The 256,653-nt window shown below is 40.0% G+C and overlaps 2 protein-coding genes, 1 long non-coding RNA gene and 1 other non-coding gene across 9 annotated transcripts; 2 read left to right on the top strand and 2 right to left on the bottom strand.

Moving 5' to 3' along the window:
• Positions 1–65,960: 65,960 nt before the first annotated feature.
• On the bottom strand, positions 65,961–148,072 carry GK (glycerol kinase). Of its 5 annotated transcripts, XM_055437733.2 has the most exons (22): positions 147,811–148,072; positions 134,145–134,218; positions 131,537–131,643; positions 123,129–123,206; positions 115,224–115,307; positions 111,405–111,481; positions 107,958–108,095; positions 105,799–105,908; positions 105,014–105,080; positions 103,852–103,869; positions 102,074–102,109; positions 101,632–101,699; positions 94,625–94,667; positions 93,849–93,929; positions 78,596–78,674; positions 77,413–77,509; positions 76,534–76,618; positions 75,558–75,678; positions 75,305–75,448; positions 73,213–73,293; positions 69,833–69,919; positions 65,961–68,018 (listed from the first exon to the last, which is right to left on the bottom strand). In XM_055437733.2, the coding sequence occupies exons 1-22, from the start codon at positions 147,886–147,888 to the stop codon at positions 68,008–68,010; spliced, it is 1,764 nt and encodes a 587-aa protein (XP_055293708.1). In that variant the 5' UTR covers positions 147,889–148,072; the 3' UTR covers positions 65,961–68,007. The 5 variants fall into 5 exon arrangements, with proteins under 5 accessions (XP_055293708.1, XP_088690174.1, XP_055293709.1 ...); XM_088834048.1 differs by lacking the exon at positions 69,833–69,919 and having other exon boundaries at positions 147,811–148,024; XM_055437734.2 differs by lacking the exon at positions 103,852–103,869 and having other exon boundaries at positions 147,811–148,024.
• Positions 148,073–155,465: 7,393 nt separating this feature from the next.
• LOC129564511 (uncharacterized) lies at positions 155,466–191,292 on the bottom strand. Its single transcript, XR_008687501.2, has 3 exons — positions 191,136–191,292; positions 185,961–186,124; positions 155,466–155,517 (listed from the first exon to the last, which is right to left on the bottom strand). It is a non-coding gene; the product is annotated as an uncharacterized LOC129564511 (long non-coding RNA).
• A 34,892-nt stretch (positions 191,293–226,184) lies between these two features.
• TASL (TLR adaptor interacting with endolysosomal SLC15A4) lies at positions 226,185–241,228 on the top strand. 2 transcript variants are annotated; one of them, XM_088833801.1, is made up of 3 exons: positions 226,185–226,397; positions 232,302–234,437; positions 237,768–241,228. In XM_088833801.1, the coding sequence occupies exon 3, from the start codon at positions 237,769–237,771 to the stop codon at positions 238,669–238,671; it is 903 nt and encodes a 300-aa protein (XP_088689927.1). In that variant the 5' UTR covers positions 226,185–226,397; positions 232,302–234,437; position 237,768; the 3' UTR covers positions 238,672–241,228. The 2 variants fall into 2 exon arrangements, with proteins under 2 accessions (XP_088689927.1, XP_055249632.1); XM_055393657.2 differs by lacking the exon at positions 232,302–234,437.
• Positions 241,229–248,614: 7,386 nt separating this feature from the next.
• On the top strand, positions 248,615–248,748 carry LOC129535320 (U8 small nucleolar RNA). Its single transcript, XR_008681594.2, has one exon. It is a non-coding gene; the product is annotated as a U8 small nucleolar RNA (small nucleolar RNA).
• The last annotated feature ends 7,905 nt before the right edge of the window (positions 248,749–256,653 follow it).

Below are 256,653 nucleotides of genomic sequence, written 5' to 3'. Positions count from 1 at the left end.
TCATGTACAATGTCACGAACCTCCGTCCAGAGTTCATCAGGCACTCTATCTATCAGATCTAGTCCCTTAAATCTATTCCTCACTTCCACTGTATAATCATAAGGGATTTGATTTAGGTCATATCTGAATGGTCTAATGGTTTTCCCTACTTTCTTCAATTTAAGTCTGAATTTGGCAATAAGAGGTTCATGATCTGAGCCACAGTCAGCTCCTGGTCTTGTTTTTGCTAACTGTATACAGCTTCTCCATCTTTGGCTGCAAAGAATATAATCAATCTGATTTCGGTGTTGACCATCTGGTGATGTCCATGTGTAGAGTCTTCTCTTGTGTTGTTGGAAGAGGGTGTTTGCTATGACCAGTGCGTTCTCTTGGCAAAACTCTATTAGCCTTTGCCCTGCTTCATTCCGTGCTCCAAGGCCAAATTTGCCTGTTGCTCCAGGTGTTTCTTGACTTCCTACTTTTGCATTCCAGTCCCCTATGATGAAAAGGACATCTTTTTTGGGTGTTCGTTCTAAAAGGTCTTGTAGGTCTTCATAGAACCATTCAACTTCGGCTTCTTCAGCGTTACTGGTTGGGGCATAGGCCTGGATTACTGTAATATTGAATGGTTTGCCTTGGAAACGAACAGAAATCATTCTGTCGTTTTTAAGATTGCATCCAAGTACTGCATTACTATAAACATGAGAAATGAAATATTTCTGGCCATATCAGTAAACAAAGGATGTCGCAGTCATTAAGGACTGCAGTCCTCCAATGTGAGCAAGCAAGCTCTGAGGACACTTAGGAAGGAAAAGAACCCCAGCCATCTACCAGCTATCAGACTGCAGCCACTCCCCATGGTGAGGCCTGAGGGAACTCAGGATGTGATAACACAGGATCCTGACCCCAGATAGTTGAGGTGCATATCAAAGGAATGGCTTCTGTGAGCCCAGCCTCTTGAATCTTCCCACACAGAGAAAAGTGCTATATTCCTTGAGATATCTGATTTTAACTAACAATAATCTTTTGCTGCTGTGCAAGCTGGATTGTGGAGGAACCAGAGATCAAATTGCCAACATCCTTTGGATCACAGAAAAAGCAAGAGAATTCCAGAAAAACGTCTCCTTCTGCATTCACTACGCTAAAGCCTTTCACTGTGCGGATCACAATAAACTGGAAAATCCTGAAAGAGATGGGAATACCAGACCACCTTACTTGCCTCCTGAGAAACCTGTATGCAGGTCAAGAAGGAACAGTTAAAACCAGACATGGAACAACAGACGGGTTCTAAATTGGGAAAGGACTACATCAAGGCTGTATATTGTCACCCTGCTTATTTAACTTATATGCAGAGTATATCATGAGAAATGCTGGGCTGGATGAAGCACAAGCTGGAATCAAGATTGCTGGGAGAAATATCAATAACCTCAGATATGCAGAGGATACCACCCTTATGGTAGAAAATGAAGAAGAACTAAAGAGCCTCTTGATGAAAGTGAAAGAGGAGAGTGAAAAAGTTGGCTTAAAACTCAACATTCAAAAAAATAAGATCATGGCATCTGGTCCTATTACTTCATGGCAAATAGATGGGGAAACAATGGAAACAGTGACAGACTTTATTTTCTTGGGCTCCAAAGTCACTGCCACGAAATTAAAAGAGGCTTGCTCCTTGGAAGAAAAGCTATGACCAACCTAGACAGTGTACTAAAAAGCAGAGACATTACTTTGCCAACAAAGGTTCCATCTAGTCAAAGCTATGGTTTTTCCAGTAGTCACGTATGGATGTGAGAGTTGGACCATAAAGAAGGCTGACTGCCGAAGAATTGATGCTTTTGAGCTGTGGTGTTAAAGAAGACTCTTGAGAATCCCTTGGACTGCAAGGAGATCAAACCAGTCAATCCTAAAGGAAATCAATCCTGAATATTCATTAGGAGGAGTGATGCTAAAGCTGAAGTTCCAATACTTTGGTCACCTGATGTGAGGAACCAAGTCATTGGAAAAGACCCTGATGCTGGGAAAGACTAAAGGCAGGAGGAGAAGAGGGTGACAGAGGATGAGATGATTGGATGGCATCACTGACTCAATGGATGTAAGTTAGAGCAAGCTCCGGGAGATGGTGAAGGACAGGGAAGGACATGACTGAGCAACTGAACAACAACAATCTTTTGATGTTCCTGAGTACCTGCCCTTTGTTGTAAAACTTCTATATAACCTGGCTCCTCCCCTCACCTCCTGGGAACAGTTTCTCAGAGCTATCTGAAATGCTGCCTCTGGGGCTGCAGTCCTTGTTTTGCCTCAAATAAAACTTAACTTGCAACTCTCACATTGAGTTACTTTTTTTAACACATTTACTTTGAGTAATGGACAGGTTTTGCATGTGGAATAAATCTAAATTCTCGGTCTCAGTTATAAGAAAATGTGACTGAGCATTTTGGCTGACTTTGGGCTGGGACTTGATTCTTCTTCCAGTAGGTAGATTTGAGAAACCCCTTCTTACTACTTAAGTCCATCCTCTGATAGATGTGCTGCTAAAGGACAACTCAGGGCAAAAGCAAGTCAACCTACATCCCTACTGATGTTTTGTATATACATATGAAGTGTACACATTGCCTGGGAAACATTAATAATAAATGCTTAATAAAGACTTGGTTGAGTGAATGTATGGGATACTTGAGTCAATGAGCAGAGGGGGCTGCTGGGAGACAGGATGAGCAACTGAATATAGTCATATTTTATGAATATGACTATACATATTTTATGTTCGTATTTTATGAACAATGGCCGACTTCCCTGGTGGTCTAGTGGTTAAAAATCCACCTGCCTATGTCCCCGGGGACATAGGTTCAGTCCCTGGTCCAGGAAGATTCCACATGCTGCAGGACAACAAATCCTGTGCCCCAAACTATTGAAGCCCATGTACTTAGAGCCTGTGCTTCACAACAAGAGAAGCCACCGTAATGAGAAGCCTGCACACTGCAACTAGGGTAGCCCCCACTCACCGCAACTAAAGAAAGCCAACATGCAGCAACAAAGACCCAGCACAGCCAAAAATAAATACACCAATAATAGTAAACAATGGGACCACTGAGAAAGATTTTGTCATAGGGTAAAGAGAAGCTTGGTACAGCAAGCCAGTCTTAGCTGAGGGTTGAAAGGAAGTGATGATTTTGACCCTATGGTGACATTAATACTTGTGTGGTGGTGCCAGAGCCACACTGGCCTAAACTTCCAAGGAGGGGTGCCTTGCCCTGAGAACAAAGCCTGCAGGCATGAGCTGAACTAACTATAAACATTCCCAGGCCCCAGGCCCCTTCTCTGGGACCCTTCTCTTTCTGAGAAAAACACCAGAGGGTCCTATGCCCTTTCTTTTTAGGAATATAACTGGTGGAGAAATTTTTACATCATCAGGAATGAACAAGATGGCACAGCTGAGAACTGTAGCTCCAGGAGCATGGTTCATCACTGAAACACCAGCTCCTCTAGCCAAGACGGCCTTCTTCACCAGAACTGTGGACACATATAAAGCGGCTTGGGATCCCCAGAAACACGTGGTCTATACAGCCTCCTAACTGTGCCACAGGAGTCATTTTCCACATCTTCCTCTTAGTTCTAGAACCCCCCAAGTTCCAGTTTATAGCATATAAGTATATGGCTTCTGTTTGCGGTATATATGCGGGTTTTGTTGTTATGAAAAAGAGAAAAGAGGAATGAGTTTTTCTTTTTCCCTTTTCTGAGAACAAAGAAGATAAAGAGAACAGTGAGCAGGCCTGAACATTCTTACTTTTTCACTTTAATGGCTCCTAAGTCTGCATGTCTTTCACTAAGTCTGCTTTTTTGTCCCCTAACTCTGCAGGAGCTATAATTCACATTTTCTCGTATTGGTTCTATGTTAAATGCATCCCCTATCTGGTGTTTTACCCTTACAACAATGCTTCCCCTTGTAGTTACATATCAGAAAGTAGGCCGCAGGGCCACCGAATTGCCAGACTCAATTACTGGGTTACTGACTCCAGTTTATGACTGTCTTTGAAACAATGCAAGAGGAAGAAATCAAGATCGTATTACCTCATTACCTTTGTTCCTCATTACCAACTCCTGACTCCGAGCCCTTGCCTTATATAAGTCCCTAGACTCCCCATGGAGAGGGGGCACAGGTCTTGAGGCCTGAGCCTCCTCTGTTCCTCTCTGCACTGGCTGAGAATAAAAGCCACCTTTCTATTTCCCCAAACTCTCTCTCCGTGTATTTCATTTGGCTTCGGTGGACAGAGAAGGCCAAGATTTTGGCCGGCAACAGTTTCTGTTATTCAATGAAAAATTTTAATTCTCCACATTATCCCAGTTTACTCCAGAATCCCAACCACAGTACCAGACCAGGGATTTTACTAATATTCTATAATGCAAAGCTAGAGGGGAATGTACAAGAGAAATTTGGGAGAAAAAAATACACGTGTAAATAAACATGGATCAAGTGGAAAAGCAAGAGGCTGGTGTCTGTTTTTTTGTAACACCACTCCAATTTTCAGTGGACAATGACCAATGTCCTACAATTCAACTCAGTTTTGATACTATCAACCTGAAGATAGCATGATATTACATTGGTTAAGGGCTCAGTCCTACAAGACTGCTGCTCCCCAACATATACACACACACTTTAGATGCCAGTCTCAAATCCAGGTTGTCACTTGTTCTGACCCACATGTCATAGGTTCCCACAACTCCCTCCTCAGTTCAGTTCAGTTCAGTCGCTCAGTCATGTCCGACTCTCCGCGACCCCATGAATCATAGCACGCCAGGCCTCCCTGTTTCCTAGAGCAGCTCACAGAACTCAGAGAAACGTCTATTAATAGATCATGGATGAGATGGTTGGATGGCATCACCGATTCAATGGACATGTTTGAGCAAACTCTGGGAGGTAGTGAAGGACAGGGGAGCCTAGCATGCTGCAGTCCATGGGGTCGCCAAGAGTCGGACACGACTGAGTGACTGAACAATATGATAGAAGGACAAAACTCAGGAACAGCCAGACGGAAGAGATGAGTAGGGCAAGGCATAGGGAAAGGGGGTGGAGCTTTCATGCTCTCTCTAGGTGAGCCACTCCCCCCAAATCTTCCAGTGTTCAGCAACCTGGAACCTCTACAAACTCTGTCCTTTTGAGTGTTTATGGAGGCATTACTGATTAAATCGTTGGTCACTGGTAACAACTAAATTCCCAGGCCCTCCCCTCTCCAGGAGACCTGGGGATGGGACTAAAAGGTTCAACCCTCTCATCCTCTCATCACCTCATCACCCTGTGGATTCCCCTGGCAACCAGCCCCCATTTTTGGACACAGAGGTTTTCCAAGAACTATCCTTAACATAACAAAGGCATCTTTATCACTCTCATTACTAAGGAAATTCCAAGCATGTTAGCTCTGTGCCAGCAAAGGGACAAAGACTAAATATACATTTCTCATTATAAATCATAATGTCACAGATGTCAAGAAAAGAATTATTTTAATGAGAGAGGATAAGGGACTGTTTCCTTAAGTTATTAATAGTATGTAAAAGTACATAAATTTTAAGAGCACAGCCTGGAAAACTTTATATATGTAGAGTCTCATGTAACCACCAACCACATCACAGTATGGAATATTTTCAGCACCTAGGTTTTTTTGTGTCCTCTCCACGTTGATTGTCCCCAAAGGGTAACCATTATTTTAATGTATCGTCATAGACTAGTTTTGCCTATTTTAACCTTTATATGGAGGCATCATACTTTGTGGGGTGTTTGTTTGCTGTTTTCTGTGGAGAGGACAGGTTTTAACTAAGGTTGTTAGGGCCCAGATGACATTTAATGGTAGGATTGAGAAGCAAAAACAAATGCAAAAACAAATGTAGAATATGAGTCCCTTTCCAAGTCTAACTCAAAAAGAGTGTTCTCCTATCAAAAAAGCCAGGCTGAGCCCTAAAAACCCCTGTCATAGAAGCAAAGGGAAACACTGTTTATATGACATGAAGGATTTACTTCTGAGTATAGTCCCATTGGAGGAGAGTGTCTATTCAATATTTCAGTCCAACGTACCTGCAGAGGCAAGTGGGATCAATAAAAGCTAGAGACTGCAGTTGCTGTGATATGTGAGATGGAGAGAACCCTTTATAATCAGGAGGCCCCCTCTATACCAAGGAATCCCAAGGGTTTCAAATGGTACTGGGCATATGGCAGGCCTTCAACAAATATCTGATGAAAGAGTGTTGAACTAAATGAATAATTAATAGTGTAGAAGGAAGACTTCTAAAATATCATATTATACACCCACCACTCAGAAAGTGGGAGTAAGCTGATAGACAACAGTACTTGTTTTGGTGAAACTTCAAATTTTCTTGTTAAAAATACTCCAGTTCTGGGACTTTCCTGGTGGTCCAGTGGGTAAGACTCCAGGCTCCCAATGTAGGGGGCGCAGGTTCATCCCTCGTCAGCGAACTAGATCCCCTATGTCATAAGTAAGAGTTCACATATCACAACTAATCATACTATGTACCACAACTAAGAGTTGGTGCAGCCAAATAAATAATTTACAAAAAAAATATTTCAGTTCTGTCTCTATGAAGAAAGCTGAGCACAAAAGAATTGATGCTTTTGAACTGTGGTTTTGGAGAAGACTCTTGAGAGTGCCTTGGACTGCAAGGAGATCCAACCAGTCCCTCCTAAAGGAGATCAGTCCTGAATATTCATTGGAAGGACTGATGCTGAAGTTGAAACTCCAATACTTTGGCCACCTGATGCGAAGAACTGACTCACTGGAGAAGACCTGATGCTGGGAAAGACTGAAGGCGGGAGGAGAAAGGGACAACAGAGGATGAGATGGTTGGATAGCATCACTGACTCAATGGACATGAATTTGAGTAAGCTCTGGGAGTTGGTGACGGACAGGGAGGCCTGGCGTGCTGCAGTCCATAGGGTTGCAAAGAGTCGGATACGACTGAGTGGCTGAACTGAACTGAATTCTCTCTCAAGCAAATAACTGTGAAATATTATGAGCACAATTCTCTAAGTAGTTTGAAATACCTAATGGCTGATAAGTTTACTAGTTCAATTCTTTTCTGTGGGTACTAGGGCAGCTCTTCCTACAAAAGTGTTAAATCAATATTATTTGTTAAATGGGTGGATTTGCATATCATCTTCACATGCAAGTATTTTAGTATCAGAAAGAATTTTTCTATAATTTTAAATTGTCTAACATGATGAATTCTTATAATTTAAATAATGCCATAGTTAAATCCACTGTGGTATCATGGATTGGATTTTGGAACAGAAGAACATTAGTGATAAAAACTGGTGAAATCCAAATAAAGTCAAGAGTTTTAGTAAGTAGTAATGTACCAGTATTCATCTCTTGCTTTTGACAAAGGTATCATGGTTATGTCAGATGTTAACATTAAGAGAAACCAGGTGAAGGATATATGAGAACATTATACTATCTTTACACCTTTTCTGAAAATCCAAATTATTCCAAAATTTATGGTTTATTTAAAAAAATACAGTGGGACCTCCTTGGTGGTCCAGTAGTTAAGACTCTCCACTTCCAATACAGGGGCAAGGGTCACTGCCTGGTCAGGAAACTGAGACCCCATATGCTGTGCAACACAGCCAAATTTGTTTTTTACTTTTTTTAATTAAAAAAAAAAACAATACAGTAAGTCCCACTAGTTATTGCTGTAGAAAATGATGAATGTTTGCTATTTACTTGAGTTTTTGAGGCATATGAAGGGAGGGAGAAGCAAAGGAGCTCTTATACTTCTTTATCTATACCATAGGAGCACACATCCAAAAAAAGCTTGGCTTCATTAAACACACATTCACATATTGATAATAGCTATGCTCACAGGTGTAGTGGAAGTATAAGGGTGAGAGGGAAGTAGGAATGGTTATAAAAGGGGAACATGAGCGATCTCTGTGATGCTGGAAATGTTCCGAATCTTCGGTCTCAATGGTACACAATTATGATACTAAACTCTAGCTTTGCAAGATGAGAAGAACCTGGGTGAAGGTTACATAGGATCTCTCTGTATTTTATATTTTTGACCATTCTGTGCAGACTAAGTGATCTTAGTTTCCCAACCAGGATGTAAACCAGGCCCACAGCAGTGAAAGTGTCAAATCCTAACCACTGGACAACCAGGTCCAGTTAGGTTATGTCCCTCTGCACTATCAGCTTTCTCAAAATAAAAATTTTATTAAAAAGACTTACAGACAGAGGAAAGGGAAAAACAGATGTGTTCAAACAAAATATTGATAATACTACAAATATAACATTTGCTAATTATGAGCCAGATTAGCATTGATTTCCAAGGCCAAATTGAGCTTGTAAAGAGAAGAAATTATCAAACTACTTTTGAGAACACTAAGAAATTTTTTTCTTTTGTAATCTATAGTCTATAATGAGCAATGTAACTGACCCAAAGGTTGATCATCCAGATGTCACACAAAAGCACAGAATAAAACCTGTGAATTATATGTGAATCAGATCTACAATCCTTTGTGAATAAGTTACACAATGGAATGAATGAATGAATCAATCAATCAGTGGCACCACTTCTTCCCAACCTCCAGGGTTCCATACTTTCAATTATCTTCCCTAATTTTGCTTCTCCACTGGCTCTTTCCTCTTCAAATATGCTCAGAGCTTCCCTACCCTTAAATCCCCTGATCTCTTCACAAATAGTTTGTAATTTACAAGAGAAAAGACCAGTAACTTCACAGTGGAGCAAACCGGTAGACACTGACTTACATGAGTGATCAAAGCTACCATCATCAGTAAGTGACCAACTGACTTCATGTGGCTCCTGACAGGACAAGCTAAGAAGGAAACATCACTCATGAGGTGTTTCTGCCCAAACTGCTCAACTCCATTGAATCGTAAGTAAATATTCAGTTCAGTTCAGTTGCTCAGTCGTGTCCGACTCTCCGCGACCCCATGAATCACAGCACGCCAGGCCTCCCTGTCCATCACCAACTCCCAGAGTTCACTCAAACTCATGTCCATCGAGTCAGTGATGCCATCCAGCCATCTCATTCTCTGTCGTCCTCTTCTCCTCCCGCCCCCAATCCTTCCCAGCATCAGAGTCTTTTCCAGAGCGCATGAGGTGGCCAAAGTATTGGAGTTTCAGCTTCAGCATCAGTCCTTCCAATGAACACCCAGGATTGATCTCCTTTAGAATGGACTGGGTGGATCTCCTTGCTGTCCAAGGGACTCTCGAGAGTCTTCTGCAACACCACAGTTCAAAAGCATCAATTCTTCGGTGATCAGCTTTCTTCACAGTCCAACTCTCACATCCATACATGACCACTGGAAAAACCATAGCCTTGACTAGACGGACCTTTGTTGGCAAAGTAATGTGTCTGCTTTTTGGAGAAACCCAATATTAAGCAACATTCTAAAACCAATGGCCTCAAAATATCCATGTGATGAAAGACAAAGAAGGCAGAACAACTGTTGTGTATGACAGACATGATGACTAAACGGAATGTGTGAAATCCTCAATTTGATCCTATGCCAGGAAAATGTGTTATGGAATTTTATTGTGAAAACTGCCAACATTTTGGGACTTCCCTAGCAGTCCAGTGGTTAAGAATCTGCCTTCCAATGCAGAGGACTCGGGTTTGATCTCTGGTTGGGGAACTAAGATCCCACATTCCGCAGGGCAACCAAGCTGGCACGTCCCAACTACTGAGCTCCATATGCATCAATGAAGAGCCCCTGTGCCACAAGTAAATGAATACATTAAAAATATTTTTAAAAAAACTTTAAAGTTTAGTAGTCATATTTTATTTATTTATTTATTTTTTAGTGCTCTGGTTTATTTTTTTGAGGCTAATTATTTTACAATATTATATTGGTTGGTTTTGCCAAACATTCACATGAATCCGCCCTGGGTGTACATGAGTTCCCCCTCCCAAACCCTTCTCCCACCTCCTTCCTCCCCTTATCCTCCCTCTGGGTCATCCCTGCATACCAGCCCTGAGCATCCTGTTACATGCATCGACCCTGAACTGACGATTCCTTTCACATATGATAATACACATGTTTCAATGCCATTCTCCCAAACCATCTCACCCTCACCCTCTCCCACAGAGTCCCAAAGACTGTTTTATACATCTGTGTCTCTTTTGCTGTCTCGTATACAGGGTTATCATTTGCATCTTTCTAAATTCCATATATATGCATTAGTATATTGTATTGGTGTTTTTCTTTCTGGCTTACTTCACTCTGTATAATAGGCTCTAGTTTCATCCACCTCATTAGAACTGGTTCAAATGCATTCTTTTTAATGGCTGAGTAATACTCCATTGTGTATATGTACCACAGCTTTCTTATCCATTCATCTGCATATTTTAAAATAGCAACCTCCTGTATAAATCCAGGGGCCAAGAAGTATAAGACTAAATATCAGAGTCAACAAAAATGTTAGTCCATCATATAACTTTTGGTTAGTTATATGATTTGAAATGACACATTTTATCATACAAATGATATGGGAGGTGAATGTTCAATTAGTATTTGGTATATAAAGAAAAAATCAAGACATTAAAAATGGGTAATACTTTACTATTGTAGTAATAAAACTGAATCATTACTGAAAGAGACTGGGTATTTGATATTTTGTTCACACACACAAAAAATCATTCTCTACTTTTAAAAAAGTCTATTTTATTCTTTGCAAAGAACATACATTATTTAACTTGTTATTCTTACTTAAATCACAAATTCCTTTCCCCTCATTTTTTTGGTTTCTAAACTTTTTATAATTAAATATTATAAACATTATTCCAAGATGCCATGTGGTCATTAATTCAATAGTAAGCAGCAGCTTAGTACTATTTTTATATTCTGATTTCCTGCCATTCCCATCTGTCCCATTAATGACCTAGATATCAGATGTTGATTAATTTCCCCCCAGCTCTTACATTTATTTCTAGTTTCCTAAAATCCTCTCTGGTCCATTGGCTGCATAAAATGAATCTTCCTAAATGTTTGGTCTCAAATACTTCACTATTATACAAGGGCAGTTTTGACTTCATCGTGAAAAGAAAACAACCAATGAAAAACAGTTATTCTGAATTGGGGGCGATTGAATCAACTTTGATTAACATATATCTTCTCAATTTTTCTAGTATAGTCTGAGAATATCTTGTTTTTGAAATTGTCCCAGCAACTTTTTTTTCCCAGCCAAACTAGAATTGTCCTGCTTGGCCTAATTAGGACTGAACTGTTTGGTTTTCATCAAACAACACTGCTCAGTATTTTGTGGTTTTCAGTTGTTACAAGTCATTTAAGATTTTGTATTAGATCACGTATCTGGGAGAAAGGAACCCCAAACACTCAGCTTTAATCAAGGCATATCTCAATTGATTGCATGTCATTTTTGAAATGATTCATGTAAAATACCATATATGAACTATGGGTATCAATGTCTACTTAAGAAAACGACTACATTGTAGAGTAGTCCCAATAAATGTAGTTAATGAATGGATGAATGAAATATAAAATGGAACACTAAATAAACAGATTCATATACTAGTAAAAGCATATGAATTAGGTAACTGAGTTCAAGGCTTAGTTCCTTGATTAACTGTATATGTAACTTTAGTCACAGATCAAAAAGGTACTGTAAAGTTCATCATACTGGTTGAAATGAATCTAGCTGGAAAATAAAGGTACCGAACTAGAGGTGCCTATGATTTCGTAAAGGGTTATAGCCTTATGGTTGTGATATGAATGCCACAGCTTATGCATGACAGGGTGTACATGTGGGAAAGAAATTCTCCTTACATGCCCTGTTCCTTTCGTGGTGGGGATGGGTGGGAGGGAATCTTTCCCAGAAGCCTCCTATAATTTCCCTTTTATCTCATTGGCCACAATTGAGTCAAATGGTCAATTCTGACTGCACAGTTGGCTAGATAGTGAAGACTGGGTATTTTCAACCTCTATGTGGAGATAGGCAAGGAAGAAGACTGGGAATGGCTGTCAACTAGGCGGTCGACAGTCTGCCACAAGTCAGCTCACTGGTTTTAATGATGATGAAGATGAATCCAGAGAAGTGACTTACAGCAATTTAGTGTTAGGACCCGAATCAAAACTAGAATTTATACCTTCTCATTGTGCAGTTCTGAACATCCCCTAGTAGCCACAGTGCTTCCTCAAAGGTACCATACTGGGACTTCCCTCATGGTCCAGTGGTTAAGAATCTGCATGCCAAGGCAGGGGACACATGTTTGACCTCTGGTCCAGGAAGATACTATGTTTCACGGAGCAACTAAGCTCATGTACCACAACTATTAAGCCTACGTGCCTAGAGCCTGTAAGCCACAACAAGAGAAGTCACCACAATGAGAAGGCCCCACTCATCACAATTAGAGAAAGCCTGAGCAAAGCAACAAGGATCCAGTGCAGCCAAATATAAAAATTAATTTAAAAATAGTGAAAGTGAAGTCGCTCAGTCACTCAGTTGTGTCCAACTCTTTGCGACTCATGGATGGAGAAGCCTGGTAGGCTACAGTCCATGAGATTTTCCAAGCAAGAGTACTGAAGTGGGTTGCCATATCCTTCTCCAGGGGATCTTCCTGACCCAGGGATCGAACCTGGGTCTCCCACATTGCCGGCAGATGCTTCACCCTCTGAACCACGAGGGAAGCCCTTATTTACTTTTTTTAACTTTTTTTTTAATTTATTTTATTGGAGGCTAATTACCTTACATTAATATATTGGTTGGTTTTGCCATACATGGACATGAATCCGCCCCAGGTGTACATGTGTTCCCTTTCTTGAACCCCCCCTCCCACCTCCCTCTTCCCTATATCCTCCCTCCAGGTCATCCCCGTGCACCAGCCCCAAGCATCCTGTATCATGCATCAAACCTGGACTGGTGATTCATTTCACATATGATAATATACATGCTACAATGCCGTTCTCCCCAATCATCCCACCTTCACCCTCTCCCACAGACTTCAGGCTCTACAGTCTTTGGGAAGCCCTTATTTAAAAATAAGTTATTATTTATTTTAAAAAATGTATCATATCTTCAGCTCTGAGATAAGGGGGTTGACTAGAAGCAATTAATTCAGCAATGTATAAACGGGCATCAATTGAGCACTTAATATATTCCAAATAATGAGTGAAGTACAGGAGATCAAAAGATAATAGTTTCTTCCCTCAAAATCTGAATGATCTTAATATTTTACATTCATAGATAACAATTATAATTTTAAAGCAATAAAGTGAATCAATTATTCATTCTTAGAAAAGTTTTAGAAGGTACATATAAATCAGAAAATATTACTACTAGTTTACAATATTATCTAAGGCAGGGGTTAACAAACTGTAGCCTGTGGACCAAATCCAGCCCACTGTTTGTATATAAACAAAGTTTTATTGGAACACAGCCATACCCATTCGTATACATTTATTCTATGACTGCCTTCCTAATACAGTGGCATAGCTGAGTAGTTGCAACAGAATCAAATAGTTGAGATGGAAACCATAGATTGCAAAGTCTAAAATATTTACTATCCGGCCCTTTACAGAAAATGTTTGCCAATCCCTTATTTAAGGGGGAAAGGAAGAAAGTTTATATAAAATAATAGATGGCTCTTGTTTATCTCATCATGTCCTCCAAATGTTTTACTGAGATTTGACTCTCTGGTTTTTGGCTTCCTACCAATTCAGCAGATCAGACATCAACATCAGTAATATAAGACTTTGATTACTTGTGCCGCTGCTACTTTGAAAACATTAAAAGAATGCTTCAGTTAGCAGGTAAGTTATTTTTGTTTCAGAGAGCACTTATTCACTCTGTTCAAGATGACAAAGATTTGATTTGGTTGGCTTAAATGACATTTTTTGAGAACTTGAACTTATCAGTACATATATATTGTGTGAGGCAAGTCAAATTCAGCTGACTCCAATTTGTTTCCTGGCATCGCCCAAGACACCTGGAAGTTTCCCTTCCTCTGGTGGCTGAATATCCACACCTAAATGCTTATCCGTGTCTCAGATACAGGTTTCAAGTTCAACTCAACCCTTCTATCCACACTGTTTATAGTATCCCCCACCTAACCAGATGTTCCCCAGGCTGGGGTTCTAATTCTGACTTCACCACTCTTGGAATTTGGGCCCACTTTTCAAATGGTCTCAAGCTTCAGTTTTCTCTTTTGTACAATGGGGAGAATTGTATTCACCTCACTTAGGATTGGTGTAAAAATTAAAGGAGACATTGAGTATAAAGTGCTTGGCACACAGCAGATATAAAAAATTACTTCTCCTTCTACACACTTCTCAAAAAATTAGGCTTTAAATCTCGAGAATTCAGCTTCTGCTGCAGGCTTCGAATCTTTTCCAAAAACGTGGCTATCATCCTTGCTTCTTCCCTGTGTATGTGCTAAGTCGCTTCAGTCTTGTCCATCTCTTTGAGACCCTATGGACTGTAGCCTGCCAGGCTTCTCTGTCCATGGGTTTCTGTAGGCAAGAATACTGGAGTGGGTTGCCATGCCCTCTTACAGGGGATCTTCCCGACAGGGAATCAAACCCGCATTTTCTGCATTGGCAGGCTGATTCTTTACAACTAGGGCCACCTGGGAAGCTTCTTCTCTAAATGGCTGCAATTATCTCCCATCTCTTCTTCCTTGCTCTGATTGCATGCTTTTGAGCCATCTTACAATTTCGCTTAGCAATATACATTTACAACAAAATAAAACTCCATTCTTAGTTTGCTACATTTGTTGATCAATTCAATCATGATCTGCCTTCCTCTCCAAGCCCATCTCTGCTCCACCTGCTGTCTCACCTTCCAATCGGCCAGCCCAAGCGTCTTCCAATGGTAGACTCGGGGTCCCAAAGAGCAGAAGAAAGTCCCAGTGAGCCAGCACTTTTCGAGTCTCTGTTTGTGTCTTTTGCTTATTGCAGTATATTTAACATACCTGCTTGTGTCTTCTTTGTTTATGTCTGATTTGATGTAACGAGTTACATGGCCTAGAGTCAGTGTGGATAAAAGAGTATGTATGTAAAGAGAGGATCTTCTTGGGGGGCATTACTGTAACAATCTAGCCCAGTCACTTCCTGCTTATGTGACACTTGACAAGTCACTTACCTCACTGACACTGTTTCTTAAATGTGTACAATGCAGACACCATTCATAAGATCCCTGTAAAGATGAATACTTTTTAATTCCTTACATATATTGTGCCTTACACATAAACCCATTGTTATACTACCTTGCCAGGAACTAAGGAGAACTAAAGAAAAACAAAGGGTGTCAGTAAATATCTGCTGTTTATATAAATGAAATGATTGTCTTGAGAAATGGACTAGTTGTAATATGGTCTTTGTCAGAGATGTTTTCCACTTAAATGACTTTTTTCCTCCTGATTTAGAAGTGTATCTTTACAGTAGAAAAATAGAGGAAAGTACAGAGGAAATAAAATTAACTAAAATCCCGATCATAAGAGAACCACTCTTAACATCCCATCAGATTCCTCTTTAACCTTGTTTTCTATGGATTTTTTAAATTTGGATTTCAAGCTTATTAATAGCTTACAAGCAAAGTTGAAACATCTTCTGAAAAGAGAAATGGGTTTATTATTTCCACTTTTAAAACTTATTAAAAACATTTGTGTGTTGAAATAAAAGCCAACTTACTGACATTCCATATAATTTTTGTTAATAAGGCATCAAGAATGGTGACTGAGAGATTGCCAAGAAACAGAAAAACATTCACTTGCTTGTTTGGCAGCCAATAAGAAGTCACAGCCATAAAACTCACAATAACTGACAAGTTATAAATATGCCCTATTTCCCTTCTTTAAAAAAATTCCTCATAATCAAAATCATTTCCTTTACTTGACTCATCATAGGCGCCTTCTGCCAAGAGTAACTTCTCCACGCAAGAGTAAAAAAGCAGCTCCACCTTTTTAAAGTTTTTTGTTTGTTTTTTACATAGGCTACTATTGTCTAATCTTTTGGCAGTTTCTGGTTTTTCATGTGTTCCTTATTCATCTCTTGGCTTCCCTGATCAATTTCATTGAACTTTTAGCAAGTGTATTGGTATGTCCTTGGGGTCTTTCCCATTCAAAACTGTTGCAAATACACGAGCCACGTGAATGCAGTTTAAACTGTCTTAATATATCAGATTTCCACTTCATTAGTGAGACTTTCAGTTCAGTCTCTCAGTTGTGTCCAACTCTTTGCAACCCCATGAATCGCAGCACGTCAGGCCTCCCTGCCCATCACCAACTCCCAGAGTTCACCCAAACACATGTCCAGCAAGTCCGTGATGCCATCCAGCCATCTCATCCTCTGCCGTCCCCTTCTCCTCCTGCCCCCAATCCCTCCCAGCATCAGGGTCTTTTCCAGTGAGTCAACTCGTTGCATGAGGTGGCCAAAGTATTGGAGTTTAAGCTTTAGAATCAGTCCTTCCAATGAACGCCCAGGACCAATCTCCTTTAGAATGGACTGGTCGATCTCCTTGCAGTACAAGGGACTCTCAAGAGTCTTCTCCAACACCACAGTTCAAAAGCATCAATTCTTTGGCGCTCAGCTTTCTTTACAATCCAACTCTCACGTTCATACATGACCACTGGGAAAACCATAGCCTTGACTAGATGGACCTTTTTTTGGCAAAGTAATGTCTCTGCTTTTTAATATGCTATCTAGGTTGGTCATAACTTTCCTTCCAAGGAGTAAGCATCTTTTAATTTCATGACTGCAATCACCATCTGCAGTGATTTTGGAGCCCCCCAAAAATAAAGTCTGATACTGTTTCCCCATCTATTTCCCATGAAGTGATGGGACCAGATACCATGATCTTAGTTTTCTAAATGTTGAGCTTTAAGCCAATTTTTTCACTCTCCTCTTTCACTTTCATCAACAGGTGTTTTAGTTTCTCTTCACTTTCTGCCATTAGACTTTACTCATGGTTAAAAAAGTAATATGGGCAAATAGAACTTTACCCTAATTACAAACCCAACATTGACTTAGTGACCTGCTATTAATCTAAAAAGGACAATTTCAGAGGTATTACATTTATTACCAATATACTGGAAGGGAGGAAGGGAGGAGAAAAGGAGGAAGGACTAGTAAATAATGTCTAATTTCCCTATCGTGAAGAATTAAGTCATCTTTCCATGTCTATGTCAATATGCATCTTTTTGGAATGAATTTTCAAAGGTAACCAAGTAAGCTCGGACTGCTCAGTTTCAGAATCATGATCATGGTTGAGTGGGTTGAGGGAGTTCAGATAGCCTAAGGGGTAAGTTCAAACAACTGATTTTAGAGGAGTTGGAAAAAATGTTTTTGGCCAACCATATAGATTATTTGGCTGGGACAAAGCTGGGCACATGCTTTCACCAAGACATCTGTTGAGTAGTGACCAAATCTCTGCTGCTGCTGCTGCTAAGTCACTTCAGTCGTGTCCGACTCTGTGTGACCCCATAGGTAGAAGCCCACCAGGTTCCCCCTTCCCTGGGATTCTCCAGGCAAGAACACTGGAGTGGGTTGCCATTTCCTTCTCCAATGTGTGAAAGTGAAAAGTGAAAGTGAAGTCGCTCAGTCGTGTCCGACCCTTAGCGACCCCACGGACTGCAGCCTACCAGGCTCCTCCATCCATGGGATTTTCTAGGCAAGAGTACTGGAGTGGCTTGCCATTGCCTTCTCCGGACCAAATCTCTACCTGAAGTTAATCAATCTCACCCATCAAGCAATCAGTGTGTCAAAAGCTGGGGCTTCCCTGGTGGCTCAGAGGGTCAAGAATCTGCCTGCAGTGCAGGAGATACAGGTTCAATCCCTGGGTCAAGAAGATCCCCTGGAGAAGGAAACAGCAACCCACTCCAGTATTCTTGCCTGGAGAGTCCCCATGGGCAGAGGAGCCTGGCAGGCTGCAGTCCATGGGGTCATAGTTGGACACGACTGAGTGACTAAGCACACACACATGGCCAAAAGTTGTTGTGTGTTGTTTCCTTTTCAAAAGGTAGTTTCAAGTGAAACCCTATCAAAATGGTGAAGTCACTCTAGGCTAATCCCTTCCTGCAAGGTTTCAGCTCAGTTCAGTTCAATCGCTCAGTTGTGTCCGACTCTCCGCGACCCCATGAATCACAGCACGCCAGGCCTCCCTGTCCATCACCAACTCCCGGAGTTCACTCAAACTCATGTCCACAGAGTTGGTGATGCCATCCAGCCATCTCATTCTCGGTCGTCCCCTTCTCCTCCCGCCCCCAACCTTTCCCAGCATCAGAGTCTTTTCCAGTGAGTCAACTCGTCGCATGAGGTGGCCAAAGGATTGCAGTTTCAGCTTTAGCATCAGTCCCTCCAATGAACACCCAGGATCGATCTCCCTTAGAATGGACTGGTTGGATCTCCTTGCGGTACAAGGGACTCTCAAGAGTCTTCTCCAACACCACAGTTCAAAAGCATCAATTCTTCGGTGATCAGCTTTCTTCACAGTCCAACTCTCACATCCATACATGACCACGGTTTACTCCCATCCAAAATGTGCCTGCTTTGTTTCACTCTCTGGAGCCTTTAGGCAGTTATTTCATATTTTGCTTGAGTTGTTAGTTCTCTTTGCTTAGTCACTTTATTAGGAGCCTTCTTGGCCACACAGGAAGTGGAATTCCAGGTGAATCACGTTTAGCTCAGAGAACATGACCGGTATGGTACTGATTCTTTGGCCTATGTTGATACTTGTTTCATGGACCAATTTTCCCAAACTGTGTGTTTGAAAAGAATATGTAATTCTGCCACTATTGGGTGCAGTATTTCTTTCAGGTCAAATGGGATTGTGTACTTCAAATTGTCCATGACCTTAATGGTTTTTATCTTTGTGATAATAGTAAATAGTAAATCAGAAGAGTACATTAATATTTTTCACTATGATTGTGGGTTTGTCTACTTATCCTTGTATTTCTATCAATTTTGACTATATATTTGCAGTCTGTATTAAGTGCGTAACATTTTTAGTTGTTTTGGCTTCCTGGCATATTGAAACTTTTATTGTAATAATCATTTTTAAAAGTCTTTGGAAAAACAAATTTTTTAAGGCAGGGTAGGGAAAAAAAAAAAACAAACCGTCTTTGGAGCTCACCTCATGGTCCAGTGATTAGGAATCCACCTTGCAATTCAAGGGACACTGGTTCAATCCCTGGCTTGGTAAGATCCCACATGCCAAGAGGCAACTAAACAAGTGCACAATTAATGAATCCCTCACATTCTAGATGGAGAAGGCAATGGCAAGCCACTCCAGTACTCTTGCCTAGAAAATCCCATGGACAGAAGAGCCTGGTGGGCTACAGTCCATGGGGTCCCTACTAGTCGGACAAGACTGAGTGACTTCACTTTCACTTTTCACTTTCACACATTGGAGAAGGAAATGGCAACTCACTCCAGTGTTCTTGCCTGGAGAATCCCAGGGATGGTGGAGCCTGGTGGGCTGCCGTCTATGGGGTCGCACAGAGTCGGACATGACTGAAGTGACTTAGCAGCAGCAGCAGCAGCACATTCTAGAGCCTGTGCTCCACAATGAGAAGCCACCACAATGAGAAGCCTGCACATAGCAACTGGAGAGTAACCCCCACTCGCTGCAACTAAAGAAAGCTCATGTGCAGCATGAAGACCCAGCGCAGCCCCCCCGAAAGGGTCTTCACAGAGGTTCTTTGCAGTGTAATTGTATTCTGTTCTCTGTTCACAGCTGTACTATAGACTTGATTTAGAGAACATTTATCATCTGTCTCATCAGAACAATGACCTTCTTTAAGGACATGCTCCTCCCTCACTTCATCCAATTTCTGGAATTGCCGACCATAGTCTCTCTGTCCCCTTGCCCACAGTATGTAGTCTGAGAAGTAGGCAAATGGCCCCAGCTGGGCCAAAGTTCTTCCCCAGACTTTTCTGGATCATTAGCTAGACAGAAAGTTTTCCTTCTTCAATAGTTAGAAAACTACTGAGATGGGTGCCCAGGATTTCCAGGTGAGGTACTCTTTCTGGAAAATTCTCTCCGCTGTGGAAGAGAATGAGACCAGCAGTGAGAGAGCAGCAGAGATAACATAGTGTGTGTGTGTGTGTGTGTGTGTGTGTGTTGGCAAGACTGGGAGTGGGGGTAGACACCATTCATGCCTGTCTAGCTCCACAGATGGGGGCTTACGTGAGATGGCAAGTTTCTACTTCACCCTTTCCCCACAAGGCAGTCTATGTGTCCACTGCAATGGATGAACACCTTCATGAACTACTTTAAAAGGGTACTATGAAATTCTGGCCAAAGAAGACAGTGTAGTAACCAATAGCCATCTTCATCATAAGTTCTAAAATTTCATAGGAAGGAAAGGAGTGCTTTTCTGTTTAATAATAAAAGTACTCATTCTTACAGGAATGCGGTGATAAAATCTTCAAGAGACTTCCCTGGTAGTCCAGTGGTTAAGACTCCACACTCCCCTAACTCAGGGGGCCCAGGCTTGATCCCTGGTCAGGGAATTAGATCCTGTATGCTCCAAGTAAAATCTCTCATGCCATAACTGGGAAAAAAAAAAAAGATCCTGCATGCCGCAACTAAGACCCAGCACAGCCAAATAAATAAATAAATATTTTTAAAAATCTTTAAAATATGTAGAGCTTCCCTGGAGGCTCAGTGGTAGGGAGTCCACCTGCCAGTGCAAGAGACACAGGTTCAACCCCTGATCCAGGAGGACCCCTCGTACTGCAGAGGAACTAAACCCACGTGTGACAACTACTGAGCCTGTGCTCTAGCTGGGAGCTGCACCTACAGAAGCCTGCACACCCTGGAGCCCACGCTCGGAAACAAGAGAAGTCACTGCAATGAGACCTGACCCCGCCCTGCCCTGCCCCGCCCCACCCCACCCCCCATACTGCAACTAGAGAATACCCCCTGCTCACCACATCACCGTGACTAGAGAAAGGCCTGTGCAGGCCTGTGCAAAGACCCAGCACAGCCAAAAGCAAACATAAAAAAATTAAAATGTGCAAAAAAATTCTAAATGCTTAATATACCTGTATACATGAGTACACATAATTTGTACTTTTGGAATATACCAGGCAATGACTTGAAGGAAAACATATTGATTTAATCAAGAATATAGAACTAATTTTAAAAATAATAATTATGATTTTATGTAGGTGGTAAAGCAATGATGTCATTTATAAACACAAAAGCCACACAAAAATAAAAAAGTGCAGTCTGGAAGCACTAAAGTCTTGATATGAAACAGTGTTTTGCATAAACAAACTAATCAAAAAAAGGCCAAAGTTTACTTTACTGGTAACATAAATTATTTTTAGCATATGCAAAAAACAGTCATGAAAATGCCCTTTGAAACCAAATTGCGTGTTTCAAAAAGGACAAATCTATTGAGTAAGACTAGAATCACTAATTTTAAGTTATATTCAATTGTCACAGATACAGATAGATACTTCTCATAACATAAATATTGCATAATCAAATACTACTTTATGCAAAACCTATTCAACACACTAAATAAACTCCATAATATGTCATGTTTTTTAGTAATTATATTTATCTCTCCAGCATGCAATATTTAATTCAAGAATAATTTACTGAAGGAAATACACAAAACTTCTTGGTAAATTTCTGATTGAAAAAAGCATGTTTATTAACTCAGTTTGGATATCTTAAAGATTCTTGCTTATAATCACATTCTCCCTGCCCTTTATTTATCTCCATGTCTTCTATTTTATCTCAAAGAAAGAGAAATGAGATAAAGAGAAGCAAGTTGCTGGACTAGACCTTTACTGGAGTATTGCTTTGAAAGTGAAAGTCACATAGTAGTGTCTGACTCTTTGTGACCCCATGGACTGTCCATGGAATTCTCTAGGCCAGAATACTGGAGTAGGTAGCCTTTCCCTTCTCCAGGGGATCTTCCCAACCCAGGGATCGAACCCAGGTCTCCTGCATTGCAGACAGATTCATTACCAGCTAAGCCACATTACACTTAGTCAAATGCAAGACCTAGAGTGCTTCTAAACGTGGTCACTTTCTTCCATTCGGTTTTTGCTGTAGGAGTAATATTACATAAACAGAAAACACTGATACACACACACACACTCTATATAATACATATTTTTTAAAGCAATACCTGACATGTTATTCAAATCTTGGTTGTGTGAAATGAATCAAACTTTTGACAGTGACTTGAGTGTGTGTGTGTGCAGTTTTCAAATACTGTGGTTCATACTAGTGAGTAAGAATATGCCCTGAAAGTAATATTCCATAACTAACAAGCAAGCTCATTTCCTAGGAGAGATAAGTTAGCAGCTTCTAGCTAACCCCACTTGTGAATTGCCATTCACAGCATTAAGATCACTAAGAAAGCAAGTTTTAGTATAGAGGACACCAATTATTTTTCAGCTTAAATTCCCCTTTCCAAAATTGCCCATGTATTTCTGTCATGAGAAGATAAAGAGAAAATCATCAAAGGCTGTGGGGACTTCCCTGGTAGTCTGGTGGCTAAGATTCCATGCTCCCAGTGCAGGGGGGCTGGGTTCAATCCCTGGTAAAGGAACTAGATCCCACAAGATGCAACTGAAGATCCTGCATGCCACAACTAAGGCCCAACCCAGTCAAATAAGTGAATAATAAATATTCGAAAGAACAAAAAAGGCTGTGAAAATCAACGATATTCGCATTTGCCAAGATAGGTTAGGTTTTGCTGTGATAACAACCCTCCAATCTCAGTGGCTAAACACAACAAAAGCTTATTTCCAGCCTCTGCTCAAAATGGTCATCTCACTGAGGTAGGCACTTGGATCTACAGTCATTGCAGCAGCAGGAGAAGAGTGTTGTGGCATCTACCACTGGCCATTTAATGGTGCCTCCATGTGCAATTGTGTCCAACTCTTTGAGATCCCATGGACTGTAGCCCACCAGGCTCCTCTCTCCCTGGGATTCTCCAGGCAAGAATACTGGAGTGGGTTGCCATTTCCTCCTCCAGGGGATCTTCCCAATCCAGGGATTGAACCTGTGGCTCCTGCATTGGCAGGCGGATTCTTTACCACTGCTGCTGCTGCTGCTAAGTCACTTCAGTCGTGTCCGACTCTGTGTGACCCCATAGACGGAAGCCCATCAGGCTCCCCTGTCCCTGGGATTCTCCAGGCAAGAACACTGGAGTGGGTTGCCATTTCCTTCTCTAATGTGTGAAAGTGAAAAGTGAAAGTGAAGTTGCTCAGTCGTATCCGACCCTTAGCGACCCCACGGACTGCAGCCTACCAGACTCCTCCATCCATGGGATTTTCTAGGCAAGAGTACTGGAGTGGCTTGCCATTGCCTTCTCCGCTTTACCACTGAGCCACCTGGAAAGCCCAAGCATTGTAACTTCTAAAACTCTGGCAGCTGTGGGCATCTCAATTAGTACCCTGTGACTCAGATCAATTTGTATCCTGTGAATTAGAAGCAGTGATGGAAGAACTCTTTGCCTACAGAGAGACGACCAAGCGGCAAGGACCTGATGGTGATCTAGCTCTCAGTTATAACACAACCCTGAAGCTGACAAACCTTCCTGTCCTTGGGGTCCAAGATAAATCTGAAGGTCCATCCAATAAATGCCTTTTATCCCCCTTTGGCTGAAGCTAGTTTCTGTTGTTCAGAAACAAAAGCTTTACTACTGAATCAATACTATTTAAACCAAGTGCCTCCTTACCAAGTAAAGTGAACTGCTTCCCTAGGTTCAGGCTTGTGCGTTACTGAGGTACATATTGCCATCTCAATTCAAAGGAAATAAAGCATATGCTGATGTAGATACCTTCTCTTCTAAATTCTCTTACCGCATGCTCTTGAACATGATGAGTTTTTTCCCCCTCAATCTCAGATACTAAAGCTTTCTTTACTAATGCCCTAATTGGAACAGTAACTCAATATGTCACAGTGTTAAGCATCTTAGGCATTATGCTAAGCACTGTGTAGTTAAAGGAAGTGTAGCTTCAGTTCAGTTCAGTTCAGTCACTCAGTCGTGTCCGACTCTCCGCGACCCCATGAATCACAGCACACCAGGCCTCCCTGTCCATCACCAACTCCCGGAGTTCACTCAAACTCATGTCCACAGAGTCGGTGATGCCATCCAGCCATCTCATCCTCGGTCGTCCCCTTCTCCTCCCGCCCCCAACCCTTCCCAGCATCAGAGTCTTTTCCAGTGAGTCAACTCGTCTCATGAGGTGGCCAAAGTATTGCAGTCTCAGCTTTAGCATCAGTCCCTCCAATGAACACCCAGGATCGATCTCCCTTAGAATGGACTGGTTGGATCTCCTTGCGGTACAAGGAACTCTCAAGAGTCTTCTCCAACACCACAGTTCAAAAGCATCAATTCTTCGGTGATCAGCTTTCTTCACAGTCCAACTCTCACATCCATACATGACCACGGGAAAAACCATAGCCTTGACTAGATGGACCTTAGTTAACTATAATGTCCAATGTCACAGAACTAGATAGTAGCACAGGTGATCTTGACCCTGTCAGACTCCAGAGCTTCTGCTTTTCTTAATGGTTCTCGAAATCTCAACCTAAGCTAAACATCTATATCTCAAAACCATGAAAACAGATACATGTACATTTTCCCCAATAAGACTTATGTTTTATTAAGAAATCCTAAGAGCATCGCCATGACACAAGATGTTCCTCTTTTTTGTCCCTCCCTTTCAATAAAGAATTGGGCATCTATCCATAAACTTCCCTGGTAGCTCAGACGGTAAAACGTCTGCCTACAATGCAGGAGACCCAGGTTCGATCCCTGGGTTGGGAAGATCCTCTGGAGAAGGAAATGGCGCCCCTCTCCAGTACTCTTGCCTGGAAAATCCCATGGACGGAGGAGCCTGGTAGGCTACAGTCCATGGGGTCGGACACGACTGAGCGATTTCACTCACTCCATGAGCCAAAGAGCCTTTGCAGGAGTTGTGGGATCAAGCATGACACACCAAAGGACCTGCCAACCTGTGTATCAGACAGCAGGCAGAAAGACTTCAGTACACGCTCTTGAACTGGTGGAACAGCAACCTGTCCCATATCATCTCATGACAGTCAACAAAAAACTTGCAAAGTGCTGAAACTGGGCAGGTACCCATGACAAGACAGAAATTGCAGAAGTCCAGGCTTCCCAAAGGGAGATTCTAGCATGCCATTGGAGTAAAAATATACGGCATGCATTTTTGCAACATGTGAAAATATGTAATATGTGAATGGGTTTGGACACAGGGGCGACAGTAAGAACTTTACCTGTGCTGTCCTTCGTCCCTCAAGGGGATGAACAAGCAGTGGGCCTCCACCTCTCTAGCAGCGAAGAACTAGAGCAGGAAATGAGTGCCAACTTCTCCAGTTGTACCCGATGCAGCTGGAGAAACCCATTTTTCTCTAGCAGCACCCAGAGTGCAGAGATCGGACCTCCATGGCTGGCAGAAGCAAAGAGAACAAGCAAAAAGGCAGACAAGAATACCGTATCAAAGGACATTAAAGAGACATGGTTCCTACTGGAGTCACTCAGCACGAAATCTACCTGCAAGCCTCTGGGAGTAGCACACCTGGGGACCTACCTACCTACCAGGTCCCTGGGCACCCTCAATTTCCTGAATGCTAGATACACACCGCCCACCACGCTGCAGCTGGTTGCCTGTGCACACTGCCCAGTACAGCAGTGACAGCTAGCTCTAGACAGTGAGTTCAGAAAACAGGCCAGGGTCTACCATCAAGGAAGAAGTCAGAAACGTGAGCTATAGTGCCACCTTCTGGAAAATGAGGTGTCCAGCAGCCAGCCTGACGAGTTGTAAAAACAAGACATAAAAGTTCAAGGATTCGGTCACAAGAGGGAGCAAGACAGCGGAGCAGGTGTACCCATACAGACGCGGAGAAAACCCCAGGTAACAGCACTAACAAACGGAATACTCTATTTGAAAGCATGGAAAATCCCATGGGTGGAGGAGCCTGGTAGGCTGCAGTCCAAGGGGTCGCGGAGAGTCAGACATGATTGAGCGACTTCACTTTCACTTTTCACTTTCATGCACTGGAGAAGGCAATGGCACCCCACTCCAGTACTCTTGCCTGGAGAATCCCATGGACGGAGGAGCCTGGTGGGCTGCAGTCCATGGGGTTGTGAAGAGTCGGACACAACCGAGCGACTTCACTTTCACTTTTCACTTTCACGCATTGGAGAAGGAAATGGCAACCCACTCCAGTGTTCTTGCCTGGAGAATCCCAGGGACGGGGGAGCCTGGTGGGCTGCCGTCTATGGGGTCGCAGAGTCGGACACGACTGAAGCGACTTAGCAGCAGCAGCAACATAGATTTAAAGATGTATCTGCTAGTTCAAATGTGAAAGCAAGCAGTGCAAAACTACCAGCAATATGAAAAACAAAATCAAGGAATCATGTCATCAACAAAAGATACTTCTTTAACAATCAAGCTGTAACGTACAAAATTCTGTGATCTAGCTGGTAAAGAATTCAAAATAGCTGTTTTGAAGAAACTCAACAAGCTACAAAAAATATCACAGAAAGACAATTCGTTGAAATCTCTCTCACACACACACAATCATGATTATTATAGCAAAGGAAATAATCGACAAAATAAAAAGGCAATCTATTGAATGGGAGAAAACATTTGCAAGTTAAATATCCTAAAGGAGGCTAATATCCAAAATATATGGAGAACTTATGAGCAAAAAAGCAAGCAATCAGATTTTTACAAATGGGCAGAAAATCTAAACGCAGTTGACCCTTGAATAACATGCATTTGAACTGTAAGGTCCACTAGCATGCAAGTTTCTCTCTCTCATTAAGTATGTGCTATCGTATTATTACACCATCCATGACTGGTTGAATCCACAGATGCAGAACCAGGGATACAGAGATCTGACAAAAAGTTATTTGCAAATGTGACTGTGTCAGAGGGTTGGCACCCCAAACCCCTGCTTTGTTCAAGGGTCAACTGTAGGTATTTTACCAAAGAAGACCGACAGATGTTTACAGAAAGATGTTCAACATCACTAATTATCAGTTCAGTTCAGTTCAGTCGCTTAGTCGTGTCTGACTCTCTGCGATCCCATGAATCACAGCACGCTAGGCCTCCCCGTCCATCACCAACTCCCGGAGTTCACTCAAACTCATGTCCATTGAGTCGGTGATGCCATCCAGCCATCTCATTCTCTGTCGTCCCCTTCTCCTCCTGCCCCCAATCCCTCCCAGCATCAGAGTCTTTTTCAGTGAGTCAACTCTTCACATGAGGTGGCCAAAATATTGGAGTTTCAGCTTTAGCATCAGTCCTTCCAATGAACACCCAGGACTGATCTCCTTTAGAATGGACCGGTTGGATCCCCTTGCAGTCCAAGGGACTCTCAAGAGTCTTCTCTAGCACCACAGTTCAAAAGCATCAATTCTTTGGCGATCAGCTTTCTTCACAGTCCAACTCTCACATCCATACATGACCACGGGAAAAACCATAGCCTTGACTAGACGGACCTTGGTTGGCAAAGTAATGTCTCTGCTTTTTAATATGCCATCTAGGCTGGTCATAACTTTCCTTCCAAGGAGTAAGCGTCTTTTAATTTCATGGCTGCAGTCACCATCTGCAATGATTTTGGAGCCCAGAAAAATAAAGTCTGCCACTGTTTCCACTGTTTCCCCATCTATTTCCCATGAAGTGATGGGACCAGATGCCATGATCTTTGTTTTCTGAATGTTGAGCTTCAAGCCAACCTTTTCACTCTCCTCTTTCACTTTCATCAAGAGGCTTTTGAGTTCCTCTTCACTTTCTGCCATAAGGGGGGTGTCATCTGCATATCTGAGGTTATTGATATTTCTCCCAGCAATCTTGATTCCAGCTTGTGCTTCTTCCAGGCCAGCGTTCCTCATGATGTACTCTGCATATAAGTTAAATAAGCAGGGTGACAATATACAACCTTGACGTACTCCTTTTCCTATTTGGAACCAGTCTGTTGTTCCATGTCCAGTTCTAACTGTTGCTTCCTGACCTGCATACAGGTTTCTCAAGAGGCAGGTCAGGTGGTCTGGTATGTCCATCTCTTTCAGAATTTTCCACAGTTTATTGTGATCCACACAGTCAAAGGCTTTGGCATAGTCAATGAAGCAGAAATAGATGTTTTTCTGGAACTCTCTTGCTTTCTCCATGATCCAGCGGATGTTGGCAATTTGATCTCTGGTGCCTCTGCCTTTTCTAAAACCTGCTTGAACATCTGGAAGTTCACGGATCACATATTGCTGAAGCCTAGCTTGGAGAATTTTGAGCATGACTTTACTAGCGTGTGAGATGAGTGCAATTGTGCGGTCGTTTGAGCATTCTTTGGCATTTCCTTTCTTTGGGATTGGAATGAAGACTGACCTTTTCCAGTCCTGTGGCCATTGCTGAGTTTTCCAAATTTGCTGGCATATTGTGTGCAGCACCTTCACAGCATCATCTTTCAGGATTTGAAATAGCTCAATTGGAATTCCATCACCTCCACTAGCTTTGTTCGTAGTGATGCTCTCTAAGGCCCACTTGACTTCACATTCCAAGATGTCTGGTTCCAGGTGAGTGATCACGCCATTGTGACTATCTTGGTCGTGAAGATCTTTTTTGTACAGTTCTTCTGTGTATTCTTGCCACCTCTTCTTAATATCTTCTGCTTCTGTTAGGTCCATACCCTTTCTGTCCTTTGTCGAGCCCATCTTTGCATGAAATGTTCCCTTGATATCTCTAATTTTCTTGAAAAGATCTCTTGTTTTTCCTATTCTGTTGTTTTCCTCTATTTCTTTGCATTGATCGCTGAGGAAGGCTTTCTTATCTCTCCTTGCTATTCTTTGGAACTCTGCATTCAGATGCTTATATCTTTCCTTTTCTCCTTTGCTTTTCGCTTCTCTTCTTTTCACAGCTATTTGTAAGGCCTCCTCAGACAGCCATTTTGCTTTTTTGCATTTCTTTTCCATGGGGATGGTCTTGGTCCCTGTCTCCTGTACAACGTCACGAACCTCCGTCCAGAGTTCATCAGGCACTCTATCTATCAGATCTAGACCCTTAAATCTATTTCTTACTTCCACTGTATAATCATAAGGGATTTGATTTAGCTCATATCTGAATGGTCTAATGGTTTTCCCTACTTTCTTCAATTTAAGTCACTAATTATCAGGTAAGTGCAAATCAAAATCACAATGAGATACCACCTCATAACCTGTTAGAAAAGTTATTTTCTACAAAAGACAAGAAATAAGTGTTGGCAAGGATGTGGAGAAAAGGGAATCCCTGTCCACTGTTTGTGGGAATGTAAATAGGTACAGCCACTATGGAAAGGTTTCTCAGAAAATTAAAAATAGAACTACCATATAGCCCAGCCATTTCACTTCTGGATAATTATCTGAAGAATCAACTTATTCAAAACCATATATGTACCCCTATGTTCATTGCAGCATTATTTATAATATCCAGGCTATGGAAAAACCTAACTGTTCATCAATGGATGAATGGATAAAGATGAGAGGTGTGTGTGTATGAACACTGCTGCTGCTGCTGCTAAGTCACTCCAGTTGTGTCCGACTCTGTGTGACCCCATAGACGGAAGCCCACCAGGCTCCCCCGTCCCTGGGATTCTCCAGGCAAGAACACTGGAGTGGGTTGCCATTTCCTTCTCCAATGTGTGAAAGTGAAAAGTGGAAGTGAACTCGCTCAGTCATGTCCGACTCTTCACGACCCCATGGATTGCAGCCTACCAGGCTCCTCCGTCCATGGGATTTTCCAGCCAAGAGTACTGGAGTGGCTTGCCATTGCCTTCTCTGGTATGAATACTACTCATTCATAAAAAGAAAACTGTGCCTATTGTGACAGCATAGGTGGACCTTGATGGTATCATGCTAAGTGAAATAAGTCAGAGAAAAACAAACACTGTATGATTTCACTTCGTGTGGAATATAGAAAAAGGAAAAAAAAATCTCATAGATATTGAGAACAGATTGGTGGTTACCAGAGAAGAGAGCTGAGGTAAAATAGGTAAATAGAGTCAATTTGTAGGGTCATGGATGGCAACTAGAGTTGTGGTGGGGATCTCTTTGTAGTGTGCACAAACATTAAATTATGTTTTAGGTCAAGTGAAAAATAAATGTTCAAAATGAGATATTTGCTGAAGAGATAAAAGTCATTTAAAAGAACTAAGCAAAATTTCTGCAGCTAAAAAAAAATCAATGAATGAAGTGAAAAATGCAATAGACAGCACCTGGAATAAAGCAGAGCAAACAGAAGACAGAATAAATGAGATGATAGGAATTTTGAAATGACCCAGTTAGAAAAGAACAAAGAAAAAAGAATGAAAAAAAGAAGAAAGTGTATGTGACTTGTAGGAGTCCATCAAAGAAGTAATTAGAATATTCAGGGATAACAAGAAAAAGAAAGGGAGAAGGGGGCAGATAGCTTATCTAAAAAACATAGCTCAAAGAACTCAAACCTGGGAAGTGAATTAGACATCCAAATTCATTAAGCTTATAGATTAATTTATTATCTCAATGCAAAAAGATCTTCTCCAAGACATTAATATGAAACTGTCAAAACTCAAAAATAAAGAGAATCCTAAAAGCAGCCATGGAAAATAAATTATAATCTACAAAAGGAAGCCCCATTAGGCTATCAATGGGTTTCTCAGCAAATACTCTACAGGTCCAGATTAAGTGAAATGACGCATCCGAAGAGTTTAATTAAAAAAAAATCACCAGCCAAGTATATTCCATCCTGAATTTTGAAAGAGAAATAAAGACTTTCCAAGACAGACAAAAGCTGAGGGAGTTCATCACCACTAGCTCTATCTTGTAAGAAACGTTGAAAGTAGTTCTTCAAGCAGAAATGAAACACTAATCAGTGACATGAAAACATGTGAAAGTACACAACACACTGGTGAAGAAAAATAAGCAGTCAGATTTAAGAACTCTAATTATATAATGCAACAGTGTGTTAACCACTTAACTACAGTACAAAGAGAAAACAGTAATTATAGCTACTGCAATTTGTTAATATACACCATAAAAAGAGGTAAATAATGGCATCAGAAATAGAAAAGGGGAGTAAAAGGGTGAAATTTTTGTAGAAAACTGAAGTTAAGTTGCTATCAGCTTAAAATGGACTGTTTTGTTTATGAGATGTCTAACATAAGCCTCATGGTTACTACAAAGTAAAAATCTAGAATAGATGCACAAGAGATAATCAGAAATACAGCCACAGAAAAATCACCTACTTACAAAGATACATATAAACAGAGGGGAAAAGAATCAATGGAAATACAAAACAGAAAACAGAAAGATGGCATTAGTAAGTTCTTAGATATCAACACTGACTAAATGCAAGTGGACTGAATTCACCAAACAAAATGCACAGAGTGACTGACGGCACTTAAAAAAAAAAATCAAGACCCAACCAAATGCTGCCTACAAGAAACTCACTTAAACTTTAAGGACATACACATAAGTACAAAGTGAAGGGATAGAAAAAATATATTTCGTAAGTGGAAAACGAAAGAAAGCAGAGGTAGTTACACTTTTATCAAACAATGCATACTTGAAGTCCAAATTGATAACAAGACAAAATCATGTAATGATAAAGGGATCAGTCATCAAGAAAATATAACAATCATAAATATCTATGTATACAACAGAGCACATAAATATATTAAGAAAATACTAACAGATCTGAATGGATAAATAAATAATATAATAACAGTAGGGGATTTCAGTATCCAACTTTCAGCAATGGATAGGGCATCCAGAAAGAAACCCAAGAAGGAAACACTGGACTTGAACCATACATTAGACCAAATGGACTTAACAGACATTTGTAAAATATCCCATTCATTTTTCCATTTTTTTCAAGTGCACATGGAACATTTTCCAGAAGTGACCAACTGATAGTACTCAAAACAGTATAGTAAATTTAATAAGACTGAAATCATACCAAGTATCTTTCCAACCACAACTATATGAAACTAGAAGTCACAAGAAGAAAGCTGGAAAATCTAGGAATATGTGGAAATTTAACAACGACTGCTCAACCACCTTGGGTCAAAAAAGCAATTTTTAAAAAATCTCTCAAATGAAAACAGAAATATAACATATCAAAACCTATAGGATGCTAAAAAAAAAGCAGTTTTGAAGGTTTATAGTGATAAATACATATATTACAAAAACAGATTACAAATAAACAACTTTACACCTCAAGGAACTAGAAAAAGAAAAGCTAAGCACAAAATTAGCAGAAGGAAGAAAGTAACAAATTTCCAAATGGAAATAGAGACCAGAAAAATAGAAAAAAAAACAACTAAGAATGGATTCTTTGAAAAAATAAGCAGAATTGATGAATCTTTAAGTAGACTAAGAAAGTAAGACTCAAATAACATCAGAAATCTAATATATGACACAAATGAACTTATCTACAAAACAGAAACAGATTCACATATATGGAGAACAGACCTGTGGCTGCCAGTGTGGTTGAGGAGGGATGGACTGGGAGTCTGGAGTTAGTAGATGCAAACTATTACATTTAGAATGGATAAATAACAAGGTCCTACTATATAGCATAGGGAACTATATTCAGTATTCTGTGATAAACCATAATGGAAAAGAATATGAAAAAAAAGTATATATGTGTAACTGAATCACTTTGCTGTACAGCAGAAATCAACAAACACTGTAAATTAACTACAATAAAATAATATTAAAGAATAACATCAGAAATCAAAGAGGAGACATTACAACTGATACTATAGAAATACAAAGAATTATAAGAGACTACTATGAATAATTATATGCTGGGAGATTACATAACCTAGAAGAAGAAATGGATAAATTCCTAGAAACACACAATTTTATACCAAGACTAGATCATGAAGAAATAGGTAAATTGAACACACCAAGTAAGGAGATTGAATCAGTAATCAAAAACTTTCCAACACAGAAAACCTCAGGATCAGATGGCTTTACTGGTGAGTTCTACCAAAATTTAAGAGAAAAAGTAATATCAATCTTTCTCAAACTCTTCCAAAAAAGCCAAGGAAGAGGGAATACTTCCAACATTATTTCATCAGGCCAGCATTATCCTGATATCAAAGTCAGGTAAAGGCACTGCAACAAAACTACAGATCAATATCCTGATAAATACAGATGCAAAATCTTTGTAACAGCAAACCAAAATTTAAAACACATAAATAAGGATTATATACCACAAACAAGTGGAGTTCATCCCTGGGATGCAAGGCTAGTTCAACATATGTAAATCAATTAATATCATATACCACTTTAATAGAATGAAAGGCAAAAATTATATGATCATTTCATTAAGATGCAGAAAAAGCATCTGATAAAATGTAACATCCTTTCATGATTAAAAAAAGAAACTGGGTATCTAAAGGACGTGGTGGTGGTAATTTAGTCACTAAGTTATGTCCAATTTTCATGACCCTATGAACTGTAGCCTGCCAGGCTCCTCTGTCCATGGGATTCTCCAGGCAAGAATACTGGAGTGGGTTGCCATTTCCTTCTCCATATAAAGAATGTATGTCAACATAATAAAAATCATATGAAACAACACTGCAGCTAACATTGTAATTCAACGGTGCAGAACTAAAAACTTTCCTGTAAGACCAGCAACATAACAAGGGAGCTCATTTTCACCACTCTTATTGAAGGTAGTACTGGAATCCGAACTAGAGAAATTAGGCAAGACAAAAAAATAAAAGGCATCTAAGTCAGAAAGAAAGATGTCAGTTGTCATGATTTGCAGATGATATAACAGAAGATCCTCAAGACTCAACCAAAATAACGGCTGGAATAAACTGGCTCAATAAAGTTGCAGGATAAAAATCAATACACAGAAATCAGTTTTTATACACTAACAGTAAAACATCTGAAAGAGAAACAAAAGTATCCCACTCATAATGCAATCAGAAACAGTGCTTAGGAACAGATTTAATCCAGGAGATAAAAGATCTGTATATTGAAAACTCTGACTTTGATCAAAGACATTGAAGACAAAGGAAAATATTCTGAGTTCATACATTAGAAGAATTATTATTAAAATGTCCATACTGTTCAAAGCCATCTATAGAGTCAATGCATTTCCTATTAAAATTCCAATGGGATTTTTCATAGAAATAGAAAAAAATTCTAAAATTTGTATAGAACTACAGAACGCCCTGAATAACCAAATGGTCAACAATGGAAGCATTACACTTCTTGGTTTCAAACCATACCATAATGCTATAGTAACTTAAACAGTATGGTACTGGTATAAAAATAGACATTTTGAGCACTGGAACAGAATAACCCCCAGGAATAAACTCTTGCATTTATAGTCAAGTAATATTTGAAAAAGGAGCCAAATACATTCAATGGGGAAGTGTAGTGTATTTATTTAACAATGGGGTTGGGAAAACTGGATAACCATGTGCAGAAGAATCAAATAAAAATAGTATATAATATCATTTATATTGAAAATCTAAGGGAACTCCCTGGCACTTCGGTGGTTTGGATTCCATACTTTCTCTGCTGAGGGCCCAGGCTCAATCCCTGGTTGAGGAAATAAGATCCCACAAGCTTCACGGCATGACCAAAAGAAAAAAAAAAAAAGCCAAACTGGTAAAATCAGAGAGTAGAATGGTAGTTACCAGAGGCTGGGGAGCAGGGGAATTAGGGAGATGTTGTTTAACGGTACAAACTTGCAAAAAGCATAAATAAATTTTGGAGATCTAACACACAGGATCGTAATTACAGCCAACAATACTGTATTATAAATCTCAAAGTTGCTGAGAGTTCAGTTCTTAACTGTTCCCACCACAAAAAAAGAACTAGGTGATATAATAGAGGTGTGAGCTAACACTATGGTGTTAATCATGTTATATGTAAATGTATTACGTCAACACATACATCTTAAACTTATACACCTGTGCTTAGTCACTCAGTCGTGTCTGACTCTTTGCGACCCCATGGACTGTAGCCTGCTAGGCTCCTCTGTCCATAGGGATTCTCCAGGCAAGAATACTGGAGTGGGTTGCCATACCCTCCCTCCAAGTGATCTTCCCAAGCCAGGGATGGAACCCAGGTCTCCAGCATTGCAGGCAGATTCTTTACTTTCTGAGCCCAGGCTGTGTCAATCATTTCAATAATAAATTTTTAACATTAAGAAACTATAGAAGTCTACACTTTTTGAAATTTTTGCATTTACTCATTAGTATACATAATTCATGTACATTTTATTTTTGCACTCTAAGGCAGTCCTTGAAAGCATAATACATTTTTTAAAAAGTCTGTGTGGGCCCTGCAGTGACTCATGTTTACTAATGGAGAAGATTCAAAGGAAACAGTCTGCTGGGTAATAGCTTCTGTAGCTAGTATATATTTGCCTTTCATGAAAAACCAAACCTGCATCAGAACCCCAGCTGAAGGCTGAAACTGCTTGCTTAGTATTTTCAAGCAGTACTTGTACTGGTGAATATGGGCAGGGAAAATTTGCGGGGCCCATCAAAACAGATTGTTTCTTTTGCTCTAGTTATGCAGGGAATATTTTCAGAGTGGATATGGAGTTATTTGGGGGTCGACATTGGAGTTTCTATTGTTTATCCGCTTTCAAAATACCTTCACCCCACATGATGGTGAGTCATTTTGTGCTGATGTTCAAATCCCTAGTCATGAGTTTGAGCAAACTCTGGGAGATGGTGAAGGAAAGGGAAGGCTACTGCAGTCCACAGGGTCAAAAAGAGTCAGACACGATTGAGTGACAGAACAACAACAACAAATTTTGTGCTGATGTTCAATTCCCCAGTACTAGTTGTTCTAAGGCTCAAGTTTATCCTGCCCTTTGCTCCACTTGGTTCAGCCTCAAAACATGCAGGGGGCTTCCAGTGACTCTTTGGCCAAAGCTATATAGTAGTTAGCTTTTACTACTTGACAAACTACTGCAAAACTCTGACTTAGAACCAACATTAATTGAGCTCACGATACTGTGAGTCAGCTGGCTGATGCTGGGCTGCCCGGGTTGATCCTGTCCAGCTGCAAGCACTCGTCAAACCTCAGACGGCTTCAGACTTTTTCAGCTCCCCCTGGCCAAATCAAGTCACATGATCATCCCAGATTTAAGAAGCAGATAGACTATCCCCTTGTGAAGAGAGAAAAACAATTATGGCCAGGTTTGCAATCCACGACAGTTTGCTTAAACTGATTTCCTATAGCTTGTAATGAACCACTGATGAAAACTTTTAATTTTTTTTGTCCACACCACATGGCTTGTGGGATCTTAGTTCCCTGACCAGGGAGTGAACCCAGGCCCTCAGCAGTGAAAATGTGGAGTCCTAACCACTGGACTGCTAGGGAATTCCCTATTTTTAACTTTTAAAGTGTTAATATAATGTTTTTCTAATATCTCATTGGCACAATGATCACACAGCTAATCAGGCAAACTTTACAAGAAATACATTAAGTTGATAAACCAACAGTGACTACAAACCAATCTCTTGCTGGCATTTTAACCCTTAAAAATGGGTAATCCCACTTTCAAAGACTTTAGATGGGCTACTTAATGATCTTGGAGACTCACATTGTGTGTATACATATATGTTGTGTCATGAAACTACTTCCTTTGTAAATTTAGTCCATAATATTCCCAAGTGCTTTTCTACTAGTAGGCAAGGAGGGAAAGTTCTGGAAACTGCTGTTGTGGCAAATATAATAACGACTCAAACATTCTGTTGCAGATGAGAGCAGTTCTGATGACTTTGTCACACTTGGTATATATTTTACCAGAAATACTGGAGGTTTACATTTTAAACCCCTCCCAAAGTGGTAGAAACGGCTCAACACATAATGTTGAAACTTCCAGCTCAATAAAACACTTCTGTATCCTCAATCAGTGAAGAGGCCATCTGGAGCCTGGCATGACCAGACCAATGGGCAACACTGGTTACTACTCCTTCTCCTCAAGGAACATTAACTAAAATGTCCTTTTAAAGCAAAGTATCTGGACCTATTTATCACTGTTTAACAATGCGAATGAAATTAAAAGACGCTTGCTCCTTGGAAGGAAAGTTATGACCAACCTTGATAGTATATTAAAAAGCAGAGACATTACTTTGCCAACCAAGGTCCGTCTAGTCAAGGCAATGGTTTTTCCCGTGGTCATGTATGGATGTGAGAGTTGGACTGTGAAGAAAGCTGATCGCCGAAGAATCGTAGCTTTTGAACTGTGGTGTTGGAGAAGACTCTTGAGAGTCCCTTATACTGCAAGGAGATCCAACCAGTCCATTCTAAAGGAGATCAATCCTGGATGTTCATTGGAGGGACTGATGCTAAAGCTGAAACTGCAATACTTTGGCCACCTCATGCGACGAGTTGACTCACTGGAAAAGAGTCTGATGCTGGGAAAGGTTGGGGGCGGGAGGAGACAGGGACGACGGAGAATGAGATGGCTGGATGGCATCACCGACTCTGTGGACATGAGTTTGAGTGTACTCCGGGAGTTGGTGATGGACAGGGAGGCCTGGCGTGCTGTGATTCATGGGGTCGTGGAGAGTCGGACATGACTGAGCGACTGAACTGAACTGACTGAACAATGTGAAGGGGGTTGCATCTTAACAAGAGTGCTGCATTAAGATGCTGAGGATACAGCGAAAAGAAATTCAACAAGGACAGAAATGACTGTCAACATTTCACCATGCCCAAGACTTAGAACTCAGTGTCTTGGGTGGCAAAAAATCTCCACTCTATGTGTCTGTATTTGAGTCTCCTCGACTGTTCAAAATAAGATAAAAAGTTGCCCCTATATTAGATTCTTCAGAACAGATGTCACTTCATCAACACTGAGCATTTCCTGAACCACTCACACACACATATACACAGTGATCTGACCAAACACCTGAATGAATCCTGACTTCTCAGAGGCCTCCTCATCCAGCCTCTGACCCCCGATTGATGGTTCCTTCCTCAGGGCCAGTACCGAATCTTGAAGGCTCTTTAGTAGTGCAATAACACCTTAGGTTCCTGTTTAGAAAACCGTTTGAGCCGCAAGACTGGGAGCTAGCTTCTGCTGGGTTAAAGAAGGAACCCCAGAGATGCTTAAAAAGACAATCGTTTCATTGCTCATGATCCTGTGGGCAAAGCAAATCACGTGGCCAAACCCTGAGTCTGTGCCTGTAGGGACCAGTTAAAGGTGTGGATAAGGAAGGTGGAAACAAACAGGGGACCAGCACTGCAGTCATTTACTGCAGAGAGTTTCATCATTTCACCTGTGAGTTCCTTCAAAACTTGTGGCTGGATTTTCTACAACCCTGGTGCCTTTTTTTCTTTTTGACATATTAGAGACAATGAGGCTTTGTTAGTTGCTCAGTCGTTTCTGACTCTTTGCAATCCCATGGACTGTAGCCTACCAGGCTCCTCCGTCCATGGAATTCTCCAGGATAAGGAGGATAATCAGGGGACAGGAAAGTATGTATGTTCTCTTTTCATTTCTATTTAAGTCAACTTCAATGTATACTTTTTTTTTTTAACTGAGACTAGTCTAGTGTTTTATAAACCAAGAGAATTCATCCTGCCGACTTTATAGAAATATTAAATAACCATGATCACAGCATGTTATCCTCTAGAACCTCACCACTGCCTGTAGATCTACATCCAGAGAAGTAGCCATTTCCATTTATTTTTTTATTTACAAGTTAGCTCTCTGTTTACACAAAAGATACCACTTGATCAACTGTTTCAAATATAAAAAAGAATACTTGTTCTTTTGGTCACTATTTGTATCTCTTGAAAATGCTCTAATTGGATGATTCATTCATTCCAAAAATAGTATTTAGCTTGTTATGTGCAAGAAACACAATGCCATGGAAGATATTGTTTTCCTATTTGCTCTCCCCTCCCTATCCCAAGCTAATGCATTCATTTCTTATTTGTTCAGCAAATATATACTGAGTATATTACAGGCCAAGTGCAATGACAAGTCTACACAGCAAACTCATACATTCAATCCACACCTATGTACTGAGTGTCCGTTATGTGGCAGGTACTCTACCAGGCACAGCTCCAAGGGTGAGCTAAATTTGGCAGGCTTTTCTTTCTGTGGTTTACAGTGGACTTGGGAATACAGACAATCTGAAAAAAAAATCACCCAAACATGAGTATATTCAATCACAAAATGAAATTATAACAAAGGAAAAGAACAGCCTGCACTAGGGAGCTACAAAAAGGTTTCCCTAAGTGATGCCTGAGGTGAGATGAGAAGTCTGAGAAAAGACAGGGGGAACAAGAGAAGAATCCATGGCAAAAGCCCCAGCCCAGAACTGAAGGAAGGAGGGGAGGGTAGGGAGATGGAGGCGGGAAGGTGTGAGGATGAGGCTGGAGGTGGGCGATGGGGGATGAGTGATGCTGTTGAAACTGAGTAGGACCCTTCTGGGTACAAAAGCTTCTCTGTTTCTCCCATTTCTTATTGGCAGGAAAAGGGCTTGAGCCCCCTAGACCTTCCCCTGAGTTCCAAGGGTCTGCTGCTGCTTCTAAGTCACTTCAGTCGAGTCTGACTCTGTGCAACCCCATAGACGGCAACACACTAGGCTCCGCCATCCCTGGGATTCTCCAGGCAAGAACACTGGAGTGGGTTGCCATTTCCTTCTCCAATGCATGAAAGTGAAAAGTGAAAGTGAAGTCGCTCAGTCGTGTCCAACTCTTAGCAACCCCATGGACTGCAGCCCACCAGGCTCCTCCGTCCATGGGATTCTCCAGGCAAAGTACTGGAGTGGGTTGCCATTGCATTCTCCGTCCAAGGGTCAGAGGCAAACAATTACTAGTCAGGGAATGGAAGGAATACAGAAACACTGTGCATGCTAACTTGCCTCAGTCATGTCCGACTCTTTGTAGCCCTATGGACTGTAGCCTGCCAGGCTCCTCTGTCCATGGGGATTCTCTAGGCAAGAATACTGGAGTGGATTGCATGCCCTCCTCCAGGAGGTCTTCCTGACCCAGGGATCGAACCCGCATCTCTTATGTCTCCTGCAGTGGCAGGTGGGTTCCCTACCACTAGCGCCACCTGGGAAACCCCGCAGAAACAAAAGAGTAGTCAATAGTGACAAATACATGACATTATGGTATCATACAGAAAACTTCCATCACCCCCAAAATGTCCTATGATTCATCATTTCATGCCCCTATACCCTCCCCTCCAAACCTCACTCACCCCAAATAAGGAACCAACTCACCACCCCTGTCCTCCTCAGGGAATGAGCAAGCCACCTGTTACTTGTTCTCCCTCTGTGAATCCCAATAAAGCCTTGCCTTAAAAAAAAAAAAAAAGTATAGTGCAGAGATGGGGCAGTGTCCTGGCTCCTTCTCAAGGAAAATACTTAACACTTTTGAGCTCTTCTACACTAAGGTCGTGACCCGGGTGGAAGATGGTAATTTCAGGCTGAGTACAAGAGTCCCGGAGTACCTCCCTGTTAACTCACCACCCACCAGTCAGAACAAAGCCACACCACCTGCAGCCCTGACCCCAAATACTGCCCAAAAACATTTCTTTCCCCAAACCACCACAGAGTTCCAGGTTTTTTGAGCCCGAGGCGCCCTTTCTCCTTGTTTGGCCCTGCAATAAACCCTTCCGTGCTCTAAACTTTGATGATTCGATGTGTTTGGCTTCAGATGGGCATGGGCAAAAACACTCACATTTAGTAACACTATGAAGGGCTGTTGGTCACAGTAACTACATGGGCTTTTATCCTAAGATAAATGAGAGTGATGGAAGGATTTTAACTGGCAGGGGAACACGGTCAGATTTGTTTCTAAAGTGACTACTCTGTTATGTTGGAGAAGACACTGGTGTGGGGGCAGGGAGATGAGGAGGAGAAATCCCTGTTGAGTAGTCCAGGAGGGAGCCTTGTCTATGGTGGTGCCAGTTTCAGTGGAGAAAAGGAGATGGATTGTGGATTTATAGGAGGTAAAAACAACAGACTCTGATGATGGGTATACACAAACTTAGAAGGGGGTATCAAAGTTGACCCCAAGATCAATGGCTCAATAATACCTTTAGTAAGCTTTCTACCTCTAATCTACACCCAATTCTAATCTGTGTTTTTAATTCTAAACTGTTTTTTTTTTTCACTTACCAATACCCTCTTAAGGCAACTAAATTCTGATGCCATCTACCTGGAGATGCGTAAGATCCCACAGGTTAAGGGTCCCCTTCAGACACCAATCACAAATCAGGATTGTTACCTGTGCTTCTGACCCACCAACTACAGATCAAACCACGACCCCCTCCCCTCAGGTCTGATTAACTCATTCGAGCAGCTCACAAAACTCAGACAAACATGTGACTTACTAGAGTACGGGGACTCCAATTTCATCCACCTCATTAAAACTGAAATTGGAGCCAATTATACAGAGTGAAGTAAGCCAGAAAGAAGAACATCAATACCGTATATTAACGCATATATATGGAATTTAGAAAAATGGTAACCTGAACCCTGTATAAGAGACTGCAAAAGAGACAAAGGCATTTAGAACAGTCTTTGGGACTCTGTGGGAGAGGGTGAAGGTGGAATGATTGGAGAGAATGGAGTTGTAGCATGTATATTATCATAAGTGACCAGTCCAGGTTCGACGCATAAATTTTCCTCTGTTCATTTCTTTGCATTTGTGCTTTTTTAATAAAATTCTTTTTTAGATATAAAAAAATAAAAAAAAAAATAGAGTACGGGGATATGAGGGAAGGCCACAACTTGGGAACAGCCAGAGAGAAGACAGGCGTGGGGCATGTGGACAGGACTGCAGAGCTGCCATGCCTTCTCTAGGTGCACTCTTCTCAGTGCTCACCAGCCTGGAAAAACTCGGAACCCCATCCCTTTGGGTTTTTTCTGGAGGCTTTATTACATTGGCCATTGGTGATAGAACTCAACCACCCATGACCCTTTCCCCAACAATCTGCAGGTAGGACCCTCTTATTACATGGTTGGTTCCTCTTGCAACCAGCCCTGCTCCAAGCTTAGGTCCTTTCCAAATGACCTTATTAACATAACAAAAGACACTTTTTATTAATACTACTCTTATCACATGCAATTCCAAGGTTTCAGGAGCTCTGTGCCAGAAATGGAGACAAAGTCCAAATATATACATTATTATAAATCACAGTATCACATTACAAACTTGTTAGGAATAAGACCTTTTGAGTAAGAATTGCAGAGGCCATCCATGAGCTCACCCACAAGATGTATCCATTAGTTTCTACTGTGACATAAACCACTTCCAAAATGTAATGGCTTAAAACAGCAATCATTTATTTACTCACAGTTTTGAGGTTTGGCAATTGGAGCTATGTTCATGTGGGTCGTTCCCCTCCTGTGGGCCTCTGCACTCAGGCTGCTGAGTGCAGTCAGCTGGAAGTTTAACTGACTAAGGGCCTTCAGCTGAGATGACATAGTGACTGGTTCCACCTGATCTCAGCTTCCAGGGGGCAAGCCTGGCTTATTTCCACAGCAGTCTCAGGGCTCCAAAGAAGAACAAGAGGTGATTCCCAAAGGGCTATCACTTTTAAAGCTTTTTTGCTTGTACTTTATTTACTTTCGCCTCACTGGACAATACAAGTCACACAGTCAAGCCCAGAGACATTGTACAAGAGGCTCACTCAGGGGCTTGGATATAGGGAGCTGTGACCAAATAGGGGAAAAACACTGAAACACTCTGCCACACATGTGTTTTTTTTTTTTAATTTTGTACTTTCTGGCCAAACTGAACAGCATGTGGGATCTTGGTTCCCTGGTCAGGGATTGAACCCACACCCCCTGCCTTGGAAGCACGAACTCTTAACAACCGGACCACCAGGGAATTCCCGGTTACATTGTTTTAACTATGAATGACTTAAAAACTTCTGGGAGGATTTCCTACTATTTCCTACTATAACATCTCCGGGATTTACTTACATTTATGTAGAATCAATGCATTGTGACTGCCAACTAAAGTATGTCACTCACCATCTAGCTCTACAAGGATTGTCATCAACTACTGCAGTCACTGACCTTCAGCACCCCCTGAAAGGCATTCAGGGCAGAAATCTGGAATAAGGCACTTTGTGAGCTGGGAAAACTGGCAGAACAGGCCTTCAGATACATGTTTTCAGGAGACATTTTTATGAAACCAATTTCCTACATCTTCCCATACTTAGAAAAGCACTAAAACCGTTAACTAAGAGGTCTGTTCCTCGTGACTCATAGTTCTTACACCAAGATGTGCCATGATAGCATGTGCTAAAAAGCTTGTAACCGAAAGTTTAAGCTACATTAACTAAACAGCACAATTACACTCATATCACACGCTAGTAAACTCATGCTTAAAATTCTCCAACCCAGGCTTCAGCAATACATGAACCGTGAACTTCCAGATGTTCAAGCTGGTTTTAGAAAAGGCAGAGGCACCAGAGATCAAAATGCCAACATCCGCTGGATCATCGAAAAAGCAAGAGAGTTCCAGAAAAACATCTATTTCTGCTTTATTGACTATGCTAAAGCCTTTGACTGTGTAGATCACAATAAACTGTGGAAAATTCTGAAAGAGATGGACATACCAGACCACCTGACCTGCCTCTTGAGAAACCTGTATGCAGGTCAGGAAGCAACAGTTAGAACTGGGCATGGAACAACAGACTGGTTCCAAATAGGAAAAGGGTACGTCAAGGTTGTATATTGCCACCCTGCTTATTTAACTTCTATGCAGAGTATGTCATGAGAAACGCTGGGCTGGAGGAAGCACAAGCTGGAATCAAGATTGCTGGGAGAAATATCAATAACCTCAGATATGCAGATGACACCACCCTTATAGCAGAAAGTGAAGAGGAACTCAAAAGCCTCTTGATGAAAGTGAAAGAGGAGAGTGAAAAGGTTGGCTTGAAGCTCAACATTCAGAAAACGAAGATCATGCCATCTGGTCCCATCACTTCATGGCAGATAGACGGGGAAACAGTGGGAAACACTGGCTGACTTTATTTTTCTGAGCTCCAAAATCATTGCAGATGGTGACTGCAGCCATGAAATTAAAAGACGCTTACTCCTTGGAAGGAAAGTTATGACCAACCTAGATAGCATATTAGAAAGCAGAGATATTACTTTGCCAACAAAGGTCCGTCTAGTCAAGGCTATGGTTTTTCCCGTGGTCATGTATGGATGTGAGAGTTGGACTATAAAGAAAGCTGAGTGCCAAAGAATTGGTGCTTTTGAACTGTGGTGTTGGAGAAGACTCTTGAGTGTCCCTTGGACTGCAAGGAGATCCAACCAGTCCATTCTAAAGGAGATCAGTCCTGGGTGTTCATTGGAAGGACTGATGTTGAAGCTGAAACTTCAATAGTTTGGCCACCTGATGCGAAGAGTTGACTCATCTGAAAAGGCCTGATGCTGGGAAAGATTGAAGGCAGGAGGAGAAGGGGATGACAGAGGATGAGATGGTGGGATGGCATCACTGAGTCAATGGACATGGGTTTGGGTGGACTTCGAGAGTTGGTGATGGTCAGGGAGGTCTGGCGTGCTGCGGTTCATGGAGTCACAAAGAGTCAGACATGACTGAGCGACTGAACTGAACTAAATAGCGTTGGTAAATTTAGGCCAGCCACCGCAGTCAATTTACCCAAATTAATAGAAATCCACTGTAAAGCGTGTCAAAGAGTACCTCGAAATGAAGTCCTAGCTATGCTACCATAAGCCAAATAAAAAATAATAATAAAATATAAAATATAAAAAAAATATTAATAATAAAATAAAAATAAGTTGCAAAACTGACCTTAACATTTCTGACTATACAACAACTGAGACCCTAACTGGGGTTAGCTATCCCACTCTGTTTAGCCCTAAACCCAAATGATTCTAACAACAGAATTATTTACCAGAGTACTACTGGCGATAGCCCAAAACTCAAAGGACTTGACAGTGTTTCATACCCTTCTAGAGGAGCCTGTTCTATCATCGGTAAACCCCGATAAACCTCACCAACCCTTGTTAATACAGTCTATATACTGCACACCCTAAAAGCAATAATAGTAAGTGTAATGATCAGGCATAAAAACACTTTCTACCTCAAAACACAAAATATTTTCTAAGAAAGCTTTTATGAAATAAAAAGCCAAAGGAGGATTTAGTAGTAAATTAAGAACAGAGAGCTTAATTCAATCAGGCCTGAAAGCACGCACACACTGCCCTTCACCCTCCACAAACTTCAAAACCTTCTTTTAATTTATTGACAAATATCAAACATATAAGCAGAGATTAAGTCACAAGGTAAGCATACTGGAAAGAGGGCTTGGATGAGTCAAAAAGTGTGGCTTAAACAAATGCATTTACTTTATATCCAGGAGACTGCATGCTATGTGAACATTGGGAACTAAAACTAGCCCTAACTTCTCACCAAACTCAACAATTAAAAGGAAATTAAATAAAACACTTATTCAATATCTTAAGTATAGGAGACAGAAATTTTAATTTAGCAGTTTAAAGAAAAGACTGTTAAAGGAATGAAGCCAAAAAGCAGTAAAAGTAGCAAAAACCAAAGTTTACCCCCTTTGACCTTTTGTACTGAATATGATGATTTAACTAGAAAACTTGAACAAAGAGAACTTCAGTTAAACCCCCTAAAACCAGAAGAGCTACTTATGAACAGTTTATAAGGACAAACTCACCTAACAGACAAAACAGCGAGAAGATCTGAGAGTAGAGGCGACAAGCCTAAAAGCCTGGTGCTGGCTGCGGTAACATGATGTTGTGTCCCCAGCAGTCAAGATCAGAGGGGAGAGTCCTCCCTCCACTGACTTTCTCCTCCTGGATCCTCCACCATACCTCTAAAGCACTGATTCCCTAACAAGCTCTCCAGGCACTGCTGTATTACTTCCGGTTGGCTTTGGGCTTCTAAAGAGGAAAGCTTGAATTTTTTTTGGTCTCTATTCTCTTGTATTTGACCCAAAGGGTTTCTGGAATCACTGTATATTTGCTTATGTCAGCTTTCCATTGTAAAAAAAAAAAATAGCCCAACAGACACAGCTATTGTATTGGTCAGTTATTAGCATGGAATTGATGAAACAAAATCTGTTGCATACAATCAACAGTGATTGTGCTCACAGGGCTGTGGGTCAGCTGCAGAGTCTGTTGATCTAAGCGCATCTGAGTCAGCTCCACATCTATCTATTGTCCTGGATCCACAGGGTTAGCTAATCAGGATTTTTCAGTAATGACTTATCTTTTAAATCTACTGGACACACTGAGTTCCCAGGCTGCTTGGTTTGCTTGTAGATTTTTTCATTTGCCTCTTTCCCCTTGCTTCTGCCCCTAACCCGACTCCCCTATGTTTAAAATGTGGCTTTATAAAAGTTTTAAGACACAGTAGCTTGTTTCTCTGACTTTTAAATTCCAATTTTTAAAAAGATTTTTTAAAAGATGCCTTTTCTTTTATCTACTACATTTATGAAATTTACAGAGACATTTTAGTTTATTATTTCTACACCTATCAATTCAAAGAACAGGTGGGTAAGAAATCTGTTCATTACACTAAGATATCAAGGGCTCTTTTTATTACAACTATATCAAGACATTCTTTCCTTTTCTGGTATTATTATTCTCAGAGGAAGGATCACCTTCTGTCCTTAACTTGAAATGAAAGTTCTAGCTAGACATTTATCAAACATCCAGCACTTTCAAAGGCTTCTCAGGCTTTTTTGCCAGTTATCTGAAAAGGAATGATGATGAAAAGAAGCTCTGAAACCTCCCCAGAGAATCAGTGATGAAAAAATAAATTACTGTAGAATGGATAATTCTTCTGTGGTTGATGGGATGGGAGTTTGCTAATTTAGGGTCACCTACTTAGGAATGATTTTGTATGCAATACGGATTAATCATAAATATTAATGGTAGAGGTTACTGAAGTAGAAAATAAAGGCTTACAAATACATATATCTGCAAATATTCATCATGGAAACTTTATTGAATGAAAATGAACCACATTTCCAGCCTAGATGGGAGGGGAATTTGGGGGAGAATCAATACACGTATATGGATGGCTGAGCCCTTTTGTTGTCTACCTCAAACTGTTACAACATTGTTAATTGGCTATACTCCAATACAAAATGAAAAGTTTAAAAGAAAAGAAAATGAGCCACATATCTAGGAAGCTAGCCTACATCAAAGACTAGAATATGGAATCAAAGTTCACCCAGTATAACTTCAGGGCATGTGGCTCAATTGCACATGACCTTCTACTCTCCCACCACCATTTCTTGCTAACACTTCTGAATGTGTACGTCACCCAGCTTTGGGCCCCAGAAATGCATATGGAAGGACAACAATTGATTGTGATCTGAAGAGACTCAGTAGTGCTAAAAAGTCTGGTAGTGTGGTTCAGAGCATTGGCTTTGGAGTTTGACATACTCAGACCCGTGTCTTTCTCTTAGACTTTGGGCAAATCACCCAACACCCCTGAGCCCCCTCTAGGGATTCAGAGAGCTTGTCTGTTCTGGGGAAAATTCTAGTCCTAGGATCAGCCTCCTTGAGCACCACTCCATCTGCCTCTCCCCGCTCTTGCCTACCCACGAGGCCTCTGAAAATCCCTCCTGGGGTTTTTGTAGGGAGAACCTGAGCCTTCCCTCTGGTGGAGACTTGGGGCTCTGGGCCCTTTATTTCCTAACTCACTGCCTTTAGAAGCATTTATCTTTGTCCCTTGCACCCCACCCAGTCAAGCATAAAGCCATCCAAGCATTAAAAGGAAAAAAACAACAGAAAAACACTCAATAAATTATCTAGTCAGAGTTAAATAGTATTAACTAATTTTAAGGATATTGATGAGAATTCAACATGATAACGTATGACAAAGCATATAAAGCACTTAACGTGGATATACAACAACATCTCAATAAATATTATTATTATCATTGTCTACTGATCACCTTATAAGAGCAACATTTTATAAACCAGAGGATCAACACTTGATATTGAACCTCTTGGACAGTTTGTCTTCCCAGGTGGCTGAGTGGTAAAGAACCTGCCTGCCACTGCAGGAGATGCAGGAGACATGGGTTCGATCCTTAGGTGGGGATGATCCCCTGGAGTAGGAAATGACAACCCATTCCAGTATTATTTTTTTTTCCAACTCCAGTATTCTTGCCTGGGAAATCCCATCGAGAGAAGAGCCTGTCACACTACAGCCCATGGACTTGCAAGAGTCTGACACAACTGAGCGACTGAGCGCTCAAAGCACACACAAGACAGACTTAAATTCAAATTCTGGCTCCTTCTTTTTAAGGACATGCAAGGGCTTCCCTGGTGGCTCAGACAGTAAAGAATCCGCCTGCAATGCAGGAGACCTGGGTTCGATCCCTGGCTTGGGAAGATCCCCTGGAGCAGGAAATGGCAACACACTCCAGTATCCTTGCCTGGAAAATCCCATGGACAGAGAAGCATGGTGGGCTGTTGTCCATGGACTCACAAAAGAGTCAGACACGACTGAGCACATACACACACACACATCTTATCATGACTATTTTTCCTATCTACACAAAGAGTCAGGCACGACTGAACTGACTGACTGACTGACTAAAAGATAATAATAGGTAACATTTATTGAGCAGTTACTCTGTGACACCCCTGTTCTAAGCAATTTGTTTAACCCTCACAGCTCTTAAGAGGTAAGGATTGTTATTATTTTCTAGATGAGGGAACAATGCAAACAAATTGGACAACTAGACGTAGAGCACACAACTAATTATTGTATGTCAAACCCAGGCAGAGAGCCCAAAAGCTTAACCATGTCATCCTTGTTCCCCTTAGTTTTCCTCTGATGTTCTAGAAATGTATTTTATCCCTCAAGATTCTTGCAAGTTGAGATTTGCTTTCTATTTGTTATCTATACAAGCTGCAATTCTTATAAAACCTTTTAAAAAGTCAAACAATGTAAATGTATATACAGTAAAAGGGAAAGGACTTCCCTGGTGGTCCAGTGGGTAAGGCCTCACACTCCTCATGCAGGGGGCCTGGGTTCAACCCCTGGTCAGGGAACTTGATCCCACATGCCACAGCCAAAGATCCCACATGCTGCAACAAAGATCAAAGATCCTGCGTGCTGCAATTAAGACCTGGTGCAGCCAGATAAAATAAAAATAAATATTTAAAAATAAATTTAAAAAAGGGAAAGCCTCATACCCCATACTAGGAAAAGTATGGTCCTCTCCACACACTAGGAAAGCACCATAAATTGTTCAGTAGAGACCTTTCTTAAAAATCTCAATAGCATTCTCTACTGACATCACAATGGCCATAGTAGGAGAAAATCAGTGTCATGAGTTTATAATAGCATGACTATAATATGCAGGAACTATGTCCAGAATTGCTTTTTGACTTCTGATCATTTCTGTTAAACTTTCTTCACTTTACCTGAACCTTTAAGGAGAACTTGGAAGAAGAAAAGTGACTCTGGAGGTAACTCTTAGGAGATAAAATGCAACTGAGCCCTCCTTCAGACAGGACTCTGGGAAATGGAACACCCAAGTGACCAATCACCATATACATGATGAAAAATTACCCAGGCCACCAGAAGGTCCATTATTCATAAAGCAGCATTCAAAAATGGCCATTCCCAAACCACCAAAACAGTCTTTTGCAGCTAAAGGTGAATTCTTAGAATGTGATTCATTCATTTATTCTACACATATATATTCAGCATCTACCGCATGCTACACACTCCTACGTAATATGAATTAAGAAACAGATTTAATCAGAAAATTAGAAAAAACTCTGTCTTCATGGAGCATACATTCTAGAGAATGGTAAGAGAAACAAGCAAGCAAAGTCATTTAATAAAATATATGATGTGTCAGAAGGTAATAAATATTATGGAGTAAAAATATCAGAGTTAAAAGTGTTGGATAGGCCCAAGATTTTATTCATGTTGCTTATTTCTCATTTAAGATATTTTCTTCTGTGGTCTTAGCTGTATTTTAAATTTTTTGGCTTTCTTATTGTGAGATAGAATTTACATACAGAAAAGCACATAAAAATATAAATATGCAATTATATAAAGTAGATATTATTATAAGGTGAACACCATGTACCCACCACTCCACTCATGAGATAGAATGGCCTGCTATACACTGAATGTTTGTGTCCCCCCAGAATTCATATCGTTGAAGCCTCATTCCCAGTGTGATGGTGTTGGGAGTTGGGCCTTTGGACATGATTATGTCATGAGGGTGAAGCCCTCATGAATGGGATCAGTGCCCTTATAAGAGAGACCCCAAAGAGCTTCCTTGTCCCTTCTACCTTGTGAGGATGGTGTGTGAAGATGGTTGTCTATGAACCAGGAAGCAGGCCCTCTCCCAACATCGAATCTGCTGGTGCCTTGCTCTTGGACTTCCCAGCCTCCAGAACTGTGAAAAATAAATGTTTGTTGTTTAAGCCACTAGTCTATGATATTTTTGTCATCACAACCCAAATGGACTAAGACATGGCCCAACCACAACACCTTCCACAGACTTTCAGAGGTATCCACTATTCTGATTTCCACGTTAGTCACTCCCTTGCATTTTAGTAATTTAACTACCTATCTATACCTTCCTAGGCTTCCCAGATGGCACTAGTGGTAAAGAACATGCCTGTCAATGCAGGAGACATAAGAGACTTGGATTTAATCCCTTAGTTGGGAAGATCCCCTGGAGGAGGGCATGGCAACCCACTCTAGTGTTCTTGCCTGGAGAATCCCCATGGACAGAGGAATCTGTCAGGCTACAGTCCATAGGGTCACAAAGAGTCGGACACGACTGAAGCGACTTCACACACACACACACATATACTTCTCTAAAAAAAGATAGTATAGCCTTTGGGATTTTCTTTGTGATGAGGTGCTTCTTCCATTCCTCTAAACATTTTTCTAAATTGGGTTGTCTCCTTTGTCCTTATTGATTTACAGAAGTTTCTTTCAATTCTGGACACAAGTGCTTGATTTTATATATATATATATAAAATGCAAATATTTGTCCCTTCTCTGACTGGTGTTCTCACTTCTTACAATGTCTGCGACAGGCGTGGAAGGGGCTCTGACCACCTGTGAGGAGGGAGGTTAGCTGATATCCTCCCACTGTTGGGTCCTCTGGGGTCCTTCTCAGTGTCTGAACTGCACTTAGGCTTTTTGGGGTGGCCACTGGCCCATGACTGAGTACGTGGTAGTACTCAGGTCTGGCCATTTCTTTCTCTTTTAAAATTAAAACAAAAATTATTTTATTTACTTTTGGCTGTGCTGGGTCTTTGCTGCTGCGTGGGCTCCTTTCTAGTTACAGCGAATGGGGGCTACACTCTAGTTATGCTTCTCAGACTTCTCATTGTGGTGGCCTTTCTTGTTGTGGAGCATGGACTCTAGGGCCCATGGGCTCCAGTAGTTGTGGCTCAAGGACTCTAGAGCGCAGGCTCAATAGCTGTGGCATATGGGCTTAGTTGTTCCATGTCATGTGGGATCTTCCTGGACCAGGGATCAAACCCATGTATCCTGCATTGGCAGGCAGATTCTTTACCACTGAGGCACCAGAGAAGCCCCTCAGCAGGTTATTTTTCATCATGTCTTGTCTTCCAGTGGTTTCATTAACTCCAGGCTGGTAGGTGCTTTAGGAAAATTATTTTTTGGTGGCTTCCAATGGCCTTGGGTCAAGAGGCTTTATGGTTTGATTAGGCCAGACATCTTGCAAGCATTTCCTGTCCAGATTTCATCAACTAAGTTCAGGGCTTGAGGGACCCAGCTCACTGAAGCTAGGAGTTCTGGGAGTACAAATCTGCATGAGACAGGCATGTGCCAACTTCTCAGGGACTCTTCCTTCTCTTTTCTAGTCTAGCTGTGCTCAGAGCTAAGGCAGCCTTCTCTCTAGTCTCCTGGGATAGGGAATAAGGGAATGGATCCTGGAGGTGCAATCTTCTTGAGTCCCTTCATAATGCTGAAGAATCACAAGAGACTCCCTTTTACTGTGACTGTGTCCTGGTCCTGGACATCTGGATCCTAGGTGTAAAGCTTATTCATCTTCAGTGCTCTGAGAGCTTATATCATGGACTACAGGCTACCATGCCCACGTTAAACATTAACCTGGGAGTTCATACACACACACACACACACACACACACACATATATTTAGGTCTTCCACAGTTTTAAGTTATTATTTCAATATTTCCAATATTGGAAGGTTGATCCAAATCACCTAGTGTGATAAATATGGCCACGAATTATTTGCAGCTCTTACTGTCAAGAGACAGGAACTATTTTCCCTTCCTCTGACTTCATATGATTTGCTTTGACCAACAGAAAGTGGCAGAAGTGACACTGTAGGATTTCCCAAGCCGAAGCCTCAAGGGGCCCTACAACTTGCACTTCTGCTCAGCTGGAACCCAGCCATCATGAGAACAGCGAGCAACTTAGGTGCTCTTGTTGACAGCCTTAGCTAACTGTCAGATGTGTGAGTGGGGTCACCTGGGGCCAGCCAGCTCCCAACCAACTTGTCATCTGACTGGAGGCCCATAAATGACCCAAGCAAGATCAACAAAACTGCTCTCAATGAGCCCAGGCCAAATGGATGGTCCACAGAACTGGGGAAGGGATTAGAGAAAGTTGTGATCAATACAACTGTGGTTGTTTTAAACCACAAAGCTTTGAGGCAGTCTCCCATGCAGCAATAGATAACTGAAACATCCAGTTCACCAGTTATTAAAAACTGCAACTACCCTAAACTGAAATTTTGATGCTAAAAATATTAGTAACTTAATTGTGTTAATTAATATTTTGAGAAGATATTTATGCAATATTTGTTAATGAGCTAAGGATATTCTACTTTAGGAAGCACATATTTGTGGCAGAATTGGATTTTTAATCTTTTTCCTTTTGATTACAGAAAATCTTTAAGCATACATGATTAGAATGGCCAAGTCCATTTGGATATACTAAAGCCAATTGATCAATAAAATATAATAAGAAAAACTCTACCTTACTTTCTCTAATCCCTCCCCCAAGTGGCCTAAAAGTAGCTCCACAAAAAGCAACTTTAAAAATAAAAAAAACATTGGACCTAGAGTTTATCATACTAAGCAAAGTAAGTCAGAAAGGGAGAGACATATTCCATAGATATCACTTGTATGTGGAATCTAAAACACAACACAAATGAACATATCTATGAAACAGACACATGGATACAGAAAGCAGACCTGTGGTTGCCAAGATTGGGTGGAGGAGGGAAGGATTGGGAGTTTGGGATTAACAGATGCAAACTAGTATATATAGGATGGATAAACAATGAAGTTGTACTGTATGGCCAGAGAACTATAGTCAATATCCTGTGATAAATCATAATGGAAAATATATGAAAAAGGATATATAACTGAATCACTTTGCTGTACAGCAGAAATTAACACACTGTAAATCAACTATACTTCAATAAAATAAAGAAACAAAACTCATTCTTTAACCTAGAAACCTGGGTGTAGAGAAAGGAATTGTCTAACTCTAAGGCCATTCACTTTCTTTCAAGTTAACATCCTAGTCACATGTTTTGGATAAAATCCTTCTTAATGTCTTTCCACAGCAAAGCTCAAAATATTTTTGGGAGCAAAGAATTTTTCACTATGTCTTCCTACTTCAGTACTTTTTTTTAGCATCTATGCATCTACAACTAAATTTCTTATACTACATTGCAAAGCAGAATATCATTACTTCTCTTAGACAAAAATTAATTTGGATGACTCAGTTCTAAAGTTGTTTATGATTCTTTTTAGATTCGTACATTCAAGGAAACTTTTGAAAAATGTTTTATTTTACAGAAAAAGAATTCCATTTAAAATACAATGTATTCAAAAGATACCTAACGAATAAACTGTTAAAACAGTTGTCTCAACAACTATTTTATGATTGAAGGAATTTAATCATATTTGTAGCTTACTAACATCAACTGTGGAACATTCTGAAAGAGATGGGAATCCCAGACCACCTGACCTGCCTCTTGAGAAACCTGTATGCAGGTCAGGAAGCAACAGTTAGAACCGGTCATGGAACAACAGACTGGTTCCAAATAGGAAAAGGTGTACGTCAAGGTTGTATATTGTCACCTTGCTTATTTAACTTATATGCAGAGTACATCATGAGGAACGCTGGGCTGGAAGAAGCACAAGCTGGAATCAAGATTGCTGGGAGAAATATCAATAACCTTAGATATGCAGATGACACTACCCTTATGGCAGAAAGTGAAGAGGAACTCAAAAGCCTCTTGATGAAAGTGAAAGAGGAGAGTGAAAAGGTTGGCTTGAAGCTCAACATTCAGAAAACAAAGATCATGGCATCTGGTCCCATCACTTCATGGGAAATAGATGGAAAAACAGTGGAAACAGTGTCAGACTTTGTTTTTTTGGGCTCCAAAATCACTGCAGATGCTGATTGCAGCCATGAAATTAAAAGACGCTTGCTCCTTGGCAGGAAAGTTATGACCAACCTTGATAGTATATTAAAAAGCAGAGACATTACTTTGCCGACCAAGGTCCGTCTAGTCAAGGCAATGGTTTTTCCCGTGGTCATGTATGGATGTGAGAGTTGGACTGTGAAGAAAGCTGATCGCCGAAGAATCGATGCTTTTGAACTGTGGTGTTGGAGAAGACTCTTGAGAGTCCCTTATACTGCAAGGAGATCCAACCAGTCCATTCTAAAGGAGATCAATCCTGGATGTTCATTGGAGGGACTGATGCTAAAGCTGAAACTCCAATACTTTGGCCACCTCATGAGACGAGTTGACTCACTGGAAAAGACTCTGATGCTGGGAAAGGTTGGGGGCGGGAGGAGAAGGGGACGACGGAGAATGAGATGGCTGGATGGCATCACCGACTCTGTGGACATGAGTTTGAGTGTACTCCGGGAGTTGGTGATGGACAGGGAGGCCTGGCGTGCTGTGATTCATGGGGTCGCGGAGAGTCGGACACGACTGAGCGACTGAACTGAACTGAACTGAACATCGACATGAGTCTATTATGATTTTTTTCAAAGTATACCCTTTATCTCATGTAATTGAAAGTGGAAAGTGTTTACAAATTATTCTATAAATTATTCATAAATTTCCAGATGAGTTGTATTTTATTAGATTTGGATGCTAAAGTGCTATAGTGGATATATGATCAAAGTGCTGATGGACTACAGTAATAAGAAACATTTTCTTAGAAATTTTATAAAACTGAATATGTACAAAGCTAATGAAAATGATAATGGAGATTTTTTCCATTTAAAAATTATAATTTTTTAATGAAAATCTTAAAGTTTATACTCCACTTACAGTTCAGTTCAGTTCAGTCGCTCAGTCATGTCCGACTCTCCACGACCCCATGAATCACAGCACGCCAGGCCTCCCTGTCCATCACCAACTCCCGGAGTTCACTCAAACTCATGTCCATCGAGTCGGTGATGCCATCCAGCCATCTCATTCTCGGTCATCCCCTTCTCCTCCCGCCCCCAACCTTTCCCAGCATCAGACTCTTTTCCAGTGAGTCAACTCGTCGCATGAGGTGGCCAAAGTATTGCAGTTTCAGCTTTAGCATCAGTCCTTCCAATGAACACCCAGGTTCGATCTCCCTTAGAATGGTCTTCTCCAACACCACAGTTCAAAAGCATCAATTCTTTGGCGATCAGCTTTCTTCACAGTCCAACTCTCACATCCATACATGACCACGGGAAAAATCATAGCCTTGACTAGATGGACCTTTGTTGGCAAAGTAATGTCTCTGCTTTTTAATATACTGTCTAGGCTGGTCATAATTTTCTTTCCAAGGAGTAAGCGTCTTTTAATTTCATGGCTGAAATCAGCATCTGCAGTGATTTTGGAGCCCAAAAACATAAAGTCTGACACTGTTTCCACTGTTTTTCCATCTATTTCCCATGAAGTGATGGGACCAGATGCCATGATCTTTGTTTTCTGAATGTTGAGCTTCAAAGTATACAATATTTATCATTCTCTTTCTGACTTACTTCACTCTGTATAATAGGCTCTAGGTTCATCCACCTCATTAGAACTGACTCAAATGCATTCCTTTTTATGGCTGAGTAATATACCAAAATATTTCAAAAGCCCCTTGATGAAAGTGAAAGAGGAGAGTGAAAAGGTTGGCTTGAAGCTCAACATTCAGAAAACAAAGATCATGGCATCTGGTCCCATCACTTCCTGGGAAATAGATGGGGAAACAGTGGAAACAGTGTCAGACTTTATTTTTTTGGGCTCCAAAATCACTGTGGATGCTGATTGCAGCCATGAAATTAAAAGACGCTTACTCCTTGGAAGGAAAGTTATGACCAACCTAGATAGTATATTAAAAAGCAGAGACATTACTTTGCCAACAAAGGCCCGTCTAGTCAAGGCTATGGTTTTTCCTGTGGTCATGTATGGATGTGAGAGTTGGACTGTGAGGAAAGCTGATCGCCGAAGAATTGATGCTTTTGAACTGTGGTGCTGGAGAAGACTCTTGAGAGTCTCTTGGACTTCAAGGAGATCCAACCAGTCCATTCTAAAGGAGATCAATCCTGGGTATTCACTGGAAGGACTGATGCTAAAGCTGAAACTCCAATACTTTGGCCACCTCATGCGTTGAGTTGACTCACTGGAAAAGACTCTGATGCTACGAAGAATTGGGGGTGGGAGGAGAAGGGGATGACAGAGAGTGAGATGGCTGGATGGCATCACCGACTCGATGGACATGAGTTTGAGTGAACTCCGGGAGTTGGTGATGGACAGGGAGGCCTGGCGTGCTGTGATTCATGGGGTCGCAAAGAGTCGGACATGACTGAGAGACTGAACTGAACTGAATATTCCATTGTGTAGATGTACCACAATTTCTTTATCGATTCATCTGTTGACGGACATTAGGTTGCTTCCATGTTATAGCTACTGTAAATAGTGCTGCAATGAACAATGGGATACATGTGTCTCTTTCAATTTTGGTTTCCTCAGGACATATGCCTAGGAGTGGGATTGCTAGGTCATATGGTAGTTTTATTCCTAGTTTTTTAAGGAATCTCCATACCATCTTCCATAGTGGCTGTATCAATTTGCATTCCCAAGAACAGTGCAAGAATGTTCCCTTTTCTCCACACCCTCTCCAGCATTTATTGTTTGTAGAATTTTGATGATGGTCATTCTGACTGGTATGAGGTGATATCTCATTGTAGTTTGATTTTCATTTCTCTAATAATGAGCAATGTTGAGCATCTTTTCATGTGTTTGTTAGCCATCTGTATGTCTTCTTTGGAGACATGTCTGTTTAGGTCTTTTTCCACTTTTTGATTGGGTTGTTTCTTTTTCTGGCATTGAGTTGTATGAGCTACTTGTATATTTTGAAAATTAATCCTTTGTCAGTTGTTTCATTTGCTATTATTTTCTCCCATTCTGAGGTTTGTCTTTTCACCTTGCTTATAGTTTTCTTTGCTGTGCAAATGCTTTTAAATTTAATCAGGTCCCACTTGTTTACTTTTATTTCCTTTACTCCAGGAGGTGGGATATAGAAGATCTTGCTTTGATTTATGTCATCGAGTGTTCTGCCTATGTTATCCTGTAAGAATTTTATAGTTCCTTCCTGGTCTTACATTTAGGTCTTTAATCCATTTTGAGTTTATCTTTGTGTATGGTGTTAGAAAGTGTTCTAATTTCATTCTTTTACATGTAGTTGTCCAGTCTTCCCAGCACCATTTATTGAAGAGGCTATCTTTGCCCCATGGTATATTCTTGCCTCCTTTGTCAAATATAAGGTACCCATAGGTGCGTGGGTTTATTTATGGGCTTTTGATCTTGTTCCATTGGTCTATATTTCTGTTTTTGTGCCAGTACCATACTGTCTTGACGACTGTTTCTTTGAAGTATAATCTGAAGTCAGGAAGGTTGATTCCTCCAGCTCCATTCTTCTTTCTCAAGACTGCTTTAGATATTTGGGGTCTTTTGTGTTTCCATATGAATTGTGAAATTTTTTGTTCTAGTTTTGAGAAAAATGTCATTAGTAATTTAATAGGTATCACATTGCATCTATAGACTGCATTTGGTAGTATAGTCATTTTCACAATATTGATTCGTCCTACCCAGGAACATGGAATATCTCTCCATCTGTTTATGTCATCTTTGATTTCTTTCATCAGTGTCTTATAATTTTCTGTATACAGTTCTTTTGTCTCCTTCAGTTCAGTTCAGTCCCTCAGTCATGTCCAGGTAGGTTTATTTCTAGATATTTTATTTTTTTGTTGCAATGGTGAATGGGATTGATTGCTTGATTTCTCTGATTTTTCATTGTTAGTATATAGAAATGCAAGTGATTTCCATGTCTTGATTTTGTATCTTGTGACTTTGCTAAATTCACTGATTACTTCTAGTAATTTTCTGATAGTATCTTTAGGGTTTTCTATATATATTAGCATGTCATCTGCAAACAGTCAGAGCTCTACTTCTTCTTTTCCAATCTGGATTCCTTTTCTTTTTCTTCTCTGATTGCCATAGCTAGGACTTCCAAAACTATGTTGAATAATAGTGGTGAGAATGGACACCCTTGTCTTGTTCCTGATATTAGGGGGAATGCTTTCAGCTTTTTCACCATTGACAATAATGTTTGCTGTAGGCTTATCATATATGAACTTTACTGTGTTGAGGTAGGTTCCTTTTGTGCCCATTTTTTGAAGAGTTTTAATCAAAAATAGGTGCTGAGTTTTGTCAAAGGCTTTTTCTGCATCTATTGAGATGATCATATGGTTTTGATCTTTCAATTTGTTAACAAGGTGTATCACATTGATTGATTTGCATATACTGAAGAATCCTTGCATTCCTGGAATAAACCCAAATTGCTCATGGTGTATGAGCTTTATGATGTGTTGCTAAATTCTGTTTGCTAAAATTTTGTTGAGGATTTTTGCATCTATGTTCATCAGTGATATTGGCCTGTAGTTTTCTTTTTTTGTGTTGTCTTTGTCTGGTTTGGGTAGCAGGGTGATGGTGGCCTGATAGAGTTTGGAAGTGTTCCTTCCTCTGCAATTTTTTGAGAGTTTTAGAAGGAAAGGCATTAGCTCTTCTCTAAATGTTTGATAGAATTCATCTGTGAAGCCATTTGGTCCTGGGCTTTTGTGTTTTGGGAGACTTTTGATCACAGTTTCAATTTCAGTGCCTGTACTTGGGTTGTTCATAATTTCTATTTCTTGCTGGTTCAGTCTTGGAAGATTGAACGTTTCTAAGAATCTGTCCATTTCTTTCAGGGTATCCATTTTATTGCCATATAGTTGCTCATAATAGTCTCTTATAAGCCTTCGTATTTCTGCATTGTCTGTTGTAACCTCTCCTTTTTCATTTCTGATTTTGTTGATTTGATCCTTCTTTTTTCTTAATAAGTCTGGCTAAAAGTTTGTCAATTTTGTTTATTTCCTCAAGGTTTGTTGTATATTTTAGTTCCACATATAAGAGATCTCATAGAGTACTTGTCTTTCTCTATCTGACTTGTTTCACTTAGCATATTGTTTTCGTCTTAGTCACTAAGTTGTGTCCAACTCTTTTGCGACCCCATGGACCCCACCAGGCTTCGTTGTTAATGGGATTTCCAAGGCAAGAATACTGGAATGGGTTGCCATTTCCTTCTCCAGGATAATGGAGTTTTAAGATACTTGCTTGGTACTGAGACAATAATGTTGTGATCAGTATCAGGTACAATTAACACAATTTTGTCTTGATTTGGTCATATTTGTGGATTGCTATAAACAGATTCTTTATAATGTTCTGCTGCTGCTGCTGCTAAGTCACTTCAGTCGTGTCCGACTCTGTGTGACCCCATAGATGGAAGCCCACCAGGCTCCGCCGTCCCTGGGATTCTCCAGGCAAGAACACTGGAGTGGGTTGCCATTTCCTTCTCCAATGTGTGAAAGTGAAAAGTGAAAGTAAAGTCGCTCAGTTGTGTCCGACCCCTAGCGACCCCACTGACTGCAGCCTACCGGGCTCCTCCATCCATGGGATTTTCTAGGCAAGAGTACTGGAGTGGCTTGCCATTGCCTAGAACCACATAAATAAGGCAGAAACAATAAAATAAAGAAAAATGAAAATAATTTGGTTGGTATTGGGGAAAAGAATGGGTGCACAATTTTTCCTTGGAATTGGTTGATTCTATATGTCATCCCAAGAGTCAACTATGAACAGAGGTATTTTAAAAAGCTTCTTTACAGAAAATAGGCTAACTATGAAGACAATACAATGCAAAGCAGAATATCATTATTTCTCTTAGATAAAAATTCCAAAGTTGTTTATGATTTTTTTATGATTCTATTTTTATGACTGAATAAGTTTAGGAGAGTAATAATGTGTAATTAGCAGAGATATTTCAGCTTTAAATTGTTAAATGTTAAATTATAGATGATGAAGAAAATTATCTATAAATCTGAGTTTTTTCATGAGCTGAAAAGCTTAAGAAATATCAAAACAGTAGGAGAGTATAAGTGGAGTAATGGCTTCATTGAAGCCTTTGGTTTTTTAAGATCCTAGCATGAAGGCATCCTGGACATCATTGTAGTGATTGCACATGATCACTATAATGCTATCATATAATAATGATTACCCTTCTGCAGCACACAATGATGGAAAGGAAGGCTACCTAAGAAGACAGAAATGCCTTGAGTGTTGAAAACAGCGCCACCTAGGGTTAAACTTGCTTCTAACAAGCCAGCTTCTTTCTATTCCACACGACCTTTAGCAAGCCGACAAAAAAATTTTTTTTATTTTTTTTAATTTTACAATATTATATTGGTTGGTTTTGCCATACATTGACATGAATTCGCCCCAGGTGTACAAACATAGGGTAATCTTGTATGGTACACACTGTGATTGTATATCTGAGTCAATTCTGTAGAAATGGCTCAGCATCCTTCCAAGTTATAATTACTTAATATTGCCATTACAGCTTCCAAAGTACAACTCAACTAAAGAAAAAAAAAACACATTACATTTGAAATCCTGCCTACTATGATCAGATGAAAGAAATCCATGTTAACACTTGTGCCTTCACCAGGTCTTCCAGTTGTGGGACACAAATCATTAAAAAATCTATTAGATAAAGCGACTAAATACCAGTCATACCTCCCAGTGAGTAAAGAGAAGTGAAATACCCAGCCACAATGGGGAAAAAGAAATCCAGCACAGGTGAACAGCTCCCAGCAACCCATCCTCTCTGCTTCTCTGGCACCCTTCCCTCAGTGCAACACCTCCTTGGTTCTTACTGTGTATGACTTACTTCTCCAGACAGACCGCACGGTCCTTGAAGGCAGGCCAAGCCCTCTTCTCTTGGGTGCCCTTGTGCTGCTGGCGCTGGGCTGAGCACCCAGCGATGGCTTATTGGTTGACTGATGTCATGGGGGGATGGGCTGGAAGGGAGGCTGATTGATTCCAGCTGAGGAACCTGAGGAACGAGGGAGGCAGGTGCAGGCTTGAAGGGAATGGGTGCCAAGAATGGAATGGTGGTGTCAGGAAGCTCAATAGCTCTAAAGGAGTCTGTCCCCAACACCCAAGGCTCTGACCTAGGAACCTGGGTTTAAAAAAAATGTTTACACAAGTAATCCCAGAGTGAATAAATAAATTACTGTAACTCCCGAGATGAAATATGACAGCCATTAAAAGTTCTTTGAATATTGTGGGGATAATTGTTCAGTTTCCAAGCCCAATTTTCCCTCCACAGAAGGTGTTAATCATTTGGATTGTCACTGCACCATTTTATTTTACCCATGTCTTTGTGGTCTTTTAAACACATTTGAAAGGAAACCAGTTTCATCCAATTTTATAATTCAGTGCTTTCTTTCAACTGTAATGAACTAGAACCTGAAATAGAATAAAACAGGTCTTGTGCCCAATTTGAAATCCAGGATAATGGCAGTGCTCTTTCTCCCTTGATATTAAACCTATATCTAGAATGGAGACTTTTTGGCCCAGAAATTTTCTAGCCTTAATATATAATTCTGAATGTGGTGGGCTGACAGTAGTACAATTCAAATTTGTTGGAAGGTTCTATACTAGAAATAAGACAAATAAGTATTTTTTCTGAGTCATGGAATTCACAACAAATGGATGGATAAGGATATAATTTCTAATATACATTATTTATTCTGAATATTGATGCTTTATATGAGGGGCTTGAAATAATTGCGCCAGAAAATCAGTAAGATTTCAGCCCTTTTAATTGGGAAAGGTGTCAGGATAAACAAGATCACAGGAATGGACTTTGATACATATAATTAGGACGATGATACATTATCTTTTTTTCACCCTATCTTTTTACTATGAAATAGTTCAAGCATACAGAAAAATAGAGGATATAGTAAAAAAAAATATCCATACTCCCATCACTCAGTCACATCTTAAGATTTTGCTATATTTGCTTTAACTCTTTTAATTTTTTAAGAAACACAACTTTTCAGATTCCAGTGAAGTCTCTTGCCTGATTCCATGCTCTGCCTTCCAGAGGTAACCACCATCCAAAACTTGGTTATTTATCATCCCTGTCCAAGTTTTATACTTCTAGTTCAACTATATGTATTCACATACATGATACATTGTGTTGATTTGCAGGTTAAAATTTTTATACAACATTTATGAACATCCAAGATCTGTGAAAATACCACCTTAAAGTTTAGGGAAAAAGTTAAAATAACCACAGGTATTATTTACGAGTCTGGATGATTTTCTACTCTTCTTTCTAACCTCTTATTTCTCAATTTTTCTAAGAACAGTATTATTCATTTCCAACAAACAATTTGATCAAAAAATTAAACGGACAAGAATGCTCATTTTACAAAGAGGTCCCTTGGCTGTTGAGAAACCAGTGATGTAGAGAATGAACTTGCAAATATTCGCTGTGATTTGAATTATATTTACAATTATTTGAAGAGGTAGATGGCAAACAGACATTGTTTTCTCCTGTAAAGACTGTAGTAAAGAAAGAGACATGGTGGTAAATTAATAAAAGGCTGAAGGTTTAAAATGAGCTTGAGGAGAAAGAAGATGAGATTAAACCTTCAAGAAAATTAAGACATAGCACAGTTTCGTAACTACAAGTCAAGTTACTGGTAATTACTGTAATATGTTTTACTTAATATGTTCAGAAGACTGCCTCCTCATTTACCAAGTCTTTGGGGAAAACGAGTTAGCTGTATCCTTTTGATCAGTATATTCTATTAAACAAACCATGAAAATCCCTGGGAAGCTGAATGGGAGCCCAGATCTTCTATTTCTTCATAATCTTTTATGTATTAGTGACTAAAGGATTTTTCTTATTTCCAATATTAGATACTTGAAAAAGAGTTAATGAAAGTGAAACAAAAAGGAGATACATTTATTAACCTCCATATTTTCAAGGAGCAAATAAAATTTATTTCCTTCAGAGGGTTCACTTCAGGGACTATAAGCTCACATGCTGTCAGGGACTGGTCAAATATATTTACTTTACATAAATGCAAATTATACTTTCATTGAAGTATAATTCATATACCATAAATGTACTCCTTTAAAGTGTATGCTTCAGTTTTTAGTATATTCACAAAGTTGTGCAATCATCACCCCAAAAGAAATCCTGTCCATTTAGCAGTCACGTCCCTTTTCCCCTCCCTGCACCCTGCCCCCCCAGACTCTGGCAGCCACTAATCCACCTTCTGTCCCTGTAGATTTGTCTATTCTGGACATTTCACGCAATCTGAATCATACACTATGTGGCTTTTTGTATGACTTTTTTCACTCTGTACAGTTTTCAAGATTCATTTATGTTGTAGTATGTGTGTGGTACCTTATTATTTTTTTTTATTATTTTTACATGTGAATAATATTCCCTTGTATGGCTATCTCACCTTTCATTTACCATTCATCAATTGATAAGACAGTTGTTTTCTCTTGCGCTATTATGAATAATGCTGTCATGAACATTCGTGTACAGTGGCCTCTGCATTTAAGCTCAAAAATTTACATATGCCGGGGCTTCCCTGGTGGTACAGTGGTTTAGACAGCTTCTGCTGCAAGGGGTGAGATTTCAATCCCTGCTTAGGGAACTAACAGCCTGCACCACAATGTGGCATGGCCAAAAATTAATTAAAATTAATTGAACAACTAGTCTTTAAAAACTTTGTAAAAAAAACTTTTATTTCATATTGGGGTATAGCCAATTAACATGAGCAACTTATTTTTAACCTATCTTCTGCTTCTCAGAATATTTATCTTTATAGTCCCCAAATTTAAGTTAATAGGTCATTTTCACTAAATCTGATGACAGGGAAATCTTTAGAAACACTGGTGAGAGTTCTTTGTCTGTGATACTTAACACATTTTATCCTTTAACATAAGACCAGAGATAAGATATGTACCTATAAAGTATGGATCAAGTAGCAATCAAGTTGGTTTTGAAACTCACTCAGTTTTCCAGTAATGCCTATTATGTGACCTGATGAATTGTTAGGTTGCAAGAACAGATCAAGTAAACCTTTTTATTTAAAAATTACAGTTAAAACTAGCTATTACAAAGTTCTAGTTAAAAACTAATTCTTGGAACACTTTTACACTGTTGGTGGGAATGTAAAATGGTGCAGCCACTATGGAAAACAGTATGAATGATTCCTCAAAAAATTAAAAATAGAACTACCATATGATCCAGCAATTCTACTTTTGAGTATATATCTCAAAGAATCGAAATCAGGATATCTACACTCCCAGGTTCACTGCAGCATTATCCACAACAGCCAAGATATAGATACAACCCAAATGTCCATTGACAGATGAATGGATAAATAAAATGTGGTATATACATACAATGAAATCTTGATCAGCCTTAAAAAGAAGGAAATTCTACTGTTTGCAACATCAATGGACCTGTAACACCTTATGCTAAGTGAAATAAACTGGACACAAAAAGAAATATCGTGTAATCTTTATGTGTAGAATCTTAAAAAGTCAAACATAGAAAGGAGATTGGCGGTTAGCAGAGGGTGGGGTGAAGGGGGAAATGGGGAATTGTTCAATGGGTATGAAGTTAGTTACACAAGATGATTAGGTCCTAGAGATTGCTGTACAACTTAGTGCCATAGTTAACAATACACTACTATGCATTTAAAAATTTAAGAGGGTAGATTTCATGTTAAATATTCTTAAATATACAAACAAGAAAGCAAAGGGACACAAGGAAATTTTTGGAGGTGACTGGTATGTTTATAACCTTGATTTTGGTGATGGGATAATGGGTGTATGCATTAAGTCCAAGCTCATCAAGGTATATACATTAAATATGTACAGTTTTCTATACATCAATTATACCTTATTAAAGCTATAAAAATAGTAATTTTTGCACTTCTGTTTATGATTAGACACTATGAGGTAAAAACTACCTACTTGACTACCACTGCTGTTATAGTTTCTGTGCTATGACATCTTTTGTTTCATGGTTCCTCCTAAATTTCAATCATTCTTCATTCTCACAGGATGCAAAATACCTATAAGCCAAAGAACTGAGACTTAGGCATTTTAAAAGAAACACACTAAAAAAAATTCTAAGATTGTTACAGAAGCAAAAATGCATTATTTATGTTACCGATTACCTGGAGAACAAAAGATTGAGGTGTTGGCGATTGAGTTCAGAGGATAATGGCGTACTTGACTCCACCAACTCACCCAGGTAGAGAGGAACTGAAGCATAGAGTGGAACCAGTAAGTCATGGTTAGCCATGACTGCAAGACCCTATTGAGAACAGCTGCTGACCTCACTGGGGCATTTTCTGGATGCTGAGATGGGACAATATAGTCTTTTTTGACAGAACAAGTAAGGTGCTCATCATCCCAGAAACTGCTTCTTCAACTGTTGGTTAATTCTTCAGTGTGTGCCTGATCAAGGGCTAACAGCTGAGCTGAACGTTTCCTGAACCATCTTTCTCAATTAATTTTGATCTAAGTTCTAGTCTGTAAATGAGAAATGCAAGTAAGAATGAGGGTCAATTTATTTTAAGTAAATTTATCATTAAATATCAACGTGTATCATTTCAAACATTTATAAATATCACAATTTATAGAAAATTAATGTAATCTTAAAATTATTGGAACAATGATTTTCACAATTATTTACATTAACTCAAACTACCTTTGTAGAAACAAATGACGTTTAAAAGTGTCCTTGCCACCAAGTAATACTTTCATAGTACCCTTCTGTAACATTTGTGTCACTAAAGTGGCAGCTGCACCAAGAAAACCCAGCAGATTCAATAATTTACAAACAGCATAATCAGAACTGAAAATGCAAGCTTCCATTCATTCCAAACAAAACAAAACCTTTTATATTAATATATAAATATTTTTCCATTTTCATCACTGAAGAAAATAATTAGGAGGCCATATTTTCTTGTTTGTAGTAAAAAAAAATTAATCTTAAGATTATTTTTAGATTGACATTGAGAAGCTAGATTAGGTAAGTTGTTATAATGCCTCACATTAATTTTTTTGAGAATTTCTTGGTTGTGGGTGCAGCGAGAAGGAAATTCTTGGGTTTACCAGAAGCTTTTTCTATCAATTAAACCATTTTTCTGTTGTATTAATAATATGTCCATAAGCAGAGATAACTACTTGTCATCTCAAATAGAAATTTTAATTGCTTATCAACAATTTATAACATACTTAGATGGAAAGAGATTCTTGGCTTTTTTTTTTCTACTTAAGTTTGTAAACTTTTTTTGATATCTCCTCAAAAGGATCCTAAATAGATCTAAATATATGTCAAAGGAAAAGCAAACTTTATATGGACTCAGTGCTTGTATTTGAAAACAATATTTGCTATACTATTCCACAGGTTTATTTTTTAGCATATAAAAGTATGGTATAAGAAATTATAGTCTCAATAAAGTACATTTTCTTTTATTCACATAGAACATATACTTAAATTTTAAATGTTGTCTCTTCAGGAAAGCTTCTCCTGGTAAATAATATGCATAACCATTGCCCAAAAACATATACAGCTGTTTTCCCCAAAATATTTATACACATAGTGGTCCACTTAAGACCAGCCCCATTAGAATCCACTGAATACAATGTGTTCTTAATTTATAAATGGGCTACCCTCAGTATATAAAATATAAACGCATGTATGTTACACATACAAAGTAAGAAATATAAAAAGGAGAGATGAAAAGAAAAGGAAGTGTTCTTCCCTATAAGATCCTGACAGAAATTCAGTGTAATTAGTGAGAATATGTACTCTTAATTTATAAATGGGCTACCCTCATTATACAAAATATAGAGGCATGTATGTTATACACAATGTAAAAAATATAAAAAGGAGAGATGAATGAAAAAAAAAAAAAAGGAAAGTGTCCTTCCCTATAAGATCCAGATAGCAATTCAGTATAATTAGTGAGACCATGTAAAATACATGAAGAATTTTCAGTTTTGGCAAATACTTTTTAGAAAAATGCCTAAGGAATGAGGGTACTAAATTTCTATTTTAAGAATTTAGAGGCTTCCATTTAAACATTTAGTAAAGATGTTGTGGTCTCCCTAATAAGCAGAAAAGAGGACTTTGGGTAGGGGAGTCTGTTAAAAAGAAGCAAACAAAAAATCACAGATTTTTAGCCGGTTAGTAATAGCCTCTTAATGAAGCGTGTGTAGTGCAGGAATCAAATCCTGGCCCATCAGAGTTTGAATATATGTGATAAAAGATTCCAATGGACAGGATCTGAATTCTTCCTAGATCTTACAGGGAATGAGGAAGGAAATGATTGCAAAGGAGGGGGTCAGCCCCAAAGGTGGCTCGTCCAATCTTAACTAGTGCTGTTAAAAAACACACCAAATGTTTCTATAGCATTCTTTCTGCTGCATTTTCTTTATTTCAAGCCACAGGTCTACTTGGAGGATCATGCAGCAAGTGGCTTATAAATAAATTCAGTCTATGAATAGTGTCATCACATTAAGAGACAGAATCACTGGATTCTCTCCATAGGTAAAGAGCTCGCATCTTTGGAATCCATGAGTTGGTAGTATTTACGGCATACCTAAAATGGGACAAAAATCATATATGTCAATAATAATATACAGGCAATTTAGGAGTTAAAGCAATGAAGATGATTCAATCATTATTGAGCTAGAAATTCCATATGATTCCTAAATATTGCTTCACAGGTAAAATGCAACAAATATAACTGGGCCAATTTCAAAATTAGCAAATGAACACTACTGCTAACTGTTTACCAAGACAAGAAATTCCAATTTTTCTCAAATCTCAGCATATGTTACCAAGAGAGGTCCTAAAGATGGCAATCATATCTATTTTGGAAGTCTAGGAATTTGGACATTTACTGTATCCTTCAGCTTAGAGATATGTTATATATCCTATTTTTTCAAAGACCAAGCTTTTTCATTCTGTACTGGTATCAAAGGGAAACAGAAGGGAAAAAAATATCAGTGAAAACATTCAGCTGCAATGTTATTTTCTTTCCTTTTCCAGACCACCATAGTGCAGCCAAAAACAAACAACAAACAAAACCTCAGGATAAAGAAAAAAAATAGAACTTTTCCTAAAACAGAATTTTAAATAATTTAAATTACAGTTCTTCTGGGGAATACTCAGACTCTTCCACCAAACATTCCTGAGAAGCAGAAAGAAAATAAGCCTCTGCTAATTCTGTACAGATTTATGTATGCAGAAGCCTTTTGTAATGTGTAAAGCACTAATACCAACATAAGGAATGGTTACTCTGGAAGAGAAATATTTGAACAAATTTATTATAAACATGAAGAATACAGAAAAAGGTAAATCTAATTTTAAATTCTCATGCACATAACTGAAATTTTATCATGATTTAAAAGATAATTTAATGTTCTGCTAATGTAGATAATTTTTATTCCCTTTCTGTTAATGTAAATAACTTTTCATTCCATATTTATATATAGTGCTTTAGTGATGATGCCAAGCTGATTAATGCTTGTCAGACTTCTAAAAACAGATGTGCTCCCATATCAATAAAAAATTTTTACATTTTAAACCCAGGTCATCTTGTAATTAATTAAGAGAAATAATTTAAGTCTTTCCCTAATTAAGAAGGTTTTTTAAATGTTTCACTTTCTTGGCAACATATGAAATATGTCATTTCCATTTAGGCCACTAATTTGAAGAAAAACAGAGCTATCATTAGGAACAACTTCAAAAAATGATTATTATATTTAAATTAATGCTGGTTACGCAGTGAGTTTTATAATGTACTGAGCAATTTTACTTTTATGAGAATATTCAGAATATGCAAAAATAATAATTGAGTTTGAATTTCACCAATTTCAGCAATAATTAAAAAAAAATTCAGTTCACCAATGTATTCTCTTAACTAAAATAAAAGTGATGATAAATTTTCCCCAGGTTTAGAGTTTTACAGAAACTCTGCTAACATACTCTGGCCAAAAGTCTTAGCAGGATTGAAATATTAAGACTTTTGTAGCAGATTTTCCTAAGTATGAAAAACAACTTAGGTTCATTTGAAAGCCAGTTCAATTGATTTCAAACACTATACATTTCATCTACCACTCTGAACATCCTTTCATTTAAGCATGAACAGTAGTAGTAATTGTGCTTACTGCTGCGCTTGCCAGCAGAATGTAGCCCCTCAAAGAAAATCATCTACTAAAAATCAAAGAGAATAAATGCAGAGTCACAGTCCTTAATTCTGAATTAAATGGCCTATTAACTAGACCTTTAATAGATTTTCCAGGTTCCTAAGAACAGGAAGAAGGAAAAATACTGAAAACTTTCTGTTGATTTATACACAAATACATTAATGCTAACTCATATAATTGTCTAATTTAAAGAGGAACTGACCTGAGAGGTACCTTGCTCCGATTAACATTACCACGCTACTCACTATAAAAAAGCCCAAGGGTAGACTACAGAAGATACTAGGGTCACCTGTTGTCATCCGAGTAGGAGGGAATTCCAGTCAAGCAAACCAAAAGAGAGACACATAATTACAATATTTGTGTTAAGAATCACATGATAGCAAAAAAAAAAGTTATAAAAATAGTATATTCATAAAAGCTAGCAGAGTTATTACTTTAAATCAAAACCAGAATCAAAATTGACGACTTATGAGAGTTAACAAACAGTACGGATAGCATGCCACAAATAGCACGAACATAGAGCATATAGACCAACATAAACCTTCCACTGGCAAAGCCAAAGAAAGCTGAAGGAGAACTTTCTTTTTGGGAGGCTGCTGATTTTAGCTTTCTTGGTTCTTCCCCAAAAGATACTAAGTGAGCAATCCCATTCCCCGTCCAGATTAAAATTATAGATCCTTTGGCTATCAGAGAAGAGTTATATTAGTCCAATTCATTAGTTTGAATATGAATTTCAAACCCTATTGATTTCATTTTCTTTTTTACACACAGTTGGTATAGCAAAATGAACCTGAAAATTAATGTTACTATATGATTTAAAAACTAAACTGTATTAATCTATATTTTAAAATATTGTCTGAGAACACAATTGTTTTGATATTTTCTAACCTGATTGAAAACATTTCCTTTAAAGAATAGCTAGATAGATACAGACATAGGCTTTTCTTGAATTTAAACATGATATATCTTGAACATTTAACACTTTTTGAAAAAAAATGTTATTTTGGTGGGTTTGGAGTACAAAGTCATGAAGCCATTATTTATCATAAGCTCTCTCCAAAAAATATTAAATCCCCAATCATTTCTGCAACATTTTAAACATGTTAAATGTATGTTAAAAATTCTTTACACTCCATTCAAATATAGTTACAAACAAGAAAATAAATATGAATGCTTCAAAATTGGCAATATGCTTTGGAAATTAAGCTAACATAATATTCTTTCCATAAATTAAAATTATTTAAAGAGGATAAGAGGCCAGGTAGCAATTTGAATAGCCTTATGAGATCATCAAAATAGGATTCTATCTGTACTATTATTACATAGCTTACATTGCTTGAGGAACAATCAGCATTTCACTAATTGAATATTGTTCTCTGGATTATTATACAGTTTTAGAGACTCTCAAAATGTTGTATATGAGTGCTTTTCATAAATCTACTACAAATTGTGTTTTACACTTTGCCTTAACTACATTGCAGCCTAACTGAAACAAAAACCAAGTTTGAAAAATTGAAAACTCTCAAAAAATCAAATTACTTTATCATCAATCCTGAAGGCAGAAACAAAAAAATCATGTAATTTTCTTTTATCCCTTTTTTTTTGGCATTTTAAGTTCCCTGACAGTAAGGTAAGCAAACAGAAAATGATCAATTGTCTTTGTGGGAACTTGGCGATTAAAATTATATCCTCAACTGCAAGTAAGGAAGAAGTATGTGTGGCATTGACATGGAGGCAGATACGGCAAGGGAGGGGAACAGGTTGAATTGTGCCATTTTATTTATTTATTTGGCCATATAATATTTTTTTGGCCATAAAATAAATAAAATACATTTTTTTATTTATTTATTTTTTGGGAACATGCGGGATCTTGTTCACTGACCAGGGATGAACCTGTGCCATGCATTGGAAGTGTGGAGTCTCAACCACTGGACTGCCAGGGAAGTTTCTGTGCCATTTAAAAAAATACAGTTAGTCAAAGAAATCACAGAACTCATTTTCATCAGCTTTTAATTGAGGGCAACCAGAAAATAAATCAGAGTGCATGGCTGTTGCATCCTTCAAAGCAACTAGCACTGTGCTACAAAAAATACCTATGATTGAGAAGTTTAACTACAAAAGGTCTCAAAACTGCAAACAGTCTTAGCAAGAAAGACTTTGTCACCATCTTAGAAAGAAAGGTGGGTCTCAGAACAAAATATTTAAAGACAATGGATATTAAGCCTAAAGCTTATTTAGGAGAATAAACAAAAGCTTCAAGTAGAAACAGGATGATCCCAGAAGCTTCTCTGAAAAGCTAGACACATTAAAAGTGGTTCTTGGGACTTCCTTGGTGATCCAGTGGCTAAGACTCTGGGCTCCTAATGAAGGGAGCCCGGGTTTGACCCCTAGACAGGGAACTAGATCCCACATGCTGCAACTAAGCACCGATGCAGTCAATAAATAATCTTTTTAAAGTGGTTCTATACTCACTTTGGGGTTGGAAGGCAGGCTATATTTCATTTATAAACTCTTCTCTCTTAAACTATATGCTTCAAAATATTATTGGCCATTGTTTCATTCATTAAATTCCAAATCTTGTATTTAGCAAAGGATTACAATATCATGCCATATTAAAGGTATGTTAAAGGCTGGTTGGAGATCAATCCTGGGTGTTCATAGGAAGGACTGATGCTAAAGCTGAAACTCCAATACTTTGGCCACCTCATGCGACGAGTTGACTCACTGGAGAAAGAGTCTGATGCGAGGGATTGGGGGTAGGAGGAGACGGGGACGACGGAGAATGAGATGGCTGGATGGCATCACCGACTCGATGGACATGAGTTTGAGTGAGCTCCGGGAGTTGGTGATGGACAGGGAGGCCTGGCGTGCTGTGATTCATGGGGTCGCAGAGAGTCGGACACAATTGAGTGACTGAACTGAACTGAACCGAACTGAACTGAAAGGCTGTTTCAATATTAAAGGCAGCTCAGAGATGTTTACAACTAAATAGTTTATTTATGGTAGATACCTTCCCACCTAAGTGGTTAAAAACAAAAGTCCTCTAATTTCTGCCAAGAGCATTTCCCAATTACGACATTTCTAACTTACTATATTTGGTACTTTTCTTCCTCTGATTTCAATGAATTCTTACAACATACACTCACTAAGGGCTTGGGAGCAGTCTAGGAAGTAGTGAAATGTATTCTGAAATCAATATAGGTTTTGGTTGGTTCAGGTCATGAAGACAGCCCCCCAAAAAGGCAAAGTCAGTCATGAAGAGGAAAAAAAAAGTTTAGTTGATTTTTTTTTTTCATTAGGAAGAAACTAGAAATACTTTTACTTTTAGAAAACTAAGTTATCAGTCGAAGTACCAGGAATAAACTAATAAGGAAAGGTATGGCAGGACAGAGTTAAGCACATATATCAATCTGATAATTTACATTTTATGTTTAGAACTTTAAACTGTTTTAAAAATGTTAGAAACTATGAGCATATGATAATACTATTCTTCAGAGCAGCCTTGCTAAGTATAAACAGATACTTAAAGAAGCTATTTAACATACTAGGACAAAGTGGCAGTAACAATAAAAACATTTTTACCACTTTCTGAAGACTGAGTTGTAACCCAACCCATTGATTTCATCACAGCTTTCTTCCATGTAGAATAACGAATTTCACTTTCTAGAAATAGAAGGTAGGAAAACCATATATAAGAAAGGCAGTTTACTCAATGTTATGTGGCAGACTGGATGGGAAGGGAGTCTGGGGGAGTATGGATACATGTATACGTATGGAATCATCTGCCAGGAGACCCCAGTTCGATTTCTGGACTGGGAAAATCCACTGAAGAAGGGATAGGTTACCCACTCCAGTATTCTTGGACTTCCCTGGTGGCTCAGACGGGAAAGAATCCACATGCAACATGGGAGATCTGGGTTCAATCCCTGGATTGGGAAGACCCCCTGGAGAAGGGAACGGCTACCCACTCCAGTATTCTGGCCTGGAGAATTCCATGGACTGTATAGTCCATGTGGTCGCAAAGAGTGGGACACAACTGAGTGACTTTCACTTTCACATGTATGGCTGAGTCACTTTGCTGTACACCTGAAACTATCAATAACAACTGTTAGTTACTATACTCCAATACAAAATAAAAAGTTTTTTAAAAAAGAAAGACAGTTTACTAAGATGTTCTAAGTACTATACTTATATTCACTCATCATTCTTGACAAATTGTTTCACTTATTAAACTGATGCTTGTTACACTGTATTTAACTGACATGGAGCTTTATGGTTGCCAAAGACCACCAGTGACTGCAGAGAGAAGCTTGTGTGGAAGTTGGAGGGAAATTCAGCCTGGTCTGCAAAATGAAGGGAGATGCGGAGACAGGCTATATGCTAAGACCAGGTCATTCATAAGCAGGTGGTGATGAATTAGAAAGGGGAATCCTATTTGATCTGCTTTCTCTTTGGGGGAGGGCAGAGGACCTTGGAATGTGAAAGTCACTCAGTCGTGTCCAACTCTTTGTGAACCCATGCACTGTAGCCTGCCAGGCTCCTCTGTCCATGGAACTCTCCAGGCGAGAATACTGGAGTGGTTAGCTGTTCCCTTCTCCAGGGGATCTTCCCAACCCAGGGATCAAACCCAGAAGTCCCACATTGCAGGCAGATTCTTTACCATCTGAACCACCACAAAATCCACTATGATGCCATTTTATACACAGATTTTTAAAAAGGTTTAAAACCAATTTGAATATATAAAACCTGACTTTTGTACACAAACTTAATTACAGGTATTGGGGCTTCCCAGGTGGCACAGTGGTAAAGAATCTGCCTGCCAATGCAAGAGATGCAAGAGACATGGATTGATCCCAGGGTTGGGAAGATCCCCTGGAGGAGGAACTGACAACCCACTCCAGTATTCTTGCCTGGACAAGTTCATGGACAGAGGAGCCTGGTGGGCTGCAGTCTATTGGTCTGGCTTGTGGCTTAGTTTTGTTTGTTACAAAAGTGAGTCAAATATTTAATGCTCATTGATTTAAATTGTTGCTGCTTTTGTCAGCCTAGCCCTGCTGTGCTTAAAAGTTACCGGAATGGTCCTTAGTACAGTTAATACTGTCCTAAAACTGGTCATTGGCACTGAAGATGACCCAATGCAGACATGATGGGTCGGTGGTCTATATATCTCCCTTGTCACTGTCAGAAAAGGTTACACTAACAGGCTATTAATAAAACTGATAATGTGGCAGTGTTATCCTCGTACATGAAGAGACTATAAACAGTAGAAGTGAATGGTAAAAAAAAGTGATTATAGAAGTTTGTTTTTTTTTAAATAGGGAACTATTTCTCTTATTCACATTCATTCAAATATGAAGCCAAATACGTTTAGCAGCTGAATATGAAATTACCTTCGCATTTGCAATCTTATTTCATTTCTTGATTTGTGACTAAACCACCAAACTTTCTCTCCCTTTTCACAGTACACCAATCTTCAGTCTTTACGAGTACCCTCACTGAAAAAGATAACTGTAGAGCACAGGGAACTATACTCAATATTATGTAATAACCTATAAGGGAAAAGAATCTGAAAAACATAGTGTATATAACTGAATCACTTTGCTGTACTGCTGGAACCAACACAACATTGTATTAGAAATCAACTCTACTTCAATAAAAAAATAAATAAAAGTACCCTCAGCATTGATCTGAGGTTCAAATCGCTCCATTGTGACAGCCGACAAGTCCTCAGGCTCCAGACTCCAGACCCCAACCCCTTCTGCAGCCCCTGCAGCCATGGCGGCTCCCAGGGCAGTTGTTTCGGGCATGGATGGCTTCACTGAGGAGAGTGAACAACATCACTATCTTAGCAGTTACATATGCCTAAAAAATCAGTTCTTCCAAAAAAACATGACTATTGGGGTTTGAAGGAATGAGGGCTTACTGACCTACTGGAATATACAGAATGTCTGCTTGTAACTGCATAAGGATTTTGTTGTTGGTCATTCCACCGTCTACCTGCAAATGGCTGAGTGGAATTCCACAGTCACGGTTCATGGCGTCCAAAATCTGAAAAAAACCAATGCAATGAACATCATCAAAGTACCACACAGTAATATCTCAGAAAATAGTCATCTTCTACTTAAAAACATGCAAAAGCTCCCCAAAGCCTACAGAAGGAAAAAAGAGATTTCTTCTAGGTCTTCCCTGATCTGGTTACCACCAACCTTTTTTCTTACCACTCCTCTGCACTCACCTCTATATCCAGGCAAGCCAGACAACTCTATTTTGTGCCCTGATTTCCTGCCGTGGTGTCTATGTTTGTGCTACTATTCAAATACTTTGCCTAATATGTGTTGCTCAGCATCCCCTCAACTGTAAAGTGCCCAGTGCCCAGCAGCTAACAGGAACTTAGAGAGTAATGACAGCTGGAAAAAGAAAACAAACTTGCATTTATTACATTACTGTTTAGGCAGGCTTAATTTTTTTAAAAAATTTTCTTTTGGCCTTACTGTGCAGCCCATGGGATCTTAGTTCCCTGACCTGGGATGGAATCCGTGCCCCCTGCAGTGGAAGCATGAAGTCTTAATCACTGGACTGCTAGGGAAGTCCCCAGGCTTAATTTCTGATTATGCTGGGAAGATTGAGGGCAAGAGCAGAAGGGGGCAGCAGAGGATGAGATGGTTGGATGGTATCACTGACTCAATGGACATAAGTTTGAGCAAACTCTGGAGATGGTGAAGGACAGGGAAGACTGGCATGTTGCAGACCATGGGGTCACAAAGAGTCAGACACGATTTAGTGACTGAACAAGAACAAGTTTATTAAATTTTCATAAATTTCTGGCATATATATATATATATATAATTTGTATAGGAATAATAAAGGTGGATTAAGTACAGGAAAAAGGCCCATACTGATTACCTCTCGAGTTTGGAAACAAACAGCTTCTAATGCAGCAAAAGCAATATGGCATTTGTTGGTGAACTGAGTGAGCCCACAGATGATCCTAAAAATACACACAAAGATTTTTAAGATTAGAGCAGAATAAATGAGTCATTAATCGGGAATCTTCTAAATATGGAAAGGTTGAATTTGGTACATAGAAGTGTGCGGGAAAAAGACATTAAAAAGCCAAAACTGGACACAAACATTAAGTAGCTGGCAAAATCCTTATAGTCTACAATCGTGCATCCACATATGAAAAAGTTCATGATCTATCTGAATAGATGACAATAATATAAAACCAAATCAATATTCTTCTAGATGATGGCCTTTTGATACATAACTTGAAGGTGCCTTGAAGATAAAAGATAATAATACTAACATGAATAGGAATATGGCCGGGGCTTATTATCAGATGACATAACTTCATGGAATTTTTTCTAATATTTATTGATTGATTTGGCTGAACCAGGTCTTAGTTGTGGCAGGTGGGATCTAGAACCCAGGTGCCCTGAATTGGGAGGGAGGGCAGAGTTCCAGCCACTGAACCACCAGGGAAGTCCCTGGAGTTCTTCTTTATGTCATGCCATGGGGCATGCAGTACAGTATCTTAGTTCCTCAACCAGGGATCGAATCTATGCCTCCTGCAGTGGAAGCGTGGAGTCCTATCCACTGGAGAGCCAGGGAAGTCCCAACTTCTTGGAGTTTAAAGGTTCTAAAATTATACTTCCCAAGTATAAAAGTTTCCTCCGTACTTCAAAATCATTGGAAAATATAAAACTATTAACCAATAAGTTTTTAGCTAATATAGTAAATAAATCAAGACTGACAAAAGCATACCTTATTTTCAGTTCTTACCCTCTTGCACTGGGCTCCCAATAAGGTGCATACAGCCCCGAAAATGCTGGGACGAAATAGCAGCCATAAGAAGTACCTACTTCTTTAGCAAGTTTTTCTAACATTAAAACAAATAACAACAACAAAAACACAAAAAATCATTCCAATATATACTACTTCTTTTCATCAACAAGCACACATGTTTAAAAAATTAGGACAGGACTTTTGGTTTCTTAATATGCAGTACAGCAAAATGTTGCCAATTGTAGCAGAATACGAGGAACAGCAAAACCAAATTTTTCCACATTGAGTACCAACCACTAAAATATAACCCAGTCCAAGAATGAAAGGAACTGGATTAGCTTTGTTAAGGTATTGTAGCTCATTTCCACTATTTAAAAAAAAAATAGTTATTTTCGGATGTGCTCGGTCTTTGTTGCTGTGCACAGGCTTTCTCTAGCTGCAACGAGAGGGAGCTACTCTCTAGACATGGGGCACAGGTTTCTCATTGCACTGGCTTCTCCTGTTGCGGAGCACAAACTCTAGGGCATGTGGCCTCAGTAGGAGTGGTGTACAGGCTTAGATGCCCCACGGCATGTGGGATCTTAGTTCCTGGACCAAGGATTGATTCTGTGTCCCCTGCATTGGCAGGCGGATTCTTAACTACTGGACCATCAGGGAAGTTCCCATTTCCACTATTTTGAAGGTTGCTGGCTAGCAGATGAAGAAGTGGCCTTCACTGCATTCCTAATCAGAAATGTGTCCCTGATTGTCTCACCTTCAGGTGAAATGAAACCTGAAGGAGAATGGGTAGGGAGTTCAAAATAATTACCTATTGTTTGAAAATAGACATAGTAATACTTAAATTACAGGTACTGGAGTTTTAATTCTCACTCTAATAAGAGTTAAAGCTCTTTCTCATCAGATAAATTTAACTGCAGATTCTGGCAATCTTCCGTGTTCAATTTTACACGTGGGTAATTTTTATGCCCTACTGTGACTGTTTATGAATAAGCACCACTAATTATGTCAATTTGTGGTTTTATAAATCTTCACAAAGAGTCTTTTATATATAAATCAAACTCATAATAGGGATCCATATAGTTTAATGTCAAATACAGGGCAAAGCATTAGCAGACTGCAAGGGTAAAATATTTAAAGTTTTCATTATTTAGATTCCAGCCCTTTGTTAGAACATACTCACCAATTTCCTCGGAGCTTTTTATAATTCCAAGATTGTCTCTTAGCCAGCGAATAACAGCGCCGGCTATAGCTACTGAACCCTATGGGAAATAAGGAATCCGAGAGAGAATATATTAAATATGTTATCAGTATATAAAGTTCTTATTGAGCATATTCTCTGTGTTTGATTCTACCAGATGGATAAAATGATTCAAAAATTTCAACTTTGGGACTTCTACAAATGTCATAAATGAAGTCTTTTAATACAAACATGGTTTTATCTAAGTCATCATAGAAATTTTTCATGAGGCAGAGAAGAGAGCCCTCCAGTAGACCTTGGACCTGTCCCCATAGATGGACATCACTGCGCTGTGCAATTTGTTTCTTGAACAATTGTTCTGCTGCTAAATGACAATGGTATATTATCACCCAGAATACATTCCCATCGTAGCCACAAAGTTATTGGGAAATGTTACCCTGAAAGTTTTTTAAGCCCATTTCCCAAATTAAACAGTATATTAAATCTAGCGACCACACACAAAAAAAGTCAGCCAAGAAGGCTAACTGCAAGGTAATTATTCTTAGATAACTAACGAGGACCTAACTGTATAGCACAGGGAATTCTACTCAATGCTCTGTGGTAACCTAAATGAGAAGGACATTTTTAAAAGAGCAGATATATGTATAACTGATTCATTGTGCTATACAGCAGAAACTAACACAGCATTGTAAAGCAATTATACTCCAATAAAAATTAATTAAAAAATAATTATTCTTTACAACAATATCACCAAGGGATGGACTGGAGGGGGAATGTATGGCTGTGGCAATAAGGAAGAAAACATACAATTTGGAGTCAGATGAACCGGGTTTAAGGCTGAATTCTATTTCTTAATAGATATGTAATTTTAGGTAAATTAGTTGGGTTTTCCAAGACTCCATTTATTTGCCTATATAATGGTAATGACTATAATAATAGTTACCTAAAGAAATTACAAGGAGGCTTAATACAGGAAGTATACAGGAAAGTTATTACTGAATGTAAATATTAGTTTCACTAGTTCTTTAAGTGTTAAAGAAATATATCAGCCAAATTTCATTGACTGATGTATGGATAAATGTAGTATACCTACACACTGGAAAATTATTTGACCACAAAAAAACATGAAACTCTGCTACAACATGGGTGAATGTTGAAAACATTATGCTAAATGAGAGAGCATATATTGTATAACTCAATTTATATGAAATGTCCACAATACACAAATCCATAGGCACAAAGAGTTGATTAGTGCTTGCCTAGGGTTGAGGTGATGGAGTTAGTTTTTGGGGAAATAAAAATGTTCTCAATTCGGACTGTGGTGATGACTGCAAAACTCTGTGAACATACTAAAAACCACTGAATCATACACTTTAAAAGAGTGAATTGTGTGATACGGGAAGGACATCTCCATAAAGCTGTTTATAAAAAAAAAAGCTTCTGGGGCCAAAAGAAGTATTAGCACAAACCCTTAGGAGTTCCACAAAAGGTATTTTCATTCTGATGTTTCATCCATACACATTTGTTCATCTTCCATGTTTTTTTACCATACAGATTATTAACGTAAATTACTTCCATAGAGTCACTCCGAACCAAAACATCAGGTAATATAGTAAGTGTAGGAAACAGAAGTTTTTTATACGTTGCTTGCCTCTCTATCCCCAGTAAACTGAATTGCAAATGGTTATCCCTTCTTGCCATCAGTTTTCAGGATGTAAACAAACTAGACACTGAACATGTTGCTATTAATACATTCTACCATTCATAGCTGCTATGAGAACAAGTCACTATATTCTACTGAAAAGCTGGCAAACACCAGTCGCTCTTTTTATACAGTGAATTTTCAGCTATAAAAATTATTTGAGGAACTGATTTGACATCTCTGTGAAGATAGAACCAGATTTTAAAAGTAGGACAACGACAATTTAGCAAACACTTGAAAAGGGACCCTAACCCAATGCCTCTCCTCAAAGAATACACTTCCTAACTTTGATATATTATATACTTTGGTACAGAGTAGGACCATTAAGGAGAACTAAGTACATTTTTTGCTTTCGGAGACAATTCAACTCTGAAACATCCTTTGGAAGCAAACAATTCAGAGATATTAGTTGCCAAAGACTAGAAAACACATAAGATTCTCTAGACTAGTGCTGTTAACATAAATATAATGTGAGTTGCAGATATAATTTAACTTTTTTAGTTACCATAGTTAAAAAGGTTATATTACTTGTAATATATTTTGTTTAACCCATTATATGAAAAATATTATCATCACAACATGTAACAATATAAACATTGAGATATGTTTATATATATATATATATATATATAAAAGTCACTAAGTCTTTGAAATCAGGGATGTATTTTCCACTTACAGCACATTTCAATTTGGACTAGCCACATTTCAAGTGTTCAATAGTCAGGTGTGGCTAGTGGCTACCATACTGGACAGCACAGTTCTAGATCTACATGGAAAAATAGATGTTCTTTCTCCTTATACACTCAAAAAGACACTGGTCCTACATGGCATCTAACCAAGAAATGTGTCTGTTTCCAATGGTTTTAGGTGAGTAAACAACGAATTTTAAAAAGCCATTGAGCTGGAAGTCTAGTGGAGTGGTCTTATGGCTATCAGCTAGTGGAACTTCATATTTTAGGGAAATCAAATGTTGGTGTACCGCCTTTCCACTGATGAGGGCAATATGTTACATGCTCAGATAATTTTTTTTTTGAGAGGAAGCAATGTGGTTGTAATAAAAGGAAAATTGAGATTTTCATTAAAGATAACTGATTAAGAACATTATTGAGGACATTATTTAAAGCCACTGTCAAGCTTCCAGAAGAAAATTATTTTAAATTTGGTCATCAGGAGTATACAGGAGTGTTCTATTGTTGAACAAAGAAGTAGGTTTAATATGAAAAACACTTATCTGAAATAAGTATATAATTTTGGTATCATGATATAATACTTGGTATAGCTCTTTACAAATTAATAAAAATAAGAGAAACCTCCAAATTCACAAAAGATGTAGTCTTCTGAATCCAAAGGCAGGAGATAAATTGGAAGGTGGTATAATGCTTTGAAGATGGGCAGGGAAAAGAGTACAGGAATGGAAACCTAAAATGATAGATAGAAGGTGACTGTCTACTTGTGATCAAATAAGTTGCTGTCAATTATATCATACATATAAAGATTCAGTACTTCAGCTTATCAACTACAAATATGAATCAACCCTTATTCTAAGTCACGATCCACTGGGAAAGCTACATAGAAGCCTAATTGAGGTTTTCTAAGAAAAACAAAAACATAATAGAAATGAGAGGGCTTCCCCAGTGGCTCAGCGGTAAAGAATCCACCTGAAATGCTGGAGACCTGGGTTCAATCCCTTGGTTGGGAAGATCCCCTAGAGAAATAAATGGCAACCCACTCCAGTATTCTTGCCTGGGAAAACCAATGGACAGAGGAGCCTAGCGGACTAAGGTTCATAGGATTGCAAAGAGTCAGATACGACTGAGTGACTGAGCATGCACAAAGAAAAACATAATAGAAATGAGGGGTAAAAAGAAGTTCAGTGATAACTGGACAAGAGAAATAAATTACTCAAATCTAGACACACAGCCTGGAAAGTAAAAAGCTAAGGAAAGGGCTATGTGACAACTAGATTAAAAATAATCAAGTAGCTCTGATATAATGTCATAGCAGGCAAACATACGTTCCCTCAAAAGTTCCTTGAGATGAATGTTACTGCCATGAACAGTATTATAAAGTAGATTATTTCAGGATGTAGGATATGTCTTATAATGCAGTTATGGTTAAAATCAGTACATGTGGAGAAAAATTATGTAAAATTTAGGTTATCCTTAAATTGCTCAAAATCAACCATTAGGCACAGGAAACATAGTTTTGTGTATGCTACAGTAATACACAACACTATAATTTACACTGTACTTAATTTATATATGATTACAAATGCACAAATCTAACTCTACAGCATTTTTAATTACAAAGAGAAGACAACAGGAGCAGAGAGGTGAAGCATTTTTGAAATGTAATCTGTATCATTAATACTTTGGTAACAAGTTAGAGAATTAAAATTAAAAGCACTTATTTGTTAGAAAGTATACTTTCTAAGAAAGTACATTAGAAAAGTCCATAGACAATGTTTATAGGCCCCCACGATCCTCAACTCCTGCTATTTATGCTCTTCCATTATCCTTTCTCTTTAAGTAAGGTGGGATCTATGACTTGCTTTTAACCAATAGGACCTGTCAAAGGTAACAGGATGTATGTGGCAATATGTATGTGATTACGTTGCATAAGATTATCACACCTGTTTTCTGGACTCTCTCCCCCTGCTTGCTGGTGTTAAGTCCTCGGATAGGAAGGAACTGCAGGTGGCCTCTAGGAGCTGAGGGCAGCCTCTTGCTGACCGCTAATAAGAAACTGAAACCTCCAGTCCTACAACCACAAGGAACTAAATTTGGTCAATAACCTGAGTGAATCTAGAAACAGATGGAGTCTCAGATGAGACTGCAACCTCAGTCTACACCTTGTGCAATCTCAGTCTCAATCTTGACTGCAGCCCGGTGAGACCCTGAGTAGAGGATCCAGCTAAACTTTGCATGGAATCCTGACCCATGAAAACTGTAAGATAATAAATGGATATGGTTTTAAGCCACTTGCATCAGTGGTAGTATTGTTATGCAGCAACAGTTAACTAATAAATAAGGCTTATACCTAAAATGAATATCTGGCTCAAGAGAGATGAAAACTCCAAAAAAGAAAAATTTAACACTAAAATCACAAATCACATCAAAGAGATGAGAAAAAGGACATTCAAAGAAAACAATGGGTGGGGGGTGTTAGCCCCTATGGAAGATGGTATGGAGATTCCTTTAAAAACTAGGAATAAAACCACCATATGACCCAGCAATTTCACTCCTAGGCATATGTCCTGAGTTAACTAAAACTGAAAAAGACACATGTATCCCCATTGTTCATTGCAGCACTATTTACAATAGCTAGAACATGGAAGCAACTTAGATATCCATTGAAAGATGAATGGATAAAGACATTATGGTACACATACACAATGGAATATTACTCAGCCATGAAGAGGAACACATTTGAGTCAGTTCTAATGAGGTGGATGAACCTAGAGCCTATTATACAGAATGAAGTAAGTCAAAAAGAGAAAGATAAATATCATATACTAACACATATATATGGAATCTAGAAAGATGGTCTTGAAGCATTTATTTGCAAGGCAGTAATGGAGAAACAGACATAGAGAACAGACTTATGGACATGGGGAGAGGGGAGGAGAGGGTGAGATGTATGGAGAGAGTAACATGGAAACATATTACCATATGTAAAAGAGATAGCCAATGGGAATTTTCTGTATGTCTCACGGAACTCAAACAGGGGCTCTGTGTCAACCTAGAGGGGTGGAAAGGGGAAGGAGATGGGAGGGAGATTCAAGACGGAGGTGACATATGTACATACATGGCTGATTAATGTTGAGGTTTGACAGAAAACAACAAAATTCTATAAAGCAATTATCCTTCAAAGAAAGAATAAATAAATTAAAAAAAAACAATGGAGGTGTTATAAGGAATTCTCTTTGGAGCTCATGTTTAAATAGGCAAAAATGGCATAGGATTTGGTATATAAACAATATCTACTGAGTGTCTACTATATGCCAGACTCTGGGATAGAGTGGTGAACAAGACAGGTAAGTCTTCTGACCGCAGGGAACTTATATCCTAGTGACAGAATACAGAACATGGAAGTCTCAAACCCATAGTATGCTCAAGTTCATAATCAGATCAAAGCTCCCCAAAAGAATTTTGTTTTGGGAAATAACATTTAGAAAAAGAAGATGAACAAGGAAGGGAGAAGCACAGCTTGGGAAAGATGGCACACAGATGGCAGAGGGAAGGCAGAACTACTCACTCTATTTTGGTAATTCTTGCTCTGTTTTGTTTCAATATCTTCCACCACTAAGGAAAATTTTCAACTAGCAACAGTAGGACAAATTTAAGCAGTTTAATATGAGTTTAAAGTCTCAAAACAACTGAAGGATCATGTGTCCCACTTCCTTTTTACTAACAACGAAATAGGGACCCAGAGATGTTAACATTCTTAGTGATAAAATCCCTATCAACAGAGATGGTTGAATTTGCACTTTAAAAAAATCACCTGTGTCCCTAACAGAGGATAACAGGCAAAATATAAAAAGAGAAAAACAAAACAACACATGCTAACTCAAGAAGAGAATAGCATCAATGTGGACAGAAACAGAAATGCACGGCCAAGTAGGGTTTGAGGCCACAGGCATGATGGGTTCTGATTCATTGTTCTGTATGTGTCAGGCAGCAGGAGGGACTGGAACTGACTCCTGCAGAGGAAAAGAATTCAGAGTGCTTCATGTCAGTGTTTGAAGCCAGGGGCTCGGTGGTGCTCTCCTGCTTGTGTATGGGTGCTGGAAAACAAGCAGTTGTCTACCTGCTGATTAAGGCTATTGGCTTAATGGAAAACGAGACCAGAAGGGAAAATTTCAAAATACATAAAGAAATCCAGTATTAAAACATCAGACATAGTGTTCAGAAAACAGAACACCTACAAGCAAAAGAATCAAACCAGACTACTTTCTCACACCATATATGAAAATAAACTCCAAACAGATTTAAAATTTAAATGCAAGATCTGAAAGTATAAAACTTCTAGAAGAAAACATAGGCTGTATGCTCTTTGACCTCAGCAATATTCTTTTTGTACTGTCTCCTCATGCAAAGGAAACAAAAGCAAAAATAAACTAAAAAGCTTTTGCACAGTGAAGGAAGCTATCAACAAAATGAAAAGGCAGCCCACTGAATGGGAGAGAATATTTGCAAATGCAGTTAGTATACAAAATATACAAAGAACTCATATAACTCAATGCCAAAAACTATCTGATTAAGACATTGACAGAGGACCCAAATAGACATTTTTCCAAAGAAGACATATAGATAATAAATAGCCCCATGAAAAGGTGTTCAACATCACTAGTCATCAGGGAAATGCAAATCAAAGTCACAATGCAATCTTCTCACACCTGTCATAATGGCTATTATCAATAAGAAATAACAAGTGTTGGGGAGGATATGGGGAAAAGGGAACCCTTGAACCCTGGTGTCCACTTCTGAGTAATTTTTCAAAGAAAACAAAAACACTAGTTAGAAAAGATATATGCACCACCATGTTCATTGCAGCATTATTTACAATAGCCAAGATATGAAAGCGACCTGAATATCTCTTGATAGATGAATAAAATGGATAATTTTATAATAAATATAATGGAATATTACTCAGCCATAAAAGGGGTGGCACCTTGTGATTTGTGAAAATATGAGTGGACCTAACCACTCCAGTACTCTTGCCTGGAAAATCCCATGGGCAGAGGAGCCTGGTAGGCTGCAGTCCATGGGGTCACTAAGAGTCAGACACGACTGAGCGACTTCACTTTCACTTTTCACTTTCATGCACTGGAGAAGGAAATGGTAACCCACTACTCTTGCCTGGAGAATCCCAGGGACGGGGGAGCCTGGTGGGCTGCCGTCTATGGGGTCTCACAGAGTTGGACACGACTGAAGCGACTTAGCAGCAGCAGTAACAGCAGCGGGTACTTGGTAAGTGAAATAAGTCAGAGAAAGAAAATATAGCATGGTATCACTTGTATGTGGAATCCAAAAAATAAAACAAATGAACAAACAAAATAGAAATAGATTCACAGAAACAGAGAACAAAATGTTGGTTGCCAGAGGGGAAGAGGGTAGGAGGATGAGTAAAAGAGATGAGGGAGATTAAGAGGTACAAGCTTCCAGTCATAAAATAAACAAGGCATGGGACTTCCCTGGTGATCCAGTGGTTAAGAGTCCATGCTTCCAGTGCAGGGGCTACAGGTATAGGTTCAATCCCTGATTGAGAACCTAAGATCCCACAAGTGGCGTGGCCAATAAATAAATTAATTAAAAAATAAACAAGTCACAGGGATATAATATACAGCACTGGGAATATAGTCAATATATTATAATAATTTTGCCTGGTGACAGATGCTAACTAGACTTATTGTGGGGATCATTTTGTAATGTATAAAAACACTGAATCACTATGTTGTACACTTAAAACTAAGTGTAAATTAATTATACTTCTATTAAAGTTTGATTAAATTAAAATACACAGACTTTTTAGTAAATTAGATATTACTGCACATCATATGCTAACTTAGAAGCATCACTTCTAGTAAAAATGTATGGAAGGGGAAGAAATGACATCAGTCAACAAAATTTAACAGTTGGAACAGAATTCATTCCAGTCTGACAAATAAGTCTAAAATAAGTATGTGCTAAATATATTCAAAGGAGTGAATTAGGAGACTTCTCCGGTGGTCCAGGTTAGGACTCTGAGCTTCCACTGCAGGGGTACAGGTTCAATTCCTGGTCGGGAAACTAAGATCCTGCATGCCGTGCAGCATAGCAAAAAAAGAAAAAAACAAACAAAGCCAAAGAGGTAAATTAAGGTATGATTTCCATGAAAATAAAATGAATTACAAACCAAAAGAAAAAGAGAAATAAAACAAAATCAGGTGAAAACTAACCAATTAAAGATTCTAGAAATGAAAGTACTGAGTGAGATTAAAAAGGTAGTAGTTGAATAAACAATAGAACAGACAAGAGAAAACAGGTCAATTATTGTTCTTAAACACTGCTGGTGGTATTTGTACATGGTAATGAAAAAGAATGAAACAATAGTGGTGAATCTCACAAATAGAATGATGAGTGAAAGAGACCAAAGTTTGCATACTGTATTACTCAGTGTCACTTTTTTGTATTGTTAACATATAAACTATTAAAAACATGCAAAATTAACTCTGGTGTTCAGGGTTGCACTTTTAAGTGCTAGAACTATAAAGAAAATAAGAAAGTGGTCATAATAAAAGTCAAGGCAGTGGTTACCTTAGGGGAAAGGAAAGAGGCTGTGATTGGGAGTGGCACATAGTGGGTTCCTGGCAGTTCTCTGTTTTTTGACCCGGGTGAGGTTACACGGGTCTTCCTCTTTAATATTTCTTTCTTCTGGCTGCACAGCATGTGAAAACTTAGTTCCCTGACCAGGGATTGAACCCAGGACCCTTGCAGTTAAAGTGTGGAGTTTTAATCACTGGACTGCCAGGGGGTCTTCTTTAATAATAACGAGCTAAGCTGTACATTGATGGTTTATGCATTTTTCTCTACATGTCTTACATTTCACAATTAAAATGTTTTTGTTTTGTTTGTTTTAAAGAGAAAATTTTGAAATGTAGATACTGAGAAACTCACCAGGGATACAGCACAGAGAAACAAAGAGATTAAAAATATATAAAATGGCAGTTAAGAGACATGGAGGGTGGGTTGGAAAGCTCCAATATCCAGACAATAGCAATTCCAGAAGAGGATGGAGGCAATGGTAGAGAAGCAATATTTGAAGAAATAATTGCTGAGAATGTTTCAGAACTGAAGACAGACTTGTATCCAAGTACCTAACAGAATAAGTAAAAATAAATCTAAACTAAGGCATATCATAGTAAAACTATGGAATGTCAATGATAAGGATATAAAGTTTAAAAACTTTTATATCAGGGCAGCCAAGGTCTGATTGGCAGCAAAAAATGGCCAGAAGGGATGTAGCCACAAAAATTGAGATTTTTATATCTACTCCAGAGAGAGGGTATAATAAAGATAAACCTATAAAGAATAGGCTTACTACCCCAGATTCTATGAACTTTGAAAGGTTGTCCCTCAACAAGAAAAACCTGGGGGTGGTGAATGGGGACATAAGAGGTCTGGGACCAAAGAAATGATACTGGACACAGAAATTGATAAATATGTTAATTAATATGATTTATGATTGACTGAAAATAGTATGAATTACTGTACATTTAAGAAAAGGGGGAAATGAAAATTTTAAATTCCATAACATGGCTGCTGGTGGAGGTGGTAGGTATAAAACATTCAAGGTCCTCATCATGGTTGGATGATTATTAAAAATATTAAACAATTATAAACACTCTTGGAAAAACATATAATTATTATTTTGAAAGTACTACCAAAAAACCCCCAAACAACAATTAGAAATGTCTTATGTTGCTTCCTAGTCAGCAGAGGCATAATGAAAAAAGACTAAAAACTAAGAGGGGTAGGCATAGTTTCTATTTTCAAAGAGGGAAAATTTAAAAAATTTTATAATCAGAGAAATGCAAATCAAAACCACAATGAGATATCATTTCACGCCAGTAAGAATGACTGCTATCCAAAAGTCTACATGCAATAAATGTTGGTGAGGGTGTGGAGAAAAGGGAACCCTCTTACACTGTTGGTGGGAATGCAAACTAGTACAGCCACTATGGAGAACAGTGTGGAGATTCCTTAAAAAACTGGAAATAGAACTGCCATATGATCCAGCAATCGCACTCCTGGGCATACACACCGAGGAAACCAGAATTGAAAGAGACACATGTACTCCAATGTTCATCGCAGCACTGTTTATAATAGCCAGGACATGGAAGCAACCTAAATGTCCATCTGCAGACGAATGGATAAGAAAGCTTTGGTACATATACACAATGGAGTATTACTCAGCCATTAAAAAGAATACATATGAATCAGTTCTAATGAAGTGAATGAAACTGGAGCCTATTATACAGAGTGAAGTAAGCCAGAAAGAAAAACACCAATTCAGTATACTAACATATATATATGGAATTTATAAAGATGGTAACGATAAAACTGTATGCGAGACAGCAAAAGAGACGCAGATGTATAGAACAGTCTTTTGGACTCTGTGGGAGAGGGCAAGGATGGGGTGATTTGGGAGAATGGCATTGAAACATGTATATTATCATATGTGAAATGAATCACCAGTCCAGGTTCGATGCATGAGATAGGATGCTCAGGGCAGGTGCACTGGGATGACCCAGAGGGAGGATATGGGGAGGGAGGTGGGAGGGGGGTTCAAGATGGGGAACACATGTACACCCGGGGTGGATTCATGTTAATGTATGGCAAAACCAATACAATATTGTAAAGTAATTAGCCTCCAATTAAAATAAATAAATTTTAAAAAAGAAATTTTGAATTAAAAAAAATAAAAAAAAATGTATAAAATTAAAAAAAAAAACTTATTTATTTATTTATTTTGGCCTCACCAGGTGGCTTGTGGGATCTTTGTTCTCTGACCAGGGACTGAAACTCTGCCCCTGGCAGTCAAAGTATGGAGTCCCAATCACTGGACCACCAGGGAATTCCCCAAAGAGAGTACTTTTGAAAGTAAAGAAAGTTACTTTTTGACACCTCAGATTGCAAAGCCTAGCCAAAATCTGTCAAATTACAGAAATGAGTATTAAATACCTGCTTCATAAGCACTTTCCCCCAAAATGAAGCAGGGCGACTAGGTGGAATTTGCATGAATTCACTGAGAAAAAGTTATACCAATCTAGCTTGATTCTCTGCATTCTTTTCTGATTTTTTAAAAAAAAAATTTTTACAAAAAAATTTTTGTGAAAATAATTAGACAACATGGAAAAGAAATTTTATCTGTCGTTAGCAAACTAGTGTGTGTGTATGTTATGGCTGAGTTGCTAGGTTAGCAGAAGAAGGGTGTGACATATGGGGGATGCAGTGAGAAGAACACTGGACTGGGGAGACTGAAGCCCTGAATATTCAGATATATAAGGAAGGAGATGGTCCAGTGGGGCAGCCTAGGCATCTAGACTCTGATGTCCAATAATGTGGATTTGCATCAAACTACCTTGACCAACCTTGATAGTATATTGAAAAGCAGAGACATTACTCTGCCAACCAAGGTCCGTCTAGTCAAGGCAATGGTTTTTCCCATGGTCATGTATGGATGTGAGAGTTGGACTGTGAAGAAGGCTGATCGCCGAAGAATCGATGCTTTTGAACTGTGCTGTTGGAGAAGAGTCTTGAGAGTCCCTTATACTGCAAGGAGATCCAACCAGTCCATTCTAAAGGAGATCAATCCTGGATGTTCATTGGAGGGACTGATGCTAAAGCTGAAACTCCAATACTTTGGCTACCTCATGCGATGAGTTGACTCACTGGAAAAGACTCTGATGCTGGGAAACGTTGGGGGTGGGAGGAGAAGGGGACGATGGAGAATGAGATGGCTGGATGGCATCACCGACTCTGTGGACATGAGTTTGAGTGTACTCTGGGAGTTGGTGATGGACAGGGAGGCCTGGCGTGCTGTGATTCATGGGGTCGCGGAGAGTCGGACACGACTGAGCGACTGAACTGAACTGAACTGAACTGAACCTTGGCCAAATGACTCCAGTTTCACTTGCCTTCTTCACGCATGAAACAAGGTTATAGCAGGGTGTAGCGAAGCCTGTTGTCATCTAATCCACTGCTTCCCTCAGCTTTAAAATTCTATGAAACTAAAAAAAATCACATGAATCATATGGTAATATATATGCTGGTGTTCTGTGACAACCCGGAGGGATACAGTGGGGAGGGAGGTGGGTTCAGGATGGAGGAGACGCATGTATACATATGGCCGATTCATACTGATGTACGGCAAAACCCATCACAGTATTGTAAAGTCATTATCCTCCAATTAAAATAAATAAATTAAAAAAAAATCATGAAGCTAATGTGTTAAGTCTCCAGATAAGACAAAACTGGAAGAGTAAGAGTGAAGAATGAAAAAGCATTCAGACTTGTGTCAGAATTGGCTGAAGTCACTATCATGAAATTTAACAGGAAGAAACAAAGACCTCAATTTAGATGAACAAAAGATCGTCTGTGCAAATATTAATACAAAATGGCATAGATGTGGCTTGATAATTCATTCAAAAAGAGCTAGATATTTTAATATATGCTCTTAGAGCCAATGATATGATGGGATGATTAAATTAATGAACTCTCAGGCTAGAGTAGCAGAAACAGTGTCTATGGTCATGAAGGCACAAATCCCACAGTGGGCATATTTCATTTATTATTTTTTAAACATTTATTTATTTGGCTGCACAGGGTCTCAGCTGCAGCATGTGGGATCTAGTTCCCTGACCAGAGATTAAACCTGGGCTCCCAGCATTGGCGCATGGAGTCTTAACCACTGGACAACCAGGGAAGTCCCAGGAATACTTCATTTTACTGTGCTTCCCAGATACTAGGTTTGTTTTTTTTTTCCCTCCCCCAAATTGAAGGTTTGTGGCAACCCTGCACAGAGCAAGTCTACTGGTACCATTTTTCTAACATTTGCTCACTTTGTATCTCTGTGTCACATTTTGGTAATTCTAGCAATATTTCAAATTTTATTATTATATTTGTTAAGGTGATCTGTGATTAGTGATTTTTGGTGTTACTACTGTAATTGTTCTGGGGTGCCACAAATTGTTCCTATATAAGACGGCAAACTTAACGATAAATGTGTATGTTCTGACAGCTCCACCGACTGGCCATTCCCCATTTCTCTACTTCTCCTCAGACCTCCTATTCCCCAAGATGGAACAATATTGAAATTAGGTGAATTAATAACCCTACAATGACCTCTAAATGCTCAAGTGAAAGGAAGAGTCCCATGTCTCACTTTAAACCAAAAACTCAATAGAAATAATTAAACTAGTGAGGAAATGATATCTAAAGCTGAGTTTGGCTGAAAACTAGGACTCTGGCACCAAATGGTTAGCCAAGTTGTGAATGCAAAGGAAAACTTGACGTAAATTAAAAGTGCTATTCCAGTGAGCACACAAATGAAAAAGAAGTGAAACTTTACTGCTGATATGGAGCAAGTCTGAGTGATCTGGACAGAAGATCAAATGAACCACAACGTTTCCTTAAGCCAGAGCAAGGCCCTAACTTTCTTTAATTCTATGAAGGCTGGAAGAAGTGAGGAAGCTTCAGAAAAAAAGTTTGGAGCTAGCAGAGGTTGGTTCACGTAGTTTAAGGAAAGAAATTGTCTCTGTAACATAAAAGTGCAAGGTGAAGCAGCAAGTGGTGATATAGAAGCCACAGCAAGTTATCCAGAAGATCTAGCTAAGGCCATTAATGAAGGTGGCTACTAAACAACACATTTTCAATGTAGATGAAATATAGCCTTATATTGGAAGGAAAAACATCTGAGACTTTCACAGCTAGAGAGAAGTCAATGTCTAACTTCAAAGCTTCAGAGGACAAGCTGTCTCTCTTGTTAGGGGCTAATGTAGCTGGTGACCTTAAGTTGAAGCCAATGTTCATTTACCACTCTGAAAATCCTAAGGTCCTTAAGAATTACAGTAAATCTACTCTGCCTGTGCTCTATAAATGAAACAAGAAAGCTTAGATGACAGCACAGCTGTTCACAATATGAAGTGCTGAATATTTTAAACCCACTGTGGAAACATAATGCTCATAAGAGGATTCCCTTCAAAATATGAAGGGAACTGACAACGTCCCTGGTCACACAAGAGCTCTGATTGGAGACCTACAATGAGATTCATGTTGTTTTCCTGCTTACTAATGCAACATATGGGCTTCCCTGATGGCTCACGGATAAAGAATCTGCCTGCCAATGCAAGAGACGTGTGTTCGATCCCTGGGTTGGGAAGATCCCCTGGAGAAGGAAATGGCAACCCACTCCAGTATTCTTGCCTGGAGAATCCCATGGACAGAGGAGTCTGGTGGGCTACAGTCCACGGGGTTGTGAAGAGCTATACACGACTGAGTGTTGTTGTTTACAACAACAACAATGCAGCATACATTGTGCAGCCCATGAATCAAGGAGTAATTTTCAACTCTCACTGTTTTAAGAAAGACAACTTGTACGGCTACAGTTGCCATAGACAGTGATTTCTCTGAGGAATCTATCCTGGGCAAACTATAATGAAAACCTACTAGAAAGGATTCACCATTCTAGATGCCATGAAAACATTTGTAATTCATGTGAAGAGGTCACAATTACATTAACCAGAGTTTAGAAGAAGTTCACTCCATCCCTCATGGATGACTTTGAGAAGCTCAACACTATTTCTAGAAGGTAACTAGAAATAACGAGAACTAGAATTGGAAATGGAGCTTTTTTGTGACTGAATTGTTGCAATGTCATGATAAAACTATAGCGAATGAGAAGTTGCTTCTTATTCTTACAGAAAACACTGTGATTTTCATTAGCTTTGAATGTCTGTCATATTATCTAAACTGACTGAAATGTACTTACTTCTAATGCATAATATACGGGTTTATCTCTGCCGAGTTTGTAAGCCACTGTGGTCAGAAGGCCATGTTCAGAAAATACACACTGTAGGAAAGAGAAAAAGAGTTTATAGCCTGGAAAATAAAAAGACAGCATAAGAAGATTTTTAAGGCAAAAATGATCTAGTTATAACATAATTCAATAAACATGACAATTTAGAAAATATATCTTAAAAATCAAAATTACCAGTATTAAGAACAATACACTTGGGAAACTGGGATAGAGATACATATACTACTATATATAAAACAGATAACTAATAATGATAACTAATAGCACAGGAAACTCTACTCAACACTCTGTAATGACCTACATGGGAAAAGAATCTTAAAAAAGTGGACATTCTTTGCTGTACACCTGAAAGTACCACAACATTATAAATCAACTATCAAATCCAATAAAAATTACTTTAAAAAGAACAATACACTCAAATAGTACAAAAAGTTTATCCTTTGTTGGAAACTGTACTTGAATTAAGAATCTGACAAGCTCCTAGTGAGATATTCTACTAACACAATTAAAAATACACATATAAAAGTCAAAGAACCTAAAATGGTTCTTACAAGAATGCTTCAAATGTAGTGATACTCATCATTTTTATTGAGCTCTAAATTAAATCCTAATAAAAAAATTTTTTAAAGCTGCTGACTCAAAAGTTACTTAATAGCAAATTATGTTGAAGTATTATTTATATGAAGTTAAAGAAGACTTCCATGAATCTTAATTTGAAAAACACCAACCTTACGGCCTGTATTACATAGTAAGAAGCAGCCTGTTCCATACCTACAGTTAGGGGAAGAATGAACAGTAGGACAATTTTATTAAAAGTAAATGCTGAAATGTTAATAATACAACATTGACATTTAACATAGAACAATAAAAGAAATTAAATTTTTAGAAAAGATTCAAAAGTTAACAAATATCACATACACTCTTGGAATAATGTTTTATTTATTTATTTTTAAGTACTTTAATTATTTTTTTATTTTTTATTGGAGGCTAATTATTTAACAATATTATATTGGTTGGTATTGCCATGAATCTGCCCCGGGTGTACATAAGTTCCCCCTCCCGAATCCCCCTCCAACCTCCCTCCTCCCCTTATCCTCCCTTTGGGTCATCCCCGCATACCAGCCCTGAGCATCCTGTAACATGCATCGACCCTGAACTGGCGATTCATTTCACATATGATAATATACATGTTTCAGTGCCATTCTCCCAAAACATCCCACCCTCACCCTTTCCCACAGAGTCCCAAAGACTGTTTTATACATCTGTGTCTCTTTTGCTGTCTCGTATACAGGGTTATCATTTGCATCTTTCTAAATTCCATATATATGCGTTAGTATATTGTATTGGTGTTTTTCTTTCTGGCTTACTTCACTCTGTATAATAGGCTTTGGTTTCATCCACCTCATTAGAACTGGTTCAAATGCATTCTTTTTAATGGCTGAGTAATACTCCATTGTGTATATGTACCAAAGCTTTCTTATCCATTCATTTGCAGATGAACATCTAGGTTGCTTCCATGTCCTCGCTATTATAAACAGTGCTGCAATGAACATTGGAGTACATGTGTCTCTTTCAATTCTGGTTTCCTCGGTGTGTATGCCCAGGAGTGCGATTGCTGGATCATATGGCAGTTCTATTTCCAGTTTTTTGAGGAATCTCCACACTGTTCTCCATAGTGGCTGTACTAGTTTGCATTCCCACCAACATTGTAAGAGGGTTCCCTTCTCTGCACAGCCTCTCCAGCATTTATTGCTTGTAGACTTTAGAGTATTGGAATAATGTTTTAAAGAACAGTCTAGGGACTTCCCTGGTGGTCCAGTGGTGAAGAATTCTCCTGCCAATGCAGAGAACACTGGTTTGATCCCTTGTCTGGGAGGACCCCACATGCCACAGGGCAACTAAGCCCATGTGCTACAACTACTGAGCCCACACGCCTCAAAGCCTGTGCTCTGCAACAAAAGAAGCTACCACAATGAGGAGCCCAAGCACCACTAGAAAGTAGCCCCCACTTGCCACAACTAGAGAAAGTCTGCACAGCAACCAAGCAAGACCCAGCATGGCCAAAAATAAACAAGTATTAAAAAAATATGTGTTTCCTTAAAAAAAAAAAAGTCTAGAAGAAAATGTACTTAGTGGAATCCTAATGGAAAAACTCAACATTCAAAACACTAAGATCATGGCATCCAGTCCCATCACTTCATAGCAAATAGATGGGGAAAAAAATGGAAACAGTGACAGACTTTATTTTCTTGGGATCCAAAATCACTGCAGATGGGGACTGCAGCCATGAAATTAAAAGATGCTTGCTCCTTGGAAGAAAAGCCATGACAAATCTAGACAGCGTATTGAAAAGCAGAGATATCACTTTGCCTACAAAGGTCCATATGGTCAAAGCTGTGGTTTTTCCAGTAGTCATGTACGGATATGAGAGTTGGACCATAAAGAAGGCTGAGCGCCAAAGAATTGATACTTTCAAACTGTGGTGCTGGAGAAGACTCTTGAGAGTCCCTTGGATAGCAAGGAGATCAAACCAGTTAATCCTAAAGGAAATCAACTCTGAATATTCATTGAAAGGACCAATGCTAAAGCTGAGGCTCCAATGGCCATCTGATGCAAAGAGCTGACTCACTGGAAAAGACCCTGATTCTGGGAAAGATTGAGGGCAGGAGAAGGGGGCAGCAGAGGATGATGAGAAGGTTGAATGGCATCACCGACTCAATGGACATGAGTTTGAGCAAGCTCCAGGAGTTGGTGATGGAAAGGGAAGCCTGGCGTGCTTCAGTCCATGGGGTTGCAAAGAGTCGGACACGACTGAGTGACTGAACAACAATGAAAAAAAATGCAAGTACAGTATTTGGAGCTTAGTCATAACCCAGGTTCATGTTTATATTAATAAAATAGCACTGAGTTACAATAAATCCTAAATTCTCTCACGGTTACATCTCTACTAATCCACGTGGAGTGAAACATCATGGCTAATAGCCATTCAAAAATGGGGCAGGCCGGCTGAGCTCCATCATTAGGCAGTCGTAAACCTCTGGCATGGAGAGGGTGTAGGTCCAGCGTGGGGGAAAAGTGTAGTTGGACTTTGGGACAGGAGTGGCTAGGAGGGAAAAGCTATTGCTGGTCTATCTTCTCCCTTCCCTATGCAGGATAGGGTGTTCTAACAGTGCTCAGAGAGTCAGAGCCAGCACGTAGCACAGCTGCCAGGGAAGAACTGAATTTACTTTGTGGCAGTCTTATCAGCAAAAGCTTTGGACTCTGCAACAAATCTGGCACTTGGACATGCGTGAGTGGTTCTGAATTGTGCCGAGCAGATAAGTGGTTCAAGCTGATATCAGCAAGGGTCCCATGGCAACACTTTTCAAATGAGTTGGCTGTCATCCCTGGCTCACCACAGCTGTCCTAACCTGCCTGGGATTCTCTCCCCACAGGCCTTGCTGCTGTGCTCTGTGACATTCATTAGCCCAAGTGGGAAAAAGGGGAGGGCTCAGCCTAGGGGTGCGCAGACAGATCCCAGCAGATGCTGCTATTAATATTAGTCAGTGCTAAGCCAACAGACCCCACTGACTGTGTTTGTCTTGTGGAGCAAACAGAACAGGGGCAATTTTTTCTGAAAAACATTTTTCCAGGAACCACTGATGTGAAGAAGAATTCGCCCAAGACCATCTATCTCTTTTGCTCGATTCAAGCATGATGGTGGGCTGCATGACGACCAGACAGCATGTTCAGGGAGCATGGCATTCATCAGTATCTATCTCAGTTTTCAAAGACACCAGTCAAATAACGTTAAGTTCAGGTAATAATACATTTATGAAGTCAAAACAAATCGCTATCCCTTTTTACTTCTGTGACGCTGAAAAAGTTACATATTTTAAGTCAATCTCTGTGTACAAATATTCATAAAAGTGGAAGTTAATTATCTGTTCCACACTTTATAAAGGATAAATCTGTACTGATTTAGTCCCCATATAAACACTATGTATACTGAACAGTAGTGTACAAGTCCTAAATTACGAAATTGACACAGAGGCTCAAGGTACTTAATGGAAGTAAATTCTTAAGTTCATGTACACTTAATAAGTAATTAATGAGCATTATCAACATATGAAGAGACATCTTTGCTACATTTAGGCCACAGCATTTTTTTTTTTTTGTGGCCGAACAGTATGTGGGATCTTAGTTCCCCAACCAAGGATAGAACCTATGCCCCCTGCAGGAGAAACTCGGAGTCTTAACCACTGGACCACCAGAGAAGTCCCTAGGCTACCTCTTTCAAAGCCATATATAGGCAATTATTTTCCTCTTAATTTTTATTTTTTTCTTCCCAATCATCAAAAATATATGGGTTTTTCAGCATTTATATGGTCTACCAATCCTTTCTCAAGATTCTACTGTGTTTGGACAGTGGGGGTGGTAGGGTGGGGCTGTGTGAGTGGTCCTAGTTTAATCTGTGGAGGAGGCAGGAGGCCTCTGCTACTACACTTAGAGCCTCTGGGACAGAGGAGGCACTTAAAACACAAGCTTAAATTAAAAACACAAACGAACAAAGTTCCCCAAAGTTGGAAAGATCCTGTTAATCTAACAAACTGTCTACTTGACACCCCTTCCTGGATGGCTGCCTTTTGCATAGCACGTTCTGTCCTGCTGTCGCTATCTTCTGCTTACCTGCATCTCTTCTGACCATTTGTAACCTGGCTTCCATCGTGAGCATTCTATTAAAGCTTCATTCTTAGAGGTCACCACTGAAGACCTGATTTTTCTGTCCTTTTTGTTCTATTTTGCACTGCTGACCAGGCCCCTCTCTTAAAGAGAGACCCTGGTAGAGTCTTAAATAGAGACCCTGGATCTCCACATTAATGACTCACTACATTCTATTTGTCTGAGTTCTCCATCCAGTCATCTCTTCTGTCTTCTAAATATCTCCTCTACCTATATACTTTTTCTTGGTAATTTCATCAATTCTTATTGCTTCAAAAATCACCTCTAAATATGAGAAATTCAAAATCTATACTTTTATACTACATTCATTCCCCATGACCATGTATGTATAATGTATAGCCTACCAGTATCACCAACATATCCCAAACACAAAGTCTTCTACTTGAGACCACTCCATACTTTGGATATGTCTAACCACTGGGACCAGTTTACTAGACTTCGTGCCTGCTTCCTGTCTCGTGTTCCTCTGCAGTGCCATGTACATCCACCCATACCTCCATCTCAGTCCTCCTCATCCTTCTTAGTCCTTGTGGCTGTTACTGAGATGCTGTAGTGGCCTCCATGTCCTCTCTGCCTCTAGTTTTTCCTCACTTTATTTTTTGAAAAATTTTAGCTATTTATTTTTGGCTATGCTGGGTCTCCATTGCTGAGTGGGCTTTATCTAGTTGCGGCAAGTTGAGGGCTACTCTCTAGTTACAGTTCTAGGGCTTCTCATTGTGGTGGCTTCTCTTGTTGTAGAGCACAGGCTCTAGGTGCGGGAGCTTCCATAGTTGCAGTATGTGGGCTCAGTAGTTGTGGCTCCCGGGCTCTAGAGCACAAGCTCAGTAGTTGTGGCACAGGGGCCTAGTTGCTATGCGGCATGTGGGATCTTCTGGGATCAAGGATCGAACCGTGACTCCTGTTTTGGCAGGCAGATTCTTTACCATCGTGCCACCAGGGAAGCCCTCTCCTCACTTTAACCCAGGACTGCTGTATCCTTAATGAACAGCTCCAGTCATCTCTTAACATCAGCCCCCAAACCTTCAGGAAGTATCCCATTGCCTTCCAGAAAAAAAACGTCCTTACTCTGGAATTTAGTGTGTCACACCACCTTAGCCTTATTTCCCCACAATCACTTCCCTACCCAACTGTTCTCTACATTCTCTAAATAAAGTTTTCCATTTCCTTATTTGCATTTTGGTTCAGTGTTCCACGTGTTCACCAATACTGCTCAGTCTTCAAAATGTCTCACTACTAATAATCTTTGTGATTTTTCTTCCCTCCCTTTGAAACCCAACAGCAGTACTTCCAAGTTTCTTATGGCACATACATTCTGATCTATACTATGATGAACTGTATATCTGTGATCTTTTCCTTCAGGAAGAGAAACATGAGCCAAAGATCTTACAATTCTTCCCCTCTTTCAACCTGCAGGGGCTGCTGAGGTACTCAGCCTGCCCTCCCTAACTTAAATGCCGCATTTCCGGAATTGGCTGATAATGTTTAAGGGGGGGGCGGGGGGGAGCATAAACAGAAACAAAATCAGGCAACTTTACTGGGCACCTCCCATGTGCTCTACAGTGTCAGGTACTTGCCAAAGAGAGATAGCATCTGCTTTACTAGCATTAGGGTGCCAGGCAGAGGCGGGAAGAAGAGGGTAGGTGGGATAGCCTACTTTTCTATCTATCATTTCTCTGCCTCCTGACCTAGCTACCTGGAATCCAGAATTCAAAGAATATGTTTTTAGACCCACAGGATACCATGACCTGTAAAGAATTTTCCTATCTCTCCTCTCAGAAAAACTGTCACCCAAATGTCACACTTTTGCATGAGGACTTCTGACCCTACTAGAATATAAGAACACTACATCTAAAATACAGAGACATTCCATTACTGACAAAAAGGAGAACGTAAGTACTGAAGTTAACATTAATGAGAGAATTAGAAAATGCTCAACAGGACTTTGCTGGCGGTCTGGAGGTTAAGACTCCACACTGTCACTGCAGGGGGTGTGGGTTTGACACCTGGTCCGGGAACTAAGATCCCACATACTGTGGGGTGTGGCCAAAAAAAGAATCCTCAAGATACAAACCATTAAAGGCAGACAGCCTGCTGCCAGGGCTAATGGAAATCTTTTCCACACAGGGGACAGTAAAGTATAAAGGTCAAGTGCCCTAAGTCGAATCAGCTGGATTTGGATGCAAAGACTGCTTTCCTCACTTATTAGCTTAACTTCTCTGAATATCTTTTTTTCTCATTCTAAAATGGGAGTCATCTTATCACTCTTAAATATGGGGCTTGTTATAGACTACACGTGTGACTATTAAGAAGATGAGAAGAAAAATGCACCAAATCTCTACTTATGTCATTCCTTCTGCTTTGTGTTGAAGCAGAAACTTCAAACAACGGGGAGAAAGCATAGTGCCAGAGAAATAACTTTGAAAAATCCCACAAAAATATGACTTTGAAATTAGTGAGAAAGTCTTGCGCAGGAACAATATGTTGAAAATCAGAGTTTCATCATGGCTTTCTTCCCTCTGCTCAGCCTCCCTCCAACAACCTCTGCAAAGGGCAAGAATACTTTATTTTTTATTATTAAAAAATTTTTTTAATTGTATTTATTTTGGCTGCCTGCATGGCATGTGGGATTGTCACGTTCCCTAACTAGGGATCGAACCCATGCTTCCTACATTAGACATGCAGAGTCTTAACCACTGGACCACCAGGGAAGTCCATCCCAAGGCAAAAATACTTTAAACCAACATATAGTTTCTGTATGGAAAAGGTTTTGAATTTTATAAATTAAGGTTTTCACAATCTTCATCAGTGTGTTTACATATGCCATGGTTTGATTTATGAGAAGATGAAGAAAAACAAATGGCAAAAAGTGTAAACATATAAATGTATTGGCACTCTTGAACTATTAATTTTCACTCTGGAGAAACTTCAAAAGCCTTTCCTCATTCCAAACACCAAAGGGAAAAACAAACAAACAAGACCCTGTTGGTTTGCAGGTCTGTTTCTTAAAACTCACGTGTTTTTGGCTTGTCCATCTTGGAAGCACATTTGTCCCACCAACGCAGCAGACTGATCTCCCAAACACTGAAAGGATATATGACAATAAAGAATACTAAGACAATATTATCCATTTTCTTTTTAGGAGAGCCATAAGATTTATTTTTCCTTCTTCATTTATGAAGGAGCGAACTGTCTTATATTCTTTGCATTGCCTCCATTTGGTCATTGCCCTATGTGTTAATGCTCTGAACAGGGATAGAAGGGAGAGTTAGAATTTATTTACTCAACAATATTCTCAATAGCCCACACTGTGTCCCGTCAAAACAAGAATTAGCCAATCCTTCTGCTCTTACTTATTTTCCATAGTTAAAGAAGGAACAGATTGATTAAGGCAAGCCAGAACATGAAATGGGGTGGGGTGGGGAGGTGGTAGGGAGATGTTTAGTGATGAAACTTACCCCAGATATTGGCACACCTTCCAAGGCCCCAGCTTTCTAATAAAATTTAAAAAAAGGATTATGAATAATCACAAATTTGGCTCTACTCACATAATTGTAACAGAAATGAACACAAATAGCAACATGCCAGAGCATGTGGGCAGACAAGACAAAGCAAGTGTTTCAACTACATGAGTGGTTCAGAGAGAGAGATACTAGAAATATTCCTTGAAGAGACATGGACATGAAACACCGGACAGGGAGCCAGGAGATGCAGGATCTACTCCTGGTTAGTTAGTTAGTTAGTCACTGAGCAGGCTGCTAAAACTTCTCTGTACCTCAATTTATTCATCTACAAAATGGACCTGAGCTTATATGAATGCCACAGACCATTAGTTCTTTGCTATTATTGCTGTTACTATGAACAGACTAGCACATCCTTCATAATGAACACAGAGCTATCAAACCAGCATGGAACATGTTTATTTTGGAAGGCTGTATTTTACCAACTGTTCTTCCTACCCAAACTGCTCTTGATAAGTAAGAAACAAGAGAGGGGTTCAGGTATGGGTCATTATTTGTTCATAGCCAACATCATTCTTCAAGTTTTGATAAGCAAGAGTTAATTTGTGTCATGAATAGTGGTTTTGATTTTGAGCCAGTATGGCCAGCACTCTAAGGAAAAAATGAGATTTAAGTGGCTGACTGTGAACTTTACCAAATTTAATTTTGAAAAAAATACTTACACTAATACAAACCAACATGTATTGATACCAAGGAATTAGGGGAAAGGAATATGATCCCCAAAGTACCTGTGATGTATTGGATTGGCTTAAAAGTTCATTTGCGTTTTTCCATATCTTACAGAAAAACCCGAACAAACATTATGATGAACCTGATATTAGGAAAAAGACCAAACAAAAGCTTTCACCTGACATTTCAATCTGCCATTTCTCTGGGAGCTTTGGGTTCCCCCTCTGTGACAGTAAGGGGAAGAAGAGAAGCCACCTCACACAGCTACGGTTAGGAAATAAGAGCATGCATGTGGAAACCATTCACAAAATAGAAAATACTCACTAGATAGTGGGGTAATACTTTATTTCTCTTATGCTTTTGGGTTAATCCAAGACCTTTTATTTACTGTATATATTCTTGGACAATCTGAACCTGGCTTATAAGTGAAAGTGAATCAGGAAACCTAGAGACTGGATATGTAAGGTATTCAGATACTGGAAGAAGTCTTTGCTTACACTATTCAAGTTATTATCAAACTACCAGCAGAATCTACTATGTGCGGTCAGGCACAGAAAGCGCTCTTTTTTCTTTACAGGGAGGGGGTCCCTGGAGGATTCCTGGGAATATTCTCTGGTGAAGCATGCAGAAAAAGTGACAGTGCATTTCCAACTAACTGGTCTGAAAGGTTGGGCAAGATGTCATTTAACAGACGTAGAGAACATCTAAAAACTATACCTCATTTCCCTATTATGCTAAAGCCCAAAAGCACATCACATCTGTACTTTGTAATAGGGACCATCAGAATTTCTCATTTCAGAAAACTGTCTTAGTCTTTTATTTTGAAACACCACTCCCAGTTTTATGGAGGACTAAAAAGAAACAAATAAGATTATGTTTTAACAATAACTAAAGCTTCATTAGAGCTTATAATAATTTGGAGGGTCATGGAAGAGTATGGATTAATTTGCTGGGTAAATGGATTTCTGCTTATCTAAAACTAAATGGAAATGCACTGTATCTTTTCCAAATGAACGGGTAGCATCATTGGTGGGCAACCTACTCACCGGGCTATGAGAGATTTTCTATAGTCAGCAAGGGGGAGAGAGGGGGACAGAAGGATAATATTTTAAATGCAAGAGAAAACTAGGCCAGTTAAATGTTTTTTCAACCATCCTCTGAAACTGTTTCTCAACAGTTTTTTTTTTCCTCTGACCCAAGTCAGTTTATAGGTAGCTATGGCAAAGCACTTTTAAACTGTAGATAAGCAATGATTATGCTTCCCTTAAAAAAGTCCATGTTGCCTTAAAAGGCTTTATTATAAATGAAACACTTAAGACTTCTTAAGCTTTAACCAGAACACTTGGGTGTTCTAGTGTATTAAGTCTATAAGTAGACTAATATTTTTTATGAAATGTCCAAACAGTATTTTTTGGTAATTAATCTTTTGTCCAAACAGTATTTTTTGGTAATTAATCTTAGACTTTTCTTAATTTCGACCATAAATTCTAGATTTTTGAGCTTAAACACCAGTTCAAATCATCCTAGAGGTTTTCATTCCTGGTGTGTAATCAGAAATACTCAGTGATGCTAAATGTAATTTGTGCTTAGACTACTTCTTCTGTGGGTTTCAATGAAAGCAACAGTAAAAATGCCCATGATGAAAACCAGTTTAATTAACAATCACAAATCAGAACAGACTCTTTGCTTTCAGCTTCTCTGCTAAAGTTTTGTTCAGGCTGAAGAAGAATCTAATATGAGACATGGTCTGGCCATTACAGGAGATTCAACAGGAAAAAGAATGCCACTAAAATGTGAAGAGACCTTCCTATAAATTAAAAGCAGGCAATGCAATTACTAAATAGTTATTTGGATTAAAAGAAGAAACTGGCTCAAATATTCCCTTATCACCTACTGCAGTTAGATTATTTCATCAATACTTTAAAATACTCAAAGAAAAGCCAATAAAGTTCATAGTATATAAAGTTTTATATATAGTTTTATATAAAGTATACATAAAACATAAACTGGCAAGAAGGACTCAAGAATTTGAAGTTATAAAACTATTTAGACAATACTAAATTCTTATTTTACATACTGCCAACATTCATAAAAAATTCACAGGTCTCAAAATATAAAACATAACACAACTGACTTTTGAATTCTGAATAGTAAGGTTATTTTTTTAAGATAAAAATTAAATTTAAAAAAATTTCTTTTTCTTTTTACCATTAGGCCATAGATCTCTGAAGAACTCCGGACATTTGGAAGAATTTTCATTGGAATTTCAAAAAATCTAAAAAAAAAAAACCAGTAAAATAAGATTGGGTATATAATACTATTTTAAGTAAACATCTGGAAACATTTATATGAATTTAAAGGTATGCAAACAAAAATTTAAAATGGGCATATTTGAGTTGAGTTAAATTGGAAGAAATAAATAAGCCAGCAGTAGTGTTCTTGCCTGGAGAATCCCAGGGACAGGGGAGCCTGGTGGGCTGCCGTCTGTGGGGTCACACAGAGTCAGACACAACTGAAGCGACTTAGCAGCAGCAGCAGCAGCAGGCTTAGATATTTAACACTCTAACTTTACATAAAGAAATCAATACACAAAAAACAAAGTACTTTTATAAAGGAACCTAATCTTCCTTGAAGAATAATCAAGACAATTACTTAATTTGGCCTATTTATTATATATGCCGTAATAGTCTCTTACAGGGAGCCCAGCCTTGTGTTCTGTGATGACCCAGAGGGGTGGGATGTGGTGGGGGAGGGAGGCTCAAGAGGGAAGGTGTATATATACATATTCACATTGTTGTATGGCAGAAACCAACACAACATTGTAAAGCAATTATCCTCCAATTAGAAAAAAAGAGTATACAACATAGACTTGTATATTGTAGTTAAATATCAACAAAGTTTGGCGCTCCACTGACAATCTGAAAATAATTAAGATTTAGGTTATAGACAGGCAACATATTGGAAAACTATTCTGAGGGCAAAACACAACTCACTCGCAGAGCTCTTTATCCCATTCCAAAGAATGGATGTTGAAAAGCATCGTCCTGCTTGCATTTGTTACATCTGTACAATGGACACCTCCACTGGCTCCTCCTGTCAAGCTCTGGACGGAAGAAAAGGACATGTTAAATCTGTACTTATTTGCAATTTAATTTCTATTTTGTCAAGAGCCAGAATCTGTTTCAGAGCCCATACAGCAAGAGAATGTATCATTTCAATTATTTCATCTTCGAGTGTTCTTTGGGGTCCAACAGAAATACAGTGTGACAGAACCACATTGACCCACACATGTAATTGGGTATTTTCTAGTTGCTGCATTTAAAAAGCATAAAGAAGCAGGTGAAATGAATAATACTGTTTTATTTAACTTAATATATTCAAAATATCCTTTCAGCGTATGAAATTATTACGAAGACATTTTACCTTCTTTTTTTGTATGAACTCTTTGAAATGCAGTGTATATTTTACACTCATGCACACCTCAATTCAGATCTGCCGCATTTCAAGTGCTCCATGGCCATATGTGGTCAAGTGGCCATCGTAGTAGACAGCAGTTTTAGTTGATGGTTAATGAAAAAAAAAATCAGTTTTGCTTTCATCCTCTTATCTCTGGAAGATGCAGAGTCTTATTAAATTTGATGTGCCTACCTCTTGGGATGATACTGACCTGTGTTGCTCCTGTTGTTCTTGTTGTATGTGTGTGTGTGTGCCTGTTTTGAAGTAACAATTCTCACTGGGCTGCACTGCACTGACCCAAGCACATATCCTGAAAGCAGAGCTTTAAACTCTCTAATGTTAATACCCTTGGACCTGAACTACAAGGACTGCTGCTTTCTTTTATGTAGAAGCAGTGAGAAGTAAGAAAGGAACAGAAGTGCAGAAATGGCATCATATGGGAACAGGGGAGGAGGCGGACAGCTCAATGTGTTCCCTCGAGTGTCCTGCAGCTCACAGTTCAACATACTGCCTTACTCTCGCTCCAGGCAATGGTGAGAACTATTGTCCGAATTATTTCAACTGTGACTAAAACATATGAAAACTGCTGGCCATGGACACAAAGCACAGTGTGCCCTGGCCAAGACAGGGAGGGCTGGGGAAGGTGCCACGTCCTGATAGAGGGTTTTGTCTGATCTGCTCTGTGGATCTGGAAAGTGACAAGAGGGGCAATGTTCCTTTAACGTTCCCCTGAATGTTGAAAATAATAATAATCCCACACTTACAGAAGTGTTTGCAAATGAAATTGTATGTCTGGGATTTGCTTTAAAATTATCCATGGGGAGAAGGAGTGAGTATAGTGGGAACAAGTTTGGCCACAGCCAATGACTGTAGCTGACTCATTATTCTAGAGGTTCATGACACTATTCCCTCCACGTTTTGGGTGTATTTGAAAATACCCTTGAAAATAACTGAGAATAAGAGAGGCAGGGAGATAACGAGAGGGAGGGAAGAGAAGATATGTATGTATCTGGGAAATGTTCGTTTCTACTCATTCATGTTCAGTTTAGGCAAGAAGATTATACATCAGAAATTTCCACTATGATTTTTCATATTGTGGCCTAATTAAGTAATAGACAATTATGTGATGTTGAAAGCAAATGCTGAAAAATAGTCCCAGGTGTATTACCATGTTAAATAGTAGAAAATAGAAGAGATAATTTCTTCTAAGAAATGGCTAGTGGAAAAGAAGTACAGTTAACCCTTGTGCAACACAGGTTCAAACTGTGCTGCTGTGCTTATACGTAGATTTTTAAAATAAAAACTATAGTATTACACAATCCGCAGGTACAGACTGCTAACTATCTCCAGTGGGTCCTAGAACCAGTCCCCTGCACGTACCAAAGGAGTGAATAATAGGCAAGGGATACAGGCAACTGAAATTTACTACTTGATAATTACCTAAATTAGTTATGCTAAAGGTAACAGACATGAGAGATGGTTTTGGCAATCATCCTTCATTTTTACTGAAATAAGGCAAGAAAAAAATCAAGAGGAAGTAGCCAAAAATGCCTCTCAAATGGCAGCTGAAATTTTCTGCTGTTTCTTGAGTGGCTTTTCTTAATGATGCTTCCAACTAAAAAGTTTGAAACTCTCCATAGAAAAAAGATAAGCAATTTAAAAATGTTTTCCATACATACATGATTTTTAAACATACCCAAATAAGCCATGAGTCAATGGTCCCGAAAAGAGCTCTATCTTCTTCAACGGCCTTTTGAACTTTTCTCACATTGTCAAGGAGCCAACGAAGCTTCACTGCACTGAAATAAGTGCTAAGTGGAAGGCCTGTCTTGGACTAAATACAGTTATGACATTCAGCCAGGAAATGAAATTCATAACAGCTTAAAACACCAAATAAAAAAGGTCAACAAATTACAAAATATGCAATGACCCTAAAGGCAATCTCAAAGTATTATGGATAAAAAACACTTTTCCTATCTTGTGGCACAGGAAAGCATGTTCATGAACAAAGATCAGAGTGATATGTTTACAGTTCAAAGAGCATCCATGTAGCAAGATAAAGAGAAAGTTAAATGACACATGCCCTGAAACCTAGACAGCTCAGCCACAGATGTTAACTTTTGTGATAAGTAAGTATTACACACAGAACCTAGTCCAAAACCCTGCCTTTTATTTTATATTCAGTGAAATTAATATTTAAAACTATTGAAAATCAAAGAATGCAAGTTTATCAATTCATAAACTAATGACCACAATCAGAAGATTGTTTTAAGATAGATAAGACTTGACAAAAACAATATATTTGTGTGCTAAAAATATAATAAATACATAGTCAAACACACATACATATTCAAATAACATAAAATTGGTGGACAACAGAGCTCAAAGACATGCCAGATGAAAGCAACCCAAAGTTGTTCTACTTAAGAAAGTAGTTGCCAGTTGAAATACAGTGTTGTACACATGAAACTTATATGATTTTACAAACCAATGTTACTTCAATTAATTTAAATAGTGTGTATATGTGTACATATGTGTATATCTATATCTATACATAAGATTGATTTTGCATCAATTCCACAAATACATTCAACAAAGGGAGGGTTAACTGAATAAAGGACAGAGGGTAATAATGAAACACAGGTTTCCTTGAGAATCGATCCAGTCCAACTCATTTTAGTTATCATATTAAACACTATATTTAGAAGGGCTAGTGAAAGTGATTAAAAAAATACATCAAAATAACGCAACTATCTTTTCCTTCTCAATCCCCATTCTCATTTAGCACCTCACCTAACTGCAGGAAGTGATCCCTTTTCCTTCTCATCTCCCATGGATATGAGTAGTAAAATATCTCTAACTATTTAACACTATAATGCAACCTTGTAAGTTAAGAATCTTAACTCACAGTTTACTGTGAAAAGATCCATGCTCAAAAATTATAATAGAAATAACATATGGGCTTTAGAAATAATAGAAATAACATATGCTTCTTTCATTTGAGGGACCAAGGGTCATCCCACAAACCAAAGAGTAAGGTAGCATATCTTATTTTCATGATTTAAGTAGAAAGTGAAAAAGTTGCCTAAAATGGCTTTGGAGAGAAAAACATGCATCCTGTGAAGCAAAGTGTGGCTGGAGGTAGGCGTGAGGTTTGGGCAGGTTGATCAAGAGAACACAATAGGAAATGGGTGATGGTATATTCAGGACAAGACCGAAGTTATATGGGTGGGTAAGGGGAAAGGATGGTTTATTAGATTGCTGCAATTAATTGGATTTGAGCACCGTTGTGGCTCAGCTGTATGCAGCTCAGGAAGCAACAGTTAGAACTGGACATGGAACAAACTGGTTCCAAATAGGAAAAAGAGTATGTCAAGGGTGTATATTGTCACCCTGCTTATTTAACTTATATGCAGAGTACGTCATGAGAAACACTGGGCTGGATGAAGCACAAGCTGGAATCAAGACTGCCGGGAGAAATATCAATAACCTCAGATATGCAGATGACACCACCTTTATGGCAGAAAGTGAAGAAGAACTAAAGAACCTCTTGATGAAAGTGAAAGAGGAGAGTGAAAATGTTGGCTTAAAGCTCAACATTCAGAAAACTAAGATCATGGCATCTTGTCCCATCACTTCACGGCAAATAGATGGGGAAACAGTGGAAAGAGTGGCTGACTTTATTTTTCTGGGCTCCAAAATCAATGCAGATGGTGATTGCAGCCATGAAATTAAAAGATGCTTACTCCTTGGAAGGAAAGTTATGACTAACCTAGACAGCATATTAAAAAGCAGAGACATTACTTTATTAACAAAGGTCTGTCTAGTCAAGGCTATGGTTTTTCCAGTGGTCGTGTATGGATGTGAGAGTTGGACTATAAAGAAAGCTGAGCGCTGAAGAATTGATGCTTTTGAACTGTGGTGTTGGAGAAGACTCTTGAGAGTCCCTTGGACTACAAGGAGATCCAACCAGTCCATCCTAAAGGAGATCAGTCCTGGGTATTCATTGGTAGGACTGATGTTGAAGCTGAAACTCCAATACTTTGGCCACCTGATGCAAAGAGCTGACTCATTGGAAAAGACCCTGATGCTGGGAAAGATTGAGGGCAGGAGGAGACGGGGATGACAGAGGATGAGATGGTTGGATGGCATCACCGACTCAATGGAAATGAGTTTGGGTGGACTCTGAGAGTTGGTGATGGACAGGGAGGCCTGGCGTGCTGCAGTTCATGGGGTCGCAAAGAGTCGGACACGACTGAGTGACTGAACTGAATTGAACTATGGCTTAGCTGGTAAAAAATCCGCCTGCAATGCAAGAGACCTGGGTTCAATCCCTGGGTTGGGAAGATCCCAACCCAGAATGGAAAGGTTACCCACTCCAGTATTCTGGCCTGGAGCACTCCACAGACTGTATTAGTCCATGGAGTCGCAAAGAGTCAGACACAACTGAGTGACTTTCACTTTCACACTTTCACTTTCAGAATCAACAACCACAAGAAACTACCATTTTTTGAGTTCCACTTACAAATATAAGGGGAATAAACCAAAAGCCCCAAACAAACAAACCAAAAATCAAACAAACAAAAAACTCTGGAATTTCCTTTTGGATACTAGGAGACCTTGACCTTGCTAACAAAAGTACCTCACCTGTTTTAAAATTTTTCTCCCCATTTGTCTGAAGAGAGATCTATATAAGGACCGAAAACTAGGCAATTTTTGGCATCTTCATGTGAAGCAAATTGGAAGAGGAATTCATGTAAAGGCTGGAGTGTCTTCTACTTTCTCTACCTGAGTCCAGATGCCTAAAACCTCAAAAGCACCCATAACTTTCTTTGATTGATGGTGAAAAAGCAAGAGAGAAGGATTTGGAAAGCATGGTGGAATTATAGAAGCACTCCTTAGGGAGTATGGTTTAAGCCACTGGGACACTTTCTCATCCCCTCCAGCCTATTTATCTTGGAACATTATTTCTCCAATTCACCACAGGGCAAGGAAGACAGAAAGGTAATTATCTGTAGAGAAATATTCTATAAATTGTATCAAATAACTATTGTGCAATAAGACAGAAAGCCTGGTGAAATCTCCAAGCTTTTTTTCTGTTAAATGAGCATTTTAATAGCATATTTTTTAAGAGATCTCTTACCTTGACAAAGTTATTATTTCCTGGGATTCTTTTACTAAGACTCTCAACGGTAGACTGGGTTCTTAGGTCAAGCCACACTATAGATCAAAACACAATAATAAATATGAAAAACTTGATTTAAAAAAAATCAGACCTTAATGAAATCACTGTTAAGGATAGGAGACCGATTAGTTTCTATAAGCAATTAAAATGCTATAGCTTACCAAAGACAGAAATTAGAAAATTAGAAATGAATGGGCATATTGTTAGAAGAGAGGATAAATTTATGAGGGAGAATTTAAAGCTTTTATGCAAAATTATAGACCAAGTTAGGAGAATAATACATACCTTAGGGTGCTGATTTGGTATCCTTTTTATAGAAAAAGATGAAAAAAACTATTTTGGATATGGACTTCCTATGCATACACGAGTGCAGAAAAAAATCTAAATGCAAGGCAGGCTAGTTGCCAGGGCAAAATGCACAGCTCAGGATCACTGTACTAGGTATAAAAGGCTGTACCTTGGAAAAAGTGGGTAGCAATTTGTGACAAAGTAGAGAACCTGACACTATTACAGAGGGAAAAAATTAGATTCATTTGCTTGTGTACAGAATGCCTATTTATATTAAACTCTTTCAAAGTAGACTAGAATCCGGAATCATTACACGAATCATTTAAAGGTCACCATTCTTTCTCCGTGCTAGATTATAAAGTGAACTCTCCATTTTAACAGATCAACCTTGTTTTTACTGAGTAACTATCACTCACTTTCTGATCTCCCTAGTAGGAAGTTGTGTTCTGCTTTACGATAGAAGGCTTGAGAAAGAGAACGCATTAAAGGGTATACAAAGCAATTATGAAAGATAAACAATAGTATCAGCTGAGCTTTAATTTGTCAGATTTCAGTTCTGAACCAAACTTTTGTAACTTTGAATCTGTGAGTGCTCACTCGATATTTTTAGGCACTGACTATGCTCAGATGCCTCTTGAAAACAGTCTATTTAAAGGGCACCAGGAAGATCACGCATGCTTGTCTGCTACCCATGTGAGTGCTGGCCGTTACTGTCTAGTTTGGTTCACCCTTAACTATACTATGCCTTTCTCTTCATTTAAAAACCAGTTACTTCCTGTTGTGGATTTTAATCAATTCTTTTTAATTACTTAAAGCATTATTTCCCTTGAGGGCAGTCTGTGCTTGATTTTGATGGTGGCTACTTTGCAGGAGAATTGAATCAGGGACTTCAGGATACTATACTGCTGTGGTCCCCAATCTTTTTGGTACCAAGGACTGGTTTCGTGGAAGACAATTTGTTCCAGGACCAGGGTGGGGGAGAGGGGTGATGATTCAAGTGCAGTAGGGTTCAAGCTCCTATGAGAATCTAATGCTGTTGTTGATCTGACGGAGGCGGTAATGTGAGGGATGGAGAGCAGCTGTAAATACAGGCAAAGCTTTGCTTGCTTGCTTGTTTGCCCTCCATTCACCTCCTGCTGTGTGGCCCAGTTCCTAACTGGTCACGGACCAGTACTGATCCACGGCCTGGGGGTTGAGGGCCCCTGCTATACTGGTTTCCAAAGTAGAAAACAAGGCTCTTCATCACCAAGGAAACAGGAGGCAAAGAGGAAGCCCACGGAAATACACGGCCAAGCAATGACCCCTGCTCTTTGCTGCCAGGCATCCATTCTTCCTGCTGCTGGGAGCTGTAGCTCTAATTCTCTTTTGGAAACCACCCCCCCTTCAACCTCAGCCTGAGATTCCACCCTACCCTCGGCTCTAGGATCTTGTCCCCAATGATCGGTTCAGGTGTAGTCAGATTAGTCTGCCTGAGACTTTTGTGCTTAGTCCACAAGAGTCCCTGTTCTCAGCTCAGCTTGGGAGTGTGTAGCTGGGACCTGCTGCACCCTGGAAGAGAGCTGAATTGGCCACATCTAGAGTCAACCTCAAAGAGACAGACTGGTGGGGGACCCAGGTGATACTGTCTGACTCAGGAATCAAACAGTACCTGAACAAAACTACTCACAGAATTCCTGGTTTTTTCCCCTTATAACTTCATTTCAGTTGGGGCTGACTTTTCTATGACTTGCCCTGGGATGGATACAAGCCATTAGCAGCAGCAGCATGGAGTCACCAAGGTCTCCTGTGTCCAGGGAACACGGCAATCTATCCACTTGGTCCACAGAGGCAGTGGTGTGTGACTGTGACCCCAGGGGACCTTCCTCATAGGCAAGCAACCCTGGCAGGTGTTAACGGCTGGACCAGAGTAGTTGGGCAAAGTAGAGGCATTCTAGAGAAAAGTTGTAAATCTGTGACAGGTAGAATTCACAAACACATCTCAATCCTCCATGTTTCAAACTACAATGGGCTAGGGGTTTAGAAATCAATGTAACTTTGATTACCTATGCAAATAAAATGAAATAAGATGGGTTAGGATGGAAAATGTCAACATTCACTGAACTCAGCAGGATAAATATTGACTTGTGAAACTTTGTTTTAGTTATGCTGGCTTGCTGGATCATGAGGTAAAATTTATTTTTTATCAAGGGACACTGCTCTAGGCTTTAGGGATTTTTTTGCTTACTGATTCAAAGCCTTCCAGATCAGCATTTTTCTATATTTTAATGGACATAAAAATTACTAGGGAGTTTAAAGATAAATCCCACTGCCAGAAATTCTAGGACAATAGGTCTGGGGAGGGGGCCCAGAAATTATACCTTTTAAATAGATGCCCTCTCTTTAAGAAACACTGCGAGACTCAACAGCAGTGGTTCTGATCCAGAAAGCACACCTGAACCACCTGGAAAACTGAAATCACACATCCTGGTCCCTATGTCAGAGGATTCTTATTTTATTTTTTTCCTTTTGTGGCCATGCTGCATGGCATGTGGGATCTCAGTTCCCCAACCAGGGAAATGAACTCGCGCCCCCTGCAGTGGAAGTGTGGAGTCTTAACCACCAGGGAAGACCCTGCATTGTAGGAATCTGGTTGCGAGTCCAGGCAAGGAGGGCCTGAGTCCTCCTACCTGTGTTATTCAGTGTTCTACTCAAGCTTGAGAACCTCTTTTTTAGGGCATGTTCTTTAGGACACTGAATTTGTTCCAACTGTTAATTTCAAAACAAAACTAGACACACACTGATGATCAAGTGGCTCTGTGACTCTATTGCTCTTGGACAAGGACTACTTAAGTTAACGGGGCACCATGCTCCTCACTTAAAAGCTTCAAAATACCCACAGTACTGGTATCTGGTACCAGTATCCGGTATCCACAGAATGAACTCCTCACCAAAGACAGTCAAAACACTGGAGGTGAAATCTACATTTTTGGCTTTGCCGCCAACAAGCTATGTGACTCAAGCAAGTCTCATTTCCCTTTAGGACCTGGGTTTCCAGAATATAAAATAAGGCAGTTTAGACTAGATGGTCTCAGAAGTCCCCCTCCTTCCATTATCCCATGATCATAGAAGGCTGGCAGAATTTTTGTTTTTATAACTCGAATCTAAAGTGATTAGAATACATGGAATGAATTAGTAAAACTGCCAAAGAGGAAAATGTCAGTAGTCGGTACACTACCAAGCAATACACAAATGCTTGAAATTAATTGAATTAAGAACAAAGGAAAATTAGAAAACTCATTAAAGGAGCTAAGATGGCAGAATTACATGAGCAGAATAAGAGACCAAAAGCCAAAGAGAAGATCCCGAGCAGGAGGACTAAGCCCCACATGGAGGTAATTTCTGAGAACAATCAGAAGAGGTGCTAGATCCAGAACCAACAGCAGCAGTCATTTTTCCCCAACACGTCTGAGTTGGAAGCTGGGGCGCGAGCAAGAGCCAGAGCACCAATACCTGAGGAAGCGCCAGCAGCTGGAACTGAAGAGCCAGAGGGAACAACGGCAGCTGGATCTGAAGGACCAGGAGAAACTGGAGCAGCTGGAGCATTTGGAGAAATAATGGCAATTCATGCTAGAGATGGCCAGGTTCAAGGTTTGCGTTCTCTTCCTGACCATTTAGGACATGGTGGCTCACATGGGCAAGTTCATCAATGAACAGTTTTCTACCCATTTGAGTGTAGAGAAAGATAAGGAAGAGATGTGGAGCAGAAGGGGAACAGAGGCTGTCCAGTCAGTCTCTGGTTTAATAGCATTTCCGGCTGGACAAAGATCAGGTCAATTCCTGTTTCTTGTTCAGATGACTCTTCTCTACCTGGCCACACAGTCTGTGTCTAAGTTAGGAAAGTGGCTCAGGTGGTTATTGACTGCTGACCTGACCGCAGAACTGAAATGCTGTGTGATGCAGTGAGTGAGTGCATCCCTAGGGCACGTATGAATAGAATGTTAAGGAAACTGCTAATCTCTGCGGAAGAGGGCAGGGCACCCATAAAGACAAGTGGCTTTGGGAAGGCAGTGCTCCAGGAAAGCACTTCCCTGGAAGGGTGGCAGGAGGTAAAGTCCACAGAAAGCAACAGCATGTCTAGAGGGAACAGGGAATTTCTTAGTCCCAAAGTGATTCAGAAAAACATCGGAAGGAAAACAGAGTCCAGAACACCATACAGCCTGTCTCTAGAAAACACGTCCCTTACTTAGACTAAATAAACTGGATTGAAATGGTCCCCACCATCAAATGAATAGGTTCCAAAAACCCAACTTGGGTGACCTGGAATTTGTCTTTGTATTAAATGAAGTCATATCCAATATATGTCTCATAGTTTGTTCTGAAAAACAAAGTTTTAAGAGTAAAGAAAAATGCAGTTGCCTCAAAGCCTTGGGTCAAGGTTAATTGAGTGATGTAGTAAACAGTATAGAGGAAGAAATCTGTTTTAGAATATTTAGAAATTTGAACCAGTTTTGGTTAGTCACAACAATAGAAGGGAAATGTTCCAAAGGGGGGAAAAACCACATTAGAGAGCATCTAAATTATTTTCAGTTGACTAGAAGCAAAGGCAAATAATACAGCTCCTAGGGATGGTTTGCTATGAGGTGCTACTGGCCTGACAGTGAGATAAGGTAAGACTACAGGTTATGGAAGAACTAAGCAAGGACTGCTGACAGTTATCCTCAGTGTTATTGGGTTGCTTTCCCCACAATGGACATTAAATCTAGGAAACCAGATTTAACTGCTATGTGTTATGGTAATTAGCCAAAAGTTAAGCTATTATAATTAAGCTGGGTATGAGGTCATTTGCAAAGGGGAAGAGGCTGTCCCTCAGCTGATGACATTTTCGGAAATCAGGCGGGGGCCAAAAGAAAAATGGAGAGTTGGGGGAGGGGGCAGTGAATGAAAACATGTATGTCATAATTTGGGGGCTGAAACCTATTTCAGCTTTTAGGTGTATAAATGTCAAGATGCCAATGGCTGACATGAGTGGGTGTGACCCCAGGTAGGCTCTGCATTTCCCCTAAGAACATTTGTTGTTTAAACCAGCCATTTCATCTGGCATTCCTGGACTGAAAGGTCATTAGCCAATTCAGAATAGTGGCCATGTTCTGAACACTTACTGAAGGCTGATAGTCTGCTAGGCATTGTTTTAAGTGTCCTATGTGTATTAATTCATTGATCCTCAAGCCTATAAGGGCCACTTTTAATATCTCCAGCTTAATCACTCAGGAAACAGGCACAGAAAGGCAGTAAGTGGAAAAGGCAGAATTTGAACCCAGAGTCTGAGTCCAGAATTAAATCTCTATGATATAGATGTAACCAAGAAGAAGTCATAGCCTTAAATAGAATATGAAAAAACATAGCTCCAAGTTGAACTCTAATTTCCGTTCCATTCCGTTCAGTCGCTCAGTCGTGTCCAACTCTTTGTGACCCCGTGGACTGTAGCCTACCAGGCTTCTCCGTCCATGGGATTCTCCAGGCAAGAATACTGGAGTGGGTTACCATCTCCTTCTCCAGGGGATCTTCCCAACCCAGGGATCGAACCCGGGTCTCCCGCATTGCAGGCAGACGCTTTAACCTCTGAGCCACCAGGGAAGCCCCAAAACTAACTCTAATTTAGTTTCTTTTTATTTAAACTGGCAGAGTTGAAGAATTCAAGAACCACAAAATATGGCAGTATTTCTTTACCCAGGATTGAAGGAGATGTAAGGCATTCAAAGAACTAAGTAACAACAGACACGAAAAAATGAAAAATAAGTGGATTGTGACAGAGTGGAATACTCCACATTTTAACAAAAAATAACAATCTGCTCCCTTCCCAAGAAAAACAATACAATACAAAACCACACCTTTGTTGTTTAAGACCAAGCATGCTTAGGAGTTTTAGGAGGTTTGCCAGCTATGGTTTTCTTTCATGTTGATACTCTGAAACATATCCCAGTTCCCAAAAAGATAAAAGAATTGAGCTCAAGGTTCCTTCAGATCTCAACAGATGACTAACCAGATTTAATCATTGGCCTGGGGTGAACTAATTTGCAAAAATTTTTTTAAAAAAAGGCAAAGAGAATGACCAATGTCTAAAACTGTCACTCTCTGCATAAAGAGTCATGTGTCACAGGAAACTTTAAATCCAGTACCTTAATAAAAATACAATTATTGAAAATTAACAACCACAGTGGATCAGTTCAGTTCAGTTCAGAAAAAAAATAAATAAATCCAGTACCTTAGAAAAAAATGTTTGTAATACCATTTAAAGAAGGAATAATAGCTGAGAGACACATGATTTTTATCGGTGGCTTTCTATAATATACTATAGGGCTCACATCAGTGACTCTGGCCTCCCTGGATATTAGTTCTTACTATCATGCGACAAGTTGACTCACTGGAAAAGACTCTGATGCTGGGAAGGATTGCAGGCAGGAGGAGAAGGGGACGACAGAGAATGAGATGGCTGGATGGCATCACCGACTCTGTGGACATGAGTTTGAGTGAACTCCGGGAGTTGGTGATGGACAGGGAGGCCTGGCGTGCTGTGATTCATGGGGTCGCAAAGAGTCGGACACGACTGAGCGACTGAACTGAACTGATGAATAATATTTTGACATTAAATCATGAATTGTGTTCGACAGAAAGCTACCACGATGAGGGTCCTATTGCACTTGGCTTGCCATGCGCACCAAGCACCTTCAGTAGTGAGTGACGAAACTTAGCCAAAAAGTGGGAAAAGAGCCGGGCCATCCGAGTCAGGCCAGAATATTTCCCCAGCAGCATCAGTGAAATGTGTACATCAATTTGCAAAAATATCAGTTGATTCAAGCCTTCCCCCACTCAACATCTGAACTACCTGTGGAGCTTTGTGCTTCTTTATCGGTTTAGTCTGTGGTATATTTGTCAATCTAAACCTCCTTTTCAATACTATTAAGAAGACAGCAAGGCCTGTAGACCACTAAAAAAAAAAAAAAAGGTGGTTCTTGAAGGAAAAGACTTAGAAAAAATGGTGGGGAGAGGAGTGGAGGGAATTCTTTGGAAAATATTGATGAAGATAATGCTGAGAGGGAGAGAGAAAAGTCAGAGGGATAAGGAAAATGAAAGACAGGGGAGAGAAGGCAGAGGCCTGCTTCAGATCCAGGGCCACAAAGCTGCTGCAGTCTATCTGTGTGATCATCACGGTAAATGGCTACTTCATCGCACAGGGACTAGGAAGGAGGGATGTGTTTTATCTCCACCTTGGGTACCATACCAACGTTCACCTTGCCAATCACAGAACTAATATAGAAACGCTAAGAAACAGACCATCTGTGCCTCAGTGGATACCTTTGCATATTTTTCTATCTCATAAGCATACCGTTACAAAAGATGTCAAACGACAAACACACCCTAATGACAAGGAAAAACAAATAGCCTTTCTTGCTCTTCAATGTCTTCCCCAAGCCTGTTTCATGTCCGCTAAGAGGACCCCAAATTTCTCTTCTCTGTTATTGTACAGGGGTTGAGTGAGTAGATTACCTATCAAGGACACCATAAAAATGATGACATAACGAAAAGCAATTAAAAAAAGAAGACTGTCCCTCTCTTGTGCTTGCCTATAACAAATACTGTTCATCAGTTATATAATTTACTAAGTAAACAGAGAGAAAAATGAAGAAGCACAGGATAGGCTTCAAGTGAGAAAAGGTTTACAAGAGGAAGGAACAAGGAAGGAAGAAAATATATAGATAGAGAAAGAGGGAAAAAGTGGGAAACCCACAAGCCACGATATAAATGAAGACAAAGAAGCTCAAAGACAAAGAAATGTAAAAAACTGATTCTGTTTCCATCAATTCCCTTTCATGTTGTTTCAAGATAAAGCTGCTGAAGATTTCATATTGTGTTGATATTCTCAACTGAAAACTTGCATGGACATACGCCACCTGAGTATTTCCTGGGTGGAAGAAAATTGGAGGCAGAATTTATCCTTGTCATGACTTAGTGGCATCTCCTCCCAGCTAATTACTCTCTGTCCTCCTTTTCTATTCTCTTTCCTTGTCTAGCCTCCAAATTTCTACCCCTAGCCTTCTGTGTCACCAAGGCAAGCATAGTAACAGACTGGTTTGTCACTATCTGCCTGGGGGTCATCACAGAACCTGTCTACAGAAAGGCACTTAAACTTTTAGTTGCATAAATTAATGTAACCTTCATGCTTATGGTGAATTCATCTATAATAAACTGAGACTATATTAACAACTTTTTTTGGGGATGTACCACAAGGCATGCAGGATCTTAGTTCCCTGACCAGGGATCAAACCTGCACCCCTTGCATTGGAAGCATGGAGTCTTACCCACTGAACCACCAGGGAAGTTCCTGTTATCAACTTTTAAGTCTACATTTTGAATGATCTCTTTGTAACGGAGCCACAAATTCTAATTGTCCAGAAATGAGCTTTAATTCCAAGTCCCATATTCAACTTGTCCAAGAGAGAAAGTCATTTTTCTCTCATGTTGGCACTCTTTAAATATTACTTAATTTCCTTCTGTTTTCTCAGGCTAAAAATCTTATAGCCCTGTTTTATTTTTGCCTCATGTTTATGCCCTATTCAATTTCCAAACATACCAGTTGTATCTTTCCTCTGAAAGGTCTGGCCAACTTGTCTCTCCAATCTTACTGTTCTAATCCCATCAGCTCATTAGCAGTTTCAATTAACTTCTTTGCTAGATTTTACTGAAGAGAGTGACCTTGTCCTTTTTAATATAATTACTTACACGGTAGGATTTAAATGCTTCCTTTTTGTCCTTCCTTCCTGGTTCTCTTCCTTTTTCTTTCCTTTCTTGCCTTCTTTTTAAAAGTCATTCCATTTCCCCCCTTTATTATACATTATTTACTCTTTTACTGCTTACCCTAGAGATTACAACATGCATCCTTGACAGTACTGGGACCACAAGACACTTTAACCTCATCTACTATATATTCCTTTCATGTACTATTGTTGCCATGTAGTATTTAAAATTTTAATATATTCTGAACATCACAATACATTATTATTTTATACAGTCAAAATTCAGTTAGAATGACCTACATACTTTCTCTTTCTTGGCCTCTGTATTCCTCCTTGCATTGCCAAATTTCCACCTGAGAACATTTTTTTTCCTTTTACCAGAAAAAACTATTTAGTTTTTCTATCAGTAGGGGTTTGCTTGTAATGATTTTTCTAAGTTTTGGTTTGTTGCTGCCTTTATATTTTACCTTCATTTCTTAAGGATATTTTCACTAAATATAGAATTCTAGGTGGATATGATTTTCTTTTAGCACTTCAAAGATTTCATTCCACTGTACTCTGTTTCCATTGAGAAATCAGCTAGAAGTTTTAGTGTTGCTCTCTTCAAAGTCATGTCCTCTGGCTACATTAAAATTTTTTTTTATCTTTAGGTCTCAGCCTATGTTTGTGTATGGCTTTCTGTGTGTAGATCTTACCTGGGGATTCATAGTGCTTCTTGAATTGGTGGCATATTTTTCAACAGTTTTGAAAAACTTTTCTCTCTCTCTCACTTTCCTTTTCTTCTGGGTCCCCAATTAAAAATATGTTGAACCTTCTTATCTTACTCTCTATTTCTCTTAGATACTTTTCTACATTTTCTAAACCTTTGTGTGTCTGTGCCTCAGCTGTGTCTAAGTGAGTGAGTGAGTGAAGTCGCTCAGTCGTGTCCAACTCTTTGCAACCCCATGAACTGTAGTCTATCAGGCGCCTCTGTCCATGGGATTTTCCAGGCAATAGTACAGCTGTGTCTAATATGACGTAAAACTGATCAATCGAGTTTAATACCATTATAAAATTTCTATCCTTAAATTTCTTATTGTTTGCTAAGATTATCAGTCTTCCCCATGAATTTCTTGAACATGCAGATCACGGTTAAAGTCTGATAACTCTAATATTAGAATTTCCTATGGGTCTGTTTACAATGTAGTTGTTTCTTTTGGTTTTCAGTCATTCTTGTTTTGAACATCTGATATTTTTTAAATAGAAAACTAGAAATTGTAGAAGAAAAAGGAATGAATACATAAACACATCACAAAAAGTCTTCCTGGTAAAATATTTACTGAAATCCTTCACTATTAGTATAACTTCAACTAACCTAGTTGCATTATTTTAAAATGACAACTCAAAGTCCAAAGCTGCATTTCTACAATTCAAAGTTTACAGTTTAACAAGAACTTTCTGGTTTCTGTGAGTAGGTCCTTCCTTTCGTGAAGGGGAAAACAAAAAGTAAAACCCTAACTAGTAAAATAGTTGACTAACATTTGTCTGTGAAAGAATACTCTCCTAGTCACTAAAATTGTAATATCCTGCTTATATTCAAAATGAGCTGCTCATGAGAATGAGAAGAAAATAAAGATTCAAAAGAGGTACTTTGTCTAACAGGACCTTTGGCTGCAATTCTTTGACCTTTTTTTGCATCTTTAGTTTTTTATCACAAGTACAGAAGACATACTAAATGCTTTCTTATAACACAGTAACATTAAACACCTTAATTTTTTATAAAGATTCTTTCCAAAGGATTCACGCTACTCTTACAAAACACTTTTTAAGCATATTTTCTGTTTGAATGTCACTTTTTCCAATCTATACTAAAGTAACTGCAAAGTAAAAATTGCTCACTCCATAAATCATTCCATCTCTGACAACTTCTGTCTCCACTCTCCAACCCACAACCTGTTACTTCACTGACCAAAAAATGGTGCTTTTCTATTTGCGACAGAATGATGCCTTTTAGTGACTGTACATTTAGAACAAAATCTTCCTTTTAATAAGTGACAGTGTCATTCAGTGCTCAATTGTCATATGCTGCTAAGAGTGAGACTAAAATATACATGGTTATTTCCACTGAATAAAGCGTGATATCTAATGGTGGTATGTTTGAGATTGAGCCTTTCCACCCTGTGGACATAGCCAAGTTTATAGCAGAAGGAGCTAAAATGATGAGATTTTTGTTTTCATAAGCTCAGTAGAGTTGATTCAAATGCCTATATGGGAAGAACAAGTACACAAGTACTTTACGGAGAGGTAGACATGGGACTGGGAACATGTGTAATCTTGAGTTTTGAGGGGAGGAGGAGGTAAGATCTCTTTTAGGTGTCAGAAACAGCAGGGATTATGAGAAGTTCTAGCCATACTGATTCATTTGTCTAATACAAATTATCAGGAAGGGGAGAACAAAAGAAAGAGTTAATTCAACATGGGAATAACTATCTGAAATTGGTAAATATATAACAACCCATTTCTTAGAAGACTCTTTCAGATTATAGGAAACATGACTACATGCTTTTTGAGCCAGATGTTTTAGCATGACTACATCTGCAAGTAAAAAAGGCCTTGCAATTGACATCCATGCACAACAGCTTACCCACAGCGTTGTAGAGAGGTTCTCCAGTTAACTTGTCCCAGACTACAGTGGTTTCCCTCTGGTTACTGACACCAATAGCTTTCAAGAGAAAATTAAACAGAAAAGAATTTTAAAAAAAGCAAAAATCTGAGGACAGTTCTCTTTTATTATATAGGTACAAGTAAACATAACAATGTGGAGGAAAAAAAAAAACATTTGGAACGTTGGTAGTGGTATTGAGTTGATTTTCTTCAAATGGCCCCAGGAAAAACGTACCTCCAAGTCAAGCTTCTTTTCTTTTCCTACAGACACCTTCCCTCTTTACTATCAGCACACCATGACACAGACCCAGATCAATAGCGAAAAGAAAGACTCCCAGGTTGGCTTATAAAAAGGGAATGCAATAACTTCCCCAGTTTATAACACACTATTTATTGTGCTGAGGCGACCAGCAATAACCTCATTCATTTATTTACTGTTACAAGAAATTTCCCTCCGTGTATGTGTGTGCATGCGCACACACACATCTGCATTTTAAAAAAACAGCCACTGACAGAATCCTTCATGCTGGGTAAACTCATATTATGGTTAGTTAGAAATTCAGTTTTTTCATGTATTTTAATAATAGTTTACAAGACACAGAGTTTGAATCAGGCATAAGTACAATATGTGATGGCAATTACCTCATACTAACCTATATACAACTCAAGGGCTATAGTTACAGTAAGTTACTCTAAGTAAAATACCATTCCATACCATTTTATTCAGTTGAGCTTGATTCAGGTAACTGGAGGTTTCCAGACTTGGCTGTACATTAGAATCAACTGCAGAGCTTTTCGGAGAAGGCAATGGCAAGCCACTCCAGTACTCTTGCCTGGAAAATCCCATGTGCAGAGGAGCCTGGTAGGCTGCAGTCCATGGGGTCGCTAAGGGTCGGACACGACTGAGCGACTTCACTTTCACTTTTCACTTTCATGCATTGGAGAAGGAAATGGCAACCCACTCCAGTGTTCTTGCCTGGAGAATCCCAGGGACGGGGGAGCCTGGTGGGCTGCCGTCTATGGGGTCACACAGAGTCGGACACGACTGAAGTGATTTAGCAGCAGCAGCAGCAGCAGAGCTTTTATAGAATTCCAGTGTCCAGGGCCTGGAGCAAACATTCTGATTTAACTACCTGGGGTAGCATCGGAGCATTGGTCTATTTTTCTTAATACTCCCCACATGTATAGAGTTGCATACGCTGGGCTACAGGGTGGAGCTCTTTCAGAATTTAACCTTAAAGGCAATATAATCAACCCATCTTATGCTCAAATCTCTGGAATTGCCTGTTATGAGACCATTCAGAGAGCAGTTCTAGTGAAAAGATACTACCTCTCACGAGGCAAACCAATCTCTACTGCACAGCTTTGCTATTTGAAAAAAATCCTTTTCCTCGTCACTTCCGCCTGTCGATCTTTGCCACACTTTGGAGATACAAGAATAAGGTGACTCCTTCCACAGGTCAGCCTTTCACACTTGAAGCAGTTGTTCTGTCTCTCCAGGCTTCTCTTCCCTTGCCGAGGCTGAACAATCCAATTTCGATCCACTGCCCCCACCTCCATACGGCATGGTTTAAAGTCCCTTCACCACCTCCCCTAGGAACATGAAACTATCTGTCCAAATTACCCACACTGTACCCCAGAATAAACACACTAGCAACGTTCTGACTGACAGAGATCTGAAGGGGACCAGCAGCTCCCTTGTTTGAAATCATCTTCATCCAATGCAGAGTTACTCATTGTAACACCTTGCCTAGACGTACAAAGATTAATGAGATTCCATTACCAGGAAACTTAGAGGCACAGGGTGAAAGGAATAGATTTGGGGGTGATTTTTTTTACAAAAGGAAAACAAAAATGTTTTCAGGAATACCGAAAGAGAAATAAGAATATGGGGGTAGGGGAGGAAGGGGTCTGGAAATGAATGGGACACCATCCTGATTCTTATAGTAACAGAGGGGATGAGATTAACACCCAGGGAGGAGCTTCACTAGGGCAGAAGCTTCTTTGCTGCCCTTGTGGTGGAGGGAAGCAGGCAAGAGATACAGACATTAAGAACAGGCACAGGAATTTGAGGAATTTAGATGCTAGAACCTCAACTTTCTCTATGAAGTAGCGTACAAGGCGATCTGCTAAAATGGGGATTGTGCAATTGGGCACTTTTCAATAGAGCTCAGGCTCGAAAGCCAGATGGCTTCTGCTTTCCAGCAGTGTAACCCTGGTTCTCAGTTTTATCTTCTGTAAAATGGACATCACCAATAACTCCCACCTTGAAAGTGCAAGTGTTAGTCACTCAGTCTGTCTGATTCTTAAAACCCCATGGACTATAGCCCACTAGGCTCTTCTGTCCATGAAACTTCCCAGGCAAGAATACTTGGAGTGGGTTCCCATTACCTCCTCCAGGGGATCTTCCTGACCCAAGGATCGAACCCGGGTCTCCTGCATTGCAGGCAGATTCTTTACCATCTGAGTCACCAGGCAAGTCTTCAGTTCAGTTCAGTTCAGTCGCTCAGTCGTATCCGACTCTTTTCGACCCCATGAATCACAGCACGCCAGGCCTCCCTGTCCATCACCAACTCCCGGAGTTTACTCAAACTCATGTCCATAGAGTCGGTGATGCCATCCAGCCATCTCATTCTCTGTCGTCCCCGTCTCCTCCCGCCCCCAATCCCTCCCAGCATCAGACTCTTTTCCAGTGAGTCAACTCGTCACATGAGGTGGCCAAAGTATTGGAGTTTCAGCTTCAGCATCAGTCCTTCCAATGAACACCCAGGATTGATCTCCTTTAGAATGGACTGGTTGGATCTCCTTCCAGGTTCCAAAAAGGGAAACCTGAATTGATGCCTATTAAAACAGTGCCTGAGAGGACATACGTACATCCACGGCTGGTTCATGTTGATAGATGGCAGAAACCAGCACAATATCATAAAGCAATTACCCTCCAATTAAAAATAAATAAATAAAAAACCAAACAGTGCCTGGCACACAGTAACTACTCCATACATGTTACTTATTGCTGCCATTCAGTGTCATCATTGCTATGCAGACAGTGGAGTGTCAGTCGCAAGGAATGGGACTGAACGAAGTGGGACACTCAAAGTTAAAGGAATTCCCTAGCAGCACTGTGGGCACAGCAGAGGCTAGAGACCTCAGCAGGACCTTGACAATGGTTGTTAAGGTGAACTTCACAATGAGGACTCATCAGGAATTCATGCTCTACTAAACTCTCCTATTCTTCCCCACTGCATTAATTAGCGGTTAACTAGTTGCATGCTTCCTGAGTTGCAATCCTGGAGTTTCTATTCTACCCCCTTCAGGCTACCCTTCTTTATTGGCTCATTCCCTGATGGATCAGATGGTTTTAAAGCATCTGCCTACAATGTGGGAGACCTGGGTTCGATCCCTGGGTGGGGAAGATCCCCTGGAGAAGGAAATGGCACCCCACTCCAGTTCTCTTGCCTGGAAAATCCCATGGATGGAGGATCCTGGGAGGCTACTGTTCATGGGGTCGCAAAGAGTCGGACACGACTGAGCAACTTCACTTTTTACTTTCTTTCACCTGGTATTTAGAACATTATCTAGAGCCATTGCCATCCGAGTCATCAGTCACAGGTTCCACTCTGACCACTCCTTCTTTTCCCTCTCTCTCAATTTGGTTCCTTCGTGCCAAGCAAAAGTGCTTTTCTTGCAGACAAAGTCCAGGGAACCAGCTCTCTCAGGACTCTCTTCCAGACACAAACACGTCTGGCACTGCTTTCTCTGATACAGGTCGCTGAACTTCTGAACTTCTTTCACAAGCTGACTGCTTGCCATTTTTACCCTAAAATGCTCTAGGTTTTTCTATGCTCCTGAAAGAAACCTTTTCTGACTACACAGGTACTTATCTTAATAGTTTCCAATTTTAATTCCCTCTTTTTCAGAATAACATGTTTAGGTTTCATAATTTTCCACCCTAGTCAAGCTACAATAAGAGCATATGACATACAAGTCTTTTAGCTACAGATATTATAATTAATCATTGGCACATATAAAACCCAATGTATAAAAAACAAAAACAAACAAACAAAACACCCCAATGTATTACTTTTGTTTCTGGCAGATACTTTCTTAGGATTTTTATTTCCTCAACACTGAGTGTCACTATCAAATTAACTAGCTAAATGCTACATTTAAAATCTGGTTCAATTTTGCTTAAGATTGCCTATGAAAAGTTATAACTGCAGTTAAGAAAATATAATGAGGAAAAAGCCTTTGGAAATAGTCCAGAATGTTATAATTGTTGTCTTCGTAGAATTATAGATGACATGCATCCTTACTTAAAAATAAGTTATAATTTATAATTGGAACACATTTCTGAAAAAAAATGAAAAACACATAATAAAAGAAAGGCGGATTCATGTCAATGTATGGCAAAACCAATACAATATTGTAAAGTAAAAAAAAAAACAGAAATAAAAGAGATCAATAAAGATAAAAAAAAAAAGAAAGAAAGTAGCTCCACGGTAAAGAGTACACCTGCCAATGCAGGAGACCTTGGGTCAGGACGATCCCCTGGAGGGGGAAATAGCAACCCACTCCAGTATTCTTGACTGGAGAATCCCATGGACAGAGGAGCCTAGTGGGCTATGTCCATGGGGTCGCATAGAGTCGGACACAAGTGAGCACACACACAAATAATACAATCCCTAGAGGAAGGCTCTGGGACTACTGGGAGTTCCATGTGGGAAGCAGTATAAGGCTTTTTAAGAAAGTAGCATCTGGAAGATGTGTGCTTATGGCAAGTTGTAACAATTTCAAATGACATCTGGACACTGCTGAGAAGTGCTTTGGGACAAAGAATACCTTCTCTGCGAGGCCACGTCTGGGAGGTGAAGGAAATGTCTGTGGATGTGTTGAGTAGGGTGAGGCAGTGGGAGTGGGGGTTTCCTTGCTTTGCAAGGGTGTGAGAACTACTATCTAATCATTCAGGATTTGATGCTCTCAACTTTGTAACAGTGTATTTTGTGTTCTATTTGTACCTCATGACAGAGGATGAATGAGAGAGATTATCTGGTTTTGTCACTCTGTATACTTTTTATTTAAATTTTGTATTGGGGTCTAGCCAATTAACAATGTTGAGATAGTTTCAGGTGAACAGCAAAGGGACTCATCCACACATATACCTGTATCCATTCTTCCCCAAACTCCCCTCCCCTCCAGGCTGTCACAGAACACCGAGCAGAGTTCCCTCTGCTATACAGTAGGTCCTTGTTAGTTATCTTTTTTAAATACACCAGTGTGTATATGCCCATCCCACACTCCATAACTATCCCTTCCACCTATCCTTCCCCTTGACAACCATGAGTTCGTTTTCTAAGTCTCTGAGTCTCTTTCTCTTTTGTAAGGAACTCTACTTGTACCGTTTCTTTTTAGATTCCATATATAAGGGATATCATACAATATTTCTCTTTCTCTGTCTTACTTCATTCACTATGACAATCTCTATGTCCACCCATGTTTCTGCAAATGGCATTATTTCAGTCTTTCTAATGGCTAGTCAGTCTGTATACTTTGTATTTCCTTCAGTCCAGCGACAGGCAAACAGAGCTGCCCAGCTCTCTGAGCCAAGAAGGAAAGCAGCAGCCTATTTACTTGTCTTGGGCTCCTGTGAGCTAACTGGAAAGTGAACTCTGATTTTAGAGACCTTGTTTGTAGGGACCTGAAATCAACACACTGTGGCTGATGAGGACAACTAAAACCAATGAAACTGGAGTTTGTAAAAGAAATACAACCAGCTATGATGAACTCAGTGATTACCAGGTAAGTGATCAACGAGTCACTCTTTAGTGGGGAAAAAGTTATTTATTTGCTACACTGGAACTCAAAACTCAAACCATTTTGAGGTTAACATCTGTGTGGCTCAGCAAAGAGAGGACTGGACCAGGAGACAGGGCAGCTGAGCATGCATGTTATCCACCACTAAAAAGCTCGACGACGTGTGATGGCTTCCTGTCCCCTCATCCACAACTAGGTTTGGGTGATGGAAAATCTTTTACATCATGAGGCTTCTGTGACCTAGAGCTCTAGCCAAAGCTTGGCCCTTGACAGTGCCAATTCAAGAAATTATCCGGGGAAAAAAATTTTTTAGCACAATTGCCCTGGTATGGATGGGCTTGTAGAATGTTTTCTTCCTCAGCTGTAGGCTGAGAGTTGTTGAGAAGGAAGTGCTGGGTCACTTTGGTTAGGGTATAAGTTTCACACTGGCCAGACACAGAGGAGCAGAGAGCAGGGAGCTATGTGTTCAGTGCTCTTGCATACAGTGCAGGTGGAAGACAAGTCACTTGGACTGCAGTTATGTGTCATCTTCAGGAACACCACAAAAACAAGAGAAAAAAGAACCACCTGAGTAGGTCCAGAAAGCTAACACACCACAGCCTACCTCACCTGTAAGGGAGGTAGAATGAGGTCAAAATCGTGGCCAGTGGCTCTGGAGTCTACATCCTGAACATGGCGTTCAGCCACCTAGATGATTAATGTCACTGGTAATGGATATTTTGACAACAGAGTGTGTTGCTGAATGCCTCATATGTTTACACTGTTTAGACTGTGAAAGCTGTGAGGACAATTCAAGAAAACTGACCAAGAATCACTTTCACATGCAACTCATCTAAAACTTGGTGAATGCAACTCTAAAAGAAGTGTGAAGTTCTTCCCTTAGATGTAGGAATAAAATGAGGGTAGGATCTTAAAAAATTGTTAACCTATATCAAACTGCCCATGGGTATTTCTTGTAAAAATCTGCAGTAACAGAAATATCACTGTTACAGTATCCCATGAATTTGTAATGGGATTGACATGTTTCTCCCATTTGACAGCTGTACAACCCTATTTGTGCTCCACTGTGTCCCAAGGGCACTTAGCACACTGTAGGCACTCTGAGTATGCTGAATGACTAGTTTTGATTGTACTTAGTCTTTTTTTGAAATGACTTTTATTTAGGGAAATAAGGGAAACTCTGGGGGAAAAAAAATCAATGTTTCAACTTGGGAGTGCGAGTCAATTTCAGAGCCAAGATGACATGAAGTAAGGAACCACCACAACCAACAACTAATTGTTCCCTCTATCTAGAGACAAATTAGCCAAGGAAGAAAGAGAATAGCCCTTAAATGAAGAGCTAGAAACATTTAAACTCTAAGGAGATGGCAATAACCACATTATGCTTTCACCCTTTACACTAGTAGCACATCAATTTTAGATGTCTGGGTTATTTTCTCCTCCCTGTATGAATGAAGCAAAGTCAAGCACAGGCAGATATTCTATTAAAACTACTAGGAATGAACAGAGGCATCTATAATAATCTCACACTCTCAATTATTTTAGGGAAACTTCATCTATGAAGTGCTTTGATTTCAAATAATCTCTGTCCACTCCAAGCTGTTCCTTATTCTATTCTTTCTCTCCTCAGTAAAGAGCATCTCTATAACCATCCAAGAGCTCCAGGAAAACAAAACAAAACAAAACAAAATCAAGTCCCATCTGTGGCCCATCTCTCCCCCTCACCTCAGTACTCTCTCTGCTCCCCTGACAGCCAATTCATCAGCAAGTTTTGGCCCTTTCTCCCCACCTCACTACAGCCACTGTCGATCAAGTCATCGTCCTCTTTCTCTCAGGACTGCCAGGGTGGTCTCCACGCTGGTCTCCTTGCATCCACACTTACACCTTTCCGATCCACTCTCCACACAGCAGTCAAGAAGTTGCTTCTAAACTGCTAGTCAGATCCTGTTATCCTCTATCACCTCACTTAAAGCCTCCTCATGGCTCCTTGTGACACTAAGAACAACATCCAAACTCCTAACTGACCGACAAGGCCCTGTCCACTTTCTAGATTTCAATTCCTACTGAATGCCTTTATCAGGTTGGAAGAAACAATCCTTCTTTTACTCTGTTCTGACATCTCAGTCTTCTTTCTGATCCAGGAACTGGCCAAGCTTATACCCACTCAGGGCCTGTGCACACGCTACTTTCTTTTCCGCAAACACTCTTCCCCCAGATATTTGCATGGCTGGCCCCTTTTGGCCTCTGAGACATCAGAAAAAGTATCACCTCCTCAGAGAGGCTTCTCTGGCCTTCTAATCTAAAGGACGCCTTTCTCCATACACTCTACCATATCACTGGGTTTTATTTTCTGCATGGAACTTATCCATATCTGAAAATAGCTAATATTTCTCTGCTCTTTTTGGTGGTCTCAAACACACCAAAAGCAAAGAGAAAAGGGACCTAATCTTCCTGATTATTGTTGTATCCTCAGTTCTTGAAGAAATCCTTGCCATTGCGCAATCACTGGAGTATGTGCTGAATGAATGAATGAATTTAATTGAGATAATCACAGAGAGAGTAAAACATTAAAAATACCTTTTATGTTGGAAATATCAATATTGAGCTGCCCGAGTTTCTCACACGTTTTCTCTATACACTCGTAGACAGACTGCAGAATTTCCTTAGGGTCCTGCTCCACCCACCTTCAAACAAAAGAAAGTATTTTGGTTAGTCTACAAACAAGCAAGACATATAATTTATTTCTCTAAAGATGTTCACTTATGAGGATGTGGCTGCATAAACTGACGAAAATCACATAAGCAAAGCATATCCAATATTCTAAAGAAATGCCTTAAAGAAGGGCCAATTTCCCTTACATTTTTATTATTCTTCATAATAAAAATGTAACTAACCATTTCAAAGGAGGTAATACTAGGCCACAATAGCAGATATTCTACCTGTTTTAAAATCATTTTTTCAAATCCAGTAAGAAATAAGTTCTCCAATTCTTTATATCTTGTAGGTCTGATGAAATCTGATAGTATTCATGTTTCACTAGTCATTAGTCATTTTTAAACAGACTAAGTACAGATATTATTCTTTTGACACACTGACTGATTTCCTTCCTTATATATTTGCTTGTTTATTTATTTATGAAGTACAACAAATTCTAAAGTCAAATAAGTATATTAATCACTTTTGTCATGATTTTTCTAAAATGTTTTGTTAGAAAGCAGGGAAAAAATTTTTAATTTCTTCCAAGAACTACATCATGTAGACAAGTGATTGGTCCAAGTTTTCAGACCAAATCCCAGTGCAATTGTACATAAGGTACAGGACCTCAGAAGGATGAATGGCTCATAATAAATGACAAGGATGAATATCTGGGGGAAACAAATGGCATACCTTATCTACGGAAAAGTAGAAATGACACAAGTTAAAAGAATCCTACGCTACAATCTGGAAGTAGCAAGGGAATGCCAAATGCCTTTCTTCTCAGCCTTCCTCCCGGTCTGCCCAGCTTTCCCCCAGGCCTGCCCAGCTTTCCCAAGCTATGAATTCTGTCTCTAAATTTTCTCCTTCCAAAAACCCGATCTCCTTCCACATATTTCTAATTTCTATCCCTCCAAGACTAACTATCCTCTCTCTTAAACTGCAATGGGATCAGGTCTATGGACAGTCATTCCAATGCTAGTAACATGTCAATAACTTTTATTATTAAACAAAGGAATTCCCTGAAACATAGGAGAAAATTTTTAATGGAAAATCTGGTAAGGCACTGCTTTGTTTTCTTCTTTCTTAAATTGAAGTAAACTTTACAATATAATGAAAAGATCTAAAGCACACACAATTGTTGAGTTTTAACAAATGTATATACCAATCTAACCAATACCCACATCCAGATATAGAATATTTCCATTGTGCCAGAAAAGTTCTTTCATGCCTTCAAGTCAATCACACACTCACAGGCAACCACTTTCGAGATTCCTATCATCCTAATTAGTTCAGCATCTTCTTAAATTTTAGATAGTCATATAGGATGTATTCTCCTATGCCCAGCTTTTTTTCATTTTCCATGATATTAAAGAGATTCAACCATGTTGTTGCATGTATCAGGTCACTGTTTTAAAACTGTCGAATAGTATTTCATTGCTATTATTTACTGATGAATAGAATATTCATTGTTTACTGATGGCAAACATTTGAGGGGTTTCCAGTTTTATTATGAACAAAGCTACTATAAGCATTCATGTAGATAAGTCTTTCTATAGGCATATGCTTTCACTTCTCTTGGATGAATTCCTAAGAGTGGAATGCAGCAGATATATGATTAATTTGATAAGAAGCTGCCACATAGTTTTCCAAAGTGGTTGTATCATAAATATCAATTTTTGAACACTGTGCAGTACATGTATATGTACTATATAATGCATATATATTGGTAATACACAATTCCTACATATGAACACAATTTCCCAAAAGGATGATTTAGTAGCAGATGTTAAGATATATGAATTTTTAAAAAACCCATTTCTTTATTTAAGGAAAAAACCCTCATGTGCAAATCAGGAGAGAAGCAGCTTGACCATAATGAAGACATAAAATTAAATGACTTCAAAGTCAATGTGGAATTTCTGATATCTAATACACCTTTGCTTTATTACTTTGCTACTCCTTTTCTATCCCTGAATTTCTAAGCCATCAGTCAGTCACATTTTTGCTGACCTACCAAGTTAGTGCTTCTTTTTTAAATATATATTTGCTGCTGCTGCTGCTAAGTCGCATCAGTCGTGTCCGACTCTGTGTGACCCCATAGATGGCAGCCCAACAGGCTCCTCTGTCCCTGGGATTCTCCAGGCAAGAATACTGGAGTGGGTTGCCATTTCCTATTTACTTATTTATTTATTCTTTTTGCTAAGCCGAGTCTGAGTTATGGCACATGGGCTCAGTTGCTCCTTGGCAAGTCAGATCTTAGTTCTCTGACCAGTGATAGAAACCAAGTTCCCTGCACTGCAAGGTAGATTCTTAACCATTGGACCATCTGGGAAGTCCCAAGTTACTGTTTCTTTTCTTGACTAATACCTATTCCTTGTCTTCTCAGGAGGGTGTTTGGTCAAGTTTACTTTACAGAGACATAGGGCAGGGGAGTTGAGATGGACTAATAAACATGAGGTATCTTTACATATCAAATTAGGAAACATACCCTTCTCTTGGAAACTCTTGTTTTATTTCCACTTGATGATGACTAAGTAGTTCGGCTGTTTTTGAATTGAAAACCTGAAAAATACATTGCAAGAGTAGAGTGAAAAGTACAGGTAGACAGCAAAGCTGTTCCAAAGTTAGTCGGCAACTGAAGTTCTTATTCACTGATAGAAAAATCATTTCAGAGGAAATGCCTGACAAGATGTTCTATTCTCTCTTCAGATAGAATCAAGCAAGTTATAAGGTAGCTTCAGAAATAACTTCTTTTTATTTTGTTTTTTATTTTTATTGGAGGCTAATTATTTTACAATATTATATTGGTTGGTTTTGCCATACATTGACACGAATCCACCCCGGGTGCACATGAGTTCCCCCTCCTGAACACCCCTCCCACCTCCCTCCTCCCCTTATCCTCCCTCTGGGTCATCCCCGCATACCAGCCCCGAGCATCCTGTAACATGCATTGACCCTGAACTGGCGATTCATTTCACATATGATAATATACATGTTTCAATGCCATTCTCCCAAAACATCCCACCCTCACCCTCTCCCACAGGGTCCCAAAGACTGTTCTATACATCTGTGTCTCTTTTGTTGTCTCGTATACAGGGTTATCATTTGCATCATCATGAGGAACGCTGGGCTGGAAGAAGCACAGGCTAGAATCAAGATTGCCGGGAGAAATATCAATAACCTCAGATATGCAGATGCCACCACCCTTATGGCAGAAAGGGAAGAGGAACTCAAAGGCCTCTTGATGAAAGTGAAAGAGCAGAGTGAAAAGGTTGGCTTGAAGCTCAACATTTAGAAAACAAAGATCATGGCATCTGGTCCCATCACTTCATGGGAAATAGATGGGGAAACAGTGGAAACAGTGTCAGACTTTATTTTTTGGGGCTCCAAAATCACTTCGGATGCTCATTGCAGCCATGAAATTAAAAGACACTTACTGCTTGGAAGGAAAGTTATGACCAACCTAGATAGTATATTAAAAAGCAGAGACATTACTTTGCCAACCAAGGTCCATCTAGTCAAGGCTGTGGTTTTTCCCGTGGTCATGTATGGATGTGAGAGTTGGACTGTGAAGAAAGCTGATTGCCGAAGAATTGATGCTTTTGAACTGTGGTGCTGGAGAAGACTCTTGAGAGTCCCTTGGACTGCAAGGAAATCCAACCAGTCCATTCTAATGGAGATCAGTCCTGGGTGTTCATTGGAAGGACTGATGCTAAAGCTGAAACTGCAATACTTTGGCCACCTCATGCGACAAGTTGACTCACTGGAAAAGAGTCTGATGCTAGGAGGGATTGGGGGTAGGAGGAGACGGGGACGACAGAGAATGAGATGGCTGGATGGCATCACCGACTCGATGGACATGAGTTTGAGTGAACTCCAGGAGTTGGTGATTGACAGGGAGGCCTGGCATGCTGTGGTTCATGGGGTCGCAAAGAGTCGGACACAATTAAGTGACTGAACTGAACTGAAAGTCTATATATATGCGTTAGTATACTGTATTGGTGTTTTTCTTTCTGGCTTACTTCACTCTGCATAATAGGCTCTAGTTTCATCCACCTCATTAGAACTGGTTTAAATGCATTCTTTTTAATGGCTGAGTAACACTCCATTGTGTATATGTACCAGAGCTTTCTTATCCATTCGTCTGCAGATGGACATCTAGGTTGCTTCCATATCCTGGCTATTATAAACAGTGCTGCAATGAACATTGGAGTACATGTGTCTCTTTCAATTCTGGTTTCCTCGGTGTGTATGCCCAGGAGTGTGATTGCTAGATCATATGGCAGTTCTATTTCCAGTTTTTTTGAGGAATCTCCACACTGTTCTCCATAGTGGCTGTATTAATTTGCATTCCCACCAACAGTGTAAGAGGGTTCCCTTCTCTCCACACCCTCTCCAGCATTTATTGCATGTAGACTTTTGGATAGCAGCCATTCTGACTGGTGTGAAATGGTTTCTGATTGTGGTTTTGATTTGCATTTCTCCGATTATGAGGGATGTTGAGCATTTTTTCTTTTTAGATAAATGAAAATCTGTTAAAGCTGAAGAGGCAATTCTTCATTCTTTAAAAAAATGGTTGCAGATGTAGGAAATTTAATACATCAACCAGTGAATAGTATGGATTTCTTTTAGAGATTAGGAAAACTAAAAATAAAAGAGCTGGATCAGTGCTGATAGTGAGTGTCAGGTTCCATTCTGCATCCATCTTGCATGTAGAAACAGGAATCATAGATGTCCAGGCAGGAAAGCATCCTGTGTAAATTCCTTTGAAGGAAAGTGAAACAATGTATCTCACTCTTATAAGAGCCAAGGAGAGTCCTTATCAGGAAGGAGAGAGGAGGACCCACTGTGGCATCAAGCTGAGTGCTCTCTGTGACATGAATTGGTGACCCTTGATTATAAAACATTAAAACCTGTGGAGGAAAGCTACCAAAGAATAAGTGCAGGACTAGCCTCTGCAATTTTAACACCATTAAAATAACGCTTCCTAACAACCTAACAACTTCTTTTCCAAGTATTATTTTTCACCTGGGTATATCTATTTTTAATTATCACATGACTTAGTCTTTCAGAGTTAAGAGTTCATATTTTAATTAAAATTAACTTCCCCAATCACTCTAATTGCAGCAGTAAAGTCACCTCCAATTAAGAAAGTGTTTCCAGGCCTAGGTTTCCTGTGGGAGAAAATTCCTCGCTTTAGACAGACTCAGAAAGACAAAGTAATAAGGGAAAACACATGGTGAGTCTTGTTGCTGCTCACCTCCCTACTCACCACACACATCATCTTTTGGGGAGGAAGTGATAAACATAATGAAAGCAAGAAGGCAAATTCTCAAGTCCTCTGAGGAGATAAAATATCTCACAAGTCAAAGGTTAACCTGACACATCATAAATAAAAGGCAGTTGGCAGAAACCGGTATAATATACCAGTAATTTACAACTTTAGCATTAGTGTAAGTTTCTAGGATGTCCACTCCATTTGTCCCATTTTATTTTCTAAAGTTTCTCTAGGGCCTGGAATAGTGCCTGGCCTAGGGTCGGTAATTAATAAATATTTGTTGAATATCTAAAACACTGTGGTCTATCAGGTACTTATTAGGAGATACATTATTAAATCAAATGGGAAATGGTTATACGGCAGAAACTCTAATAGGAAGCCATAGTTGTATAACGTTTCCTCATATTACTCCTGCTCCCAAAGTCTACAAGTCCCCAAAGGACTCTGGAACAAGAAACAAGAGGGGTGGGATGGGAAGGGGGAGGGAGGCTTAAGAGGGAGGGGATACACATGTAATTATGGCTGATTTGTGTTGTACAGCAGAAATCAACACAATATTGCAAAACAATTATCCTCCGATTAAAAAAATTTTTTAAATAAGGTGTGCCTTTTTGGTAGATGGATTCATAAAAGACTTCAACAGTGGACCTAGGGAGCTATGAATGGAGTAGGCTCCCTCTTCCATCACCCCCTAGTTTTAAGTAGGCTAATGTCAGGACCCTCACGCACACACACAAAAACGCATTTAAAGGTTGTTGAAATAGGCACAGAAAAGGGAAGGAATTTGGCAAATCCTATCTGGCATACTAGAGCGTGATGTCTGATCACAGAACATATGGATGTAGGAGGATGAAGTCTGGACCTCTCTACTTCTCTAGAGCTCTGACTCTGAGGAGAAAATGGACATCAACTTGAGGTGTTTAGGATCTGACCCTGTGCACCACTTCCCAGTGTATGGGGCACATTTTAGATTTACTGTTTTAGAATCTGCAACTTGCTTCGTGGATCACCATCCAACAAAAATATAATGCAAATCACAAATGCATGCCACATATAATTCATAACATAATTTTATAATTTAAATTTAATATTTTCTCACAAAAAAAAGTAAAAAAAAAAAGCTGGTAAAATTAATCTAAATAACATTTTTAAACCAATATACCTAAAATCATTTCAACAGGTGATCAATAAAAAATTGATTAGCTTGTCTACTTTTTTAGTACTAAGTCTTTGAAATCTGCTATAGACTTTATATTTCTGGTCCAACTCAATTCAGACTAACCACATTCAAAGTGATCAACAGCCACCTGAGACCGGTGGTTGCCATATTGGACAGTGAAGTTGTGTAGTAGTGCTTTTCTCATATACCTAGGTTCATGTGAGGAATTGTAATGAAGCCTCCTAATTAACCACTTGTCTGCAGGCGGACAAGTATCCAAAGTAAGCTAAGGATGTTTCCATAAGACTATGGCTGATGGGTAGGTAACTCCAATGACAACACATTACGCAGGAGCAAAAATGCTAGTCTGTTCTTTTCAGGTAGATAGCAAAAGCCACTGTCACTGAAACATGGCAATGGCTATACAATTTGCTTTATAAAGTGAGTAGCATGGTCATTCGTGTAAAAACTGTTAGATGGCAAGGGAGAAACACCCCTGAGTTACAGATGCTCCTCATCTTTTTCACCCTTTTCAAGTTTGAAACTCAATTTAAAGATCAGTCCAAACTGCAGACGCACAATGGCACAGAACAGAAATTCTCTTTTAAAAAATTCATTTTAAGAAAATACATTGAAAGGAATACACAAGAGTTTATGGGATCTGGAAGAGATCTGGGCCAGTGTTCAGTGTCCTCCCCGCATCTCTAGGATCCTTCAGAAGTCAGGAGGGAGGGAGGGACAGAGAGTTTTAGCTCAGTCTCTGGATCACACCCTACCTTAGATTTCATATTTTACTGACTTCAGGTTTCAGACTTAAACTCTTCTGCTGCTGCTAAGTCACTTCAGTCGTGTCCGACTCTGTGCGACCCCACAGACAGAAGCCCACCAGGCTCCCCCATCCCTGGGATTCTCCACGCAAGAACACTGGAGTGGGTTGCCATTTCCTTCTCCAATGTGTGAAAGTGAAAAGTGAAAGTGAAGTGCGCTTAACCATGGAGTTCCAAGGCAGAAAGCAAAATGACAATACAAGCTGAAACCCATGGACCTAATGGAATGCTCTCTTACCAAGTAAACTCCAAGAGATGAGACAGGACTGACAAAACAGGGCTAAGCTCTAGGTTTTCTAAATACCAGAGCTTTTCCAGTACAAAATCATACCGGGACTAATTGTGATGTTTTCATCCATTAAGTGGCAGAGAATACGAAGAGGTTTTCTAACATAGGGCTGCCTATGCTATCAAGAGGAAGAAGGACATCCAACCCAGACTTGGGGGGAGTCAGAGACGGGCTCTCACAAGATGTAATTTGCAGACAAAGGCTGGGAACAGTGGGGAAGGTAGGCTGAGGCAGGGAAAGCAGCTGAGGATGTATGTGTCTGCAGTGATCCATGTAAGATGTCTAGAGGTGTCTTGGCAGCCGTGGGTACTGAATGAAGTGTACTGCTGAGATATTCAGTTTAGGAGGTATAAGTATTTAGATGCATCAAGGGCTTGGATAGGGAGGAATGACAAAGAAGGAGGAATACTCAAGGATGACAGGTTACAGGTTCCAAGTTAAGAGTAGGCAGTGTTTTGCTACATTCAAATGGATAACCAGCAAGGACCTACTTACAGCACAGGGCACGGTGCTCAGTGTTATGTGGCAGCCTGGATGAGAGGATAGTTTGGGGGAGAATGGATACATGTATATGTTTGCTGAGTCCCTTCGCTGTTCACCTGAAACTACCACAACATTATTAATTGGCTATACCTCAATATAAAATAAAAAGTTTTTTAAAAAAGAGTAGGCAATGTTACAAAACAAAGGTATGGGAAGGAGCAGTAATTAAAGTATGGAAAGGGGTACAGAGATTGCCAGTTTCATTCTAAACAACCTCTGTTTGAGTGAAGACACCAGCAGTCAGTTGCTAATGTTTGAGGACATAGCTGAACGAAAGAGATCCATTAAGGGCAGAAACTTGGAACTAGTAGATAAATAAGTCCTGGAGAGCTGATGCACAGTAGAATGATTAGAGTCAATGGTAATGTACCAGAAACTTCAAAGTTGCTAAGAGACTCAATCTTAATGGTTTCCACCCAAAAAAAAAAAAAAAAGAGAATTATGTGACAAGGCAGAGTTACGGAGATAATGCTATGGTGGTAGTCATATGGCAATATACAAATATATCAAACAACACAGTGTACATCTTAAACTTATACGACCTTCTGTGTCAACCATATGTCTATTAAAAAAGAGAGAGAGAGAGTTTTAGAACTGCATGTGAGCCAGAAAGGCAGTTGAGAGCCTCATGCTTGATGTCATACGGAGGCAAAAAGCACAGGCCTGGAAGAGCTAGGGCTGGGGGTCAAGCTCAGCCCTGTCCATATCAGTTTTTTGGTTGTGATTTTTTGTCTTTTTTTGGCCATGCAGCACAGCATGTGGGATCTTCCTTGACCAAGAACAGACTGAACAGGTGCCCCCTGCAGTGGTAGCACGGAGTCTTAACCACTGGCGCGTGTGCTAAGTCGCTTCAGTTGTGTCCGACTCTTTGCGATCCTATGGACTGTAGGCCCTCTAGGCTCCTCTGTCCATGGGGATTCTCCCCGACCTAGGGATAGAACCTGTGTCTCTTACGTCTCCTGCATTGGCAGGCAGGTTCTTTACCACTCATACCATCTGGGAAGCCCTTAACCCCTGGACCACCATGGAAGTCCCATGTCAGCTGTCTGACTTTAACTTTTCTAAGTTGCTGATTTTTCCATCTGCAAAGGACTAAGCAATGTATGAAAAGTATTTCATACAGGGCGAGCACACAACATGTATCCAAAAGATGTTACCACTGCTGTCGTTATCAGTGCTACTATTTTGATTACTGTTCCTATTATTACTACTACCACCAGCACAGCAGATAAGTGATAAGAGTTGAGATTTAAAAAAAAAAATCACCAGTTCTGTATTCATCTCTAAGCGCAAATCATGTCTTAGTTCCAGAGTTTGTTTTCGGTGGGGGAGGGCAATGAAAGCCTGAAGAAACAAGTTCAGGTAGGAAAAGAAAAGTTCAGCGTAGTGCTGGCACATAGTAGAAACCCAAAAGATGTTACCGCTACTGCTGCTGCTGCCACTTACTACCACTGTTTCTATTATAAGTAGGAGGATTAGAAGTCATTAGTCTGTATTCACCACTGTGCCTAAATTATGATCAATTTCCAGATTTGGAAGAGGGGGACACTTAAAAACCTAAAACAAGGAAAATGATTTCTATAAAAACTGTTTAAAAAGAACTTTCTGAAACAATGCCCACCTTTTCTGTCTCAGCCAAAGGGGAGTAGTGGAGACACGAAATACAGTCCTTAGTAAGTAACTGTCTTGCAGGCTTGCCTCACCCACCCTGTGACTAATTCAAGCATCCCATCATAAACATGCATTCACTTCCCTCCCCATGTGATTTCCCCACTAGCCTACTCATGCCACACTCTACTGGGTAAGTAAGACATTTTTCAGGAATGCAAACTCCCTCTCTGAAACACCATGATATTATGTAAATCTGGAGCATCTAAAATAAAAATACTAGCTACGAACATGTTACATTGCAAACTTGACCACAGACGGCATCATGGCATCTTCCCAAAGCCAGAGAAGTATGGCATCTTCCCAAAGCCAGAGAAGTAAAGAAAACATAGCAAGTGGCATCAGTTCAATTCAGTTGCTCAGTCGTGTCCGACTATCACAGCATGCCAGGCCTCCCTGTCCATCACCAACTCCCAGAGTTCACTCAAACTCATGTCCATCAAGGCGGTGATGCCATCCAGCCACCTCATCCTCTGCCGTCCCCGTCTCCTCCTATCCCCAATCCCTCCCAGCATCAGACTCTTTTCCAGTGAGTCAACTCGTCTCATGAGGTGGCCAAAGTATTGGAGTTTCAGCTTTAGCATCAGTCCTTCCAATGAACACCCAGGACTGATCTCTTTTCTTTAAAAAGTGAGGTTATATTCAATAGCATATATTTATACATACCTCTAATATAATTATAGTTGTTAAATCCAACTTTTCCCAAGACCCCACAAGTTTTCCCTTTTGAATATTTCAGTCCAAGAGTTCTAGACAACACATTGAGCCCTGGAGGCCTCTCTCTGCTGATGTGTATTCATGTAACAAGCACCTCTGTTGCTGCTGTTGTTTAGTCGCTAAGTCATGTCCAACACTTTGCGAACCTGTGGATTCTATGTAGCCCAACAGGCTCCTCTGTCCATGGGATTCTCTAGGCAAGAAGCCTCGAGTGGGTTGCCATTTCCTTCTCCAGGGATCTTCCTGACCCATGGATCGAACCCATGTCTCTTGTGTCTCCTGCATTGGCAGGCGGATTCTTTACCACTGAGCCACCAGGGAAGTCCAAGGAGCACCTACCAGATGCCAAACGTTGTGTTAAGCTTTGGAGAGGGGGAGAAAAAGATACCATTCTGCCCCTCATGGAAGTCCAAACTGAAGGCTCTAAACATTTATCTTTATGAGACGAGAGGACAAGAGAGGGTGGCAGCCCTCTGCTGAGATGTTCTTACCATTTCTGTAATGTGATGGGCAAGAAAGAAAACCAACTTAGTGGGGGTTGGAAAACACAGTTATATTTATTATAAGAGGGGTCTCACTCCAGCTGTGGGCCAAATTCATTTTACCAAATTCACTATTCATTAGTTCCTGTCACCTAATGGGTGCTTAATATTTGTGTGTTGAATACACAAACGAAAGAAAGAAAGCGGAAACCCATCCCTTAACCTTGAGATCTCTAAGTATGATGAGACAAACGGGGCCAAGGCAATGTTTCCTGCCAAAATAAGCATGGAGCTACAATTCAAGTCATTCTTCACAGATCCTGGCTATTGGAACAAAATGGTTACGCAACCATTATCCACGGTGACTACACCTCAGTCCTGCCCAGGCCCCACTTAATCTGAGTCACAAGATGATCAAAACCAGCAGTACTTATTCAAAGGCAACCTTTAAAAAAAAAAAACATATTGTGAAACCACTGTGTAAATCTGTTTTACTTGGTGAAGATTCATCTGTGACCATAATTAGAACTGCTAAGTGCCCAGCCTCCTATCTTCCCTCCACAGTTGGTCTTCTACATCCACAGTTCCGTTTCTACATATTTGAGCAACTGCAGATCCAAACTGTTTTCTAAAAAAAATTCCAGAAAGTTACAAAAAGCAAAACGTGAAGTTACCCTGTGCCTGGCACCTATGTGCATGGCATCTACACTGTATTTACAACTCCTTACACAGTATTTACATTGTGTTGGGTATAAGTCATCTAGAGAGGATTTAAAGCACAAGGGAGGATGTGCCTAGATATTATGCAAGTGATATGCTATTTCATTATATAAGGGATGTGAGCATCCTACGATTTTAGTATCCATGGGGGACCCGGAACCAATTCCCTGGATAAGGAGAAACAACTGTACTCAGAAAACTGGGGAGCCTACTAAAGGCAGGAGGAGTTAGGACGACAGGCTTCTGACTGGGAGAGACCTGGATTTGAATCCCAGTTCCACCAGTCACTCCGCAACCTTGGGCACATTCCCCAACATGTTCTAATCACCTGTGTAAAGGAGCTCAATAATACTACCTACATCACAGTCGTTATGAGGATTAAATGAAATAATGCTGGGAAAGTCCTCAATGAGTACCAGACACATCACAAGTACAACACAATTCAAGTCTTTGTTTTTTTAATGTATTTTTAATTGGAGGATAATTGTTTTACAATGGTGTGTTGGTTTCCGCCATACCTCAACACCAATCAGCCATCAATATACACACATCCCCTCCCTCTTGAACCATCCTCCCACCTCCTAAACCATTCTACCCTTCTAGGTAGAATCTTTTTTATAACAGTCAATCTAATGGGGAAACAACAAAGCTACCAAATTAAAGAAGGAAGTTGACTGTTTAAGCTGAAGCTTTTGTCTTATGAAGAAATGGCCCCTCCTTTAAACCTGTTACACTAATTCTCTTTCCAAGAAGTTCCTACTCTGCAATCTGGGTAAACCCGTGCCAAGCCCAGTTCACTTTCCTATCAGACAAGTTGGAAATTTTCTTTTGGTGCAAAACATATGCCTAGGGTCCCCAGGTTAAGTCTTTGACTACTAGAGGAAGAAATGAACACATTCTAAATTTGCAGCTCTACTACTAAAAGAGAAGCAATTAAGTAATCAGACATACCCGACTCAGAGAGGTTTAAGATTTTTTGACAAGATAAAAAGGAGAATCAGAATTAAAATTCAGTTGACCTATAAAAATCTTTTCAAGAAATATGTGTAAAGCACTCCCTGTAGAGGAGACAGGTGTCCATCTGTCACATTGACCAAGATATTTTCAGGAATACAAAGATGAACAAGTCTCCAAAAGGAGGTTCCTGCTTTAAGTTCAGCAGATATACAATAACACAAAGTAAAGCTGATAAGAGCTATTAACAGAGACATAAAAAGAATGTTCTAGGAAGGGGGAGAAATTCTGAGTAAGGGTTTGAGCAAAGACTTCCATCAAGAGATGGTAATTGAGCCACTATGTGGAGGTAGAACAGAATTTCAAGAAGCAGATATGGGAAAATGGGGGAGGAGGCATTTCCCTTGGATGAGAGAACATGAATAAACAAATCTTGTGTCCTTTATGGGAGAAACAATGTAACTGGCATAGAAAAAGGGACAAGGAAGCTCAGTGAGGTGATTGGTCTTGTGAACACTGAATGAGACACGCAAATGCAATGAATAATGGCCAGGAAATTATTTTAATACTTTTCACTTTATAAGCTTCCTTATGACAGTTCTTATTCGTTGTATTCTTTCCTGAGAAGGTAAGCAATTACTTTTGAGTCATAATTACAATGTGGAACAATATGACTGGAACAACCCCTGGGGATCACCTTGTGACTGAAGCACTTGTTCAGCAAATCTATTATCTGAATTTTGCAGAGAGTGGTTTAGCAACTTCTTTCCTTATAACCAAGGGAGAAAAAAAAATTCCCCTTTCTAAACCATTGCAAGATTTTTCTCTACTTCACCCAGAATCTCTTCACACAGGTAGTCTTCTATCTACCTCTGAAGATTTCTTTTAGAGTTGTTTCTCAAGGAGCAGGAAACTTTACTGATCAACTTTTAAACATCACTCTATAAGCAGGATGGGAGCCTTCTGAAAGTGCACCTTAGCTTACTCATTGAGATCAAGCCATAGTAAACAGCAGCCGACTTCTTAAAGGCTCCTGCTATTCGTGTCAATCGCTGAACAACCGACTGAGATAATAGAAAGTTGATTCATCCTTCCCCACCAATGTAGAAAGACACTCCTTGGGCAACAGAATCTGAGGGGCCAGGTACAACCTGCAGTAGATAAAGAAGACTGCTGGGCTACATGCATGGCAACAGTGTTAGTCGATAAATTGTATCCTACTCTTTGTGACCCCATGGACTGTAGCACCTACGAGGCTCCTCCATCCATGGGATTCTCCAGGCAAGAATACATTCCCTTCTCCAGGGGATCTCCCTGATCCAGGGATTGAACCTGGGTCTCCCGCATTGCAGGCAGATTCTTTACCATCTGAGCCTCCAGGGAAGCCCCATGTACAGCAACACTGACAAGTCAAAAGGAAGACCAGCACGGTCAGGCTGGCAACTCAAAAGGCAGCCTACAGAGTTAGGAAATATTTTACCCACTTTCGGAGAGGGCAAAGGCTGTATAAACTTGGGAACAACTGCCACGTTTGGTTTGGCCCCTACAGTCCGTTAGCAACTAGTTGCCAACATTTAAGGACAGGAAGATTTCACTGAAAATGCCTGACTACCAATTTTTCTTAAAGAATCTGAAGCTTGTGCAACATGAGGCGAGTGTTCCTGCCTGGCAGCTAGAGGCTGTCCCTTTAGCCTGAGTCTGGTCTCCAGCCTTCCTCCTCCCTCTACCTGTCTGTCCCCTGCAGGCATTTGTGTGGGCAATTCTTGAATGTGGATTCAAAACTCAACCCACAGTTAGTCAACACACACGTCTTAATGGTCTTTCTTAATTTGGGAAGATGGTAGTGATGACTGCATACTTTATTAATCAAATCTAGTTAGGTGAACTTTCTTACTTATGATTCAGGGTTACTTTATAAATATTTATATGAAAATAAGACAAAGTGAAACCTGCCCTATCTGATCAAAAGATAAACAATGTAAGAAACAGGAGAATTAGGTCTTGGCAGCTCAAACCAGCGTGTCATTAAATAAGAACCAAGCTAAAACTGGACTGAAAGATTCTGACTTTAGACAAGAGAGATGAGTATCAAAATGAAGGTACATTTATGTTATAAACCATGAGCACCCCATCAAAAGACAGGAACTGCTTTTGTTAATTCATATATATAAATATATATATATTTATAACATAAATGGCATTATTTTGAGAGAGGAATAACTTAGGTATGGCATTGGGCTTTTTTTTTTTTCTTTTTGCAGCCTGAGGCAGTTGTAAAATAACTTAATGAAGCTTTTTACAACTGTGTATTCTATAGTATTTTTTCATTTGGTGAAATTTTAACTGTTAATGTTTTTGGCATTGTGCTTTGTACCATTTATTAAATAAAAATTTTAAAAAAATGAAGGTACAGATGCAGGTTTTAGTCAAGTGGTCAACTAAATAGAGTTCTGAAATATATACTAACTGAACTAACTGAACTAAGGTATATACAATGTATACATACATATGCATACTAAAGAAGACATGAAAACATGAATTGAGACAAAGAAGTGAAGAGGGAGCTAAGCAATCATTAAATATTTATATCAACTTGCCAGGTTAGTCAAATGTCCATTGAAAAAATGAGCTCTTAACCAACAACAGTTTATTTCAATTACTTTTAAATTACTGAACTCAGTACTAGATCACTTTAAGAGCAAGTTTCCTAATGGCCCCAAACAAATCAATCAGCAGAGAGTCACTTAAATAGCACTCCATTATAGCAAAACTCTGCTGTCACACATGACAAATAAAAAGAGAAACAATTTCCCTGTCACTTTATGCTGTGAAGTGCCGAGAGGACACTCATCTTTGTAACAGGCAAAGTATCGGAACTGAAATCTACGAAGCTTCGAAATGAAATCAAGATTCCGGTAAAAGCAGTGTAGTGTGACTTTTTCCTAACGTGTTCTGCCACTCGCCAGCCCCCTGAGCACTCTACCTTCTGCAATGTCTGTGGGAGAGGATGACAAGGCATCATCACGCAAATACTATATTTGTTTGACTGCTCCACAAGACGCTGTGTTAGGCTCCCACAGCCGTGACACAGCTTCCCCCCATCCAAGGACGTCCTGAGCCGGGCAGGCCAAATGCTTCTGGGGAAGACTGCAGCAACGGTCAGTGTGGCCACCTGTCCCCGGCTGCAGGCGGGTCGCTCTGCACGGATGCTCGATGAGTCCTAGCTCCCTTCAGGGGAGGAATCCCCCCATCAGTAGGCGGCCGCGCTCCACCACCGAGGCCAGGGCTACTCAGCTCAGCCGCGGGGGTCGCGAGAGGCCGCGTTCCCCCAGGCCCGGGCGGGGCGGCTCCAGCGTGGCAAGTCCCACTACGGTGCCCTGGGCCTCCTCCTCTTGCCCCGTGGCCGGGGCCCCAGGCGGTGGGAAGAACGGGATGGGGACGCGACACCCAGCCCCGGCGTTCCAAGGCTCCCGCCCCGGTTCAGCACCTTCTCAAGTGGCACCCACCCCGGGCTCACCAGAAAGCGCGTCGAGCTGGTGCCCTGGTCCACGGCTCCCACCAAGGGCCCCAAAACTGCTTTCTTCGCGGCTGCCATGAAACCAGCTTTGGGTTGGCCGGCGGTCTTGACCCGTTTCCCTGGTGACGGCGGCGGGCGGGGAAGGGGCGTGCGGCTAGCCTGGAGGGCCTGCAGGCTGGCGGCAGTAGATGGCTCAGACCGCGCTTCGAGCGGCCCCTTTACCGGCGCCGAGCCTTCTCGCCCCGCCCCTCCGGCCCAGGCCCCGCCCCCACCCGCGTTCCCCACGACTTCGGGGGCGGGGCGAAGGGGGGGGCGCTGTCTGCCAGGCCGGCCAATGACCGAAAGCGGAAAGAGAAGGAACGTTCAGACAATCTGAGGGAGCGTGACGTCATGGGGCGGGGCCTGGGCGCGGCGGAGGCGGTGTCCCGCGCGGCAGGTCACGTGGGCCCGGCGAGCCGGCCGCGGAGCCCGCCTGCAGCTGGGCCGCAGGGGGAAGCTGGTGCTGCCCATTGTACAGAGCATCACTGGCCCGCGGAAAGGGCACAAACCCACCTACGCCCTGGGGCTTCGGCTCGCGGATGGGTTCCAAAATGCAGAACTGCTTGTTCCTCTGGTGAGCTGTGCAAAGCACAGCGTGAGTCACTCTTTGAACCGACCCCGCCGGGCCTTCCCGCGCTTCTGATGCCCCGCCCACTTACCCATTCCTCGTCCCACTTAAGAATAATCTCCTTCACTGAGGCTGACCCTAGGTAGTGTCACCTTCAGGAGCAGCTCGAATCCTTCGCCTCTGGAGGTTTTTAGGGATAAGGAACTCAGAAGTTCTTTCGGTTTAGCGTTTAAGGAAAGCGCTCACAAATCAACCTCCTCAGGTCATCAATTGACTATCCAGAAAGTCCCGGGGCTCCTCCCTGTCCTGATGCGCGCGTGCTCCTCGCTTGACCTCCCTCTAGCGTCCTCTCCCTTAGCAGCCATTTCCTCTCCCTCCGCTAAATGCTGTGGACAGCAAAAGGAGAGAAAAGGGGCCTGCTCATTTGACCTTGAATTTACCTTGCTGGGTTCTTTGGGCTCCTGTTTTTCAGGAATTTTCAAACTCTGGACCAAGACCTACTGTGAGAAATAGCTAACAAAACAACCCCAGGCATATATTCGAGTGTGTGTGTGTGTGCGTGCATGCATTTATATATAGTTACATGTTATATATATTTTATATAGTTACATATATTCTAAATGTTTCCAAAACAATATCTTTCCATCCTATGCATTCTGTATTTTTGTTATTCTATTGCATATCATCTTGTTAATATGTTGGTTGAAAAATCACTAAATTGATTTTGTAAACCAGCATGCTCTATCAATTTCAAAAGCATTGTACTATTCACACTCTCACATTTTTTTCCACCCCATTTCCTCAGTGTTCCTCTCAGTGTTCTGGAACATCATTTCTATTTTTCCCCTTTTGCCTTACTCTCCACCACATCACTTATTCATCTCTTGTGTTTATAGTTTTCTCACTCTTTCTCTGGAAGCAAATTTTCCTATACTCTGTTTAGAAATAAAATTCTAGTGTTCCAGATGAGGCCTACTTCTGGAGATGCTGGACTTGGTAAGTACTGATAAACTGACTTGCTTTAGGAGTGCACATGAAACAGTATTTCTGAATTTCCTGGAAGAGGAAAAGACACAGACAGGCATACCAGCAAATGTAAAGGAATTAGGCCAACTTGCCCAGATGGAAAATCCTGAAAAATGTTAATTGACTGATACAGATAAAGATTTCCTTGACTCTAACAGGCAGTAAAAAAAAAAAAAGTCACCAAACCTACCACATTGATCCATTAAACAAAAATCCCTGAGCATGTCTGAACTTTCACACACTTTTGACTCAGATTCTAACAGGACGGCAAATCATTTGTTCAGGAGTATTGTGTGATCAGAATTCAGATGTTTCAGAAAAAGTAGGGCTAGATGTACCCAAGAGATTCTGAAACTTACTGATCTTGTAGTTCCCATGATAGTCTGTGTGTTCCACATTGTCATTCCTTTACCGAAATAGAACTTATGTCTTTGAGGAAATGTGACTTATGCATGTCTTATCCTGGATGGAATCTAAACTTTGAACCCTTCTTATCTTTAACATAGGCATTCAGAACATCTGCCCAGTGTTCCAGAAACTCAAGATACTTATCGAACCCTTACTGTAACATAACTCATGATTCCTTAAAGACAAATATTCCCATTCTTATGTTGGTTCAATTGTAATTCTTGAACCACCTCGTGGCTTTTGCCTGTATAAGCCGTTTACTCTTTCTCTTCCCCAGAAAAGAACCTGAATCTGTGTCTCTGGAAATGCAATTCCTAAGACTCCAACAAAGCTCTTTGTTTTGCAGCCTTGATATTGATGATTGATACCAAGGGTATCAATGGGTCTTTAAATGGGGAAATCCAGCTCAGCCTTATCTCAACCCCACACCCTAAATATTTACTCTGACTCTCAGAAACGTATTCACTCTCATCCTTTTGGAATCATCCCTGTTTGCATACTGTTTCTTATCCCTTTAAACCCCAGCTACAGTCTGGAAACTTAAATCTATTATATATAAATATAAAAATCAACCAATATATATTCTGATTCCATTTTTCATACTATGAGAAAAAGTTGGAAATAATTGGTGATGAAAAATTAATCAAGGGACTTCCTAGGCAGTTCCGTGGTTAAGACTCTGTGCGCCTAATGCAGGGGGTGCAGGTTCAATCCCTGGTCGGGGAACTAAGATCCCACATGCTGTGCAGCATGGCCCCCCCTCAAAAAAGAAACTAATCAAAAGTCGATTATAAGAAAGAAATGGAAATTATTTTTGAGCCAACTTGATTATAGCCAAGGAGACCGTCTTTTAGAAAGCTCTAAGCACCGTCAGAAGACAGAGCACAGTTATGTTTTTGAGACTAAAGGTGTTATGTCAAATGATATATTGACATGTTTACACAATCCAGATCTGCATGTAGAAAGCTAGTAGTGGGTCATCCTGACTGTATACAAAGTTAGGAAGGAATGGTATCTCCTAAGGAGGTCTGTGATGCAGATGCACAATACACACTAAGGGGACAGAGGAAGCCCAAACAGGCGGAGAATAACATCGTGTTTAAATTTTCCTTGTCTTGCCATAAAATGCCATAAAATGAATTTAATCTCATCATAACAATGGTCCATATGAGGCCCAGAGTGCATCAGTGACTTGTCTGAGACCTTCAGTGGTAGAACCAAGACCAGAATTTCCACCTCCTAACACAAGCAGAGTGCCCTTTGATGGCAACCTGAGGAAAATTAGGAAGAGAAATGGATAAAAAAGAAGAAGATAGGATGCTGGTCCACCTTGATCTCCCCAATACCCACTGAGATTTGAAGGCACAGCAATAGAAGAAATACTGGATTGGAAAACTAAGAACCTTAGTTTGCCCTGGCATTTAAGACTTAATCTTCCTAAACCTGAGTATCTCATTGCCTCCCATGGTTTTCTTTCACTTGTCTGTAAAATAGGGGAAATATCTCTGAAATGGGTAGGTTAATGTGAGACTTAAGTAACACAGTGTCTGTGAAAACTATAAGTAGCACAGTTCATCATGAAAGGCAAGACGGAGGCTTACTAGCAGGTGTGTTTCTATCAAAGAAATCCAGAGGTAAAGACCAAGGTCCCTCATGCGAATGATTTAAGTAGCTTGAGTCATCGAAAGCTCATTGTGAAATATCTCCAACTGGTACAGCAAGAAATCAGTGTTAACTCCACCCCTCCCCCAAGAGTTTCTGGGTGTTTCACTTATATTTCTCCTCTAGTTTTTCTTGTTCGTATTAATTTACAAAGAATTTATATAAGCAGAAAGGCCACATTTCCTTAGAGAATTTTTTTTCTTTTTGTCCAGTAATACTTCTTGGTCTTTTCATATTTGCCCGACTTATTTTTTCTAGTCTAGTCTATTTTTTTGTTTGTTTGTTTCTCACTGCCTCTTTGATCAGGTCTTTATTCAAAATCAGCTGTCCAAAATGATTTGATAGTCTAGTCTATTTGGAAAGTTAGCCTTTCCTTAATTTCTCCTGGTTATTCTAATGATTACTTGGATATGGATTGACAGAGATACAAAAATATAAGTATAACCTGGAAAGTTAGTGCTGGAAAGGATTATAATAAATAGGAGTGGTTCTCCTATATTTTATGGGACTGGAACGATTTAGGCAGATACACGAAGTGCTGTGCCCAAGGTAGCAGAGGAAGTTAAAGACAGATTCAAAATTTAAATATACTTGATAATAACAGCCAGATTGAGGGCCTTCCCCTCCTGCAATGTGAACTGGACAATCTCCTCGCAGACATGTTAACAATCTAAGTATAACATCACTTTGCTAACAAAGGTCCATATAGTCAAAGCCATGTTTTTTTCCAGTAGTCATATATGGATGTGAGAGTTGGACCATAAAGAAGGCTGAACGTCGAAGAATTGATGCTTTTGAACTGTGGTGCTGGAGAAGACTATTGAAAGTTCCTTGGATCGCAAGGAGATCAAACCAGTCATCCTAAAGGAAATCAACCCTGAATATTCAATGGAAGGACTGATGTTGAAGTTCCAATACTTGGGCTACCTGATTTGAAGAGTCAACTCATTGGAAAAGACCCTGATGCTGGGAAAGATTGAGGGCAGAAGGAGAAGGGGGCGACAGACAATGGATGGTTGGATGGCATCATCGACTCAATGCATGTGAGTTTGAGCAAACTCCAGGAGATAGTGAAGGACAGGGAAGCCTGGCATACTGCTGTCCATGGGATCACAAAGAGCTGGACAAAACTGAGTGACTGAACAACAACAACAAACTCCCTAGCATTATATATCATTTCATGCAATGTTACCATGATAATAGATATGGTGATCATTCTCAAACTTTACCTACATTAGAACCACCTAGCAGCGGTCCCCAACCTTTCTGGCACCAGGGACTGGTTTCATGAACGATAATTTTTCCACAGTCTGGGATGGGGTTTGATTTCAGGATGATTCAAGCCCATTACATTTATTGTGCACTTTCTTTCTTTTATTATTACATCAGCTCCACCTCAGATAATCAGGCATTATTAGATCCCAGAGGTTGGGGATCCCTGATATAGAGGACTTGTTAAAACCTGGGCCCACAACCCCAGAATTCCTGGTTTAGTAGATGAGGTCTGAAAATCTGCATTTCTAACAAGCTCCCAGGTGATGCTCCTACTGCTGGTACAAGGACCACATTTTGAGAGCCACTGTGCCATGCATATGCTAGAATTTCTGTTTTTCTGGGATTTGGCAAAACTGTGACATATGAGAAATTTATCTTCTGACTTGTAGAGAACTGTTTTGTCCCAAATCTTCAGTTCAGTTCAGTTGCTCAGTCATGTCCGACTCTTTGCGACCCCATGAATCACAGCACGCCAGGCCTCCCTGTCCATCACCAACTCCCGGAGTTCACTCAAACTCGTGTCCATTGAGTCGGTGATGCCATCCAGACATCTCATTCTCTGTTGTCCCTGTCTCCTCCCACCCCCAATCCCTCCTAGCATCAGACTCTTCCAGTGAGTCAACTCATCGCATGAGGTGGCCAAAGTATTGGAGTTTCAGCTTTAACATCAGTCCTTCCAATGAACACCCAGGATTGATCTCCTTTAGAATGGACTGGTTGGATCTCCTTGCAGTCCAAGGGACTCTCAAGAGTCTTCTCCAGCACCACAGTTCAAAAGCATCAATTCTTCAGTGATCAGCTTTCTTCACAGTCCAACTCTCACGTCCATACATGACCACGGGAAAAACCAAATCTTAGTTCTCTGTTAACAATCAAATAATCCACTTAGAATACTGGTAGTAAAGGTTAGAGGCAGAGATTCTCAAACATTAGTCTGTGTCAGAATCACCTAGGACACTTATTAAGGATGCAGATCCCTGAACCCTCAAATGCAATGTACAAGGCTCCCTGGTACCAGGGATTTTCTCCTGATCATTATTATATCCCAAGGGTGTTCTATAAGTGACTGTTGAATGAATAAATGAATCTATCAATATGATAGACTGTTACATAAGTGACTCCTAATGAATTATGCCTTTTGATAATAATGTCCTTGTGTTGTACCTTCCCACATTTTGGCGTGGCGGGGTGGGGTAGTGGTGGCTATTTTAAAGTTTTGTTATAGACTTTGCTACTGGATACAAATAAAGGCATACAACTGTCATAGGTGTGATGGGCAGTATGTACAAAGTCTAAGCTGTAAAAAAGCATTTCAAAATATACAGTTGTGTTTTGAAATACATTGTGTCAGAGGCTGCCCATATTAATGTTTTTGGTATAAAATGGTAACATTTCCCTTGATAAGCAGACAAAACCTAACCATTACCTTATAGACATTTCCATCTCCTGTAACTACTCTACTCTCACTTACCCAAATTAGTCACAACTCACTTCTGTCCCTTCACAGGTACAGAGGACTCTGGGCTTGGGCCGTGTGACTTTCATGATCAATGGGATGTTAGAAAACATGATGCAGGCAGAGACTTGAATAAGTCTTTGTACAAGAAACATATACCCTCTTGAAACTGAGCCACCATGCTGTTAAGAAAACCAAACTAACCTACTAGCCAATGAGAAGCCATCTGAAGGAAAACTATGGCATTCTTGTTGACCAACACCAGCTTCCAGATACATGAATGAAACCATCTTGGATATATCAGCCCCAACAGAGGTCCCAGATGATTGCAGCTGCTAAATGAGAGACTAAGCTGAATGAGTGACCTTAGCCAATATCACTCAGAGCAAGAAAACCAGCTATGTCTAGCTCATTCATAGATAGTTATGAGAGATAATAAATGGTTGCTGTTTTTAGGCACTTGGTTTTAGAGCACCAGAGAAATGATGAGTACATTTTGGTGTCATCTCTATTCCTCACAGAATTTAATTCTTGGTCATATTTGATTACAACCGAGACACTGGCTCTTTTGGAAAAGTCAAAGTATGAGCATCCAGAAGCTTTCTCATCTTCCAAAACCTTTGAACTGATGCAAGTTAAGCTTTCAATTGAAAGCTGTTTCTAAGAAGGTTCTGGGCAAGGGTGATACCTGGAATGCCTTTGAAGCCTTGGCTCGATCTGTTAAATACAAGTGGTGGTTAAGGTGGGGACCATGACACTTTGCTTGCTTTGATTTCCTTCTCCTAGCATCTGTTTGGCTCTCTAGGCTCACATTCTCTCATATGCTTTCTCTTTCACGTGCTTGTTTGCCTTTCCCTCTGCATAGGTTCACCTCCAGGCCTCCAGTGGCTAACAGAAGACAAAGATGTATGCACCTTTTTATTTTCTGCTTTTGGCTACTATATATAAAGATGGAATTTTCCATGTGGAAAATGCTTAAAGAGATGGGAATACCAGACCACCTGACCTGCCTCCTAAGAAATTTGTATGCAGGTCAAGAAGCAACAGTTAGAACGGGATATGGAACAACAGACTGGTTCTAAATCAGGAAAGCTTTGGTACATATACACAATGGAGTATTATTCAGCCGTTAAAAAGAATACATTTGAATCAGTTCTAATGAGGTGGATGAAACTGGAGCCTATTATACAGAGTGAAGTAAGCCAGAAAGAAAAACACCAATACAGCATACTAACGCGTATATATGGAATTTAGAAAGATGCAAATGATAACCCTGTAAAAAAGAAGAAAAAAAAAATAAATCAGGAAAGGAGTACATTAAGGCTATATATTGCCACCCTGCTTATTTAACTTATATGCAAAATACATAGTGTGAAATGCCGGGCTGGATGAAGCACAAGCTGGAATCAAGATTGCTGGGAGAAATATTAATAACTTCAGATATGCAGATGACACCACCACCCTTATGGCAGAAAGTGAAGAAGAAATAAAGAGCCTCTTGATGAAAGTGAAAGAGGAGAGTGAAAAAGTTGGCTTAAAGCTCAACATTCAGAAAACTAAGATCATGGCATCCAATCCCATCACTTCATGACAAATAGATGGGGAAACTATGGAAACAGTGACAGACTTTATTTTTTGGGAGCTCCAGAATTAAATTAAATTTAAATTAAATTAAAAGATGATTGCTCCTTGAGAGAAAAGCAATGACCAACCTAGACAGCATACTGAAAAGCAGAGACATTACTTTGCCAACAAAGGTCCATCTAGTCAAAGCTATGGTTTTTCCAGTAGTCATGTATGGATGTGAGAGTTGGACTACAAAGAAAGTACTGGACTGAAGAATTGATGCTTTTGATCTGTGGTGTTGGAGAAGACTCTTGAGAGTCCCTTGGACTGCAAGGAGATCAAACCAGTCAATCCTCAAGGAAATCAGTCCTGAATATTCATTGGAAGGACTGATGCTGAAGCTGAACTCCAATACTTTGGCCACCTGATGAGAGGAACGGACTCATTGGAGAAGACTTGATGCTGGGAAAGATTGAAGGCGGGAGGAGAAGGGGACGACAGAGGATGAGATGGTTGGATGGCATCACCGACTTGATGGACATGAGTTTGAGTAAGCTCCAGGAGTTGGCAATCGACAGGGAAGCCCCTGGTGTGCTGCAGTCCATGGGGTCGCAAATAGTCAGACATGACTGAGCGACAGAACTGAACATAAAGATGGAAAAAATATGAATAATGACAAAAATGAACTCAATGGCACATATCCACTATTGATGCTATGTATAAAATAGATAACTAATGAGAACCTATTGTACAGCACAGGGAATGCTACTCAGTGCTCTGCGGTGACCTAAATGGGAAGGAAATCCAAAAAAGAGTGGTTAGATGTATATGTATGACTGATTCACTTTGTTCTACAGTAGATACTATCATAACATTGTAAAACAGCGGCACTCTAATAAAAATTAATTTTAAAAAAGTGAAGTCAGTGTAATCACAATTATGTTCAATATTGTGTTCAATTATGGTTAGAAATTATGCATTACATTTATGATAATGGGGCAATGGCTTTTCAAGTGCTCCATTCACACATTCATATCAAACAAAGAAAAGAAAATTGCTTTAGTGACTTTCTGAAAAGTCCCATGCTGCTGCTGCTGCTAAGTCATTTCAGTCATGTCCGACTCTGTGTGACCCCATAGACGTACGTCCCTGGGATTCTCCAGGCAAGAACACTGGAGTGGGTTGCCATTTCCTTCTCCAATGTGTGAAAGTGAAAGTGAAATCGCTCAGTCGTGTCCGACCCTTAGCGACCCCATGGACTACAGCCTACCAGGCTCCTCCATCCATGGGATTTTCTAGGCAATAGTACTGGAGTGGCTTGCCATTGCCTTCTCCGGAAAAGTCCCATAGTAGGCATAAAATACACGTTTGGATGAAGGAATTCACTAGTCTCAGTGAGATTACTGATTCATTTGCTGATTCTTTGACAAAAATGTGTGCTCTTGAAAAGAAAAGGTAATTTTACAGTTTGTTTGTCTAAGCTCCCTATTTAAAGCATCACTAGGAACAAAGCTAGTGGAGGTGATGGAATTCCAGTTGAGTTTTTTCCTGAAAGATGCTGTGAAATTGCTGCATTCAATATGCCAGCACATTTGGAAAACTCAGCAGTGGCCACAGGACTGGAAAAGTTCAGTCTTCATTCCAATCCCAAATAAAGGCAATGCCAAAGAATGCTCAAACTACCGCACAATCACACGCATCTCACATGCCTGTAAAGTCATGCTCAAAATTCTCCAAGCCAGGCTTCAGCAATATGTGAACCGTGAACTTCCAGATGTTCAAGCTGGTTTTAGAAAAGGCAGAGGAACCAGAGATCAAATTGCCAACATCTGCTGGATCATGGAAAAAGCAAGAGAGTTCCAGAAAAACATCTATTTCTGCTTTATTGACTATGCCAAAACCATTGACTGTGTGGATCACAATAAACTGTGGAAAATTTTGAAAGAGATGGGAATACCAGACCATCTGACCTGCCTCTTGAGAAACCTGCATGCAGGTCAGAAAGCAACAGTTAGAACTGGACATGGAACAACAGACTGGTTCCAAATAGGAAAAGGAATATGTCAAGGCTGTATATTGTCACCCTGCTTATTTAACTTATATACAGAGTACATCATGAGAAACGCTGGGCTGGAAGAAGCACAAGCTGGAATCAAGATTGCCGGGAGAAATATCAATAACCTCAGATATGCAGATGACACCACCCTTATGGCAGAAAGTGAAGAGGAACTCAAAAGCCTCTTGATGAAAGTGAAAGAGCAGAGTGAAAATTTTGGCTTGAAGCTCAACATTCAGAAAACAAAGATCATGGCATCTGGTCCCATCACTTCATGGGAAATAGATGGGGAAACAGTGGAAACAGTGTCAGATTTTATTTTTGGGGGCTCCAAAATCACTGCAGATGCTGATTGCAGCCATGAAATTAAAAGACGCTTACTCCTTGGAAGGAAAGTTATGGCCAACCTAGATAGCGTATTAAAAAGCAGAGACATTACTTTGCCAACAAGTTCCATCTAGTCAAGGCTATGGTTTTTCCAGTGGTCATGTATGGATGTGAGAGTTGGACTGTGAAGAAAGCTGATCACAGAAGAATTGATGCTTCTGAACTGTGGTGTTGGAGAAGACTCTTGAGAGTCCCTTGGACTGCAAGGAGATCCAACCAGTCCATTCTAAAGGAGATCAGTCCTGGGTGTTCATTGGAAGGACTGATGCTAAAGCTGAAACTCCAATACTTTGGCCACCTCATGTGTCCAGTTGACTCACTGGAAAAGACTCTGATGCTGGGAGGGATTGGGGCAGGAAGAGAAGGGGACGACAGAGAATGAGAAGGCTGGATGGCATCACCGACTCAATGGACATGAGTTTGAGTGAACTCCGGAAGCTGGTGATGGACAGGGAGGGTTGGCGTACTGTGATTCATGGGGTCACAAAGAGTCAGACATGACTGAGCGACTGAACTGAACTGAGGGAAAAAATGGAGGAAAACCTATCATTTATCACTCAGTAATGGCATGTAAGAAAAGAGGAACAATGATGTTAAATGAAGTATATTCATTGTTCTTTTAATGGGAAACTATTTATTTTTTAAATATTCCACTAAAGTCATCTGTGTCTTTTGGGAAATTTATATGAAAAGAAACATATGTATGTGTGTATGTATTTAAATTTTTTTGGCCTCACCCCTTGGCATATGGGATCTTTGTTACCTGACCAGGGATTCCCATACCCCCTGCATTAGAAGCAAAGAGTCTTAATTACTGGACCACCAGGGAAGTCCCTGGATTTATTTTTTAATTAAAGGATTGGAAATATCTTTTCAGATTATCTAGCTCAACTGAATTTATTAGAGTAGGAGAAAATAAAGGTTGCTTGTCCAAGGTCACTCAAACATATGAGGTTGGTTACCAAGTACTGAGATGCACATGTGTGTCTTATGTGTGTCTGCTCAGTCATGTCCAACTCTTTGTGACCCCATGGACTAAAACCCACCAGGCTCCTCTGTCCATGGGATTCTCCAGGTAAGAATACTGGAGTAGGTTGCTATTCCCTTCTCCAATGAATTTATTACTATTCATGAAAAAAGAACTCAGAGTATAAGCCAACCTACAAGGAATCAATAGTACTATTTTCCCAAAATACTGCAAACATATAAACATTATATATATAAACGAGTAATCACTGAAAAAAAATTGTGGCCTCTTTCCAGAGTCATTCTACCATACTTTTTGTTCTCCATTCTCCCAAGGCCCCATTTCTCATGACTACAAAAACCAGTCTTCATCTCTGTCACCAGTCTCTCTCCATTATAGAATGAGTAATTAAAAACCGCACAGGAACACCGGATGCTGGTGAGGATGTGGGGCAGTGGGAACTCTCATTCACTGCTGGTGGGAATGCAAATAGTACAGCCACTTTGGAAGACAGAATGGCAGTTTCTTACAAAACTAAACATACTCTTACCACTGGACTCAGCAATTGTACTCCTTAGTATTTACCCAGAAAAGCTGAAGACTTATATCTACACAAAAACCTGCAGCAGATGTTTACAGCAGTTTTATTCATAACTGCCAAAACTTGGAAGCCATCAAGATGTCCTTCAGTAGGTGAATGGATAAGTGAACTATGGTACACGCAGATGAGAATAGTATTCAGTGCTAAAAAAGAAATGAGCTATCAAGCCATGAAGAGACATGGAAGGATCATAAATGGATATTGCTAAGTGAGAGCAAGCAATATGATTTCACATATAGGACAATCTGGAAAAGGCAAAACTATGAAGACAATAAAAAGATCAATGCTGGCCAGGGGCTTGTGGGGTGGGGATGTGTGGGGATGAATAGGTAGAGTACAGAAGATTTTTAGGTTGGTGTAACTACTCAACCTGCTTATTTAACTTATATGCAGAGTACATCATGAGGAAAGCTGGGCTGGAAGAAGCACAAGCTGGAATCAAGATTTCCGGGAGAAATATCAATAACCTCAGATATGCAGATGACACCACCCTTATGGCAGAAAGTGAAGAGGAACTCAAAAGCCTCTTGATGAAAGTGAAAGAGCAGAGTGAAAATTTTGGCTTGAAGCTCAACATTCAGAAAACGAAGATCATGGCATCTGGTCCCATCACTTCATGGGAAATAGATGGGGAAACAGTGGAAACAGTGTCAGATTTTATTTTTGGGGGCTCCAAAATCACTGCAGATGCTGATTGCAGCCATGAAATTAAAAGATGCTTACTCCTTGGAAGGAAAGTTATGACCAACCTAGATAGCGTATTAAAAAACAGAGACATTACTTTGCCAACCAAGGTCCGTCTAGTCAAGGCTATGGTTTTTCCCGTGGTCATGTATGGATGTGAGAGTTGGACTGTGAAGAAAGCTGATCGCCGAAGAATTGATGCTTTTGAACTGTGGTGCTGGAGAAGACTCTTGAGAGTCCCTTGGACTGCAAGGAGATCCAACCAGTCCATTCTAAAGGAGATCAGTCCTGGGTGTTCATTGGAAGGACTGATGCTAAAGCTGAAACTGCAATACTTTGGCCACCTCATGTGATGAGTTGACTCACTGGAAAAGAGTCTGATGCTAGGAGGGATTGGGGGTGGGAGGAGAAGGGGACGACAGAGAATGAGGTGGCTGGATGGCATCACCGACTCAATGGACATGAGTTTGAGTGAACTCCGGGAGTTGGTGATGGACAGGGAGGCCTGGAGTGCTGTGATTCATGGGGTCGCAAAGAGTCAGACACGACTGAGCGACTGAACTGAACTGAACTACTCTGTATTGATACTATAATGGTAGATACGTGTCATTATACATTTGTCTAAACACATAGAATGTAAACATTAAGAGCAAACCCTACTGTAATCTATGGACTGTGAGTGATAATGATGGGCCAATGTAGGTTCATCAGTTGTAACAAATGTAGCACTCTGGTAGTGGATGTTGATAATGGGGGAGGCCATATAGGAATTCTCTATCCTTCCTGTTCAATTTTGTTGTGAATTCAAAACTGCTCTAAAAATAAAATCTCTTTTAAAGAAACTAGAAATACTTCTAATAGATATGGATGGTTCTGTCCCTACTTATCCTCCTCAGCTGACTACATTACTGGGCATTACTTTGTTTGAGAATCACCACTTCCCCCCCCCCCCATTGCCATTTCGATTCTCTGGTCTTGACCTCCTTTACTACTTTATTTTATTTATTGCTGCACCACATAGGTAGTGGGATCTTATTCACCCAACCAAGGATTGAACCCATGCCCCTGCAGTGGAAGCTCGGAGTCCTAACCACTGGACTGCCAGGGAATTCCTTCAATCTCCTTTACTTTCAACCACATTGCTTGCATTGGTGTATTTTCTTGCTTATGATAAAATGAATGTTTTAGAATTCCTTTTAGTTGTATTTTAATGCTGTTGTTCAGTCGCTAAGTTGTGTCTGAGGCTGTTGCAACCCCATGGGCTGTAGGCTGCCAGGCTCTTCTGTCCATGGGATTTCCCAGGCAAAAATACTAGAGTGGGTTGCCATTTCCTTTTCCATGTATTTTAATAAGCTTATGAATTTAATACTTTTTTTTTAAAGCTAAGGCTATTTTAAATATTTTGTGAAAACTGGCACAAGATGGAATCACTAACTTCTGGAGGACAGAGGGTATTTTCCTTCTTTTAAGAACAGTTGATGATATAGGATGCTCATGGCTGGTGTACTGGGATGAACCAGAGGGATGGGATGGGGAGGGAGGTGGGAGGGGGGTTCAAGATGGGGAACACATGTACACCCGGGGTGGATTCATGTCAATGTATGGCAAAACCAATACAATATTGTAAAGTAAAAAAAAAAAAAAGAAATAAAAGAGATCAATAAAGATAAAAAAAAAAAAAAAGAACAGTTTGGTCCCTAAATCCTTGCTCTTCAGGAGATTTCAAGAATATTTTGTACTTCCATTTTCAAATATACCTCAACTTTTCCTCTCCCCTTTATGCCCTTTCCCCCGGTTGCTGGTTCATGACACTAAAGTCCACAAATGGAAATTCTTTCTTTTTAATTCATGTCTGGCTGTCTGGAAATGATGGTGATGTCACAATCTTTGGTTAGGCAACCTAGCAAAGAGGAACCTGGTTAAAGGGAAGATAACTTCTATCTGTAAATTAGCATTTGTACAATGAAAAAACCATCAGTTTCTCAGTTCAGGACTTCGTCTTCTTTTGGACGAGGTGATAGGACATCTCTGCCCATTAAAGAGAACTTGCTTTGATGTAATGCCAATGTCCAGATCCTTTGAAATGCCTACGTATTCTGCAGGTGACAGAGTCCACATTGCTTCATCTTTTAGTCATTGCCAGTCAACAAATCTCACAGATAAGGACACCCAGACTGGCATATGTGTTCAGAAATAGAGAACAGAGTGATCACTTCGAACTCATGATTCACAGCTACGTGGTTACAAAGTTTAAAGGAACAAACCCCATTTCAAGTGAGGGTTTGGTGCCTTCTTCAGTACCCTCAGTGAAATGTTTTGCAGTAGAATAGCTTTTCCTTCTATAATTGTGTTTATTATTTGGGAGCCTTCTCTGCTAACAAATATAAGAGAGCTTGTGACATGGATTGCATTCAGGAAAGACTATTTTCAATTTTTTGATTTTCCCAGTTTAATTCTACTGATACTCTTTTTTTCTAAAGAAGAAAAGGCAGATCATATATTCCAATCAGAATGAAAATACTCAGATACTTGTATATTTTATAACTATTTTTCTTTTTTGAAAAAATTGAGGTATAACTGACAACATATTAGTTTCAAGTGTATAACACAACGATTTGACACCTGCAGACACTGTAACATGATCACCACAGTAAGTCCAGTCACTTTCCATCACCATAAAAAGTTACTAAAATAATGTTTTTCTTGTGATGAGAACTTTCAAGATCCAGGCTCCTGGCAACCTTCAAACACGCGGAACACCACCACTGACTATTGTCACCATGCTGCTCACCATCCCCATGACTTGTGCTTTTTACAACTGGCAGTCTGTACCTTAGACCCCCTTTACCCTCACCCACCCCCAAACCTTCCTCACTCCTGGCAACCACCATGCTGTTCTCCACACCCATGAGTTTTGTTTTGTTTCTGTTTTACAGATACTACAAGTGAGTGACATCATATGGTATTTGTCTTTCTCTGTCTTACTTATTTCACTTAGGATAATGCCCTCAAGATCCATTCAGGATATCACAAATGGCAAGATTTCTTTTTCTTTTTTTGGCCATGCCTTGTGGGATCTTAGTTCGCCGACCAGGGAAGAAACTTGTGCCCCCTGCAATAGAAGCATGGACTCTTAATCGCTGGATCTCCAGGGAAGTCTCTACATTTAATTTTTTTTTTAATAGCTACTTAGACAAGTGTTTCTGTGGCTTTAGAGTCACACAAGTTTCTGAGTCAAAGTCTTGTTATGCAGGACAAGTTGTAGCAAATTGGAGGTTTTCTTAGACTCACCCCTTTAAAAATACCACTCTCCTGGCCTTTGGCTCTTGCTCACAGGCCCTTCTTTAGCAGTAGTCCCTTCTCTTTCCCCGCCCACTGTAGCTTGTTGTATGTGCTGCAATAATGGCTTCCAATGTGTTCACTCCTCCTTGTCTCCAAGCCCTTGCTTAGTCTCCATCACCCTAGGTCTACACTTGACCAGGCAACTTGCTTTGGCTAAGTGAGCAATAGGAACTATGACGAGCGGACACTTAAAACAAGCTTCTTCATTTGGGCCAGGGCTCCTTTGCTTGAAATGTCCCTGGTGGTCAAATGGTTAAGACTCCATGCTTCCAAGGAAGGGGGCACAGGTTCAATCCCTGGTCAGGGAACTATGATTTCACATGTCATGTGGTGCAGCCAAAAAAAAAAAAGGGAAAAGAAAAACCAGCCTAACAATCACCAGGGATGTGAGTGAGGCTATCCCAGAATGTCCAGCCTCAACCCAGCCAGCCTAGACCACCACAAGAGCCATCACAAATGTCCCAGTTATCACAAATAATCCACAGAACTGTGAGCTAACTAAAATATTTTGTTATTCTCAGCCCCTAAATTTCAAGATAATTTGTTTTGCAGCAAAAGGTACGTGACACACAGTCTCAATCAGTTTGATTTTCTATCATGTGAGAGAATACCGATTACACAACTGGTTACTCATATTTCCTCTTTTTCCATTTTGGACAATATCTTAGTCCAGTTCTTTAGTTCCAAGGAACAAAAGCCACCTAAATTAGCTAAAAATAAAACTCTGTGTGTATATATGTGTGTGTGCGCAGGTGCACAAGTGAATATGCTAAGTGGGAGGTAAGTGATGGTTTTAATGACAAAACAGACAACTTCTTATACACAAGACCTGCAGCTCAATCAGGCCTTATGTTTGCTGGTGCCGAGAAGCCTCTGAGAACTGAGTCTACTCTAATTTTCATTTTTTTGGCCTCTCTGGGACTCTTCTCTGAAACTCTTTGAGCATCTGCTCTGTTTTCCTACTTAAAGATCAGCTTTCTCTGTTTATTCATCAAGTGGTACAGGGCTCCAAATGACACCTCAGTCTCCATGTATAGAAGACTCCATTGTTTTTTTTTATTTTTTAAGATTTCTTTTGATGTGGTCCATTTTAAAAGTCTTTATTGAATTTGTTACAATATTGCTTCTGTTTTATGTTTTGGATTTTTGGCCACGAGGCATGTGGGATCTTAGTTCCCCAGCCAGGGATCAAACCTGCACACCCCTGCACTGAAAGGCAAAGTCTTAATCACTGGACCACCAGGGAAGTCCCTCTGTTGCTTACTCACTGCAATCTTTTACAAACTCTCAAAAATTTAATTGACCCTGGACTTCTCTGGTGGTCCAGTGGTTAAGAATCCACCTGCCAATGCAGGGGACACAGGTTCGATCCCTGGTCTGGGAAGATCCCACATGCTGAGGATCAACTAAACCCGTGTGCCACAACTACTGAGCCTGCCCTTTAGAGCTTGGGAACCCCAACTACTGTTGGGTGCCACAACTTGAGCCCACGTGCCCTAGAGCCCATGCTCCTCAACAAGCCAAGCCACCACAACGAGAAGCCCATGGACCACAACTGGAGAACAGGCCCTGCTCGTCACAACTAGAGAAATCCTATGGGTAGCAACGAAGACCCAGCACAACTAAAAAATTATTTTTTAATTGACTCAATTCATTTGCCTTCTGCTTATGAGTCAGCTTCCCGTTAATCAAGTGATCACCCTGATCTAGTCACAGTGGTGACATGGGACAGATAGGTTGGGCAAGAACTCTTGTGCATCTACTGGTTGATGTGGGTTCTGCTGATCTAAGCTAGGCTGGGCTACGTGCCCCTGCTTCAGGCTGTGGCAGCCTGGGTGGCCCTTTTTTGCACTGCTGGTTGTGTATTGTGTGTGCAAAGTTGTTTCAGTCGTGTCCAAGTCTTTGCAACCCTACAGACTGCAGCCCGTGGGCTCCTCTGTCCATAGGATTCTCCAGGCAAGAATACTGGAGTGGGTTACCGTGCCCTTCTTCAGGGGATCTTCCCAACCCAGGGATCGAACCTGCGTCTCTTGTGTCTCTGGCATTTGCAGGCAGGTTCTTTACCACTAGCACCACCTGGAAAGCCTGGTTGTGTATTAGATAGGCTCTACTCCACATATACTCTTTCCTTCTTTGTTTCAGTGAGATACCTTGTTCTGAGGCATGTTTATCTTCTGGAGAGGGCAAAAGTGCAGGGGAACAAATGGAAATGTGCAAGGCTTATTAAGGGTAGGCTCAAAACTGTCACACTGGTACCTCCATCCAGATAGCATTCATCAAAGCAAGTTACATGACGCCCAAGGTCAAGGGACAGAGAAATCCACTCCACCCATGATGAGACCATGACAAGTGTCTGTTTACAGGGAGGGCTGAAGAACTGGAATCAGCAATGCAATCAGATATATCTTCCTCTTTCCACACCTTTGAGATGCTCATCATTGGACCAGCAGAGATGGCAGCGGTGGTGATGAATGGTGAAGAGCGGGAAGACATAGGTCCAGGGGTTAGAGGAACTAGTCTATAGGAATCGCTTCTAAAATTGTTAGCAGTCAAAATGACACAGTTTAAAGGGACATGGTAGATATGGGCTTGCTCTGGATCAATACTATTATTCCAGGAGATCCAATGTGGTACCATAGTTGCAATCTCCAGGCCATGGCATGACCCTACTGGAGAGGGCCAGCCAAGTTTCCCTTTTCCCTGGAATGAGAAAACTGCTGTGCACATCAGGAAAGCAACACAGATATATACAGTCATACAGCTGACTGACACAGAAGAGGTCAGAGCTGAAGTGGCAGCATGACAGCAAGCACTGGCCCAAGGCTAATAGCACAGGACTACTTCAGGCCCCGGGCTTCCCAGGTGACTCAGTGGTAAAGATTCTGCCTGCCAATGCAGCAGACGTGAGTTGGATCCCTGGTCCGGGAAGATCCCCTGAAGAAGGAAACAGCAACCTACTCCAGTATCCTTGCCTGCAAAATCCATGGACAGGAGAGACTGGCTGGCTACAGACCACAGGGTTGCAAAGAGTTGGACACGATTGAGCGACTGAGCATGCACTTTAGGCCCCAGAAGGTTTACTTTGGTCAGGCTTGGCTAGGGCCAGAGATGAGAAGTTATTGAAGTCCCGAAGGCCTGGCAAGGAGAACAAATGGACTAATTCTGCTAGCTCACAAGGTTCTTTCTGTCTTATAAACCCTCTGCCTCCAGTGCCCAGCCTGCTATACAGCTTGTCTAAATGATTCAGTTGGGAAGTATCATGTTCCACCTTATCTGTTTCTTACTTGTCATGTGTGGGTCGTGTGGAAAATCACATGACTGTTTAAAATGATAAAAATCAGAGCAGGCCTACGTCCATGTAGTTGGTTCTGATTTTTTAAGGAACAGAAATTAGGGTAACAAAGTCAAAAGACCCAGTAGGTGTAAACAGGTGGTAGGAAGAAGAGGCAATAAAACCCAGAAATCATTAGTCAGGGTTCACTCTGATAGGCCCACAAGAGGCTCCCAATACAAGAGAGTTCCTAATGGTGAAAAGAGCCTGTGCCCTGACTATGTGTTAGGAGAAATGGGGGAGAAGCCTGTTTTGAGCCCTTAGAGGAAGAAATGGACATTGGCCAAGCAGCAGTGGGAACTCTTTACAACTTCCTCATCTCTGAATTCAGAGTAAGCTCCTATTCATTTCTGCAGTCTCATTCCCCACAACTTCCCCATCTGTACTCTACCCACTGCCAATGAGCATGCTTTCTGTTTCTCAAAGATGTCCTACTCTTTCCCTGTTCTGTGCCTCTGACTGGGCTGTTCTCATCATCTAGGATGCTGTCTTTCCAACTTTTACTGATCCAGTTATTCTCACCTTGTGATATCCACTGTCTCTAATTCTACTTCTTCCATGAAGTGGATTCCTCAAGCAAATGTGATCCGTTCTCATTTTAGCTTCCACAGGACATCTCACAGTCTGCCTTTTATTATTATTTTACGTGTACTTGTTTTATCCATCCTTTCTCTTGCCTGCCCTCTGTATTCAGTTCAGTTCAGTTGCTCAGTCGTGTCCGACTCTTTGCGACCCCATGAACTGCAGCACGCCAGGACTCCCTGTACATCACCAACTCCCAGAGTTCACTCAAACTCATGTCCATCAGGTTGGTGATGCTGTCTAACCATCTCATCCTCTGTTTTCCCCTTCTCCTCCTGCCCTCAATCTTTCCTAGCATCAGGGTCTTTTCAAATGAGTCAGCTCTTCGCATCAGGTGGCCAAAGTATTGGAGCTTCAGCTTTAGCATCAGTCCTTCCAATGAATATTCGGGGTTGATTTCCTTTAACATTGACTGGTTTGATCTCCCTGCAGTCCAAGAGACTCTCAAGAGTCTTCTCCAGCACCATCCTCTATTTTATCAGGACCTGTAAAGATGCTTATTCTCAAAGTCTCTGCCCTCAAAAGACTCTAGTTTGTCTGCTGCTGCTGCTGCTGCTAAGTCACTTCAGTCGTGTCCGACTCTGTGTGACCCCATAGACGGAAGCCCACCAGGCTCCCCTGTCCCTGGGATTCTCCAGGCAAGAACACTGGAGTGGGTTGCCATTTCCTTCTCCGATGTGTGAAAGTGAAAAGTGAAAGTGAAGTCGCTCAGTCGTGTCCGACCCTTAGCGGCCCCATGGACTCCAGCCTACCAGGCTCCTCCATCCATGGGATTTTCTAGGCAATAGTACTGGAGTGGCTTGCCATTGCCTTCTCCGCTAGTTTGTCTAGAGGAAGATATAAACAGATGACCGGGGATTGAACATATGGTAAAGATTAAACAGAAGGGAGTGTAAGTACTATGCATCCTGTAAGAAGGGAACACTAACCAGCCTTCAGGAGTCAGAATGCAGAGGGTAAAGGGCAGAAGTCATTCAAGCAGAGTTGGCAGCATATGCAGAGACCCTGGGATTATTCACAAATTTCTGTAAGAAGCAGTGCATTAAATATTTATATTTAGATCTTGGAAAATTAATGACCCAAATGTATCAATTATATAAAAACTTTGTCACATCTTCTGGCAACCTTCAATAAGCTATCAGTCACTGCAATTTAAAAATGAGGAAACCAGGCCCAGGGTTCAAATGATCAACCTGGTGTCAATCAAATTCAAAGTAGCAGAGTAAGGGTGACAATACAGATCTTCTGATGCCAGGGTCATGCTCTTTCCTCTACATTCTGCCTCTCAGATCCAGCTCTTCTTGAAAGGAGAGAACTGGGCAAAAGATCAAGGAGAGGCTGGAGGATAAATGACATAACTTTCATGGTCTGAGCCCAAGACTAACTCTGCTTAATAATGTATAGGAAATCCAATGCTGGTAGTGGGTAGACCAGAGTGCCTTTTAATCCCTTTCCATGGACTCCTCTGCTTTCAATGGTTGGCACTGCTTTTCACACAGGTAATAAGAAGGGTGGTGGTGAAGGATGACCTCTAACCTACTTAAAGAACTGATATGCAAGCGGTGATGGTAGCCAACAAGAATGTCATAACATTCAAGTGTAAAGAATTACTTGGTAGTGGCACAAATCACCTGACTGAAATTCTAACATCAGTACAAATGACATCTCAATGGTGAATTTTGTTTTTTCTTAATAGGATACTACTATAAATCAAAGTTTCCACTTAAAATATACATGTGCATATACATGTATATGTGTGCATACATTCATAACATTTAAGTGGAGTAATATAGGTAGAATCTGAAGAGACTGCTGTAATTCCCCAAATTCCGGTCTCTACAGAGATCAGCACTGCCACCCTCTGTAAAAGGTGGAAACTGCAATTATCTAGTAATGATGGTGTATCATTAAATGTCAATTGTTTCCCTTATTAATAGCCTTGAATGATGGAATATCTGTGTTGGATAAAACCTTGGCGATCACACCTCATTTTCTACATTACAAATTAGATTCAGAGAAATTTGATGATTCTCCTGGGCAACACGTCTTTGGGATTTTCATATATGTGATACCATTTCATCACTGAAATCTCGAAAAGTAGACAGAATGAATGGTATTCAATTTTACAGATGGGAAAAAAAGAGCTCAAAGAGTTTAAGCCTTGCTTATGAGCATAAGAGTAATAAATGACTATGCCAGCATTTTAGTGCTTTTCCCTGTACCAGGTGACCCTTCATGAATTTCAATTGATCTGAAGGAAATGACAGTTAAGGAAAAACAATAATTAAAAATGGGCATTTACTGTTTTCTGATGCAAGATAATAAGGAGGTGGAAAGGGTTCTAGATTGGAATCTGAGACATTTCTAGCAGCTACTGGCCGAGTAACCTTTGGACTAACTTCTTACATGTGTTTGTCTCTGAAGTCACAAGTCCGGAATTTGACCTGTCTCTCAGGGTTAGTATGAAGCTCAAACGAATTAATTGCTGGGAAAATGCTGTGTAAACTAGAAAATGTTAACCGATTATATGGTGATTCCCAACAGACTACTAAACAGAACTTGATTACCTGTAAACTTTTTATGGAAAAACATTCTAACCAATGTTTTTATATAAAAAAAGACAACTGTAGGATTTGCTCTGTCAAAGTTTTAAATGATTGTCACAACTTTCTGGTGCTATCTTAAGCAGAGAAAACAGAACTATGAAGTAGAATAGATATAAAAAATAGACTAATAACATTTTAAGATGGCAATATATGGCAAGTCAAGTGACACAAAGTAATACAAATGAATCATTAATAAGTGTGCTGAAGAAAATGGACAGGAATATGAAGAAAAATTAATTTATCATGATATTTATATCATATCCTAAGTATATTTCAAATTAGTTGGTTAAATATTAAACAGCCATCATGAACAGAGCTAAAAGAAAATAGAATAATAAATCTTAAATTAATTGTGAAAGGGAGATAATTTCTTGATAATTAAATTCAGAAATATCTATGGTAAAATGCATAAAATAAGAAATGAAAAGTTTTCCCACAACAATGAATAATAAAGTGAAAACAACTGAGTGAGAAAGATATTTGTACTTGATATGCAGGAGTAAGAATTTCTGACCCAAAATATGTACGTAAGAGAGATACTGGTTTATAAAGGCAATAACTACTTTCCAATGCAAGCAGGATCAAAGAATATGAATGTACAGTTACATAAGAGGAAATATATGTAGTAATCAAATCTTATTCATTTATTTATTTTATTTTTGGTTGCACTACATCTTTGTTGTGGCGAGTGGGCTTAGCTGCTCCGTGGCATGGGGGATCTTAGTTCCCTGACCAGGAATCGAACCAACACCCCTTGCATTGGAAAGTAGATTCTTACTCACCAGACCATGAGGGAAGTCCCTCAAACATTATTCAAAAGTTAAGCTCCCAGAAGAATTTAAATTTTTGTGAATTAGAGCAACTCTAAGGTGTCATTGTAACTGTAATTCACATAAATCAATTTAAACAGGTCATTGTTTGATAGGGCTGTAGGGGAAAATGCTAATCTTATACAGTGCCGACAGAATTTAGGCAATCTTTTCCAAGGAAGTACTTCAAAAGTACATCTTTTACAAAGACATTTATGTTCACATCTCATATTATAGTCAAAACTTGGAAGTTTCTGAAATACCACTGTGTAGAAATTACTAGGCCCATTGTGATCTGTTTGGGCAACAGATTAATAGTCCCATTAGAAATGACAAATGTTTGAACCATATAAATATATGAAAATAAATATATAACATAATTCTGTATAAAACAAATCAACAATGTACAGACATTGATATCAGTCTTATAAAATTCACAGTATAAGCAGTAGGGTTGGAAGGGACCCTGCTGCTCAGTAACAAATAATATTAAATGAAGGTTTTCCTTCTCATGTAATTATTTGGTTCAACTTTATTTTATACCATGTATAAACATAAAAATATGAAAATACAGCTAAAAAATCAGAGATAAATATAATTCTTCTATGGGGCTGTGGATTATTATTATCTTAAGAATTTGGGGGACATCACTTGCAGTCTAGTGGTTAAGACTCTGTGCTCCCAATGCAGGGGACATGCATTTGATCCTGGGTCAGGGAACTAAGGCCCCACAATGCCATGTGGCGTGGCCCCCCAATTTTTTCCACATCTACAAATTGTTGTTTATTTACCGCTATCAGTGAATTTTGTGTCCCCCAAAATTAATTTGTTGAAATCTAATCCCCAGTGTGACAGTGTTTGGAGGTGAGGCCTCTGAGGGATCAGGCCATGAGGGCATAGCCCTTATGAAAGTTCCCAGTGAGCTCCTGTGTCCCTTCTGCTGTGTTAGGTTATAGTAAGAAGACAGCTCTAGAAACTAGGAAGCAGGCTCTAACCATACACTGAATCTACTGGTGCTTTGATCCTGGACTTTCCAGCCTCCAGAACTGTGAGAAACAAATATTCCTTGTTCATAAGCCACTCAGTCTATGGTATTTTGTTATAGCAGCCCAAACGGACTAAGACATTTATTATTTATACTTTTATCTTTTTTCCTTTTATCAATTCAGTTTGTAGACTTGGAACTAGATATACTCTTGAGAGATTATCTAGGTCAATCTTCTCATTTTGAGATTGAGGACATTGAGGCCCAGGGAGATTATGGGACTCCTCAAAGTAACAGAATTTCACAGTTACAAATTAATATTCAGTTTATATACAAGCATTCCTTATTTTTTCATAAACAGATTTGTCATACCTCCAAATGAGCATGTTATCTGTACGAGTAACTCAGTGTCAAAAGTATTATTACCTCAACCTTGCACATAATTAAAGAAATGAAAATCAAAATAATAAAATGCTATGTATCTCTTATAAGATTAATAATAAATTAAAAACATATTATATTTAGTGATGGTGGGGGCTTCCCAGGGGGCTCAGTGGTAAAGAACTTGCCTGCCAATACAGGAGATACAGGTTCAATCCCTGGGCCGGGAAGATTTTCTGAAGGAGGCATAGAAGAGAAGTCCAGGTGCTGCGAAGGCTGTCCTCCGTCTGGGGGAATCCAGGGGAGAATCCTTTTTCTTGCCTTTTCCAGCTTCTCAAGATTGCTCATATTCCTTGACTCCAGCCATCTTCAAAGTCAGCAATGGCCAGTCCAGTCTTTCTCATATTGCATCACTCCTGACACTCTCCTTCTTCCATATTTGAGGACCCTTATGTACAGCAGCATGATTACACATAAGGGAAGCTATGGGCTTCCCTCATAGCTCAGTTGGTAAAGAATCTGCCTGCTATGCAGGAGACCCTGGTTTGATTCCTGGGTTGGGAAGATCCCCTGGAGAAGGGATAGGCTACCCACTCCAGTATTCTGGCCTGGAGAAGGCCATGGACTGTATAGTCCATGGGGTCGCAAAGAGTCAGACAAGACTGAGTGCCTTTCACTTATGATTACACATGGGGCTTCCCAGGTGGCTCGGTGGTAAAAGAAAAAAAAAATCTGCCTGCCAAGCAGGAGACATGGGAGATGCATGTTTCAATCCCTGGGTCAGGAGATCCCCTGGAGTAGGAAATGGTAACCCACTCCAGTATTCTTGCCTGGGAAATGCCATGACAGAGGAGCCTGGTGGGTTAGAGTCCCTGGGGTCACAAAGAGTCGGACACGAATGGGCAACTAAACAGCAGCAGTATATTACACTGGGCTCACTGAATAATCTAGGAAAAATTTCCTATCATAAGGTCAGGTGATTAGCAACCTTAATTCAATCTGCAACCATAAATCCCCTTTGCCATGAGATTAGAACATGGGATTATTCAAGGGATTAGAAAATGGACATTGGCGGGAGACCTTTATTCAGCATATCACAAGACATGAGGACCATGGCCACTCTGGGACTCGCAACATGAGCCAGAGGGGCTGGAATGCTAATAATTTATAGAAGCTGAATGCGGTTTTATAATCTCACACTGACAGTACCTCTGTCAAGCGTAGCCTGAAGGAAAACTTGTTATGCTAGTTTAGTACTTGAGCTGAACCTGGGAAGCAAACAGGACTTCTAAGTGTTTAATTCCTTTATTGTTTCTCTGTTCCTTTTGAGAGTATTTGTTGGCCCTATGTCTGCATCCATGCTTTTGTCCTTTTGTGGAGTCCTTTACCCACCAACACAACCACATTCTATTGTGAAAATATGCCACCACGTTACTGTGTCCTTACCACACTTCTTGAGAAAGTTCCACCACTCATGAAAGCCCTTGCTAAAACACACATATCAACATCACTCTTCATTGACAAAAGATATGTTAGTAACATTTATTTGAGGTGTACATACATGACATGCCCACAGACACACATACACAAAATTTACTCTAGAGTTTAGGTGGGAAAAGAAACAGAAAATATAGCTTAACTTGAAATAGAAACCCCGTGCAAAATTCAGGAGTAAAAGGTAATCTGGGGATAATAAGAGAAATTGCTTCTGTAAATAAACTCATACTGTTTAGGAACATTAATTCTTTTTTAAATTAAATTAAATTATTTTTATTGGCATATAGTTGCTTTACACTGCTGTGTCAGTTTCTGCTGTATTGCAAAGTGAATCAGCCATATGTATACATTCATTGTTGTTCAGTTGCTAATTTGTGTCCAACTAAGTCTCTAAGTTGTGTCCAACTCTTTACGGCCTCATGGACTACAGCACGCAGGGTTCCCATACAAACACACACACACGTATATATGTATACATATTTCCCCTCCATTTTGGATTCCCTTCCCATGTAGGTCACCACAGAGCACTGAGTAGAGTTCCCTGTGCTAGACAGTCAGTTCTCATTAGTTATTCATATCTACTTTATACATAGTATCAATAGTGTATATATGTCAATCCCAATTTCCCAATTCGTCTTACCCAGGAACATAAATTCTTTTCTAAGGTCCCAGGTGAACATTTTCATCAACAGTTATATATAATCCTGCTGCGCCTCCCCGCCCTCCAAGATTAATCTTTCCTTCTGATGTTGTGGCATTCAGTTCAGTTCAGTTCAGTCGCTCAGTCGTGTCCGACTCTCCACGACCCCATGAATCACAGCACGCCAGGCCTCCCTGTCCATCACCAACTCCCGGAGTACACTCAAACTCATGTCCACAGAGTCGGTGATGCCATCCAGCCATCTCATTCTCTGTCGCCCCCTTCTCCTCCCGCCCCCAACCTTTCCCAGCATCAGAGTCTTTTCCAGTGACTAGGTGAGAACTAAACCTGAACTTAAGTGGATGTCTTTGAAATCCCTGTTCTGATAAGTTTTACTCTTTAAAGTGGAGATAAGGGGGCCCCTGGTGGTGCAGTGGATAAGTACCTGCATGCCAACACAGGGGACACAGGTTTGAACCCTGGTCTGAGAAGATCCCACATGCTGTGGGGCAACTAAGCCTGTGTGCCACAACTACTGAAGCCCGCAAGCCCTAGAGCCTGAGCTCCGCAACAAGAGAAACCACGGCAGTGAGAAGCCCATGCACCACAGCTAGAGAAAAGCCCATGCAGCAACGAAGCCCCCATGCAGGCAAAAATAATACATAAATACAATTTAAAAAATCAAGTGGAGATAAAATGCTGACTAGTTGCATTTCAGAGGTATGGACAAAACTTCAAGGCTGAGTGGCTGTCCAAATAGAATCCCTCATGGTTGCAAAAGATGGGATTAGAGTCTCCTGTTTGGGAGGGCATTTCCTCAATTTGCTCTGCCTGGTATTAGGTAAAGCTGTGGGGCTGTAGCAGCTTCTCAGCAAATATTCACTTGTTCCCTTATACTGCAAGGAGATCCAACCAGTCCATTCTAAAGGAGATCAATCCTGGATGTTCATTGGAGGGACTGATGCTAAAGCTGAAACTCCAATACTTTGGCCACCTCATGAGACGAGTTGACTCACTGGAAAAGACTCTGATGCTGGGAAAGGTTGGGGGCGGGAGGAGAAGGGGACGACGGAGAATGAGATGGCTGGATGGCATCACCGACTCTGTGGACATGAGTTTGAGTGTACTCCGGGAGTTGGTGATGGACAGGGAGGCCTGGCGTGCTGTGATTCATGGGGTCGCGGAGAGTCGGACACGACTGAGCGACTGAACTGAACTGAACTGAACTGAACTGAATATTCTTTTCACCCTGGTATAAAAGTGAAACCTACTAGGAACCAGGTGACTGTCTCCACAGTGGTTGGTTTCCAAGGAGATCATGTGAGGAGAATGGGGCTTGAGGAGGGGTTAGAGTGAGATGCAGAGTAGAAGTTATACATGGCTTTGGGCATGTCAGTCCAGGGAAAGTCATCTGAGAGACACACAACAACTGTGTCATTTTCAAGGCAAGACATAAAGAGCTTCTTTCATCAGCATGGGGCTCTTTATGCAATGTGGCCGTGTGTGTTGTGTTGGGAGGATGAATAGGGAGCACATGCTTGCCTTTCTTCAAGCAGGCCTATGGGAATGTTCTTGTCAGCTCTGTTTCTCTCCTATCTCCTCCCACTCTACCCACCAAGAGTAAAGAAGGGAAGCACAAAGCCCACTTCAAACCATGCTTACTAAAAAGGCAAGTACCCTTTTGAGGTTAGCATACGTTATTTAAGTATGTTGCTGCTGCTGATGACATATCCTGAAAAGGTTATGTAAACTGCTTGTGAAACACAGAGCAAAGAAAGGTAACATCTTCATAAAATTTCTTTTGGCCATGCCATGAAGCATGTGGGAATCTCAGTTCCCCGACTAGGGACTGAACCCATGCCCCCTGCATTGGAAGCAAGGAGTCTTAACCACTACACTGCCAGGGAAGTTCCAGAAAGGTAATATGGCAATCGTTGATAAGTTGTACATCTTTTTTCCCCCACTCCCCTACCTCAAAGACTGACTGTATATCAACTTGCCCAATGACTTTAGAATTCAGAACAAGGGGCAAATTAAGTGAAAGACAAGAGAGTTTTCATTTTGCTAAAATCTAAAGAAGCTTGACCTTGTGATTTTATAAAGCTTTATTTCCTGAGTTAATGGAAAAAATCTTTAGCATTAGAAATTTAATGGCACCATGCCTTTTTCTTTTCCAAAAAAGGTTTATGTCATAGCTTATCTTTCCTGTCTGTGCATCCTTCTTGTTAGCAATTTTAAGCTTGCATTGTGCTTATCCTTTCAGCAAGGAACAACACATTGAGAAATCACAAATCATTGCTTTGTTTACATTTATAGTGTAAGAGTTGAATATTTGTTTTAAATAAGATACTATTATTTTCAGCCACTTTTTTTTTTTTTTAAGGCCATGCCATGCGGCATGTGGGATCTTAGTTCCCCAACCAGGGCTTGAACCCATGCCCCATGCATTGCGAGCGTGGAGTCTTAACCACTGGGCTGCCAGGGAAGTCCCTCAGTCACCTCTTTTAATGAAAATCATTTAGTGAAGCCACTTCAAAGTTATGAGAACAATGAATTTCTGTGTCTATTTCTTATTTCATTTTATAGCAGGAATCAAAGTTTAGCCAATGCTCTAACTTGCAAAAACCTTTAACTAATAAGAACTAAATGTTTTGTGTACTTTAGTCTTTGTCAGGCAGTATTTAAGGCATTTATGAATTGTTCTTTGGAAATTAAGAGGTACTGAAGACCAAGTGGAGGGTGGGAAAGTCCAAAAGCTTAGTTTTAAGGCCATAGCTTGTTAACTGCCTAACCTCGAGCAATGGATTGATCTGACTTACCTCTCTGATCTGAATTATATGAACTGCACATGAATTGAGGGACTTGTAGCTGTAAAACCTTAACATGGAATAATTAGTATACTAATTAGGTGCTGAGCCCAAGGATTCTGGAATCAGACTGCCAGGGTTCAAATCCCAGCTCAGTTATCTACTGCACTGTGACTTAAATTACTTAACCTCTCTGGGCATCCCTTCACTATCTATAAAATATAGATGAAAATAACACCTACCTCATAGAGTTGTTTCGATGATTAAATGACATAGTATATGAAGATAGTATATTAAAAAGCAGAGACATTACTTTGCCAACAAAAGTCCGTCTAGTCAAGGCAATGGTTTTTCCCGTGGTCATGTATGGATGTGAGAGTTGGACTATGAAGAAAGCTGATCGCCGAAGAATCGATGCTTTTGAACTGTGGTGTTGGAGAAGACTCTTGAGAGTCCCTTATACTGCAAGGAGATCCAACCAGTCCATTCTAGAGGAGATCAATCCTGGATGTTCATTGGAAGGACTGATGCTAAAGCTGAAGCTGCAATATTTTGGCCACCTCATGCGACGAGTTGACTCACTGGAAAAGACTCTGATGCTGGGAAAGGTTGGGGGCGGGAGGAGAAGGGGACGACGGAGATATGAGATGGCTGGATGGCATCACCGACTCTGTGGACATGAGTTTGAGTGAACTCCGGGAGTTGGTGATGGACAGGGAGGCCTGGCGTGCTGTGATTCATGGGGTTGCGGAGAGTCGGACACGACTGAGCGACTGAACTGAACTGAACTGATATGAAGATCACATAGAAAGTAGTATGTAAGTGTTAGCTACTATGCTAAGACTAGTTTTAATGTATAGATTGGTTAACGATCATTCACAGAATAATCTGCCACAATACCATTCTTGAATTGGTTTGATTACCAAGAAGAAAAAGAGAAAAAGAAAAAACTCCTTATGGATGACAACCAAAACCATCTACCCATCCAGCTTACTGTCTACAATCATTAATGTGACTGTATTCCTCCATACTCCACTGTCTTCATCACCATAATTTACTATCTCAGCAGACTCTTGCCCAAGAAGGTAATATTTGCAAAAAACTTTATTGCCCATTCTGGGAATTTTCTGAAAGACGCACTGCACACCCAGACTTTTAATTCCTTGTCCTGAAAATTCTCACCTTCCTGTGTCACCAATCCTAAAATCATGATATTGTATATCACAATTCTTACCTAATCCTAAACCAAGACTCCTCACTGAAATGCCTTCCTAAATCCAGACTTCCAAATCTCATAAATATCCTGGTTTTCCCCTCCTCAATGAATATTCTTTTTTTTAATTAATTAATTAATTTTTTATTGGAGGCAAATTATTTTACAATATTATATTGGTTGGTATTGCCATACAATGACATGAATTCCTCCTGGGTGTACATAAGTTCCCTCAACGAATATTCTGTCAAGTTTGCTCTCTTTTACTGCACTAAGAATAAACTCAGCTACGTCTTGTCAATAAGACATCTCGGTGATACTTATGGGGAGCCAGTATTGCATATGATGAACTCTGGAACTGGAATCAGAAGGTATGAATTGAAGTCACAGCTCTGCCAGATGGACAAGCCACTAATTTTCAGATGAACACGTACATTAACACATATAATATTATTAAAGTGCCCACTTTAGTATCTGGTAATGAATACTTGAGCTTTCCTGGTGGCTCAGTGGTAAAGAACCCATCTGCCAGTGCAGAAGATGCAGATTCGATCCCTGGGCTGGGAAGATCCCCTGGAGAAGGAAATGGCAACTCACTCCAGTATTCTTGCCTGGGAAATCCCATGGACAGAGGAGCCTGGTGGGCTACAGTCATTGGGGTCGCAAAGAGTTGGACGTGACTTAGCGACTAAACTACCACAAAGAACACTTAATCAGTGTTTCTTATGTCACCATTCCTTTTTGATTGCCAGCAGGGAAATGACTACAGTGTTAGTCTGTTCAAGCCATCCTCTCTAGTAAATGTTCCTGGGCTGCTAGTAAACCACCTAATACATATAGCCAGTGAAAGCTGAAGAACCTGGAGGATGAGGTCCTCTGAATAGAAGGAACACAGAACCCAAAGCAAATACTGAACTGTTCTTACCTGCAGAGAGCTAGTGCGTGTGTGCATGCTCAGTCGTGTCCAACTCTTAGGAGCCTGGCAGGCTACCATCCATGCGGTTGCAAAGAGAGCTAGTAGCTGACTCTGAAACTTTATGGGTAGAACTTCTCTGGTAGTCCAGTGGTTAAGAATCTGCCTTGCAATGCAGGGAATGTGGACTCGATTACTGGGTCGGGGAACTAAGATCCCACAAGTTGCAGATCAATTGGCAACTACTGAGTCCACGTGCTCCGGTGCCCATGTGCCACGTGCTGCAACTCCTGAGCCCATATGCCACTAGAGAGTTGTGTGCCGCAACAAAGATCCTGCATGCTGCAACTAAGACCCAATGCAGCCAAATAAATAATATATAAATAAATAAAATATTTTAAATACCTTATAGGTGGAGGGCTGAGGACTACCCCACACAGCTTCCTGTTCCCCAGAATCTGGTGGCTCTGTAGGAGGTGTGCTGTGTGGACACTTCTTAGGCCTTCATCACCTTGCTCACAGACTCTTCTGCTCCTCCTTTCTCACTTCCTGCGCCAGTTACTGATAAACTGACTCTAAGGTCTGCCTGCTGTGGGAAAAGGGGTTTGGACATTTAAAATCTTCTTCCTCTGTCAGCTGCACAATGTTCAGCTTTGTCAGTAGAAGGTGCTGGAGAGACACTGTGGGGGGAACGGATTCTATGTCATGGTCTGATGTACTTGCTCAGCAAACTCCTAAAGGATGCTGGGTGTCCCCAGTGAGGGTAACTTCTCCAGCATCCAGCACCCGTAGTGCACTAGAGCCAGCAGCCTTCAGGGTCCAGAAACTTCCCTTGGTGCCCACCTTGAATGGTTTTATAGCAGAGTGCCTCCCATGAGACACCTCCCTGTTACCAGCTTCCCAGGAACCCTGGAATATAGAATTTCCCCAGCAAATTACAGATAGAGGGTTTCTATAAAGTTCTGCTGGCATGACCACACAATGACTTCTCTGTCATCCAGTGAGTCATGGTCATGACTTCTCTGCAAGTTCTGGATTGGGTCTAGGAGTGGTAGCTGCTTCTACTTCTATTTCTAGATTCTGTAAAGTTCTCTATACCTTTCACCAAGCAATCCCTCATCCCCCCAACTTCCTGTGATATTTAACGGGCCTTTTAAATTTTTTTTATTAGGCATTTTTTTTGTCTTTAAGCCATCATTTTATTTTATTTTTTTAAATTTTACAATATTATATTGGTTGGTTTTGCCATACATTGACATGAATCTGCCCCAGGTGTACATGAGTTCCCCCTCCCGAACCCCCCTCCCACCTCCCTCCTCCCCTTATCCTCCCTCTGGGTCATACCTGCATTTTTATTTCTTACTCTTTGAAATGCCTCTTTGCATTCTTTGCTCATTAAAAAAATCTATTCAAGTATGACTGACATACAAAAAGCTGTAGATAATTAATGTATACAACTTGATGAGTCTAGAGGTTTTATACATCCATGAAATCATTATCACAATGTATTTTAAATGAATAACAACTTCAATCACATATAACATTTCTATGCATTTACTCCTTTTCCTTTATGTTACTAATACCAGTATTGACTTCTTTTTATATTATATATCTACAAACAATGGGGGAAGGAAATGGCAACCAACTCCAGTATTCTTGCCTGGAGAATCACATGGACAGTGGAGCCTGGTGGGTTATAGTCCATGGGGTCGCAAAGAGTTGGACATGACTGAAGCTGAAACTCCAATACTTTGGCCACATGCTGTGAAGAACTGACTCATTTGAAAAGACCCTGATGCTGGGAAAGATTGAAGGCAGGAGAAGGGAACAACAGAGGATGAGATGGTTGGATGGCATCACCGACACAATGAATGTGAGTTTCAATAAATTCTGGGAGTTAGTGATGGACAGGGAAGCCTGAAATGCTGCATGGGGTTGCAAAGAGTCGGACACAACTGACCGACTGAACTGAACTGAGTTGGAGTGACTTAGCATTCTAGAGGAGATCAATCCTGGATGTTCATTGGAGGGACTGATGCTAAAGCTGAAACTGCAATACTTTGGCCACCTCATGCGACGAGTTGACTCACTGGAAAAGACTCTGATGCTGGGAAAGGTTGGGGGCGGGAGGAGAAGGGGACGACAGAGAATGAGATGGCTGGATGGCATCACCGACTCTGTGGACATGAGTTTGAGTGTACTCCGGGAGTTGGTGATGGACAGGGAGGCCTGGCGTGCTGTGATTCATGGGGTCGTGGAGAGTCGGACACGACTGAGCGACTGAACTGAACTGAACTGAACTAAGCATGCACGCATGCATGCGTCTACTAACAAATTTTTGTGCTTATATTTACTCTTAACGCCTTTGTCTTTAATGCTTATGCCAGGGTCAAATGTGTCCTATGTACCACTATTACAGTATTACATTATTCTGTATTTGCCTATTGGGCTTCCCTGGTGGCTCAGATGGTAAAGAATCTGCCTCCAATGCAGGAAACCTGGGTTCAATCCCTAGGCCAGGAAGATCCCCTGGAGAAGGAAATGGCAATCCACTCCAGTATTCTTGCCTGGAGAATTCCATGAACAGAGGAGCCTGGCGTTCTGTAGTTCATGGGGTCGCAAAGAGTCAGACACGACTGAATGACTAACACTTTCACTTTCATATTTGCCTATATATTTCCTTTTACCAGTGAGATGTATAAATTTATATGTTCCTATGCTGCTGTTCAGTGTGCTTTAATTTCAATTTATAGTAAATCCAGTTAGCACTTCTTGTAAAGCATGTCTCAGTTCAGTTCAGTCGCTCAGTCGTGTCCGACTCTCTGCGACCCCATGAACTACAGCACGCCAGGCTTCCCTGTCCATCACCAACTCCCGGAGTACACTCAAACTCATGTCCACAGAGTCGGTGATGCCATCCAGCCATCTCATTCTCCGTCGTCCCCTTCTCCTCCCGCCCCCAACCTTTCCCAGCATCAGAGTCTTTTCCAGTGAGTCAACTCGTCTAGTAGTGAACAATTCTCAGTTTTTGTTTGTCTGGAAAGTTTTATCTTTCCTTGGCCTTTAAAAAATTATTTATTTTTGGCTGTGCTGGATCTTTGTTGTGGTGCACAGGCTTCTCATTGTGGTGGCTTCTCTTGCTATGGAGCATGGGCTCTAGAGAACAGGCTCAATAGTTCTGGCATGCAGGGTTAGTTGCTCCACAGCATGTGGGATCTTTCCCAGATCAGGGACTGAACCCATGTCTCTGCACTGGCAGGTGAATTCTTCACCACTGAGCCACCAGGGAAGCCTTTTCCTTGACTTTTAAAGGAGAGTTTTGCCAGGTGTAGTTAGTATTACCGGCTCATAGCATTTTTCTTTGAGCACTTTGAATATACCATCCCATTCTTTCCTGGACTGCAAGGTTTTTGCTGAGAAATCTGCTGCTAGTTTTATGGGGGTCCCTTTGTATGTAATGAGTCACTTTTCTCTTGCTGCTTTCAGGATTCTCATTATCTCTAACTTTTGACAATTTATAGGCATAAATTGCTAAGATATTTTGGGTTTGGTTCCAGACCACCGCAATAAAGTGAATATCACAATGAAGTGAGTCACAATTTTTTTAGTTTTCCAGTAAAAGCTATGTTTACATGCAAAAACTACTAGAATTGATGAATGAATTCAGCAAGATAGCAGGATACAAGATCAGCATATAGAATTCTGTTGCATTTCTTTCCACTAACAATGAAATATCAAAATGGGAATGTAAAAAACAATCCCTTTTACAATCACATAAAACAAGTCTTAGAAATAAAACTGACCAAGGAGGTCAAAGACTTATATGCTGAGAACTATAAAACACAGATGAAGGAAACTGAAGATGATTTTAAGAAAAAGGAAAGATATCCAATGCTCTTGGATTGGGAAGAATTAATATTGCCCAAATAGCCATACTATCCAAAGCAATCTACAGATTTAATGTGATCGCTATCAAATTACTCATGACCTTTTTCACAGAACTAGTACAAATGATCCTAAAATTTATATGGAATCATAAAAGACCTAGAATTGCTAAATCAATTCTGAGGGAAAAGAACAATGCTGGAGACTTAAACCTCCCAGACTTCTCAGTACTACAAAGCTGCAGTAATCAAAACAGTATGGTATTAGCAAAAAAAAAAAAAACAGACATATGGATCAATGGAATAGAATAGAAGGCCTAGAAATAAAGCCTCATCCCTTCAGTCAATTGATCTTTAACAAAGGAGGTAAGAATATATGAGAAAAGATAGTCTCGTCAGCAAGTGGTGATTGGGAAAGTTGGACTGCTGCATGTAAATCAATGAATTTAGAACATATTCTCATACCATATACAAAAATAAACTCAAATGGCTTAAGGCCTTGAATATAAGACATGACACCATAAAACTCCTAAAAGAGAACATAGGCAAAACATTCTCTGAAAGAAATCATATCAATGTTTTCTTAGGTCAGTCTCCCAAGGCAATAAAAATAAGAGCAAAAGTAAACAAATGGGACCTAATCAAACTTCAAAGCTTTAGCACAACAAAGGAAGCCATCAACATAATGAAAAGGCAATCGATGGACTGGGAGAAAATATTTGCAAGTGATGCTACCAACAAGGCCTCAATTTTCAAAATATACGAACAACTCATACGACTCAAAAACAAAAAAACCCAAACAAAAAAACGGGCAGAAGATCTAAATAGACATTTCTCTAAAGATGACATACAGATATTCACTAGGTACATGAAAAGATACTCAACATTGCTAGTTATTAGAGAAATGCAAATCAAAACTACAATTAGGTACCATCTCACACCAGTCAGAATAGTCATCATTAAAAAGTCTACAAATAACAAATGCTGGAGAGGGTGTGGAGAAAAGGGAACCCTCCTAGGCTGCTGGGGGGATCGTAAATAGATGCAGCCACTATGGAAGAGTAAGGAGTTTCCTTAAAAAAACTAAAAATAGAGTTGCCATATGATCTGGTAATCCCACTCCTGGGCATATATCTGGAAACTCCAATTCAAAAAGATACATGCACCCCAGTACTATGTACAATAGCCAAGACATAGAAGCAACCTAAATGTCCATTGACAGATGAATGGATAAAGAAAATGTAGTTTACACACACACACTGGAATACTACACAGCCATAAAAAGAATGAAGTGATTTCATTTACAGCACAGGGATGGACCTAGAGATTGTCATACTAAGTGAAGTAAGTCAGCAAGAGAAAAACAAATACCATATGATATTGTTGTTGCTGTTGTTCAGTCACTGAGTCATGTCTGACTCTTTGAGATCTCATGGACTGTAGCCTTCCAGGATCCTCTGTCCATGGGATTTCCCAGACAAGACTACTGAAGTGGGTTGCCATTTCCTTCTCCAGGGGATTTTCCTGACCCAAGGATCAAACCTAACGAACATATCATTTACATATGATATTATTTACATGTAATATAATATGTAAAATCTAAAACACGATACAAACGAATTTGTTTGCAGAACAGAAACAGACTCATAGACAGTAAACAAACTTATGGTTACCAAAGGGTAAAATGGGAAGGGATAAATTAAAAGTTTAGACAAATGTATAAGAAAGTTGTGGTACATACACACAATGGAATATTACTCAACTATTAAAAAGAATGTATTTGAATCAGTTCTAATGAGGTGGATGAAACTGGAGCCTATTATACAGAGTGGAGTAAGTCAGAAAGAAAAACACCAATACAGTTTATTAATGCATATATATGGAATTTAGAAAGATGGCAACGACAACCTTATATGTGAGAGAGCAAAAGAGACACAGATGTAAAGAACAGACTTTTGGACTCTGTGGGGAAGGTGAGGGTGGGATGACTTGAGAGAATAGTATTGAAACATGTATATTACCATATGTGAAACAGATCACCAGTCCAAGTTCGATGCATGAAACAGGGCATTCAAAGCCAGTGCACTGGGACAATCCAGAGGGATGGGATGGGGAGGGAGGTGTGAGGGGGTTTCAGGGTGGGGGACACATGTATGGCAAAACCCACCAAAATACTGTAAAGTAATTAGCCTCCAATTAAAATAAATTAATTTAAAAACAAACAAAAAAGTCTAGGATGAGCAGATACAAACTACTCTATATAAGATAAACAACAAGGTACTACTGTTTAGCACAGGGAACTATATTCAATATCTTGCAACAAACCATAATAGAAAAGAACATGAAAAAGTATATAAATACACACACAGACATATGTATCTGAATCACTTTGCTGTACACCAGAAACTAACATAACATTGTAAATCAGCTATACTTCAATTTCGAAAAAATGTTGTGAGAGTTACCTGGTGGTCCAGTGGTTATGACTCTGCTTCCACTGCAGGGAGCAGGGGTTTGATCCCTGGTCAGGGAACTAGATCCCACATGCTGCAACTAAGAGTTCATATGCCATGAAAGGATCCTGCATGCTGCAATGAAGATTGAAGATCTCACATGCTGCAACCAAGACCTGGTATAGTTCAATAAATAAATAAAAATTAAGAAAAAAGATCATTGATCAGAGATCACCATAACAAATAGTAACACAGTCTGAAATATTGTTACAATGATCAAAATGTGGCACTGAGACAGGAAGTGAGCAAATGCTATTGGAAAATGCACTGGTAGACATGCTCTAGGCAAGGTTGTCATAAACCTGCAATTTGTCTTAAAAAAAATAAAAGCAATGTCTGTAAAGTACAATGAAGCAAAGTAAGTTAAAACAACGTATGCCTGTAATGATCACGTGTAGCACTATAGACCTCTTTAGGTTCAACCTGTTTGAAGTCTTTGGGGTTCATGAATCTGGATGTTCATTTTCCTCCCCAGATTTGGGAAGTTTTCAGTCATTATTTCTTTTAATAAGCCTTCTGCCCCTTTCTCCTTATCTTCTTTTTCTGGGATTTCCACGATGCCTGTGTTGACATGAGGGCTGAGATCTCCTATTCCACTCTCTTGCTGATGTCACTTCTTATTAGTAATTCTTTATATGGCAAACTTTCTTTGTGAACATTTTCTTTCCTGATTTGACTCAGACTAATTCCCAGGTGGCTCAGAGGTTAAAGCGTCTGCCTCCAATGCGGGAGACCCGGGTTCGATCCCTGGGTCGGGAAGATCCCCTGGAGAAGGAAACGGTAACCCACTCCGGTATTCTTGCCTGGAGAATCCCATGGATGGAGAAGCCTGGTAGGCTACAGTCCACCGGGTCGCAAAGAGTTGGACACGACTGAGTGACGGAACGGAACGGAATATGCTTTTCAAACCATTTCTCTCTCTTTATTCTTTTTTAAAATATTTATTTTTATTCATTTATTGATCTGGCTGTGCCAGGTCTTAGCTGCAGCATGTGGGATCTAGTTCCCTGACAGGGATCAAACCCAGGCCTCCTGCATTGGGAGTGTTGAGCCTTAACCAATGGACCACCATGGAAGTCCCTCTCTTTTTATTCTTTTCCTCTGGTGTAAAGGGTAGGGCAGGAGATGAGGCCTTGCCCTAAGTATTTGCCAGATTCCCCAATAGAAATAATTACATCATAGCACCCATTAGTCTCTTCTGCAGCTTTGCAGATTTTGTAGCTTTAAGTACTTCTAGTTTCAGTATGCCTTTCTTTTCTTTCTAGTTATCACTGATCTAAGGCAGATATGCTCAGACTCTGGTAGTCTCTATTGGGGGAAAGAGGTCCTAGAGAAGGGGAACATGAAGAATGACGAGCTCTGGCTGATCTTCTAGAGAATTTAAAATCAAACACATCCTGCTGTCACGAAAATTAATTTTCTTCCCATAGTCTGCCTATAAGAGACAAAAGACAAAGGCCTATAAGAGAAACCCAGTTTTCTCTCTAATATACACTTGACTTTTATTTATTGGAAGTAACATTTTGTTTTATTAGCTTAAAAGAACATTTGCCTTCTCTCAGCTCTAATTTATGTTACAAACTATGCCATATTATTTGAGACTAACTGGTCACAGTGATTGCAATCTCTTTCCTCCTTGAAATGGGTGTGTGTATTTATGTATCTTCTAAATTTTAAATTTAAAAAGCCTCCAACTTAAGGAATAAAACAGGTTACTAACAAAATATATTTAGAAATAATTTATGCAATGAGGAATGATTAGCATTTGTTTCTAAAATTGCTTCCTCTTTTCTCAGTTGGTTGAAGTTATTTTTACATTCTTTTAAGCCACAAGGCAGCTGTTCTTTGACCATGTCTTTCATTCTGTTAGAGTCTTTTGCACTGATGCCAAAGCATCAACTGTAACTGAACATCTTTTTGGAATACAACAAGCTAATTTACTGCAAAAGATTTTTATATTATTTTTAATAGCATCATGAAGCTGTCACTGACATATAATGAAGTTTGCATATTTAAAGTATATAGTTTGATGTGTTTTGACATATGTACACACTCATGAATTCATTACCACATGATGCATTTTTGTTACTATTGATTAATTTATATATTTTAGAGTTTTATGCAAATGGAATCATGCAGTATGTACTCATTTCTGTTTGGCTTTTTTTAACACAGAAAATTACTTTGAGATTCATCCATGTTGTGTGTATCACTAGTGCATTCCTTTTTATTGTTTACTGATATGTCACAATTTTTTTAACTCATTTACTTTTTTATGGACATTCAGGATATTGGTGGCTCAGATAGTTAGGAATCCACCTGCAATTCAGGAGACCCCAGTTTGATCCCTGAGTCAGGAAGAATCCCTTGAGAAGGGAATGGCTACTTGCTCCAGTATTCTTGCTTGGAAAATCCCATGAACAGAGGAGCCTCACAGGCTCCATAGGGTTGTAAAGAGCTGGACTTGACTGAGCGACTAAGCATGCACACAAAGATATTTCTAGTTTTTGGTTATTACAAGTATAACTGTAAAGTATGACATCAGTATACAAGTATTTATGTGGATATATGCATTTATTTCTCTTTCATTAGGCAAATAACTAGGAGTAGAATAGTTGGATCATATGGCTGGTATATGTTTAACTCTTTGATAAAATGTAAAAATATCCTCTGAAACGATTGTACCATTTTACATCTCCACTAGAAATGTATGAAAGCTCGAGTTGCTCCACATCCTCACCAAAACTTGGTATGGTCAGCCATTTTAATTTTGGACATTCTAACAAGTATTTAGTACAACCGCATTATAATTTTAATTTGCATTTCCTTGAACTAATGATGTTGACCATCTGTTTATGTGCTTATCTGACAACAATTTATCTTCTTTGATGTAGTATTTATTCAATTTTTTGACTACTTTTTGAATATTTAAAAATTTTACATGGAAGATAATTAATTTACCATATTGTATTGGTTTATGTCATACAACATCGTCAATCAGCCATACACATACATATGCCTTTTTTGAATTTTAAAAAAGCTTTATTGGAATATAGTTGCTTTATAATGTTGTGTTAGCTTCTGATGTACAGAAAAGTAAATCAGCTATTGTACACATATATCCCCTATTTTTTGGACTTTCTTCCCATTTCTTCCCATTTTGGACTTTCTACTCAGAGCACTGAGTAGAGTTCACTGTGCTATACAGTAGTTATCTATTTTATACATAGTATCAATAGTGTATATATGTCAATCCCAACTTTCCAATTCATTCCATCCTCCCTTACCTCCTTGGTATCCATAAGTTTGTTCTCTACATCTATGCCTCTATCAATCTATACTCATGAAATTAATTAATTTTTAAAATTCTATATACAAGTGAGATCATATGGTACGTAACTTTTTCTGTCTTATTTATTTCACCTAGCACAATGCCCTTAAGGTCTATCCATGCAATCACAAGTGGCAAGACTTCATTCTTTTTTATGGCTCAATAATATTCCATTGTATACATATACCACATTTTCTTTATTCATTTGTCCAATGATGGACGTTTAGATAGTTTCCATATTTTAGCTACTGTAAAAAATGCTGCAATGATCATACGGATGTATGTATCTTTTTAAATTAGTACCCAGAAGTACTTTAGACAAATACCCAGAAGTGGAATTGCTGGATCATATGGCTTTTGAACTGTGGTGCTGGAGAAGACTCTTGAGAGTCCCTTGGACTGCAAGGAGATCCAACCAGTCCCTTCTAAAGGAGATCAATCCTGGGTGTTCATTGGAAGGACTGATGCTAAAGCTGAAATTCCAATACTTTGGCCACCTCATGAGACGAGTTGACTCACTGGAAAAGAGTCTGATGCTGGGAGGGATTGGGGGTGGGAGGAGATGGGGACAACAGAGAATGAGATGGCTGGATGGCATCACCGACTCTATGGACATGAGTTTCAGTGAACTCCGGGGGTTGGTGATGGACAGGGAGGCCTGGCGTGCTGTGATTCATGGGGTCGCAAAGAGTCAGACACGACTGAGCGACTGAACTGAACTGAACTGATGGTAGTTATATTTTTAATTTTCAAAGAAAATTGGTGGCTGCCTCAATTTATATTCCCACCAAGTGTACAAGGCTTTGCTTTTCTTCACATCTTTGCCAATACTACCTATTTTTCTTGTCTTTTTGCTAACAGCCACTCTAACAGGTGTAAGGTGATATCTCACTGTGGTTTTGATTTGCAGTTTGCATAATCCTTCTTTACTGTGGAAATCACCCACTTATTCATTGAGCATATGAAAGTATAGAAAAATCTATGTCACAAATTAGAATCTGGCTGACATCTTTAAGTTTTGTAGTGCACCAAAATTTAGACAGAATAAATCTGTTTGGATGTGGCATTTACCCCCACATTAACTGTACGGGTTCAGAACTCATCATGTGAATGGCACTGCTTAAGTTGTGCAGTGTACTCAATAATATATGCAGTAAGTCTAATTTCATAAGGCCATCAATAACCTCCACATTGACTATATGAACAATCCAGAATGATCTGTGACATAAACTAGGATGTAGTTGTCAGTTTTTGAATAGTATAGTATATCCAACTATAAGTGAGATAAATCTAAACTCACAGTGATCATCACTTAACTTCCACATTAGCATCCGAGAAATCCAGAAATAGGTATGGAATTTACCAGACAATAAATGGAAATTCTTCAGTTGCACAGTGTACCCAAATGTACAATTTGCTTTCAGGTGGCCATCACTGACCTCCATATTGAGCATATGAGGAGATTAGAAAGATTCACGGCAGACTAGCATACAACTGGCATCACTTGTTTTTGCGGTGTATTCAATGTACACGGGACAATCTAACTACATATGGCAACACTTCCACATATTAAAATATGAAACATATGTTTGAGCACATGAAAAATCCAGAAAGACTCATGGCATAGACTGTAATATGAAGAGAATCCCTTAAGTTGTGGAGTACACCCACATTTATTTTCATGAGGTCATTACTAATGCCACACTGACCACATGAAGTGTCCAGAAAGGTACATGGTATATACTGAAATGTAAATTACACCAGTTGAGTTGTGCAGTGCATCTATGAGTACTTACCTCCATTTTGAGCATATCAGGAGTCCAGGAAGAAACCTGGCATGGACTATGATGCGAATGGCATCCTCTGGGTGAGCAGTGTTCACAATCGAATATAGAGTAAGTCTTCTTTTATGAGGCCATTTCTTACCTCCACACTGAACATATGCAGCCCAGAAAGATCAATGGAATAGAGTAGAATGTGAATAGCCCCCCTTCAGTTGTGCATTGCACCCAACCATACATGCAATGTCTACTTTCATGTGGTTGTCACTTACCTTCACACTGAGTAGTAGAAATTAAGAAAGATCCATGGCACAGACTATGATATGAATTGTGCCTCTTGATTAGCACAGTCCTATCAAACATACGTAGGCTAAGTCTACTTTTATGTGATACTCACTAATTCACATTCACATACTGGTAGCCTGAATAATTTATGGTGGAGGCCATAATAAAAATAGCATCCTTTCAGTTGTTTAGTGTAGTAATGTGTAACTCGTAGATCTCTTCCCAGTATCTATCCCATTCTTTTTTCTCCCATGAATTTCAAAATTCTGATTCCCTGAATTTTAGCCTGGTAAATAAATACCAAAATATTTTTCAGCCTCCAATGTAACTAACTGTGGTTATATAATTAAATTCTACACCATGTGTATAATAGATTTGAAACTTCCCCAAAGTGTCTTTAAAGTAGATGCTCTTCTCCTTTTTCCCCTCTTTCTGCAAACTTTAATGAAACTGTGATAGTTGAGGCTAAAGCAGTCATCATGGGACATGAGGCAGAAACTATGTACTGAGGATAGTGGAGCAACAAACTCTAATGGGATTGGACCCATAATGACTGTAGAGTCAACTCTACCAGCTTGGGACTGCTACATCTGACTGCTCACTTGAAAGCTATCTTTCTTAAATGATTGTTAATTTAGAATATGAGTCACATGCAGCCATTCAAAATCCAGTGATGGTTAATTTTATGCATCAATTGGGCTAGGCTATGGTGCCCAGTTACTTGGCCAAATACCAGTTTAGATGCTGCTATAAAAGTACTTTTCAGATGTAATTATCATTTAAATAAGCAGACTTTGAGTGAAGCAGATAACTCTCCATAATGTGGCTGGGCCTCATCCAATCAGTTGAGAGCCTTAAGAGAAAAGAGTGAGGTTTACCTGAGAAGAAGGAATTCTGCCTCCAGATGACTTTTGGACTCAAGATATCAAGTTTTTGCTGGATTTTTCAGCTTGTCAGGTTGCTCTGAAGATTTAGGACTTTCCAGCCCCTGCAATCATATGAGGAAATTCCTTAAAATATGAGGAAATCCTTTCTGTGTCTCTGTCTCTATTTATTCTGTTTCTCTGGAGAGCCCTGACTAATACACCAACAAACTAGTTTCCCATCTGTTTCAGTTTAGCATACACATTTTATAGGATGATGACAAATTTAAAAATTACCAAATGTAGAAACCAGCTATAAGCCAACAGTGTGACTTTTGGGCAAGCCACTTTATACCTCCAAAATTTGGTACAAATATGTAATAATTAGGTAATAATACTCACTCCACTTTTATCACAGAGGACAAACAGTTGAGAACAAAATAGTTGTATTTGTCTGGCAGCCAAAGTGTTTATGAAAGCACTCTTAAATATTGGAAATAAACATATAAAAATTGTAAGCAAGTATGAGATCATTATTTCTGACATCTAAAACAAATTATTTATCAACTGCAAAATGAAACAACTTATTAAACCGCTAAAAAGAACAGACTTTTCTGCTTGTAAAGAGAGGTTACTCCATTTTCAAGAGCTTCAAATAAAATTTCAGATGTATGTTTGTAAAATGCCATTCATGACTAGGATATTTCATCTGGTTATTGGGTTGAGTACAATGCAAAATTGGTATTTCAGTGCTCATGCACCCAGTTACCCACCATCAGGATTTTAAAGGGGTTTTAGAGGGCCTGTCAAAATTGTATACCAAAAGGCATGCCTTTCATATCTCTACCTGTGTAGCTGGATATTATTAATAACATCAGGAATTCACTAGCTTGTAGAGTATTTCTTGTCCTGGGGCTTCCCTGGTGGCTCAGATAGTAAAGAATCCGCCTGCAATGCGGGACCCAGGTTCAATTCCTGGTCAGGGAACTAGATCCCACATGCCACAACAAAGATTGCACATGTCACAATGAAGATCAAAGATCTTTCATGCTGCAACTAAGACCAGGCACAGCCAAATAAATAGATACTAAAAACAGAACAAAAAGAGCTTCTCTTTCTTGATGTATTCCATGTTCAGTTCAATTCAGTTCAGTTGCTCAGTCATGTCCGACTCTCCACGACCCCATGAATCACAGCACGCCAGGCCTCCCTGTCCATCACCAACTCCCGGAGTTCACTCAAACTCATGTCCACAGAGTCGGTGATGCTATCCAGCCATCTCATTCTCGGTCGTCCCCTTCTCCTCCCGCCCCCAACCTTTCCCAGCATTAGAGTCTTTTCTAGTGAGTCAACGCGTCGCATGAGGTGGCCAAAGTATTGCAGTTTCAGCTTTAGCATCAGTCCTTCCAATGAACACCCAGGATCGATCTCCCTTAGAATGGACTGGTTGGATCTTCTCGCGGTACAAGGGACTTTCAAGAGTCTTCTCCAGCACCACAGTTCAAAAGCATCAATTCTTCGGCGATCAGCTTTCTTCACAGTCCAACTCTCACATCCATGTACATAATGACTAATATTTGGGGTTTTGCCTTATTATCTTGGTGGTGAACTCAAACTCCTTCTGTTATGAGGATTTGATTATAATAAACCTCTGTCTCAATCCTCCCTAATACACACCAACTATTCTTCTGTTAACCCCACCAGTTTCTTCACAGAAAGATCTTCCTCGTTCCTAACACTCTTCCTCCCTAGGCCACTATGCCATTCCTAAAACTGATCATGCCCTCATCACACTAAAGCTCTTATTCTCTGGTATATCTCCTTCTTTAGCACCCCTTCTGGGTCTATGTATTTTTCTTACCTATACGTATAGTCAAAGCTATGGTTTTTCCAGTAGTCATGTATGGATGTGAGAGTTGGACCATAAAGAATGTTGAGCACCGAAGAATTGATGCTTTTGAAATGTGGTGTTGGAGAAGACTTTTCAGAATCCCTTGGACTGTTAGGAGATCAAACCAGTCAATCCTAAAGGAAATCAGTCCTGAATATTCATTGGAATGACTGATGTTGAAGCTGAAGCTCCAATATTTTGGCCACTTGATGCGAAGAACTGAGTCAATGGAAAAGACCCTGATGCTGGGAAAGATTGAAGGCAGGAGGAGAAGGGGACCCCGGAGGATGAGATGGTTGGATGGCATCACCGACTCGATGGACATGAGTTTGAGCAAACTCTGGGAGATGATGAAGGACAGAAGCCTGGTGTGCTGCAGTCCATGGGGTCGCAAACAGTAGGACACAACTGAGTGACTGAACAACAACAACAATACATGTTCGTAATATCTTCTAGGGAGGATTACTTTTACAGGGGAAATCTGGGTGTGAGCTTGCTTAATCTTAGGTATAGTTGTCACTTGTGTTCTTCAGGCCATTCTTGCTATGAGAAAAAGGTCAAGGGCCAGTCCTTAAAAAGTGGTGTTTGGAACAAGGCTGTAAGAATTTTTAAAATTAAGTTCTGGGGAGAGGAAGAGGTTATATAGAGATACTGTACAAAAGTGTAAACAATTCCCTAGGCACCTAATTCTTTTCTCTGGAGATAACTAAAATTCCCACTTTCATGTGAATTCTTCCAGAGATGTTCTAGCATTTAACACACACATACACACACACACACACAAGCATACTGTACACACATTATATAAGCCCTCTTTTTCACTTAACAATATATCTTGAAGACAGTTTTGTATCAGTACACATATAGCAGCTTCATTCTTTTAAATAGATGCATTATGCTCTGTTATATTGATGAGCCATATTTATATATCCAATTCTGTACTGGGGAACACTTGGCCAATTTCCCATCTCTTACTATAATAAAAAATGCTGCAATGGATATCCTCATACATACATCATTTCACACACATGTGAAGATATCACTCTGATAAATAAGTAAGAATAAAATTGCCCAGTCAGAGGGTTTGTGCAATTACATTTTTTATAGATATCTGTGACCATTCTTGTAAGGGTAAAATGGAATCACTTTTTAGTTCCAATTTATATTTCTCTGATTAAAGTGAAGCTGAACATCTTCTCTCAGCAAATTTTACAAGGAGTTCGTGTCAACTGCTTCATCTGATACCCAGCTGCAGCCTGAACAAATCCTCCACTGCTCTAGAATACCCTCCTCTCGTCCATGTCCATTTAGGCAAGTGCGTAGAGCCTGGGGGCTATTAAGCTGAAGGGTCCCTGAGTAGTGAGACCCTAGACGGTACAGCATCACCACTGTTTCTGTCCTCTGCTTCTGATTTCCTCTCTTCTCATCTATTGATGTTCATCTCAGTTTTTTCCACCCATGAGTTATAGCATTTTCGGCCTCCTGTGGATGGAGGCCACTAGAAGTTCCTTTTGCTCATCTTGGCTGGCCAGGATTTTGGGGTTCTCTGTGTTGGTCAGTCAGGGAAGCGGAACAACTAGACTTTTTACATACACACAAATAGGCTTTGAATACAAGATATAATTTGCATATTAAACATTATCTGTATATGATACATTATATATAGTCTAGATTTATTGTAAAGATTTGGCCTCACCCAGTTGTGAGAGCTAATTTAAAAAATCTACATGAGGCTGTTGATGCTGGAGACTGAAGGCTTCAGGGAGGCAGTTGGGAAGGGAAAGGAAACCAACATGAAATAGGAGGAACAAGAATAAGTTGGAAGCTGTGAGGCTGAGCTGGAACCTAGGAAGGTGGACTGGAATCACTATCAGTCTCTCACACCTTTAAGCCTCCAACTGGATGATGGGAATATCCCGAAGGAGAAGCTGGTCCATTATTTTTTTTTAATTGGACTATAGTTGCTTTACAAAGTTGTATTGGTTTCTTCTACAGCAAAACAGATATATAGCTCTGTGTGTGTGTGTATATATCCCCTACCTCATGAACCTCCCTTCCACCCCACCTCCTGCCATACATCAAGGTCATCACAGGGTACTGAGCTGCTGGGCATATACCCTGAGAAAACCACAATTCAAAATGACACAAGTACCCCACTGTTCACAACAGCATTATTCACAGTAGCCAAGACATGGAAGCAACCTCAATGTCCAATGACAGATGAATGGATAGAGAAGATGTACCACAACGGAAGTTGGTACCTCTTGCACAGAGTTACACACACACAGGCTTGGAGTCAGAGAAGCTGGAGGGGCATGTGACAGAGGCTGGAAGGGGTGTATACAGGAGCTGAGCCCATGTGCCACAACCACTGAAGCCCACGAGCCCTAGAGCTTGTGCTCCACAATGAGAAGCCACTGCAATGAGAAGCCTGTACACAGCAATGAAGAGTAGCCCTTGCTCACTGCAACTAGAGAAAAGCCCATGCAGCAATGAAGACCCAGCACAAACAAAAATAAGTATGAATAAAAGAAAACCTAAAAAATCTGGGGTTCCCTCGTAGCTCAGTTAGTAATGAATCTGCCTGCAATGCAGGAGATGTTAGTTCAATCCCTGGGTTAGGAAGATCCCCTGGAGAAGGGATACACTACCCACTCCAGTGTTCTTGGCCTTCCCTGGTAGTTCAGACGGTAAAGAATCCACCTGCAGTGTGGGAGACCTGGGTTCTATCCCTGGATTGGGAAGATCGCCTGGAGAAGGGAACGGCTACCCAATCCACTATTCTTGCCTGGAGAATTCCATGGACAGAGGAGCCTGGCAGGCACCAGTTCATGGGGTTACAAAAAGTTGGACACGACTGAGTGACTTTGACTATGACTTAAAAAATCTTACTCAAGGTTTTTGGCCATAACTCTTTACTGTGGCAGCACTGTTTAAAATAGTTTTCCTACTAAAGTATGTGTGATACTCTGACTTGAAACTCTGACTCAACTTTGGCATTCTTGAAACTAGAATCTTGGCAATCTGTACTTGGGGAGGTAGGAGCTATCTCCTACCCCCTGGCACTGGAGATAAGGTTAAAAAAAATGCATGGAATATGAATGATCAAATGCCTGAACAGATAAGGAAGGAATGATGTAAGGGAAAGCAAGTAGGAGGTAGATGGCAATCCCATAGCTGGAGGCATGGAGAAACTATAAGTGTTGCCCTAGTTCTGGGAGTGACAAGTTATTTAAGAAGACTGAGATGGGGATCTGTTGGGATTTCCCTGGTGACCCAGTGGCTAAGACTCCACGTTCCCAGTGCAGGGGCCTAGGTTCAACCCTTGGTCAGGGAACTAGATCCCACATGCCACAGTGAAGATCAAAGATTCCGTGTGCTGCAACTAAGACCTGGCACAGCCAAAATAAATATTTTAAAAAAGAAGGCGATCTGCTGAAATCCTTGATTTCTTGGTCAAGGTGCTTTCATCAAGGTGCATTTGAGGGGAGGAGGCATCGTTCCTGAAATTGGAACTTGTCCCAGTCAGGGCAGTAGGCTGATGGTATTTGTATACTAGCAACTTGGGAAGGAATGCTGTAGGTGACTCTGACTGAGACTATGCTGAGGAGGAGGCTCTCAGGTTTTGGGTCTCTTGGAGGTTTGAGGATGTTTGGATATATACAAAGCTGTGCCCTGTTGGTGCATATTTATAATAACAAATGAGGCACTCAGTATACAGTACTGAGTGCATAAATAATAGAAATAGCTCTAGCTTCAAACTGGGCAGCTATTAGGAAGATGTACATGGAAAGGTGTATGGGATATTTCTGTAAATAGTTTTCCCTGGCTTTCTCCGTTGCTTGAATTTCTATAATTTTGTCTTTTATATATGGAAATATTCCAAACATTTTTAAAAGACTTTTTTTAGAGTGAATGGAGGTTTACAGCAAAGTACAGATATTTTCCATTCACTCCCTGCCCTCACAGTGCTCATTTTATTTTCTACTTTATTAGTTTTCATAGACATGTAAAACATATCCATTATAAAACAGAAACCTCAAATAAGTGAAAAGGGAGAGGAAGGAAAACTTTTTTCATATGATATCTTTGAAAGATAACCACTGTTAATATTTGGTGGCTATCCTTATGTAGACAAACATTTTTTAAAAATAATCTTGCTTATAATTGAATAGAAAATAACTTTTCTCATACACCCTACTTTTATTTTTAAAGATAAACTCTCTTTTGAACAAAAGCTTATTCATTTCCATAACATCAATTACAAAAGTCACGAAAGGGAGGAAATTCCCTGGTGGTCTAGTGGCTGACTCTGTACTCCCAATGCAGGGGGCCTGGGTTCAATCCCTCATCAGGGAACTAGATCCTACATCTACAAGTTAAAGATTCCACATGCTGCAACAAAGATCGAAGATGCCATGTGATGCAACTAAGACCCCACACACCTAAGCAAATAAAAAATTTTTAAAAGGACACCAAAGGGTATATATTAAAAGCTTCTTCCATACTTCCCAGATATAACATATGTATTTATAACTGTGTGTGTGTGTGTGTGTGTGTATTTCCCCCACATGAATGGTAGCACACCTTAAACATCATTCAGCATCTTGTTTCCTTACAACAGATCTTAGTGATCCATTACATTTCAGTTCACTGAAACTGTCGATACTTTCGCTAAGTGGCAAGAACTACTGAAGGTTTTCCAAGCAGCTCAGTGGTAAAGAATCCACTTGTCAATGCAGGATATGTGGGTTCAATCCCTGGGTTGGGAAGATCCCCTGGAGAAGGAAAAGGCAACCCACTCCAGTATTCTTGCTTGGGAAATCCCATGGACAAAGGAACCTGGTGGGCTACAATCCAGGGGGTCACAAAAGAGTTGGACATGACTTAGCAATGAAACAATAACAACAAGAACCACTGAAGTCCAAGATACCTTTTTTGGGAGTAAGACCATTAAGACAATTAAGCAATTGAAGAGAAGCTGATACCCTTTGAATGAAACTCAGAATTATTAATATGAGGAGGACAGAGAATGGAGATTAGGGAGAGAACAAGAATTTGAAGAGGATGGTGGGGCACTGGCCAAAGGCTGGGGAATGGTGGGTGCGGAGTTGCTAAGTTCTAGCTGGAAAGAGAGACTGCTGGGAGAAGTGGAGTGGTTGAGGTCAGTGACAAGAGATAGGAAGGGAAAGAGAAATTCATGGAGGAGAATGAGAAAGAACTATTGAAATCTTAAAGAATCTCTGGTTTGGTTCTACTTTGCAGGTGTAAAGGAGCAATTTCTGCCTAGCTGCGACCCCCAACTTGCGCTTCAGAGCACCTCCTCATGGCCAACGTACCCCAGTTGCTGTCCTAGTTGGTTTTGCCTCCTGCAATCCCCCTTGGCACAGCAGGGCTGCCCTGATGTGAGGGATTCTCAGGGCCACTCTGCACCTGTTCTGTGTGGCTGTGCTTGAGGTGACTTCTTTATCAAAACTGGGACAGATGCTAGGAACAAATCAACCTTCCCTTCTCTGAGACTCTTCCTGTTCTCTCTCAGGGGATAGAGAGCTTTTTCTCAGTAGTTTTCCTAGTAGAGTGTTGGAGCTTCCACTTCTCACAGATGCTCTGTTCTTGGCTTAGTAGTGGGAAGTTTTGGGAACTACTCTCTGCTTTCTGGGGGTCTTCCCTGGTGGCTCAGCAGTAAAGAATCCACCTGCCTCTTGGAGAAGGAAATGGCAACCCACTCCAGTATTCTTGCCTGGGAAATCCTACGGACAGAAGGAGCCTGGTGGGCTACAGTCCATAGTGTTGCAAAGAGTTGGACACGACTGAGCGACAAAACAACAACAACAACAACAAGAAGGAAGTTCTACAGTGGAAATCATGCCAGACTGAACATCCGAAGAACCAGCTTCCAGTTCCTGACTTGGTTGTTACTGGCCATGTGGATTTAGGAAGCATGTCACTCCCTGAGGCCTTAGATATCTAAAAAAAAAAAAAAAAAAAGGGAATCTGCCTGCCAATGCAGGAGACATGGATTCAATCCCTGGGTGGTGAAGATCCCCTGGAGAAGGAAAAGGCAACCCACTCCAGCATTCTTGCCTGGGAAATCCCATGGACAGAGGAGTCTGGTGGGCTACAATCCATGGGATCATAAAAGAGGTGGACATGACTGAGCATGAGTGTGCACACACATGCACACACACACACACACTGCTTTCTGAGGGAACAGGTCCTCTGCCAACCTTCTGATGGGGCAAGACTTGACTTGTGTTATAATTCTTGGCCTGGGGATTTCAACTTACCCCCAGTAATACATGGAAGTTTGCTCAATGTATTTGTCTCCTGTGTAAAAGTAGGGTTTTATCTTGTCCAATAATAAAATAATTCTTAGGACACGCTCTATGTTGAAAATATATTGAGTAGCTAGAAATAATGAGGAGATAGAAATGTGGTTAGGTTCCCAGGCTAGCACAGAAAAGTTTATTTAAGCAGAAAGAAGGCAGAGTCTATGTTATGAGAAGTACAGATCAGAACCACTAGGTGTAGCAATACTTCCAGGGGAAACGTCCTCAGAGGTTCCTGACAGGTCTAAATGGAAGAGCAGATTGGTGCCGTTCCAAGCTGTAGGTGGAGTCCATGTGGACAGAGAGTGGAATTCTAGGGTTGGAAAATACAGCCTATAATGGGAAGTGGGAAACTTAGGAAGGAGAAACCAGTATTGGGATTGGAACTGAGTGACTGCGGTGGGCATGAAGGAGTTGATAAGCCTCTCCTGTGGAGAGGAGGAGCTCATTGCCTCATCGTTTCTCATCCTTCTCACCAGGGAGCTTCTGTGTGTAATAAGCAGACTGAAACCCTTAGGGGAAAGAGAGCAAGTGGAGGAGAAAGAGGAGGAGGAGAGGCAGCTGAAATGTTTGGAGTCTTTATTTACAGAACATGCCCTCTCTTCTTGCGGGTAGATGCTGTTGCCTCCTGAGGGAGGGTTTTCCTGCCCCTAAAGTCCCTTCTCTTCTTGCAGAGACCCTCTGCCCTGCTCTGACTTGGGAAAGGCAAGAAGGTGCAGTCAGGACTTGGGAAGGGAGACTGAGAAAAGACAGAAGTGTGTCACTGAAGCAGAGTCACAGTTCACAGCAGGGTCATCGGTACCTGAGGGGGGAGGGGGTAAGGGAGGAGCCCCGTGGGCCAGGGGGAGGCAGTTTCTCGAGCACACATGGGAGGGCCAAGTTGGGGGAGTGTTATTTGCATTTTTGTGCTTTTTCATGGCTAAAAATGAATAACCTCTCTTTCAAGATGAAGAGTCTCCCAGTGACTAGAGAAACGGAGTTCCACTTAGGAAAAAGAGCTTTTGTCTTGGGGGTTAACATATAAACCCATTCTATTGGATTGAGTAACAATACCATGGCCATTATTTTTAGATAAAGGAAATATACCCCAAGATGACTAACTCTTCTGGTGGTAAATGCTAAAGGAAATGGTTCTATTGTTACACCCTTGACTGTTCCAGTGCCCTGGTCTTTGCCAGGAACAGGTGTGCTCTTCAATGGGCATCTGTCATATGCTCAGTATGACATCGACCACAGCATTTTCCCATCTGCAGACTCGGCCACCACATCCTGATCTTGAAAATCTGAAACATAAACTGAACTAGGCTCCTTTTTAGGACTCTATTCTTAGTGACTTATGTGAATTCACTTCTTGCCTAAAATTTCCACACACTTCAGAAGGTTTTCCACACACTTCAGAAGGTTTTCCACACATGTTTTTGCTTCTCCTTGAGAAAACGAAACCAATAAACCAAGACCTTGTGATCACATGATATTTTATATGCATACAGGCAAAAGTATTTGTTTCATGTATTTAAGTAGCTCTTTTATTCAGAAAACAATGACCAATATTCCAGTCATACACACACACACACACACACGTTTTAGGTTTCTCTCATTCAGTTCAGTTCAGTTCAGTTCAGTTCAGTCGCTCAGTCGTGTCCGACTCTCCACGACCCCATGAATCATTAGTGCTTTTAATTAGGGGATGTTTTAGCTAAATGGTTTATTATTATTTTTTTACCCTATCCCCAGCAAAATGGTTTTGAAGTCAGTCTTCTTGGGTTAAAATCCTAGCTAAAATTATTAGCTCTGTGTCCTTAAAACCTAAATAACCTCTCTGTCTTTGTTTCCTCCTGTCTAAATATGGCTAACATGGACCCGGTTGGCAGGATTAAATGAGTTAACACATTTAAAGATCTGAGAACAGATTTTAGAATACAGTAAGTGTTCATTCGGAGAAGGCAATGGCAAGCCACTCCAGTACTCTTGCCTAGAAAATCCCATGGATGGAGAAGCCTGGTGGGCTGTGGAGAAGCCTGGTGGGCTGCAGTCCATGGGATCACTAAGGGTCGGACATGACTGAGCGACTTCACTTTCACTTTTCACTTTCACACATTGGAGAAGGAAATGGCAACCCACTCCAGTGTTCTTGCCTGGAGAATCCCAGGGAAGGCGGGGCCTGGTGGGCTTCCGTCTATGGGGTCACACAGAGTCAGACACGACTGAAGTGACTTAGCAGTAGCAGCAGCAGCAAGTGTTCATTAAGTCTTAGTAGCTGTTATTTAAACCCAAATAGTTCAATAGATGGAGAAGGCAATGGCAACCCACTCTAGTACTCTTGCCTGGAAAATCCCATGGATGGAGGAGCCTGGTAGGCTGCAGTCCATGGGGTCACTAGGAGTCGGACACGACTGAGTGACTTCACTTTCACTTTTCACTTTCATGCATTAGAGAGGGAAATGGCAACCCACTCCAGTATTCTTGCCTGGAGAATCCCAGGGATGGGGGAGCCTGGTGGGCTGCTGTCTATGGGGTCGCACAGAGTTGGACATGACTGAAGTGACATAGGAGCAGCAGTAGCAGTTCAATAGAACGAAAATGACTTGGTGTAGTGGCAATAGAACAAGCTTAAACCCAGGAAGATCTGGATTTTCATCTTTAAATCCTGGTCCTTAAGTGATCTAGAAAATTATTTAACATTTTTTGAGCTTCAATTTTCTTATTTGTAAAACAGGAATAATGATATCTGTGTTGTGAATGTTACTGTGAGTGTTAAATAAGTAAATAATTCATGTCATAGATATTCTAGCCTCAGCAATATATACCTAAATAAGTAGATTTAAATCTTGACCCTTGAGTACACTTTATTTTTTTTTCCAATTTTATTTATTTATTTTTTTCAAGTTGAACAGACTAATTTCTTTAAACAAACTTACTTATACTCCAGAGTCCTTTAAAAACTTAATAGCATTTATACATTGAAGGTATTTGATTTTCTTGTAACTAGCACTTCAAATGCAACAAGCATTTGAAGCAACAAGCATTTGACCCAACAAGTAAAACTTTCTACAGTTCATAACTTTTATAAATAAAATAAATGTACAGTGAATAAGTTCTCTGAAATATTTCAATATTTCTGCAGGTTTAGTAACATCGTAAAATACATTTCAACTAAAATTCACAAATCTAAAAACCTGTTAGGCATTTTTAAGCGTTTTAAGATGGAAATGAAGACCAATGTTACATCGTAATATGCCAATTACAAATAGTACTTCAAATAGCAAATACTACAGTTTGTCCCAAACTTTAAAAACTATTCATGAACTCAACACTGAACTATTGATGGCTATGAGAATTGTTTCCTAGCCCTTTTGAAAATTTCAACCCATTTACGTTTAAGGTAATTATTGATAAGTACGATCCCGTAGCCATTTTCTTTATTGCTTTGGGTTCAAGTTTATACACTCTTTCTGTGTTTCCTGTCTATAGAAGATCCTTTAGCATTTGTTGGAGAGCTGGTTTGGTGATGCTGAATTCCCTCAGCTTTTGCTTGTCTGTAAAGCTTTTGATTTCTCCTTCATATTTGAATGAGATCCTTGCTGGGTATAGTAATCTGGGCTGTAGGGTATTTTCTTTCATCACTTTAAGTATGTCTTGCCACTCCCTTCTGGCCTGAAGAGTTTCTGTTGAAAGATCAGCTGTTATCCTTATGGGAATACCCTTATGTGTTATTTGCTGCTTTTCCCTTGCTGCTTTTAATATTTGTTCTTTGTGTTTGATCTTTGTTAATTTGATTAATATGTGTCTTGGAGTATTTCGCCTTGGGTTTATCCTGTTGGGGACTCTCTGGGTTTCTTGGACTTGGGTGATTATTTCTTTCCCCATTTTAGAGAAGTTTTCAACTATTATCTCCTCAAGTATTCTCTCATGATCTTTCTTTTTGTCTTCTTCTTCTGGGACTCCTATGATTCGAATGTTGGAGCGTTTAACATTGTCCCAGAGGTCTCTAATATTGTCCTCATTTCTTTTAATTCGTTTTTCTTTTTTCCTCTCTGTTTCATTTATTTCTACAATTCTATCTTCTAGTTCGCTTATCCTGTCTTCTGCCTCTGTTATTCTACTGTTTGTTCCCTCCAGAGTGTTTCTGATCTCATCTATTGCATTATTCATTGTATATTGACTCTTTTTTATTTCTTCTTAGTCCTTATTAAATCTTTCTTCCATCTTCTCAATCCTTTTCTCCAGGTTATTTATCTGTAACTCCATTTTGCTTTCAAGATTTTGAATCATTTTCACCATCAAAATTTGAAATTCTTTATCAGGTAAATTCCCTATATCTTCTTCTTTTGTTTGTGTTGGTGGGCAATTATCTTGTTCCTTTACTTGCTGGGTATTTCTCCGCCTCTTCATCTTGCTTATATTGCTTTGCTTGGGGTGGCCTTTCCCTCTTCTTGCAGTTTATGGAGTTCTCTTTATTACGTAGTTTCTTCGCTGTGTGTGGGGTTGGACGGGTGACTTGTCCGGGTTCCCTGGTTAGGGAAGCATGTGTCGGTGTTCTGGTGGATGGAGCTGGATTTCTTCTCTCTCCTTTAGAAGACAATGGGCTGCTTTTCTGGGAGCCTGATGTCCTCTGCCAGTATTCAGAAGTTGTTTTGTGGACTTTACTCTGCATTCAAATGTTCTTTTGATGAATTTGTGGGGGAGAAAGTGGTCTTGCCATCTTATCCCTCCGCCATCTTGTTCCTTCCTCCCCAGAACACTGGATTCTTATATTCCACTTGGTCGTGGAGTATCTCTTCCCAGCTGCTCCAGCAAGGCGCAGCCGCTGTACCTTACCTTGGACGAGGGGTATCTCCTCAAGGCCGCGCCTCCTGCTTTGAATGTAGATCAGCTCCTCTCGGCCCTCTGGTGCCCAAGCAGCCACCGCCTCCTGAACGTGGTACAGCTCCTCTCGGCCACCGCCCTAACCCTGGGCGCGGGGTAGCTCATCTCAGCCACGATTCTGCACGTGGTCGGTTGCGCCGGGCCGGGCGTCTCCCACGTCTGCGCCGCCGGAGCCGGGCGTCTCCTGCGTCTGCCTTGAGTACACTTTAAAAAATATTCTCTGTAATGAAATGTGAAGTAGGCAGAAAGCACTCTGGCTGAAGTAGAACTGATGTCTCCAGGAAAAACACTTGAGTGACTGAGCTGTGGGCTGAACTTGTCTCAGGAAACACCATTTTTCTCCCCTGAAAGAACAATGGATAAACTATGGCTATGCAGATTTTGAATTTTAGCAGATATTTTCTTGAAAAAGAATGCAATCTGCCACTCAAGGGAACAATTGACAGTATATGCAACCAATGACAAAATTCAAGTTTACAAACACGATTAAAAACTTTGAAAACTGGATCCACTAATTATGAAATATGTCAGCATTTCCAAGGGTTACGTAATTCAGTGGACCAGTGGTTTTTTGTTTTTCAAATGACTGGTACATAATGTTAGAAAATCATACATGAGCAAAATATACATTCAAAGTGTAAGTTACCTTACACCTGTCAGAATGGCTATTATCAAGAAGATAAGAAATAATGTGGAGCTTTCCCCAAAGAAGACATTCAGATGGCCAAGAAGCACATGAAAAGATGCTCAACATCACTGTCAGAGAAATGAAAATCAAAACTACAATGAGGTATCATCTTATACCATCAGAATGCCCATCATCAAAAAGTCTACAAACAATAAATGCTTGAGAAGGTATAGCAAAAAGGGAACTCTTTTACACTGTTTGTGGGAATGTAAATTGGTATAACCACTATGGAGAACAACATGGAGATTCCTTAAAAAAAATAAAAATAGAACTACCATATGGGAATATAAGTTGGTGCAGTCACTATGGAAAACAGTATAGAAGTTCCTCAGAAAACTGAAAATAGAATTACCACATGAACCAGAAATGCTACTTCTGGGCATAGAAAGAGAAAGAGAAATTGCTCAGTTGTGTCTGACACTTTGCGACCCCATGGACTGTAGCTGACCAGGCTCCTCCATCCATGGGATTTTCCAGACAAGAATACTGGAGTGTGTTGCCATTTCCTTCTCCAGGGGATCTTCCCAATCCAGGGATCGAACCTGGGTCTCCCATACTGCAGGCAGACTCTTTACTATCTGAGCCACCAAGGAAGCCTGACTTTTGGGCATATATCCAGACAAAAACTTTAATTCAAAAAGATTCATGCACCCCTATTTTCATAGAAGCACTATTCAAAATAGCCAAGACATGGAAACAACCTAAATGTCTATCAATAGATGAATGGATAAAGAAGAGGTGGTACTTATATACAATGAAATACCACTCAGTTACAAAAAAAATAAAACAATGCCATTTGCAGCAACATGGAAGCAACTAGACATTATCATACTAGGTGAAGTAAGTCAGAAAGAGAAAGACAAACACCAGATGATATCCTCTGTATGTGGAAGCTAAAATAAGCCACAAATCAAAGACTCTGATGCTGGGAGGGATTAGGGGCAGGAGGAGAAGGGGACAACAGAGAATGAGATGGCTGGATGGCATCACCGACTCGATGGACATGAGTTTGAGTGAACTCTGGGAGTTGGTGATGGACAGGGAGGCCTGGCGTGCTGTGATTCATGGGGTCACAAAGAGTGGGACACGACTGAGTGACTGAATTGAACTGAATCTATCTACAAAACAGAAACAGAATCATGGACATAGAAAGTAGACTGGTAGGTTGCCAAGGGGAGGGTGGAGTAGTACTTTGGGATTAGCAGATGCAAACTGTATATATAGACTGGACAAACAACAAAGTCCTACTGTATAGCACAGGGAACTATATACAATATCCTGTGATAAACCATAATGGAAAATAATGTGAAAAGATATATAACTGAGTCACTTTGTTGTACAGCAGTAATTAACACAATACCGTAAATCAATTATAGTTCAATAAAAAAACAGCTACTGTAAGATTCAACAACCCCACTCCTGGGCATATATCCAAAGAAAACCATAATATGAAAAGATGCATGCATTCCAACGTTCATTGGAGCACTATTTGCAATAGCCAAGATATGGGTAAAGAAGCTATGGTATATATATACAGTGGAATACTACTCAGCTATAAAAAGGATGATATAACGCCATTTGCAGCAACATGAATGAATCTAGATATTATCATACTAAGGTGAACTAAGTCAGGCAGAGAAAGACAAGTATCATATGGTATCACTCATATGTGGAATCTAATTTTAAAAAGTAATACAAATGAACTTATTCACAAAACAGAAACAGACTTATGGATATTGAAAACAAACTTATGTTACCAAAGGGGAAATGTTGGGGGGAAGGATAAATCAGGAGATTGGGATGAACTCACACATTACTATATATGAGACAGATAAACAACATGGCACAGGGAACTCAACTCAGTATTCTGTGGTAATCTATATGAGAAAAGAATCTAAAACAGAATGGATATATGTATATGTATAAGTGAATCATTTTGCTGTACGTCTGAAACTAATACAACATTGTAAGTCAACTGTAATCCAATTTTAAAAAAGAAATAAAGTGGAGAAAATTGGACAGTCATGCCCTGTGGGAATATAAATTGCTACAGCTAATGTGGAAACAGTATGGGGGTTCCTCATAAAATTAAAAATAGATCTGCTGTATGACTCAGCAATTCCACCACTGGGTACCTATCTGAAGAAAATAAAAACACTAAAACATGTATGCACCAAGTGTCCATTAATGAATGAGTGAATAAAGAATACACACATGCATGCACACAATAGAGCACTACTCGGCCTGAATTGAACTGAATAAAATCTTGCCATTTGTGACAACGTGAATGGAACTTCAGGGTATTATGCTAAGTGTGATAAATCAGAGAAAGACAAATATCATATGATTTCATTCAAATATCATATGATTTCATCATATGATTTCATATGTGGAATCCAAAAATAAAAAATCCAAACTTAAAGAGAACAGCCTGGTGGTTGGCAGAAGGGAGGGAGGTTTGAGAGGGTGGCAAAATGGATGAAGAAGATCAAGAAATACAAATTTCCATCTTAGCTATGGCAATCAGACAGGAAGTAAAAGGTACCCAAATTGGAAAGGAAGAGGTAAAACTCACTATGTGCAGATGACATGATACTCTACATAGAGAACCCAAAAGACTACACAGAAGATTGTTAGAATTAAAAAATGAATTCTGCAAGGTAGCAGGGTACAGAAATGTGTTGCATTTCTTTACACTAACAATGAAATATCAGGAAGAGAGTGTTAAAACAAATTTTAAATTGTGTCAAAAATAAAAAACCTAGGAACAAATAATACCAAGGACGAATCAGCAGTTCAGGGTCAATGCATGTTACAGGATACTCGGGGCTGGTGTGGGGGGATGACCAAGAGGGAGGATAAAGGGAGGAGGGAGGTGAGAGCGGGGTTCAGGAGGGGGAACTCATGTACACCAGGGGAGAATTCATGTCAATGTATGGCAAAACCAACCAATATAATATTGTAAAATAAAAAAAATTAAAAAAAAAAAAGACCTATAGGTTGAAAACTATAAAACACTGATAAAGGAAGTTGAAGATGATTTTAAAAATGGAAAGCTATACCATGCTCTTGAATTGGAAGAATTAATATTGTTAAAATGGTACACTATCCAAAGATCCCTATCTAAATATCCATGACATTTTTCACAGAACTAGAACAAAAATACTAAAATTTATATGGAACCACAAAAGACCCAGAATTTTCAGAATAATCCTGAGGAAAAAGAACAAAGCTGGAGGCATATCCCTTCCAAACTTCAAACAACACTACAAAACTACAGTAATCAAAACAGTGTGGTGTTAGAATAATAACAATATATATATATCAGTGGAACAGAATAGAGTCCGGAAATAAACCCACACAGCTAAGTCAATTAATCATGGACAAAGGAGACAAGAATATACTATGGAGAAAAGACAGTCTTTTCAGCAAGTGGTGTTGGAAAAGCTGGACAGCTACGTGAAAATCAATAAAATGAGAATATTCCCATACACCATATACAAAAATAAATTGAAAATGGCTTAAAGGCTTAATTAAATATAAGACATGACATCATAAAACTCCTAGAAGAAAACATTGGTGAAGGATTCTCTCACATAAATATTTTCTTATTTACATCAGTCTACTGAACTGTGGTGCTGGAGAAGACTCTTGAGAGTCCCTTGGACTGCAAGGAGATCCAACCAGTCCATTCTAAAGGAGATCAATCCTGGGTGTTCATTGGAAGGACTGATGCTAAAGCTGAAACTCCAATACTTTGGCCACCTCACGCGACAAGTTGACTCACTGGAAAATACTCTGAGGCTGGGAGGGATTGGGGGCAGGAGGAGAAGGGGACGACAGAGAATGAGATGGCTGGATGGCATCACCGACTCTGTGGACATGAATTTGAGTGAACTCCGGGAGTTGGTGATGGACAGGGAGGTCTGGCATGCTGCGATTCATGGGGTCGCAAAGAGTCGGACACGACTGAGCGACTGAACTGAACTGAAATGAACTGAAACAAAGCAAAAGAAATAAAATCAAAAATAAACAAGTGGGACCTAATCAAACATAAAAATTCTGCACAGCAAAGGAAACCATCAACAAAATGAAAAGACAACTTACAGAATAGGAGAAAATCTTTGCAAAGTATGTGACTGACAAGAGGTTAATTTCCAAAATATAAAAACAGCTTGTACAACTCAATATTAAAAAGCCCTAGTTAAAAATGGGCAGAAACTTTAAATGGACATTTCTCCAAAGAAGACATATAAATGTCCAGCAGACACATGAAAAGATGCTCAGTATCCTTAATTACTAGAGAAATGCAAACCAAAACTATAATGAGGTATTATCTCACACTGGTCAGAATGGCTATCATCAAAAAATATACAAAGAAAATTTCTAGAGAGGGTGTGGAGAAAAGAGACTCCTCTTGCACTGCTGGTGGAAATGTAAGTTGGTACAGATGCTATGGAAAACAGTATGGAGGTTCCTTAAAACACTACAAATAGAGCTACCATATGATCCAGCAATTCAACTCCTGAGCATATATCTGGAAAAAATGAAAACTCTAATTTGAAAAGATACATGCACCTCAACATTCACAGCAGCACTATTTACAATAGCCAAGACATAGAAGCAACCCAAGTACCCACCAACTGACAACTGGCTTGAAAAGATGTGGTACATATATACAGTGGAATGTTACACAACTATAAAAAAAGAAATGAAATGTTGCCATTTGCGGTAACATGGATGGACATAGAGAATATCATACTAGGTGAAGTAAGTCAGACAAAGGCAAATATTATAAGATATGTGGAATATAAAAAATAATAGAAATGAATCTATATACAAAACAGAAACAGACTCATAGGCATAGAAAATAAACTTATGGTTAACAAAGGGAAGCGGGGGGATAAATCAGGAGTATAGGATTAACAAATACAAAATACTCTACAAACAACAGATAAGCAACAGTGATTTACTATATAGCATAGGGAACTATATTCAGTATCTTGTAATAATCAGTAATGGAAAATAATCTGAAAAATATATATAACTGAATCACTTTGCTGTACACCTGAAACTAAGACAACGTTGTAAATCAACTATACTTCAATTAAAAAAAAAGAAATGCAAACTTCCAGTTATAAAATAGATAAGTCATGATATAAAGTACAACATGGGGAATAAAGTCATAACACTGTGTTAACTGTGGTGACAGATGGTAACCAGACTTATTGCAGTGGTTCTTTTGCAATGTGTACAAATGTCAAATCATTATGTTATACACTTGAAACCAATATAATATGGTATGTCGATTATACTTCAATAAAAATGAAAAAAAAATCCAAACTATAAGATAGACCAATGGATTTTAATATAACAGAATATGAAAAGTTTAATAATATCGTTCTAGATTCCACATTACAACCTTTAAGAAATTATCACTTGTTGAGTTTTGCTGTCATGTCAAAGAAGGATATCCATAATTATCTGATAAGTTTATTAAAATACTCTTTCCTTTTTCAACTGCCTATTTCTGAAAGGCTGGATTTTATTCATACAAATCAAGTTGAAATCTTTAACCAAAAAAACTTATCCCAATTGATTAAATTGCAGAATCTATTTGTCTTCTATAAGACAACATTAAAGAGATTCGTAAAGGTAGAAAATAACTTTAGTCTTCTCACTAGTAATTTTGGAAAATAAATTTTTCTTCAAAACTATGTCATTCATGGGTCTATTACTGTCATTCTTAAATGAGTTAATAAGTATTAAATTTATTATTAGTAATAATTTCTATTGTGTAAAATATCAGTGTGTGCATGCTAAGTCGCTTCAGTCGTGTCTGTCTCTGTGTGACCTCATGGACTAGAGCTTGCCAGGCTCCTCTGTCCAGGGGATTCTCCAGGCAAGAGTACTGGAGTAGGTTACCATTGCCTCCTCCAGGAAATATTAGTATAACCCATCTAATAACAAAAATTCTCTGGCATCCTCCACTTTTTAAGTGTATAAAGGGATCCTGTCACCAGAAAATTGAGAACTACTGCTACAGACCATGATTTCTGCACACCAGAATAGCTGTACACTAGAATCACCTGAGGAACTCTTAAAAAATATCAATGCCTTACTCCACCCCAGTAACTTAAATGAGAATTTGAGTTGGGAGCCTGGACATTAATATATATATATATATATTTTTTAAACTTCCTAGTTGACACTAATGTACATCCAGGGTTGACAATTATCATCCTAGTGTACTGTTTTCTAAATTTGTCCAATCCTAGGTATTATCTGAGATGGTTGTTAAATGTCCTAGGTCCTTGCCTAGGTCTATGAACCAAATCTCTGGGGAAACGGGCTGGAACATCTGTGTAATAAACATTTCTGATGATTCTTTTTTTTCCAAATTTATTTATTTGTCTACACTAGGTATTAGTTGCAGCATGCAAACTCTTAACTGCAGCATGTGGGATCTAGTTCTCTGAGCAGGGAAGGAACCTGGGTCCCCTGCACTGAGGGCAGGGAAACTTGGCCACTGGGCCACCAGGGAAGTCACTCCAGTGATTCTTAGAGTGAGATGACTTTGGGAAACATTGCACCATTTCCTTCCCAACCTCCTCATGGAGGCTAGCTAAAGTGTTAGTTGCTAACAAAGGCATTACTCAACAAACTCAACCCACAAAGTTTGCAGTATATGCTTTAAAACTTCCTCTGGAAAATTACCCATTCATATGAGATTCTGAATGCAGAAATGACTTTAAATTTTAAAGGAATAAAAACAATATAGTTAATGATTTGACCAGGTATTATTCTCATAGAGAGGGACTTTTTTCCAGGATACTCAAGTTTCACAGTTTGGTGCCAAGTACTTTGTACACCAGGGTTAGGAGAGTGAATTTTGCATTAAGCAACTGATTCCTCAGCCCACTTGTTCAGAAGGACCTAAGTCAGAGGACTGGCAAGAACCAGTTTTTCTTGATTTGATTGTCTTGGACCTAGGATAAAAGCTTTGTAAATACTACAGTTTCATTTCCTCCTGAATTGTAAGAAGGCAAAAAGATCCAAGGAGGGGGTCAACTGGGTTACCCTGGAGTGCTGATGAGAAAATGGTTTATGGGAATCATAGTGGAGAAGTGAAACTTGCCCGAGAATACACCCTCAAATTCCTACTTTTTATCTTTGGGTAAAACAGGAAGAAAAGCACTGCCAACATTCAGTAGTAATTTCCTGTCTGCAGCACCACAGTCATTCCTTTTCCTGGTCAAAGAAATGGAGAAATCACTCTACTACCAGTGCGTGGAGGTACAGATGGAGCCTTGTTTTTTATGTACTAAATGCATAATACCTGGCTCATAATAAAGGCTTGATAAAAAATAGGGGTCCTTTGTCTAGAGCTCAGTGTTTAAAAGGTACAAAAGTCTTAATAATTCTATACAGAACATTTCTTTTATGTAACTTGCTTTCAACAAGGTTCACGCTGAAAACTTGTAAAATCCTTTAAAAAAAACTTAGTTTGTCCAGAAAAGATTACCATCAAGGTGAAAATATGTCCTCTGGGGAGTGGAAGTGAGGGGGTAAGGGGAGAAACTTTTCCCTTTATAGCTCTTTACTGTTATTTTAAACTATGAGCAGATGGTTTACAGACACTTTTTAAAATGAGGTTAAGTATTTTTTTTAAATTATTTATTTATTTATTTATTTTTGGCTGTGCTGTGTCTTCATTGCTGCGTGGGCTTTTCTCTAGTTGGGGAGAGCAGGAGCTATTCTCCAGTTGCGATGCATAGGCTTCTCATTGTGGGGGTTTCTCTTGTCGCAGAGCATAGGCTCTAAGGTGCATGGGCTCAGCAGTTGTGGTGTATGGGCTTAGCTGCTCCATGGCATGTGGGATCTTCCTGGATCAGGGATCGAACCCATGTCTCCTGCACTGGTAGGCGGATTCTTTACCACTGAGCCACTAGGGAAGCCCAAGAAGTTTAAATATTGAATTAGATAATCATATAAGTGGAGACTTCGCAGTGGCCATGGAGAGACCCTTGTCTCCTCTTTAATCCCAACACTCAGAATAGGTCCAACTTCCTCTTCACTGTTATCTACAGGTGGAAGTATTAGAAAGTCCACAATTCTCTTCTTCCATCAAGAGGTAGAATTATTTGAATATGAGTCGGCCATATGATTTACTTTGATTAATAGGAGGTACTTTGATCAATGGGATGTTAGCAAATCATTAGATTCATTAGAAAAGCCCCTGATGCTTGGAAAGATTGAAGGCAGGAGAAGGGGCCGACAGAGGATGAGATGGTTGGATGGCATCACTGAGTCAATGGACATGAGTTTGAGCAAGCTCTGGGAGATGGTGAAGGACAGGGAAACCTGGCATGTTAAGGTCTATGGGGTCACAAAGAGTCGGACACAACTGAGCAACTGAACAACAACAACAAATGTTAGCAAATGTTACACAAGCAAAGTCTTGAGAAACACTGGTTCACTGGGGCCTGCCACTTTCATGTTCTTGTCACTTGTCTACCTGTTGATGATGAGTGACAAGGACCCATTCGCCTTCATTGTCCCTACCAACCCTTGGACATGTTAGCAAAGTCACTTGGGGCCAGTCAGCCCCCATCTGATTCTCCAACTGACCACAGACACATGAGCAATCCCAGATGAGATCAGTTCAGCCTGGCCTGGACCAGTAGAAACCTCCTACAGAACTGTGAACTAAGTAAATGGTTGTTGTTTTAAACCACAAAGTTTCAGTATAGTTTGTTATGCGGCAATTGTAACTGATACAGTCTTTAAATTAAGAATTCTCTGCTCTAGTCAAACAGGTCCATTCGATCTCCACAACAAACCATTTCATCCACCTTTGTTCACACCCTATGAACGGTGCTCTTTACCTTCATTCTGTATCCAAGATCTCTCTCTCTGACAGTATCCTTAACTCCACCTCTCCATGACCAAGAGCTTCCTTTTCTAAACTCTTGAAATATACTTTATATCTGTTAAGCATGCCAGTGCTAGTATTTAAATTCTATTGAAAATATTTCTGTAGTTTAACAGAGATTAATGAGAGTTACAGTAATTTTACAGAAATATGCGGTTTCATTTGTTCCTTTCCAGTTTTGGAGAAGGAAATGGCAACCCACTCCAGTACTCTTGCCTGGAAAATCCCATGGACAGAGGAGCCTAGTAGGCTACAGTCCATGAGGTCGCAAAGAGTTGGACATGACTGAGCGAAATATGTGGTTTCATTTGTTCCTTTCCAATTTTAATACTATTTAACTCAATAGTCTTAACTTCTCCGATGCTAGTACAATATTTAACAGTTCTTTGAAGCTGAAACTCCAATACTTTGGCCACCTGATGCAAAGAGCTGACACATTTGAAAAGACCCTGATGCTGGGAAAGATTGAGGGAAGGAGAAGGGGACGACAGAGGATGAGATGGTTGGATGCAATCACCGACTTGATGAACATGGGTTTGGGTGAATCCCGGGAGTTGGTGATGGACAGGGAGGCCTGGCATGCTGCGGTTCATGGGGTCACACAGTCGGACACAACTGAGTGAATGAACTGAACCGAAGTGAATTTATCTTTGTATGCATGTGTCCAAATTCTGCCATTGTAATGTTGACTTCTAAAGGCTAGAAACTCTTTCTCATCTCTCTCTTAAAGTGTTCTGTATAAGACCTAGTACATAACACATAAGGAATCGTGTTCTACCTGCATCCAACAGTTAACTTCTCTGAAAGCAAAACTTTCTTTATTGTAAAAAAATAATTCTACTTAATCTGTAGGGTTATTTTGAGGATTAAATGACCTAAATTAAACTTTGAAATGCAAAGTAGTTAGTGTAAAATACATAGTAGGCATGCTGCACATAAAAATTTATCCTATTAAAAAAGCCTCCTGTTCTAAGTCAAAGCTCTCTCTTGGTAAATGTCATATTGCACTTGAAAGTATGTGGGTTATTTTTGAGTATCTTTTTATATTGATTTCTAACATAATCCCACAGTGATAAGAAAACAGACTCTGCATGATTTCAATACCTTTAGACTGTGACATTTTTGTACCTTGTTTTATGTCCCTAGGGTACATTCCAGTGTCTCCCAGTTTATAGGCTATGGGCACTTTAACAGAATTTGTATCCTACTGTTGTATAAATTTTAATTATGTTGAATTGGTTCATGGTGCTTTTCAGGTCTACTATATCCTTCTACTTTTCTATATATTCATTCTATTAATTTTTGAGAGTTTGATACTAAAACTCCAACTAAAAATCTTAATTTATCTACTTAAAAAAATCATTGCAATATATAGTGGAACTGTATGTAGCTCTGTTCTGTGTTTTCTAAGACTCCTGTAAATGTGTTATGATACTTTTGTAATTAAAAAAAAAAAAAGAACAGCAGAGACGAAATGATCATCCTAGAAGTAATGTTTGATAAACTCTTTTATTGCCTGCTAGGAAAAAAAAACAAAAAACAAAAAAACCCCTCATGTTAAGATACAGAATCAGTTCAGTTCAGTTCAGTCGCTCAGTCATGTCCGACTCTTTGCGACCCCATGAATTGCAGCACGCCAGGCCTCCCTGTCCATCACCAACTCCCAGAGTTCACTCAAATTCATGTCCATCGAGTCGGTGATGCCATCCAGCCATCTCACTCTCTGTCATCCCCTTCTCCTCCCGCCCCCAATCCCTCCCAGCCTGAGTCTTTTCCAGTGAGTCAACTCTTTGCAGGAGGTGGCCAAAGTATTGGAGTTTCAGCTTTAGCATCAGTCCCTCCAATGAACATCCAGGACTGATCTCCTTTAGGATGGACTGGTTGGATCTCCTTGCAGTCCAAGGAACTCTCAAGAGTCTTCTCCAGCACCACAGTTCAAAAGCATCAATTCTTCAGCGATCAGCTTTCTTCACAGGTACCTTAAAACCTGGCTGCTCAAAGTGTGGTCCTGTGCACATGAGCAGCATTGTCATCCACAGTAGATTGCTAGAAATATAGATTGTCAATCCCTACCCTAAACCTACTGAAAGTGGATTTTAACAAGATTCCCAGGTGATGTCTGTACATGCCAAAGCTTGAGAAGCACTGCCATAGAAGATGTTAAAGTAAAGCCATGATTCATAGATTGACTTGACATGATATCTGGGCAATTAAGTAGATCCACTGGATTAGAGGCCTATCTAACCTCATTATTTGATGGGAATTTCTGATAAAGAGCCCCAAAAGAAAGTCTGTATCATCATACGAATCATAGTAATTCCTTAAAGAAAGTTGATAGAAAGGATTGCTTTCTTTTCTAAACTTTAAAGACAATGAATTGATTTCTACTAAACATGAATGGGGAGTGACTTGTAGGTTTAATATTTACCTTGAGTTATTTTTCATTAGCCTTCAGCACCTTATCCTTAGGAATTAAAGAGCAAGGGAAAGAGTTACAAAGAATACTATTTATTGTTGTGACTGGTACCTATAAATGGAAGTTGCTTAAACAAAGCTAACTCTTGAATCTATAATCCAATACACACATTGCTTGAATTTTACTCTATGGGGACAGGAACCAAAGGAAGGCTTGATGTGGCCACTAGGAGACAGAGATGGAAAATTTCCACCCCAGAAGACTTTCCACTAAGGGAGGAAATCTGGAGACAAAAGGGTTCAACGGCACTATTTTCACTTCCCTGTTGCTTTGTGAAATAATGTTATTTGGACTGAAGTTTTAGTTTCTCCTCCATAGGCTTCATATGTCCCTGGCTGCCTTTGTAAACATGAGTCAGTATAATGGCATGATAAAAATAGAATCAAGGGGGAAAATAAAACTAAGAAGAATTCCAAAGAGTATGTCAGTTTTTTTTAAATTTAGAACTTCTCTGAGGTACTAGAAACTTCTACATGGCTTCAGCGAGTATAGTCACTCTTCCTTCAGAAATCTACCCAAATTACATAGTTTGGTGGAATTAGAGCTCATAAAGATGATGTAGACTTAATTTTTCTAGGCTCTGTGACCTTTGAGATAGGATCTAAGAGCTGACTAGCAGCTCTCACAAAGGATTTCTATGAACTTCTAATAACTTCTTGGTTACAGAAACTAAAATTTTGATTAGAAATCTGGGTGTAAAGCAATATTGCTTGCAGGACTTCCCTGACTCCACACTTTCAATGTAGGGGGCATGGGTTCAATCCCTGGTTGGGAAACTAAGATCCCACATGCTGCGCAATACAGCCAAAAAAAAAAAAAACTAAAAATAAATAGTTTGGGACCTTTGCTTTCCTGGCGGACCTGCCTGCAAAGCAGGAGACACAGGTTTGATCCCTGGGTCAGAAAGATCCCCTGGAGAAGGAAATGGCAATCCACTCCCACTCTAGTATTCTTGCTTGGAAAGTTCCGTGGAGAGAGGAGCCTGTTGGGCTACAGTCCATGGGGTTGCAGAATCAGACATGACTGAGCAACTAACACTTTCACTTTGCCTTCCAGAGTCACCGTTCTAATTCAGTCAGGCTGGGGGAGAAAGACACATTTGGGGAGCTCAAAATCCCTTGGATTTGAAGTTTTATTATGCTCATTTTTTGTATTATAGTTCAGATTATCTAAAAATGCAGAGATAAGGATGCTAAGGAAAATGAAATCCATACCTTATCCAAAAAAACCCCCAATTTTAACCTATTGGTTTAATATATCTTTTCATCTAATTCAGTCCTAGGCATGAATAAGAAGGAATACTAAGATTCAACTTTGCCTTTTCCTTTCTTCTTTTAAAAATCTGAAAGGCATGAAGGGAATTCCCTGGTGGTCCAGTGGCTAAGACTCCACACTCCCAATGCAGGGGGCCCAGGTTTGATCCCTGGTCAGGGAACTAGATCCCACATGCCACAACTGAAAAAAAAATCAGGAGTGCTTCAACTAAATATCTTGCATGCCACAATGAAACGAACATCTTACGTGCTGCTGTTAAGAACCACTGAAGTCAAATAAAACAAACAAACAAAACTAATGCAAGAAAATTGAGATTCTCCACGAATCTGGTTGAGTCTTTGGCCTCCTCATCTGAACAGAAATAATTGTTACAAAACTAAAGCAGAGTTCAGGCAAATACTCATTGGTGTGATCTTCAAAGAAGAGGTAAACAAACAACATCAGTCAAATGGAAATTCTCAGTTGCTCAACTCAGGAACAGAAGATTTTTTCTCTTCAACACCAACTTATGGTAGAGGAAGTGAAGCTTTATTTTGACTTGAGGAGGAAGTATCTCTGTGTCCCGAGACTTGGACATCAGACTAGGGGGAGAGGGAAGAGGTTAACAGAGAAAAATATAAAAACTAGGAAAGAGAGGCACAGAAGTGTGTGTGTTGTTGTTGTTGTTTAGACAGTAAGTCATGTCCAACTTACTGCAACCCCATGGGCTGTAGCCTGCCAGGCTCCTATGTCCATGGAACTTTCCAAGCAGGAATACTGGAGCTGGTTGTCATTTCCTTCTCCAGGGGATCTTCCTGACCCAGGGATTGAACCTGAATCTCCTGCGGCTCCTGCATTGGCAGGTATTCTTAACCCTCTGAACCAACAGGGAAGCCCTCAGAAGTATGTAAAAATGGGCAAAAAGAAGCAAGAACTTGTAGCAAAACTCTGTCAAAAGTGTTTCCAAGGAAAATTTACTGTAGAGTTAATGATACAGATTTCAGCTTTGGTGTTAGAGATTTTTGCTAAATCTTTAAGGCAGAGAATGTCAAGTGATAGCAAAGACTGACAGAAAATAGAAGCCAAAATAGTTCATGGTAAGAGCCAGTGAGGATGAGCTATTCCACACATGATACTCAGCCTTAAAATAAAATATATGGCATTAAGTTCAATTTGCCCCTTTAATTTATATCATATTTCAATTTTGAATCATTTTTCGACTGGAAAAATTACAAAATGCTTCAGAAACTTTACAAATGCAGTAATCATATTATTTGACGCCAAAATGAGAATCTCTCTGAGGTGGAAAATGGGAGTTATTCAAGAGCAAACAGCATCCATTACAATCAATTATATTCTACATAACAAAATCTCTAGTGCGCAACAAGCCATTACAGCTTCATAGGAATTCAGAATGTTGTACTTAATAAAGCAATTATAATCTGTCATTTCATCCTCAAGATAAGCAGTACTGTCCTGGAGCTTACCTTATGGATTTCTTTGGTATAAATTAGACCCACTGAAGTATAGTGAGAAATTTTTTAATGTCATATTAATTCTACCCTATGGAATATGCAACATGTTCCTAAACTCTCATATGTTCATGTGAATTTTTATAGAATATCAATTAAAATTAATCTGCAGCAGCAATGTACTAAAACTTTATATATAATACTGTAATTGCGTCTGCAGGAAAGAGTGATTATAAAAATGCCCAAGATAAAGTGTGAAAAATGAATGTGGAAAAATAGAATCACGTTTTTAGAGATGTTACAAGTTATACGTTATTACGAAAAAGTTGACCTTTATACCATTATGTACTATCAGAAGGGTGCCAGGGCTTTTGTTTTTGCTCAGTTTTTCAGGAAGCACAGATCAAATTCAGTTTTAAATTGCTCTGGTTTATTGAATCAACTTAACAGGCACTGCTGACTAATTGTAGAGATCAGGAATAATACTGAATTAGAAAGGACTCTGAGGGCTTCCTGGTGGCTCAGTGCTAAAGCATCAGCCTGCTAATGCAGGAGACACAGGTTCTAACCCTGGTCCATTCCAGGAGATCCCACATGCCACGGGGCAACCACTATTGAGCCTGTGCTCTAGAGTCCAGGATCCGCAGTTGCTGAAGCCCGCACACCTAGAGTCTGTTTTCCACAACAAGAGAAGCCACCACAATGAGCTCCCACAGAGCACAACTAAAGAGTAGCCACAACCAGAGAAAAAGACTGCTCAGCAATGAAGACCCAGCACAGTGAAAAATATAAACAAACAGAAATGACTTTGAGGTACTGAGCTTGGGTAATGCTATAAAGATAAGTAAGGATATGAATTTGGGGGTCAAAAGATGAAAGATTTGGGGACTTCCTTGGTGGTCATCCAGTGGTTAATCTTACAATGCAGGGGGTGCAGGTTTGATACCGGCTCAGGGAACTAAGATCCCATATACCTCACGGCAAAACAAAACAAAACCAAAGCACAAAATAAGAAGCCACTCGTAACAAATTCAACAAAAACTTTAAAAAATGGTACATATCAAAAAAAATGATGAAAGATTTGGCCTTATTTATGTGAAGCAGTCAGAGATGCAAAGTGAATATCTGGGGGTCATGGGAGAAAGACATTGGGATTGGAGATACAGATTCCCAGGTCATCCAAAGATAATAGAAAGTGTGGCAAGTTTACCAAGATAAGACACTGGGGGGGAAAAGCAAGAATTTCAGTTCTAGGAAATAGGTGGTTGATAGGAAACCAAAGAGCTTTGAAAGGAGAAAGTGAAGAGGTAGAATAATTAGCAGTGTGCAATGAGACCACATCCATTGGGTAGTAGAAGGGAAACCTCCCTAAAAGAGAGGTGGCATCAATAAAGAACTGAGTAAATACATTATTATTGGAACAGATATGTGTTGGAAGTCAGTGTAACTACTAAAATGGATGAAGTCAACCTGCATGACGCTGAAAAGTTTGCACATAAAAGACAAGGGACAAAATAGCATATATAGCATCTTACTATTTGCAAACAAAAGAGGACAGATGTAATCATTGAACTGATACATGAGAAACTGAAGATCACAATTGCTACTCCGGAGTGTCCTAAGAGCTGGAGATTAGATGAAAAGAGAGGTTTAATTTTCACTGTATACATTTTTGTGCCATTTATAATTTCTATCATGCAGATGAATTTTTAAAAAAACTAACTATTAAAAAAGAGTTAAGTGAATAGCATTGGATACTGTAGAATGTCAAAGAAGCTTAGGCTGAAATAATGGTCATTAGACTTGATGACTCAGGGGCCTTGGGAACTCTGAGAAAGTAGGTTCAGTTGGGTCATTTGATATTAAAAGAGAAAACTGTATTGTAAATGGCTGGAGAGTACACTTCAGGAAGACAAAGAATTTACACTGAAAGAGTTGAAGTTTGATGGAATAAATTTGGGAACTGATCAATTGTGTGTATGTGCATATATACATACACATATATATTTGATATCTGCTGTGACTGCTGCTGCTAAGTCGCTTCAGTCGTGTCCGACTCTGTGCAACCCCATAGACGGCAGCCACCAGGCTCCCTTGTCCCTGGGATTCTCCAGGCAAGAACACTGGAGTGGGTTGCCATTTCCTTCTCCAGTGCATGAAAGTGAAAAGTGAAAGTGAAGAAGCTCAGTCGTGTCCGATTCTCCACGACCCCACGGATTGCAGCCCACCAAGCTCCTCCGTCCATGGGATTCTCCAGGCAAGAGTACTAGAGTGGGTTGCCATTGCCTTATATTTGATATCTACATACTACTATTCTCTAGTTATGGGAAAGGCAATAATGGCTCTTATCTGGAACTGGCAATTGGCAAGTAGAACATGACAGAAAGACTAAATATTGAGGAAGAAGGTGCTGGGAAGATCACTTAGATGTGAGTAGAGAGTGGACAGGGGAAATCATGAGGATTGGGGGTGAGGATATGGATGATATCATAATGGAAATAGCTTTGAGGAAGTTTTGACACCAGGAGAAGCAACTGAATAACAGGAATAATATCCATTTAGAGGCATAAGCCGTACAACAGATGTATAGAAAATTGTATTATAAGATTTCAGCTACAAAGGATGTAATTCTGCCACATTAAAGTCAGCAAACAGAAAGCAGTTCCAAGCCAAATTCATAAGCTCAAGTCTTATCAGAAGAGCAAACTTGACATAGTGCCAACTTTTTGATTACAGAAAATATGTGCTGAAAAGATGATAAAATGAGTAATTTAAGAGACAAAATCAAGAGTGAATATAATAAAAATTCGGCAGCTTGTATTTGAATAAAACAATAAATGTGACTTAACCCAACCAAGAGCAGATGGAATCACCCCAAAGAGTAGTAAAGGCATGGCACTGCAGGTGAGCTCATAGGGACCCCATCAGAAAGTGTTTCTGCAGGTAGGTCAGACCCATTCTAGGATATTCATAGTATATCTGGTTGTGTTTGAACCTATACTAGAATAAAATGAAACAGTATTTGGCCCTGAAGTTACTATGACCTTTTACAGCTACGTTTAAAAATTTTTTTTTAGTATAGTTACTTTACAGTGTTCTGTTAGTTTCTACTGTACAACAAAATGAGTCAGCCATACATATACATACATCCCCTCTCTTTGGACTTCCTTCCATTCAGGTCACTACAGTGAATTGACTATAGTTTCCTGTGCTATACAGTATGTTCTCATTAGTTATCTATTTTATACAAAGTATCAATGGTGTTCGGAGAAGGCAATGGCAAGCCACTCCAATACTCTTGCCTAGAAAATCCCATGGAGAGAAGAGCCTGGTGGGCTGCATTCTGTAGGGTCTCTACTAGTCGGACAAGACTGAGCGACTTCACTTTCACTTTTCACTTTCACACATTGGAGAAGGAAATGGCAACCCACTCCAGTGTTCTTGCCTGGAGAATCCCAGGGATGGCGGAGCCCGGCGGGCTGCCGTCTATGGGGTCGCACAGAGTCAGACACGACTGAAGTGACTTAGCAGCAGCAGCAGCATCAACGGTGTATATGTGCCAAACCCAATCACCCAATTCCACCCACTACCTCCTCCAGCTAAATGCTTTACAGGCTTCAAAAGCCTGGTGACATCCTTAGGCCTGATTTTATAGGATTGTACTGCAAATGAACCTGCCCCTGGGTGAATGAGTCTGGTCCTTCCAGTGGTAGCAGGTCAAGTCAAATTTGGGACTAATAGAGAATCTGTCTATGTTATGGCACATACATGGAGATTGCCTTTTCTAATGGATCTAAAGTAATGTTCCATGAAATAGTGCAGCAAATTAAAAAAAACTCTAACAGAAATAAAATGATAGTATACTTTTTAAAGGTATAACTTTTCAAGATAAGTCATAGGTCAAAGGTGAATAAAATAAGCCCATTAAGTGGTATTCCCATCTCTGCAGCCATGAAATTAAAAGATGCTTGCTTGAATAAAGATCTGAACAAAGAGGCAATGAGAAAAAAAAAAAGATGCTTGCTCCTTGGAAGAAAAGTTGTGACCAACCTAGACAGCATATTAAAAAGCAGAGACACTACTTTGCTAACAAAGGTCCGTCTAGTCAAAGCTATGGTTTTTCCAGTTGTCATGTATGGATGTGAGAATTGGACTATAAAGAAAGTTGAGTGCCGAAGACCTGATGCTTTTGAACTGTGGTGTGGGAAAATAATTTTGAGAGTTCCTTGGACAGCAAGAAGATCCAACCAGTCGATCCTAAAGGAAATCAGTCCTGAACATTCATTGGAAGGACTGATGCTGAAGCTGAAACTCCAATACTTGGGCCACCTGATGCTGGCTACCCAATGAACTGACTCATTGGAAAAGACCCTGATGCTGGGAAAGACTGAAGGCGGGAGAAGGGTATGACAGAGGATGAGATGGTTGGATGGCATCACCGACTCAATGGACATGAATTTGAGTAAGCTCCAGGAGTTGGTGGTGGACAGGGAGGCCTGGCGTGCTGCAGTCCATGGGGTCACAAAGAGTCAGACAGGTCTGAGGAACTGAACTGAACTGAAGTAGAAATGTTTACATATTCAGAGTCTGGAATTTAGGTTTGATCAGAGTTAGGTAGAAAAAGATAACAGAATCAGGTATTATTTGGGACAGGATTACTCTTTCTTGGTTTAATTGAAGCCATCAGGGTAAACTAGTGAAATTATTTTGAGAACTGTACATATTTTTCTGCTTTTGGGCTAGAATAACTGACCCATTTGCAGGCAGACTTCTCTATCCTCCAGTAAAGATACAGACCCAGTAAAGATTCATTTGAGCAGTAAAATTAAATGTGACTTAAAATACTATTTCTTAAAATGGAAAAGTTATACATAGACACAGTTCAGTTCAGTTCAGTTCAGTCGCTCAGTTGTGTCCGACTCTTTGCGACCCCATGAATCACAGCACACCAGGCCTCCCTGTCCATCACCAACTCCCGGAGTTCACTCAAACTCATGTCCATCCAGTCGGTGATACCATCCAGCCATCTCACTCTCTGTCGTCCCCTTCTCCTCCCACCCCCAATCTTTCCAAGCATCAGAGTCTTTTCCAATGAGTCAACTCTTCGCATGAGGTGGCCAAAGTATTGGAGTTTCAAACTTCAAAAAGATATAGTGCAGAAAATAAAGACTCATTTCCAAAAGGCAATTGGTTGTTTCTAGTTTCTTGTATATCCCTATAGAAATAGTCTATGCTTTAAAAATACAAATTAGAGCATATTATGTCTTCCATGTTCTTTTGAAACAATGTATCTTGGAGATTTTTTCCTATTATTAGACATAAAATTACCTCACTAATTTTCTACAGTAGGGATATACTCCCAGGTATTTGGACAATATCGTATTTATGAATATTATTTTCTTGGTTGTTTCTTAATGTTGCCACAACAATATCTTTTAACATTATCTTTGTGTAGAGGTGCAAATATATCTTATGGATAAATTTTGGAAATGGTATTGTTTGGTCAAAGGGTATGAATATTTAAAATTTTGGAAAATAACAGATGCTGGAAAATTGCCTTTTGAAAATGTTTATAATCTCACCAATAGAGTATGAGAGTGCCTCTTTCCCCACAACCTTGCTCACTCAGGGTACTATTGAATTTTTAAACCTTGGTTAATTTGAGAGAGAAAACTATTTTCATTTGCATTTTTAAAATTATGAGTCCAACTGAGAAATAACACTACTTAAAAATTAAAGGTTAATGATGAAACAGAATTTGCGAAATCATCTTTGACTTGGCTCTCTTTTGAGAGAGGGGTCCCTGGGAATTTGTTAGAGGAATACATTTATGTTTAGAGGGTTCTTATATAACATGTAGCAATAAGCTATTTTAACAAGAGGCAGTTTCATAGATAGGTTTCATTTTTCAAAAAGGGGAAGAAACACCATTCTGTGGCTTGATGTGGGTTTGTCAGTTATTGCCTCCCCCCTTCTTGGGACTTCCCACTCTTCTTTAGCACAAATCAGACTTGAGCAAAAACAACTTTTTCCATAGGATCAGTTATAAAAAGAATGGCGAGGGCAATGACCAGCTTAGTTTATTGGTTTTATCAGGGAAAGTAGACACACTAAAGGCTTGCGAACGTTTCTGGTCAAAGCACTGGCTGGCTTATTCATCTCTATATGGTCAATCGTGGTATTTCTGCAGGACCAAAGGCACGGACTGGTTAGTGAAGGTAAGCAAAGGAGGCAGCAAACCCTATGACTGAGAACTCTATCTGTCATTTCTCTTCTCACCCTTTCTTCACCCTTTATCAGCAGAACTCAGATCCAATTTCATGACATCTAAAATGCTTTTCTCATTTACCAGATCAGAAGTGAGTGGGAATGTAAGCAAGCATGGGAGAATGTAAGCATGTCTAATGGGAGTTAGACAATGAAGAGAAATTAAGCCAAACACCCCACTTCTCTTACCTCATGGTCACATTTTGGATATTTCTAAAATTTTTTTACTTAAAATTTTGACTGATCTGATCAAGTATTTGTTATGTCATTTCTTCCATCCCTGTTTGCTAATTTCTATATGGGTTTAGCATGTGTGTGTTTTAAAGAAGGCCTAAAAACCTAAGCAGAATTTTGCAGGGACAGCACAACTCGAATTTGGTCACAGGAATGTATTTTAGAGATGAATACAATGACAATAAATTCCAATTTGACTCTCAATTATTCGCTGAATGAAGTTGCGATAAGTGTTTTTCTGTGTGGCAGGATATATGCAAACTAAATGTGATTGACAGCGATGAGGCTTTTCAAATTGCCATCTGGGTGATTTGGGAAAAGTCTCCCTGTTGGTATTAAAGACAGTACATGTACAAGTGGGCTTTTGCTTGAATTATCTTTAGATCTGCTCATTCTTTTTTTGAGCACATCTATATGTGCTTGAATATAAACTTGTTTTGACCAGAATATTCATACTCATATTTTTAGACCATTTTTTTGTGTACGTCAGTTGTAAGAAGCTCATGTTTCTGAGCTTAAGAAGCTTTCTGGAGGAGTGGAGAGTATTTCAAATTTTTGTAAAATATTCATATTATAATGGTAATTTAGGGGATCTACACATGTGAGTTAATTTTATTATTTCAGAGCAAAGTGATGTTTTCAGAGTTATTTCAAGTTACTAGAACATTTCCAACCACAGACCTAATGATTATCTTAGATATATAAGATATTGTCTCTCTGAGCTCTTCATAAGCACAACAGAATGTAAATTTCCCTTCATTAACTAACTGCAGTTACTTTCCTTCCATTTTTTTTGCAAAGTTTCAATCCTATTGAAAAATGGAAAAAAATACTTCAATGAACCAACGTTTCTATCTATGAACACACATTCAACAGTGCAATGCACACACATTTCTAGTAATCACTTGTAGCATTTTGTCACATTTATTTTTTCTCCTGCTATGTCTCTCTCTCTCTCTCTCTGTATATATACATAAACACACACATACACAGGTTGTTTTTTTTCTGAATTATTTGAAAGTATATTGTTGATTTCAGGACAGTACACTCAAATTTTTGACCCATATCTCCTAAGAAAAAGAGCAATCTTCTACATGACTATAATGATAAGGAAATTTAATCTTAATATAATACTATTATCTAATAGTAGATCCATATTCAAATTTCTCTTATTATCCACATGTCCTCTAGAGAGTTTTTATTTTTTTAATTCAGGATTCAGTCTTGCATTGCATTTGGTTGATATGCTTACAATTAAGTAAATGTTAATGGTAATAGCCATAATTAACAATATAATTAACAATTAAGAATTATAACACCAAGGAAATTTAGTATCAATTCTATCATGATTGCTTTTCTTATTTTTTAGTCCTTTCATTAGTATCAAAATACTTTTAAAGTAATTCAAAGTGATCATAAGCTTTCATTTTTCTGTTTGTGAGACATAAAGACAGGATATGAAGAAAACTCCAAACTATGACAAAAATATATTTACTAATATATCTGCATCAAAATTTATATTTTCTGAAATAAGGAAATTTACATGCAGATAAAGCCCTTGGAAGTAGCTGTTTCCTTTGTTCATAAAGATCTAAGTAGAACTGAACAGAAAATTATTTACTTGTTGATGTTAATACGGAAAACAGAGGCCTTTTGACTTATTATTTTAGCCATCAAATTAGACTTTTGGGAACTAACTCATTAAGTAAGAATCACTTCATGTTTGACAGAAGAATTGGTAATCCCAAATTATATGATTTATAACAGGAAATGAAACAAAGTGAGGAATATTTTAGAGCCTCCATCAACAAATGCCACAGAATATGAAATAACAGGGACATAAACCAAGGTGCATGATTAAGTGAATGGTTATTTTCAGCTCTAAAGAACATGTTACTTTCAAAGATAAAGAGTCAGTAAAATGCAGGAGATCTAAAGAAACACCTTGTTTGGGGTAAAGTTCTTGTATTATTCACTGGAAAAAAAACTAATGTAACATAGATTTAGTTACATTATTGTAACTAGATTAAGAACAAAATAATATTCAAGTTTTTCAATGATAACCTTTCAGTGGTTTATTTGCAAGTCCTCCAAATCAAGAAGATCTTTAAAAAACACAGACTGGAATGAAAGGATCTAAAATTAAGATTATAGGGGAAATAAAGAGATGAAGAGATGAAATAGAGTATTCTGGGGATGGAGGCATTATGAAAAAATAACATTTCTGGTATATCACCTACATATAATCTTAACAAGACAGCTTGCTTCACTATAAATATGAGGCAAAAATAAATGTGCTCATCTGATCAGAAAATTTTAAAAAGTAATACTGTATTGAAGAATATCAGTGGAAACAGTTAATTTTAGACACTGATGGTGAGAGAATAAATTGGCCCAAGCTACTTGAAAGACAATTCTGCTTCTCCAAATCTGACCTGGGGAAACATTCCTGGAGGCACATGAACTGACTGCACATAGTCAACAAGCAAGAAAAACCTCCATGTCTACTATGAGAAATTATTTGCTAACAAAGTTGTGCCTGTTATTTTCCATGAAAAGGCAAACCTATATAAGCAGGCATGCTGACTTAGCAGCAGCAGCAGCAGCTGACAAGTGGGAACTAAACTACACCCCAACTAGCTAGGTTCAAGATCATCTATGAAACAATAACATTTTCCTGTCCCTATTTTTGTGACGTTACATACCGTGCTGCCCTGAGGCAGTCCCATCCAGTGCCTCCATTTTTGTGTGGCTATGGAGGTCTTCTCTGCACTGTCTCAACAACCTAGCTTCTCAGAAGTCTTAGTTCGCATACATGCAAACTGTCTTTTCAAGGACAGGATCTCTTCTGCCACCGTATCATCCCCCAATTCTCCCACTTCCTACCAATCCTCAATCTTCCTCCTTTTCTTTTGCTATTGCCAATTACTCCTTTAAAGGACTGTCTCAATAATTTATTTCACTGTTCAAGGTAGCAGCTGGATTTTGCTAAGGTTCTGTGCAATCCTGATAAATATATTGGGGTAGGAGAGACAAGAACTTAGAATTTCTTTCTAATTTAGGGGCAGGGATTTTCAATGGATGGCCAGGGACTCTGGAATGTTGAGATATGAGACTTGATGGGTGGTGGTGCAATGGGGATGGATAGGGAAAGAGGGCTCTGGGACAGAGGAAGAAGGGCATGAATGCCTGGGTTGGGGTGTGGGCATGGGGTGTGGGTGAACTGGGAGGAGTCCAGCATGGCTGGGGTCCTGGGTCCTATGAGAACAGGCAGAGATTGAGATGAAGAAGGCAGATAAGAATCACGTATCATGAGGGCCTAACATGTGTGGACTTTATGCTGGAGGTAATGGGGAGCTGTTGATATTTAAACAGGGCATCTGTAATATTAAATTACCCTGTGGTTGTAAAATTAAGGGCAAGGCAATGCCAAGCTACAGCAGTGGGAATAGTTGAGCAATGTGTTCATATGATTAGATTAAAAGAGCAGACGAATGTGGATGAACCTAGAGGCTCTCATACAGAGTGAAGTTAGAAAGAGAAAAACAAATATCGTAAATTAATGCACATGTATAGAATCTAGAAAGATGGTACAATGACCCTATTTGCAGGGTAGGAATAGAGGCACAGATATAGAAAACGGATATGTAGACACAGTGGGGTAAGGAGAAGGTGGGATGAATTGAGAGAGTAGCACTGACTTATATACACTGTGTGTGTGTGTCCAACTCTTTGCGACCCCAAGGACTGTAGCCTGCTAGGCTCCTCTACCATGTATAAAACAGATAGCTAGTGGGAAGCTGCTGTATAGCACAGGGAGCTCAGCTCAGTGCTCTGTGATGACCTAGAGGGGTGGGAAGCGGGGGGCGGGGGGAGGCTGGGAGGGGGGAGGGAGGCTAAATGGGAGGGGATATATGTATACATATAGCTGATTCATGCTGTCATATAGCAGAAACCAAATACTACATTGTAAAGCAATTATCCTCCAAGTAAAAAACATTTTTAAATAAATTTTTTTTTTAGAAAGAGCAGAGTAGAAATTATTTCTATATCTCAAAGACATATGAACATTGATACACAACTGAGTCAAGCATGTAGCCCTGTGGTGTGGACACTGGCTGTATTCTTAACTTTTCTTTCTATATTTCACTGCATTTTCCTTCCCTTCCTCGGCAAGGGTTGTTATTACATGAGTCAGGACTGGTACCCTTTTCCTGGAAGGACTAATTGCTTGTCATGATTGTGCAATATTAACTGCTCTCAACTAGGCATTAATGTAATGTTTTAAGAATAGACCACACACTTTGGGGTTAGAAAATCTGAACTTGAATCTTGCCTCTATTACTTACTTGCTTTGTGATCTTGGGAAGGTCGTTTGTCCTATCTTAATCTCAGTTTTCTCGTTTGGAAAACCTGGATAATGATAACATCTAACAGTGCAGTGCTATTGGAAGATTAGGGGTAATGGTTGGAAAGCACCAACACAACTGTGATTATTATTGTGCCCTATCCCAATTACTGCACCTGCTTTTCGATTTAGGTCAAGGATAGCAAGCCATAACCTGTGGGTCAAATTGGCCCTTTGTCTGTTTTTGTAAATAAAGTTTTACTGGAACGCAGCCACACCCATTTGTTTACATGCTGTCTCTCACTGCTATCCTGCTATGATGGCCAAGTTGAGTGACAGATGCCTAAAATATTAAATATTCGGCCATTTATAGAAAACGTTTTCTGAACCCTAAGTTGGATTTTTCCAAACATTTCCTCTTACCAATCTCTTCCCTCTTTAGTTTTCTCTTTAAATCCATGCTTGTGTTGTTTGAATGTAAATTAAAAGTATGTCTATGTACAGAGTTATAATGACAGTTTTTTGAAAAGTGTTAATATAGAAGGAAGAATTCATATTACAATTTCTTCTGAAATCCAAGTAAATGATTTAACAACGTGCTGCACTTCAGTACATATTTCTAAGTCGTGAATTTGCACAGCAGGTTAATTTTGGTATTCCCCTGTCTGGTAATGATTAATGGAGGCTAAATTTGTCTAGAACATCTCATCCGCAAATGTCCTTGAAAGTCTTTTCCTTCACACCTCAAAAAATTTTTTTCTTTTTCTTTTGTATTGGAGTAGAGCCGATGAACAATGTTGTGACAGTTTCTGGGGAACAGTGAAGGGACTCAGCCATACATACACATGTATCTGTTTTCCCTCAAACTCTTACTCAGTCATGGAAAATTCCAGATGTATCTCTGTCTCTATCTTCTCTATGATGAGAAATAAAAATTCAAGTGATAAAATATCTTTGAACAATTGAAATAATCCATTGACTTAAGTTTTACCATCTCGGATAAAATTAAGCCAAATATTTATTTGAAGTACATCTTTTTAATAACTTTGAAGAGTGAGGTCTTCTAAAAATTTTGTAATTACTGAAGTTTATTAAGAAAAATGCCAACAATTAATCAAAATAAACCCAAATAACTTTCTCTGTTTTAAAATTTTAAGATGTCATGATACATAGTGCTATTTTAATTCTAGTGGTACATTAAAGGGTTCTTATAAAGATCAAATGAGTTAACATATGTATAATTTGGGTGTTTCACACATTACTCTCTCCACAGCTTGAGAAAAATCTTGCAAAAGCTGCTGTAGCATGCTCTCTGCTGCCCTCTGCTGCTCATTTTCAGAAATGGATTTTGATTCTGAGTAATACCTCGGGCTTCCTGATGGCTAAGCGGTAAAGAATCTGCCTGCAATGCAGAAGATGTAGGAGACACAGGTTTGATCCCTGGGTCAGAAAGACCCCTTGGAGGAGGGCATGGAAACCCACTCTAGTATTCTGGCCTGGAGAATCCCATGGACAGAGGAGCCTGGTGGGCTCCAGCCCATAGGGTTGCAAAGAGTCGGACACGACTGAAGCATGCACACACACAATGCTTACCTCACTTATTTTCTTCTCTTAATAAAGTTAAAAGCCCATGTGATATTAAAGTTTTAGAGGATTTTATAATTTAATCCCACATTCTCAATTTACAGATAAGAAGTTGAGTCTCTGAGAGGTTAAGTGACAAGCAAGTGTGGGCTCTGTTTTCTTTCCTTTTCCTGTCCATGCTGTGCAACTTGTGGGATCTTAGTTCCCCAACCAGGGACTGAACCCAGGCCTCTGCAGTGAGAGCATGGAGTTCTAACCACTGGACTACCAGGGGATTCTAGCGGGCTCTGTTTTCTGACTGATCAGCATTTGAATGCCTGCTGGTTATGGACAGAGTACTTAATTTCGATACATAGAAATTGAGAATAATAGTACCTACATCTTTGAGTTTTTGTGGGGATTCATTGATTTAATACATAAAAGACACTTAGAACAGTGTCTGGGTTGTAGCTAGTATAAATGCTAGCCTTGTTATAGACCTGCCATTAACTAGACTAAAACCACAGCAAGATCAGAACTAGAATTCTAGTCTCTTGACTACCAGTTCAATAGTATTTTTTTTTTTGGCCTTAATGAGTCTGCATAGCAACCAAATTTTACCTTCCAATGTCCAATGTGGATTTTCAGAATGTGACCTGCTCACGTTGGAAGTTCTTGTAGTTTGTGTGACACTATTGACACTGGAGAGCTTGTTGTGGCTCATTCCTCCTTGTACTGTTCAAGGCAGGTTCCCCACAGAAATTATTACCCATACAAGCTCCTCAAGCCTCCAGATAGGAAATCTTGCAGCCCACACTTGGGAGATGCTGTCACTGTTGACTGACAGTAACCCTTCTAATGAGTTCCCTGCTTGAATCTCCGGTGCACAGACAGACACCTGCACTCAGTTACCGAGAGTCTGACTCAAGAGGAACTGAAGTAAACCCATCAGCTCCTTTCCTGGCTCTTTCTCCTGATCTCTCCATTTTGGTCAATGCTGGTGTCAACTGTCAGCGTGCCTAGACACAGTTACGTCTTCTCCTTCACTACCAAGTCCAGGAGTCATGGCCTCTCAAGTACATTGCTTCTCTTCCTTTTCTGCTTCCTTCCTGCTGGCTCCTGCCCCTAAACAGCTCAAGTGGGCATGAATCCAGCAGCCCCTAACCTGGGTCTCGGACTCCAGTTTCATTCTGCTGACATTCATCTTGCCCTTTATTCATAGATCACATCATGCCTTGAAAAACCTTGGTTACCTTCCAGAGGTTTGTATTGCCTTCAGCGTAAACTTAAAGTCCTCAGCCTTGCATGTCTCAATATACCTCCCTGACCTTTTCTCTCACTCCTTTCTCATAGGAATTTGCTCCTTTAGGCATGGGTGTCTCTGTCCCTTGGTATTAGGACACATTTTCTGCTTTTCCATCATTGGTCCTACCACTGTACTGGTCTGCCTTGGGCCCTATGGTAGGGCTCTTATTCTACCAGAATTAAGGTATCAACAAAGCTCTCAGCCCATGACAAATAGGGCAAAGAGGCTTTTATGTGTGTGTTAGTTGCTCAGTCATGTCTGACTCTTTGTGACCCCCATGGCCTATATAGCCCACCAGGCTCCTCTGCCCATGGGATTTTCCACGCAAGAATACTGGAGTGGTTTGCCATGCCCTTCTCTAGGGGATCTTCCTGACTCAGGGATCGAACCCAGGTCTTGGCCATTACTCAAAACAAAATCCACTTCCTTCACTACTGTGAACGAGCAGAGGTTATCTGGAGAACTTACACACATCAGCCGCATAAGATGAGAGAAGAATCCACTATGACTTTTTAACACGAAAAGAAATGTGATAAACAGGTGATTTGGGATAATGGCTGAATGGGAACAAGGGGGCCTCAAGAATGATTTTGCATTATCACCTTCACTATCTTCTAAGTCCGTGCTGTGCAATATCTTAGCCATGTGGTATTCTTAGTTTCAATTAAATGAAGTTAATTAATTAGTAAAATTCAGTTTCATTAGCCACATTTCAAGGGCTTAATCGTCACATATGGCTGTTAATATTTTGGACAGCACATATGTAGATCAATCTATCATCCCAGAAAGTTCTGTTGGACTGCACTGGTCTAGATTTTCCATTTGCTTCTCTCAGTCATCCACCCCTGATCTACTGCTTTCCAGTTTCTAAAGTATAACTGCTCTAGTCTCGCCTCTTGTTCTCCCTTTTCTCATGCATTATATTTTTAAGAAATCATTTACTGTTGTTTTAGTGAAGTTTGGAGGGGGAGAAAGAATACAGGTATATGTCTAATCCATTATTTTTCCTAAAAAGCTTTGTTTTTCTCTCCCTCAGTGTGATCTTGCTTTTGGGCTCACATTCTGAGTAATCACAGTCACTTCAGGGGTCCCTCTGGCTTGGGCTTGCCTCTGAATTCCAGCTTGCTTCCATAAAGCCATAGCATCAGCTGGGGATGCTGGGGGTGGGAGGGAGGTGGCACCGTGGGGACATTTCTGGCTGTTGTCACGTAGTCACATGGGCATCCATGGTAAGTTCTCATCATTCACCTGGCCCCTGGTTAACATTCTATAACTATCATGTCTGCAATCTGCCCATCCCCAATGGAGGTTTTCACCAGGTTTGCAGGCTCTGGGCAGCATGCTGGTACCTAAGCAGACTTCACAAGGCAGCCTTAGGCCGGTCCACCTGGGCATTCCATTTGGTTGGTTTTCCTCCTGCTCCTCAGGTTCTACGTGGGGGTTAGGGCACAGGCCTCATCTACTCAGGGCTCCCCCAATCTCCCTCTTTCCCTCCACAGGGATTCCATCCACTGAGTCTATTGTTGATATGTCAATATGATGCCCTAAGTCATTTGGTAGTGGTTTAGTTGTTAAGTTGTGTTCAACTCTTGCAATGTTATGGACTGTAGCCCACCAACCTCCTCTATCCATGGATTTCCCAGAGAAGCATACTGGAGTGGGTTGCCATTTCCTCCTGCAGGGGATCTTTCCGACCCAGGGATTGAACCCGGGTCTCCTGCATTGCAGGCAGACTCTTTATGACTGAGCCACTTGGCTCAGTGACCGAACGGCCAGTCATTTAGGGTTCTGGATTCTGAAGTGAAAAAGCTCAGGTTATGGAATCTCAAAACTCATTTCTCTAAAACTATGATTCCTGCCAAGACTTTCTAAAGATTCTTTAGCAACTCAAAAGGTCCTGAAGGCAGAAGGCCCTAATTGCAATCTGGTTGGAGTGACGTGGGAGGGTCGTGAGGTAACTGCATCACTAGGAAGCCTTAGGATAAACTTTCTTGCTCTGCTGTTCAGTTTGTTAAGAACAGAACCACACAAGTTTTTTTGGAAAGAAAATTTTCTTACTGTCATAAGTGTGTCCAGCATACAAGAATCGCTTCAAGGATGTGTTGAAAACCTTTAACTTTGTAGCTTCATGATACATGACAGTGCCTGGAATATAGTAAACATTTAAATCATTAATAAATCTGTGGAACATATTTTGGAATAGTTCCCCCCAAAAGAAATAAACATTGAAAACGTTGGTGGTAGTGGTTTAGTTGCTAAGTCATGCCCAGCTCTTTTTGACCCTATGAACTGTAGCCCATCAAACTCTTCTGTCCATGAGATTTCCCAGCAAGAATACTGGAGTGGGTTGCCATTTCCTTTTCCAGGGGATCTTCCCCACTCAGGGCTAGATCTCACATCTCCTCCTTGGCAGGCGGATTCTTTATCACTGAGCCACCAGGGAAGCCCACTAAGTACATTACATTCATAATACTAACTTTATACAATTAAAATGTTAACTTGGAAAATAACTTCATGACTATAAAAGAGATGCTAAAATTAAAAAATAAAGAATCCTTAGGGTTAAGATAATCCTTTTCTAATATGACTTGTCAATTTCAGGCTCAAATTAATGGGTCTATTTTAGAAGCCCAGCCCTTGAGGCCAAAGCAGGTCAGTTCTCTTTGCTCTTGTCTGTTGCTCCATTGCCAAGAGTGTCTTTTTTGGAAAATGCAGCTGTGGATTTCCAACCTATTCTGCTGCTGCTGTTAAGTCACTCAGTCGTGTCTGACTCTTTGCAACCCCACGGACTGTAGCCTGCCAGGCTCCTCTGTCCATGGGATTTCCCAGGCAAGGATGTTGAAGTGGGTTGCCATTTCCTTCTCCAGGGGATCTTCTCAACCCAGGAAGCTAATCTGGGTTTCCTGCATTGGCAGGTGGATTCTTTACCACTGAGCCACTTGGGAAGCCCCCAGCCTATTCTAGTCACCTTAGAATCCAGTGACAACTGCTAACAGTGGGAGGAGAGGTGCAGGTAGAGGAAAAGCTCACAGTAACTGAGGCAGAGATAAACACATCAGTCAGACACAGGAACATTTCCAGGACGTACTGTAAAAACTAGGACTGAGAGAGCAAGAAAGCCATCCTGGGCAGCAAAGGGAGACAAAGGTTTCATGGTCCTTCATGACAGGTTGACAGTGAATTAATTTCATACCCTGCCACTGCTGTTCATTATTTAATTCAAGTTAAAGATCCTTTGATTTCCTCCTCAAGGCAGACAACTGTGCTAGCTCCCAAGAATATAATACAATAATGAATAAGATATAGCTCTCATTTTCAGTAGAATCTGTCCCCAATTCCCCCATTTTTTCATAACCTACTCGTGATGCTGCTTCCCCAGCATGCAGCTACTCAATCACTTTCCATTTCCTTCGGGGCAGAAGGCAGATACCCTTGCCCAACTCCCAAGGCCCTTTAGGATTCAATTTCAGTCAATATCCCCAGCCCTCTCTGCTTAGGCTCAGTGTCTTATATACGCCATGTAAGGCTATCTCATCAATTTCTTGTAACTCTGTGACTAGGGATGGAACGCCTAGGCTTCAGTTTATCTGAAATGCCACCTTCTCTGGGACGTAGCCTGTCGTCTCTCCTCCTTCACCCCAGCTTGTTACTCAGAAACTTGTTGAAGCAGGGAACTGTGCCCATTTCATCTTTATACCTCCAGCACATGCCAGCGCTCTGGGACCACAGCAGGCACAGAATGAGTAAGAGCTTGGGGAATGAATGAAATCAACCTATTTATTGCTCTTTACTTTTTTGATAGCACAGCTGCCTATTTGTGAGACTCCAATCTTCTTTTCCCCCATTGTAACTCACATAATCTCTTTCCAGAATGCTGTCAGAAGGCTATCTCAGTGGACTTGCCTACCGGAATGACATCCAGTGGAATTATCCATCTTCTAATGAGCAAGTGGTTGAGGAAAAGGAAGAGGAGATGGAAGCCACAGCAGCTGCGAGTCTTTCCTATTCCTCCGTGGATGAAACACAAGTCCAAAATCTCTATGTGAGCTGCAAATCCTCTGGCAAGGTCATTTCTTCAGTGTATTCAAGAGAAAGCCAACATAGTAGAAATCCGAGAATCACAGTGCTGCAAACAAACCCCAATCCTGTGTATGAAAGCCCAAACTTGGCCGCAGTTGAACTATACAGAGACACCAGCAGAGAGACCTACTTGGTCCCACCTTCCTGCAAGAGTATCTGCAAGAATTACAACGACTTACACATTGCAGGGGGCCAGGTGATGGCCATTAATTCAGTGACAACAGATTTCCCCTCTGAGGATAGTTTTCAATATGGTCCTTTGCTGAAATCATCTGAGATTCCTTTGTCCATGGAGGATTCCATGTCCACTCAGCCCAGCAACTTGCCACCCACCCCTATCCAGCGGTATTCATCCTACTGGAGAATAACCAGCATCAAAGAGAAAAACAGCCTGCAAATGCAGAAGCCTATTTCAAATGCGGTGCTGAATGAATACCTGGAGCAGAAGCTGGTGGAGTTGTATAAGCAGTACTTTATGGACACTGGGTTTCATGACAGTTCACCTACCCAGATTCTGGCATCTGAACTCATCATGACAAACGTGGACCAAATTAGTATTCAAGTGTCTATAGAGAAGAACCTGGAGATCTCAAAAGCCAGGGATATCGTCATTAACCGCCTATTACAGTATGGGTCAACCGAAATCAGCACACCAAGTCTCCATATTTCTCAGTATAGCAACATGAATCCATAGAGAGGGTGCTTCCATTGCTCTTTCTCAACTACTCAAATCCTAAGCAACAAGTATTCATTTATTCTGAGAATGTGCAGGATGGGGTTGGCAAGGGGTAGAGAAGAAAATGTTGGTTGCAGGTCAGGTATGGATTAAGAGGAAATCTCATAATATTACACGTGAAGGAATGTGGGGAGAGGAGCTATAATGACTTCCAAGTGAGGGCTGTACAGCAACAAAGCAAAAATAAAAATGATCAAAAAAGAAGGTATGATTCATATAAGGGAATACAGAAAAGGAAAAAGAAGACAAACCAAGTAAGGATGCACACAGTGTATGGAGAGTCCTTAGAAAACTAGGAATAAAACCACCATATGATCCAGTAATCCCACTCCTAGGCATGTACCCTGAGTAAACCAAAATTTAAAAAGACACATGTATCCCAATGTTCGTCGCAGCACTATTTACAATAGCTAGAAGCAATCTAGATGTCCATTGACAGATGAATGGATAAAGAAGTTGTGGTACATATGCACAATGGAATATTACTCAGCCATAAAAAGGAACACATATGAGTCAGTTCTAATGAGGTAGATGAACCTAGAGCCTATTATACAGAGTGAAGTAAGTCAGAAAGAAAAAATACATATGTATTAACACGTATATATGGAATCTATAAAGATGGTACCAAAGAATTTACTTGCAGGGCAGCAATGGAAAAATAGACATAGAGAACAGACTTATGGACACAGGGAGTGGGCAGGTGAGGGTGAGATGTATGGAGAGAGTAACATGGAAACTTCTATTACCATATGTAAAATAGACAGCCAATGGCAATTTGCTGTATGTCTCAGGGAACTCAAACAGGGGCTCTGTATCAACCTAGAGGCATGGGATGGGGAGGGAGATGGGAGGGAGGTTCAAGAGGGAGGAGATATATGTATACTTATGGCTGATTCATGTTGATATTCGGCAGAAAACAGCAAAATTCTGTAAAGAAATTATCCTTCAATTAAAATAAATAAATAAATTTTAAAAAGAAGACTGCACAGCATGGCAAAACTAAAAGCCAAAGGTTTCAGGGTAGGGAGTTAAGAATATGTTTGTCACTCAAGTAAAATCCTCCAAGCTGTTTCTTCTTAGGGGAAATGGACCACTAAAGGCTGCTACATTTGGGTAGAAAGACAGGTTCAAACAGTTTTCAAAACATACATTTGTATCTATTTTCCCTATCCTGCACCAGATCATTTAAAAATATATTCTTTATAAAGATGAAAATAGTAGCAAATTGCAATGTGCTTTTATTTTTTAATGATTCAGTTCAGTTCAGTTCAGTTCTTAGCCACAACCTCAAATACAACCACTCACATCTAATTCTGTTTACTGGGGGGATGAAGTTTTCTAAAATGAAAAATGCCACATAGTGAATATTAAACTACTGCTTTATTTTGCTGTGTTTGATTTTCTTGGTGGTACTAAGCTTGAAAAGGAATTATGCATCTTATTTTTCCCATTTTTCTCTTCTTTTTCTACATGCTCTCTTGTCCCTTCTGGAGCCAGGAAGGAAGTCTTTTGTATTCTCTTACAAGCTCTAGGATCTCATGGTGTCAAATTCTGTAAATTCATGCACTAGAATGGTAGCTTCATGAGAGTCCCACTGCTCCACTTAATTCCTAGTTCAAGGACTTGCAAATGATGACTCATTGGCCAAATCTAGTCTGCCACCTATTTCTTTTATTGAGAGGGCTTCCCCAGTGGCTCAGTGGTAAAGAATCTATCAATGCAGGAGACACGAGTTCGATCCCTGGGTTGGGAAGATCCCCTGGAGGAGGGCATGGCAACCCACTCCAGTATTCTGGCCTGGAGAATCCCACTGGACAGAGGAGCCTGGTGGGCTACAGTCCACGGGGTCACAAAGAGTTAGACACAACCTATCGATTAAACCACAGCACCAACAACAATCTGCATATAACACGTTAGTTTCACATGTACAACATGATTTGCTATTTGCATATTATGAAACGATGACCACAATACACCTAGTTACATCCTTTGAAATCCCATGAGCTAAGGATTTTTTCAGCCACTTTAAAAGGAAGAATATTTTATGACATGAAAATTATGATATTCAAATTCAGTGTCCATTAAACAAGGCTTCATTGAAGCAAAGCCATATCTATTCATTTCTTATTCTTTATGGCTGCTTTCACACTAGAAAGGCAAACCTCAGTAAACGTCATGGAGAACATGTGGTCAACCGAAGCCAAAAACACTATCTTTCCTTCCACAAAAGAAGTTTGCCTACCCTGCTCCACAGCAGTGCCCTGACCATACAACGGGTGATTGAGTTAATTCAGCTGCCTTGAGGAGGGTGACTCTGGGATGGAGACTGGTGAGCAAGTTTATGGGGGCCTGTTGGGAACAACCTCTGTGAGGGAATGATGAAAGCCAAAGAGGTTTCCATAGATGCCTCAGCCACTTAAGGGAGCTCTGTGATTGGGGTGGGCCTTCAGCAAAAACCATCACAATACTGTAAATAATTATCCTCCAATTAAAATAAATAAATGTGCTGTGCTTAGTCACTCAGTTGTGTCTGACTCTTTGCAACCCCATGGACTGTGGCTCACCAGGCTCCTCTGCCCATGGGATTTCCCAGGTAAGAATACTGGAATGGGTAGCCATTCCCTTCTCCAGGGGATCTTTCCAATCCAGGGATCGAACCCAGGTCTCCCACATTCCAGGCGGATTCTTTACCAGCAGAACTACCAGGGATCAAAATAAATAAATAAAGTTAAAAAATTGAGGGAGGTTCAAGAGGGAGGGGACATATGTATACCTATGGCTGATTCATGTTGAGGTTTGACAGAAAAGGACAAAATTCTGTAAACCAATTATCCCTCAATTAAAAAGTAAATGTTTAAAAATAGATAAACAACAAGGATCTACTGTATAGCAGAGGAAACTTTACTCAATATTCTGTAATAACCTATATGGAAAAGAACCTGGAAAAGAATGGATATATGCAAATGTATACCCGAATCACTTTGTTGTATATTTGAAACTAAAACATCAATACAGTATACTAATGCATATATATGGAATTTAGAAAGATGGTAACCTTAACCCTATATACGAGACTGCAAAAGAGACATAGGTGTATAGAACAGTCTTTGGGACTCTGTGGGAAGGTGAAGGTGGGATGATATGGGAGAATGGCATTATAGCATGTATATTATTATATGTGAAGTGAATCACCAGTCCAGGTTCGATGCATGATACAGGATGCTTGGGGCTGGTGCACGGGGATGACCTGGAGGGAGGATATGGGGAAGAGGGAGGTGGGAGGGGGGTTCAAGAAAGGGAACACATGTACACCCGGGGTGGATTCGTGTCAATGTATGGCAAAACCAACCAATATATTAATGTAAGGTAATTTTCCTTCAATAAAATAAAAAAAACATTGTAAATCAACTATATTCCAATATAAAATAAATTTTTTTCAAAAACTAAAAAAAAAAAAAAAAAGAAATGAGAGGGTTGGCTTTGATTCTACCGCTTGACCAGCAGGGGGCGCAATGGTAGCTGAAGTAATTCAGAGTCAAATTCCTCAAGGGGAATCAGCTGTGAGCCTTCAGAAGCCAAACTCCTGGCAGCTCCTGGGAAAATGAGTTCCTCAGCCAGGAGGAGGAATGTGAAGCACAACAGCATCCTCTGCATTTTCCCAGTGTTTGTAGAGTGAATTTTCTTTTTTAACAACATGTGGTATCATGTAAAAAATCTGGTTTTGAAATAATAATTCAGAAATGTTATTCACTGTTTTAAATAAATAATAGCCACTATGCATTAATTACGGAGAAGGCAATGGCACCCCACTCCAGTACTCTTGCCTGGAAAATCCCATGGATGGAGGAGCCTGGTAGGCTGCAGTCCATGGGGTCGCTAAGAGTCGGACACGACTGAGCGACTTTACTTTCCGTTTTCACTCTCGTGCATTGGAGAAGGAAATGGCGACCCACTCCAGTATTCTTGCCTGGAGAATCCCAGGGACGGGGGAGCCTGTTGGCTGCCGTCTATGGGGTTGCACAGTCGGACACGACTGAAGCGACTTAGCAGCAGCAGCATGCATTAATCAGGCTTCCCTCCTGGTGCAGTGGTAAAGAATCCACCCGCCAATGTGGGATACCTGGGTTCAATCCTTGGGTCGGGAAGATCCCCTGGAGAAGGGAATGGCTACCCACTCCAGTATTCTGGCCTGGAGAATCCCAGGGAGAGAGGAGCCTGGTGGGCTACTCCATAGGGTTGCAAGAGTCACAAATGACTTAGCGACTAAACAACAACAACAATGCATTAATTGCTTGCCATGGTGCCTGGCACCATGTTAGACATTTTCTATGAATTTTATATAATTACCACAATAACCTCATGAGAGAGGATGCCTATTATTCCTCCATCCCCGCCTTTTTTTTTTTTAAAACACTGAGGAGCAAGCTGGGCTCAGGGCAGGTAATTAATTTGTCCAAGGACACACAGGGAGTAGTGGAACTACATTTGAATACATTTCCATTTAAATGTAAAGTCCTGGTTCTTTTTTTTTTGTTTCAAAAAATTATTTACTTTTGTTTGGCTGAAGCAGGTCTTAATTGTGGCATGTGGGATCTTTGTTGTGTGTAGGCTCAGTAGTTGTGGTGCGCTGGCTTAGCTGCCCCATGGCACGTGGGATCCCAGTTCCCCAACCAAGGATCGAACCTATGTCTCCTGCATTGTGGACCAACAGGGAAGTCCGTGAAGTACTGGTTCTTAACCACTACCACCTATTCTTTTGTTGACTACAATCAGTTCAGTTCAGTTGCTCCGTCATGTCCAACTCTTTGTGACCCCATGGACTGCAGCACGTCAGGCCCCCCTGTCCATCACCAACTCCCAGAGTTTACTCAAACTCATGTCAAATCACCATCTGTCTCATTAAAGACTGGTTTTCCATTCCAAGGAAAAAATAACTAACTTCTTTACCATTATGTTACTTCTTTTCTTTATAGTGTTCTGTTTTGCAGTATTTACTTGCCTCTCTTCCTGTCTGCAAATTGGAAGTTTTGGCTTATTCATTTGCTCCTCCATGTCCCAAGCAATACTTGCACACTGATTCATACATGTCAAGTGATAAACATGTTTTGCTGTGTTGGATACCATGTCTGATGGCTAAATCGAAAGACCTATCAGTCTGAAAACTAGGTAATTTTGACTAGAAAAAAGTGCTATTCAGAGTTCCTCCTCAAGAATAAAACTGAATAAGTGAGCTTAACTTCTTATACCAGCTTAGTAAATGGTATAATAAAAACATGTTATAGTAATATCGCACATGTTTACACTTTTGACAATTTGAGAAGTGACTTGTTACAAAGCAGACTGGTTCATTCTTCTTCAAATGAGCATTTATTTGATGCTGCTTTTGGGGGAGCACTGTGTACTGATATGAAACATGCAGGAAAGACACGTGTGTGCATGTGTACAAACACAGAGGATTTGACCCCTTCTCTGTCACCTTGTTATGCTGGAGGGACCTGGCAAATAAGTAAGGAACAAGTAACAGAGCCGCTTGCTTAAGCAAGAACTTGGCAAAGTGATACCAACAGGAAGGAATACAGCGATCAGTGATTGCAACTCAAGTGTGGTAAGTGCTGCAAAGGAGATGTGCTCAGAGGTGCTGGACAGTGGAGGGGTCCAGGGCAGGCAAAGACTCCAAAGGGGAAGTGATGGTTTAAATTACTTTTGAAGAACAAGATAGGGTCGAGGTAGATGGATGGAAGAGATGTTCTAAGCGGAGGTATGAGAGTGTCTGGAACGACAAACAGTCAATGGCTGAAACCAGAGCTGAATGAATGAACGAATGTGCAGCATATTCACTACTAAATGACCACAAAGTTCAGAACTTAAAACAACACAAACTTATCTTACAGTTATATATGCCAGAAGTCCAAAATCATTCTGCTTGGGTTAAAATCAGCTTCTTGGTTGGTCTGCCTTCCTTCTGGAGGCTCTAGAAGAAAACTGGTTTTCTAACTCTTCGGAGCTCCTAGAGGCCATCCCTGTTCCTCAGCTCCTGACTGTGCACTGTTCTAACTTCTGCAGCCAGCATCACACCTCTGTCTCTCACACTAAGCCTCCTGCCTTGCTTTTATAAGGACCTTTATAATAAATTGGCCCCACCTCCATAATCGAAGCTAATGCATTCAGCCAATACAAGCAGGCAATTGTGTGTATTAACAATAAGACATCTGAGTTTTGCTAACCTAGGGTTTGACATTCAACGGATATAATTTGGATTATTTCCTTTTTCTATTGTATTGTCCATACTGAAAACCATCTGTCATGTTTTATCTCCTCACACTTTAAATTCAACTAAATTCAACAAATATTTACTAAGCATCAACTGTTACAAAGATGAGATTTACAGTCCCTGTATAAACAGCTCCTTTATGATGTCATAACAAACCTTTTAAGCAAGGCACACTGAGTGTAGTAAGAATTGTGCAATGACTGTTTAAGGCATATTGAATCATTTTTCTTTTGATTTATACCAATTCAGTAGCTGCTGCTGTTGTTTAGTTGCTAAGACATGTTCAACTCTTTTACGACCCCAGGGACTGTAGCCCACCAGGCTCCTCTGTCCACAAGATTTCCCAGACAAGAATACTGGGGACTTCCCTGGCTGTTCAGTGGTTAAGACTCTCACTTCCACTGCAGGCAAGAATATTGGAGTGGGTTGTTGTTTCCTCCTCCAGAGGATCTTCCCGACCCAGGGATCAAACTCAGTTCTCACAGGCAGATTCTTTACCACTGAGCCACCAGGGAAGCCTGCCCTTGCTTATCTCTATTTCCTTAGTATTGGACTCTCGGGCATTATTACAGGGCTATGACTAGAACCTTCTTTACTAAGCATTCTGGGAAATAAGGGAAGGGGTAGAGGTGGGGTACCTTCAGTATGGACTTTAATAATCATCCCTGGCTTTGACCTTGACTTGGCCTTAATCTCAGGGCTTCCCAGGTGGCACAGTGGTAAAGAATCCACCTGCCAATGCAGGAGACACAGGAGACGCGGGTTTGATCCCTGAGTCAGAAGATCCCCTGGAGGAGGGCATGGCAGCCCACTCCATATTCTTACCTGGAGAATCCCATGGACTGAGGAGCCTGGCAGGTCACAAGGAGTCATACACAATGAAGCACCTGAACACATACACATACTCTGGCCTTAATCTCACTGCCCATTTGGTACTGAAATATCTCCCCTCCTTCCCACAGCCCTTATTTGTGTCTTTTTGTGTCCAATATCTTGGCAGCAACAGCTCCAATAGTGAAAGGAATGAGGTCAAGTAGAGTCTTTCCACATTTCACTGGAGACCTGCAGAGAATACTTGTTAAAGCTGTTTCTGTGATTCACTAACTTTGGGGATTGGGAGGATGGGAAAAAGAAGACAAGTGAGTTTTACAAATTTACATGGTAAAGGTTTTAAAAATTTTCTTTGCACGCTATAGTTAATTATTTTTTCCCTCTTGAAAAGTTGAGGGGAAGATCAAGGTTCAGGAGGTGAATAGTTCAGCTCAAACTGCAAGATGAATTCAAAGATATTTTGTACTGTCAGTATACCCCTGTCAGAAGAATGTTCTGACTTACCAGATTATTTTAAGTGAGAGGAAGCATGTGGTTGGAAGAAGAAGAAAAAGGAGGCTTTGGGTTATAGAAAACCAGGAACCTGGATGTGCATTTTGAGAACCTCCCCACAACACCACCCCAATGCTACACACGTTGGGAGGCAGCATGGCTTGAAAGAGGACTGGCCTTGTAGCAGATGGGACCACAGAAAGCCCTGAAAAAAGATTTCCTGGGTTCCATCGGCAACCTAGAAGCAGTGGACAGCTGGGAATCTGAAGAGGCCATGTAGATGAAGCAGTGATTCTTTTGGCAATGACCTGTGGTAACCTGTGTCCAGTGATGACCAATAGTCTATAACCCGAAGGTCAGACATAACTCCCCATTTGCCCCTCTGCCATTCCTTGACATTGTGTGAGACTCCAGAACTGTGGCACAACCCTAAGAAGGATTAGAGAAGCCAAGAAGGACTGATGTTTCCTGCCATCATGGGAAAATGGAAGTTTAGATTCAGAGATTCAGTTGTTTTTGTTTTTTATTTTTTTAAAGAAAGCACACGTGTGCATGAGAGACAGACAGAGAGAAAGAAAGAGAGAGATGGGGTGGGTGAGAGATGGGGGGGTAAGAGAGAGAAAGAAAATTACTTATTATACACCTGAATTGGTGGGGAAGTTGGGGTTATAACTGACTCCTACTCCTCAGCTGTGTCCTAGGAAGAAGTAACCGAGATGGAAATCTGCAACTTTCTAAAGTAACAGCACTGAGAGAGGGACCAGTAAGAAGCTAGGTTTAGTGCTAGTCCAGTGCATGTGAACCAAGGGGAGGAGGCAATGGAAATAGGGAAATTTTCTCCCTCTCTTCCTTTATCTCCCTCTTTTTCTTCTTTCCCTTTTGTTCCTGCTTTTAATTTTCTCTCTCTTCCCCACCTTCCCCATCCTTCCCCCTCCTTCCTCTCCAGTTCAGGGGTGCACCAGCTTTTAAATCACACCCAGAATTCTAATCACAAGGAAGCCTGGGAAATGTAGTTTTTGCTTTCAAGCCACTGCAGAACACAAGGAGGGTGGAATGGATGTTGAATGCCAGGCCACTGTCCCATCACACGGATTAAAATCCAGGCCTGGGGAACTGCATGATATTTGCTACTGAGAAGATACTGCATAGTGGACAGTGTCCACTGTGCTCCCTTAGGTCTTCTGTGATCCTTTCTTTTTTGGCCACACCACGTGGCTTTCAGGAACCTGGTAAGTTCCCTGACCAGGGATTGAACTCTGGCCACAGCAGTGAAAACCCAGAATTCTAATCATTGGTCCACCAGGGAACTCCCATCCTGTGATCTTTTTCACTGCCTCTGTATATCCCTCTGCCAGCTTCAATGTACTTTGCCTTCAACCTCCTTCTTACTCCCGAGTTGGAGGACTGCCACTGGGCTCCCAAAGTCTGCCCATGGGCACAGGGTTGGAATTGCTTAGGCATTTATATAACCCTGTGGTGGCCTCTTATGAACTGAATATTTGTGTCCCTACTCCTCCAAATTCATTTGTTGAAATCCTAATCCCCAAAGAGGTGGGACTTTGGGGAGGTGACTAGGTCATGAGGGTGGAGCCCTCATGAATGGGATTAGCACCCTTATAATAGAAGCCTCAGAAAGTTCCCCTGACCCTTTTGCCCTATGAGCATACAGCCAGCAGGCAGCCATCCATGAACCAGAAAGAGGACTCTCAATCAGACACTAAATCTACTGATACCTTTGATGGTGGACTTCCCAACCTCCAAAACTCTGAGAATTAAGTGTTTGCTGTTTTACCCACCCAGACTATGACATTTTCGTTATAGCAGATGAAACAAAGACACGGCCCCCTCCTGTCTACCTGGGACAAACTCTCAGGTACTATGCCTCAGAGCTGCCTTAAAGGATCAGGCTGCAGCTGTCCTCCTAAGGATTTTGCCTGAAAATGAAAATCTGTCATGCTTTTCCTACTTCCTTATCCTGCTATTCTGTTCCTACTCATTTTTCTTTTCACAAGTTTATCCCAAGAGCACTTCCTTTATACATCACTAGCCCACAGATCTTTCCCTCAGGGCATGCTTCTATGGAACTGAACCCTGAAATGTCCCATTCACCATTAAAGCTCAGTGCCTGTCTGTGTAGATCAAATTCTCACCAGAGAGAAAGTAGAATCCATTTCCTTCAAGCTCATGAGATGGTAGGAAGAGTCGGTGAGATGGATATGGGGAGCAGATGGTCAGTTATCCATCCTGTTCTCCCTTCTCTAACCTTGGACTTTAGAATAGGAAGCTACAGTGGATGCTGGAGGTTAATCATCAAGAAGCATAAGTCTTACCTGTTCGTCCCTTTGAAGGGCAGAATAGAACATGATGACTTGAGTTCCCATGACTCATGATTAGGAGCTCTGCATGATCAGGACTTGCAACATTGATTGCTCCTGTTTGCTTCTTCTTGGAAAAAAAAAACACCTGGAAATTAGATCACCTAGCACCCAATACAACCACCCTCTAGCTTCCTTTTCCATACAAAGTCAGAAATTTAAAAACTACATTTCCGAGATTTCCTTGCCTCTAGAGTTCTGCATGTGACCTAGGTCCTTAACCTCAGGAGGCAGCAACATAAATCAATGGTTGCATGTGGGAAGAGGTGATCATCCAGGAAGTACAGAGACTAAAGAATTTGATCTTCAGCTGTGGCGGCATTTCCGGCATCCAGTGCAAAGACTGTCTGTGATAAGACTGTGCATTTTCCCAGGCTGTATGAACTCTTGAGACTTTGATCCTGAGATTATAGCACTTGTGGATCGTGTTGTTTGCAACTAAAAATTCCGGCAGACAAAGGAGGTATTTAAGAGAGGTTGTGAGATGGAGTCACTTAACCCATGTGCTACAGAAACAAAGGACGGTGAATGGTTAGAAAGACAGCTACAGCTACTACTCCAAAGCAACACTTGCTTCTTGAACTCAGAACATTTCTGCATGTCCCCAGTGGGTTGCCTACAGTCTAAATGGGTAGGATAGCCAGAGTAGGTTGCTATGGCACTGGTGTCTGCAACTTGGTGAGTGACAAGCATAGTATGTGGTAGGTTATGAAAAGGGCCACAAAATATTCCTTTCCCTCTATCCATGCCCTTTGGTAGTGTATGTACTCTTTCAATTGCTTTAGCCAAAGGGACATTAGCAAACATTATGGAAACATAGGCTTGAATAGTGGACTGGAGTTTGCCCTCTTTCTGCTTTGGGAACTTGGTTACCATATAAAAAAAGCCTACTGGATAACAAAGAGTATGAGGGCTAGTGATAGTAACATCCATTGCCCCTGCCTGCTGCCAAAAGTGTGAATGGGGACCTATGAGGCCACCCATCACCTGGATGACCTGTCAACTGATCATAAATGTATGAACAAGCCCAGCTTGCCCCCATAAACCTGACCCAGACAAAAACATGCCCAGAAAAATCATGAGTAAAATAGTTGTTTTGAACTACTGAATTTTAGAGTGGATTATTAGGCAGCTAAAGCTAACTGACATATTAAGACTCCAGAGAATTCTCAGGTGCCACTGGGAACAAAGGTTGGGCCAAGTTGTTGCGAAAACAGGTCAAAAATTGCATCAGCCAAAATTTTAGCAGCAGATGCCAGCAGAACACACAGAGATGGGATCAGATCAATACCATCATATGGATTCCTTCTCCCCACCGCCCCCCAGTGCCATGAGGTACAGTATGCCCTACAGACCTCTTAAAAATAACAGTAGATGCAAAGAATATCTGAAATCTGGGCTCTTCCAAATGAAACTCAGTTTAAATTATTAGACTTAATGCCATTTACCAGGCTGGGCTAAAACTTAAATTTTATTCTATTTGTGGGGTAAACAAGAGTATACCAGTTATACAAAATTAAGAAGTTAGGATAAGGTGGCCATATATAAGCAAGATAATATTTTAATAAATTAATTTCTGTGTAATTTACATTCCTGAAAGTTAATATATTAATTAACTATCAATTACAAGAAGAATGTTTAAGTAACTTATGATACAGCATTTGGTAAATTATTTTCCAAAACTATTTAAAATGCTATTTGGGAAGGTTATTTATTAGTGTAGAAAATATTTACAATACAATTTTCAGTGTAAAATCACAACATAATATTATATATCCAGTATGATTTATATTTTTATAAAATAAGTCACCTTTGCATAGAAAGTAGGCTGAAACAAAGGACACATAATATTCAAAATGATTGTAGGCAATGGGTCTAGACATGATATTGTTTTTCTATATTTTCTAAATTATCTTTAATGAAAATGCACTGCCTATAATGTTGATTTTGAAAAATTTACATTGTGCTATATGACTTTTTAAAAATTTATATTTATTGGAGCATGGTTTCTTTATGCATTGTACTTTATAACTTTTAAAGTTTCTTCTAGGTCTAAGATTCAATGATTCTAAGAATTCAAAGCCATTTACTGAAAAATGGTTTCATGATATACGATGCCTGTGTGATAATTTTAGTTACTTTTGTTTATTATTGCCAGTATATAATAAATATGAGTGTCACTTGTAGTCAAATAACAATTTATTATTGGCTAGAAGAATCTACATTCCTACCATTACTCTTCCACTTCTGAGTCATAAATAATGATCATTAATTCTTGCTGGAACTGTGGGATGTAAGTGAAGACTAAAAACTTCAAGACAAAAATGGGAACCATAGCCTCACCCTTGTTGAGCATATACAGACCCACAACAGGGCTACACATGTCTGGGGAGGGGGTGGAAACTGTCTTCCTGAAACCCAAGCCAGAGAAAAAAATCCTCAGGTTTCCAAGAACCAAATATTCGTATTCAGCTAATTTTCTGGTGGGCTTTGTGGAAGTTTTTCTTTTTTTGCAGCAAGAGAATTCCGGAAAACCATGTGATACTATAGACATGAGCTTTTTTATTTTTGTTTTTAAGAATCTTAACATTTTTATTGTTATTTATGGAATTAAGGAAGACTCAAGGGATATGGAGTAGTAGAAGAAGCCAGTTCTTTTTCCTTATCTCACTAAGGATGAAGAGTATCTTAGATACAAATACTTAGGGACTTCCCTGGTGGTCCAGTGCACTCCCAATGCAGGGGGCCCAGGTTCTATCCCTGGTCAAGGAATTAGATCCCACATGTTGCAACTAAGACTTGGTGCAGTCAAATAAATAAATATTTTAAAAAGATATAAATACTTAGAGGCTTGGGGCTTCCCTGGTGGCTCAGCAGTAAAGAAGCCACCTGCAATGCAGGAGACCTGGGTTCAATCCCTGGGTCAGGAAGACCCTCTGGAGAAGGGAATGGCAACCCACTCTAGTATTCTGGCCTGGAGAATTCCATAGAAGGAGGAGCCTGGTGGGCTACAGTCCATGGGGTCGCAAAGAGTCAGACATGACTGAGCAGCTAAACAACAGCAACTTAGAAGCTTTAGTGCAGCAACACAGGAAAACTCATAGGAAAGGAGTGTGTGTGTGTGTGTGTGTGTGTGTGTGTGTGTGTGTGTGTGTAAGAACAGGATCAGTTATTCTTATTTATAGCTGGCCAAACTGTGACCCACAGAACTATGCTGGTCTGCAAGGTTTTTTAAAGTAACCAAATAGTGATAACTAGCTCATGTACAGGTACTTGGTGTAGGTTTGCCTTACTGGTTTGTGTTAGTTCTCAGTGTTTCTTAAACATTAATACTACCTTCCAAGCTGAAGTGCACACCTGTTAATTCAGGGGCCCTCTCTTATCAATCTTTGTTTGCTCTCCCAATTACTCCCCAAATACTCCTGGAGCCCTGAATGTATCAATACTTCTTGGCATTTTGTTCCCTCTGCTTTGTGTTGCCTTCTGTTCAGTTCAGTTCAGTTCAGTTCAGTCACTCAGTCGTGTCCGACTCTTTGCGACCCCATGAATCACAGCACGCCAGGCCTCCCTGTCCATCACCAACTCCCGGAGTTCACTCAAACTCATGTCCATCGAGCTGGTGATGCCATCCAGCCACCTCATTCTCTGTCGTCCCCGTCTCCTCCTGCCCCCAATTGCTCCCAGCATCAGAGTCTTTTCCAGTGAGTCAACTCGTCGCATGAGGTGGCCAAAGTATTGCAGTTTCAGCTTTAGCATAAGTCCTTCCAATGAACACCCAGGATTGATCTCCTCTAGAATGGACTGGTTGGATCTCCTTGCAGTCCAAGGGACTCTCAAGAGTCTTCTCCAACACCACAGTTCAAAAGCATCAATTCTTCGGCGATCAGCTTTCTTCACAGTCCGACTCTCACATCCATACATGACCATGGGAAAAACCATAGCCTTGACTAGATGGATCTTGGTTGGCAAAGTAATGTCTCTGCTTTTTAATATGCTATCTAGGCTGGTCATAACTTTCCTTCCAAGGAGTAAGCGTCTTTTAATTTCATGGCACAATCAGCATCCGCAGTGATTTTGGAGCCCAAAAAACTAGTCTGACACGGTTTCCACTGTTTCCCCATCTATTTCCCAAGAAGTGATGGAACCAGATGCCATGATCTTCGTTTTCTGAATGTTGAGCTTCAAGCCAGCCTTTTCACTCTCCTCTTTCACTTTCATCAAGAGGCCTTTGAGTTCCTCTTCACTTTCTGCCATAAGGGTGGTGTCATCTGCATATCTGAGGTTATTGATATTTCTTCCGGCCATCTTGATTCCAGCTTGGGCTTCTTCCAGCCCAGCGTTCCTCATGATGTACTCTGCAGAGAAGTTAAATAAGCAGGGTGACAATATACAACCTTAACATACTCCTTTTCCTATTTGGAACCAGTCTGTTGTTTCATGTCCAGTTCTAACTGTTGCTTCCTGACCTGCATACAGGTTTCTCAAGAGGCAGGTCAGGTGGTCTGGTATGTCCATCTCTTTCAGAATGTTCCACAGTTTATTGTGATCCACACAGTCAAAGGCCTTGGCATAGTCAATGAAGCAGAAATAGATGTTTTTCTGGAACTCTCTTGTTTTCTCCATGATCTAGCAGATGTTGGCAATTTGATCTCTGGTGCCTCTGCCTTTTCTAAAACCTGCTTGAACATCTGGAAGTTCATGATTCACATATTACTGAAGCCTAGCTTGGAGAATTTTGAGCATGACTTTACTAGCGTGTGAGATGAGTGCAATTGTGCGGTAGTTTGAGCATTCTTTGGCATTCCCTTTCTTTGGGATTGGAATGAAGACTGACCTTTTCCAGTCCTGTGGCCATTGCTGAATTTTCCAAATTTGCTGGCATATTGAGTGCAGCACTTTCACAGCATCATCTTTCAGGATTTGAAATAGCTCAACTGGAATTCCATCACCTCCACTAGCTTTGTTCGTAGTGATGCTCTCTAAGGCCCACTTGACTTCACATTCCAAGATGTCTGGTTCCAGGTGAGTGATCACGCCATCGTGATTATCTTTGTGGTGAAGATCTTTTTTGTACAGTTCTTCTGTGTATTCTTGCCACCTCTTCTTAACATCTTCTGCTTCTGTTAGGTCCATACCATTTCTGTCCTTTATCAAGCCCATCTTTGCATGAAATGTTCCCTTGATATGTCTAATTTTCTTGAAAAGATCTCTTGTTTTTCCTATTCTGTTGTTTTCCTCTATTCCTTTGCATTGATCGCTGAGGAAGGCTTTCTTATCTCTCCTTGCTGTTCTTTGGAACTCTGCATTCAGATGCTTATATCTTTCCTTTTCTCCTTTGCTTTTCACTTTCTTCTTTTCACAGATATTTGTAAGGCCCCCTCAGACAGCCATTTTGCTTTTTTGTATTTCTTTTCCTTGGGGATGGTCTTGGTCCCTGTCTCCTGTACAATGTCACGAACCTCCGTCCAGAGTTCATCAGGCACTCTATCTATCAGATCTAGACCCTTAAATCTATTTCTCACTTCCACTGTATAATCATAAGGGATTTGATTTAGGTCATATCTGAATGGTCTAGTGGTTTTCCCTACTTTCTTCAATTTAAGTCTGAATTTGGCAATAAGGAGTTCATGATCTGAGCCACAGTCGGCTCCTGGTCTTGTTTTTGCTAACTGTATAGAGCTTCTCCATCTTTGGCTGCAAAGAATATAATCAATCTGATTTCGGTGCCTGGCGCAGGTGGCCCAGTGTTTTCCTCCAGATTTGTTTTTTTTTTTTTTTAAATCATCTAGATTTTCATTACAGCCACTTTTTCTCCTAATGACCCAAGAATCCTTCCAATGGAGGAGTAATTTCAAATGGCTGCCACCATGCTGTACTCAGCGTCACTGCTGCCTCTCAGTGACCAAGACTTTTGCTATCAGTTTCGGAGCTTCATGATTGATAGTAGGTGTCGACAGTCTCCAGGTGCGGCAACATTAATTAATCATCTTCAGCAGCTTAGTTCCTGTGTCAAATTCACTGTGCTGCTTTCCGTCCTCAAAATAAGGAATTTCCCAGGAGCGCCTCAGTCTTTTATGCAAATACATGTCTGACCACCTGTTCTAACAATTAGCGAGACAGGGCTGACAGGTTCATATCCCTGATTGTTTCTCATCTGATGCCAGGAATATCACTCCTGCTGCCTTACTGTTGCTAGGGCTAAGATCAGTACAATACTTAGCATATAGGTAGCACTTATTCACAAAGGAATTTCTAATCTATGAGCCCACCTGATCTTCTCTAAACCCTGTGGAGTAGGTATATTCATCACTGTTATGAGAATTTTTGCTTTTCCTCTTTCAAGACTGCTGTGATGATTGTAGATATGAAGAGAGGATGAGTAAGATGAGAGGAAAATACAAAGGGCAGTGGAAGAGAGGGATTTTCTTATAAGCAGAATCTGTGAGAGGCTGAAGAAATAAGAATGAGATTAAAGAAAAGATGTGCTGGTGGAAGAACTGTGCTCTGGCATTTCTAGACATTGGAGAGATTTAGGAAGGCGGGGCAGAAATTGTCACTGTCTCACAGGTATTGTTTTTCTTCCCTTTTTTACATCTTTTCTGCTATTCAGTTTTCTGAAGATTGTCACACCAGGAAGCAAAGGTGATGGAGGTGCAAATGATATTTTGCTTTTAAAATCGACGAAGGGGGTACTTTCCTGGTGGTCCAGTGGTTAAGACTCCATGCTCCCAATGCATGGGGCTCTGGTTCAATTCCTGGTCAGGGAACTAGATTCCACATGCCACAACTAAGAGTTTACATGCTGCAACTAAGAACTAGCACAGCCAAATAAATAAATTTTAAAATATTAAAAAAATACTTATGAAGGGAAAGACTGCTATTTAAATATGGCATGTTACTCTAACTCAAAAAAAATGAAATCTTTGTGGCATCAGAGAAAGACAGTTGAGAGAATCTGAAAGAAGCATGGGCATAACCAAAGAGTAATTCAAACTGTCAACTCTTATTAAATGACTCAGAGAGGTTAAGTGATTTGCTGTATATCATATACCTACTAAAAGCTGAAGGTGACATGTGAACCAAGGCGTGTTTGGTACCATAGTTGATCTTTATCCCACAAAATAGTACTCTGCTTCAACTGACAGGTACAGCAGGATAATAGTTAGAGACAGACCAAGATAGCTAAGGCATTTGAACTTTACTTCCTCATAGAAGAGCTGAGAATACAAAACTCAGAGATGTCAGAGTCTTAGCTTTTGAACTGAAAAACAAAGCCAAGGTTATGGCTAAAGAGGAAATAATTGGGAGTGAGGGTAGAGGGAGGGGTAAATTAGGACGTTGGGATAAATATACATACTACACTATACTAAACAGGTAACCAACAAGGCTTCCCAGATAGCTCAAACAGTAAAGAATCTTCCTGCAATGCGGGAGACCTAGGTTTGATCCCTGAGTCAGGCAGATCCCCTGGAGAAGGGCATGACAACCAACTCCACTATTCTTGCCTGGGGAATCCCATGGAGAGAGGAGCCTTGTGGGCTACAGTCCATCAGGTCGCAAAGAGTCGGACATGAATGAATGACTAATACACACAACCAACAAGGACCTACTGTATAGCACAGAGAACTATACTCAATATTTTGTAATAACCTATAAGGGTTGCAAAGAGTTGGACATGACTGAGTGACTAACCCTTTCACTTTTCATAATGGAAAAGAATCTGAAAAATTATATATATATATATATATATATGTATACATATATATATAACTGAATTGCTGTACTGTACACCTTCTGAAACTAACACAACATTGTAAATCAACTATACTTCAAAAAAAGAAGGATTAAAAAACAGAAAGTATTTGAAAGACTATATCATCAGTAATAGATAGTTTTCTTTACCCTAAACTTAGAAACAGATTCATAGACTGGTGAAAAGGGAGACAAGTTCAGAAAAAGGAAAGAGCTTGA

Source organism: Moschus berezovskii, chromosome X, assembly GCF_049115385.1.
Source record: "Moschus berezovskii isolate FMDL1 chromosome X, NW_MosBer_1.0, whole genome shotgun sequence".
Taxonomy (NCBI): Eukaryota; Metazoa; Chordata; class Mammalia; order Artiodactyla; family Moschidae; genus Moschus; species Moschus berezovskii.
This window is presented reverse-complemented; position numbering and strand designations above follow the sequence as displayed.

What these genes read in the sequence shown, in the direction of transcription:
- GK (XM_055437733.2), bottom strand. Translation starts at nt 147,888, where the DNA reads ATGGCAGCCGCGAAGAAAGCAGTTTTGGGGCCCTTGGTGGGAGCCGTG. An exon ending in TGATATTTCCAACATAAAAG is followed by an intron (nt 123,207 to 131,536) that starts GTATTTTTAATG and finishes TTCTCTTGAAAG; the next exon opens with CTATTGGTGTCAGTAACCAG. An exon ending in AGCTGCTGGCGCTTCCTCAG is followed by an intron (nt 111,482 to 115,223) that starts GTATTGGTGCTC and finishes TTTGATCTATAG; the next exon opens with TGTGGCTTGACCTAAGAACC.
- TASL (XM_055393657.2), top strand. Translation starts at nt 237,769, where the DNA reads ATGCTGTCAGAAGGCTATCTCAGTGGACTTGCCTACCGGAATGACATC.